The sequence below is a fragment of the Wyeomyia smithii genome, chromosome 3 (genome assembly GCF_029784165.1).
Source record: "Wyeomyia smithii strain HCP4-BCI-WySm-NY-G18 chromosome 3, ASM2978416v1, whole genome shotgun sequence".
Taxonomy (NCBI): domain Eukaryota; kingdom Metazoa; phylum Arthropoda; class Insecta; order Diptera; family Culicidae; genus Wyeomyia; species Wyeomyia smithii.
The window spans coordinates 50,903,404-51,191,761 of record NC_073696.1 but is presented as its reverse complement, the minus strand read 5'-3'; the positions used below and the strand labels follow the sequence as shown (position 1 = coordinate 51,191,761).

Sequence of the window (288,358 nt, the reverse complement as noted above, 5' to 3'; positions counted from 1 at the left end):
TTACATACTATGCCTCCTACGAACCTATTTTCAACAAAACTGTCTTAATATCACATTACCTATTAGTTTATACTCTATTTTATGAGGATCATATGAGTTAGCTAAATAATGCATGCCCTACTGGAAAATAACCGGGAACATTTTTTCTTCCATTTTACAAGCCTTGTAAATCCTCACTTTCACAATATTATAGCACATTTTCTAAATTATTTTTCAAAGTAAATTATCATGATTCCCAGTCGATAACATGTCTACTGCAAGTAAAAAATAAAATGAGACACGAAAACTGAATTTCGTTTTTTTGAGTTTTGTCGCGACTTTTCTGGGTTCTGCCACACAGTGCGACGCATAGAATAAAGATTAGGTGGATGGGAACGGATGGAACTTATAACAGTTTTGAGCACTCGAGCTAAACTTCGAGAAAAAGTATTGACATCATGATTGTGATTGCCCCTTTTTACTTTATACGTTCTTAAAGATATCAAAAAAAAAAGCTAAAACAGGCTATAACTTTGTAAAGAATAATCCGGGAGATGTGTGGCCTTCAACAAAAACGTGTGTTTTGTATGTCCAAATGCTTCTCTAGAATAACGTTTTCATGTAAAATATAACTAACAAAAGTTAAGTGCAAAAAATTAACTTTTAAGTAACTTTTACAGAAAATACTCTGCAACTCTGTATTGAAAAACCTAAATTAATCCACCTAGCGGTCAGACCCAGCCTTTCTCATTCAATCTTTTATTTGTAAAAATAGATTTACATGAACGCTTCAATCCAATAAATGTATATTCACTCTTTAGGTTCTAAAATATTGATGTTGTAATCTATACATATAAAAAAATGTAGTTCGGTCTGTCTGTTTGATCCATATAGGCTCGAAAACTACCGAACCGATCGACGTGAAAGTTTGTATGTAGGGGTTTTTGGTCCCGATAAAGGTAAATAGTTTGAGGCCCCCCCCTCTTCTTGAAAGGAGGGGTCCAATACAAATGGAACATAAATTTCTGCACAACTCAACGACAAACCAAGCAAATGAAACCGAATTTGGCATGTGGATGTCTTAAAGGGAAACAAATATGTCCACAATGGTTCGACGCCCCTTCCTCTTCCGGAAGTACATGTTTCTGCACAAATTTCTGCACATCTCGCGCACTAGTCAACTAAATGGGACCATATTTGGCAGGTGAATGATTTTAGTGTTAACAAATATGTTCCATAATCGACCTCAGCCAACATTTTGGATTGTAAGATGGCAACTTCCGGTTTCTGGAGAAAAGCCAAAAATGGACGATTTCCATCCAATGTAATAATATTCGGATAAAGAATGATACACAGGAGCAAAAATGGACCACAGATACCATTTTGAATTTTAAGATGGCGACTTCCGATTGATTAATGATTATGAATACCATTATGAATTGTAGGATGTCAACTTGTGGTTTCTGGAAAACAGCCAAAAATGGCCGATTTTCGTCTAACATGAGTATCTCCGGATCTAGAATGATACATAGAAGCTGAAATCGACCGCAGATCTTATTTTAGATTCTAGGTTGGCGACTTCCGGTTCCTGGGAAATAGCCGAAAATGATCGAATTACACCCAATATGGGTGTTTCTTCAGCCAGAATGACGCTCAGAGGCCAGAAATTATCTTAAATACCAGTTTGAATCCAAGATTGTGACGTCCGGTTTGTGAAAAACAGTCTAAAATAACCAAATACCATCCAATATGAGTATCTCTGGAACCAGAATGATGCAATGAGCTAACAATTGACCTCAGGCACCATTTTGAATCGCTGAATGGCAACTTATAGGAAACAGTCGAATATGACCAAATAATACTCAATATGGATATTTCCGTAATCGAGATGATGCATAGAAGCCAAACATTGACCCTTGACACCATTTTGAATTTAAAGACGACCACTTTTAGTTTTTGGAAAACACCCAAAATAACTAAAAACCTCCCAATATGAGTATTTCCGGTGTCAGATTGATGCCAGAAAATCTGCTGAAAATGACCGAATACCACCCAATATGAATATATTTAGAATTAAGGTGATGTACAGATTCCAAAAGTCGAGGATGTTGTCATTTCGATAAAACCATTAGACTTTGATCATATCCTATGGCCGATTCGTCGTGCATTTTCAGACTTTAAACACATCGCAAGGAATCAATGAATTTGGAACATTCAAATAGTACGATACCACATTTAATTTATGTTGAGGCCACATATATCTATCAAAGCAGGTATAGTTTTAAATAGTCTTTGAATTTCTTTTTTTTCCATAACTTTTGAGCCACATATCAAATTGTTATGAAGTTTGTTATTTGTAAGTTCGAGAGATGACTCGTTCGTATGACACTAGCTATGTATAAATAAGCCATGTTATCTTTTTGATAATAGACTTTCGTTGTTTTATCAACAATTTAATACATAACGGTTGCTTAAGATTGATTACAATCAAATGGAATGGGAACCTATAGGGCAGCCAAACTTTGAAACCACGTGTTCAATCATAATTCATCAGTTAACCCATAACTAGCCCGCTTATCTGATAATTATATTGATCAAATCTGTTGTGTAGTTTCTGAGACAATGATATTTCGTGATTTTCACATTTTGGTACTTTACAGACGAAGTTACAGTCCGATTACAGTAAAATTCAATAGGGTGTTACGAGGCAGCTAGACTTATTAGTTGACACTAATTTTGTGGAAATCGGGTCGGCTACTCTGAGAAAAGTGAGCGAGTTCAAGTAGTCTTCGGAATATGTTCCTTCTCATAGCTGGATTTCACATTTTTAAACATAACAGGCAAAGTAATTGTCTAATCGCAAAACAAATCAATAGGGTCTCATGGGGCAACTAGACCTTCCATTTGACACTGATTTTATGAAAATCGGTTCAGCCATCTCTGAGAGACATGAGTGAGATTAAGTAGTCTTCAAAACACGTTTCTTATCATAACTTTTGAACAACAAGTCCAATATTTATGAAGTTCAAAAGTTAAGGGTATTTCAGGTAGCCCGTTCATTTGAATCTAATTTTGTTCAAATCGGTTGTGTAGTTTTCGAGATAATGATGTTTCATGACTTTTATATTTTGATACATAACCACTAAACTAAAGATCCGATTACAATGAAGTTTAATAGGGTCTTATGTGGCAACGGAACCTTTCATTTGCAATTAATTTCATGAAAATCGGTCCAGCCATCTCTGAGAAAAGTGAGTGAGAATAAAATTCTGCACATACACACACACACACTCATACACACACACACACACACACACACACACACACACACACACACACATACAGAAAATGCTCAGCTCGTCGAGCTGAGTCGAATGATATATGCCATTCGGCCCTTTGGAGCACTTTTATAGGCAAAAAGATAGGATTCTCATTTGTTCAGCAAAGTTTCATATTTTTCCACGTTCTAAAACTTTGCCGAATAAATTATTCCTACATCTCTTAACACAAAAAAATAGTATTTTTGATATATGAAAACCGTCTGTAACATATGCTCGCCATGCTCTTATATGGGTGAATTGGGACAAATGGAACCTAAAATAGTTTATAGTACTTCAGCTTAACCTCATGGAAAAGAATTGACATCATGATTCCACTTGCCCCTTTTTAACCTATACGTTGTTGAAATTATCGGAAAAATAGGCTAAAATATGATATCACTTTATAAGTAGAAGTCCTGGAGATTTATGGTCTTTGGCAAAAATGTGTGTTTTGTGAGTCCTAACAATTCCTCCGAACAACACGTTCGTTTGAAATACAACTAACAAAAGTTAACTACAAAAAACTAAGTTTTAGGTAAGTCCCATGTAATACGCTTTATAACTTTGTACCGAAAAAAGATAGGATTTTCATTTGTTCAACAAAGTTACATAGATTTGAGTTTTCTGCAATTTTTCTGAATAAACTATTTTTCTATCTCTTTACACAAAAAAGTTATTTTTTTTATTTTTAGTACAGTAAACTTTTCATATTTTTTGACAATTTGCGATTATGCGGGTCATTCATGCAAACAATTGTTCCGAAGACACTTTCAAGCTAGGATGAAGGTGAAAGGTGCTATGGAATTGAGTTCCACTTTTTGCCTTATTGAACCACTGTGAATGTACATGTGAAATATAGATTATCAAATTTGTGACACTTTAGATTTAGAATTGCCGTTAAAATCTAAATTATATTTAGATAATAAGCACAGGTTCAAATTTAATTATTAAGTAATGGTTACCTAGCACTTCGAAATTTACCAATTATACGTATTAATTATAGAATTTTATTCAATTTAACATAGCACTCGTTCTATTACACGCGCTCTGACTTGCAACAACGTTTGATTCTTCTTCTGATTTGATCGAGTGATCGTGCGTGATAAATGCTTGACATTGCTGCTGTCACACCTGTAGGCCTGTGAATGATTGTTATCAGCAGTTCAGTACGCTCGCGAGTGGGTCAACAGAAGGCATAATTCGAGTAATTCCCAGCTCTGATAAAACTAAGATCCGTATCCTGTGATTAGTCTTCTAGGCAGTCATGAATTTTTATGACTAGAGTATTTTTCATGAATATAGTGTTTTGAAATTATCCTTAAAATTATATACACCATTTACAATATACACCAATATTTTTTTCTGAATCGCTCGGAATATTCAGTTTTCAGTTATTTTTTGTTTTATTCAAGAAAGAAGATGTATTTATAATTTTCGGAACAGTCTATAACTTTAACAGTTGAATGTATAATGTATAATGAATAATTCAGCGGGGTATCTTAAATTACTATAATAGGTATCAAATAAGTATAATGTGGGCTGTTTAGTTTCAGAAATTCGCCGAAAATTCATAAGCTTTTCTTTGTAAATGCATAACGGTTTCGAAAAGTTTACCTGTTTTACTTTTTTTTTCTTCATGAGTATATACCCAACCGAGCGGGAAAACAGTATTATTTTCTACAAATGTTAGTTAGTTTCCTGAATTTGACTCTAACGCGAGAAAGACGAGTTTTTCAAAATAAAATTTCTCCGAATCTTTTTAAATAGCTTGTGTTCAAACAGGAATGCCAAACTTATTGGAGCATTACTTTAAACTGTGTCAATCGCGAAGCAAAGTCGGTTGAAAACTTTTATCACTTAGAAATGCTACGCTAATGATTGAAATATATGTAGTGACTTTCCAAATCACAAAAAACCTTTACTTTCACTCTATATTGGGCTATCCAAAAAAAAAATCGATGTTGAAAAATCCAAGGTGCTAAGCCCTAAATTGGAAGAAAATGTTATTTATAGCATTTTTGTATAGCATTTCGACTTTCTAAAAAGTTGTTTTCAGGTTGCCCAAGCTACAAAACCACTTTTTTTTTTGTGGGGTTGTTTTTAAATAATTTGCATGGTTTAGTTCAGTATCGCATTCCATTATTTAACTCGAAAGCCCATTGAACATCACAAAAAAAAATTCCCATAATTTTTAAATAAAACCCTTTAAAACACATATTAAAATTTTTTTGCTCAAGAACTGAAATTTTTACCGCGCAAATTCGTAGAAATATATCTGAAAACTCGTGTCAATACAATAGAAGAACATGGAATAATGTTACCAGTAAAAAGTCGTATCAAATTCGGAAAGTCGTTTTTAAGAAACGTCCCAAAAAAAAACATTAGTATAGTGTGTTGTAATAAATTCATAATGTCTCTGTATGACATGCTTAGAAAATGATTGATGATCAAGTTTTGATCTTAACGACACCTTTGCCAATTTATTAAAAGCAAATTTTCAAAAAATAAATCCCTTCTCTATAACAACCTACGCTAATGACAAATTTACGATCAATCTGTGAGTCAAAAATACAATCGTTTAAATCAAATTTTGAATATATTTCGATTCTGGTTACAGCACGACCGTTAATAATAAATATTTTCAAATAAAACTTTATCAGTAGAAACTTAGATAAACCAAAAAAAAACTTGCTCCAACAACTTCTCAGCGCTTCATTCCGGTGGTCCATCAATTCCCGGTTTCGCCTGACTTGTTTCACATGTTTATGGCTTAATTAAATCCCAAATAAATGAATCAATCTCCCATTTATCACTTGCTCATATTCCTCCGCTCACACGCCAAATCCATTCCCACCCAAGCGGCCGCCTAACAGCCAACCAGTCTTGAGTCAAGCCAAGTCAAGCCAGTCAGTCAGTCGCGGGGCCGTCGTCAGCATATTTTTAGTTGCTGCCTAATTTACATGAAAATAACTGTCAAAAGTGCCATAACGATATCTTTCAACTCCGACGCTCTCGAAGCATCCGTGTCTCGTAAAAAACATCATCGCACAGACCGCACGAACAACAACAGCAACAAAAACAACAATCAAGCTAAAAGTACCCGAGAAACAGCAACTAGATTCTTGCGTTCTTTCTACAAACATTCTACAAACGGTTCGTTCCTGTAGCAGCAACCAGAAAAAATGCCACCATGCTAGCTGTGAAAAGCTGATGGGGGAAAATTGAAACAAATTTGGCTTTTTTTAGCTTTGACAGATATAGGCGAAACAGAAACAAACAAGAGATAACAAGCTGCTGCCAGTAGACTAGAACATCCAAAAACACACACGCAAAACGTAGGCAAATAAGGCAAACAGAAAAAAAGAACAAAAAAACTGTCTCAGGATATCAACCACCGAGGACAACTTGGGCGAAACGAGAAAAAAAAAACTGGGCATTCCCGACCCGTCAAGCCAAACTCGGCAAGCAGCTCAGCATAATTTATGCGTTTGTTTGCTACTGATGCATGCGCAGAACCAAAAAACCTCCGTCTTTCCATATAAGCGATTCGCTTTGGTGTCACAACACCACAGATGGGTGCAGAAAGCCAAAGAATCAGTGAATGAAAAACGAGAGTAAGAATAAAAAAAAAACTGTTGAAAAACTCGATCTTATTAAAATTTCACACTCCAATGAGATAGAAATATGCGTGCGGCTCTGCACACACACGCACTTCTTTGGCTAGAGTATCCTTTGATCCTCAAAAGACGGTGCAGTAAACAGAGCACCGTAAGCGGAAGTAAGAGAAGGCAACACTTGAAGTATTTAATGGGTCTACTTGCCTGCAAAAAATCTTCTCAGTACTAATCAAGTACAAATACAAAATAAAACAATTTTATCGAGTTAAAGATTCCGCTCCAGTATGCAGAAACTGCAACAAAACCTTAAACACCCACAGTTTAAGACGCCAAGCGGGAAGTAACGCTTCGTTTCCTTAAGCCCCGGTTCCCGGGGGTGACAGTTGTAAAGGCAAGAAAGCGAAAAGTGCACACCCAGCGACCGCGCACAGTGGTAATCCGATGCCCGGAATTTCCTCCACCTTCCCGGAGCGAACCTGAACCGGAGACGCAAAAGTGCCATAAGCATCCTTAATCTTCACCCTCGACCGTTTACCACGATCCTTTCTCGCCTTATTCAACGGCGTCGTGGTAGGTCCCGCAGCAACCGGTCGAATGTGTGGCGTATAGCCTCCGATATGCTACGGGGAAATGAAGAAACGCGATTGTTTTGACATTTCTTGTGCACTTTCGTGCAGGCGACGAATCGAGAAAATTTGACTCGAAGGATGCCAGCCGTGGAATTGAAACGGTCTCACTGTGGAGGGAAACACGAAGACGACATAATTTATGGGCGTTTTTCGCACTTCACCGTATCGATTTATGATTGCAAAACGCACACGAGTTTCTTTTTTTTATGCTGTCGGTTCTCCCCTCTCGCATCAAAATCTGCGGATTATAGAAGGAAGATTGTAAAAAAAGCAAATGAGGCAAGATTACGATGTGCTTTACTACTCGAGAGGGGACAGCAAGCGCCGGCTTTATAGTACGTGAAAAACACAACACGAGAAAGAGAGCGTCTCAAAGTTAATGATGTAAAAATAAATTTACAGTTTAGAACAAGTTGAGCAAAGAAAAAAGAATGTAAGAAAAAAAGGCAAAATATAGAGACCTGAAAAAAGAAAAAAGACCTAAATAAAAATATTTCTACTACACAAAAGAACGAGTAAGATCCATAGATAAGAAATCACAAATCGGAAAAAAGAAATCGATAGTGTGAATTCAAAAAAATAAACATTTAAAAAATCAAAATTCAACAACTAAAAATCAAAACTTTTGAATAGAAAATAAAACAAAGTGAAAATAACATCAAAAATTTACATAAGAAATCAGTTAAGAGAAATCAGTTAAGAGAAAATAAGTAAAAGAAAACAGAGAACAGAGAACAGAAAAAAGAAAACAGAAAACTAAAAACAGAAATAGAAAACAGAAAATAGAAAACAGAAAACAGAAAACAAAAAAAAACAGAACAACGAAAACAGAAAACAGAAAACAGGAAACAGAAAATAGGAAACAGAAAACCGAAAGAAAAGAAAGGAAAAGTAAAGAAATTAAAATATAGAAAATAGAAAATAGAAAATAGAAAATAGAAAATAGAAAATAGAAAATAGAAAATAAAAAATAGAAAATAGAAAATAGAAAATAGAAAATAGAAAATAGAAAATAGAAAATAGAAAATAGAAAATAGAAAATAGAAAATAGAAAATAGAAAATAGAAAATAGAAAATAGAAAATAGAAAATAGAAAATAGAAAATAGAAAATAGAAAATAGAAAATAGAAAATAGAAAATAGAAAATAGAAAATAGAAAATAGAAAATAGAAAATAGAAAATAGAAAATAGAAAATAGAAAATAGAAAATAGAAAATAGAAAATAGAAAATAGAAAATAGAAAATAGAAAATAGAAAATAGAAAATAGAAAATAGAAAATAGAAAATAGAAAATAGAAAATAGAAAATAGAAAATAGAAAATAGAAAATAGAAAATAGAAAATAGAAAATAGAAAATAGAAAATAGAAAATAGAAAATAGAAAATAGAAAATAGAAAATAGAAAATAGAAAATAGAAAATAGAAAATAGAAAATAGAAAATAGAAAATAGAAAATAGAAAATAGAAAATAGAAAATAGAAAATAGAAAATAGAAAATAGAAAATAGAAAATAGAAAATAGAAAATAGAAAATAGAAAATAGAAAATAGAAAATAGAAAATAGAAAATAGAAAATAGAAAATAGAAAATAGAAAATAGAAAATAGAAAATAGAAAATAGAAAATAGAAAATAGAAAATAGAAAATAGAAAATAGAAAATAGAAAATAGAAAATAGAAAATAGAAAATAGAAAATAGAAAATAGAAAATAGAAAATAGAAAATAGAAAATAGAAAATAGAAAATAGAAAATAGAAAATAGAAAATAGAAAATAGAAAATAGAAAATAGAAAATAGAAAATAGAAAATAGAAAATAGAAAATAGAAAATAGAAAATAGAAAATAGAAAATAGAAAATAGAAAATAGAAAATAGAAAATAGAAAATAGAAAATAGAAAAAAGAAAATAGAAAATAGAAAATAGAAAATAGAAAATAGAAAATAGAAAATACAAAATACAAAATACAAAATACAAAATACAAAATACAAAATACAAAATACAAAATACAAAATACAAAATACAAAATACAAAATACAAAATACAAAATACAAAATACAAAATACAAAATACAAAATACAAAATACAAAATACAAAATACAAAATACAAAATACAAAATACAAAATACAAAATACAAAATACAAAATACAAAATACAAAATACAAAATACAAAATACAAAATACGAAATACAAAATACAAAATACAAAATACAAAATACAAAATACAAAATACAAAATACAAAATACAAAATACAAAATACAAAATACAAAATACAAAATACAAAATACAAAATACAAAATACAAAATACAAAATACAAAATACAAAATACAAAATACAAAATACAAAATACAAAATACAAAATACAAAATACAAAATACAAAATACAAAATACAAAATACAAAATACAAAATACAAAATACAAAATACAAAATACAAAATACAAAACACAAAATACAAAATGCAAAATACAAAATACAAAATACAAAATACAAAATACAAAATACAAAATACAAAATACAAAATACAAAATACAAAATACAAAATACAAAATACAAAATACAAAATACACAATACAAAATACAAAATACAAAATACAAAATACAAAATACAAAATACAAAATACAAAATACAAAATACAAAATACAAAATACAAAATACAAAATACAAAATACAAAATACAAAATACAAAATACAAAATACAAAATACAAAATACAAAATACAAAATACAAAATACAAAATACAAAATACAAAATACAAAATACAAAATACAAAATACAAAATACAAAATACAAAATACAAAATACAAAATACAAAATACAAAATACAAAATACAAAATACAAAATACAAAATACAAAATACAAAATACAAAATACAAAATACAAAATACAAAATACAAAATACAAAATACAAAATACAAAATACAAAATAGAAAGTATAAAATAGAAAATACAAAATACAAAATACAAAATACAAAATACAAAATACAAAATACAAATTAAAAAATACAAAATACATATAACAAAATACAAAATACAAAATACAAAACACAAAATACAAAATACAAAATACAAATTACAAAATACAAAATTCAAAATACAAAATACAAAATACAAAATACAAAATACAAAATAAAAAATAAAATATTACAAAATAAAATATTCAAATCACTTAATAGAAAACAGAAAAAAGAGAGTAAAAAAAATAGAAAACAAATACATTTAAAAAAACAATTGTCTGAAATTGAAGCTCAGAAAATAAAATTCAAACATAAAATATAATAATTAGGAACAATATATCAAATATAAAATATCTCGAACCAGAAACGACGAACCTTTTAATAAGGTATGAAGTCACATTTATATAGATTTGAAAATTGAAACTCTGAAGGAGAAATTTTAAAAAATTTTCAATAACTGAAAATAAAACAAACTTATCAATAAACGTAAAAAAGGAAACACATATCTAAAATCCCAAATTAGAAATAATAATTCATAATTCTACAAAGAAGAAATTACACCTTTTAAAACTAAACGTAGATAAGTAAAGTCGAAAATTAGTTTGTAAAAACTAAGAACTAAAAATAAAAAAAAAATATTATGTACCAAGTCAAAACTAGAATTTTAAAAGACAAAATTTAACAAAAATCAAGTATGAAAAATGCGAAATCAAAAATTAGAAATTCCGAAACAGATAATGTATATATATATATATATATATATATATATATATATATATATATATATATATATATATATATATATATATATATCAGAAATCGAATGTCAGAGTATGAAAAGATATCGAAACCTCAATTCAAGAGTAAAAAATCAAAAATTCAAAAACAAACAAAAGGCAAATATCAACAATCAAATATAAAAATTTAAACATCAACATTAAAACCACAAATCAAAAATTAAAAAATTAAAATATAAAAATTGAACGTCACAAATGAAACAAGAATGTGAAAATTTTTAAATCCAGAATAAAAAAACAAAACTCGTTGTTCTACAATCTTTGAGTCAAAAATTGTAAAATACAATAAACTTTACCTAGTTGATAGCTTCCATTAACTTATATAAATATTTAATACAATGCGTACTTTGTCATTTGGCTTGGCTTATAAACTCAATTGAAACATCTGGTTGCTGATGGTGAAACATATCGTAGTCTTTTATTAATGTTTGTTACGACAGTAGTTTTGAAAAATGCCACATACGAACACCAAAAAATACATGTGCTGTGTTTTGTGTTTAATAAATCAACCTCAAATCCACGTGATACACAACAACAGAAGTGAGCTAGCTGTCACACTTCTTGTGCTAGACCGCGTTAAAGGCAAACGTAACCGAAACTGAAAAAGTGAATAACTCTGCAGTAGTTTAATTTTGATCATATGCTTAGAAAGATTTTTTTATCTAACAGGGTTCTCTATAACCCCTTAAAGGATTTTAAGTAAGCTGCCTAACACCCTGTATACAGGTCGAACTCGATTATATAGACTCCATTATATATTGACTCGATTATATATAATTTGAGACTCGATTATACATAGAAGCAAAAAAATATTTTTTTCTTGAATTTCAAATATGACTTAACTAGACTATTCTATCGTAGGAGAATGTCTACATGTAGCGCTTGATAAAAAAGGAAAAAAATTAAAAAAATTAAATTTTAAAAATTGTAAAAATTAAAAACAAAAAAGAATATTAAAATAAAAATACCTGAATAAAAAAAAAACAAAAATTAAAAAGAAGAAACAAATAAAAAAAATTTAAAATAAAATTTTAAAAAATGCGAGGAATTAAATACAAACAAGTTGACAAATCTACATATACCATTATATTTTTTTTAATAATTTTTCTTTACATTTGACTAGAGTTACATTAGGAATAACTAAAAGATATATATTTTTTTGTAAGAAATGTTTTTTCTGACTTTTGGGGAGATGAATCAAAAATGAAATTCTTCTTATTTATGCGAAAACAACAAATCATTTATAAAAAACTAAACAATATTTTTTTTCTCTGATTCTATCTATACATATAAAAATGCAGCTCTGTCTGTCTGTCTGTCTGTCTGTCTGTCTGTCTGTCTGTTCCGACTAAACCGATCGGCGTGAAATTTTGTATATAGGGGTTTTAGGGGCCGAGAAAGGTGACTAAGATAATTCGAGACCCCTCCCTCTTCTGCAAGGGAGGGGTCCCATACAAATGAAACACAAATTCATGCACATCTCAAAAACTAACCAAGCAAATAGAACAAAATTGGGCAGGTGGATGTTTTTAGGGTTATCAAATATATTCATAACAGTTTGACGCCCCTCCCTCTTTTAAAAGGGAGGGGTCCCATACAAAAGAAACACAAATTTCGCACTGCTCGAGAACCAATCCACCAAATAGAACCAAATTTGGCATGTAAATGTTTTTAGAGGTAACAAATATGTTCATAATGGTTCGAAACCTCTCCCTCTTATTTGAGAGAGTGGTTCCAAACAAATGAAACATTAATTTCTGCACTTCTCGAGAACTAACCAAATAAATGAAACCAAATTCGGTGGGTGAATATTTTCAGGGGTAACAAAGATGTCTATAATGTTTCGACACACCTCCTTCTTCTGAAAGGATGGGTTCCACACAAATTTCTGACATCTTGAGTAATAATCAAGCAAATGGAACCAAATTTGATATGTTGAGGTTTCTGAGAGCATGAAAAATTTTCGACTCCAGACACCATTGTTAAATTTTAGATGGAAGCTTCCAGTTTCTATCCGGAAAATGTCTCCAAATATCATTTTAAAATCCAAAATGGCGACTTCCGGTTTCTGAAAAACAGCGGGATATGACCAAATACCACCCGATATGGGTTTTCCGAAATCATGATGATGCACTGAAACCACAAATCGACCTCCGACAACATTTTGAGTTGTAAAATGGCGACTTCCGGTGACTGGGAAACTGCCGAAAATGACCAAATACCACCTCATATGGGTGTATTTTCAACCAGAATGACGCTCAGAGGCCAGAAATTGTCTCCAAATGCCAATTTGAAATCCAAGATAGTGACTTCCGGTTTCTGAAAAACAGCGAGATATGACCAAATACTACTCATTATGGGAATTTCCGAAATGTGATGATGCATTGAAACCACAAATCGACCTCAGACAACATTTTGAGTTGTAAAATGGTAACTTTTAGTGACTGTAAAACTGCCTTTATGCCTGGAAAATTACCCAAAAGCAACCAAATATGGGTGTTTCTTCAACCAGAATGATGCTCAGAAGCCAGAAATTGTTACAAAATGTAATTTTGAAATACAAGATGGCGACTTCCGGTTTTTGAAAAACAGCCGAAAATGGCCGATTTCCATCCAATATGAGATGCTTCGATACCAGAATAATACACAGGAGCTAGAATCGACCACAGACACCATTTTGAATTCGAAGATGGTGACTTCCGGTTTCTGGAAAACAGCCGAAAATGATTCAATAACACTTATTATGGGTGTTTCTTCAGCCAGAATGATGCATGAAGCTAAAAATTGACCTCAGACACCATTTTGAATTGTAAGATGGCATCTTCTGGGAAACATCCGAATACTACTACATATGAATATTTTCGTAATCGGAATAATGTATAGAAGCCAAGCATTGACCCTGGACACCATCTTGAATTCGAAGATGACCACTTTTAGTTTCTGAAAAACAACGAAAATAACTGAATACCACCCAATATGAGTATTTCCGGAGTAGATGTGATGTACTAAAGGCAAAAAACGAGGATGTTGTCATTTCGATAAAACCAATTATATCAAACGATCGCAAGAAATCAATGAATTTGGAATGTTGAAAATTATTAAATTAAACACAAAAATAGGCGGGACGAATTTTGCCGGGTCAGCTAGTTATATATAAAATTCTATAAATAGTGAAAAAAAATCGGAGACTATATATAATCGTGTCCGACCTGTATAAATATGTTAAATGAATCCGCGATAATAATGATTGTTACTTTTATGTATAACTTTCGAAAAAAAAATCAGGCACGTAAGCTTATTTCTAGAAGTATTTTCTTAATGTTCGATACATGATCAAAGATGCTTTGTAACTATTTTTTGTCTTATTCAGAAAATGTACGAAATGCTTCAATTTGATTGTACGATTGCACTTAATCGTTGAAAATCAAAAAATTTCGATCAGTAAACTAACGCCTTCTTTATACGAAATTATCAATACCTATCTCCAGTATAGACAACTAATATATGTTACAATTTTTCATAGTCTTTTCTATCTCACAAAAGAATACCATGAACCGAAAAATCGCATTATCAATTACTCTTCCGCTGTTGGTGTTCACTTTCCCTCTAAGACGGCACCTTCCGTAGCGAAATTCACAAATCATCCAGTCGCTTTTCGGAACAGCCCGAGCACGTGACCGCTCATGTGTCAGCGCAATTGGCGAAATTTGGCGTGACAATTTAGTCAACTTTTCCGAAAGGCAAGTGCCAGTCGACACCGATCCGATCAGCAACGCCGGTTCGCGTGTGAAACAATCGAGGCAATAAATTCGATTCGTTCCGATTATCCTCGGGGAATTCGACACTTTAGCACTGTCGCCGCCGCCGTGCGGGTGAGAAGGGTGAGCAGTTATCTGATATCTACTTCCAGCGGACCGGGAAAATTTCTTCCAATGAGTTTGCCCTCTTAGCCAGGATTGAACGCAGCCAGTGACACCTTTTCACTTGTCCTCGGCGTTACACTCGGATGTCGGCGCAATTTGTCTGGTCACGTGGCTTCCTCGTTCGTTTGTCGGGCTAATTTTCCGACCAGGGCTAGACATCGCTGGTCTGGTCTGTTCCGGAGTCGCAGCGGTAAACGATGATACGAGAATAATTGCCAGGGCGGGATGTTCTTCCCAGCCATTAATCCTTCGTCATCGTGGCCGTCGGCTGTAGCATGTGTGCGTGTGTGTGTGTGTGAGTGTGTCTGTCGGAAGCACGGCACAGCAAATCAGCGCGACAATCATCGAACCTAGCGCTGAAACCAAGTGAGAGGGTGTTTCCATCCGCCCGGCGCTACCGACAGGTCATAAAAATAAAAATCATCATCGTTTCGGGCGGTGTGGGGCACAGTTTCCAGCAAATTGCGGGACTTGCGTATGGAGCGACGATCTCGACGATGTTTGCTGGACTTCGACGCTTGCACGTACCTATATTTTATTCCGCAAAGGCGGCTCTTTTCACGGGCTCTAAATTTTGGATCGTGACAACCGGCTGTCTGCGTTCCGGAGCTGGGTCCCTTTGGGCCGCACAGAATTGCACTTGGGCACGGGATAGGCGTTAATGTAGCGGGCATAGCAAATTATTCAATTAATAAAATTTTACGAGTTCGAAAGAGTTACCGGGCTGCGTTCGCTATTAGACGTGGTGTGATATGATGGCGCCGTTTTTGGTATCGCGGCTGGTCGGACTGTTTCCGTGTATAGAAGATGATAGAATGCCATTAAGAGAGAAAACAGGATGACCGCTTTGAAAATAACGTCACACAAGCCATAGAAAATCACAGGCCATCGTGTCGTGACATTTTTTTAGATGACTTTATAGAAATAGTGAAAAGTTGACTGATACTATATTGAGAACTTGAAAATTGAAGAGTTGAAACCTACAGTGGGAGACTGAGAAAATCAGGTTTCCGTAAAAATACGTACTTTAGTGAATTTAAACTCGTTTTTCTCAAAATATTTGCATGCTAAAATAAATATTTCATCTCATATTGATTCAGGAGACCCTATTTCAAAAATGTAGAGCTTAAAGTTTGGAGAACGATTTTCTTATTTGAATTTTTATGAAAATACGTAGTTTGGTGGTTTTTTACTGAAATAATTTAGAAACTCCAAAAATTACTCTTACATACCATATTTCATCCACCTGACATGATTTGATACATGGAGCAATTGATACGTATGAAAATTCTCAGTGTTTGCTAAATGTGTCTGAAAAATTAGAAAAAAACACAAACATATTTGCGTCTCACGAAAACGGGGAGGGGTCCAGAGGGGTGGCATCTTTACCAAAACTTAGAGCAACTATTCCCCTTGAATAAAAGTCCAACTTTTCCCAAATCGGCCGTTCCAGTGCTGAGCACGAGCATTTTCAAAAAACAAGTTCCGTCCCGGGTCTTTACGGGTTAATTGTTCTATAGAAGCTCCTCGTGTCGTGCCTGATGAAGCAATTCTCCGCCTCCGCGAGGAGGCGAACGTAGTGCTCACGTTTCTTACGACGGCGAAGCCTCTCTTCGGCAGCTCTTGCCTCCCGATATTTCTCGCTCCCGCATCTGACGCGTCACACGATTACCTGTTACTAACGTGTTGGCGTAGGCCTTTTCCGTCACCTCTAGAAACTTAGCATCGAACCACCCATTACGCGTGGTACCCGTTGTCACGCCTATCACTTCTCACGATGTTTCGCTGACCACATCATGGATGTGCTTCCACTGCTCGTTTCTGGTCCCATCCAGCTGGTTCACCGATCCGTCTATCAACTTTCCGAGTATGCTCTGCAGCAAGTCCTTCCGTCGATAACCTCTGGATGTCCAGACGTAGCTTCCACGCCGATCTCGATTTAAATACGTTGGGTAACCCTCGAAAGCACCGTACATCTATGACGTCTGAAAAGTGCCGGCCGTCGATCAGCATGTGGTCGATCTGGGAGCAGGCCTCTCCAGAGAGGCTTTCACTGGTTACACCCTCAGAATAATATTAGTCTAATTAGGGTTTTGTACATCGTCCGTCTCGAGCGGCGGCGTAAGCTTTTGTATCAAAGCGTCGTACGAAGCATCTATTCCTGCGATAGAGTCTTACTTCGAAATCCTGGAAACTATCCAGTGAAGTGCTGTTACTAGTGCCTCGCTATTATATTTATAATGTTCTGCCGGCAGTCTCTCCTTGCCGGAGGCTCTATTGTTTTTAAAAACACAATTTCCCGTTTGATCTCCAGGCTATCGGGAACTAAGACACTGCAATCGTTTGTAGGTACTCCAAGGTTAACTTCCCTATCACCTCCTTTCATTGCTTCGCTATCGATGTGCTTGTCGAAGATCTGCTTCCACCTGCCGAATACTTCGCGCCTGTTAGTGATCAAGTTTCCCCACACATACATGGATTTACTGAGTAGCCCTTACGGGAGCAGTTCACCTTTTTCAAAGAACATTCGCGTGTCATTGACTCGAAACAATTGTTCCTGTTTTTCACGATCTCAGTCCTCCATTAAGGGGATACTTAGATTATTTTCTTTTTTTTTTTAATTTTTTCCCGTCGCTTGAATGGCCTTCCTCGTCAAACTAGTCATTTGGTTGACTCGAGGCCACCTTTGCAGCTTCGCGGTTACGGCTTCTCCGAGGGCCGAACGTAGCTTATCCATCGTCGAGAGTAGAAGCACTCCGTAGAAGATAGTGTCTCGTCAGTAGGCACCCGTAGTCCTCGGCAGCATGCGGGTCGGATGTTTGGCCGAGGACATCGGTTTCGTCGTATGTGAAACACCGTGGATAATTTTGAGCTCACATGTACTGCTACTAAGTGATACCAGGTGTTCTGAGTTATACATTTCCTGATTGTTCGTAGTGTAGTTGTAGGTAGGTTATCTTACCTTGGCCACGACCACCGAGTCTCGTAATGGAGCTGTCATCTTGGATATAGCGTACGACATAAGATGTTTCTTAGTTCTGCCGCCCGCTCCAGATCCGACGTTCTCGTGAGCCGCCCCTAACTAGGGAACCTATATATTAGAGTAATGACAAGACACGCACTGTTAAGGCAACTGTCAACATCAAAACGGATAACGGCAATGCAAAATTATACAGCTCGCCCGTTTTGATATGGACAGTTACCTTAACGGTGAGTGTCTCGGCGTCTCTCTGGTGTATAGGCTGACTACCCCTAACCTGGGAAATAGATGTTCAGAGAGGCTGGGTTTTTTTCTCTGAGGAGGTCAGCCCCCTGTCTCTTCCCTATTAGCATACGACCAATGTCCCACAATCCATGTTCAGGTGTTTTTATTATTATCATTTAAACTGCATTCATTCATTTATTCATATATTTACTTGTTGATATTAACCTTCAATATTCCTGGTCACCCTACACCAGTCGAATGGTTTTATTTTATTTTCAGAACATTGATTTACTTTTTATTTGCTGCAAATAAAATCGAAAATCAATAATCAAAACGTTATTTATTTATCTTTAGGATAGATTTGACACCCAAAATCTGAATTAAACTCCACTGCTAACCTCTGAGTTCTAAACATCACAACATTGGAGAGCGGTTAACATTCCGTTGAAAATTCAACTAGCACAAAAGAAGTTTCCGTGTCTTTATGCATTTATGAAAGCGGGTAAAATGTACACAGTCTGAAACAACATGTTCATCTCACTGCACCAAACTGCAGTCGGCTCCGGCATAAAAGAAACGTAGGGGCGCGAGCGTGTGCAAGGTGTGCCTTTCAAGTGTGCTGCAATTAACCAATCAATCAAGACGCCGCACAAAGAGTCTCGTTCTCATGTTGTATCACGGCCCAGCAGAACAAGACCAGGGCACTACTGTGGGCACCCAAGGGCGACAAGCGATTCTGCGTCACAATTAACGGTGATTTGAATTTTATTCAAATGTCAGCAAAGACACTGGAGCATGAAGCAGGCGTAATTATTATTGATTTGGCGTGCAAACATTTTTCGCAATTTTCTCTGTCTTGACTTGTGAAAGGAGAAAAAATATTATCCGTCGTCACAAGAGAGTAGTTCGGCTTTGCAGTGACCGTCGTCGTCGGTGTCTTCTGGGTGCCAACTCAATGCAGTAGAGCGGAAAGGTGTCACATGGTTGACGGGAGCTACTTGGTTGCCCTAGCCGTAGCTAAAGACGACGACGACGACGACGAGAACATCGCACCACAACCACGAGCTACGCTCTTGGATCAAGTGTCAAGTCCGAAGTCAACCGTTCAGTTTCGCGCACGGATCGCGGAAAGTTCGAATTTATTTCTCGATCAATCATCACGGATGCGCGTCAGTGTCGCTGTCGTGTCGCGAAAAAAAATGCCAAAAATTACCTTCTCTCCTTCGCGCGCCCCGGCTGATGTACGGCTGCGATGTAATGTAAAAATTTTACAGCCAATTACCGGCTCTAAATTGCCCCGAAACAAGCCCTTAGCAGCTTTCCGGGGAGTAGATTAATGGTTGTTCTACTCGGACTACGGCTGTGTGTCTTACTTGTCGTTGCAGCTCATCATCATCAGCAGCAGCCGGGCATTCGTCGATTCGAGACGCTGCTGCACGCTGGGTGTCGACTCGTGAAAACAGGTGGAGTGTGCTATGCGAAATGGTTCTTCTAATTGTCATCCATCAGGCAAATGATATGTGACGAAACAGTTTGTTACGATTTGGATGCTAAGACGAGTCAATTTGGATGCTGGCCGAATATCCGATTAAAACAACAGCTGGTAGGTGGTTGTTTATTCTTCTAAGCTTTTGAATTGACTTGGAGGATGTTTTCAATTAATAAAATCAAGCTGCAGTGACAGTGGTAAATTAATTGCGCATTCAAAGCCGTTTCAATCGATTTCGATGTTCGATTCGAAGCCTGGGATCCGACTTTCACATCCGACGTTTCGACCGTTGGTTGCGGCCTTTTTCAAAAGTATTAAAGATAGCATTTTTTTGTTTAGCGCATGAGCTTTGCGGACATAACTATTACTGAAATTTACCGCTTCACACCATAAAATTGATTAACTCTAATCCAGTGTATTCTCATACCTTATAAACAATGGTCGTATCTTATGAACAACTTATAAATAATAGGTTAACTGATATCTAAAATTAAAATTCATAAAAATAATAAAGTGAAAAAAATGATACAAGAAAAAATCAGTAACTTTATAATAAAAGCAATAACTCGGAAAAGCTGCGTACTATTTACTCAATATATAGAGCAGAAACTATGAAAAAGCAAAAAAAACGAAAGTTAGCCAAAAGAAAACAACGTTTTGCATGCCCAAAGTACTTGTACAGGCTCACTCTACCAATATGGTTGTACTTTCCAGTTTACCCCACAAGTCGAAACCTGCGAATTCCTTCCGAGTAATTCAATAAAAATACCGGACGGATGTCTTGTTCACCACCGAAAGTAAATTAACTTCGGTTCCAATCACTTGCACCAGCTGTCCAGTCATTAATATAAATTATCCAGTTCAGTCCCTCAAACCTCGCCCCCCTCCCCAACCCATTCAGGCCCATTCTTCGAATGGATGAATAGTTTAAGCCACCCACCCGTGCGATGGCTGACGCCTCAACCATGATGATGATGTTGATCAGCAGTTGCGTAGTCACTTGATTTTTTTCTTCTCCCCCTTTCTCTTTCTCTCTCTCCTCTATTTGTTCTGTTCATTTTGGCAGCCTCCTCTGAGCAAGTGAAAAAGTTTGAACAATAAAAACGGTAATTTTATAAACCGCATAAAATCGATAAAAATGAATTAGTCAGGGCAGCTTGGTTTTTCGGTGCACCATACCGTTCGTTATAATAAAGGCAACGAACATTGGGCAAACAACCTACCACTATAAAGCAAATCGAAAGTGGCAGCAGGGCAACGAAGTGAGGGAAAAAATCAAAAGATCATCGGGAGCGACTTGGCAAAATTCAATAACAATCAGTCGAAATGGGTGTGGTACGGTCAGCACGGAAGGGGGGATACGAAAAGTGGAAAGGAAAATCCCAGCTTTTCCGCCCGCGTGTAAACGATTCTCCCCTTAACAAATCGAGGGACAACGCGAATCGTTCCAAATCTCTCGGTATAGTTTTATTTTTACGACCTCCCTTGCCGAGCTGCTGTCGATTTGTTCCCACTCGTCTCTTCGTTCATCTATTTTTATTTGCACCAAAGAACGGGCCCTTTGTCTAGTGCGGGCTGCTTCACCAAATATCGAATTATTTTTACGATTTCGACCAATTTCACTCCCACGTCGTATTGGGTTTACCACGCTTTTATTCCGCTGTGAAAAGCAAACGGCAATGGAGAGGTGGAGAATTTCGCACAGGCGAAAAAAACACCAGCGCATACTTGAATGGGAAAAACAGAACGATAAATTATATCAATTTAGCTAATTTCCAGTGCACTTGTTCGAACCGGAGTCGAATTTCGCGTTCGGATAATTGAGTGTTTTCGAATCGATCCCGCCAAGTCGCCCGGCAGCGCCCTCCACTGTAGATTGCCACTCAGTCCTCGGGGGAATTTGTTTATGGCACTTGTTCCCGGGTGCGAGCGAAACAGACGTTTTTTTTCCTGTTCGAAACCATACGAGGTGTGAGCGTTTTGTTGCTCCATGACAATACGGATTCTATTTCACAGTTCAGTTCAAATGGGAAAATGATCGGACAGGAAAGTACCTAATAGGGAATGATAGCATAACAGGGGAGGGGACAGGTTTTTCTTCTCACCAAACTGCCAAGTATCAATTGAATGAATATGTAACTGCTCTGTACCATTTTGGGACTACACCGGATCGGGATTGATTTATTGAGCATACAAGTGAGTGATATAAATGATCCCCGTTGAGTTTGGTGGCGTTTGCTGGTGAGAGCTGGAAAAATGCTGGGAAAATAATATGTTGCTATGGGTTCGTAATGCGTGCGTAGGTTTCGCGCTGTTTAACGGTTGATACTGCTTTTATTGGCACACAGTGCTGGTGGTTTATTTGATGGAAATTGGAAACAACGAACCTGGAAGTAATCGAAAAAGTTTATTTCTTACTTAATGATTTTTTATAATATGCCGTGCCATAAATTTTGCCATTGCACTTTATCTAATCAATCAAAGATCAAAGAAAGATTTCATATAGGCACTAAGCTGATCAATTCCATGCTCTTTTATTCGATCTGAAGTTTGTTTAAAGTTTTTGCAAATACTCTTTTTTCGACGTGAAATTGTGATCCTTATAAGTAAAAGAACATGTTATAAGAATAGGCTAAATTGCATATGTTAATCGCGGAAAAAATCAGAGGAACAAGCTAAGCAGTTTACAAAAACCATCACAATCCTTATAACTATTAGTTTTTTGTATACTTGAAAGACATTGGACAATGGTTGTCTTCTGTAGCTGGCCAAACTCATTATTGGTGTTGGTCCAGCTTTTTGCAAGCCTGAGCACAGTGTGGAATTGCTGCCATTGACCTAAAATTGAAAATGAGGATTTCATTTCAATCATATATTTTTTTAAATTTGCTGATCGACCTTTTCTCATTTCGCTAAAGCTTTGCACAGTTGTTCTTTATCGATGAAGAGGTCATTTTATGATATCAGTTCTTCATGTACACCTACGATTGGCCTATCCAAAAAATGTGACTAATGGATAAAATTATTTTGAATCAGAAAGACGACTTGTTTGATAGAAATGGTGTCTTCAGCGAAGTTATAGCTAATAAAACTAAGGTTCTAGAAACCGCAAAAAAAATTATGGACCAAATTTTCCAAATTGTCACAAAATATTAATTATTTTAAAAAGTACCATTTTTACTATTTTTTCACACATCGAAGACGACAGTATGTACGACGAGTTCGGGTTGGGTTTCGAGTAACGCCAAAAAATATTTTACGGGTTCGGGTCGGGTACGGGTAATTTAAAATCCAGGGCTTCGGGTTCGGGTCGGGTACGGGTTTGAAAAATTCTCAAATGGTCGTGTACGGGTCGGGTACGGGTGATTCAATTTTCGTGCATTATGAGAATTTAATTTTTAACATTTCAAGCCTAGTTGTTTTCTCAATGTTGGTAATCGAAAAGATGGGATAAGAAATCACCCATTCTCACTTAACGAGAAATCGCCCAATATCTATTCTAACAGTTGTCGGCAGTGTTTGCACCAAAAGAATGCAATCATGCTATCTTTTTCTAATTCGAGAGTGAATAGTTTCTCCTGTAACCGTTTTGAGTTAAATGGATTTTTTGCTGGGTTTTTTTTCATATATGTCAGGGAAACCGCGGACCATTGAGATATTTGGTACAAAGCAAATATATGAGATTTGACAACGATAGCATAGTCATGGTTTGTACTAAAAAATTACAGGTTTTTGGCGAATGCAGTGAATTATCAAATTTTTCTCAAGTTATAAACAACCCAAGTAACACACGTTGTTATAGAACAGTTGGGATAACTCCTCTAATACAACCTTCAGTTATAGATTTCAGTTGACATTGCCTTTTCCATGACATCTCTATCACCAGAAAAGCGCAAAAATTGAAGGCTGCTATAACAAGTACTGGTGCTATATGAAGTATTATATAACTTCATGAAGGCATGCTAACTTGTTAGACTGTAGCTACAAAATGCATCTCGAGTACCAATACGGTAAGAAAACGTTCTAAAAAGGTTATTTTCAAGTTGTAATTGCTAACTAATCAAAACATCGTTGACGCAAGCATAAACCTTCGAAATAATTGGACCGTGGATATAAGCCAATCCCCCCCCCCCCCCCCCCCAAAGCTGTCTACGTGGTATGTGGATGGCCCTTTATGCATTACAGAACGTTCGCTGATTTATTTCATTGCGAAGACTCAATTTACCCCACTACCGCATGGGTTTAGTTCGTAAACAACTATCTGGCATCTCTTTCTTACATGCGTAGTAAATCGCAATGTCGTTTTTTTTTCTTGGGTATATCTGCACTCACACAGTGCAATAAAGAAATTTGCGCATTCGTGGGTCAGAATTCGCCATAACAAAGCGCATACGCAAATGCGTTGCTATGACAACATTTACCCAGCGCATGCGCAAATGTATTGTTACGTGCAGTGCAACAAGATCGACAATCGTCTCGTCAGTGGCACTTTTAATTAATTATAAATTGATTATAAAAAGCAATGTACAACCTTTCAAGATGGATTGTTTCTGTAGCTTGAATATTAAAATTGTTCTCGCATAGTTTCAACGATATCTAGACTTAAAATATAACAAAGCTAGAAAACATAAAACATAAAATGAAATGATATTGGTTGCACTGCAAGCGTTTTGTTTATCTTTTCATGGCTCATTATGACCCACCTCGAATAGTTTTATTGAAATCGTTCAAATAATTTTAATAACAATTTGATCAATTAATTTAGCGTTGGCTGCTAAATACTAAGACCAACCATAAGGAAAGCACTTTGCAGGTACGTAGTATTGTTATTAGGCGTGTAATATTGAACTGGTGCAGCTGCCCCGGCTGGGTATTTCATACACAGCTTTTCTAATAGTGTGAACATTTGGAAGACAACTTGAAAACAAGTGCCATTCATGTAATAGTTATTGTTCGCTTAACCCATGCAATTGAAAAACATCTCCAAAACCAGGACAAACCGAGCTTGTTTTCGAAATGTGGTTGAATCACTGATTAAAAACAACTTCTCGCAAATGATGTATTTTAAGTTGTTTTCTCTGCAGCTTTGAAAACATCATAAACACAAGTTAAAGTCAAGTTTCTTTAAAAATAAATTAAAAAAAAATTCAACTCTTTTAATTTTAATTGAAATTTAATGTTTATTTTTAATTTTTTTGTTAAAAAAAAATTTTTTTTTGTACAGTGTATATTTCTTTATGATGCATTTTTTATTCCCTACAACTCATTCTCAGACAGTTTTTCTATACAACCAACGGTTTCTGGGCTACAATGCTTTGAATAAAACCTGTGCCAAAAGGCATACGCCCTTTTAGAATGTAACTCATGGGCGTAAAAAATCTCTCCACCTGTGAAAAATGCTCAGTTTGCTAAGCAAAATACGTGTGCAAAGATTCATTCAAATCAAAAATGGTCGATTAAATTTTCGCGTATTTCCAGGCGATTTGAAATGATTTTGCTCAGTAGCGAAAAAATAAGAAAACCATTTTGGTTAGTTCATATTAAGTGACCCCTCGGGAACAAACCGGTTAAACGGTTTATACAAAAATTGATTTTTGAGCAATTCTTGACCTTGTTATTGATTTATTTCTCTTCAATTTGTCATTGAACCCCCTGCAACCAACACATCGTTTTCAAGAGGAATGATAGAACTTTCATTTGAAGTAGAAAAAAATTGGCCGCCATCTTGGATCTCGCCGCCATCTTGGATTTCATCAAAATAACGTGTTTTTGAGCAAGTTTGCAACCACTGATTTTGAATTTGAAATCACCATTGGAAAGCCGAGAAAAAATGCTTTAAGATACATCCAAAACATTAGGTATTAGGTAAGTATTGAGTTTACCTTGTCATTCTGGTCACTTTTCAAAATCGACCTCCAAACAGTACAACGCATGACGTGCGGCCAATATCAAATCATGCTGAGCCTGTGGTGTGTGTCTGTAGTGTAGTGTATATTAGGGTCATCCATGTTCCACGTGGACAGATTGTTAAGGATTTTGTTGCCCCCTCCCTTCCCCTCCCCCACAACTTCTCATATAAATTCTCAAAATTTTGTATGGACCGTGGACATCACACAGACCCCCCTCCCCAAAGTTGTCCACGTGGAGTGTGGATGGCCCAATGCCTGTGTGACTTTGGGTCTGTTCACAAATTACGTAAAGCAAAAAATCGTATATTTGATCCCTTTTCACTGCATTCACATTGTTTATTTCTTCACTCCCTCGCTCCTCCTTGAGTATTACGTAATTTGTGATTAAGCTTCCCTACGATTTTTTTGCTAGAACAAAGTTTGGTTCCCTGTACGGAGGACAGTTTTCTAACAGTTTAGTAACTAAACAAATAAATGTTAGATGTTGTTTTCGCTACTGTTATGTACTGATGTTTTCATGCATTAAACTACTATCAACAAACTTAAGTACGGTATACCAAGGTATAGTATGAATCAAGTATATCCCGAGTAATCTGGAGAAGATTTGTGTATGCCAGCGTAAATAAAGCAAGAGTAGAATCATCACTTTTTTAATTTTTTTTCTTGAAATTCTTGAAATTCTTGATTCTTGAAATTCTTATCGACGAAAAGGGTACGAAAAAAGGGTAACGAAATTCAGCCAATTGATTAAAGGCTATTCAAAAGTTACGGTGCGTCTAGTCTAGTGTACACTAACACAGCCAGTACTTGAAAGGATCCTGGAAAATTCAAAAATTACGGTGCGTGGGTGCACTTACTACCTGTGAACTAGGAATACTGACTGTCCACATCATACGCACGCCAGAGGCTCAGCATATTGCGTTGATTTGATATGGGCCGCGCGTCATGCGTTGAACTGTTTGAAGCTCGATTTTGGAAAGTGACCAAAATGACAAGATAACCTCAATGCTCACCTAATATTTTGAATGTATTCTAAAGCATTTCCCTCAGCTTTCCAATGGTGATGTCAAATTTAAAATCGGTGGTTGCGAACTTGCTCAAAAACACGTTTTTTCTGATGAAATCCAAGATGGCGGCGAGATCCAAGATGGTGGCCAATTTTTTTCTACTTCAAATGAAAACTCTATCATTCCTCTTGAAAACGATGTGTTGGTTGCAGGGGGTTCAATGACAAATTGAAGAGAAACAAATCAATAACAAGGTCAAGAATTGCTCAAAAATCAATTTTCGTTAAAACCGTTCAACCGGTTTGTGCCCGAGGGGTCACTTAATATGAAATAACCAAAGTCGTTTTCTCATTTTTTCGCTACCTTCAATCATTTATACATAAAAATATCTTTTTGAAAGACCTCATGTCACCAGTGGGACGGTTTCAGCGAGAATTGCTCCATAGAATGCCTCTTTTCGTTCGTTATTAGGTTGATTCCCTGATGCAAGCTCGCAAGGCCCGCATCCAACTCCACTGTCTGACGGGAGAGCCAACGTGGTACCGCTATTTTGAATTCCGAAAACAACCAAAACTTTCGGCTCTGAATGGAGTACATATGAATTGGTATTTAGCGTCCAAAGTACACTAACAAGACAGAAGTTTAGGCGCTCCTTACATGGAGATGTAGAACAGACGTTGTTTCAAGCTGATCCTACCATGGAGATCAGACGCTTCGATTGGCTTCCGATAGGAACCCCCTTCTCTGTCAGCATACAAACGGGAGTCCTACCGGAGTTGGGTATCCGACCTGTTGTGAGGTTACCCGTACACCAGTCACTGTAGTGGTCCAATAAGGCAAAAAATGGAAATTAATTCCATAGCGCCCTTCTTCTTCATCCAAGCTTAAAAAAGTCTCCGGAACAAATGTTTGTATGAATGACTCGCATAATCTAAAATTGTCAAAAATTTAAAAAAAGTTTGGTTTACTAAAAATAAAAAATTAAATACTATTTTGTGTTAAGAGATAGAGGAATAATTTATTCAGGAAACTTGTAGTAGATTCAAAAATATGAAACTATGTTGAACAAATGAAAATCCTATCTTCATTCGGTACAAAGTTATAAAATATATTATACGGAACTTACTTAAACTTTAATTTTTTGTATTTAACTTTTGTTAGAGCACACAAAACACACATTTTTGCTAAAGACCATACATCTCGAGGACTTTTCCTTACAAAGTTATATCATATTTTAGCTAAGTTTTAGATAACTTCGAGAACGTATAGGTTAAAAAGGGGCAAGTGAAATCATGATGTCAATACTTTTCCTAGAAGTTAGGCTGAAGTACCATAAACTCCTTAAGGTTCCATTTGTTCCGATCCACCCATATTAGAGTACGGCGAGCATATGTTACAGTAGGTTTTCATATTAAAAAATATTAACTTTTTTGTGTTAAGAAATAGAGGTATAGTTAAGGCCCAAATACACACATGGCGCAATAACATCTTCTCCATACAAAATAGAAGGCGTGATCGCTATCCCGCCTTCCATTTTGTATGGCGAAGGCGTCATAACGCCGTGTGTGTATTTGGGCCTTTAATTCGGTAAAATTTTAGAATATGCGAAAATATGAATTTTTTCTGAACAAACAAAATTCCTATCTTCATTGGTAATTTTTGCACTTAACTTTTGTTAGCTACATTTTACAAGAAGCATTTGCTATTTTCGCACGATCTAAAACTTTGCCGATTTAACAATTCCTCTATCTCTTAACACAAAAAAGTTAGTATTTTGGATATATAAAAACCTACTGTAACATATGCTCGCCGTACTCTAATATGGGAGGATTGGGACAAAGGGAACCTTGAGGAGTTTATAGTACTTCAGCCTAACTTCAAGGAAAAGTATTGACATCATGATTCCACTTGCCCCTTTTTAACCTATACGTTCTCGAAGTTATCAAAAACCTAGCTAAAACAAAGCTAAAAGCTAAAGCTAAAACATGATATAACTTTGTAAGGGAAAGTCCTCGAGATGTATGGTCTTTAGCAAAAATGTGTGTTTTGTGTGTCCTAACAATTCCTCTGAACAATACTTTCGTGTAAAATGCAACTAACAAAAGTTAAGTTCAAAAAACTAACTTTTAAGTAAGTTCCATGTTATATACTTTATATCTTTGTACCAAAAACAGATAGGGTTTTTATTTGCTCAACAAAGTTTCATATTTTTTGAATCTTCTACAACTTTGCTGAATAAACTATTCTTCTATTTCTTAGCACAAAAAAGTTATTTATTTTTATTTTTTGTATAGTAAACTTTTCATACTTTTTGACAATTGACGATTATGCGGGTCTTTCATACTAACAATTGTTCCGAAGACACTTTCAAGCTAGGATGAAGGTGAAAGGCGCTAAGGAATTAAGTTCCACTTTTTGCCTTATTAGACCGCTGTGCACTGGTGTCTTTTAAGGTGAAATGTGTTCAAACTCGGGAAAATTAGTTTTGGCGTAAAATTCATCAAAAAATCACTCATTTAGGTCTTTGAAGAAATGTTGGTGGCTAGAGGCACAAAAATTCAGGAGAATGGTTAAAAAGTTATTATCTTCCATTTTTTCCAGTTTGAACTTTTGGGCCATATTCGTGCTGACCAGTTTTATGAATCCCTTTTGATCCAGTATGATGAACATACACAATTGAAAGGAAGAAGTGTTCGAAAAAATAACGCTAGGAAGAGCTGCATAATACCTGCCTACCCACGGGATATGCCGTTTTGAAACATGTGTCATAAAGTTCAAAAAAGAAACAGACATAGAGCTTGTAAACTTAACGAAAGCGATACTTTCTTCTTCAAAAAAAAATACCAATTAACAGTGCTTTTAAAGAGTTAAACTCAACTCCGTCTGCTTAGCTGCAATACCTTAAAGTTTTGTCAGACTATGAAATTGAAGTTCCCAGTGTGCCAATAACTTCCTTATAATGGTTAGTCATATCATGTTATTGGAGAAAATTTTTAATTTAGTTTAAACCCTTTTTAGTTAAAAAATTAACCGTCTAAATATAGTAGTTCTGAGAAACTTTCTGGAAGACATCGGAACATTTTTCGATTTATTCCTAACGTGAGATGGTTGGTGTCAACTATCACGAAGACCCTACACTGAAAAGTCAAAAATTAATGAATTTTCGTGATTTTTTTGCGGATGTTCAGAAAAACGTGAAGTAATCAGGTATTTTGGCTAGCGATTAACGTATATTTGAAGATGTATTTTGCATATCGTGGGTGCAGATAAAGTGAGTATTGCGCTGTTGGCAAGATTTTTTTCGAAACCATGTTTTAAAACTGGAGGTAAGTTCAGCACCTCTCAACCGATTTGGCTGAATTTTTTTTGACGTAGAATACGTCTTACGGCAACATATTTAGGGATCCAACTTCAATACAGGGATCCAATTTCGAAAAACGAAAATATCGAGAGCGTCACAAAAATATTCCAATTTCAAACGTTATAAACTCAGTCAGTTTTCAACCGATTTCCGCCATTTTTGCAGCAATCGATTGGAAAATCATCTAAGCACCCGTCCAAATGCAGAAAATTGTGATCTTATTGTTCAAACTATTGTACTATTGAAAATTGTTTATCCTTGTCGAAACGCAAATTTCGATCTTTGATTGGTCGCCTATGGAGTACCTTTTTAGCCGAGAATGCACTCGTTGGGCTATGAAGGAACTGATTCTCCTCAAGCAAGCTCAGTTTACTAGCAGCGGGCAGCAGCGGCGGACAGTAGTAGCGAGCAGTGTACAACAAGGGCGGTGGAAGTGGTTAGCTGCAGTTCCTACCTTTTTCAGTTCGGCTCTCCTTCGATTTGAGGTGGACCCCACCAGCGGTAATCTAATTCATCGTTGGGTGAATACAGCCAGAAACTGAATGAGACTCGCACCGCCACCAGGTGGTTTGCGAAGCCACCATCATCCAGCGTGTATGTATATTGAGGGTGTATGCACATATATAACGAGTGTGAATATCTATAGGGTGTGTGGCTTGCTATATAGCGTGTGCATGTCTATAGTGTGTCTGCGCATGTCTATAGCGTGTGTGGCTTGCTATATAGCGTGCGTGGCTGCGTGTGCGTGTCTGTGCATGTCTATAGCATGTGGCTTGCGTGTGCATGTCTATTGCGTGTGCTAGCTATATAGCGTGTGTGCATATCTACAGCGTGCGTGGCTAGCTATATAGTGTGTGTAGCTAGCAGTATACCGATTAAAATTATCGTATATACACTAAAGTCGCTTTTTACGCGGGGGATACGTGCCGCGTAAAAAAAAACGGCATGAAAAAACCGCGTAAATTCCGGAATCCGCATAAAAAAACCGCGTAAATTCCGGAATCCGCGTAAAAAGCGACCTTAGTGTAGTTGCAAATAAATCACCTCATGTTGATTTTAAACATCACAGTAAATCATTCAGAACTAAATCAAAAATTTGCCATGTTGAAAAAACAATATTCAGTTGTCAATAAATGGCATTGACAAACATTATGAAACTCTTTTGGCTTTAGCTAAACCTCAATGTTTACTGAGTGTATTTTAACATTTATTTGAAGAATGTTTGAGCCAGCGAGCCTGAAGCACATAATTTTTCTCTCAAGTTCTACTATTTGCAGCATTCAGTTGTAAAATCATCCACGCTACCGCAAACCGCAGAAATTTTTTTGTATTAAACCTAGTTAACCGGGAATGCACTATTGGTCCTCGTCTTTATCCTCTTCGTAGCCACTGCCTAAATTAAGCTATCTCAGTGCAATTTGATACAAAAGACAGCCTCAAAATTCAATTTAATTTTTGTTTTGAATACGGCAGCAAGTAAAACTGCATAGCTGCACATAGCTTCTACTGTTGTTCATTGTCGTTACCGGTGCTGTCTGTAGAGGTAAACGTCATCTGGAGCAGAGTGACCATTAAATTGATTAACCCCATTTGGTGCATTCACAAACCTATTGCAAGAAATACATTGTCTTAAGACAGGCTGTCGTATTCTACGTTAACTCTGTAATCTGTTATGTGGTGATACTGTTATTATTGTTTGAAATTTGATGTTTCATCCGAAAACCAAAACGTAGTCCTACTGTCTGACAACTATTGAAATAAAGTAATCGAAAACTACGTACACTAAAATAGTTTGCTCACAGCGTTAATTAAGTGATATGGATGGAACTTATTATGTAGCGAATTACTAGGTGGAAAAGAATTTTCATGCCAAACAATCGAACCTATATAAAAATTACTGAGCCATCGAAGTAGAAAAAAAAATCAGAAATCAATCATAGTGTAGTATTTCAATGTTGTAACATATGTTAATGGGTTCAATAATTTTGTAACGATATTGCCGAATATTTTTTATTTTCAGATCCCGAAATACTACTGTTAAAAATGTTAGATTGACACGAACGCTTGGGACTTTGAATAGCAAGTTTTTATGTTGATTAACTTGATTTGTGGCATGTAAATTTAATATTTCCTAACTGAAAATTTTCAATAATGTTTGACTTGATGGAATGATATTTAAAGGCAATACAAATAAATGGAAAAACGAACAAAACGAAACGAAACATGTGACGATATTCAATTTTATATTTACTAGAGTAAGAATGGCTATACTTCAAGCGAAATAAATTCTCATTTTGCAGCAGACAAACTGTTCTTCGAACCAATCCTTCTCGTCCGCAAGCTACAGAGATTGAGCGGGCGGCAAATTACTGAAAAGCGATTGAAACTTTTGCAGCAAAATGAGACATTCACCAAACATTTTGCCCCCACCAACATCACCCAACAAAACGAGCAGCAGAACTCTCGCATAAAAAGTACGATGTTGACATCGAAATTATCATTTAAATTACATACTTTCAAATGGATCACTTCATTTGGCCGTTCTGTCTCATTCCGTTCGGTCCGTTCTGTTGAAACTCCCTTGGCGACGATGACGAAGTGTAGAATCAGTTGAGTGAGAGTTCAGAACCTGATGTACCGAGCGATCGTCCAGAACACAGCCCGAAGGTTGAGAGGGTAAAGGAAGTGATTTAAAAATGAATTACCCTTGCAACTGCTCTGCCACTTCCAGAGCAGGCAAATTAAAGGGAGAGAGGGAGAAAAAGAAGATTTCATCCCTTTCCATCCGTTTGTCACACCACTTTCACCCCTTTCTAGCTGCCGGCTCCTACCAGAGACAAAAGTTGATTTTAAAATCCAATTTTAAATGGAACTAATAAATGGAATCAAAACATTGTTATCTCCGTGACTTTGGTTTTTACGCATTTTACAGCTTGCCGGAAAAGTTTGCACCCGCGGGGGCAGCGAAGCTCGGCTGGCAGCAGAATACTCAGGGAATAGGGGTTGCGTTTCAGATTTTAGTACGATAATAAATGAGATACTGTTAAAATACTGTTGCGACGATTGTTCTCCACTTTGGCAAGGGTTGTAAAAACGTGCGGGGTACGAGGGTGCTAGCAATTTGTCTAATATGGGTCGATGATCTGCTCGTGGAAGTCTCGTGGGAGTTCATGTTGGACCTGCCTCGATGTCGTCCGGTGCGGATGGGATGAAGTGCGTCTAGCGAAGTTTTAACGGTGGAAAGGGTTGACTGTGAAAATAAGATGTTCCGGTTAATAAATTATCGTTTTAGATAGCGATCTGTTCTACTGCGGATTACGGAGAGAGTTGGTGCTGGATCGGATTCAGTGACAGGTCACGCAGGCAGCAGTCGTGTTGGTGTGGAAGTGCGAAATAGAGTGCCTTCGAGAGGCGCTTTTGTCAACCGGTGGCGACGAGTTGCCGATGATGCCGTGAAAAACGATTGTTGTAGTGTATGGTGAAGAAGGATGGGAGAGTTCAGATGAGGTTTGCGTAAATCGAAGTAAACTTATTCCAGACTGCATTTAGATCAGATGCTTACATTTTTATTGCCAATTCTTTACCACAGGCTTTATACATTTATTTGCTTACTTAAAAGCTCATTTTTACTACTGGCTTGATTTTAACGAAATTCACTCGTCAGATTATTTTCTAATCCAAATATTCACAATCTTGATGCACACACAAAAAATCAAGTGGCAGTGTCGTGCTTTTTCCTTTCTGACTTTTTACTGTCAATCAGAAGAACAGTGAGTTATATCGCTTCTTTCGATGGAATAAGTGTACCCAACTTCACGTTGGAAAAGGAAATCCATTCCATTGTTTTAAACTGTTTAATTATTTTGTCACTCTTGCAGTGACCCCGAACGCCCAGCAAGGCACACGGGTCGACCGATCGCGTACTGACTTTGATTGAGCGACTGACAAAACTGATCGCTGCACGCCAACTGCCCTCTCCTTCTGACCTCCTTTGTAAATGTGCACCGGCTTTCGTACCAGAGCGTTCGTAAGGTTGCGTCGTTTGTAGCTTCTTAACCAATCTGCATTGTTTCCCGGTGCACTCGTAACGCATTCCTGGCCCCAACTTGACAAATGAGTGTTATTCACGCTCATTTACACGTAATTATTCACAACCAGCATTCGCGGATATTGTTTTACACATTTATTTGTTTTTTTTTGCTTTTGCTTTTTTTGTGACCTGTGCTGCATGCTTTGGCCCTTGTTTCCGAAAACTTTTCGTGTTTTTCCACTCTCGCACGGTTGGTTGGTGCTAATTATTTGAGCATACTTGCCAAACTGAGAACAACGGTTCGTGTTTCGGTTTCCTTTCCGTTAGAATCGTTTATTTTTGTAAATTTTCATTAGCAACTTTGTTGCTAGAAACTTATTTATATAAAAGTTCTCCGAAAATTTTAAATTCGACAATTAAAAGGACTGCCATACACCGTTGTCATCGTCAGTGTTGTCGTTCACGACAACGGCGGCGGCATCATTTGGCAAGGTGACACCGAGCCGTCCCATCCGACAACAATGGCGAATTAAGCACCAGTTCGGAAAAATGCTAATTGAATGCAGCGATCATTTAACTGTCAACTTGTCCAAATAGACGGACGTGGGCGCATAAAGAGCCCATCTTTATTCCCCTGCACTCTCGACCCTTCGCCGGTGGCGCTGCCGACGAGAATGTCTCTTTGGTTGCTACCTGTCAGTCTTTGCCTCCCAGACTCGCACGGAATTTGGCATGTTTTGGCAAATACAGACACATTTTGGGAGAATTATTTCGTTTGGCGGCGGCTGGATTAACGAGACTTTCATTGAATCCAATTGCGAAAATCACAACGGAACATCAGCGTCAGACGTGACAAAAAGCTCTCCCCAGGGAAAAAATCCGTTTTGAGTGCATTAATTCACGTCAAACGGGCGAACCTCTCGGATTGTACGTATCAAAACCGAGTGCAACGTTGGGGAAGTGTAGTAAAAATTAAACAAATCTGAATCACTTCTGGTCTTGAGACACTTCAACGAGCTTCCATTTGACTCCGCATGGAAGCAATCTACCGTGCAGCTGTCTCATTTAATTCCCACCTGAGAAAGATACCTCTAGCAATACTCACGCACCTCCCCTACTCTAAGCCACTCCGAACCGGACCGGTGCACAAGTCAAACAAGTGAGCGAATATTTTACAGCAAAGTCCAACAAACTAACCAACCGGCCAACCTCCGGTGGTATCATAAATCGATTCACTGTTTATTGTTCATAATTTGAATATTTTCAATTTTTCTGCATCCCTCACCCAATCGGGGCCGAGTCGAGGCAAATCAAAGAACGCACCACAAAGAGGAAAACAGAACGGACTCAAGTTGGCCTCGCACGATCAGGCCTGCCGTATAATCCGGAGTCAACGACTATCCGTACATACGCGTTACCACCCGCCGCTACACGGTTAAGCGAGTGGCAATTCTCCAAAATCATCATAAACTTTATAACATTTCGTTGTTGGATGCAGGATTCCACGCGCGAATGGCTGCCGGTTGCAATCCCTCCATGGTTACCGTTTGTGCGGTGGTTCAGGATGTGCTTTTTATTTTCAGTTTTAAATTTATTTTCTAAAAATTATTTTCACCTATCATTTCATGGATTATGATTATAAATGAATAACTGAAAATTATGTTCGGTAAATACTAATCGAATATATTTTTACTTACAGTTTTTCAAGCAGGTACGCTACTGCCCTGCTAGGGGCGCACCGAGTGAATACGCGCTGGCTACCGCGAAACGGTTGTTCATTGAGGTTTCGGATCGACCCAACGAGAAGAAGAAACCAGCAGCGCGGCGCAGTCAACATAAAGAATACAACGACGACGGAGTGGATTCCCGACCCCCCTCGAGCCCATCATCCTCCCACAATCAATGGCGAACTGAGGAAGAGGGCGGCGAGTTACCACGAACGCGAAGCTTTGAATTATGGCACATCTTGTTTGTAGGGCATAGAGGAGCAGGAGCGTTGCAAGCAGTTATTGCAACCTTCTTTCTCTGTTTGAATAGGGACCATTCGAATGTGTCAGCAGAAAGTTTTAATATTTGTTTACGTTTCCGTTTATTTCATTGGTCAGACCTTCCTTAGAAGGTGTACATTTTTCAGATGATTTGTTTGTTTCCATTGGAAGCCCCATATTTATCATGCGAGTTAATGTAACTTGTTCGAGCGTTCTGATGTGGAGTAAACTGGGAGGTTAACTGTGGTAAAATGAATGCGGAAAAATTTCCTCAGCATTTGTTCATCCCAAATTAAAACAGAATTGATTTATTTTCTATACTTTCGCGTAGTTTCTACACTAACTGAAATATAGAAGATCAAAATATCAAAATTCAAATCTACTCTCAAAACAAAGCGATTATTTATATTTATAAAATACTCCAGAAAAATGAAAAAAAAAACAAGATAAATACAAAATTGAAAACAGTTTCGATGAAAAATAGAATAATAACAAATAACTCGAGCTAATAGTTGTTATAAGCTTTCGATGATTTGTCGCAAGGTGAACATTTGGTCCGTAATGGAGCGTCCCCCTGGAAAACTACATTGGTATCCGCCAACAAAGGATTCCTACTACATCGGCCTCACTCTGTGTAACCGAGTGCGGGAGAGAATTACGTGCTCAGTATTAAGAGGAGTTATGTCTCAACAGATACTACAGTCCACGCGGCGGGCTATTTAAAGATCGGGCATATGAGACCCTCAAACTAATCCGAGGGCAACTCTTCATCAGACCACAATTTCAGAACGATCCGATAGATGGCACGATGCAGTTGTTTGCTCCCGATTTTGAAAAGTTTGACAGGAATGCCGTTTTCCCAGCTGCCTTGCAGGACCTCGGATAATTACCTGCTTTCTCCACCTAATGCACAGATGGTGGATCCGCAGCTTGTAATTCCCAATATTCATCATCCATCCTACTTCTTTCGACACCACTGTTTTCTTCTCCTTTCAACAGCATAGTAAAATGTTGGCCATCTCTGATAAATCGATAGCCAGGTTTCCCTCCTTATCGTTGAACATTACAAAGCCAAACACGACTCGGTTCCTGCTTCCGTTAATTTTTTTTGTAGAAGCTCCTCGCATCGTGCCTGAAGAAGGGGCCCTTCGCCTCCGCAAAAAAACGCTCCCAATTTGGAAGTTTTTCCTGGTAATGAATTCTGTTCGTTCAGGTCCCCTCCAACATGCTCATCGATCCGTTCATCAACTTTCTACGAGTACTCTGCAGCCACTCCTCCAGTTGATAACCGCAAGATGTTCAACTATATCTTTCTCGTTTTCTCGATCTCTATATGTTGGACTGCCTGGCGCGGATCTTGCATACCACGAGATAGTGATCCGAGTCAACTTTTGGTCTTCTGGACGACCTCACGTTTGTTACGTCTGCAAAAGGCCAATCATCGTTCAGAACATGGTAGATCTGAAAGCAGGCCACCCCATTTGGGTGCATCCAGATGTGCTTTCGAATATTTCGGCGTGCAAAATAAGTGCTTCAGATAGCTATGCCTCTGGTTGCAGCTAAATTGATGACATACGTGGGCCATCCTTACCTTACCTTACCAATCAGACGAGAACCGTGGTGGCTCGTGCTGTATCAAGAATCTGTCGCCATGTTGCTCGGTTTTGGGCTGTGTTTCGCCAGTTCCCCAGGCGTCTCATCACCCGCAAGTCTCCTTCGACCTGATCGAGCCATCGTGGGCCATCCATGTAGTCATATTTCGAACAAATATTTTACCTTTCAAATGGTGAGCTTACAACCTGGAAAAAGCGACGACCTCCACAAGTCATATTATCATAATGGACTGCCAGCCAGTGCTGCAAATTTTCGAAACTGCAAACGAAAATGACAAAAACAGCGTTTTCACTGTCTTAAGTTGAAACGACCTTCAGTACAACCATTGGAAGAGATGAGATTATTTGAATTGAGGTAATTCATTGTATGTAATTGTATAAACATCGCTAAAACAACACAGCGTGTACGAAATGCTGCTAGCCAACAATCACTGCCAACTGATTGGATCGGAGCTAAAAGTCTCGTTCATGTTCAGCTCGGTCGTTGAAAATTTAAATTCAAAGACTTCAATTTCAACTGAAGATCCTTTCATGACAGCAGCAAACTTACAGCGCTGCTACCAGTTGGAACATGTACACAGTTGGTTGAACAATGCTGTCCCGATGCACAGTGGTTCGCCGATAGGCCAAAAATAGAAAAAAAGTTTTTTTTTGTTCTCTGGCTATCATTGATTAAATGGATCGGTTATAGACCTGAGAATGCAGAAAAGCTCTTTTTGTTGGCCTATTTTATGAATAGTTTACTTTCGAGCACGAGATAATGGAAGGTGTTTGACAAAATCAACTTAAACAGACGTGTTTTTTACATTGTATGTACACAATTCGCTGTAGAACAAATTCAATAACTTCATCTGTTTATTTTCATCATGAGCCTTCAGAAAACAGGTTTGTTTCGCTATTGCGGTGTTATTTGGATAGGTATGTGCTAAACTGTAATCATAATTAGTCTTAAGAGAAAGGTAGTAATAAAGTCAGAAAGCAACCCTCATACCTAAATTCATGTAAACTTTTAAATGTGTTCTACGCGAGATACTATCACTAAATTACCACCAAACGAAAAATTTATGACATAAAAATGATTTGTTAAAAGTTCCAGCTGCATGTATTTGCATCTTAGTCAATGACAAGTGGCTAAACATGGTTACTTTTTCGTTTGAATTTCATATTTTTTTCATAGTTTCTTAGAAGGGTAGTGGTACATTCAGCTCGAATTTACAAATTTGTTCTTAAACGTTTGTATATATTCGAATTTTGATATTTAGTATTGAAATACGGGAGTTTCTTGAGAAAATATCAAATTTTTTTTAAGTTATTCCAGAAGAATAACGTAATGGAAAACAATCAAACTTTGGTTGCTTTGGGGTTCACTTAACGAAACCAGATTGTGCTTAAATTTTGCATAGGGTCTTTTTTAGAGAAGATGAAACTTTTGAAAGCTGCCGTATTTTGAGATTTAATGGTCATACTTTTCCCTATACTCGATTGGCACCCTATCATGCAAGCATAATAATGGCAATGCCAGAAAATTTAAACAAGTTGGATGATGGCAGTCCCAGAAAAGTTTGTTATAGTCGAAAAATACCTAATTCTGTCAATTTCAGCAGTTTTCAAGAGCAATACTGTAAAAAATGATTTATGACCGCCCTTGCCATACAATTCGAACCACTGTGCGATGGTTTTCTGTCGAGACAGGGATTTGGGGATGAACCAAAAAGCCGCCCCGTCAAACACCAGATGGTAAAAACATCTAAAAAGTAAATACGGATAGCAGGGCTGCGACAGGATTTTTTTTTATAGTTTATTCATCTTTGTTTATAAATATTCATCAAATATTGAAAAAACAATCAGTTATTTAAGCTCAGCGTAAAATCCAATTCTCCTACATCGATTCTGCTATTAACATTTGAATTAATAAAGTTTATGTATTTCACTAAGGTTTTTAAAATATCATTTTTTCTAGTTACTGATATGTTGTCCAAAATTGGTCGCAGTAGATCGTCGAATGATGGTCTATACCATCCTCCTAGCAATGTTGTCATTCTTCGTTGCACGTACGCCCACGCAGCAGCCACTCGAGTGCACTCGGAGAATTTGTGTTGGATGTCTTCGATGCCCATCGTGCAGTGTTGACAATGCGGATCGTTGGCCCGACCGATTACATGCATCAGGCGGCGATGTTCCGTTTTTTCGTTGACAAGCATGTAGAGGATCATATACAGGCCATGTTCGATTTTGGCAACACGTTCAAATTTACTGAAAGCTGCTGTGGAGTGTAGATTAGAGTAGCCATATTTTATATGGCCGTTTTTGAAACTTTCGATCTTAATGAGCGCCGGGCTGAAAAAAATTCCTTTTGACCTCTAGAATAAGTCATGAAAATTTGAAGTTGATCGGAGTTTATTTAATGGACCCACAAAGCGTTTATATTCTAGAAATCGATTTACATGAAAATTGTACGGAGTTTTTTCTTTTTTCAACATATATCTCTCGATAAACGTATTCAAATGCACTTGTATTTTTATAAAACCGTTATATTATTATCCTGATTTTAGTTTAAAATGATCTAAAGCTTTTGGTGGTGGTTAAAAAGTTCGAATTTTGAATGAGGTGGATATTTGTACGGTATGAATCAACAACATGCAATATAAACAACAATGTAAACACCATATTCTGTGGCGTCGTTTATAGCGAATAATTTCTGACAGAAGTTTGCTATTATTTTTTCGATTCGGCTGGGTCACGGTCGAAAAAATCAATATTAAATTCAAAACTCAAAACGAAAGCAATGGTTTTGTATAAAAAATGGGATAAATTACATACTAGTAACTGTTCAGGATTTTAATACTTGCGACATTCGACAGCAGCTATTTAAGGCCAATCGGTATTGAAACCAAAAATGGCCGACTTCGAGCCACCACATTGAATTTTCAAAGGCACAAGACTCGGTAACAGGTTATGCGTCATCTGTGAAAACGCTGTTTTATGTTTGCTGCGGTGAAGCAAACATAAAATAGCGTTTTCACAGGGAATGCGATATCTATTTCCGAGCCTTGTGCTTCTGAAAATTCGAAGTGGTGGCTCGAAATTGGCTGTTTGTGGCTTCAATGCCGTTTTACTTTAAGGACCATTCGCTTTCAATCGCCTGATCAATTTTTGTTTAATTTCAAGCGGGATATCAAGCCAATCCAACTTATTCTGCGCTTAAATATCACAAGCGATTCTTCATCTTTTCAGTTAGAGCGTCTGAAAAAACTTTCAATTTCGATATATGCGAAAGAATCACGTAGATAATTCGTAACTTGAATCATACATTGGATAGCACTCGTACACCCGAAAAACACCTGAATGTAAAGTTTGACTATAAAAGGGACATGTCTCGAATGCAATTTATCAATGATCAGAGCAAATATTTTCGCAGGCAATAAATGTATTTTTTTACCATGAATCTTGCATGTGATGAGTGAAAAAGGGTCGCTTTACAACCAAGAAATGTGAATACTAACTCCAAGAGCACTTCATAGTAGCCGCGAACTTGATTGCATAAAATTGCATAATTTGATTGCAATCTTCATTGAACCATTTCGAGCGAACTTCTGGATCATTGAAGCTATGAATGATTTCGTTTGATGCTCTTGTAAAACGGTTAAAGAAAAGTGTTTAAGGTCCGATGCTTTTGCCATCTAATATATTTTGCATAAAAGTTCATAGATATGAAGAGGACAAGTAATATTGGTTAGTTTTCGAAACTTTTTCCGAAATATTCCAATCCACTAGCGTATTATGAACTTCTTAGGCGATATTTTTGCCGGGGCTTAAATCAATTTTAAGCACGCCTAAGAACTTTGCTGTTCCATCGTAACTCATAAGAATTGCAATTCGACCAACATGAGATCTACCGACTATATTTGAAAAAAATCACCGTCCTAGTGAATTTAGATAACTAGTGCTGAACTGTTTCATAGAAAAAAATAATAGTTATACTAAAACTATCAGCTTCAAATCCTCTAACAAATACAAGAGGTCATTTATTTATTACGTAACGTACTCAGAAGAAGGGGATATTCAATAAAGAGTTCTATTGTGCGAGGCCCCCATGCAAAATTGAGTTATTCAGAGATGGAAGATATTCAAAATTGTTAAAATTCAGCGTTACGTAACATGTGAATATCCCTAATGATGTGATTTTATGATTAAAGAGTATCTCGACGCAAAATAAACAACTATTTTAAGAAACTAAAGCGAAAAACTTCATAAAGAGATTAAAAAAAACAGCAATTCTTATGAGAATCTATTTTTTTAAATATAAGCGTTTTGTGGGTCCATTAAATGAACTCGGACCAACTTCAAATTTTCATGGATTATTTTTGGAGTAAAAAGGAAACTTTTTCCCCCCGGCGCTCTTCGAAATTGCATGATGTTACAAAAATGGTCACTTTAGTGAAGAACGGCTTAATCAGTGGTGTCTATTTTAATCAGTCGAAGAGAATATATATCTTCTGCAAAACAGATGCAAACTGCTTAAAATAGGTTCGGGGTGATTGGAATTGTGACTATTTTTCAAGTTTGCTAAAACAGTTTTATAATCTGAAAAGTAGTGCCAACAGAAAAAACGATTGTAAACAAGTTGATATACTTGTGTTTGTAGTTCGCTTTACACATTTCAAGTATTTCGTCCTAATGCACAGGAAACTGTATAAGCGGCATGATACAGATTCCCTTTTTACCAGCACATGTGTTGAAGAAATTTTGTTTCGAGAAATCTGCTTTCAAAGATCTTGAAGTAAATAGTTCAGTTGAAGGGAACACACAAAGAGAGCATGACCCGAAAAAAATAACATTAAAAAAACCTTAAAAGTTGCTGTAATTGTACATAGTTATACCATAATTTAACTATGTTTTTCATTGTGAATACATAAATTTTACATTAAATATCGTTGTCCAGAACAATAAAAAACATCGTTTTTGCCATTTTTACCATGGAAAAGGGGGGTCGTTATGTATCTTAACAGCATTTTTTCAAGCATTTTTCTCATACATTTAGAAGTCACTGACAATGTTTTTCAAGGTAAAATTATTGTCGGTGGTAGATTCAACAACAAAAAACGTTGTTAAAACATCGTAATGACAACAATCGTTTGCAAGCTTACAGTAAGAATACCGTGTTTTTTATGGTTACAATGAAAAACATTGTTCGTTTACTGTTCTCACCGCAAAACACATCGTAAATTTTTTTTCAGGGAATGTCGGACCCTATTCTAGAGCCTTTAAAGTGTCAACTATATTTTTAAAAATGATATATACCTTGAAGTTACTAAGCCTGTCGGCGTGGAAATTTGCTGATAGAGATTTTGACGTGGGACTACGTCTTTGTTTACTATACTGGGATGCATTCTGTAAAATTGTAAATGAAACGGGCAAATGTGGCGTCAGATTTCAAACGTTAATAACAGCATAACCACACGATGGATAACAATAACCAATATGTTGTTGGATAGATAAAATGTATAACAATTTTGTAATATGCTAATTATCACTCTAATTTCATTGCTAAGCGGTAAAATTGATAAAAAGTTTCAATAACAAATTTACGCGAATACACCAATTACATGCGAGCATTCCTAGCACAGACGACATGCATGGACACCATCCGTTCCCTGCGATATTCTCTGTATCAATATCGAAATAAAAATTGACAGAGTCTCCCCGTCTTAATAGGTCAATTTAACTTAGCTTCCATGAGCTTAGACTAATATGATGTCTCGAAGGTAAACGTTTTCCTAAAAGTTTGAAACAATACCCATCCTTGAACAATTTCCAAACCTGCGTGTTAATTTCTGAAGAACCTAATAAAAACTGATGTCTTGAAAGAAAACATGCCGGTTAAAGCAACAGTACCAGTGGAGTAAAGAACCACAGGTCTCTCGTCGTCTATGATTGCAGTGGTACTCTTCTATTCGTATATTTCAGCGGTACACTTCTATTCGTACTGAAGCGGTACTATTCGTATTGCAGTGGTACACTTTTGTTCGTACATTTCTATTTGTGTGCAATTGATGAAAAACTGCAATGCTGCTGTTGATGGTGATTGAAAGTTTGTCTCATAAATATGATAACCATAAACTGCTCATAATCGCATATTTGTAACATTTGCAAAATTGTTTGTTCGAGTAAATCGCACTTTAATATTTTGACCTTAAATGCATTGTTCCTAATATATTCTTGCAAATAGACTTTTTAGCTAAACTAAGTATCATGAAGAAAGTACTACTTTACACTATGTATACATTGAATATTAATCTCGAAGTCGAATTGGTTGAAATTTTCGCAATGATACATTTATGTCGTTACTTTCAAGCTATTTTTGGAATATATCACAGGGTAAATGAATTTTTTCATGTATTCAACAAGCATGAGCTGAACATCCGAAACGGATCACTGGTGGTTGGTTACCGGACCAGCATAACTTCCGAGTTCCATAGGATGCAGATGTGGAAAAGTTGGAAAAGTTAAGTAGTGTGACAATTATGCGGTTATTCACGCTATGTGACAAAACAACTTGGTATTTTTTACGACTTTTTTCAAACAAACATAAGCATATTTTTTTAGATGTGAAAAGTACATACTATTCTAAGCATTTCCCAATAAAAAGCACGAAATCCATAAAATGTCGAATGTTACATCTATGCGATCACAGGCAGTAAATTACTCAACGAGAATTGTAAATTTTTGCAACGGATATCTATTTAATTTTATCTTCGATATTCACTAAATAATCGTCACCGGATAGTATCGAAAGAGTAAATTCCTAAATATATACATTTATAGAAGAGTAAGAGCCTGCGAATGCTTGTGATTTTTTTGTTTATTTACTAAGATTCATTCAGAATCTCTTTTGACATTGCAAAATTGTCAGATGATATATTATTATTTTAAGCTTTACCATAATAAACGTATATTACCTGTCTTCGTAATACAGCGAATGTAGTTGAAGGTAAACGAAAAAAATTGTCAAGCAAAAAATATAAATGTAATTGTGGATTGCTACGATTTTTTTTTTCATCTATAATTTTTTTTACACGGCACAAATACAAATTAATGTTTAATGACGCTTACTTTCTAAAGTATCTTAATAACTAAAAGCAAATTGTTTATCCTCGCTGCCGACTACGAGCTGAAACTAAATCTAACTTAAGGCTAGAATGTTTTGCATTAAATGCACTGGTTTGTTGTTTGATGGTTTTCCATTGCCATTGGTAAGCAGCATATGTAATATGTTCCACTACTGGGCCAAGATGTTACGGACTGGCATATTGGGTTGTCTCCCTCGGGCCCTGAGAGTATCGTGCGGGTCTGGTTGCTGTTTCCGGATCCGGAGTCTTAAGGTGTTCTTGTCGTTTGGTTGGATGTAGGCGGAAGGGAACAGGACTAGACTGGGGCGTGGATGGATTTCAGGAAAACGTATATAAGGGACATGTAGATTGCTACGATTTTTTGCTGGAACTTGTTAATAATTTTGTTTAACATACACCCAACGGAAACGGGGAACATTTTATTACTTTAGGGCAATTTTTTATTACTTATTGTGTCTTATGACTGCGCATTATACACAAAGAGTAACAAACAAAAAGTAATAAAAATTATGACGGCCACACGCTTGTATGTGTTTCTGGAGGAAAACATACAGCCAAGCACCGCAATGCATGTGTTAGCAAGACTTCACTCGCTGCATTTGTATTGATGCAACGATCAGGTTCATTTTTGTCCCCTTCATCCACACATAATCAGAATCTCAACCGTCAACCTCAAATGTCTAATTAGAAACACTTTCGTTTCGTCCCCCAGTGTTTACTTGAAATGGAAATATGTAATACTGTCTGACCAGAGTTGCCGAAGCTGCGAATATTGTCTGGATAGGCACGAGTATTGTATTTTCAAACTGGTGCAAATAAGTTTCCATGAACCAATGAGTATGTGTTTTAGATATCTTGCAGGAAAGCGAATGTTTTTGTTTTTCTCTAACGCAGTTTAGAGATCGTGATGTCATATTTTTTCTCTTCTCCGTATTCTCCGTATGCGTGTATAGTTCACGCACACCGAATGAATTGGAGATTGAAGAAACTTGTAACATGTGCAACATATGCGACGGTGTGTGATTTTTTTTTGCTTGAGATGGAAAGGGAGCAGTTTTCACCAGAAAAAAATCTTGCATGTAGTTGAAAAGACCATTATTAGATAGTCGTACTCCCGTAACACGTGCTGAATATAGGGCAGTATGTGTTGTTACTTGACTGGGGAAGAATTTTATTGCCTTTTAAGTAATAGGTTTGTTACCCAAAAGGCAATTTTGCGCTATTGCTTCTAAAGTAATAAGGAAAAGTTTTGCGTGTATCTTTTTATGTTTGCCAATTAATGAACCTTTGTAAGGGCTTCCATACTATTTTGAAAGTAAGATCCATATTAAAGATTTTATTTAATTAGAGTTAAATAAGACAAAACCATTCATTATGATAACGTAAGTATTATTGGATTTGGTTTTTGAGGATATAGAGTTAATTCTGACGTTGACGCATTATGAGAAATTCTTGGTGCTTCTTCAACAAGCACGATATGCTTGTGCCTTGTCAAATACAAGTTGTTTGCACAAAAAATACTACAGGCATAATATCGTCAGATATGAACGATATTCTTTCGAGTGTTGTTGAATATATATCAAAAATTGATTTCCAGGGGAGGCTGAAAATAAAAATACGTTCAGTCGCTGAGCAAACACATTGATTCTGTATGCAGACTCTGTATATTTTGTAGCAAAAAATCCCCTAATTACAGTGTTTAGTCCCACGTCACCATTTCATACAACCCTAGGGCTGTATACCTTGTAGTATTTTGGACCGGGAAAGATTCTAATGATAGTTCGAGACCCCCTCCTCTCTGCGAGGAAGAGCTCCCATACAAATGAAACACAAACTTCTGCATAACTCCAGAACTAATCAAGCAAATTTAGAACATACGAAATGGTTTTATGGTGGCTTTACACTGTATCATTCCATGAAAATTTACATCTATTGATACGAATATCTGTTTGTCATTTATAGACTCAGAAACTATTAAACAGTTTTTCGTGAAAATATGTACCTACATAAGGGTTTTCGAGTACATAAACGTGGGCAAGGGGGGTCAACGATGTACTGTGTAAATTTGATATCGTATTCTACGTTCTTTTTAGACTGTTCCGTATCTCACTGGCTTAATGCAGATGGGAAGAGGGTGAACGATGCTAACATTTAATGATTCAAATACAGCTGAACCGATCATCATGAAAATTGATTTGTAGAAGCTCTAGGAGTATATTACCGATCTTGAATTTTATCTATTTCATTAGTGAAGTAAGGTCAAGGTTGTTAATTTTAAGCTTCCAAGCACCCTTGACCACCCACAGTGATGCGATGTTGAAAACAAGTCGGAGAATTTACTTTCTCGTATCACGTAAATTTTATTCTTGTCGTTTTGCCTGATATTTGCAAAATTGTTTTGGACTATTGGATGAAAATTGAGCTCGCTACAATTTTTTGAAGCAAGCTACTTTCATTCACATATTTTTGCCCCCATATTAAATGTACGGAGAAACGAAAGAAAACTTCAACTCCATTTTCAACTATGTGCACGGATTCGCACGCACGGGTCTGGTCTTGCGCATTTCTGCGCAAATGTGGTTCCGAGATGTTACAATTAAGGATGTTACGGATATTCGCATCCGCATCCGTAAATGCAAAACATCCGCATAGAAATTGACATCCGTATTTGCATCCGCATCCGCATCATACCATGCGGATGTTGAGAAAAATATCGCTTCGTCAAAATTTTTTAGACAAATTTTCTTTGGTGTATTTGCTGCTCCTTTAAATAATTTTTGTACTGGAGAGGAACATGCTCATGCGGAATGAGCAAAATAAAACACAATGGATGCTACGGATATCCGCATTGACATCTGCTTCCGTAATCACATATTCGCATCCACATCCGCATCCACATCTGCAGATGTCTGAAAAATCACATCCGTAACATCCTTAGTTATAATGCACAGTGGTCCAGAACACAGGCTGAAATATTATTAATAAATAAATGCGGGAAAATTATGGATCTGGCACTTTATGGAGATTTTTTGGACGAAAACCGTCTTCGAAAAAGTTTTTTTGTGTTATCAAACATTAGAGTGACCAGTATTGTTGAAGAGATAATAGAAAAGACTTTCTCATTTTTAAAGGTGGGTTCATATTCGGAAACAGCGACCCCAAATTCACCAAAAAAGCATGTTTGAAACATGTTTAAGGAAACTTTTTTTTTTTTTATTTTTTGTATGGAGTGGCATCACTGTACAACCGTGCTAATTTGTATATTTTTTTTTCAAGTATGTTTCAGTTATTCATGGCCAAAAAATACTGCGTCAGAAGGTCTCATCAAGCTTCCAGCATTTTTTGCCCATTCATTTTTTTCCTAAATGTTATTGTTAGTATTTTGATAGAAATCGTAAGTTCTTTGAACTGAACTGATTTTGGGAAGAATCCTTAGAGCCCAATAGAGCTCCGAATCTGGAGTACTTCGAGGCAGCAAATTTAGACCACTACTGTTTATTTTATTTTTCAATGCCGCTGTTGCTTGGAGTTTATGCATACGATCTTGAAATATTTTTGACAATTTGTTACATCGAGGATTGTCATCCCTTTGCACACTGGGAAAAAATGAACCCAAATTCCCACTTATTTAAAGCCGCTGAGCTGGCAACCAAATATAGCATGTTTTATGTAAAATTAGTCAAAAAATCGATTGGTGATATTTTCATTTTGTGCAGGACACAGACCTTTTCCACTGCATTCCGGGCCCTGCAGAGGATGAAACCAGCACCAATCGATTTGTTTACCAATTTTACATAAGAAATGCTTTACTACAGGTTGCCAGCCTAGTGGCGACTATTAAGTGTAAAAATCGGAACCCACATTTCCACTAACTAATAACCGCTGTGTTAATAACCTGGAATATAGCAATTCATATGGAAAATTGGTCAACAAATCGATTGGTGCTGGTTTCCTTTTGTGCAGGGCACGGGAAATGGTCTATTTAGGCCCTTTTTATCTTATTTTTGCGTATTTTTGAAAATATAGACTCCTTCCCGTGCATTGTCTGGAAATCAGCATTGTCAAATGCATCTTAATGACTTGTTATCGTATGAAATCACCCATTAAAACTTCCAAATATATGGTCAAGGATTAAAAAGAATTGAGTGCGTGAGCTATATTTTGGCGTTACTATCAATCCAAAATTGACTTTTTACCGTCACCGCGCAATAATTGATTATTTGGACGTTAATTCGAAAACCCGTTTTGCTACAAATCACCGTCCTATTCTGAATGCAACACCAGATTTACACACTTTAGATTGAAGTTAAAACCGAACATGCTCGTTACCGAACACGCTCGTCCTAAAGCATAAGAATCTATAAAAAAAACGGCGAGATCGTGAAATTTTAAAAGGTCTTCAAAATTTTGTTTTCAATTAGGGGTAAGATGCGCATATATGTGTACAAAATGCCCCACAACAAAAGGTCAGAATTTATCGCAACAAAGCGTATGCGAAAAATGTTTTGCTGATACAACACTGCAACAAGATCGACAATCATTTTCATCAGTGGCACTTTTATTTATTATTACATTAATGATAAAAAACGATATTAAACCTTTCAAAATGAATTGTTTTATAAGCTTGAATATTGAAACTGGACATAAAATCTAACAAAACCAGAAAACGTTATAATATATATGCTAACAAAATGATCGGTTGCATTGCAAGCGTTTTGTTTATCTTGTTAACTTGTTTGGTATACGAGGCATTTTGACCTAGAAATCGTTCAAACTGTTTAAATAATAATTCAATCAAGTAACTTTATGTTGGCTGCTGAATACTGAGATCTCTGCCCATAGTAAAATCACTTTACAGGTACATAGTATTGTTAATAGGTGACGTGATGTCTCGCGGAAAGAGGTGAATAAAATACAAGAAATAGGTTTCAAATGTATTGCCTATTCTAAAATCATAGTGCTTGGATAATATGATGCCTTTGTCTTACTTGAAAAGCTAAGAATTTGTTTTCTCACCGTTTTTACACTTCCAGTTGGTTTTCGTTATTTTCATAAAACTCCAACCTGACACAAGAAAAAAACAAACACAAAAAGAATTTGAGTGATGCCGTGATATACGGACACTAACTTATTTTAAGTTACTAAAATTGGGCATTTCGTTAAAAAAAAATTTATTCATCTCTATAACAACAAAAACTATGAATACTGTGAATTCTTAAACTTTTGAAATGGCCTAAAATTGGTAAGAAATTATGTTTCCAGTGAAGAATTAAAAAATAATAATTAATATAAAATATAAAAAATTTTTTAGCTGTTTAGATTACTGACAGAGTATCCTCCAACTGGAACTTATTCCAACAGTAATTTCTTCACAGTTTCTTCCCCCAATGCATTTTTGTAAATAAATGAGTACCGTAAACTGGGGTGACTTTGATCACTTTATTGATTGTGTCTCAAATATTTTCAGAATATACTGAAAACAATATTATTCGATATTTTTAAAATAAGTACCGGCATGCGATGAAAAAGATTCAGTCACTACTTCAAAAGTTTAGCAACATTTTTGCTGTTTTTAAATATGCTCAAAAAATTTTACACCAATCATCATTCCGGAGTGACTTTGATCACTTCATTGTTTTGATGAATTTGGTGTTACACTTTGCTACTTTCACTAAATTGAACAGCCTTAAACGGCTTAAACGAGTTTATAAATATGGAAAGCAATTTGGGGGCCATTCACATTCTACGTGAACAGTTTATAATGGCGAATGTACAAGATTCATACAAAATTTTTAGAATATATATGAATTGTTATCCACTGAGAGAGAAAAGGTGGTCTAAAATCATCAAAAACAAGTTCACGAAGAATATGACTTATGAAATTGGCCAAATTTGCATGTTAATTCACGTCTTGGGTTTTTGTTAAGAAGAAATATGTAATACGCTGTGGAGAATATTGGGACTCAACATTGCCTTTGAGGAAAAACTTGCAAAAATAACAATAAAATGTATTGTTATAATATTTGTTCATCATTCTGTGCCGAACACGCATCAGTATCGGACGTGTTTGGTGATCGCTCCGATAGAATATAAAACAAAAGACGTGTGAACAAGTGTTGGCATTGTTTGCCTGGTCGAGTGAAATAAATCCAGGTTCAAGGTCGCGCCTTTGTGCAACTGTTTCGCATCGTGACTGCCAGCTGGTGCGTAAGACGATTTGGCTGCTGGCTGAATTGTGCTACAGCAGTGGACGAGACACAAAAGAGGAAAAAGAAGAAGCCATCAGTTGACAGTTGAGTTGTATCGCTGTGTGGAGTGATCTCACACCTGGCTCGCTGCTGGTGGCTGTTTGATGCTGCTGTATTGGTGCTGCTGGCTGTAACGGCTGCAACTTCGAACGATCGGACAACCAACCTTACTGGAAGGAAGAAGTAAAAAGGTACGTGCTCTTGTCGGCGCTAGTGCGCTTGACTTAGCGGGATGGATGTAGTTCCCTCGCCTCCCGCGCCGCCATCCCTGAACCCCTCTGATTCTGACCGTTCTGTTACCCCCTCCCCTGTTCATTCTTCAGTCCCCCCTCGCCCCAGGCTTTACCCAGACGGAGCCCAGGGCAGCTATACTGTCTATTTTCGGCCAAAGGCGGGACCGAAATCGAAACAGTTGAACCTCTTGCAGATTTCTAAAGCCCTGACGAAGGAGTACAAGGGCGTGACCGAAATTTCCAAGGTCCGGCCTAACAAGCTCCGTGTCGTGGTCAGTAACCTGACAGAGGCCAACGATATAGCCTGCTCTGAGCTCTTCACACGCGAGTATTGCGTTTACATACCCGCACGAGACGTGGAGATCGACGGTGTCATAACCGATTCGAGTCTGTCCGTCGAGTGTATATTGAAAAGTGCCAAAGGGTGCTTTAAGAACAAAACCTGTCCCGATGTAAACGTGTTCGACTGCAAGCAATTGCGGTCAGCATCGATCATCGGTGGCAAAACAGTATACACTCCGTCAGACTCGTTTCGAGTTACGTTCGCCGGGTCAGCGCTACCAAGCCACGTCTCGATCCACCGGGTTCGTCTCCCTGTGCGACTATATGTGCCTCGCGTCATGAACTGCCTGAATTGTAAGCAGTTAGGCCACACCGCCGCCTACTGCTGCAATAAGCCACGTTGTGGCAAGTGTGGGGAGAATCATGCGGATGATTCCTGCAGTAAAAATGCTGAAAAATGCATTCACTGTGGGGAGAGTCAGCATGAGCTCTCGACATGTGCGGTGTACATGCAGCGCAGGGATAAAATAAAGAGGTCTCTCAAAGAGAGTTCGAAGCGCTCTTACGCTGAGATGCTGAAGAAGACCGTTACCACTTCTCCCATTACATAAGATTTCCCAAAGTGAAATGAAAGTTACAAACAAACCAAACAGTGCTGCGGAAAAACCGAAGCAAACTCCTCCTGGGCTTGCAAATTTAAAGTCCCAGAAGGAGTTCCCAGCACTGCCAGGAACATCTAAAACCCCAGTTGTTCCTTTTGCACTCCCAGTTGATGAAACAAACTCTGGATTAATGAAATTTTTTGGACATTGTGGACTGGATTTTTGAAACTTTCAATGTACCCGATCCAATTAAAATTTTTCTTACAGCATTCCTCCCAACAGTTAGATCATTTTTGAAGCAGTTGACTGCCCAATGGCCCCTCCTTGCAGCGATTGTATCCTTCGATGCCTAATTCAACTGCGTATATGAAGGATTCTATCTCTGTCTTACAGTGGAATTGTAGAAGTATTTTACCAAAAATTGATTCGTTTAAAGTTTTGATAAATAAAAACAAATGCGATGCATTTTCCCTTTGTGAAACTTGGCTTACTTCAAATTTTGATCTTAACTTCCATGATTTTTAATATTATTCGCACTGATCGAGACACCCCATATGGAGGAGTACTTTTAGGGATTAAAAAGTGCTATTCTTTCTATTGTATTAACCTCCTCTCGATTCCAGGCGTCGAAGTTGTCGCATGTCAAATGACAATACAAGGTAAAGAGCTTTGTATTGCCTCAATATATATTCCTCCCAGAGCACAGGTTGGGCAACGGTTGCTCTTTGATTTAATAGAACTTCTTCCCTCGCCACGTTTGATTTTGGGAGACTTCAACTCTCATGGTGTGGCTTGGGGTTCCCCCTACAATGATAACCGCTCCTCTTTAATCTATAACCTTTGCGATGACTTCGACATGACTATTTTGAACAACGGTGAAATGACACGTATCCCGAAACCTCCAGCGCGCCCAAGCGCTTTGGATCTATCCTTATGTTCGACGTCGCTACGGTTGGATTGCACATGGAAGGTAATCCTCGATCCTCACGGTAGCGACCATCTGCCTATTCTTATTTCAATTACTAACGGTTCAACTCGCATGCGACCAATTGACATTCTGTATGACCTCACACGGAATGTCGATTGGAAGTTATACGAGAAAAGGATTTCAAAAGCGGTCGAGTCGATTCAACATCACCCACCACTTGAAGAATACAACCTCCTCGCGGGCTTAATCCTCGATGCCGCGTTGCAAGCCCAAACGAAAAAATATCCCGGCGTAACGATCAAAGAGCGGCCTCCAACTCCGTGGTGGGACAAAGAGTGCTCCGATGTCTACACGCAAAGATCCGACGCGTTTTTGGCCTTCCTGAAAGGAGGTATACCCGACGACTATATACGGTATTTGGAGCTTAATACCAAGCTTAAAAGCCTGGCTAAAGCAAAGAAACGCGAATATTGGCGTCGGTTCGTGAACGAGACGTCGAGGGAGACATCGATGAGCACTCTTTGGAACACAGCCCGAAGAATGCGGAATCGCGTAACGGTCAACGAAAGCGAGGAGTCTTTAAGTCGGTGGATATTTGATTTTGCCAGGAAAGTATGTCCGGACTCTGTTCCTGAGCAAAATATTGTTCGCGATGCGTCTCCGGGCCACGACGCGATAGAATCACCTTTTACGATGGCAGAATTTTCAGTTGCCCTCCTGTCCTGTAACAATAACGTGCCTGGGTTAGATAGAATCAAATTCAACTTGTTGAAGAATCTACCCGGCAATGCCAAGAGGCGCTTGTTGAACTTGTTCAATAAGTTCCTGGAGCAAAACATTGTACCGCAGGATTGGAGGCAAGTGAAGGTGATCGCCATCCAAAAACCAGGGACACCAGCTTCTGATCACAACTCTTATAGGCCGATTGCAATGCTATCCTGTATCCGGAAATTGATGGAAAAAATGATACTCCGTCGTTTAGACCATTGGGTCGAATCAAATGGCCTACTATCGGATACTCAATTTGGCTTCCGCCGTGCCAAAGGGACGAATGATTGTCTTGCGTTGCTTTCAACAGATATTCAGCTGGCGTATGCTCGTAAAGAACAAATGGCGTCTGCGTTCTTGGACATTAAGGGGGCTTTTGATTCCGTTTCTATTGACATTCTTTCGGGTAAACTTCACCGACAAGGATTTTCTCCAATTTTGAACAATTTTTTGCACAATTTGTTGTCCGAAAAGCACATGCATTTTACGCATGGCGATTTGGCAACTTTTCGCATTAGCTACATGGGTCTTCCCCAGGGCTCATGTTTAAGCCCCCTTCTTTACAACTTTTATGTAAATGACATCGACGAATGTCTGGCAAATTCATGCACGATAAGACAACTTGCAGACGACAGTGTAATCTCTGTTACAGAAGCCAAAGCTGCCGATTTGCAAGGACCATTGCAAGATACCTTGGACAATTTGTCTGCTTGGGCTTTACAGCTGGGTATCGAATTCTCTCCGGAGAAGACTGAGATAGTAGTTTTTTGTAGGAAGCATGAACCTGCTCAGCTCCAAACACACCTGGGGTTGTCACGTTAGGTATCTGATGAAAAAATGTCAACAAAGAGTGAATTTTCTTCGTACAATAACCGGACAATGGTGGGGAGCCCACCCAGGAGACCTTATAAGGCTTTACCAAACAACGATATTGTCTGTCATTGAGTACGGGTGTTTCTGCTTCCGCTCCGCAGCAAACACACATTTGATCAAACTGGAGCGAATACAATATCGTTGTTTGCGTATCGCCTTAGGTTGCATGCAGTCGACCCATACGATGAGTTTGGAGGTCTTAGCTGGAGTACTAACATTGAAAAACCGCTTCTGGAGCCTGTCTTCTCGCATTCTTATCAAATGTGAGGTCTTGAACCGTCCTGTGATTGAAAATTTTGAAAGGTTAATCGAACTTAATTCTCAAACCCGTTTTATGACATTGTATTTCAATCACATGTCCCATAATATTAACCCTTCTTCGAATATTCCAAACCGTGTCAACTTATCAAATACTTCGGATTCCACTGTGTTTTTCGATACATCCATGATAGAAGAAACTCGTGGAATCCCGGATCATTTACGCGTGCAGCAGATCCCCAAAATTTTTTCCAATAAATACCGAAACATCAACTGCGACAATGATGGGTCCACTGGCTTCGGTATCTTCAATAACAATTTAACCGTCTCCCATAAGCTCGATAATCCTGCTTCTGTTTACGTCGCAGAATTGGCTGCAATTCAGTACACCCTAGGGATTATCGAAAAAATGCCCACGGACCATTATTTCATCTTTACGGACAGTTTCAGTTCCATTGAGGCTCTCCGATCGATGAAAGATGTTAAGCACTCTCCGTATTTCCTGGGGAAAATACGGGAACATCTGAGTGCTTTATCCGAAAAATCGTTTCAGATTACCTTAGTTTGGGTCCCTTCTCACTGCTCGATACCGGGTAATGAGGAAGCGGACTCTTTGGCTAAGGTGGGCGCAACAAACGGTGATATTTATGAAAGACCAATTGCCTTTAATGAATTTTTCGCACTTGTACGTCAGAATACGATCATCAGTTGGCAAAATGCTTGGACCAGAGGGGAACTGGGAAGTTGGTTACATTCCATAATCCCCAAGGTGTCGACGAACCCGTGGTTCAAGGGGTTGGATGTAGGGCGGGATTTCATTTGCGTGATGTCCCGGCTTATGTCCAATCACTATAGATTTGACGCGCATCTCCGTCGTGTTGGGCTCGGGGAAAGTGGTATCTGTGCCTGTGGTGAAGGTTATCACGACATAGAGCATGTGGTTTGGTCATGCCCTGTACACCGTGACGCCAGGTCTAAATTAATAAATTCCCTGCAGGCCGAAAGTAGGCAGCCGGCTGTTCCTGTTCGTGATGTCTTGGCGAGCCGTGACCTATCCTACATGTCCCTTATATACGTTTTCCTGAAATCCATCCACGCCCCAGTTTAGTCCTATTCCCTTCCGCCTACATCCAACCAAACGACAAGAACACGTTAAGACCCCGGATCCGGAAACAGCAACTAGACCCGCACGATACTCTCAGGTCCCGAGGGAGACAACCCAATATGCCAGTCCGTAATATCTTGGCCCAGCAGCGGAACATGTGCTTACCTATGGCAATGAAAACCATCATACAGTAAACCAGTGCTTCTAATGCAAAATATTATAGCTTTAAGTTAGATTTAGTTTCAGCTCGTAGTCGGCAGCGAGGATAAAAAATTTGCTTTTAGTTATTAAGATACTTTAGAAAGTAAGCTACCAGATATAATTGGCGCCGTTAAACATTAAATTGTATTTGTGCCGTGTCAAATAAATTATAGATGAAGAAAAAAATATGGGAACAAAATAAAAAAACTTTACGTATTGCAACTTGTTGTTTTGAATCTGCTTGAACCGATTGTTTGTATGCAACAAAAATCGCCAAAAATACACTTTATTTTCAATTAATATTTTAGCATGAAAAACACTCTTTAAATAGCAGGAAATGCATGAATAGTAGCAATGCGAACATATATCCACGCATTCAGTGAAGATAACGACAAGTCCCAAGCACTACGAGCGCTTTTTTACCACATTTTCCAGTAGAAAATTATTATTAGTAAAAAGCGTTAGTTAATCTATGAATTTGCGTAATAGATCTTATGTTCATGAGATTGTCATGTTTGATTTGAGGTCTTTTCATCAAAATATACGCAGTCAAAATAAGTAAAAAATATTTTGTATAATGCATGCATTCGTTATTTTCATTTTACCAAGCTTTAGTCTCTCAAAAACACAAAGAGATTTCCAATCGATCGCAACGGCGATCGATAAAATTAATTTTAAGCGCCAATTACACGAGATTAAGCCCACAAAGTGCCAATTCGGGTCGCTATTTCTTAGTTCAATACCGAATATGAGCAATCCTTGGCTCGGTTTGTGGATCACCAATTTCATTAGCTTTTTCTCGATTCGAACAAAACGATGTCGGCTTAATTTTTTCCCCCACGTTAACGGATATCGATTTTCCAGCTCCAGGCCGAAACCTCCGGGTGTGGTAGCAAGAGATTCGAATATAAAAAACAATCACCAATCGGATAGTATGGCCGCAGCAGCCACTTTTCACCAGTTTCAGTTTTCCGTTATATTCACACATTATCACCGCACAAAACATTGTGGCTTCGAAATGGCCTATAGAGAGATCTACTAGGCAGTGGTGGGTACACACTTTGGCATGATTACAATCTGCCTCGTCCATAATCATCAGCATTTGCAGTTAATGAAGCCACCTCACGCCTAGCCAGCAAAATATATAGTTATCTGCGATGCTGCTGCTGCCGTTGCTGCGCCGCCGGTTGATGATGGTGACGTCCGACGCTGAACGCAGGCAACCGCATACCGCGCACAATCGACGGAATAATGTCGAAAAAATATATAATTTTTTTCCATCCTGTCAACGATCTCCACTTGTTGATGAGTATGAGAGCTGAAAATTACCTTTTCGCACAGCTTGCGACGGTCAAATCCATACCCCTCTCAGCGGGGCTTGGTGCCTGGTGCCCTGCTAGAACCTCTGCCCGGCCCTACCTGGCTCGGGGGCTAGGAAAAATTAACAGCTCGCGAAGGTCTCTTCTTCGGTAGGTGAATTGACTGACGTTCGTACCCCGGTCGGAATTAGCAACATAAATTATTGGATTTTATGATTTTACGTTACGCTTTGGTAATTATGCATTTTTCCGACCTGTATCACCATCTGTACACATTATATTACACATCCAACGTGCGTGTGTATGACAGCCACAAGACATCTATGGATTTTTCACGATATAGTTTTTTATTACCCCTCGGTACAAATGAGCGAAGGACGTTAGACAAGCGCCATTTGCTTCGTTATGTTATTCAACAATAGGATTGCACTTCCAGCTCCACCCGTCCACCCGCCCGCCTGTCCGGACAGTCTGCCGATGTTGACGCTCGACTTACTTGTTCGCTCATAGTTAACGAACTAACAGAGGACCATTAACACTTTCCTCATTATGATTGCGGTAATTAATGAACGAAACTTTGCTTCCGAATGGACACATAAAACGCCACGGACCATCCGCCGCCGTCCTCCGTGGACCCCAATCAGCGAGTTAGCGAGTGGACGGAATCATCTGATGGAAATCTGCGAGTGATTTACAACCGGTTCGGTGAAATTCAGCGGATCCTCTAATTTCGAAACAAATTGGGGCGCAATTGGCGCAGACTGACAGTGGGGAGAGGCTATAAAAAAGTATAGGAAATGTTAATTTTTTCCTTTCATTAAAAACTGACACTCCTAGTCGCGCACTTTACGACTATTGCGGGGTCTTGTCAAGGGGCAATGAAAAACAGTTTGTCGTCTGCTGTATTTTGTGCTCTCTGTCTCTCTTCTACTTGCGTTTATTTTTCTCGTGATATTTATCCAACCTGTAAATCAAGTCACTACTGTGCGCGCACTGGCTATTCGGGATGAGCGCTGCGGGATGTTTCGCACCCCGACACGATTCGTCAGCCTGAGCCTTGTCTTGTGTTGTAGATACACATACTCCATTCCGGTACAACGGTTTTGCGTTACACCCAGCCGATCGCAAGCTCCTACCGCGAATGTGAGAAATAAATTTCATCCACTCACTACATGGTGTAAGGATTATTTTGAAACGTTGAAATTAATGATGAATTATTGAGTCTCGTTCTCCACCGGTTATGACTGTTGGTTGTTGTTGGGTTTATTGATTTTTCCTACCCTACCGGAGTTTGCTTTGTTACCGAATTCAACGCCTGTTTTCTGCTGTGGTTTTCTTTTTTTTTTTAGTGCCACAACCGGTGCACGCGGTTAAGGGTCCACAGCTAACGAGTGGCGACTGGTTCATCAAATTGTACTGGAACAAATTCCTGTTGATTGATCTCATTTATCACCGCACCCGGAGACGGATTCCTAGAAGTTAACCCAAATTTTGGACGACTCTTCTCCCATGCCCTAGCAATCTAATCAAACATGCTTTTGTGTAACCTGTTCTTTGTAGGTTTTATAGTCCCCGTGAGATTGTTCAGAACGGTGCGGCAGGAATTGGATTCTTTAGAAAATTTTTTCTTCAATGCGACCTTGCCAGAATGTCAATTAGAAAGCTATTTCCAGAAGGAGAACCACAAAAAACATATGTAAACATCACCCGATGAACGATCAGTAGAGAGATACATATTAATAAACCTATTTTTTGTTCATGATAATGCTCGATCACACAGGGCAGACCTAATTTTCAACACGATAGTGATACTTAGGGTAAATATGTATAAAAAATAAGTTTGAGTCCATCTACCGAGTTCTTCTCGAAATGACAATTGGACTCAAAATGAATCAACCCCTAAAGTGAATTCATAAATTTGGAAACCAATGTTGTTCGGTTTAATTGACAATTGTACTAATTCGTCTCACCAGAATATGATCTCTAAAATCAGGGTGTACAGGATCCAGATGTGGTCCCATGTTCCTGTTGGTCTCGGATGCAAAAAAATAGACAAATGTTCCAATCTTTTGACAGGTCAAAATCCAAAATCGGGTAAAAAATGGAAAAGTTAGAAGCATTTCATTTGAGTGGGTAGCCGGCTACCCTAACGAACGGTTATTGGTAAAATCTTCGAAGACGCTGAATTAAAATGAATTGTTTGATGAGAATCCATGCTAAACGAAGGAACAGCTTGCTTCCATAATCCTTTTCTGTGTATTCCGTTTGCGATTTTCGGCAGCTTCCAGCGCGCCGCTCAATGGTCTTCGTCTCCCGGAAAATCTTAACAACGCAGGACACAGTAGAATGGTGGATTCCAAGCCTTTTTCCAGTCCAGCTGTGCGACTGACCACAATTATCGGTCACCGCGCCCAAAATTTACTGGCGTAACTTTTCTTGTATGCATCTCGGAAACTACTTGACAGATCGCAATGCAATTAAAAAAATAAATAAAAAGTTACACCCCAGACAATGTGTCGCATTTTTGTCGAGTTCAATCTTTATATCCCTTACATTTCATTAACAGCTTTACAATATAACCTGATGAATCAAATTCCCAGACAATATTCGTTTCTCCAATCCCGCGGGCATCCAATGCTTACCAAATTTTTCCTCCACTTGTTCTAACCCCAGTTTTGCAGGGTATTTGTCCAGCATCCGTGCAATATATTCTGTAGACTGAATAATGTAGCATTTCGGGATACGGGATTTTGGGATGAAATATAATCCATTAGTAGGCTTTTGCCATATTCATTTCATTCAGCTTCGATATCATAACCTTACGCTCGCACCTTACGCTCAACTCCACTACTTAGATTCTGTACAACATCTTGCATCTTGCTGTACAACATCTGAAATCTACTTTTTCCACCTCCTTGGGATGCTTTATTGGTGACTGCTTCATAATAGCCTAGTATTTTTTGTCGGCCTTAGTTTGATGGGGTCATGTCCTTGGTTGGCTTTGTATCACTCTAGGAGATAGTTTGAACAGGGGCACGAAGCTAAATCCAGCTAGAAGGTCCTAAAGCTCCCGTGTTTTTTTCATCAGAGGAATCATACGCCCCTGTTGACACTCCTTGAGGTAAATCTTCCCGTCCACAGTCCCGGTAGTCACGAACGGTACTCTCTGTTTGACACATGAGCAGATTACTTACCAAATCATGTAGTTCTTGATAAACCTTAATTGTTTCTGTTCGCTTCTTGCTTCGGCGGTGAAGAACAATAGTTCCGGAAGCTGCCATAAGTCCGATTTGACGTAAGACTCAACATCCATGATGAGATATGGCCGAAGCATTCGAATTCCGCGCAAACGCTTTCACAGCACGCTTGTGATCCTGATCACCTATAGAACATTTATTCTGACCGCATTTCTCCTTTCATTCGAGTTTTGTAGTAACGTTTAATCACACGACTCACCGTTAAGTGCAAGATTCCAAGTTGTTTTCCGATGTCCCGACGATAGAGTTACGGATTTTTCCGGAGCTTGCGTAAAACCGATTCGCGACTTTGCTTTTCGGATAATGCCTTTTTTTCAATTTTCGAAAAACCGACAGCCTTATAGATACACTTTAAACTACTTCTACCAACATTTTCAAGAAAAAAAAAACACAGGATGGTTGTGTGCAAAGCCACAACCGCAAGGTTGAAGTAGAATACTATTACAAGAAAGATTACCAGGCTGCTTGCGTGTCAGTCATTTTGAAATCGGATTTGTTTCGTATATGCCACTTGTTAAGCACAGTATCAACAAATCGTAATAAATATCACACTGCTGTGCATTTGCAGCAGCATTAAAACTTAGTTGCTGTTTATAATTAACCATTCATTATGCTTTTCAAAAACATTTAGTAGCCTTGAAAAAGGACGATTGCTGCAATTACAATTTCATTAAATTATTGCATAAATACTTTATGGTCAGATATACCCGCTGCAACTGCTACGCTATCCATAGCCATGCCACAGTTGTGGCCGCTATACGCTGCTATTGGTATCCGCTGCCCCTGCATCAGCTGGCCCAGCTGCTATCGATGCTGAGATCCGCTGCAACTAGTGCGCTATCCATTGCTACGCCACAGCTGTGGCCGTTATCCGCTATTGCTGGTATCCACTGCACTGCTACTGCTGCTGCTAAGGGACGACTGCTGTTGTCGCTGTCTAGAACTATTATGAGCGGCTTCGACTGAAACTGGCTCTTATATAGGCCAAATAACATATTTTAAATTGCAAGGTATATGATTCTGTCGACCGTGCTTGGGAAGCAATCATATAACGACCAATCACAGGTCGAATTTTTCGTTTTGACAAGGCTTGACTATTTTCAATAGTACAATAGTTTGAATAATCAAATTACAATTATCTTCATTTAGAAAGAAACATTTAGAACATTTAGAAAGAGCATTTGAAATTGGACATATTTTTCAGTTTTTTCGGTTTTAGATTCTCAATTCACAGCTCTATGTAGCCGAACTTCCTGAGAGAAGTATTCTACCCAATGGATGATTTTCTACAGTATATTTCCCGTGATGCGATTTGATGTGAGACAACCATTATGCCACCACCTCAAATGTTCGGCCGATAAGGTCCACGTCATCCTCAAAGCAAAAAAAAAAATAGGTTGGATCAGTTGAAAACCGTGTCCGTGAACGCCGCTCATCGAGTAGCACCTTCTATCCGTCGCCTTGCTGAAGTCCCCTGCGGGGTTCGAATAAACCGGATAATCTACCCGTTATCCGCTAATAGCCTTGATCAGCTGGGAATACCTGGTCCGTTTTCAGAGAAGTTAGTTTGATAACTTCTTACGATTCCATTCGCTAGGCGGCTTTATAGGCAGCAGGTGACCGTACGACAGTCCTTACAGTCCAGTCCAGTTTTTTTTTTTTTATAAATAAAGCAGACTTCATCCTTCCATTCATCTGGCAACTGTTCGGTATCCTAAATCTAAGTTCCGCTTCAACGGCAGATTTGGCATCCAATTTGCTATTTGCCTATCGTTGAAAGAGGCACGCTCCATTCTCTGCTGCATCGACGACATCATTTCCTTTGCCGTCTTGATCCTCTTACTGGGCGCCATTTAGGTGTTCATCAAAGTGCTGCTTCCACCTCCCGGCCACCTGTTAATCGTCCGCCAGAATATTTCCATTCCATATTTATCACGGCACATTCCGGTTCATAGCTTTCCAGGCTGAGTTTCTGGTAGAACTTTCCGTTTTATGAGAGAGATTTAGCCGTCCTGGATCCTCGAACTTCTCCTCCTCCTAGTTGATTAGAATTGGTTTTGTAATCTCATTTCCGGTCTATATCGCTCCACGTTCTGACGGGTAACTTGACGCAACAGTCGTACACGCGCAGTTCAACACTCTCCGACACTCTTTATTGATGACTGTTTTTCAAAAGTTCTCGAGAGGGGTCTCAATCAGCTCACCCTCTTCCACAGCGCAACTTCAAGTGATTGCGCGTAATTTCCGGCTCTGCCGTTAGTGATGTCCTAGATGTATTGACCATGAATTATTACGTGATCGATTTGTGATGTTTCGGTGGGGAGTGAACAAAATCTTTAAACTGCAATATATTTGTGGTTGGCAAATGGCTGGACACGTGTAACTTGAGACCCTAATGTGGCCATTCACCTCTGTCCAGCAACTCCTGTCCCAACCTCCACGTGTTGCCGACCGGGATACGAGTAACTTTAGCTGAGATCGGGTAACCAACTCTCGGTGGAAACTATGGTCGTGTGCTGACTGGGAAGGGGGTCGTACGTGGCTGTATCCCCATAAGGGCGGCGTACAACAGCGTCTGACCCGGAGCGGGCGGCTGAATTATGGAATGCTGTATCCCGCCAGCTACACCAAAGATGGTAGCCCCATCAGCAGGATGTAGGTATCGCGACCCTGGTAAGGTAGCATACCGAAACCTTTCTTCAACCACGAACAACGAATTTAGAAATAGGGAACGGATCAATCGGTAACGACCTAGGCTACGAACACGGAAAAAGATTAAGGTTAACGATTGGAAATTGAGTACTTGGAACGTCCTATCTCTCAATGAACCGGCGCAGGCTGGCTTGCTTGCTCGAGAACTACAGCAGCAGGAAATCGAAATCGCAGCGATTCAGGAGGATCGGTGGCCAAATTCCGGAGAAAGGGAATTCCGTGCAGTAGACCCTATTGCACGCAAGTTCTTTCAAGTACCACACCTACTACAGTGGCGGCGAAGCAGCGGAACGGGACGTCGGTTTCATAGTGCTGGGAAATCAGAAAACAAGAGTCATCCGGTGGAGGCCCGTAGATGACCGTATATGCGTGTTGAGGATTAAGGGCAAATTCTTCAACTATAGTTTAATCACGCACCGACAATCGACAAATCCGATAAAGTCAAAGATGAGTTCTATGACAAGCTTGAGCGAATCTATGACGAGAGCCCAAAACACGACGTACAAATCGCCATGGGAGACGCAAACGCACAGGTTGGGAGGGAGGAATTCTTCCATCCGGTCATTGGAAGGCATAGCCTCCACTCGTCAACCAATGAAAACCGCTTGAGGCTGATAAACTTTGCCGCGGCCAGAGGAATGGCCATATGTAGCTCCTATTTTCCACGTTTGAATATTCGGAAACAAACCTGGAGGCATCCATATGGAGAAGCCTGCTCCCAGATCGATCACGTACTGATTGACGGTCGGCACTTTTCGGATGTTACTGATGTTAGGTCTTTTCGGAGACCAAACATTGACTCTGACCATTATCTCGTCATTTGTAAGATCCGCGCACGGTTGTCGAACGTGCTGAAATCTCGCACAGAGAGGACGACGCGTTTCAACATTCAGCGGTTGAAAGCTGATGGCGTGGCAGCAGAATATGCCAGAGAGCTGGATCAACGGATCGCAGAACAGCTGGAGGAAGGAGTGGAAGACATAAATGGGCTGTGGAGCAGTATCCACGGCGCCATCGAAACGACTGCTAAAGAGGTGGTAGGTACGACGCGTGGAAGACAGCCTAATGGCTGCTTCGATGCCGAGTGCCAGAGAGCGACAGATGAGAAGAACCGTGCCAGGAGCCGTATGCTCACTGCGGCTACGCGTTAGAACAGAGAGAGGTACAGGGTGCAAAGAGCTGCCGAAAATAGAACCCACCGTCGGAAGAAGCGCGAGTACGAGAAGAAGGTGCTCGCCAGCGCAGAGGACAGCTATGCACAAAACGACGTGCGGAGATTCTATAGAACTGTCAACAGAGTCAGAGGCATGAATTTCCCTGTGCCGGCCATGTGTAATGACAAGGACGGCAACCTGCTTACTGATAAACCGACGGTTGCAGCCGGGTGGAAGGAGCTTTCTCAGGAGCTATTGATGATCAGAGCAGGAACAGGATGACGATTATGAGTGACGAACAAGCTGTGGAGGTGAAAAAGGCAATTAGTGAGCTGAAAAATGGCAAGGCCGCTGGAAAGAACGGTATCCCGGCCGAACTTCTAAAAGCGGGAAGCGAGCGGCTGTACTATGCGATCGACCAGATAGTACTAAGGATCTGGGTGAATGAACAAATACCGAACGACTGGTTGGAAGGCCTCATATGCCCTATCTATAAGAAGGACCATCGATTGGATTGTGGCAACTATCGAGGCATAACGTTGCTCAACTCCGCATATAAAGTGCTCTCCCGTATCCTGTTCTTCAGATTGAGACCATTAACGGAATCCTTTGTTGGCGAATACCAGGCTGGTTTTCGACAGGGGCGTTCCACGATGGATTTCAAATTTTTTTCAAATTTTCACCCTGCAATAGATCCTCGATAAGCTCCGGGAGTACAACTTACCGACTCATCATCTCTTTATGGACTTCGGGGCGACATACGACTCAGTGAATAGAAACGAGCTGTGGCATATCATGCTGGAACATGGTTTTCCTACGAAGCTGAGTCGTATGACACTGGAGGGATCAAAATCGTGCGTGCGGATAGCTGGCGAGACATCAGCCGCGTTCGTAACGTTGGATGGACTGAAGCAGGGGGATGCGCTCTCCAACTTACTGTTTAACATTGCTCTTATATCATCGGTATCAACCGTAACCTTTTAAGAGAGAAGCGGCGAGATTGGGACTAGTCATTAACTCTGCCAAAACAAAGTACATGGTAGCTGGCAGAGATCGTGGAAGTCCCCGTGGTGTTGGTGCTGAGGTGGAGATATATGGGGAACGATTTGAAGTGGTTGACGAATTCGTTTATCTTGGTACGCTTGTGACATTTGACAACGATATGAGCCGTGAAATCAAACGACGAGTTGCAGCTGCGAGCAGGGCTTACTACGGACTGCGTAACCAGATAAGGTTCCGTAGTTTGCAAACTCGCACAAAACCAGAGGACGCTGATACACCCGATGGCCCTTTACGGACATGAAGCATGGACGCTAAAGGAAGCTGATGGACGAGTGCTCGGAGTTTTTGAGCGTAAAGTTCTGCGATCGATACTTGGCGGTAAACTAGAAGATGGAGTGTGGCGCAGACGCATGAACCACGAGTTGTACCAGGTATACAAACATGCTGATATAGTGAAGGTAATACAGCGGGGCAGGCTTCAGTGGGCTGGTCATGTAGCCAGGATGCCTGACGAGAGAGCCGCCAAAACTATCTTCAGTAGAGAACCAGGAAGAGGCCGTCGACTCCGTGGTAGGCTTCGCACGCGGTGGATAGGCGCGGTGGAAGAAGATGCACGATTTGCTGGTGTATGAGGAGATTGGAGAGCGGCTGCCCAAGACAGAAGAAGCTGGACATCTCTAATTCGTTCGGCCCTAGACCGGTTAACGGTCCGTTAGCCAACAAAGTGAAAGTAAAGTAATTATATTTGCTGTTAGTGAGTGCATATTTTATACTTAAAAACTTACACTATCATTATTTTCACTACCAGACAATTATTGATTACTTCTGACCACGTCCTTTGCCTAAAAAAATTTTAACTAACATCTTTGACATATAAACTCAAGGTATCTTACGGGATCATTCAGGCAACTCAGGTTAAATCACTGGTATAAAATCATCTCAACTTAGAGTTAAGTAGTGATTTTACCAAATTAATTAATTTTTAATCACGACCTTCGAAAAATTATCGCGGTGCGACACTTCACAGACGACTGTTCTATCTCTTTACACTAACAGCCCCATGAATAAGCTATTCATGAGAGCTCACATGCAGCTAAAGCTTGCACAGGCAACGAAGTCGTCTTGTGTTGCAATAATTTGTATTAGTTTAAAACTTGCTGTCACGTATTCAGTTATTTTCAGAAGCCTATCAATTTTAATCAATCACAAGTAGCTAATTGTTGAGTAATGAATCCTCTCCGGATGTTTTCCTTCACTTTCCCATCACTGATGCAGAGTCAACTAACGTGTCAAATGGCACTTGTATGACTTTTTATCCCGTGACCTCAGCGCTAACCATATGACTTGGTATAAGCAGGAGTATGTTTAACTTTCCAATCACCGGTTTGATCTCCGCATTCTGACTTGAGCGGTTAAATCCCTGATAAGGATTTTGATGTCATGTGTTGGGCAGCAATCTAACAAAACATTACGGGGTCCTCAATAAGTTCGAATATAACTTTTCACTCGATCTGGGATATCGTGGCTGATCTGAATGTGTCAATCGGAACTGCCCACACCATTGTAACATGGAGAACAGACGCTGTTTCGAGCCATTCTTAATATGAAGATCAGGCGCTCGGATCGGTTCCCGTAAGACTTAGAAGGCTGTGTCAACCTCGAAGGAAGGTTAACCAGTTGCCAAGGCAAACGTAGTATTCTTTAGCTGTTGTTATGTTCCGCCATGTTGGTCTATCGAGAGGTTCACATAGATGGTCGACATGTTATCATGGGCGGGTGGTCCGTTGATAGTGGCGGGAGACTCCTAAACTTGGGCTCTAGAGTTGGGAAATCCCTGTATATACCAGAGCGGTCCGAACGTGTTCGAAGCTTTGACAAAGCAGAACGGAGCTTTAACCAACGTTGGAACCTTGAATACACACACCAGAAATGATGTGGAATCGATCATCAACATGACGTTCTTCAGACCAGGACTGTTCATGAACTGAGAGAAAGGCTACAACAATAGCAACTATCAATGGAGTTTCTATAGTGTTACTATATAGTAGGGTGGGGAAAATTTACCGATTTTCCAGAACCAAGTTTTTTGGTTCCTTTTGGGGTCCCAAACAACCCTAAACTTACTTGGAGTCGATTGGTTTTGTCTCCGCTTGGCGCATTGCATTTAAAATTTGTATGGAAATTTATATGGGAAAACCTACTTTTTGCATTCACCTTTCTAGAGAGCTCAATAATGCTCTAATAATGCACTACATTATGTTAAAGTATAGTACATTAGACGCCTAACAACTTTGCAGAAGAGACTGAAGAGCTAGAATGTTCTTAAGAAGAGCTATAGCTGTTCAAAGTTGAGTATGTCGATTTGAATGCAGAAAATCTGGTTTTCTGCCAACATTACAAATGTACCGGCGTCAGTAGGATTCCCATCAGAAATAACCTGTCGTAACGAGGTTATACACTCAGCTGGATCAAACAAACAAATTCAGGTCAATATTCTAGGCGTAGGTAGAATCTACAACGTGTTTCAGAGGTTACTTATGATGGAAATCTGACTGACGCCTGTACACTGGCAGTGTTGGCAGAAAAAATGATTTGCAACATAAATCTCGACATACTCAACTTTGAACAGCTCCAGTATTTTTTTGGGACACTCTAGCTCTTTGATGTCTTCGGCCAGGTTGTTAGGCATTACAAAACCTACCATTTGAAGATATGAAACTTATGGTTTGAGCCATTTTGAGCTCTTTAGAATGGAAAATCCAAAAAAGTTGGTTTTTCCATACAAATCTCCATATAAATTTAAAATACAATGCGCCAAGCGGAGACAAAACCAATCGACTTCCAATAAATTCAGGATTGTTTGGGGCTCCAAATAAAACAAAAAAAAAACTTGGTTCTGGCTTTCTACTATCAAGTTTCGTTTTTTCCATATAACGATTCCCCACCCTACTATTTAGTAACCTCAAGAAAACCGGATTTTTTAGGTTATAAACTCATCTCAGTGGTTAAAAAATTCAAACGTGAGGATTCTGCTTAATCAAAATAGTGACTTATTATCATATGAAGAAGTTTTCATTCTTTAGGTGACATTGTGGCGGACTTCGATCCACAACTCGTAGAAGAATATCCATTTATTTGTTGATATCTAATGCAAAATGGTAAAGCTATAAGCATGCGAATTTTCAATTTGTTGGTTTGTAAATTTGTACACTAGTCTACCTGCCAACGGTCTGATTTTGTTCCTAATAAAACCAGCCCATCGAACACCGTTCGTCACCCTGACGCAGATCCATGAAATATAAACCATCGTTTGTTTATTGATTACAGCTGGGAGAGACTCGCATTGCTGCTGGACGACTTGAAAAGTCCATCACACATAAACGTGAAAAAAAAAACCGAAAGCAAACAGACTAATTTATTAACTTACATTTGTTTCAGTTTATTATCTGATCATTTTATTTCTCCCCCCTGTTTCTGCCCTACCGCTGCTAATCCGTTCACCAGCCCAGCAGAGTGCTAGGAATCCCGTTGTGTGGTGTTTTGACGATATCTCATCAACAGCTCAGAGATCGGAAAAAAGGGAAGGGGGTAAAGGTAAAGCCATCAAGTCCGAAGAAGCTGCACTGTGCACACAGTTTGTGATGGTTGTTCGACTGATGGATTGATAAACTTCCTCGCCCAGGTTTGCACCTGACCTTTAAAGTGGTCGGATTAAATTGAATTCTAATTATTGCCGGACCCGAACGGGACGGGACGGTATTTATGAGCGCTCGTGGGGTCGTTATTTAGAGTTCCAGAAATAAACGCAATTGTCATGTCTTGTTTCCACTAACAAAAAACGCCGTTGCTTGGGCATGGTGGCCCCAAGTAGAGAGCTGGATCAGCGCGAACACGCGCGAATGGCGTTCGGGTGAGTCAGTTATAGCTGAGAGGGCAACACAACGCAACAAACAGTGCAGTTGAATGCCAACCAACAATATATTAATGTTTATAGCTGTTGAATATAAATATAATATTTATAATTTTTGATGAAATATAGTCGCAACGGGAGGGCTTCGTGCTGTTGGTTAGTTCGATTCGCTCGGAAGAAGCTGCTTCTGCCGGGACTGTCTGCGTGTTTGGCTTGCTTGCTTGTGCCGCCTCCGGAGCCTCCGGATCCAGATCACCTTGGGCGAAATTGAAAAGCGGAAAGTCGCGGGCACTCGTTAGCCCGCCAATGATGACGGCCAATGACTTTTTTTTCGTTCCCGTCGCAAGCGTCTGCACCGCCGGTGGCACAAGGCCACCACTATCGTGGATATGGACACCGTCCTCCGGTGGGGGAGCAAATGGTCTGCTGCTTCTCGCGACGCGGTGATATGGATGGCCGTTGTACTTTATAGTTGAGTTGTTAGTCTCTGGGTGCGATTTACTGTCGGGGTGAACGACGACGACTACAGTGGCGATGACGACGCGACACCTAAAGGTCGTATTTTTTACCGATGGGCGCAATTAGCAGAATTCTAATAAATTATGTATTATATTTGAAGCGAACAACCAGTGGTTGTGGGAATTTCAAATAAGCACGGATGTTTCCGTTTTCGGTAAAAAGGTTTCAAAAAAACTCGTAAGGATATGATCAATTTGTTTTCAAAACGATGCAATATAAAATTGATTTCGTGTAAAATACAAAATACAAAATTTAAGTAGAAACAAATAAATTTCAAGTAACTTTCGTAGAAAATAATCTATAACTCTGTGAACATTAAATATAGGAACTTTATTTAGGGTTTCGTATTATTATGTGTTGCAAAAACTTCCTCGAATAAACTTTCACCTATCTCTCAACACAAAATAGCTAGTTTACATTATTTTTATTGAAAAAAAGTTTTAAATAACTTTTGACACTTGGCATTATGCGGGTCATCCATAAAAAAAATGTTCCGAAAACACCATTGAGCTAGAACGTCGCTAGGGAATTAAGTTCCATTTTTTGCCCTCTTAGACCACAGTGCACAGGATTGACATTGAAATTGAAGGTACGATGTGTTTTTGTTTTTTTTTTTCTTCATCTGTATGTGTTTTTGTTGTTTTAATATAACTCGTAAATTGTTAGGCGGAACCTTACCTTTCCCTGCTGGTCTAAAGTCAAATACCGGCTTGGGAGAGACTGTTAGTGTTAATAGAATCATAGCGTGGTGTAAATGTGTGGAGGGTTGAATGACAAATTGATATAGATTTATAAAAAGATCGAGAATTGATCAAAATACCTACATTTTTTTTGAAAACCGTTTAACTCCTTGGTGCCTAAGGGGTCCATCCACTTGAGCTGGACAAAGTCATTTTTTCCACTACTTTCAATCATTTACATCCGTAAATATCCTTTCTGAAAGATTACATTTCACCAGTGGGACGATTTCAGCGAAAATTGCTCATCTATTATGATGGCGTTTATACAACTATTTTGAATCGCTTTCACAGGAAAACAAAATTAGAGGTTTCGTTGGCTAGGAGAGTTGCGGTCTATATAGAAATACTTGAACATAAAACAATTTTTGAACCGTTTGCTGCTTGAAAAACTTCTTCTTCGAAGCACGTTCTAAATTGGGAATTGTTACGATAGCAAAACATCCAAAGATTGTTGTCTGTTTTTGAACATGTTTACCGTACGTCGTGTAAGCTTTTGAAAATAAATTAAGCCTAGTTTTTGAGAGCGCAAATTCAAATCTCCACCGCGTTTTGTACGTTTAGAGAAATTGCGTATTAATTTCCTATTTATTTCTCCCAAGGTAAACAATAAGACAAAAAAAAAACAACCCGTAATCATATCATACATATTAATGAGCGATTTTCAGCGATTCTCAAATGGGCACATAAAACAGAATTACAACAGTTATAATATTTATTTCGGGTGTTCTGAAACCGCGAAAGCAAAGCAAATGAGGGCCCATCCCGGGGTTGCCATTACGTACGATCTGCCCCGTTTCCGTCTTCGGGATAATCGCCATTCAGTCTCGAACGAAAACCGAAACAGAATGTTCTATTCTGTTGCTGCTGTATTATATGGCCGCTGAGACTCTCGTGGAACGTGCAGCAATGAAAGCAAACCGGGCGGCATATTTGAAAGGAATAGCACTACTGCGTGCATAGATTTGCGCGCGCTCTTCCCCGATCTCTTTCTGTGTGTTTGCGCGTGTACGTGTGAACGTGTGTGAGTGGGTGCGTTTTTGGCCGGAAAAGTTTCCGCTGATAGCGGCTGCTTTGCCCGACAGAAAAGGCAAAGCGCAGAGGGTGCTTCAAATCGTAAAAATATGTTTCATTTTATTGTTATTCCCTGCTCTTGATGTTTTGTTTTTATGATTTTTTATGAACTTTTTTATTGTAAAATTCTAATTCATCAGCAGTTTTTTTCTCGGTCTAGTTGCCGTTCAGGATGGACTCCGCTCCGCAGCAGTGGCGTTGGCGGCAGTTTAGCTAATATTGGCTTGCCTGCCAAGGTCTTGCTCGATAGTATTCACACGCGTGTGAATTCAATGGCCCAAGCGTAATGTCTTAATCAGCGAAAAATGTTGTCTAGCACGCGTCCCTTGAGGGTTCAGTTGGAGGGAGTTTCGATGTGAAGTTATGCGGCAGCTGTTTTATCGTAAACTGGCAGTTATTGAAGTTCGTTTGTTAGGCAAATTTAATTTGACTTAGGCGAGTATCTTCACTAATCATGCGATGGTTCAAACTCCAATATCGTGATAGGCCTAGCCTTTTTCTGAGATCTCTAAGATCATGCTTTCCATTGCACGAGGACCTAAAGACGTTGGCATTAATTCGTTAGTTGACACCTTGAATGGAGTCACCTTCTCGGTCATCATCGATTGCCACAATAGTAAAAAAATCAGTACATCAATATTATTTTTTTCTTGTTCATTTCTGTCGCTTGCCTTAACAGGAATTCTCTTAAAATACCAAATCATAACGTAATAAGTTTATCGACACCGAAAGCCTCATTAGTACATCGATCCATTCTCAACAGAAGGAAAAGACGCCACCTTAATGATCGCCAATCTGTTGGTCCCGATCATACAATCGCTCGGAAGCCACCCGGGCAAACGCTGAGTACTCCAGCTGTGGCTCGTAAAAGTTGCACAAAGTTTGACGTCGTTAATTGAAAATTTTCGTACCACCAAGTGGCGCTCCGATTTTGATCGTACAAGCTTAAGAAGAGTGCGCCCCCCCCAAAAAACGGTAGCCAAAACTGTTAATAAATACTTCGGTCAGCGCGCTCCTCGTTAAAGCCAACATTTGTTTTCTTTGTGGACTTCACGGTGATCCAGGGTGGGAAAGAATACCAAAAAAATCACAAGCAGCCATGCAAAGCAAGCTCAACGCTAGTTGATCCTTCATCGGAGTTCAACCAGTTTGACTAATGACTGTTTGTTTTCAGTAACAAAAATCAGCATGGGAGCGGAGCTTCCCAGGAAATCAGCGCCTTTTTTTCTCTATCGAGTAAACATAGTCAAAATTCCAGAAGTGAGCTATTCCACGCCCTCGATCCTCCTCCGTCCACCGCACACATTTTTGACGGAGATTAATAATCTAATCAGCTAGATACGGCCCCGAACTATCGTGTGTCATTTCGCTCTTTTGTTACCTCTGAATTTCCTCTATCACTCATCTTTCGAAATCTTGTCGCTGTTGGCAATTAAACGACCACCTATGAATGCGATTCCCTCGGTTGCTGCTGTCAAAAACATGGACCCAGGCATCCTGCAAAAGGGAGGAACTATTCGTAGACTCTGCTGGAAATCTTGAGCGATATTCAGAAGCTAAAAATAATCAATGATCGATGAAATTTCTTGCCGTGCCTCAGCAGCGGCTGGATGCCAATCGGTAGCAGTCTGTGAGTGGCATTGCTTTCTCGGAAAAGCTTGTCCGTTCAATCCTCTCCCGGTGACAGGTTCATGTCGGCTGGGTGAGGCCACCACTCTAAGCTATGATGACTAATTACTTCGCGTTTAGCAGGCGCGATTCGTGTAACTATGCGCGGGAAATTGGGCAGACGAAAGGGATGATTAAGGTCAGTTTAGTTACAGTGTGTTTAATTTATTTTTGACGTGGGACTACGTCTTTGTTCACTATACTGGGATGCATTCTGTAAAATTGTAGATGAAACGGGCAAATGTTGCGTCAGATTTCAAACGTTGATAACAGCATAACCACACGATGGATAACAATAACCAATATGTTGTTGGATAGATAAAATGTATAACAATTTTGTAATATGCTAATTATCACTATAATTTCATTGCTAAGCGGTGAAATTGATAAAAAGTTTCAATAACAAATTTACGCGAATACACCAATTACATGCGAGCATTCCTAGCACAGACGACATGCATGGACACCATCCGTTCCCTGCGATATTCTCTGTATCAATATCGAAATAAAAATTGACAGTGTCCCCCCGTCCCAATAGGTCAGTTTATTTTTGCTTCCATGAGCTTAGACTAATATGATGTCTCGAAGGTAAACGTTTTCCTAAAAGTTTGAAACAATACCCATCCTTGAACAATTTCCAAACCTGCGTGTTAATTTCTGAAGAACCTAATAAAATCTAATGTCTTGAAAGAAAACATGCCGGTAAAAGCAACAGTACCAGTGGAGAAAAGAACCACAGGTTTCTCGTCGTCTATGATTGCAGTGGTACTCTTCTATTCGTATATTTCAGCGGTACACTTCTATTCGTACTGAAGCGGTACTATTCGTATTGCAGTGGTACACTTTTGTTCGTACATTTCTATTTGTGTGCAATTGATGAAAAACTGCAATGCTGCTGTTGATGGTGATTGAAAGTTTGTCTCATAAATATGATAACCATAAACTGCTCATAATCGCATATTTGTAACATTTGCAAAATTGTTTGTTCGAGTTAATCGCACTTTAATATTTTGACCTTAAATGCATTGTTCCTAATATATTCTTGCAAATAGACACTTTAGCTAAACTTAGTATCATGAAGAAAGCACTACTTTACACTATGTATACATTGAATATTATTCTCGAAGTCGAATTGGTTGAAATTTTCGCAATGATACTTTTATGTCGTTACTTTCAAGCTATTTTTGGAATACATCACAGGGAAAATGAATTTTTTCATGTATTCAACAAGCATGAGCTGAACATCAGAAACGGATCACTGGTGGTTGGTTACCGGACCAGCATAACTTCCGACCGACTATTTGACCAAAAAGTTGGAAAAGTTAATTAGTGTGACAATTATGCGGTTATTCACGCTATGTGACAAAACAACTTGGTATTTTTTACGACTTTTTTCAAACAAACATAAGCATATTTTTTAGATGTGAAAAGTACATACTATTCTAAGCATTTCCCAATAAAAAGCACGAAATCCATAAAATGTCGAATGTTACAACTATGCGATCACAGGCAGTAAATTACTCAACGAGAATTGTAAATTTTTGCAACGGATATCTATTTAATTTTATCTTCGATATTCACTAAATAATCGTCACCGGATAGTATCGAAAGAGTAAATTCCTAAATATATACATTTATAGAAGAGTAAGAGCCTGCGAATGCTTGTGATTTTTTTGTTTATTTACTAAGATTCATACAGAATCTTTTTTGACATTTCAAAATTGTCAGATGATATATTATTATTTTAAGCTTTACCATAATAAACGTATATTACCTGTCTTCGTAATACCGTGCTGGATCGAAATCCGTACACCTAAGCACATGATAATCTTCGACGGTCAATATAAAATCAAGAAATCACATATTGCTTTAAACTGACATGTTTAGTTATAGGTCTATTTATATTTTATCACTATTTTCCAGCAAAATGATTAAAATCACTCCGAAACTCGAAAAAATCATGTTTAAATAGAACATGTTTTGAATCGAAATCCGTACACAGATTTTTGTCTGAATCAAAACCCGTACACTTTTGAATCGAAATCCGCACACACGCGATATAGACTATAACAATAAATCAAACTCCGTATAGATGAAGAAGTACAAAAATGAACATCTTTTATTTATAATTTATCTTTAAATTACCGAATAAGTATATTTTGAGGATCAACTGGCTCCTAAAGTTTCACACGGTTTTCTAATTTTTGATATCAGCTGAAATAGTGCAATTTTTGTAGCGTTTCGTAGTAATCGGAACGCCGGAACCTCTCGAAGCTTCCCGGTACGACTTTCCCTTGCGCACCTCAGTCACAGCTCGTTTGAAATTGTTTGCCGTATATTTATACTTGTTTTCTTCCATTATATGCTGAAAACAAGAAGAAAGTTCAACAATATATGCATGATACACACGCTGTACGGACTTCGATTCAAGCAAATAAAAAGAATCAAAATCCGTACGGCACAGTTTTTGTTGAATAAATACAACTCACACTATTTATTAGACAATATACAGCTCGAAAATGCCAAAGACTTACCTTTTCCATCAATTTTAAAAAGATTCACAGAGTAAAACACTTATATCCCACTTGAAAATCGTTTTTATCTGAAGAACGTTTCCTTAGTAAATTCTCTAACGATACAACGAAATGACAACTGAAACCGATACACGATTGATTTTTCATTTTTAATATTTTTATTTCATGGCCTACTGGCGCATAGTTTAATTTAACAGAAGGCCAACAGCTCAACGGATATTTACATGTAATTATTATATAAATTTTCATTTTTATAATGCTTAAAACTGAAGAAAAACATCAAGGTGTACGGATTTCGATACTGTACGGGCTTCGACCCAGCACGGTACAGCGAATGTAGTTGAAGGCAAACGAAAAAAATTATCAAGCAAAAAATAAAAATGTAATTGTGGATTGCTCCGATTTTTTTTTTTCATCTATAATTAGTTTGACACGGCACAAATACAAATTAATGTTTAACGACGCCAATTATATCTGGTAGCTTACTTTCTAAAGTATCTTAATAACTAAAAGCAAATTGTTTATCCTCGCTGCCGACTACGAGCTGAAACTGAATCTAACTTAAAGCTAGAATGTTTTACATTAAAAGCACTGGTTTGTTGGTTTTCCATTGCCATTGGTAAGCAGCATATGTAATATGTTCCACTACTGGGCCAAGATGTTACGGACTGGCATATTGGGTTGTCTCCCTCGGGCCCTGAGAGTATCGTGCGGGTCTGGTTGCTGTTTCCGGATCCGGAGTCTTAAGGTGTTCTTGTCGTTTGGTTGGATGTAGGCGGAAGGGAACAGGACTAGACTGGGGCGTGGATGGACTTCAGGAAAACGTATATAAAGGACATGTAGATTGCTACGATTTTTTGCTGGAACTTGTTAATAATTTTGTTTGACATACACCTAACGCAAACGGGGAACATTTTATTACTTTAGGGCAATTTTTTATTACCTATTGTGTCTTATAACTGCGCATTATACTCAAAGAGTAACCAACAAAAAGTAATAAAAATAATGACGGCCACACGCTTGTATGTGTTTCTGGAGGAGAACATACAGCCAAGCACCGCAATGCATGTGTTAGCAAGACTTCACTCGCTGCATTTGTATTGATGCAACGATCAGGTTCATTTTTGTCCCCTCCATCCACACATAATCAGAATCTCAACCGTCAACCTCAAATGTCTAATTAGAAACACTTTCGTTTCGTCCCCCAGTGTTTACTTGAAATGGAAATATGTAATACTGTCTGACCAGAGTTGCCGAAGCTGCGAATATTGTCTGGATAGGCACGAGTATTGTATTTTCAAACAGGTGCAAATAAGTTTCCATGAACCAATGAGTATGTGTTTTAGATATCTTGCAGGAAAGCGAATGTTTTTGTTTTTCTCTAACGCAGTTTAGAGATCGTGATGTCATATTTTTTCTCTTCTCCGTATTCTCCGTATGCGTGTATAGTTCACGCACATCGAATGAATTGGAGATTGAAGAAACTTGTAACATGTGCAACATATGCGACGGTGTGTGGTTTTTTTTTTTACTTGAGATGGAGAGGGAGCAGTTTTCGCCAGAAAAAATCTAGCATGTAGTTGAAACGACCATAATTAGATAGTCGTACTCCCGTAACACGTGCTAAATATATGGCAGTATGTGTTGTTACTTGACTGGGGAAGAATTTTATTGCCTTTTAAGTAATAGGTTTGTTACCCAAAAGGCAATTTTGCGCTATTGCTTCTAAAGTAATAAGGAAAAGTTTTGGGTGTATCTTTTTTATGTTTGCCAATTAATGAACCTTTGTAAGGGCTTCCATATTATTTTGAAAGTAAGATCCATATTAAAGATTTGATTTAATTAGAGTTAAATAAGACAAAACCATTCATTATGATAACGTAAGTATTATTGGATTTAGTTTTTGAGGATATAGAGTTAATTCTGACTTTGACGCATTACGAGAAATTCTTGGTGCTTCTTCAACAAGCACGATATGCTTGTGCCTTGTCAAATACAAGTTGTTTGCACAAAAAAATACTACAGGCATAATATCGTCAGGTATGAACGATATTCTTTCGAGTGTTGTTGAATATATATTAAAAATTGATTTCCAGGGGAGGCTGAAAATAAAAATACGTACAGTCGCTGAGCAAACACATTGATTCTGTATGCAGACTCTGTATATTTTGTAGCAAAAAATCCCCTAATTACAGTGTTTAGTCCCACGTCACCATTTCATACAACCCTAGGGCTGTATACCTTGTAGTATTTCATTCACTTTTTTCAATTGTATCAATAATGTTTCTTGTGTAGAACTTTGTTAGAAAATATTTCTTTTGAAATTAAAGTCTGTTATGTAAGTTAAAAGCATAGTAAAACACGAAAGTGCTCTATTTTACTTAATATTTTTACTACCGACCAAAATAAAATTAAGTCGAAACTGTCTGTTTTAGTAATAATATTGATTAAATGTCGACAAAACTATTTATTCTATGTTTATATATTTTATATTATTCCATCCAAATTTAGACTAAACTTTGAGCATTACTGCTATTGAAAATTGAAATTGATGGTTGAACTTTTCTTATACCATTGCCATTAATATACTAATACAAACGATAAAAAAAACACAGAGGAAAATACACACATACAAACATATGTAAATTGGGAGATAATGTTATTTATAGCATTTTTGTACAACATTGCGACTTTTTGAAAAATCGTTTTCAGGTTGCCCAAACGTGATTTATGAAAAAATGACCTTTTTAAGCTACAAACTCGCTCTTTTGCATTTTTTTCAATTCTGTTTGATTCCTACATTTTTCCATATTTTTTTTTGTTTTTGTGGGGTTGTTTTTGAATATTTTCATGGTTTGGTTCAGCATCGTATTCAATTATTTGACTCGCAGAGCCCATTGAACATCACTAAAAAGTGAATTTTTCTCATAATTTTCAGATAAAACCCTATTTAAACCCTATAGAACACATTTAAATTTTTTTTTGATCAAGAACTGAAATTTTTACTGCTAAGCGGGATTAAAGACGAAAATTTACATGAAAAAAGATCCTTGATATCTTATCGGGGAGTCTGAGATATTGGCGTTTATACATGTGATGGATTTTGTCAAAAATGCCACTAAAGCTCAATATCTCCATTGCACAGTGTTTTATTTTGCCGTTTGTGCGTATAATTTCCTAAATAGTGATTCAAATATTGATTATAGCCATAAGGTATGTTCGGATAAGTTTCAGGATATTCAAAAATGCATCTTTGAATGTAGAAAGATGGGTGATCAATCCACCAATGAGTAAGATAAAAAATTTACTTTATACCCTGAATAAGATAGACGCAAGGTGTCTTCGACAAAGATTTAGTTTATCTCAAAACAAGAAACTTTACCGAAGACATCATGTTTCTATCTTTTATATATTACGTGCAACATTGAGTTTTCTATTAGAAGGCACTTAAAATCACAATTTTCGTTCTAACTTCTTTCGCAGATTTTTCCGAATTTTCAAACCTTTTACTAAGTTATCAGCCATCCAAAAACGCATCTGTTTTCTGAACATTGTTATTTTTTATCTCCCAAATAAAAACAGTTATTAAACATATTCGTTAAAATGCATATTTTCCATCATAAATAAAAATGCCAATATCTCAGCTACCCGATAAGATATCAAGTATCTTTTTTCATGTAAATTTTCGTCGTAAATTCCGCTTTGCAATGAAAATTTCAATTCTTGATCAAAAATTTTTTTATTTGTGTTTTGAAGGGTTTTATCTGAAAATTATTAGAAATATTTATTTTTCTGTGATGTTTAATGGGCTCTGGGAGTCAGAAAACTAAATGCAATGCTGAACTGAACCATGAAAAATATTCAAAAACAACCCCACAAAAATAAAAAAATATATGGAAAAATGTAGGAATCAAACAGAATTGAAAAAAGTGCAAAAGAGTGAGGTTATAGCTTAAAAAAGTCATTTTTTCATAAATCACGTTTGGACAACCTGAAAACAATTGTTAAGAAAGTCGAAATGTTCTACGAAAATGCTATGAATCACAATATCTTTCAATTTAGGGCTAAGCACCTTGACTTTTTCAACATCGTTTTTTTTTTGGGACACCCTAATGTATACGCACACATATGAATACATTTCTTGTTTTTTGGAGGTCTTTTGTACATTACTTAAATCCGAACATTTTCGATGAGATAGCTCAGTTGTGATGATTTTGATTGTGGTGGAAAGATGTTTTTAAAAATAAATAGGTAGTATACTGTAACTTATCATAAAATTGTTATATATGGATTTATAAAGTGCAAGGATCACTTTTCTTTCTTATTTTTATTACGAAGTTAAACAAAACAGATCGAGTGAACTGTTGCTTAGCTGTCGAAATAACTGCCAAATCAATGTCCAAATTCGAAGCTGTAACTTTTCTTCGTGCGATGGATATTTTTCTTTTTTTTTTTTTTGAGAGATCTATCAAATTGAAATGCATCAAAACTGGTCGAGTGAATTCCCGTCTCCTTAGAACAAAACTATTACATTACGTTTAAACAAAACTAAAATCTAATATTTTTTCATCGATAATGCAACTTGACGAACATGTTGAACATAACTTGGAACAAAATACAATCTTTTTGTAAGCTTTTTCCATAAAATCTTAAATCTGCATTTTCAAATAAAGATCGTGATCGCGATTATTTTGCATTTTATTTTATGCGAGGAACATTGGCATCAACCAATTGCAGGTACAATATATCTTGCAGGGTTTGAAATATTAAGACCCTTCGAACGGTTTGAAGAATCTTGCGAATGAACTAACATTTCCTTTATTTGGGCTTTTCATTATGTCACTACAGAAAAGTTCATTTTCGGTGATTACCGTCTGCCGGGGTGAGCTTAAGCCACGGGGGTGAGATTGAGAAATGTTTGTATGTTAAATTACTTAAGATTTCTTGAACCTAATACCTCAAATTCAACACTTTATGAAACGTGACATATTTATTCACAACTTTAAATGGAATATAGATAATATCAGTGAGCTGTTCCACTTTTATAATGTTTCAAAGTACAGGGTAAAAAACATGCGCAAATAACGTTAGCCAAAAATGTCCCAGGGAAACCAACCCGATCAAGAAATCACATCAACTTACTGCTCATTTGGTACGTTAGGATGTCGTTTCCAATGTGTTGAGGAAATATTATGCATTGAACCTGTGTTGGCTCAGAAAATAATGTTTTTCCAAACTGTATTTTTTTCGAGCCCTTCTGGGGTGAGATTGTGCCAAGCTATAATGAACGGTACAGTGTGCGGAACTCACATTCACGACAAAATTATATCAGTATACACCAAAATACTTGCATCGTTTACATAAAGTATGTTGTCTAGCTATAGTATTATTTGAAAAAAAAAATGACGTAAAACTTGAGAACGGTAAGCTCAACTGTTAGATGGAAATTTACAATGGATGATATTGCTTATGGAATGTAACAAAATTTTGTTTTGTCTATAAAAACTGACGACTTTTAAAGCGAAAAAGGAGGGTTGTGGGTACGTTTCCAGCGGTTTTAAGATTTCCAATCAAATATAAAGTGGTCAATGACACATGATAATTGAAACAAAAAGTCTTCTCAGGCTTTATGTTCTAACGTTTTTCCTTCCTAAGCTACTTGGAGACGCCACTATGTGTATAGAGACTGTCTAAAAGCCACATTCTCATAACTGGTTACTCCAGATATCGATTTGATCCATCATACATTTTTCTATAATTCATATGAAACGTAATTTCTGGTCAACCCCCTACAGCCCCTTTATAGTCCACGTTGTTTATGATCGTCCCTATACTTACTGTTTTATTATGTTATTCATGTGAATTATTCGTAGATACACTACTGTTCATTTAACAGGTATTTAATTCAACTTTTCGTTTTAGGCACAATCTCACCCCATAGAAGGGGTGAGATTAGGCCAAAGTTCATTTAATTGTAGCAAAATTATAGTTTATTGTAACTTAACCACATCTGCGGCAGTCGTTGACTAAACATTTAAGTGTGCATTGACGTGATTTAGATCAAACTCATTGCTTAAATGTGTGCATTGCAAGCTAAGGAACAAAAACGTATCCTTTTTTGGCACAATCTTACCCCGGCAGACGGTATTTTCAAATTTGGCGATAGTCTGACATACGTAATCTTGCATTCCTAAATTTTTTGAGGCAATTGTCAACGAAAAAATATTCCTTTATATCAATAGACAAGCAACACAGTTTTTTTTTTGAAAACCGCTCAACCTCCACGAATCTACTTGAATTTATTGATTTCTTACTGAATGCAATGGATAATGGGAACCACGTCAAAGTTCCTTACACAGACTTTAGCAAGGCATTTGGCCATATTAACATACCTATGGTACTTCTTAAACTACTTACAACATTGCCTAGATTCCCGTAGTGGTATCATATTATATTCAACTGAGAGCCAACAAATAATAAAATTTAATGGAAAGAAATCAAATCCAATTCGAGTCACTTTAGGTGTCCCCTGGGCTCCCATTCGGGACCACTTCTCTCTAGTGTGTATGTAAACAACATTTCCCTTACCTCAAAAATCTGGAGTGAAAAAATTTGATTGGAAAAATTAGTAACGTCCAACATTGTAATTGCATTAGAAAATCAGAATGTTGAAAAATGTGGAAAACTAGAGATTTTTTCTTCGTTTTTTTTTTATCAATTCCTCCCCAGTTTTCGCGACAAAATTGTTGGAGTAGTTTTTACGCTTGCGCTTAGGTATATCGATATTCAGCCGCTCCATCTCCTGCAACGATCGCTTCGAGGAGTGGGCTATCTCCAGATCCGGCCAGAATACTGCGTCTTCGCCCTTATGGTATTCTGCCGCGAAACGCATATCAGTCACATCTGCATTTTAGCCGATTTTGAGTTATGACCACCAACTTTTTAAAATAAATGTGAAAAATAACATAATTTGTTCAGCAAAATATTCGAAAAATATAAGGTCTGTTTGTCCCATTTAAAAAATAATCGCATACCACTTCCATGATGGATATTATAAATGAACGGTTATATCCAAAGTGTGAATGCTTTTATTACAACATTTTATTGTTCTTTGGTAATATTAAGTAAAACTACAGAAAAAAAAACAAATTAAGAGATCAAAAATAGCCGGATCAAAACCGAGACAATTTGGGACTGATATGCTTTTTACGGCAGTGTTGCATCATGAACAACGCAACTTTCGGCAGGTACTTCGTGCTATAAATTGTCCCGTTCACGGCGTCCGGAGCGAAAACAGATGGACTTTCCCCTTCTCGCCAATCATCAGCCACACCAGCATCAGCACCTTGTTGGGGAACTTTGTGTGAAATATACTTCAGAGTTCACTTACTTCGTGGGGAAAGTGAAATACGAAGGGCCCTGCCAGTCGTTGCCATCCAGGGTGAGATAGGTTTCGTCGTCCATCACCACGTTGCGAATCACCGGAATATCGACTCCACTTGTCTGCAGTCCGTAATCAAAAAAGAACTGTACACGACTTCCCCTTCGAGAAAAAAAATAGCAGGTGGTATCCAAGACTCGACCACATATTTGATGGAAGACTACTGCATAAATAACACCAGCTGATAAAAGCGAAAAAATGCTGCCCTTATGCTTAAATAAGTTGCTTTGAGAAGATTGTAGCTTTTTATTCATTTATGTCTATCATCAAGATTGTCAAGAATTTGCCCCCATGTTGGTCGGTTTTGGGCTATGTTTTGCCAGTTCCCCAGGCGTCTTATCACCCGCAAGTCTCCTTCGATCTGGTCGAGCCAACGTGCACGCTGCGCCCCTTTATTTCTGGTGCCGGTAGGGTTGCTGAAGAGAAGTGATTTCACAGAGTTGTCGTCAGGCATCCTTACGACGTGGCCAGCCCACCGCAACCTATTGACTTTCGCCAGGTGTGCAATGGGATTCTCTCCAAGCAGCGCGTGCAGTTCATGGTTCATGCGCCGTCGCCATTCTCCGTCATCCGTCTGTACTCCACCGTAGATAGTCCGCAGCACCTTCCGTTCGAAAACTCCAAAAGCCTTGAGGTCCTCCGCGAGAAGCATTGTTGTCTCGATCCCGTAGAGGACTACCGGTCTTATCTGGGTTTTGTACAGCGTCAACAGCGTCAATCGCGTGCGACGGATTCGATCAAAGTGTATTCCGAAGTGAAAAGTAGGCACGATTTCCTGCCTGGATGCGTCTCTGGATCTCTTTGCTGGTGTTATTGTCGGCGGTCACCAGTGACCCCAAATACACGAACTCGTCGACCACCTCCAGCTCATCACCGTCTACAGAGACTTGAGTTGGGAGGCTGATGTTGTTCTCCTTGGAGCCTCTCGCTGGCATGTATTTTGTTTTCGACACATTTATCCGCAGTCTGATCCGTCCAGCTTCGGCTTTCAGTCGGACGTAAGTTTCCTCCGCCGTCGCAAAGTTACGTGATATGTCGAAGTCATCCACGAAGCCCAGAAGCTGAACAGGCCTTGTGAAAATCGTGCCCAGGCCCGTAGGTACCGGGGGGGCTAAGGGGGGCTTAGCCCCCCACGCGTTTGTACTGCCCCACCACGCAATTTTCTCATGTAGGTGATTGATACTAGGGGAAAAAATCCAAAAGAAAAATCTGAAATATTAGCAATAAACATTATTGAATAGTCACCAGTTTCTTTAATGTTAACGGTATCAGTCTATTTTTTGGTCGAGCAAATATACCAAAATAGATAAATTTTTCAATCTTTCGGTGAACCAGTATCCTAACTTCCTGCAATATGATCTCGTGATGCATGTTAATGTTCAGTTCAATATATTTTGGCCCGACTTTTCCATATTTCGGAAGCATAACCCAGACCGTTACCTGGCCCGGACAACTCTGTTCCGGTTCGGTCCAAAATAAAATCAGACTATAAAAATTGTAGTCTGACCGGACTTTGGACTAGGCATTCCACACTCTACCTGGTCTGATGATAAACACTGATCAAACAAAGCCTATCGTAAAATTTAGAATTCGGGCTGACGGTTGAATCGCTCCATTCTCTCAGTATTTCTTCGCGAATAGATTCTCTCAGTATCGTTGGTTGACATCGATCGGCACATTAAATGCATTTGTTGCTTTAGAGTAGAACTTTTAAAAACTCTCTTCCGTTCTTAGTTCTTCGATCGCACATGGTCGCACCCTCAAGACATTTGAAAAAATAACAGGAAGGTTGTGTGCAAAGCCACGACCGCGAAGTTGAAGTAGAATACTTTTACAGGAAAGATAACCCGGCTGCTTGCGTGTCAGTCATTTTTTCTAGTAAATAAACGTTAACAAATCAGATCAATCGAATTTTACGCTTCAACAAGGATTGACCATTTTCAATAATATAGTAAGTTGCTTGTCATGGTTGGGGCTTGACAATTTTTAAATTTTGAGATGAAATTTTTTTGGATGTCGTGCCCATGACTGAAGGAAAAGATAATTCAGTACGTTCTGAGACACGGAGATAAAGTAAAATTTATAAATTTTTCAAATTTAAAAATGAAAATAACTCAAGAGAAAACATTAACGGTTTTTATATCATCCTGAAAAGGACAATTTGTTGTTCAATTTAGTATCGGATAAAATGCCGATTACATCCTTGCGTTATCACCGACAGTGCGAACAAAGTATTCGTTGTGATAAAGTGAACAATGAAATGCTGATATAACACTCAAAACTAGACGGCTCACGCGTGGTCAAAAAGAGTCAACTTTTCATTGAATGTATTTTCTAGTGCCCACTATCGCACAGAGACTGCATTTCACTAAAGTGCCTCACTGCATCATCCGCTATCGATGCTGAGATCCGCTGCAGTTCGCTATCCATAGTCATGCCACAGTTGTGGTCGCTATACGCTGCTGCCATTGGTATCCACTGTCCCTGCATCAGCTGACCCAGCTGCTATCGTTGCTGGAATCCGCTGCAACTAGTGCGCTATCCATTGCTACGCCACAGCTGTGGCCGCTTTCCGCCATCGCTGGTATCCACTGCACTGCTGATGCTGCTGCTAAGGGAGGACGACTGCTGTTGTCGCTGTCTAGAACTATTATGAGCGGCTTCGGCTGAAACAGGCTCTTATGTAGGCCAAATAGCATGTTTTCAATTGCAAGGTATATGATTCTGTCGACCGTGCTTGGGAAGCAATCATATAACGACCAATCAGAGGTTGAATTTTTCGTTTTGACAAGGCTTGACTATTTTCAATAGTACAAAAGTGTGAATAATAAAATTACAATTATCTTCTTTTGGAAAGAATCTTACAAGATTTTCCAATCTATTGCTGCAAGAACGAAGGAAATCCATCGAATACTAACCGATTTATTAGCATTTGAAATTGGACATATTTTTTACTTTTTTCGGTTTTAGATTTTCATTTCACATCCCTATGTAGCCGAACTTCCTGAGAGAAGTATTCTACTTCAAAAATAAGTGGAAGATACACAGTTTGAAAGTTGTGGGTTCAATCATATTTTCAGTTAATTTAAGTTTCTACCTTCATGACTACATTTACTCCTTGAACCAAAAGATACACAGTTACGCTAATCAATGGCGGTTTTCACGTCGAGCTCGAATACAAATACCTAGCCGTTACCTGTGTATTATGGTGCCAATGAAAATCAATTTTTCGAATTTCGTTTAACGATAGGGCTCAAAAGTTTCGTCTTCTCGAAAAAAATCATCCAAAATATTTTTTTTTTCGATAAGGTACACCAGATTTTGACGTTTCATGCATTTTTCAGACATTTGGCATAAAAAAATTCGATATCGACGATTTCATGAACTTTTACCTGTGCATTTCATCAGTCAGAAAGTTGAAACAATGATCGCTTTGAGGGACGTGTTCCCAAAGGCCGATATAGCTGAAATTTGCATGGGGACCGTTGAACCCTACCGCTAAACGATATTCGAATGACCTTTTTTCATACATCTCACTGGCGCCCTACTGTATATCCTCCATGACTCATCAATTTAGGTGAGTATTTTTACGGCTGGGTATTTGAATACATGCTCGATATGAATTCAAAACAAATGTACGAAGCTCTTACTCAGTTAGAGTAAAAGTAGCTGAACCTGCGTAAACAATTGGTCCCCTGAAACTCAATTTCACAATGTAAACCTGCTCATTTAAGTTAGCAAACTTATTATTATTTGTAGATTTTTTTTTCTTTAATAAGGAGCGGAATAAGACAATTCTTACGGGACACCCCCAACGCTTATTTGAAAATAAATGAGCTTCTGAATCTTTAGGTGCTAAAACAATCTAAATGGGACGAAAACTGCAAACGGTATAAGAATTTTAATTTTTGAGTTCCCGTTGGACGCGTAAAGATCCTTTTTTTGTCGAACACATAACGGTTTTAAACTGCTTACTCCACAAAAGAATAACGTTTGTTTGAACAAAAATTCTCTGCCCCCCACGCAAAACGGAGTAGCTACGGCTCTGATCGTGCCCCTCGTGTCGATGTCCGCCCACCGGATCACACCTTCAAGGGCGATGTTAAATAGCAAACAGGAAAGTCCATCACCTTGTCTCAACCCTCTGCGTGATTCAAAGGGACTCGAGAGTATTCCCGAAACACGCACGAAGCACATCACTTGCGTCATGGTGGCTCTGATCAATCGAGTAAGTTTATCCAGAAATCGGTTGTCGTGCATGATCTGCCATAGCTGTTCTCGATCGACTGTATCATAGCCTCCGTGAAGTCAATAAAGATGTGATGTGCGGACACGTTGTACTCGCGACATTTCTGTAAGATCTGTTGGATTGAGAAGATTTGGTCTGTGGTGGCACGAGCTTCCATGGAACCCGCTTGGTACTGACCCACGAACCTCCTGGTTAAAGGTGATAGACGACGGAACAGGATCTGTGAGAGTACCCAAGTAACACACAAAACATGTTAGAAAATAAGTAACAACGAAAGTAGTCATATTAGTGTTCTACAAGCGCCATTGAAAACTTGTGTTATTATATTGTGTTTGAAGTTGTTTTTCATTAGTAATACAACCGCATTTCGAAAACAAGCTCGTTTTTCCTAGTTTTGGAGATGTTTTTAATAACATGTGTTCAAGAATGACAATCACTATCACTTGGTCTTTTCTTAAGACATTACACAATCTAATAACAACACTACGTAGCTGTAAAATGCTTTTCCTTATTACAATAGTCGTAGCATTCAACACCTAACTTAAAATTACTTGATCAAATTATTATTTAAATTATATGAACGATTTCTATATTAATTCGAAGCGGTTTTGACGCACCATCAAAAGATAAACAAAACGCTTGCAGTGTAACCAATATCACTTCAAATTTTTGTTATTGTATATCTAACAACGTTTTCTAATTTTGTTAGTTTTTATATTCAGATAACGTTGGAACTATGCGAAAACAATTTCAATATTCAAGCGAAAGAAACCAACCATTTTGAATGGTTGAATATTATGTTTTGTCATCATTTCATAATCAATTAAAACTGCCACTGACATAAGAAATTGCCGATCTAGTTGCACTGCGCAGACACAACACATTTGCGCATGCGCTGGTTAACAGTTGTCATAGCAACAGATTTGCGCATTGCCGTATCAGTACTCGAGATGTATTTTGTCACTTCATTATATCAAGTTGGCTTGCTTTCATGCAGTTATTGGTACTTGTTCTACTAGCCTTCATGTTTTGCGCTTTTCTTGTGATATTGATGTCATGGAATAGGTAACGTCAACTATTCTATACCAACTTGTGTTACTTGGGTATTTTGTAGGCGGCATTGATAAGCTAGATACCGCGGTAGTGCGGCACTCCAGCTTGTCACCCTTCTTGTAGATGGGACAGACGACTCCCTCCATCCACTCGTCTGGCAATTTTTCCTGCTCCCAAATCCTGGAAATGACCCAGTGCAGCGCTCTAGCCAGCGCCTCTCTACTATGTTTTAAGAGCTCGCTCGGCAGTCTGTCTTTGCCTGCGGCTTTGTTGTTTTTCAGCTTCCCGATCTCACGAAGAACTTCATGAATATCGGGGGAAGGTACTCGGTCATCCGCTGCTGGTGCTCCGCTTCTGTTTACTGTTTCGCCATTCAGGTGTCCATCGAAGTACTTCTTTCACCTGTTGACCACCTCGCTGGCCTTCATGAGAAGGTTCCCATCCGCGTCGTTGCACAGTTTGGCTTGCGGCACATAGCCTTTGCGGGTAAACCAGTACCTTCTCATAGAACTTCCGCGTCTCACTGGCACGGTACAGCTGCTCCAGCTCCTCGTGTTCACGATCCTCTTGCTGGCGCTTCTTTCGTCTGAGAATCGTGGTCATGTCGTAATGTGTAATTCTCGCGTAATTTTTCAAAGGGACCTAAGTAACAATGACCGATTCTCTCCTCTCTCACTTTGTTTTGTTAATTACGACGTCATTATATATATATTCTAAGCTTTCTTCCCCTTAATCGAGAGATGGTAATACTGTCCTGCTTACTATGCATTGAGTGTTATAAAATATGGAAAAAATAACATAATTATTGATCAAAGAGGAAGTAAACAAAGAGAGTCTTTAAATGTTAGATAGATTGCTTTGAAAAATTACGCGAGAATTGACCTTGTTCTCTCTCGTTGACCTGCCCAGGTATTTCGCCCAGGTTTGGTTCTTCTCATTTACCACTGCCTCGCACTTCCCGTCATACCAGTCGTATCTGCCACTCGGTGCTTCTACTCCTAGTGCTGCCGTTGCGGTCTCCCCGATAGCTGTGCGAATGCTGCACCAGCCGTCTTCGAGAGACAATGCGCCCAGCCCCTCCGCCGTGGGTAGCACCGCTTCAAGCTGTTGCGCGTATTCCTCCGCAGCCTGGAGCTGCTTAATGTTGAGCCGCGGGTTCGGCGATGTCGCGCGTGGTATACGGTCGACAGATTTGAGCGCAATGATACCGCAACTAGGTAGTGGTCCGAAACAATATCCGCACCGCGATAGGTATGTACGTTTGTGATGTCTGAGAAGAACCGACCGTCAATGAGAACATGGTCAATTTAATTTCCTGTACGTTGGTCATGTGATCTCCTGGTGGTTTTGTGGATGTCCTTACGGGGAAATAAGGTACTCCGGACTGCCAGTCCTCGGAAAGCTGCGAAGTTGACGCATCGCTGGCCGTTGTCGTTCGTCACGGTTTGCAGGCCTGCGGGCCGATCGCCGGCTTCTATATTTCTTCCCCACCGATCTGCGGCAAAGCTCCTGGCAGGGTAAGCGTACTTCAGTTCCATGTAACGAGCTTCCAATCGTCGTCCTTATTTCGTCGCCTACGTCGTTGCCAATTGTTCCGGTCCGTATTCAATTCTTGATTGTTCGTAGTATTTTAATGTTTCGGAATGCTGCCTTACTAGGGATGACTAGTCTCTACGCCGTATTTCATAATTCAGCCGTCCGCTCCGGATCAGACGCTGTTTGAGCCGCACCTAACATGGGGAACAGACGCTCGGACAAGCTGCCCTCCTAGGAGAGCAGCTCCTCCTCAGCATACGACCAAGTTTCCACTGGTTCATCGATCTTCCCTTGGTTGCTTGTATCCCAGTCGGACGAGCGCTTGGGGTTTTCGAGCGTAGAATCTTGCGATCAATACTCGATGGCAAACTAGAAAGTGGGGTTTGGCGCAGGTGCATGAATCACGAGCTGTAAGAAGTATGCAAACCCGCTGATAATGTCAAGCTGATGAAACACGGCAGGTTACAGTGGGCTGGCCACGTAGCACGAATAGCGGATGAGCGACCGGCAAAGATAATTTTTAGCACAGAACCAGCTAGAGGCTGACGACTTCGAGGCAGATCTCGCGCGTGTTGGATTTGTGAGGATGCCAGAGCAGCGCGTGTAAGCGGAGACTTGAGCAGCCTAAGACCAAGTTTTGTGGAGATGTATTCTGGACTTGGCTTAGGATCTCAACCTGTCGCCTTAAAAGTGAAAGTAAAGTAAGCAAGTAAAGTTTCATTAAGGTAAAAGTTAGCGGCATCAAACCAATTGGCGTAATGCTCGGAAACAAAAGAATTAATTATTTCGTTTTTGTTAAAAAAACAGGTGATTCCTATCAAAAACACTCATAACAGTATTAAACGTCACAGGGACAATTTTTTATAGTGTATAATGTATAAATGTTCACGATTGAGGTCCATTTTTGGAGCCTTGGTATTGAGTCCGGCTCCTATGAAAAATAACTAAATTTGGAGAACAATAGATGAACAAAACATTCATTGTGAGAACACCCAGAATACTTTATTGGCTCAACCTTGTTTGATGTCAATCAATCATTCCTAAAACAAAAAGGGATTTACAGTATTATTAATCTGTTGGCTCAAATTCATAACAATCTGAGACTCTCGTCATATTCTGTAGGGATCTTTTTGCAAAAATTTGCAGCTCTATAAAACTTTGCTAAACCTAAAGCTAATTTCAACAGATATATTTTAAACTTTTAAATAAGCCGAAAAATAGTGATCGAATTTGAAAGATTTGGGTAAAACGTGCAGATAACTCTACAAATTTCTCAGCTCCCACCTGCAAGATTTTCTTAGCACGAACTAATAACTTCATGTATCACCAAATAAGGTAGGTTCGTAACTAATCATAACCAACATTCTTGCTACAGTTCCACGCCACAAAAGAACGCAAAGAGCGATGTGCCGAACGGGGATCGCTGGGACACCATGTGCTTTCTACCTCTCCATGGGTCTGCGAGCCATTAATCATTTTGTAATTAATGAAAACAAACATATATCATCCTCATTAGTTAAAAAACATATTAATAAATATTATTGATGATGATTTCCGATATTTGCCGTACGCAGTGTGCTTGGGCAGATGATTTCGCGCGGGATTTTTTTTTGCTTTCGCTGCTGCGGTTTAACAGCAGTCATTTTGGTGCAGGCTTATAATCTGTTGATTGGCCCGCTGTTGTGCCTGGTCCAAGCGCGGTCAGTAGTTGGTGGCCCACAGCCCCCAGAAGAGAGGCAGAGAAATGTAGAATGGGTTCACCCGGCCTATCGCAAACAGTGTTTGTTAACCTCAACTCAGCGTTTTACGGATGAGGTCGCCACGGTAGATTAAATCTTATGGTTCTGCAGAGCAACCGTTTTGGCGCTGTTAGGTCCAACTGGCCTGGTGGGAAGATTTATTTGAATTGCTCCCCTTGTTCTACTATGTACGTAACTGCAGGCTAGTAAAAATCGATTTTTGCTAGCTTCAGTTTGTCAACTTCAATGGCATTTGAGGATAAAAATCATTCAAAAAATTCAAGCTATTACTTGGCTAGTGGAAATGTGACACCACGGTGTCTTGGAAATTGATTTCGCCAATTTAGAACCACTCACGAAGGACCCTATCAGCTTCGATGAAATCAAATACCCGGCCACATTGATGACATGCTCGCTTCTAAGAATTACTATTCATTACTATTATTGTCCAATTTGTTCACACTTCACCTCGCCGTCGCCTAGGAGCCCCTTTTACACGCTGCACCTCGAACAAGGTGACGATAAAAATGTCTTAATTTTTCAAACCTGATAGCATTTCAGCGGCCCTTCGCCAAGACACTCGCACCGTGGTTGGTATTGCTTTCAAAATATCATTTGTTCTGCCATTCTTTTCCCGTAAAGATCCCAGCACTCACTCTCTGTTCGGGTCCGGGCCAACAGGTCAGGTTTCAACCTCCTAAGCGATCTTTTATCACTTCCACCCGATTTCCATTTATTTGCCTCAGAATTCAACTTTTGTGGCACTTGCTTCTTCGTGTCTTACTGGAAACGCGTAGAGTCAGTGCAGTGTACCGGACTGGCTGTTGTTAGATTCTTATGGCTTCTCATTGATTAATTGTTCCTCATCAATCATCGCGGCGATGTTGGCGTTGGCTGTAAGTTTTTTTTTTGCTCCGGCTCTCGTTTCCGAAGAACCAAACAATTGAACTCGCGAACCGTACGTTCAACCGCCCATCCCCCGGCTCTCGTCGGAAATCCCATCCATCGTTAAGAGATGGCGAGATTTTTGCCTATCGATGCTTCCAAACTATCAAATTACAGCCACACTTTATCATGTTTTACGATTGGATTCTGTTCGCTCAGTTTGTTAGCTACTCAATGTAGTACAAATTTCCGAACATTTATCAAGCAGGACAAGTTCCCCGAGTCCACCCGTTTGGGACCACTACCGATGTCCGCACCATCCATCGATGTTGCTTTGCCTCGTCCTCGTGACGCGGTAGATGAGAAAAGGTGTTTCTCTTATCTCGAAAACATTTGCTTAACAAATGCATCTACAACGGCGTTACACGGCTACTGGTTCTTGGTCGGGGTCTTTCGTGGAGACATCACAGTGTTTTGCTGGCTGCCTTCTCACCAGCAGCTCTGCTCTGCTGATAATGCTCCTGTTGAAGTTGTTTCCTTTTTTTTCTCAACTGTACTAGGATCATCCATCATCGCCAGCAGCGAGATAACGACGACAAGACGAGACTGGACCGGCTAGGGATTGAACGATGAACGTTACTGAAAGTGCTCCGTCGAATGGGTCGATGTGTTCACACTGTCCGTAGTGACTAGGCACTATAAGATTTCAGGTGGACAAAAGTCGGAAATGTGACTTTCACTTCATCTGTTTTTCTATATTTTTATTCTAAGTGAAGCTAAAAAATTTAAGACTGCAGAAAGTACAGTAACTGAGAAGTTTAGAAATAGAGGCGAGAAGTGATAGAAATATGCATTTTTGCCGCAAAAGCACGATTTAAAAAAACAAACTTTTTAATTAGTATTATCAGAATAACTAATAGGTATATCACAGAGATTTTCATTCTTTTCGAAAAATTGTACCAGATTTCACATACACTCGATTCTGGAAACTTCACTGGATATCAAGTGGCAGAAATATTTTGGGAACGAAACTATTCAAACGGTAACATCAATCTTTTGCAAACCACTAACAGTTGTTCGAATATTTTTTTACAATTATTATAAAAAATGGAATCAAAAGAATTGTGTGCAAAACTACGGCCCCAAGGTTTACTTTGAACTGCATATGCGTTTAAATTTGAAACAAATTTTCGAAACATTCCACTAGACCATGTTGTATCAATATATTTATGTCAATAACATTTATATCACACTAATAAAATAACTCTCTGCATATAATATGATAGCCCTGAAAATGAAATAAAAAATGGCGTATGGAGTCGATTTTTGCTCAATGAGTATCATCTCATCACGTAAATACCCATATTGGGTGGTATTTATTAGTTTAGGTTGTTTTCCTGACACCGGAAGGCGCCATCCTGGATAACAAAATGGCACCTGAAGTCTACCTGTAGTCGACTCCTTGGTACCATTCTGGTTCCAAAAATGCATTTATATAAATCAGAAACTGCCATCTTGGATTCGAAAACGGCGTCTGGGGTCGTTTTTTCGGCTTCTATGCATCATTCATATCAATTTAAACTATTTTCCGAAAAAAAAAAATAGTTGAAATATCTAATTTATTTCTATGGGACTTCCCTGCCCTTTCAGTAGCAAGGATTGTTAAATCATCACAGAAACAGTTTTTGCGATCTGAAATCCTCACATTCAAATTTTGGTTCAATCTGCTCTCTTAATTCTTGAGTTATGCATCTGCATGTGTGTTTTGTTAGTATGGGAGCTGCCCCCTTCCAGCGGAACACGAGAACGAGAAACATTTCTCGTACCCAAAAACCATCACAAGCCAAATTTGACTCCATTCGCTTGATAAGTTCTCACGTGATGCAGAAATTGGTATTCAGCCGTATGGAAGCCCTCCTTTCGAGAACAAGAAAGGGTCTTGAATCATAAAAATCTTTCCTGGCCCTAAAAACCTCTACCCACAATTTTCATGCCGATCGGTTCAGTAATTTCCAAGCCGATTAGGATCAGACGGAAATCCATTTTGATTTATGTAGATCCAATTTAATAAACCCCCACCCCCTCTACCTGACTACGCCACTCCGATATAGGAGAAAAACTGCCATTGAAACATACTTGAGAACCCACAGGGATGTTTCGACCAATGAATGGGTGAATGGGTTAATTCACGAACATTTGACGAGAACTTGTATGTATTGTTTTCGTTCTGAGGACGAGGAAATACATCTATTAAACGTTGGCCTAGACATGAAATAAATAATGTTTTAAAGAAACCCGTGAACCCCCCAAAATCGCCATCACTGAAACCATAGCATGTACATTAGACTGGGACATGGTTATATGGGAAAAAGCGATGGTGTTATTTTTTCGCTCCCATGCACTTTTCGTGTTCCTTTTGGGTCCTATAACAACTGTGCAACGTTTCAGATCGATCGGTGAAACGCCCGAATTTCGCCCGATTTTTAAAGCTTCCATACGATTTTATATGGGAAAAAACCGCTTTTTCAAAACTTTTTCTATAGAGATCTCCAGTTGGCTTCTAAAAATATATCGATACATGATATTTATAGGAAATTTTCCTAGGAAAAACTCTTTTGAGAACCGCAAGGCGCTACTTAGCTTGTGAAAAAAGATATTCACCCCAGACTGATTGAATATCTAAGGAACGGCTCACCATTGAATTTTACTAGCAATACTGCTGCAGCATGCTGTTGCAAATTCAACAATGTGATGAGAAATGATATCGCTTAAATTTATCTTGGAGGCTTCCCTGAAGATACTATGAGCAAAAATCACACTTTGAAAATTAATTCCACGCGAAATTATTTTTCATACTTAAGCAAGTTTGCAATAGCAGCATGCTGTAGCAGTGTTGCTGGAAAATTTCAATGGTGAGCCGTCCGTCAGACATTCAATCAGTTTGGGGTGAATAGCTGTTTCTACAAGCACGTACACGTACCGTAAGGGTCTTCAGAAGAGTTTTTCCCAGGAAAATTTCCTACAAACATCATGTATTGATATTTTTTTAACAGCCAGCTTGACATCTCTAGAGAATAAGTATTGAAAAAGTGGATTTTCCCATATAAAATCGTATGAAAACTTTAAAACCCGGGTGCAAATCGGGCATTTCACCGATCGATCTGAAAAGTTACCCAATTGTTATGGGACCGATAAGAAACACGAAAAGTGCATGGGAGCTAACATTTATTTTTTGTCCCACCCTAATGTACATACCGAATGACGATCACATCAGTGAAAGATAGCCAGTCAGACAAACGAACATTCATTTATGCAAATGAATAGTGGAAGATCACTCAAGAATGTAATTACCAACATGTTTATGTATATAGACCGCACCAGAAAGTATGGACACACTGAAAAAAATGGCACCTTTCGAACGTGAGTCGATCTCAGTGTTTCGTAATGGCTGCGTACGTTTGTTTACATTAGTTTAGTCATCTCCGCGCGAACGCAATGTGTTTGTCCTGTCTAATTTTGAAATGCAAAGACTTCCGCCAGAACGCCGTGAAAAATCGTGCACAAATGGTCTACTGTGCCAGGACTATCACTGAGAAAGTTGGCGAAAGATGAAGCGACGAAGCCGTTCGTACTGCGATCCGCTAGTATGCTGAGAAGAACTCTTTCCAGAATTAAGCGAAAAGTGGCCGAAAACGTAATCCAGTATGTTTGAATTACACGATACGGGAAGGATAAACCCTTGAGAAAGAGAAGATGTCTTTTAACACCGAAAATTTAAGGAAAAAAAATGGCAAGCAATTTCTCAGCTCTTCATTACAACTGTTACTATGAACACTGAAACATACATTAAAGAAACTATGAACCTACGAAAGCCATCAGAAGTGGTGAAGACAATGAGGTCATTTTTGTGCCAAAGCACATGAATCCGCCAAATTGCCCGAAAATACGCCTAATTGAGACATTTTGGGTATTAGTGAAGGCAAACTTCAGTAAACATGTCAGAGCAGCAGATACTGTGAAAAACTTAAAAAAGACTGGATCAAAGTGACCACTTCCATTGGAAGAGCATCTGTGCAAAATCTTACGAAGACGGTCCGCCATCTTGGATACGGTATATGATGAGAAACAGCATAAAACATTATTTGTAAGTGAATATATTGGAGAAAATGTTTGCATAATAAAAGTTGAACTCAGAAATCAAAACGCTCATCATTCAGTTATTCTAAATGTGCCCATACTTTCTGGTGCGGTCAATAAATTCTTCCATAACTCTGGAATGCCTAAACCGATTTTGGTGCATATTAAAATACGTGTTTTTATATGTAAAAAGGGAGTGGTCATAGAAGTATGGAGAGCAGAAAGGATCTATCTCCGAATCGGAAGGTGGTTTCGAATGATAAGAAAAACATGATTTTTCTTGCATTATAGAACATTTCTGCATGAGATCAATGAGTAGAGTACTTAGTAGAGTGGCCAAATTTTATATGGCCGTTTTTGGAACTATAGATTTTAATGAGCGCCGGGCTGAAAAAGATTCCTTTTGACCTCTACAATAAACCACGAAAATTTGAAGTTGATCGGGGTTTATTTAATGGACCCACAAAGCGCATATATTTTAGAAATTTTTCATGATTTACATGAAAAAATGTACGGTTTTTTCTTGTTTTAACATATATCTCTCGATAAACGCATTTAAATTCTCTTCTATTTTTATAAAACAGTATTATTATCATCCTAATTCAAGTTTGAAATAACCTGTGCGCCGAACTTATCATCGGCGGCGGCGGCGGAGTAGAAAACATTTCACCTCGGCGGCGATCGGCGCGCCGGCGTGACGCCGTTGGTATTTATCTAAAATATTGCGTATAATGTGTGCACTCTCACGTTTGGTTTTTTATTTCAACATAAATAAATTGATATTTCAACATAAATAAATTGGCGGCGCGCCGACTCAAAATCATCGGCGGCGACGGCGCGCGTAAAAGTGTCGGCGGCGGCGGCGCGGCGTGGCGGCGCACAGGACTAGTTTGAATACTACAAAAGATTCTTCATCTTTTCAGTTACAGCGTCTGAAACGACTATCAATTAGTTGATTAATACATTGGATAGCATTCGTACATCCGAAAAACACCTGAATGTGAAGTTTGACTATAAAAGGGACATGTCTCGAATGCAATTTATGGTCAATGATCAGAGCAAACATTTTTTCAGGCAATGAATGTTTTTACCATGAATTTTGCGTGTGATAAGTGAAAAAAATGGGTCATTTCACAACCAAGAAAGGTGAATGCTAACTCCAAGAGCTCTTTATAATCGCCGCGAACTTGATTGTATAAAATTACTTGATTTGCTTGCGATCTTCATCGAACAATTTTGAGCGAACTTTTGGATCATTGAAGTTGTGAATGAATTTTTTTTTTTTTTTTTTCTTCACATAACATTTATTTGATACGGCACAAATACAATTTAATGTTTAACGGCGCCAATTATATCTGATGACTTAAAAACTAAAGCAAATTTTTTATCCTCGCTGCCGACTACGAGCTGAAATTAAGTCTAACTTAAAACTAGCATGGGATTTCCAATCAGTGTTTTGTTGTTCAATGGTCGTCTGATAATCGTCGAATGGCATGTATGGATTCGTTCTGCTGAGCCACGATGTCGTGAGTTGGGACAGAGGCTCGTAGTCCTTGGGTCCTGGTTCTATTGTGCGGGGTCTGGTTGCTGGTTTTGTGCTTAAGGTTCAAACGTGTTCTTATCGTTTTGTTGGGTGTAGACGGAGGGGAACGGGACTAGACTGGGGCGTGGATGGATTTCAGGAAAACGTATATAAGGGACATGTAGGATAGGTCACGGCTCGCCAAGACATCACGAACAGGAACAGCCGGCTGTCTACCCTCGGCCTGCAGGGAAGCTATTAATTTAGACCTGGCGTCACGGTGTACAGGGCATGACCAAACCACATGCTCTATGTCGTGATAACCTTCACCACAGGCACAGATACCACTTTCCCCGAGCCCAACACGACGGAGGAGCGCGTCAAATCTATAGTGATTGGACATAAGCCGGGACATCACGCAAATGAAATCCCGACCTACATCCAACCCCTTGAACCACGGGTTCGTCGATACTTTGGGGATTATGGAATGTAACCACCTTCCCAATTCCCCTCTGGTCCAAGCATTTTGCCAACTGATGATCGTATTCTGACGTACAAGTGCGAAAAATTCATTAAAGGCAATTGGTCTTTCATAAATATCACCGTTTGTTGCGCCCACCTTAGCCAAAGAGTCCGCTTTCTCATTACCCGGTATCGAGCAGTGAGAAGGGACCCACGCTAAGGTAATCTGAGTAGATTTTTCGGATAAAGCACTCAGATGCTCCCGTATTTTCCCCAGGAAATACGGAGAGTGCTTAACATCTTTCATCGATCGGAGAGCCTCAATGGAACTGAGACTGTCCGTAAAGATGAAATAATGGTCCGTGGGCATTTTTTCGATAATCCCTAGGGTGTACTGAATTGCAGCTAATTCTGCGACGTAAACAGAAGCAGGATTATCGAGCTTATGGGAGACGGTTAAATTGTTATTGAAGATACCGAAGCCAGTGGACCCATCAAGAAGTGATCCGTCAGTGTAGTACATATTGTCGCAGTTGATGTTTCGATATTTATTGGAAAAAATTTTAGGGATCTGCTGCACGCGTAAATGATCCGGGATTCCACGAGTTTCTTCTATCATGGATGTATCGAAAAACACAGTAGAATCAGAAGTATTTGATAAGTCGACACGATTTGGAATATTCGAAGAAGGGTTAATATTTTGGGACATGTGATTGAAATACAATGTCATAAAACGGGTTTGAGAATTAAGTTCGATTAACCTTTCAAAATTTTCAATCACGGGACGGTTCAAGACCTCACATTTGATTAGAATACGAGAAGACAGGCTCCAGAAGCGGGTTTTCAATGGTAGTACTCCAGCTAAAACCTCCAAACTCATCGTATGGGTCGACTGCATGCAACCTAAGGCGATACGCAAACAACGATATTGTATTCGCTCCAGTTTGATCAAATGTGTGTTTGCTGCGGAGCGGAAGCAGAAACACCCGTATTCAATAACAGACAATATCGTTGTTTGGTAAAGCCTTATAAGGTCTCCTGGATGGGCTCCCCACCATTGTCCGGTTATTGTACGAAGAAAATTTACTCTTTGTTGACATTTTTTCATCAGATACCTCACGTGACAACCCCAGGTGCCTTTAGAGTCGAACCAGACACCAAGATATTTGTGTACCAAAACCTGAGAAATCGTTTTACCCATTAATTGTGTTTGAAGCTGAGCAGGTTCATGCTTCCTAGAAAAAACTACTATCTCAGTCTTCTCCGGAGAGAATTCGATACCTAGCTGTAAAGCCCAAGCAGACAAATTGTCCAAGGTATCTTGCAATGGTCCTTGCAAATCGGCAGCTTTGGCTCCTGTAACAGAGATTACACTGTCGTCTGCAAGTTGTCTTATCGTGCATGAATTTGCCAGACATTCGTCGATGTCATTTACATAAAAGTTGTAAAGAAGGGGGCTTAAACATGAGCCCTGGGGAAGACCCATGTAGCTAATGCGAAAAGTTGCCAAATCGCCATGCGTAAAATGCATGTGCTTTTCGGACAACAAATTGTGCAAAAAATTGTTCAAAATTGGAGAAAATCCTTGTCGGTGAAGTTTACCCGAAAGAATGTCAATAGAAACGGAATCAAAAGCCCCCTTAATGTCCAAGAACGCAGACGCCATTTGTTCTTTACGAGCATACGCCAGCTGAATATCTGTTGAAAGCAACGCAAGACAATCATTCGTCCCTTTGGCACGGCGGAAGCCAAATTGAGTTTCTGATAGTAGACCATTTGATTCGACCCAGTGGTCTAAACGACGGAGTATCATTTTTTCCATCAATTTCCGGATACAGGATAGCATTGCAATCGGCCTATAAGAGTTGTGATTAGAAGCTGGTTTCCCTGGTTTTTGGATGGCGATCACCTTCACTTGCCTCCAATCCTGCGGTACAATGTTTTGCTCCAGGAACTTATTGAACAAGTTCAACAAGCGCCTCTTGGCATTGCCGGGTAGATTCTTCAACAAGTTGAATTTGATTCTATCTAATCCAGGCGCGTTATTGTTACAGGACAGGAGGGCAACTGAAAGTTCTGCCATCGTAAAAGGTGATTCTATCGCGTCGTGGCCCGGAGACGCATCGCGAACAATATTTTGCTCAGGAACAGAGTCCGGACATACTTTCCTGGCAAAATCAAATATCCACCTACTTGAAGACTCCTCGCTTTCGTTGACCGTTACGCGATTCCGCATTCTTCGGGCTGTGTTCCAAAGAGTGCTCATCGATGTCTCCCTCGACGTCTCGTTCACGAACCGACGCCAATATCCACGTTTCTTTGCTTTAGCCAAGCTTTTAAGCTTGGTATCAAGCTCCGAATACCGTAAATAGTCGCCAGGTATACCTCCCGTCTGGTAGGCCTTAAACGCGTCGGATCTTTGCGTGTAGACATCGGAGCACTCTTGGTCCCACCACGGAGTGGGAGGCCGTTCTTTGATCGTTACGCCGGGATATTTCTTCGTTTGGGCTTGCAACGCGGCGTCGAGAATCAAGCCCGCGAGGAGGTTGTATTCTTCAAGTGGTGAATGATGTTGAATCGACTCGACCGCTTTTGAAATCATTTCCTCGTATAACTTCCAATCGACATTTCGTGTGAGGTCATACGGAATGTCAATTGGTCGCATGCGAGTTGACCCGTTAGTAATTGAAATAAGAATAGGCAGATGGTCGCTACCGTGAGGATCGAGGATTACCTTCCATGTGCAATCCAACCGTAGCGACGTCGAACATAAGGATAGATCCAAAGCGCTTGGGCGCGCTGGAGGTTTCGGGATACGTGTCATTTCACCGTTGTTTAAAATAGTCATGTCGAAGTCATCGCAAAGGTTATAGATTAAAGAGGAGCGGTTATCATTGTATGGGGAACCCCAAGCCACGCCATGAGAGTTGAAGTCTCCCAAAATCAAACGTGGCGAGGGAAGAAGTTCTATTAAATCAAAGAGCAGCCGTTGCCCAACCTGTGCTCTGGGGGGAATATATATTGAGGCAATACAAAGCTCTTTACCTTGTATTGTCATTTGACATGCGACAACTTCGATGCCTGGAATCGAGGGGAGGTTAATACGATAGAAAGAATAGCACTTTTTAATCCCTAAAAGTACTCCTCCATATGGGGTGTCTCGATCAAGGCGAATAATATTAAAATCATGGAAGTTGAGATCAATATTTGAAGTAAGCCAAGTTTCACAAAGGGAAAATGCATCGCATTTGTTTTTATTTATCAAAACTTTAAACGAATCAATTTTTGGTAAAATACTTCTACAATTTCACTGTAAGACAGAGATAGAATCCTTCATATACGCAGTTGAATTAGGCATCGAAGGATACAATCGCTGCAAGGAGAGGCCATTGGGCAGTCAACTGCTTCAAAAATGATCTAACTGTTGGGAGGAATGCTGTAAGAAAAATTTTAATTGGATCGGGTACATTGAAAGTTTCAAAAATCCAGTCCACAATGTCAGAAAATTTCACTAATCCAGAGTTTGTTTCATCAACTGGGAGTGTAAAAGGAGCAACTGGGGTTTTAGATGTTCCTGGCAGTGCTGGGAACTCCTTCTGGGACTTTAAATTTGCCAGCCCAGGAGGAGTTTGCTTCGGTTTTTCCGCAGCACTGTTTGGTTTGTTTGTAACTTTCATTTCACTTTGAGAAATCTTAGGACCTTTTCTGGGAAGTTTAGGAGAGGAAATATTTTTCCTCTTTCTAGACTCCCCAGGATTGGCGTAAGATGCTCCCGCTGGTGAATCGTCAGAATCGGTTTCCTCAGAGGGCAACAGATCGAAGGGGTTCGAAGTAACGGGAGAAGTGGTAACGGTCTTCTTCAGCATGTCAGCGTAGGAACGCTTTGAACGCTCTTTGAGAGACCGTTTTATTTTATCCCTGCGCTGCATGTACACCGCACATGTCGAGAGCTCATGCAGATTTTCTCCGCAGTGAATACACTTTTCAGCGTTAACACTGCAAGAATCTTCCGCATGAGACTCCCCACACTTGCCACAACGTGCCTTATTGCAGCAGTAGGCGGCTGTATGGCCTAACTGCTTGCAATTCAGGCAGTTCATGACGCGGGGCACGTAGAGCCTCACAGGGAGACGAACCCGGTGGATCGAGACGTGGCTTGGTAGTGCAGACCCGGCGAACGTAACTCGAAACGAGTCTGACGGAGTGTATACTGTTTTGCCACCGATGATCGATGCTGACCGCAATTGCTTGCAGTCGAGCACCTTTACTTCGGGACACGTTTTGTTCTTAAAGCACCCTTTGGCACTTTGCAGTATACACTCGACGGACAGACTCGAATCGGTTATGACACCGTCGATCTCCACGTCTCGTGCGGGTATGTAAACGCGATACTCGCGTGTGAAGAGCTCAGAGCAAGCTATATCGTTGGCCTCTTTCAGGTTACCGACCACGACACGGAGCTTGTTAGGCCGGACCTTGGAAATTTCGGTCACGCCCTTGTACTCCTTCGTCAGGTCTTTAGAAATCTGCAAGAGGTTCAACTTTTTCGATTTCGGTCCTGCCTTTGGCCGAAAATAAACAGTATAGCTGCCCTGGGCTCCGTCTGGGTAAAGCCTGGGGCGAGGGGGGACTGAAGAATGAACAGGGGAGGGGGTAACAGAAGGGTCAGGGTCAGAGGGGTTCGGGGATGGTGGCGCGGGAGGCGAGGGATCTACATCCATCGCGCTATGTTTAGCGCACTAGCGCTGACAAGAACACGTACCTTTTTATTTCTCCCTTCCAGTAAGGTTGGTTGTCCGATCGTTCGAAGTAGCAGCCGTTACAGCCAGCAGCACCAATACAGCAGCACCAAACAGCCACCAGCAGCGAGCCAGGTGTGAGATCACTCCACACAGCGATACGACTCGCTGACACTGATGGCTTCTTCTTTTTCCTCGTTTGTGTCTCGTCCAATGCTGTAGCACAATCCAGCCAGCAGCCAAATCGGCTTACGCACCAGCTGGCAGTCACGATGCGAAACAGTTGCACAAAGGAACGCATGTGAATGAATTGATTGGCTGTTGATTTCGTTTGATGCTCTTGTAGAACGAATGAAAAAAGGTTCTTATGATCCGAAGCTTTTGCCATGTAATATATTTTGTATAGAAGTTCATAGATATGAAGAGAATAAGAACTATTGGTTAGTTTTCGAAACTTTTCCGAAATATTCCAATCAACTAGCGTATTATGAACTGCTCAGGCTATATTTTTGCCAGAGCTTGGGTCAATTTGTTCCATTTGTTGTTCCATTGTAACTCATATAAATTGCAATTCGATTACCATGAGATCTACCGACTATAAACAATATCGCACGCTAGCCTGGGGAGTTAATACGATCGCTATCAACTACATTAGTTGAGAGAATTTGTTATCGATATTGTTTTCGGCTCATTTAGCATGTTGTAGGATAGGTACAACGATACACCGTGCCCCAGTGCTGAGTTTAGAAAATTTCTAGCTCGAAGAGATCCTCGACCAGATCGGGAATCGAACCCGATATCACAACCGTGTGGGAGAGCTAGCCGACCGACATTGCTAACCACAGAACCATGGGGACCACTTTGATCTACCGACTATATTTGATGAAATTCACCGCCCTAGTCAATTTAGATCACTAATGCTGAACTGTTCCATAGAATACTTAATAATAATAATACTAAAACTAACATTAAATCCATACAAAAAAATTTAATAATTTTGCTTCACCAATCCGATTGTGACGGTTCACATCACGCAGTTGCTGCAATGACGTACGTTTAAGAATATAATCACTGAATGACAGCTTCTAATTCTCTAACGAGCATAAGATGTCATTCATTTATTACGTAACGTACTTAGAAGAGGGAGATATTCAATGAAGAGTTCCATTGCGCGAGGCCCCCATGCAAAATTGCGTTATTTAGGGGTGCGAGGTATTCAAAACTGCTAAAATTTAGCGTTACGTAATATGTGAATGACCTTAATATTAAGGTTTTATAATTAAAGAGTATTTCGACTCAAAAAGAGATAAAAAACAGTCGTTCTTATGAGAATATATTTTTTTTAAATATAAGCGTTTTGTGGGTCCATTTAATGAGCTCGGATCAACTTCAAATTTTCATGGCTTATTATTGGAGTAAAAAGGAAACATTTTCCGCCCGGCGCTCATCGAAATCGCATGATGTTACAAAAATGGCAACTCTAGTACTTAGTCAAGTCTAGAGAATGGATTTTTAAAGGGATTTTAACCGTGGTGGTCATTCGTCTCTAAGAGAATGGAAATTGATGTCCGAGTTCGAAACATAAAGTACGACGCCATTATATTTGAGATGGCGACTTTCGGTTTCTAGAAAGCATTATAAAACTGAGGAAAAAGTTAAAACAAAGCCCAATATTGAAATTTTTAGAATCGGTATGATATTTAAAGACCAAATATTGATGTTTGGCGTCATTGTTAAATTCAAGATGGCGACTGCCGGTTTCATGAAAGCTTGGAATATCTTCGTTCCATTCTTAGGAAGTTTCTGAGATGAAAGCTTTTTTCTTTTTCCAGACTCCACACGATCGACCAATGATAATCCTTCAGGTGAATCGTCAGAATCGAATTCGTCAGCAGACAATTTGTCATATGTATTCGAGGCAATTGGGAAGACAGCAGCGATGTTTTTGGTACGTTTGGATCGCTCTTTTAAAGATCGCTTGATTTTTTTCTTTGCGCAGTTTATACGCGAAACATGACGGGAGTTCATTCAGAATCTCCCCTTACTCAACTGTTAGCAATTTATATAGTTCATAACCCGCGGCAAAAAGGTGACCTGGTAAACGAACCCTGTTCACTTGAATGTGGCTAGGCATAGCAGATCCAGCCAAGGTTACCCGAAATGCGTCTGATGCTATATACTTTTTGGTCCCCCCATCGAGCGATACCGAGTGCAATCGCTTGCAATCAAGTATTTTTACTGGCTGAATGTTGGCGTTCTTGAATCGACCAACACCGACATTCGACAAGTCCTCGATACTCAGACCTGCTTGAGTGACCACACCGTCGATCATCACAATGCGAGCAGGGACGTATACGCGATATCCTCAGGTAAAAAGTTCACTGAAAACAATTACATTTGCTTGCTTGAGATTAGACACTGTCACCCGCAATTTGTTTTGGGCAGCCCTTGAAGATATCGCTCACAGCTGGTTACTGCTTTACCAGATCCTTAGAAATCTGCCTCACATTTGATGGTTTCGATTCGGGTCGGATAAACACAACTCAGGGCTCGAACGATTTATCCGGGTATTGCTTGACTCTTGACTCTTGTGTCTTGCTGTGAAAGCCCGATCTCTCCATTTTCAGATGCTCAAAATTGCGAATATTCCACGGCAGCCACATGCGGTTCTAAATATAGAGGTGGACCAAAAAATAGACTTGGTAGAACAGGTTCTGGGATGGGCAATGGTGAGAGATAGAGGATGGGATAAATATTGTTTGGAAAACTTTGGCATAAAATAAAGTAAAAGAATTCACATCTTAGAAAAATCACCCTTGGAGGGTTTGTTTTTTTTTTTATTTAGTAAATCTAAATTAAATTTAGTTTTTTTAAGCCATAGTAAATCTAAATTAAATTTAGTTTTTCTAAGCCATAGTAGAACAACAACAATTTTGAATTACGAACAGGATTGGCCAATCAGATAGCACTATATAAACATATACTTTAGACTCGATTTTTTACGATTAGAAGAATAATCACGTAAATTCTGGAATCCATGAAAAAACTTTACTTATATACACTTAATAAAGAGCCTGTGTATCACTTTTGGAACAGACCCAAGAACACAGTAGATAAACAAAATGTGAAACAAGAGATTTTCTTGACACTACGAATAAACGAATTGAAAGAAAAAAGTGTTCAAATCAGACTATTTCAGGTCAAAAATCTTCAAGTCAAAAACCACTCAATTACCAAAATACGCGTAAACTTCAAAAATCACATGAGAGGGGCCTATAGCAGAAGACGGGGCGAGCGGCGAGTTACACGTCTGACCAATTTTAGTATTACGGATGGCGAGTCGGCTGGATTTAGGACGAGTAGCTCGCCTACGAAACTGCTCGAGACGTTCGTTGCACAGCTGTCATCAACCAAGTTTCTCTCGCGCTCCGTTATGCAATATTTTACGCGCCGCGTCTTCTGTTATAGCGCCAAGAATTATGTAAAAACGATAAAAGCCTAAATTTAATTAATAAAAACCTAAATCAATTCACCTAGTGGTGCAGAAACCTTTGTTATGAGAACTATTATTGTATACTTATTAGGCCATAGATAACAATGATGCTGATTTCATACTAGAACAGCAAATATGTATGTTAGTTCGAGGCAGTTCTTATTTTTTAATTTCCCATAATCCAGGTTTGAATACCACATTCGCATTATTTTCAGAAATCGCAGGACCTAGAATTATGAATCAGCATCAAGTCTTTTTTACTAATTGAAGCAAACTTCTACAAACCTCAGATCAGTATTACACAGGAAAAAAATATAACTATTGACGAAAGTTGTCAATTCAATTCTATCTCAAATGCATAATCTGAAAATGAAGGTTTTCACGACACATGAGAGATTTGGATTTTCGGAGTGTAGTCGAGAACATTATTCTTTTCGAAGGCCTAGGCTGTACGATAAAATCCGAAATAGAGACTTTATGAAGCTTCCTGCGATGACGAGAAGTGGAATAACTTGTTTGCAGTTTGCCTTAAATTAGAAAGCAATATTTATATCTTACATGAGCATATTGTATCATTCATAGAGATAAGTGACCTTTCACCTGCGCACACTAGTAAACGTGTATAGCCATGTAAAGTTGCTTTAGTTTCATCCAAACTGCAAATGATCGCATCTAGATGTTCACAATTTTTTAAATTGTTGGTCACGAGTTTAAAGTATATTTAGAACCTGATATTAAACACCAAATAAGTGTTCAACTGAAAAATTTTCCAGCTGTTCAAAACGTAGCATTGCATCAAAACAGTGATTTTTTTATGTTTTTCTCAACGGGTGGCACTAACACATTCGTACGTAAATAGCTCTATACATCTTTGGTAAAATATCTGCATCGTTAATTGTGTTACATTTGCACACTGTGGGATAACATTTTGCTTCAATGCTAAGCTACCGAAAGCTGTAAAAGCTTCTTATTCTTCGCAAATCTGGGTTCAATATATATATATATATATATATATATATATATATATATATATATATATATATATATATATATATATATATATATATATATATATATATATATATATATATATATATATATATATATATATATATATATTTGAAAGGCAGTAAGGACGGAAGCTTCACAAGCAAGAAAAAAAAGCTAAGTAAGCGTTGCAATTTGCTCTAAAATAAATTTATTTACACCAGTTAAGACGCACTACGAAAAGTGTAAAAATTATTCAAAGTTGTTGATGATTGCTGATTTTCTTTGAGAAATAAATAGCGATACGAAAAAAGAGGGATAGAAAAGAAGAAAAAGCAGGGAGAGAGAGAGATAAATTATCCAGAAAGTAAAATATCCCATGACTAAAATATACTTTGGTCAAAACTCTACAGTTCAAGCAACCAATAAAAAATCGCACTCAGTATGATTTTCAAAGAGCTCTGGGGCTTTCATTTGAGCATGCGAACATCAAAATCGGAATATGCGTTCTGTAAGAAAGGTGCGTTAGTATTTTTCGGCACATACATACAGACAACACACATACACACACACACACACACACATACACACGAACAGACATTGCTCAGTTTGTCGAGTTGAGTCGAAAGGTATATACGATATAGCCCTCCGGATCTTGGATCTATTTTGCGTTTTTCGACCGATTTTATAACCTTTGTTTAGTATAACAAAGGTAAAACCAATTTCTGTTCGTGTGCGATCGAATACCTCGGGAACGGTTTGACGGATTTGCATGATCCTTTTTTTTTTGTTCGTCGGGGGCTGCGTCGGGTTCACACTCAAAAAAAAATTGGCAAAATGTACTGAAAAAGTTGAAAATAATGGAAAATTCAATTTCTCATGCGTTTCGAAGGAGAGCTTTTTCATTTATTTCAAAGGTTACCTTTGATCGTATATAACATATAATATATATTCATACGTTTTCAACTTGGTGGGTTGGAAATCCAAATGTGAACAGGACATTGGTTTTTGCAAATTTCTATTAAACCGATCACCGTATATTGTTCTTAACTTCGACTGCGCCACTCAATATCTCTCTCAGTTCATGACGAGCATCGTGCATCATCATACCTTCATTGCTCTTCATTGCAACAATGAAAAGTAAATTGAATAAGCGCCTACTGAAATATCTCACAGATATGTCTCATATTTTCTGAATACTTTTTACGGTATTTTTGATCAAATTCAATTAGTCTTCGTATTTAATAGCAAGAAAGTATGTAGATCACGAATGACAAACTTTTTTGGATCATCACCAGCAGTTACAAACATTGCAAAATCATGAAAACATATCCAAATATTTCCAAAAATTTAAAGTTTTCAATGAAACAAAACGTTTCAAATCCACGATTTCCATAATTTCTAACGAGTTAATTGGTTTCTATAGACCAACAAAATCTCAAAAAACTCCTTACAAACTTAAAAACTGCACAACCGATCGTCCAAGCCAAATCGCACGAAGTATGTTGTTATGTTTTTTATGTAACATGCTATTAATTTTGCTCTCTGATATAATTCTTAACGTTTTAGGATCTATTGAATCGATCACCGTGAGAAATGCGAACGCAGGCCGCGAAACCTCACAACAAGTTGCATCCTGAAAATTGAATTTGAAATTTAATAAACAATAATACCCACTGATATATCTCACTTATATTTGAATACTTTGTACGGTTTTTTCGGTTAAAATTCAATTTGTCTTCGTATTCAATAATGAGGATGTAGATTACGAATGATAAACTTTTTCAGATCATCAGCAGCAGTTCGTACAAGTAGCACTCTCAGTTAACTTTTTGGTTTATTCATTCACGCGCTTTCGGAATGTTTACGAAAGAGTAAACTTTGAAAAAATGGGCCCATCGCAACAAAAAATATATATAACTACGAAACACAATATTAATTCTATTCCACTTCAGAGAGTGGAATGAATAAATCTTCTCAGTAAGAGATGACGCTGTCGTTGTTTTATTCACCTCAGAACATTATATTTGTTCGACCACGATTTACGTTAATAATATCCAAAAGGTGCACAACAGCAGGAACCTTTTCAAAAATACAACAAATAACTTTAGGAGAACGGGATTTCAGCTCGAGAGATTCAGTAAAACCTTTTTGAAACCCCAGCATTGAAAATATGAGATTTTGTTACTAAATAAGATTTTTGAACGATGATTTTGCGATAAAGAAAATGTTTGATTGTGTTATTACACTTCCATACAACGTTTATAATATATTTTAAACTAAAACTGAATATTTTCAAAAGCTCATTTAAAACCAGATGTTGGAAACCAAAATAATTTTTTATATGAATCGATTATCTTTTGAAAAACCGGCGTTTTGGCACTTCCAATTTAATTATTCAAATAAATATTTAAAGTTGATTTAATTACTCTGAAAATATTTTTTCGTTATTTTCTGCACGCACGTTTCATAAACATGGAATTCGTAGATTGTACAGCACTTTTGTTGATTGTATAGAATATTCGTGTTGCATGTTATCGAATAGAATTGCAACATTACGCATAATTTGTACAGTTCACAAATGTACTTTCGTACGAACGTGGATAACAACGAACAAAAAACCGACAGCACGAGTATTTACTTTAACGAAATTTTTGTGTTCTGTTATTTTGATTTCGTATAATGTATATGTTATTGCGTAGGCATACTAATTTTTCGTACTATTTACATTATGCAGCGTTTGTTTGTACGAATGATTGCTTTCATTTTAAAAACCTTTCGTTGCGTATACGAATACCTACTTTGACAGTTCTGACGAAAGTACCTTCACATTTATTACGCATTGGTTTCGTTGCAGAAAACAACAAAAGGTTTTGTATATAATACACGCCTTTGGCCCTCGGCGGAATTTATTGTGCAGAATGAATTACATTCTGGTTATACCGTTGCTAACAAAATAACGAAAATATATTTCGGATCTGAATTTATTAGCCAAATTTGTTATGTTTAATAGATTATATAAGTACAGGTGTATTATAGGTGTAATTTGGGCATTGGCATTGGGTATGTGAACTGTCCAGAAAACTATGAAGAAGATGAGTGCATACGTTTCTAGGATACAAGAGGATTTTGTTAAGATTCATTTACATCCAGTAAAATTAGTGGCAGTACAACGTTTGCCGGGTCAGCTAGTTTGAAATACAATTTACTTAATATAGTTCTCAGATTACTGCTGAAAGTGTAATCTGAGTGAAAGTGATGTTAGAAAAAGAAATACAGAAATGTAGTTAATACACTATCAAAAATCGAGCACTTAATTGTTCATTAAACAATAGCAAAATTCCAATTGTTAACAATTATCAAAGTCATCAAATTTATTGAAAAATTTACCTTTCAACAGATTGAAAGAGTGTAAAATTTTTGACTGCAGTGTTGAAAACGAATGCTTATCAAGGGGTTATATACCTTTTTGCTCGAGAAAAAAGAACAAAGTTTGGAATTTTGTTTAAGCGTGTAGCACTTTTTTTATTGCATAAAAATATTAACTTTCGGAAAGTTCAGTTATTCAACAACAACAAAACACGTTTGTTCATAAGAAATACCAATTATTTGGGGAGTTATTGCCGTTTCCCCGAAATCTTTTTTTGTCAGAGGTATGCGCTGTTTACGATAGCGACGCAGCAGATCAACTAAAATCACAAAACTTATATTACTTAGAAGTGTGCCGGGTGTCGTTTTTGTAAGTATTTTGTTTTCAGTGCAAACGGGAGCGTTTTTTCTGACGCTGAAAATTGCGCTGCAAATCGCTCTTACCTTCTCTCTTTTGCGCAGATCTTTATGTAAATTTGTAAAAATGTTTTCAAAATATTGTACTTCAAGATAATGCAATAATTTTTTTTTTCGATTTTTTGAAAACTAAAAAGGAATATAACCCCTTAGGATGGGTATGTATGACTCACAAACAGTTTCATTTAGCACGCTTATTAGCGCAACTAAACAAGAAGCGCTCTTCGACATAATTAGCAGCACATCATGGGTTTTATTGTTGTTCTTAGTGCAAGCACGAAAAATGTTGCATCTTACCTTGAAAATGTGTTTCGCGAAAATAAAGGTGCCTATTAGTTCGCATAGATTTCGCGTGTTTATTGGTAATAAAAGAAACCACTAATTACAAGGGACTTTAACAAAAAAACTGCAGCACAAGAGGGAGAAACCTAGTAAAGTTGAAACGTTTTATTGCACGATTCGGATGGTGTGACCACCGATAACATCGTCAATGAGGTGTTTCAAGGTAAGTCGAGCTTATTTTCGAGAAAAAAAGCTGCACAGTTATTTCGCAAACAAGCGTGCATTTGTAGTCCATCATCCGCTTAGGAAAGGTTTCCAAACTTCACATACCTGTAGCAACACTTTTCCGTGACTATGTATATATTTAAACATCAAAAATGTGTTGTAGATAAAAATTACATGAACTGAGACCTTCAGATTTAGCATAATACATGATGATCTTGCTAATTACAACACTTGTAGACTCAGCCCGGGTTTTCTGCTACATAGCTTCAATGGGTAAGCTATCCAAATCTATCATACCCAAATAAGAGATCATACCGTTGTTATCAGCATGTTAAGGTGTGACCCATAAAAAACGCATAAAAAGCAGCTGACGAGCTAAGCGTGAAGCAGCTACCCAAAGGGCTAGATAGGTCATCGTGTTCAGATCATTAACAAAAAAAAACACAAGCGCATTTATTCAATAGTACTAATATTTATTTGCATGAATTTGCCTATACAACATCGAACTCGTGTTTTTTCAAGTACATAAATTTGCGATAATTTATAGCTTAATCCCATTACAGCATTCCCATTCTTACTGTGAGTGTGATAATGTATCCGGTATCTAAATGTACGCATGTCATTAGCAGTTTACTTTTAAAGTTATTTATCATCGCTTAATAAAAGTTGCAACTGCAAATATTCGTACGACTGCAATACATACATACATATTGCCATTCGTAACACTTTTTTTACGTTTTTGCCTTTCTTCTACAACAACCAGTCGGTCTGGTTTTCCGGCATTCGTCTATTAAATTTTATTACCATTTTCATCAAATGAGAAACATACTTATTTTGAGGAACACGATACACCCTACCAGCGATTCGAATATATTACTTACTTAGTGGCTAACGCATATAATACTATTTGCTAGTTGTGTTTGTGTGTGTGTGCTCAACTCGTTTTTTTGTTCTTATTAAATTATCGATAATCACTTTTATTTACAGAACCGATAGAAACAATTTCCGAAAAAAAGACTCGCACACACTTACACATGCACACGGTCTCCCCACACATCAATTTTAACAGCTTACCTAGTTTTGATAGTTTGTTACCTTTCGAAGGGAAAAAAAATTGTCTTTAATCTACTGTAGGAGATCCCATAGCGTTCGCGTATTTATTTACTTACTTAAACAAAACGTTCGATCGTTGCAGGATTGCAATCGAGCCGATCGCGGTATCGGAAAGTAATAAATAACACCATTTGTCGGTTTTGCATTTAGTAGTGCAAATGTGATCGCGATCGTGGTATTTACAGATGGAGGTTGGCGGGTGATGCTTGATTAGTTGCGAGAGATTGGGTTCGGAGTTGATAATACTGATTTCGCTATTTGCTTCGAAAATCGCTGCCCAAAGGTGCTGACAGCGAGGAAGCCTCTGCTGCTGTTAGTGGATCCAATGTTGGCGCTCTAGTTGGAGGGGCTTCGCGGTGAAGGCGACGATTGGTGAGGCGCAGACGATGAGGCGGAAGGTGGTAGACCTTGCGAAGGATGATGGAGGTGAGCTTGCGGGATTTGGTACGGACTGAAGCGGGTGAAATGCTTTGCACGAAGATCCGGCGAAGGGGAACCGGCAGAACTGGCAGGGCTGGCCATGGTTTGAGTTGCCGGTGGGGGTGTTGTTCGCGGAGGAGGTGGTGGAGGAGCTGCAGCAGCTGCGGCGGCGGCTGCGGCCGCAGCATTCGGGAGGAAGCCTGGTGGGAACTGCGATGGCCACTGGCTCTGCCAGAGATGGCCCAGGTTTAGGGCGCCTAGATTCGGTCGCTGGTACATCTGTGGAATTAGTAGATCTCCGTAGGGTGTGGCACGACCCCACATCTGCAGGTGCTGACGTGCTTTTTCGATGAGGGCCGCCTGAGCACCGTCCGGATCTTGTCCGGCACCGCCAAATTGAGCCATCAACGGATCCGGAAAGAGGCGCAGTGGCGAACGGAGATGCTGCTCAAGTAGTAAAGCGTCCATGGGATCCCTGAAAAAGAAGAAGAACAGAAGAAAAAACAAAGTTAGTGTTAGTGCATCGTTTCACGGGCGGGAAGGCAATTATAAAATGATAATGAGAATGGCGGTCTGCGGCAAGCGAATGGCTGGGAAGAGATGGTGCGTAAATATGGGGCAAAAAGAGGTACGGCACTCGCAAACGCACGTAATTTATACAGTGCGCAGTAATATAAAATAAAGAAAACTAATATTGCAGCAGTTCCACTTGGGTTACGGCGCGTAGGCGGAGCGCGGCCTTGCGAAGCTGATGATGGGATGATTGATTGGGGAAGCTTGGACGTTTTCTGACAAGGCTGCGCAGTATGGTTTAACATGTTCATAACTATAAAGTATTGCACTACAACACAATCGGCGATAAGAAATAGTTGCTGCTAGAGCACTGCACTTGGCATAAATAATACCTATATGTGGGGTAATGTAGGGCAAAAGTTGGCATGGAACAGTTTTCGTAATACATATAAGCAGTGAAAATGAAATTAAGGTCGATATTGGCTCAGCAGCCTTTTAACAACACGAGAAAGCATTCAAAACAAGTCAGTTTAGAAATAACTTTTTCCCAAAAATCGTTGAAATATGAAATTCAATTAGATTGTAATTTTAACATCTGCTCTATATATATATATATATATATATATATATATATATATATATATATATATATATATATATATATATATATATATATATATATATATATATATATATATATATATATATATATATATATATATATATATATATATATATATATATATATATATATATATATATATAAAAATGGATTTATGTCTGTTTGATCCATATAGACTATAAAACAACTGAACCGATCGACATGAAAATTTGTATGTAAGGGTCTTGGAGCCGGGAAAATATTTTAAGGTGGTTCGATACCCCTCCTTCCACTGGAAGGTAGGGTTCTCATACAAATAAAACACAAGTTTTCGGTTAACTTTAGAGCTAATCAAGAAAATGGAACAAAATTTGACATATGGAGATTTTTGGGGACAAGAAATGATTTTATAGTGGTTTGACACCCCTCTCTTCTCTCGAAAAGAGGGCTATCATGCAAATGATACACAAACTTTTATACAACTCAAGAGCTGATCAAGCAAATGGAACCAAATTTGGAAAGTGAGGTTTCTATGATGACTATTTGACACCCCTCTCGACTAAAAAGGGGGAGGTAGTCCCACACAAATAAAACACATAGTACAACCAATTTTTCCGAAAAACAATCGAAAATGACCACAGACCACCCAATATCGATATTTCCGGAACTAGAATGATGCCTAGAGGCCAGAAATTGATTCAACTTTCTATTTGGAACTCTAAGATGGCGACTTCCGCTCTCTGGGAATAACACTAGATGACCGAATATGTCGAGATAATGCATAGAAGCCTAAAATTGACTCGGGACACTATTTTAAATTTTTCCTAAAAATGCTCGAATACCACCAGTATGGTAATTTTCGAAACCAGAATGATGTCCAGTGGCCAGAAATTGATTCGAAATTACATTTTTAAATACAAAGTAACGACTTTCGATTTCTGAAAACAATTAAAAATGATCAAATACCAACTAATATGGGCATTTCTCAATCGAAATGATGCACAGTTACCAATAATTAAAGCAATGCTATTTTTTATCTTTTGAGGGCCACCATAAAATTTTCAGAGAAGTGTTTTCGCGAAATTTCTGCCGCCTAATACCGATGAAAGAGAACGGCAAATATTAAATATCTTTCGAAATCATGTCAAACATGATTGAGTGCATTTGATATCCTAGCGGTGAAAAACAACGATGTCGACAATAGGAATTTTATCTCTCAGAACGAAATTCGAGAAAATCATCATATTGTATGAATGATTGCATAAATTATCATGAAAAAATAACTAACTGTCTAACGGATCATACTTCGAAACCTGAACCAATACCAAAATATGTAATGAGACAAAATTTGTCGTAAAGCATCTAAAAACCAATGTATTACAAGCAACGATACTTTAAGACAAATCTTATGGCGAGGATGTTTTCATTTCTATGAAACCAATCATTTCAAACAATTTGTTGTTCTGACTTTGAACGTATACAATATACGATTCGTCATGTATTTGCAGACTATAAATAAACCGCAAGGTCAATCTCTGGAAGTATGTGGAATCAATTTAGAATGTTTAAAATTAGGGTATCGAACGTCTTCGTCAGTGGTTTTCTTCGGCAGGTTTCTCCGTAGGATTGCTGCAGAAAAGCTGCCGAAGAAAACGACTGACGAATACGTTCGATACCCTATTTGAATATGAAAAAAAAAAAACAAAATGCGGGACGAGGTTTGCCGAGTCAGCTAGTATAGGTATAATTTTGTTGGGTGTTGAAGTTCGAGCTGGATGATCAATTATCATTTTAACACCAACGGTTACAGAATATAATGGTAAAACGGCTGCAAGAAAAATGATCGGTGCTTGAAGGTATAAAGGCTTGTTGATTCTCAATACGGAATAAATAACAATGCATGATTCAAAAATTTGCTGCTTCAGAATAACCTGAAGCAATACTTACAACATTTGACAGCACATTCGCGAACTAACTTTTGTTCAACATTGCATACAATGTATGCGTTTTGAAATGACGTTCAAGAAAATCGTAGGCGTTACTCGCAAAAACATTCAATATCGACTTTTTTTTGTTTACGAAATCAGTCGACCTCAAAATGTACAGTGAATTGTATATTTTTAAAATATAAACTTTTTTTACAACGAGCGAGAGTTGGCAGCACGGCTAACAAGGTGCATGTTTAATAAAAATTTACATTAAAAGTGTTTTTCACGTTAATTTCTAGTTGAAGCTAGTGAATTTTGTGTTTAGAGCGATAATACGGATTCAGCAGGTTTTGGTAAGAGAAGTACAAGTTTTCATTTGTGCTGTGTTGACAGTTATACCACAGATAACAGACATCCAAGCTAATTCTGCTTCAAGTGTAAGAAGGCGCAACGGTTTTTTAGCATGTCGCAATACGCCGTATGGTGGCGCTAAGATAGTTTTCCAACTCTTATCAATACTATCGAAGGGGTTGCCGTTTTTTAATGTAGAATATTTGAGCAGTCGTGATTTGTACAAAATCGACATTTTTATTCAATCCCACTTTATATTTGCGATAAATTTTTTTGTTTTGGTGTTGATATGAAAAAAATACACAAACCTCAACCATAATCTGTATGAATTTTCATGCGTCGTCCTTTGACTATAATCCAGCGCTGCCATCACTAAAGTGGTTAAAGTCGCACGTTGCAGAAAGATGTCATTAGCATTCCAAACGAGTAAGAATTTGAAACCTTACACGCGACTTCTGGAGTTTTTTGTTCTAGCTTGGATGTCTGTTATCCGTGGTTATACCTAATAGCAAACCATCTATGTAGTATCAAAAAACTTCAAATGAAAAAAAAAATTCAAAAGAACGATTCGTAGTGTACCGCGAAAGTTTTCAGCTATAATAACTGTGAACAAGACAAAATATTGAAACAAAAAGCATTTCCCCAGTAACTATTCGAAATACGCACATACGCACCCGGACCCATTCTCAACTTGCTAGAGTCACGACCCCGGCCACCGGAAGCCCATGGCCGCGCAAATCACATTCCTCACGTGCGTCGTCCGTCCGTCCGCCGCACGTCAATCTGGGCGAGATGCACCAGAAGACAGCCGGGCGATGCAATCACGCGATCAAAAACAGCCCGCGTTGATAGTTCTCCTCTCATCGGTTCCTCAATCGGCGAGTTCCTGTGCAGAAAGCCACTAATTTGTTGTACACGAGGTGTGAAGAAATCTGCCCCGATGATGCGTTTTCCTTGTACCGTCGTCGTCATCATCATCATCATCCTCATCGTCGTCATCATTCCCAGTTTGCTGGTGAATGCAGCCAAGAGGAAAAAGCCTTTAATCAGCGATCCACCATCGGAAAGTTCCACTTTTGCAACGGCCGAGGTTCTTTTGTCTTTAGCCACTGCACACAGCACATGCACATGCATATCACGGCGAGCAAAGTGCCTCGGTGCCTGGGTCCCAAAAACCGAACCAGACAGACCGGCAGGCAACGCGTTCACGGTTGAAGTGCCACTGCTGCTCGTCCCTCTCAGCTCCTCGACAGGTTTCGTTCTGTCCGTCCACCCGCACCAAGGACCGACCTTCAACACTCAACCAGGCCCGGTTCCGAACGCGAATGGAATGAAGAGCTGGAGTGAAAAAATCGATATTTCCACCCGTTTTAGCCCGGCATTCCGGTTCAGTGTCCGTCCGTCCGTCCGTTCTTGATTCGGGATTCATTCAGCAGAAGATCTGGCGACGACTACGACGACGACGACGATGATGTCGACGACGACAGAAAAGAGAGGCTGGACCCTTTGGCTAATATCATCACGCGCGGCACCGGCGCAAATTACAGGGCGGCATATTGGCTTTTGATGAAAACGCGCTTCAACAGTACACACGTGGTGGGGTCGCAGAAGGCAGGAGGGAAGAAACGAAAATTCCGAAACGAGACCAGGCCACGGATGAGACTCTGTGCACTGGCACTCGGCCGCCGTGGTCCAGCAGCAGCAGCATCAGCAACCGTTTCGCGAGCGGGCGGACCACAGGACGAGGATGATGATAGGTTGTAAAAGTCGAAGGGTTCGTTTTCCGCGCGGTAAAAAGGGCGGGGCACAGGCTTCGGATGCACAGGTTCCTCTTAATTTATTTATGATCGTGTGAAATTGAAAACAGCTTCGAATCGGTTTTTAGAATCTAGGAAGCTTCGCTCGCAGATGAGTGTGCGAGTTTAGAGAAAACAAAGGGAGATTCATGAATGAATTTTGGTCCAGGATCAATCCCCGGAAGGTTCTTCAGCGATGACGTGAATCCATCTATTAAAAAGATATTAGGTAACATTAATAGAAGCTGCAATTATTGCCCTTTTCTCGCTGGGTTACGGGACCAGCGAGGGAAAAGGGCCCGAATCAAAAAGATCGATTTTCTGCTGCAGCGCTTTGCGCTCTTTCATCTGGTCGGAGGCCCCTCGGGGGATACTTATCACGTCTCATCGAAGCATGTTTTCTTCGCGGGAAGATTGCGTGATACTTTGCCCTGGCTCGGACCAATCAACTTCACACCTAACCATATCATCATCTCCCAGGCGGCGGCGGCGGTCTTTTGCTTGAAGAAACTCTTCAATCTGTGCGAAGTCCTAAACTTCGCATGTGTGTTTGATGCGGGGCCAGAACGAAAACGAATCTTAGGGGCGTTCGGGTGGACCTTTCAGCGGTTATTAGAGCGGTTACGGACAAAGCAACAAACTACAGAAAAAAACGGACGCAAAAGGGCCAACTCTCATACTTTTGTATCGCACGGTGTGAATGCTAAATTGGATGATAATATGATAATTAAGCATAAGTGTCGGTGTGAGAAGGCGAGGACGGTTTCTCAGTTATTAGGCGAACGTCTCGCGATGCTCTTGTGAGCGGTCGGAATTGCGCGAACCCTCGGTGTGCCGAGCGTTGCACACGCAATTGTGGGTAAGTTCTAGGAAAATTGTCCACCAAGTGGAGTCAAAAACACTTAAAGAAGTGAGCTGCTTTTGTACAGAGAAGTAGGGCAGAGTGAAAATCTGACAACACTGTTCGATTTTGACACCGTAGAATGTACCGGTATGATAACTTGCGTATTTTTGCGATTTTTTTTTCATTAATTTCAAACACTTTACATTAAAACGCATTCGTGTCCTCTCGTGAGTTTTTGTGATGGTAAATTAGTGAAAATTAGAATCAAAAATCATTAATTTCAGTTTAGTTTTGCAGCTTTCAAACAATCACAAGCTCGCTTCTTTTTTGTTGCTTGCTAGCTTACTATAAATAGAGGAAGTATGAAAACCAATCACTCAGTTTACTTGGGCGGCGGTGCTGCACAGACAGAGCATTGGGATGTGTACTTCTCGATGGTTAGACCGCGTCGCACACATAATTTTCAAACGCTTACATTGTCTCTACCACTGGTTGGATTTCAAACACCAATTTCTTGATCGACAGCTTAAACATTACCCACGACTAGAAGAAGAGTTTATTAAAAATAAAAAAAGAAGATTTTATTAAAATTTAAAGAAGAAAAAATTATGAAAATTAAAGAAACAGTATTTATGAAAATTAATCGCTCTTTTCGTTGAGGTAGGTGTGTCGGGCAAATATAGTGTTGCGATGTGTACTTCTGGCCGATTAGATCGCATCACATACTGCAGTGTGCGTTTGCGTCATAGGCAATAGCTCTCATACTTTCTTTTTAGACGTTACAATCTTTTTAAGGGGTTATATACCCTCTTAGTTTTTGAAAACTCGAGAAAATTTTTTTGCATTATCTTAAGGTACAACTTATAGAGAACATTTTCACAAATTTTCATAAACATCTGAGAAATAGGAAAAAATCATTGCGATTTGAAGCGCGCCTCGTCACGATCGCATGAGCTAAACTTGTAACTTTATACGCGTTTATCTCGGGATGCTGTTTTTTGAAAAACGACTTTGCCGTGTTAACGATTGCGAAAAAACTACTGAGCCTATTGTATTTGTTTCAATGTTTGGTATTGGAAAAAATATTTTTATGCAATTTTTAACGCTCAAAACAAGTTCTTTTCGGGAAATACGTTCCCGTTTACACTGAAAACAAAATTCTTATGAAAATGATCGTTCAGATACCCGGCACACTTCTGAACCAATGAAATAATGTGAGTTTTTTTATTTCAATTAACCTGCTGGGTCCCCATTACTCCACAATCAGTTGGGTATTTCTCATTAACAAATGTGATTTTTTTTGTTGTTTATTAACTGAACTTTCAGAAAATAACTTGCAACAGGAAGGTGAAACAATCTTAAAAACAAATTCCAAACTGTCCCCTTTTTTCGAGCAAAAAAGGTATATAACCCCTTATAAAGTCTTGCGAATTTTCTATGCCAGTATCAGCTGGATTTCCGAATTTGCTTTCGGCCTAAACAAGTTATTTGCCCAGTTGGTCACATGTCCAGCAGCTGCGTGGTTCTTTTCAGTGTGTACTGTAAGAGTGCTTTTATTTGTCAGGGCAGTACAAATGTTGCGATCAGCATATACGATTTTGAACAGCAGACTGTTCTTCTCAAGGCAACTAAACAAGAAATTGAAGATTAATAGTTTTTTTGAAATATCTCAAGCGCTAGATTATGAAATGCTTTCTTATTCTGTTCAGTCGTACTTTTATGTGCAAATTTAAAGCCAATAGCACGTGAGAAGCACGGGGATTGATTTATCGTGACGATTTGGAATATTGCTTGGTTGAAAAAGTTTGATAAATATGGAGTTTGTTTGTGTTATTCTCATACAGTAGAATCCCAGCGTTAATTCAATGATAAGATTTTAGATTTGAGCAAGCAATAGTAGATTTCATGACTGAATAATGTAACACTCTAAACAATGCATTTGTCAATACCATGAAAACTAAGTGTCATTCAAATTTCAGTTGCTTCTGATGTAAACCACGGTTTTCTTTTTTTTTTGGAAAATTGCGTGGAATATCGTTTAAATTTGCGTGAAATGTTTGGAATTTTTTATCTTAGGCGATAAAGGCAATTCCTCACATGCGATTCGACATAAAGTTTTCTAACTGTGTAGTTCTACGCCGGCCATGCGGTCATGTCTTGAATACTATCTCCAATTTTTTTCAACAATCACGTGATCCCCCATTAAATGAAAGTTAAGTGACAGACAGAAAATAGATCTACTTACGTACGAATGTGTTAGTTCCACTCGTTAAGGAAAACATAAATAAATCGCTGTTTTGTTTGCAATGCTTCGTTTCTAGCAGCTAGACAAATATTCCGTTGAACACTTATTATATGTTTTACACTCTGTTCTGAATTAAATTTTTATTCGCGACCAGTAATCGCTAGAAGCTACTGAACATAATCGACTAAATATAGCAAAAACGTAATAAAATGTCGAAACAATGAGGTGCGAAGATTTACAGTTTGGAAGAAACAAAAGCAACATTACACGGCTTTACACGTTTACTAGTGTGCGTTAGCGAAAAATTACTTATGGCTTAGTTTTCAAAACAATTAGAGGTAAAAACAGTCGGCAGAGTTTCTATAGAGATCTTGCATGCGAGTGAAAATGATTGAAAGCAATGTCTTGAATAAAAGATATCATTTGCTACAAATAATGAGAGTGAGTGAAATTTTCTGTGCTTGAGAGCCGATAATATCCAAATAAAATTTCTTAATTTTTTACGAACATGTAATAGGACATATAAAAGTAACATTGTATTGAAAAACTACCCTTTTCCGATCTACCGTTGTGGAGGTGGGTGTTGTAGAAAAATTTATGTTGCAAATTTCCGCTAAAACGCGAATTACAGACAACTTGCAAGTAAATTGCAGACAACTTGCACGCCAGATTTATCGTATACCAGCATACGAGAGTGAACGTGATAGACTGTATAGATACGACTAACGAAGGCATTCTGTCGCGTTCGCTCTGGCTGACTGGTATACGATTAATCTGACGTGCACGTTGTCTGTGATTCGCTTTTCAAATGCAATCAGCAATATGTTGGATTCGTTGTTTTGTAACTGCCCAAATTAACTTGAATCACATCAATTTCAATTTTTATCACTCCATCACTAACAGACAAAGATTCGATACGATGAATTATGTGGTAGAAAACATATTCAGGCTAGGCAGCCTCTTGGTTTTCCTAGATGTCCTTATAATTTCAAATTCAAAATGATATGATTTTTCAGCATCGATTACTTTAAGAAATTTGTTTTTCTGTTCTATCTCAAAAGTAATGTGAATATACTTCAAAATTTAAAACAAAAATCAATTTTCTGTTTGAATTACAAAAAATTTTTATCCACCAATGATCTTACAAATATATTTTTGGCCGTGGAACTAAGTATTCAAGAAAGGTCTTTATGGATGAAAATTAAAAAATCTTAAATCAAAATCTTGTCTTGTTTCTAATGTTCATAATTCGATCAGTTATCAACGGATTTGCTACGTTTTTGTGGCAATCGATTGGGAAATTAATTACGCGTCTGAAAAATGCGGAAAATTGCTGATTTATTATGCTTTTCAGAGGCCGTAAATCAACTCTAAATTGCCATTTTGGATCCTTCCACCACATCATTTCCGTAGAGTTATTTCATTAGTGTTGAGTAAAAGTTTCTGACATGGAAAGAGATAGTCTGTCGTAGTCGAATTATTGACAAGGAAAGGTTTGCTACGAACTTATCACTTGCAGTCACTCTCGAATGCACAAATGCACGCAATGTCACAAACAGTCTTTTGTAAGGTTGCGTCAAGTATGTGTTCGTGGCTTTGCATACAACCTTTCTGTTTTGGTTTAGTTTTCGAATTCGCTATAAAATACTTACACAGAAAAATTTAAGGTGGATTTCGACGTTTTTAGACGTTATCTAAGTTTGTAGGTAAAGATACTAAGTCACAAACTGTGTACTCAATTTCGAGCTCCTAAAATTCAGCGTCTGAATGTTTGTTCTGCCTTAAATGCCTCAAAGTATTGTCTACAGCCTTGTTTCGCAACTAAAAAAATAATTTTGAAATACCATAAAATTTCAAAAGTTTTTTTAGTTTCGAAACAAGGCTGCAGACAATCCTTTGAGGCATTTAAGGCAGCTTTTAAAAATTTAAAATTTGATAAGCAAAGAAATTTCGATCACGTGTTCAAGCTTTTTAATATAGCATGTAATAATGAAATTGTAACTAATAATAGATCCAGCCAGCTTTTGAGTAATTGTGTTACATTGTAATACTGGCCCAAGCCCAACAACAAATCTGACCTAGCTTCAGTAGTGACGACAACCCATCAGCGCAGACGGAAGTGCATTTAAGCGCACCTAAAGCAGCCCTTCTCCCCAGGGTGATCATGCGAGGAGCAGCAATTATGTCCCTACGCAACGGCGATGGCCGGCGGTGCTGGTAGTGTCCCATTAACCTGTCAAAGTCGGGCCACCTCAGAGCGTGGTGAAACCGGTTCGCGGGTCATCGCCTTCACGGATTTCCGCACCGAGAATCTGCTCGTCGACGAGCCTCGGAAAGGTGCGAAAAGTGGCGCGTCCGCTCTCAACATAATTAACGCATAATTTGAATAAATTGTGAACACAAGAAGGCACACACAGCAGAATACGGGTGAGACGAAGACGAAGCGTTTAAACCGTCATTAGGCCGGACGAATCAGTCGGCTGCTCCTGCGTGAAAGCATAAAACACTTTCTGCTGGCTCGAGTTGCCAGCTTAGTTCTGTCCATTAGAACATCTGATAAGAAACGAGATATGCAACAAGAGACGAAAGCTTGCAACAAAAAATGGACGTGTAGAGTTCACAGGAAAACATGCTCTATAACGCTTATCGGCGGCGTGAAGCATAATTTTTAATTTGAAAATATTATGACCAAATTATGAAAAGCATTGTACCTTGCTATACAGTGCACCGTATCAGCCGGTGCACTGCAATGTGCGCTTTGATGTTGGATAATAGGTGAGAGAGCTGCCCTTTGTCGGCCTAAAGTTTCGCAAACAATTTCTCTGTATTTGGAGAGAGAGGCTACTTGCGGTTACAAGATGGAGACACTATCGTTAGGGAGACCGATTGTGCTCGATCATGCCAGGCTTCAGCCCTGCGCCCGGCGGTACCGGTACCTCTCTCTCATGTATGTGTTAATTTCATTATGACCTCTGCTCCACCCCCTTTCCGTAGCTGCCGGCTCTTCAGATACTCCGGCCTCTATTATCTTCTGTTCGAACTGAAAGTCCGAAAAAGTGTTGATTACAGAGCGGCATCCTTCACGTAAACTGTTTATTAACGTGAACCCAAACTAAATGACTGCTAAAAGTGGCCGTAATTGTTCGGGACTTTTGTTCGCTGTCCGCTGCGAAAAGACTGTGTAAGTGAGCGTCCGAAGCGCGGACATTCTTCCCTGCTTCACTGGACCTGGGTAGAAGGAATTGCGGCAAATTATTATGTTTCATGGTGCACCCATCATCGTACGCGGCCGGTACCGTGTAGTGTTGGTGAATAACGCTTTGGTCAGCCTAAGCCTGCCATCAGTACGGTAATGATTGATAAAAACAGTTTCCCGCAAGTGGCAATCCTTTGTTGCTTCCCGGAGTAGTTTTCGGCAGACTGTCTGCCTGCGAGTGCCTTGGGAAGGATAATTTATACTAAATTGATGAATTTTAATGCCTTTCGAAAAAGCCTCCAGAACACCACGGCTGTACGAGTACACGCACGTATATGTATGAAGACGTATTACGGTTTTGTTTCGCGACGGCGGCGAATTTTGCCAGCGAGCGATAATTTATGATTTCAAGGGCCCCGCGCACGGATAATTCGTCCACGGCAGACAGCAAGACGCGGCGGAACGAGAGCAGTGCTCCAACCATGTCGCAGCGTTACGCGGATTCGGTGCACCAATTCTGGGTCGAGTCCGGGGTAATTACAGCGCTCTGGCAATGTTGCCAAATTTACGCGAATCCGTAGTTGGCGAGAATTTTGGGCCAATTTTGATGAAGTAATATGCAAGAAGGGCGAGAAAAGTAGGTTACACACAATGTCGGTACGGTTGGATTATATTTCTGCTGATAATGAAACGTCTTCAATTAAAATTTGTAGTCCACATCGGAACGAAAAGTTAAGTGCGGATTTCGAACCAATCCGTTTCGGTCGAGAATTGGAGTAGCTTCTAAAATTCGGGCCGCATATATCAATCAAAACAATGCAATGCATTTGATACAATTAAATTTGATAGTATTTATGTAAGTGAAACGTTCGTTTTATACGTTTCGTCGTCCATCAAAACACATCTAAGACGCTTCTTGATATTTTGCAGTTTCGATATTTATATCCAGATTTTTTTGGCAGCCTTCTTTTTACGGTCTGGTTTCTTGCTACGTCCGCTTCCTGGTAAGTCCTCTAGAGAATAAGTTCCTTCATATTTCTTCATGATTTCAACTACGAATACATCGCGATTTTAGAACACCATTTGTGCAGGAATAATCTGCGTGTCGGCATGCTCTAGAAATTTGCACCTATTTTGTCATTTTAAACTGGGTTGCCAGAATAAACATCTTGTGTACACAATTCTATTCTTAACTGTACGCAAAAATTCAATCTGAAGCAGCAGCGTTGTTATGATGGTTACCAAGTAAATAATAACATGTTCATAAGGGAAGTTATCTATCTGTGATTTTCATCACCATACTTTCGAACTAGTTCCATCGAAAAGTAAGCTGGCTAAACAAATTCATCGCTCACGATCGCGATGATTTCTGCGCCGCCCACTTTTTACGGGCGCACACAATGCAGCGGCGTGGTTACGGCCTCCACGGAGCAACCGGTTTACCGACGGCATTGCGAAGTAAGTGCAGCTAACAGCAGGCAGCACTGTTGATCATGAAAGCGATCGATAGAGTAAACGATTCGCTGCGATCAACACTACAGCAGCAATATTCCTCGACCAATACAAAATCAGAGTAAACAACAATAAAGCGATATGTGAAGTAGCCACCTTCTTCGGCTTCTCATAATTACCGCATCTCTTCTATCTCGGCTCGTTCGTTACCGTTAGCAACGTCGCGACTCTCTCCCGGCGAGTACTAAAAACACGTGTAAATTATCGTTCTCCGCTAGACCGTAAAATGTTTCTTTTTCTCGAGCTGGCAAACTGCTAAACCTGACAGTGGCCAGCCTGCAAATTACTTATCCACCCTCCGCCATTTGGAGACACTCGAGTAAATCTTCATCTGTCACGCCCTTGTCGAATTTTCGATGAAATTTACACGGGCTACCGCCGTAAAAAGAGATTTTTGTGGCCCATCAACTCCCCCAATCGGGCCGGATACACACCCCAACAGCGCGACTTCTGGACCCTCGCGCGATTGACGGCCTTTTTGTGAAGATGACGCAATAAAAAAGGATGTCATAAAAAATACCTTCGCATCGATCCGTTCTCCCCACAGCAGAGGCAGGCAGGGACCCGGCATAACTGCACGTTCCACCGCCCGCTCCCCCCGAAGCCAGGCGCTGACAGGCTTCGGCATTGCGGCGGCTCTTTGTGCTCGGTCTTGCACTACGCGACCGGCCTGTCCGTGTTTTCCTCCAGGGCACACATCGATATTTCCAACACCGCCACAACCAAGAACGTCGAGAAGAACCGGTAATTACGTGGCCGGAATGCCGCTGCCACCCCGGCAGCACCACTCAGCTCTCGTAGGCCCGGTAATAATCATAAATATAACGCGATATTAACAGACGTCATCTTTATCGTTCTTCCGATCGCACCGCGCGATCCACCAGAGAACATGCACTTTGATTAATGGCGAAAAACTAACGCCGAAAACAATTATTTCGCTATAAACCATCGCCCGGGCGGGTGGCGGCTGGTGCAATTTTCGTTACAAGGCACAAGGCGACGTGGCCAGCATCTAGGTGCTATCAAGCAGCACAATTTACTAGCAGAATTAGCGTTATTGATTGCATTAGCAGGGATAAAATGCGTGGTTTCGAGATCCATAATGCCGTTACCACGACGGCCATTTCTTGGTTTCAGCTGTCAAAACACACACACAGCCCCAGTATTTATAACACAACGATGTCAGCGCCCGGCGGCATCGTAAGCAAATAAAGCAAGCGTTAGCAAGTTAGTTAGCGTAAGCATTTTCGTTTTTTTGGTTTAAGTAAATTTAGTGTGAAATTTTGGTTCATATTTACGGATCAGTGTCCTCCGGTAGTCCGGATACTTACATGCCCGGGAAACTGAAACATACAGAAAGGGTGACCAGTCAGTTAAAGTCGGGTTTGAGCGCCTTCGCGACTTTCGCTTATCGAGAGTGGGAAGGGAGGAAAAGGGGTCGCTGAAAGGAGTGCTCTGTGCTTTCGATCAACTCACCTGTCGAAATCCGTTAGCCGGGAAGAATCACGGAAGCCCTTGGCGAACGGGTTGGAGTCGATCTTCAGCTTGGTAATAAGCTGATTCTGGTAGGCCGTAACGGCAGTAAAAATAGTCTCCGGAAAGACGTACGTCTTGTGGTCCACATCCTGCAGCTCCTTCGGAGTCGCGGGAATGTTCTGACCTGGTCCCAACCGAACCAGATGGATGCGGGGCTGGTAGCGGTGCATCGAGTTGAGAACAATCTGCAAATAGAGAAAACCAAAAACAGAAAAACACATTAGAAACATCCGGTCCGGATGGTAATCACCAATTTCTGTGTCACATATGTGCGCCGCTAATTTACGCAAATCGAAACGTTAATACGGCAATTAAAATTCAAACCAACCACCAAACATCGAGACGCGCGTTTGTGGATCATTTCGTTCGGAAATAATATGTTCCTGGTTTGCGAACAGATTTGATACAATCGTCGAGGCCGGAGACCTTCTATCTAGATCGTAAATAATCGCTAATTAGCCGGTGGCAAATAGTTGGTTCGTGGCTCCAGACAAGGACGACAATGGTGCTGACGATAACGACGATACCGACGACGACGATGACGACGATACCAAAGCCTTGGTAATTAAAGATGTTGAAAATGAACCGTTCTATATGCTGACAATGTCCTTTGCCAGATTAGGTGCCACCGTGAAATGTGTGGAACGAAGAGAGAGAGGGAGGAAATCGAGCGCCCTCTCGTGGCTAGTTGCCGATGGAGATGAGCTGTGAAAAGCTCTAACGAAAGGCGACGGAGAATCGATTTGTCGTCAGCAGAGCAGAACCAAAGGGAGGATGATAGTGGAGATAATCCTTCCGTTCATAGCCACATCATCCTTCGGTGGGGCGCAGTCTGTGCCAGTGTGTTAGTGTCAGGTCGTTACCATAGAAACCCCCCTCCTCCACCACGTTTCGGGAGCTGAAATTGCACGTTGGTGTTGGTGTGAAAGATTAGAACATCGTTGGAGCGCATGTCTTCTAAAAAGTTTCCCGTGCACACCACCGACACAGAAGCAGTCTATGGTTTCGCTTGTGTTCAAGCTTTGGTGCCCATTGCGGGGGTGGTTGTATACACGAACGCATAGCGTGTTTAGCATAAAAATGGCCTTTTTTCCACTGCTCCCGGTGAGGATGTGTTGGCGAAACAGAACGCGAGGTGTTAGTTTGATAAATTAGGTACGAAGCATAAAATACGCTGTTGATGGCGGGGATGGTCACACTGTGAAAATTTTCTGCAGAATTTAACTACCGTGCCGAGTAACGAGAATTTTGCACAGAGAGCATCGGGGGGTAAGGTCTTGACAAATTGATCCTTTCTCTGGGTAATTTTTACTCCATTCTAGGGCACCTAGAGTGGAATGCTTGGTGTGGGGCGCGCGAGGTTCTTTGCGGTTTTAATCCAGAAGGATGCTACAGCTTACTGAACCGTGACCGGTAAGCTAAAGCAGAGCGGAAACGGGATGCCGGATGCTGCTGCTTCAGACGTGTTAAAATGTGACTGAAAACTATCTGTTATCGAAAGTGTCGCACACGAGACCGAAGGCAGACACGTCGGCTATGTGTTGGTTTGATTGATTTTCCGGTTACTAGGATCCGGCCATAGACTGGCCCAAATTCAGTGAACCGTTTCAATTAGAACCTACACTCTATAGTCTACCGGGCGAGTCAGGTACAGACAGAATGGGAACCGTAGTACCGGTATAAATTACGTTAATTTATATGTTCCTCTTGTTCCACACCTCGAAAGTCCACACCAGTCCACACGGAAATCGTGGAATCGATTTGTTTGACAAGGGCGAGGGTGACACTTTAGCGCACCGAAGAGGGAACCGCCCTTATACTAATTATCCGGAATGTCTCAATAAAAACGCCGTCCATAAATTACAGCGGGAACGGCTACGACAAGAGAGATCATCCCGATGGTATTTCAGAGAACCCTCTTCACTCTCCGTTATTTTCCCGTGTTTTACGTAAACTTTGTTGTTCCTGGAGTGTGAGGATTCCTCCGGGCGATATAAATATGTACACGACCAACCAAACGACATGACGCCCGCTTTTTTTGTTGTGTGTTTTTGCTGTTGCGTCGTCTATTGTTTGCTCCAGGGGTCGTGGACCAATTGAGGTTATGTACAAAAAGTTTTTTTCCCTCTCCGAAGCGAGGGTGTTTTGCTGCCCGTACAAGCAAAAAGTGCAAACAATGCTAATAATATTTCCATCTCTTGTGCCAACAGGGCAGACACCGAAAACAGGGAAGCTGGAAAATGGAACTAACAACGGAGGACCAAGGGACGACGCGGTGAGGGGAAAATAAATTTACACGAACAAACGGATGACATCTCCCCGAGGGAGAAAGATTGTTTTAGATTAGCGAACTAAATCCCTTCCATTTGTTAGGCGTTTGAGGTTATGATTCGTTTTTAATCTGCGGCTAGTGTATGTGTGCTCGACAGCTCGAGCTGTCGGTTCGTCCCTCTTCCCCTAGCGAGCTCTTTCTCTCTCTCATATCTCTATTATTGATATTTGTTTCTCCCGGCCACTTATGAATCGATATCAGTTTCATCAAATCGTAATTTGTACGGGGTAAGTTTTTTTCTTCCGGCTGGATTGCTTTCCCCTTCTGAATTTCGTATAGCGCGTACAGAAGAAGACGTAAACGTAAAAAATGGAGAACGGAATGGGACGTACTTTTGTCGCTTTGTTACTTCTACTTAAAATGGTTTAAAGGTTTTGAAAATCAGTTGTTGCGAAACCGTAGACTAAAAGCTCATTCAAGAAATTTTGAAACAATATATGTACCTTTGTGAAAACATTTTCATCTGATGAATGTGTTTAGAATCAAAGATTTGTATTGTTTCAAGATTGTTGAAGTGTTTTTAAAGTTTCGGTAGATTTGTACTCAAGTCTTCTTTATATTTGCGACAATTTTGTGCACCCTTTGCTGACTTATTCATAAGTAGCTTCAAAAGAGGAGAGGGTTTTCAAGAAGAAAATACTGGATTAATCACCGTGCGGCGTTGGTGATGGCCCGTCGCTAGCAACTGAAGTGTCGTGCACAATTTTGGCCTTCAAACAAAACACAAACGCAGTTTAACAACGTTTGTTATCTTTGGTCCCTCTAGCGAGTTCCGAATTGCATCGAAAGGCCGCAAAGTAACTGCTCGCCAGGTTCGTCGCATTTACTTTTAATTACGAGAAAACCTCATTCAAGTATGTGATAGTTTTGCGCACTTCTGAATTGGCTACGAACACCGAAATTCAGAGGAACGCACCAGGGGAACCAAAATCTACAGGAACGGTAAAAATCTATAATCTTTCCTATCCTATAGCTCAAACAGAAAATAAATGAAAGAAAGTTTTTTTAACCGCCCATGTGAAATTTGGTGCCCTTAGGCAGCTCGAAAGGGCGTTAAGTTTTCAGAGATTTAAAACCACAGAAGTGACGAACTCCGCGAGCAATCACTCTGCGGCCTTTCGAGCACACTAGGGATACCAGAAAAGACAAAACTGGTTAAAAAACTATTATATTCAATATTTTCCAGTTCGAGCTCCAGGGAAAAACCTGTATTGACCAATACACTTTGTCAAAAAAGTCCCAAAAATTAATACAAAATAATTTATTGAGTAAAACGCTTTATTTAGGCAACCTTTTAAATAAAAAAACTAATTTGTTTTTAATAAGTGTGGTGAAATAAATGTATACTTTGAATATGGATATTTTTTTTGTAATCCAAGAAGCAAAAGTAAAAAAAAAACCTGTTTGCAGAACATCGATTTTTGGCCGAAACCATTTTGAGCTAGAGCTTTGATACTAATTCTAACGATTACAGTAAAACGAAGTTGAATTGTCTGTTGGCCGTGCACTCATGAGATATTTTTTACATCAGTATCGAGATTGTAAAACGAATGTATTGAAACTATGAATCGGGTCAACCACGTTCCATGCGAGCAGCTGGGTAAGAGTAAGTTGAATTGTTACATGCCCTCGGTCCAGACAACATGTTCATAAATTATATCAGAGCTGGTAATGACTGAATGACTCCAAAATAGGAAAAAAAGCTTGTAAATTTCAGGATATAAAAAAAATTATTAAAAAGGCAAAAAAAAAAGGCTGAAAAAAACTTCGAAGAACTGTCACTTTCTACACTTATGCTAAACAACTACCGAATTCCAAACGAACGAGAAATGGGAAAAAGAGACTTCGAAAGAGACAATTTTAAGTGAAAAAAGAGACATCTGAGCTAGAGGCTAGACACCTTTTTTCGATGAAAAATATTTCGAAAGCATTACTTGGTATCGGTAGATAAATTTTGATATTTATCGTTTATCTGTTAATTGACAACCCTCCAACGATGATATAACGTCAAAGAGCTATGATATAAATAGAGGGGTGCCCAAAAATGCAATGATAAATACTTCGTAATATTGAATATTAGAAATATTTTGCAATATATCAATAGTGACTTGCTCCAAGCTTCCGAGACCTTTCAGAAAAAGCACCTTCAAAATGAAAGAGACCAAGTCTCTAAAAAGAGACCTACTACCCGTCCTATCATATGGACGGTTGTCCACTGTGGAATGTGGATGCCCCAGAGTATAAACTGTAAAATTTGAAACGCGAGCAGATAAACCTAGTTCAGTCACAAATTAACACGCGACAGAAACATTTAAACAAAAGCAAAGCTTTAGTGCTACATTCCGATTCGGAACTTGACCTTCTGTTTACTATACATAGACTTCGCAGCCAACCGTTAAGTGTACAAGACAATTGCGAGGCCAGCGCTACGATCCTACTGACACTAACAGTCTCTCCCGAGCCGAGACTCAAACCTACGACGAGTGGCTTGTTAGGCCAGCAACGTACCTCGAGACCAGCTGGGGAGGCTAACATTTAAACATTAAAACAAAAAATTCATTGATAAGTGAAGTGTAGTGAAGACCACTGTGCAGGTCCATGGAACGAATTTGATAGATAATTTGGATTCTAAAATGAGGTGATTACAATTGTATAGGAATTCAAAATTCTAACTTTCTTATCTTCGTAGACTTAAATAAAGATTATTGGCTGAAATGCAGGCTACAAGCCTCGTTATTTCAAGCAATTTTGTAAAAAAGTTTTTCCATACTTGAAAATAATTAACAATGTTGAAATCGTGAGTATCTCAATCCTATTCAAAGTTATTTATGTTTTTCATCTAATAATACGCCCTTTTCATGTGTTTTTTTTTTGTGGAGAAAATATCAGCCGTTCTATGCTAAAATTCTGGATTTTTTGCTCCGATCATGTTTAAAATTGATCATTATTGAAAAATTTTAAACCCGTTTCTTTTGTTTAAGATGACACTGGCTGAAAGAGGGCGACACAATGTGAAATCTGCAATTTTCAAAATTTTGTAATTTTGAAGCAGTTTAACCGATTTTGAATCTTTCGGCAACAACTTTAAGGTAATCAGTGCACTTTTTTTCTGTGTGGACCCATCACTGCGACCAGAGATTAGATCTATTGTAATATTGCCTAGGTGTTTTCTGTACTCCGCACTTCATACTATTGGCAGTATCACTATTGAAGTAAGTGATACGCTTATCATTCATATCCGTGCTTGTGTGTAAGTTTTACCTTTCCGTTTCAAGCTTACTGCTCTACTATACCGAGCCTCTGTCCATCCTAACAATATCGCCTAACTACAATTCTCTGGAGAGAACTTTCATACGTTATTCACACCAGTTCCATTATAATAGGGACTTATTTTTGTTAGAAGGGGAGTCAACAGGGGTACTGTAGAATCAAGATTGAAGGAAGGATATGTGGTGGAGAGCCTGAGAATAAACCCATGCTAAAGACCTTTGACAACCAGGTGACCTGATTCTACTAAGATTCAAACCCACGACCACTCGCTAACCAAAGCGGACTCTGTAACTCTGCGGCTATGAAGCTCCCCTTCGTAGTGCACCTTTGAAGAAAAACCACCAAACTGTACATAAAACAACAACAGCTTTGCGAATATTATGATACAAACCGTTTTTATCGTTTGATGTTATATTTGAATTCTTTATAAAATTCTACATAAAACATCAAATTATTAGGGAGGTGAAAATATATTATATGTATCTATATTTTTTTATTTTGGAGATAGAATTACAGTTTGTTTTTTTTTTTCTACGCGAGGTATACCTACCTGGTGAAAAACCGCAGTAATTCGAAAATTAGCGGTAACTCAAAAATCCGCCTCAAAAAACCGCGTAACTACAAAGTCCAGCAGGTCTATTATACCACCAAAAAGAGCTTTGGGAAAAAACCGAGACCAGTATTCAAAATTATCTTTTTTGACGGTCAATCCGGATCCTTCGGAGGGCGGAGAGTTTTTTCACTAAGTCTTTTATTCAATAAACGCTCAGACGTTTTTAGTTTTCAACCACCCGCGGTTATTCGAGAATCCGCGTAAACATTTTTGAATTAACGCGGTATCGCGTAAAAAACTGCGTTAATTCAAAATTCCACCCAAAAAATCCTCATTAACAATCCGCGTAAAAAACCTGACAATATTCTAATCCACAAATTCACCATGGCTACCATGCGCCTCCATTAAAAAAACTTCCTCAATTCAGAAATATTAAACGATAGAGTTTGTACAATGATTTCAAAATTTCCGTGAAAGATGTACTATTTACCTTCAATTAGATGCCAAAAGATTCAGAATCAGTTGAACGGCTCGAAAGCTACGAAGTTTTTAAAATTGTAGATTTTGAACAAAGTCGATTTCTTAGGTCGCCTTATTTCAGGTAGAGAGCCAAACCAACAAAAAAAGTTACTAAAAATTTTCAAAAAACTATTGCGATTTTGAGCATTATTAAAGTAGAAAAAAATTCAGATTGGGCTCTTTTTCATGGAATGGATCACATGGAAATTATCTTTGACGTAACTCTGAAGGGCACAATTGACTCTTCATCTAGAGATTTTGTTTAATTTTCATTAAGTTAAATATTTTGGAATTGAACACTCAAAGTGCTTCAATTGTGATAAAAATAGCAAGGAATGATCTCCATCGAAAATAGCCAGACCCGTTTCTTTTGTTTGGTGATTAGAGTTACCGGTTTCGAAACAGGGTGACTATATCAAACGTTTTTTTCAATATATATATATATATATATATATATATATATATATATATATATATATATATATATATATATATATATATATATATATATATATATATATATATATATATATATATATATTAAAATCGGAATTTATGCGTTTTTTGCGTAATTTTTATGTACTACGTATTTCTGGCCTAAATAAAGACTTTAGGGTAATTACTTCTTGCTTTGAGAATAAATTAGGAAGGAGAATAGGGCGTAACTTACATACTCACATTTTCCAAATTTGGAAACCTTTTTTTTTAATTTGCAGATATCTCGGGACCCTAAAGAGCCACAAATAATCTTGTCATTTCATTTTGAAGAATTGAAGAAACAGATCAGGAATACGTAGAAATTTTTTTCTGCAGTGTTGCTAACATTGTCTTTTTTTTTTCGATTTAAAACTTAATAAGTAATTTTCTCATAATACCCTTCCTTTATCTTGATTTCGACTACGACAACAACGTGTTCTGCAGATGTTTTCAAAGAGGTATCTATTGATAATATTACGCTAAGTTTTCGACTAGAATTGAAGTATTAATACAAAAGATTGCTGTATGTCATCGACGTTTCGGTTCTTGTATGGGACCATCATCAGGATTCAATCAGGAAACGGTAATCAACAAGTTAAAATATTTCAACAAACGTAAAAACAGAAGGGTTTGAACAGTTTTATACAGGCATGTATAAACAAAACAAAAAATAACTGGTATAAAGAGGAGAACGAGCTTTCGTATACATACTCTCATTTCTTTTGAGCGTGTTTGTTGTGGAGCTAGAGAGCCTCAAAAATTATTTCACTGGAAAGTTGAGTTGGAAATCAATCATTTTTGGTTTAGTTTCGCAGCTTTCAGACAGCCACCAGCTTGGTTCTATAGCTGAAAACAGGATGGGGTACAGTAGAGCATCTTACGTGCTGTGTATCGCTTTTGAATACATGCACAGATCTTAAAAACAACCTTCTTTATCAATGGGTGAAGTATCAAAAGTGATCTTGTGGGTCACCTGACAATACTGGACTTTTTCAAAAGAGGGCCAGTGATGAGTATGAATGGAGACTGGATGGCACCTCAGGATAACCATGATATTCCCTACAAGGTATGCGAAACGTCGCGTGCAGACTGGGAAGTCGGAGTTCCTGATGTCCGTCCCGGTTCAACGATATTTTTCACAGATGGCTCAAAAATAGGTACCAAAACTGGTGCAGGAATCTTCGGCCCTGGAAGTAATATTTCAGTGGCAATGGGACACTGGCCAACAGTGTTTCAAGCAGAGATTGTTGCAATCCTTGAATGTGCGAATGTATGTCTGACTAGAAAATACACACATGCAAATATTTGTATTTTCTCTGACAGTCAAGCAGCACTGAAAGCACTTGATGCTTATAAATGTACATCCAAGATTGTCTGGGAATGTATTCTCACATTGCGACAGCTATGTCAAACAAACTCAGTAAATTTGTATTGGGTTCCAGGACATTGTGGCATTGGTGGGAATGAAAAGGCAGACGAACTTGCAAAACAAGGATCTAACTCACAGTTTATCGGCCCAGAACCTTTCTGCGGTATATCAAACTGTGCAGTGAAAATGGAGCTTAAACGCTGGGAGGAACAAAAGGTGATAACCAATTGGTTTGATGTCAAAAAGTGTTCCCAATCTAAAAGATTTATCACACCAAACGAGAATCATTCGAAAAAGCTCCTAGAGCTCAACAAAAGAGCTCTTTGTACATATGTCGGCCTAGTAACGGGGCACTGTCCGAGTAGATATCATTTAAAGAACATTGGCCAGGTTCAGGATGATATCTGTCGCTTTTGTAATATGGAAAGCGAGACATCGGAACATCTGCTGTGCAGTTGTGGTGTATTATTTAAACGCAGATCAAGGTTTCTTGGCAGTGGCTGTTTACAGCCCAAAGAGATTTGGTCTTTAAATCCTGGGAAGGTGATTGGCATCATAAACCATATTTCACCTGACTGGGAGCGTGTCGGTGCAGGTACCTGATCACTCAACAATAGTGGTCATTGTATTTTGCAAGGGGACACGTATAGCAATTGACTGGGATATATATTACAAAAGTTTACATCAATGGACAACGTAATTCTAATTCCCTAACAAAAAAAAAATCAAAAGTTTGAGTAGCTTTTGGTGTTATATTCAGCATATATTTTCATTTGCAAACCAGTGAAAAAATGAACTAAAAATCTAATTAAAAAGCAGCAGCAATCACTTTCTGTGCACGATATTTATGTTAGACCCATGTTGTAAATGGCTCCGTCTTTTTTTTTCCAAGTTATATAATTTCACCAGTTTCGCTAGACCCAAAGAAATTGTATTCTGTAAAGAGACGTATCATAAATCCGATTTCGTACTGGCAAAGAGTGAAACTAGGGCTATGGAACACTTAGCCACGCAAAAAACAACTAACACGTTGTATGTAGTCAGGGCTGCGAAATTTCGACACTGCAAACGAAAATGACAAAAACAGCAGTTTAACTGTCTCAAGTTGAAACCGAGCTCCATTATCACCCGTGTCAGTTTTCAATAAAAGTCCTGCCATTGAAAGAAAGGAGATGTCTGATTTATTATCAAAATTATTTGAATTGAGTCAATTTATTGCATGATGTTGATGAACTAGATAAGAATCTACGTTCACAACCGGAAACCATCACTAGCCTGCAATCACTGTCAACCGATTGGAGCTGAAAGTCTCTTTAATTTTAAGCTCATTCGTTGAAAATTCACTCTCAGAGATTCCAATGTCCACTCAAAATCCTTTAAGGTGAAACCTCATTGAATCCAAAAATGGCCGACTTCGAGTCACCACTTCGAATTTTCAAAAGCACAAGACTCGGAAATATTCATTGCGTTCCCTATGAAAATTCTATTTTATGTTTGCTTCACTACAGCAAACATAAAATAGCATTTTTACAGGGAACGCATTAACTATTTCCGAGTCTTGTGCTTTCGAAAATTCGAAGTGGTGGCTCGTAGATTCAATGAGGTTTCACCCCATTATATGTACATGTTGTTGCAACTTGGAAGGAAGACAATCAAATTCTTCTCGTTTCAGATGGAAGTAAATGGCTAGAGAGCAATACTCTAAGCAACGTAACAGTATATCTCGCTGTCAGTGCCAGTGATACTAGAGATCCTCAGAGGGAGAGATAAGCGATGAAAAAAACCGTTGATTTGGCAGCTAGGTTTCACATATCAGAGGTGCCAGATCTCTTCTCAAAGCGCAATGTTGATTAACTTTTTAATTCGGCTCGTATAGCTGATGGTGGCGGTGTAAGTCCTGGGGAATAATAAATTGCATCACAAAAACCGTGAAGGTGTTAATTTTTTTTTTTTATTCTCGCTTATTTTCCGTCGGTCTAGTTCCGCCACTGTTGTGGCCAATCACCGACGCCCAGGGAGGCGACTCCACACCCAGGACCCTAACTCACGACCCGTTTATTAACGGACCGGCGCCAACGGCTTTACTTCCTCATGCGATGGAAGGCGTGATCCCAGAGATTTTTGGCCTCAGAAAATCTCCCGGTGTCGGCTAGGATTGAATCTAGACCAGTTGGGTTGGTTGTGAGTGGATCACGCCACCTCACAACCATCGACACCTATGCTGCCTGTGATCGCATAATTGTAACATTCGACATTTTATGGATTTCGTGCTATTTATTGGTAAATGCTTAGAATAGTATGTACTTTTTACATCTGAAAAAATATGCCCATGTTTGTGTGAAAAAAGTCGTAAAAAATACCAAGTTGTTTTGTCACATAGCGTAAATAACCGCATAATTGTCACCCTACTTAATTTTTTCAACTTTTTTATCAAAAAAGCTTCCATCCAAATCCACATCTGCATTCTTTGGAACTCGGAAGTTATTCTGGTCCGGTAACCAACCACCGGTGACCCGTTCCTGATGTTCAGCTCATGCTTGTTAAATACATGAAAAACTTTATTTTCCCTGTGATATATTTCAAAAGTAGCTTGAAAGTGACGGCATAAATGAATCATTGCAAAAATTTCAACCAATTTGACTTCAAAAGTAATGTTTAATGTATACAGAATGTAAAGTAGTGCTTTCTTCATGATACAAAGTTTAGTTAAAGTGTCTATTTGCAAGAATATATTGGGAACAAAGCATTTAAGTTCAAAATATAAAAGTGCTATTTGCTCGAACAACCAATTTTGCAAATGTTACAAATATGCGATTATGGGCAGTATGTCGGCGGTGGGATTCGAACCCAGGCGTCGAGCGTGGTCGGCGGAGACGTTACCAACGACACTAGGCCCCCGTTTATGTTTAACTTTATATACTTTCATCATTATTCTGTAGACCATACAAAGGGTTTGTGAACCACCAGTTAAAAATCACTGTGATGAAGCAACTTTGGAGCATTCTCAATTCATGTTTTAGCAATAGAACATGAAAAACGTGTAAAAATAAATATATTCTTTATAGAACCTTATTGCAATACCTTTCAATGTGTTACCTTTCTTGTTCGTTTGGCTCGAATTTTGACATGTTCGTTTGGCTCACAACACTCTCTTCGCATATCTCTCCCTCTGAGTATTGCTAAGTGATACAACATTTATAATAGCATTTACAGCTTCTGAGTTTTAAAATGATTTTCCGATGGATTTTTCAGGGGTCAATTGCTATAATATCGGTTCTATTGGCTCCTGTTAGTGGAGTTATTCTGTGATAGAAAAAGAATAACTTCTACAACTATTCCCAACGAAGAACTAGAGTAAAATTATCTTGCATTTGGCGAAAATTGCGGACCGTTGGATTATTCAAGAAATAAAAAACTCAGGTTCAACATTATCCGGAAACTTCAGCATGCACATTTCTCTGTAAACTTATCATTACGCTTATCACTACCACAGGTGTAACGCATATGTGCAACATTTTATCTCAATTGTTTGTCATAACTACTAGTACGACACCCATTATTACCGTATTTATCGTCGACGCAGGTCTTCCTGAAACTTGTTCACGATTGTAAAATAACTAGCGAACCTGCTATCATACCGACAAAGTTGATGCGCCGATAATAAGGGCAACCTATTGTCAGCAATAAATTAATTAGCATATTTCATTTCGCGCAGAAAATGCAATAAAAAAACCGGAATTCAAGATATTTGCAAACACCGGACAAGAATGTACATGGAAGCAAAAAAAAAACGAGACGTAAAATTTCTCAACTACAAATTACGGAAACCAGCTGCAGCACCGGGCTCCCTTTCGCCGGCGCACATTACATGCACCCTCTGATCCGGTTCAGTGATGACCTCGAAAAATTAGGTTTTTTCTTTAATTTCCCTACGATACCACCTCAACGGAATGTCCCATGTATGGGCATTGCAAGCAAACAGCTTGATCGTCGGACAGCAGTTCTATGCTTTTTTACAACGGCCGGATTTCTTCACAGAAACTGACGTGTTGAAGTGAGACGGCCAGCACGAATTAAGATTGACGATCAACTTCAAGCCCCGAGAAATGTCGATATCGACAGCTACTGCATCTATCTGGACCGGTTGAGTAATTTAAATACCGGTTTGACGGAGAGAGAGAGAGAGAGAGAGATGCATCAAGTAACCAATCGGTTATTTAGCCGCCATGATGACAGTTTGTGGGGCAGCCGCCTACGTTCGAACGACGAGCAGCGACGGCTAGCTGCCAACGTGTTTATTACAGTGCCGCACCAAACAAACGAACGTGTTAACTCGTGAAAATCCACCAGCCACACGGAGATGGTGAACACGAGCTGCCGGAAGAAAACAAGTGGCCTAAACTGGAGCATTCAGCCTCATTAATATGAATGGAATAGCATTACGATAACTAGCCTCTGGCTGCTCGGCAGCGATTTTGCCGCTGCTATCCGGAAGCAAGGCGTCGAAAGTGGTATAAAACAAGGATTATTTCCTTATTCAAATCGGCTCCTCCACACCAACTTGCTGAGAGCTGTCAAAATGGGTGAAAAGCTCGATAAAGCCGACAAATTATGGGCCGGCAGCAGCCGCGCGGCTAGAAGTGCGAACGAAAATTGCTTCCCACTTTTGGGTTTTCCAGGTGAGTTCCGTAAATGAAGTATAAATTATTGTCTTTATGAATCCTAATTATGCCACAGTTGGAGTGTTACGAGGTTCTCGCGCTTACATGGCTATCGATTTTCTCCTCCGAACCGCGGCTCGCGGCTTGCGACGGCCAACAAGCCGAAATCTACGAGGGTCCGCCACCCGAAATTACGATTATTGGAAAATTATGGAAATTTTGCCTCTATTTCGTGCTCTAGCAGGTAAATTCACAACACTTTATCCCGTTTCAGTACCAAAGGTGCCATCATTAAAATATTTGTTTTAATGAGCCACACCAACACGAAACGACTATCACACTTCATAATTTTTATTCTTTCAACGATCGGATTTTTACCGAAAATGAACAAGTCAGTAACAGTTGAAAGAGTAAATAATTAATGGATCGTGTCACAATGCACTTGTCATCTGTCAAAACAAAAGACAGATGAAACTCGACGGCGGTGGCGGCAGCGAGCCAGAGCGCCAGCCAAACTGTGGCGCCCCGGGTTCCGTCCGAAGAATGTGAAACAAGCTGTGAGACGGACGCCTGGTTCCCATCTAGGATTCCAAGAATTCGGGAACCACAACGAATCATCATCGCGGTGTCGAGTTTCCCGAAACCAAACGATACTGATCGGCAGCCGAAATCATTAGCTGCCTCTTTTGCGTAAGAAAAACGTCACCGCACGAGCTATTGTGGATCAAGTCAGGTTGAAATAATTGGACTGACTACAAAAATCATGTATATCATCGGTTGTTTTTTTGTTTTACCCGTATCCCCTTGAATTTGACTCTGAACACAAATGTTCATGTTCCCCACAGTACGGGCGCGAGAACTAATGATCCGAAATTTATCATGATCACGACATCGGCCACGTCGTCAAACGACCCAAGAAGCAAAACGAGATTCTCGCGAGAGCGAGCTGAGAGATCAAATTACACCTGATGCATACCTGGCCGTTCTTGTCCATTTCGTTGTTGGTTAGCTTGACTTTCTCGAACGAGATAACTTGTTTGCGGAGGGCATCCGCTCCGATCGGGGTGTCCGGATGCGCATAGAGCCGCGGCGGTGGTGGCGGATCGGCTTTACCAGCGACTAACCAGGCGGAACGATGGTACGCATAGCGGTAGCGTCGATTGTCCACCGGGACAACATCCAGTAGCACCACGTAACGGTCCGCCGGGGTCACCTGGCGTAGCGGTCCGGAAAACGAGACGCGTACCGTCGGGAACATGCGACTGAAATGGAAAAAGAGAAGGATGAAAGGTGAAAATTAGAACATTTTCTCTTATTAAGTTGCCTACCACTAGGCGTCTAACGGGCAGCTGTCAAAACTGATCGTAAACAAAGCAAACAGAGCGATTGAGTGAAAGTGAACCATTGCCGGTCGTGATTTACGCCGCCCTTTGTAACAGAAACAAAAAGTCAAAGCATTTGAAAAAAACAAACATCTTTGGGAGTGATAAAAAATGAACTCATTTCGTGCCGTAGGCTGCTGAAATCTGGCAGGCATAAACGCTCCCCTAGCACGCAAGCAACCCTGCTAGTTCGAGCCAAAACGGCCGTCAAGTGTGACCGTATTTCCCCGGAGTCCTTTCTCCTCCAACTATCTCCTCCCTGCCGGGGCGGAAGTTAACTATCAGCCGGGAAGTTGAACACTCCATGGATGCCGTCCGTTGGTAAAATTTACGACCCCGAGCCCAAGAAGGATGGCTTACCGAGCCGGCTGTAATCGTCATAACCCGCGCTCTTATCGGGACCATAAAAATCTAAGATTTTCGTCACCACGCGAGCTGCCAAAATATATGTGTGACTATATGATGACGGTGTAGCCCCGAAAAAACCGCACCACGACCGAAACCGCCGAAGGCCATAAATCTAATTTAATAAAATGTCCACCCGCCTCGGTAGGCCGGCCGGATTCGTGACGGGACTTTATATCTCTATTGCCCGGCTGGGCACCGCCCGAAGGGGTGACAATTCAGTCGATTTCATTCTCGAGCCCCATTCCGCCAGCCCCTTCCCTTTCCAGGTCCCCACTCGAATGAGTTATTAATTTCGAACATGAAAAGCTCACGCGGACGCAGGCACCGCGAACGCGGCAATATCAGCAGCAGGCTAGTAATCGCAAGCGGTGGGCGTGGCAGCGAGAACATGAGGTGCAGATTTTTGATTTTCAACAGCAGCACGGGATTTGACGCTTCAAGAGCCGATTTGTAGTTGGTACCGGCCGCCCGCCACGCGTAATGGCTTGATTTGTGATAGTTGTTATTGTTGTTTTCTTTTTTTTTCGTGAAGCGAACTGTTTAGGGTTATGTTAATCCACTGGCTCAGAAACGGAGACACAAAGTGAAAATGGGCTGCTATGCCGCAACTTGCGAGCAAGTGTTTGGCTTTCTCCTAGAAAAGGTGTAGCGATTATCGTGTGAAGTGATTTTTAACGTTTTTTGCCACTCGGCGTAGTTTGACGATTGATTTTAACAACTCTAGAGTCCAGAAAGGAAGTTGAAATGTACTTGTTTTAATTTTTATAGCTATCCAGAAACCGAAAGTTGCCTTTTTGGATATCCAAATGTCACCAGGCATCAAAATTTAGCTTTTAACCATAGCTTTAGATCTAAAAATATCAATATTAGGGACCAGAACCAGAAGTTTATTCTATTTCAAAATGGCGTTACTCATCAATTTTTGATTTCTTGGCTTTGTTGACTAATATTGAGAATAATTTGAAAATTTTTCACAAAGTTTCTTGTTTCTTGGGATTGAAAATTAGCTTTGAACTAATGGTCGATAATTTGACTCTACAATGATATATAATGGCTGAAAATCCTAATTTAATATATTAGAGGTTTTTAGAACTTCCGAAGTTTACACAGATTTCCATCTTAGAAAACGACCATCGTGGATTTAAAAACCTGTCTCCGGTCCCTGGAAAGCTCCCATGATATGCACGAAAAATTATAACTCACTCCTTCTTTCAGAGGTTGCTCCTGTGACCTTCCAATGCGACTATGACCAGCAACGGCACCCCTCGCGTTTCCAATAGAGTTACATCGCACTAGTGCATAGCTTTGAGCTAGGAATCCGCTTACATCAGCTTTTCGCTGGGCTTTGGGGATACTTAAACCAAAAGTCACCCATAACCGAAATAATATAAAATAAAATAATATAAAATATTGTCTAAATTGTCTCTCGCGAATTACACTCTAGGGCTAGCGTTAAGGCAGTTATATTCAATAGAATGAATCTTTTAAAGCAACCATTCGCGTACGGGATTTGTGTTCAGATTTGTTATCACAATTTTCCTACACTGTAATTAAATGCCACGATTACTTCAAGTGTTTTTGCACTTGACTCGATTCGTCACGTCACACTGCAAATTGAAGTGATTTAGTGTTGATTTCACAGTGATTAACACTTTCTAATGAAATGATCTTGCGTTGAAAACTGCTCAATGGAAATCACCATCATATTATAATGAATATCTCTTGAAATTGCAAATCAATTGAATTACAGCTGCGATTCCAATTGACAAACGTCAAAAACATAAAACGAAACAAAAGTAGTCGCGATGGCGAAAGGCGCAAGCAGCACATTTTCCGCGGAGATTAAAAATTTGTTTGGAAGTAAGTTCTATTGAATCTTTGATATTAATAAAATAATAATAAAACAACTCTTTTACAGATCCTGAATTCGAATACACTGACACAGCGACAGTGGTCATTTTGTAATCAAATTGAAAACCTAGAATAAAATAAAATTGAAAAATCTAAAATAAACAGAAACCTTTTAAATTTATTGTGATTAGCAGATAATATCCAAATGACCAACATGTTGTATCTCAAACATAAGAATATCAAAAAAGATAAACATAACAACAGAAAATCAAGTGATTTGCTGTTGATTTCACCCTTCTTCGCATTAACATGTTTCGAAGGATTTTCTTTTCACTTTGAAATGTTCGGCAAGTAGTGCGAATTCAACAGCAAATCACTTCACTTCGACGTGAATTTTTTTTACAGTGTAGGAGAGGTCCATCGGGACCCTTCATCGTGGTGTCAGAAGCGGGATTGAAGAAGTTCAGTTCAGTTTTGCAGTCGGTCTAAAATTCCGGAAAGTTTCCGGGTAGTTGGAAGTGCAAGCTCAAGTTGTGTTCAAGTTTTGCGAAATCAGTAAAACGAAGATCAGAAGGCTACCTAGTGTTCCAAGCTTTCAAAGCAAATCGGCAAACTCGTTTAAACCCATATGTGAGTCAAAGTGCTTAAAAGAAAAAAAAATCATCCACATGAAACAAATTGCTAGTGCTGAAGAAGCGGATCTTGGTTCCGGGAAAAACTTCGAAGAGTTCAAACCAGTAGAGTTACAGGAAGAAGAAGAATAGGAGGGTAAATAATGAAAGTGTACGAAATTTGTTCCATGATTTGGAAAATGATCAATGACAGAGCTCGGTTGTAGGGAAACAACTAAGTGGTTAATTGAAATAAAAAAGTGAAGTTCGAGACTTAACTATAAAAAGCCAGTCCGCGAGTGCTCTAACATTATATCGTAAGATTAGTATGGACAAGAGTCCAGACGACGCCGATTAGTCATCGCCAGAAGCTGAGAGGGGTGCTTCATAGAGTCCCGGTAATGTGACATTCAATAGGATAAAGCGGTGGTTGCGGGAAGTTGATGGTCGAAGGAAAGGACAAGCATAGAAGAAGACTATAAGGAGGTCAAGGACAGCACAGCTCGAGGTCAATTAACACTCGTAACGATTAGACGAAAGCAATTTCGCCACAACTCCAACGCAATGACGAACGGTATGAATCGAAAATTATTGCACCAATAGGTAATATACACTGAGGCTTTGGAAATGAGATCCTTTTTCATTATTAAAAGACGTAAGACAGATTTTCAAGGGAAAATCAATCTTCAAATATGAAAAATCCTATACGATAAGAGCGCCACGACTTTGATTTTATTCGTTCACACAAATTACTTTTTTATGGCATCACGAACATGCGAAGTAATGGAAGCGGGAAATCATGCACGGTCGGTCAAGGGCAATGAGCCAACCGACTTTATTATGCAACGATACCCTTAGCATCCATTAAACCGCGCTGGTACATTTGTAAGAATATAAGGCATTCGAAAAGGCCAGCGTGAAAGGCCGATGTAAGTCTTTCTCTTCAAGAATACTTCCAGCATATCGAAGTGGGGGCGGATGTAACGTCACCCATCATTCCTCCCACATCAGCTGGGTTCCGTCACTTTGCTTGACGTAGCTAGACACGGAAAAGAATCAATCTTCGACCGGATGATAAAATGCAAGCAAATATTTTGCGAACTAGTACACAGCCATCTGCTGTGTTTAACCAGGGCGGAAAGAAGAACCAAGAAAACCTGCACATTTTTGTGCATGTAAGCAAACAGTCAAAAGAAGGTCAGTTAGTACGATCACCCGAAGCACTCAGCAGTATAGCGAGTGGCCTAGGTGAGTTTGGAGATCCAAAGCATTTTTGAGTAGCCACCCTTAGCTTTCCTAATCACTAGAGCTCATTTCGAATGGAATGGACATAGAATGGCTTTTTCGTCGAAATTCCTTATTTACTTTAATTATGGCCACAAATAAAATATCAAATGAAGTGTTGCCACGTACTTTTACTTCTACATTTGAAAAATCAAATTGAATTTCTTGGCGAATGAGGCATTTTATGTTTTTTATGGCATATGAAAGTCTTTCAAGCATCATGCATTTTATTTTCCAAAAGATAGAAACCGACGTAAAATTTTCCTCATATAATATATATAAAAAACATGAAAATTCCCCTGGCGACAAAAATACGCATTTTCATGCAAAAATAATATCAAATTCAGACCCAAAATTATATAAAAACCATGTATTTTCCATGATTTGAAGATATTTTTTCGCTTGGCCAGCATTTGTATGGAGCAGCCCCCACTGCGCAACGCCACTAGCGGCCAGCAGCGTCAACAACAAATAAACAAAACGTAGAACTACGTGAACAATAAAACACAAACTCATGTACAAACACTAGTAATTATGACCCTAAAATTACATTTTCGTGAACCATAAATTATGAGCTTTTGATATCATGGTTGTCCGATTCATTTAAAGCAAAGTCATGTTTCAAGATGGCTTGACTCAGTTTTTTGAAAATTTCCCGGAAACCGCCTAACCACAAATTACCACAAATGGATTTCGAACTCACAAATTGACCACTAAATACTGGTAATAAAATAATTGAAAAAAAAATATTTTGTCAAGCCATCTTGATATATGCCTCAAACGTCGTCGTTATCAATTTCTCAATGCTCACCTCCCAATTATTTGCACGCTAAATCAGAATCGGCAGTAAACAACTTTAAATTTCTTAGTTTTGGTAAAATTTTCAATTTTTTTTTGTTATATTTTCAAAAATCTGAATATTTTTTGTTATTTTCGCAGAAGCAGTGTTTTTTTTTATTCTCGCTTATTTTCCGTCGGTCTAGTTCCGCCACTGTTGTGGCCAATCACCGACGCCCAGGGAGGCGACTCCACACCCAGGACCCTAACTCACGACCCGTTTATTACCGGACCGGCGCCAACGGCTTTACTTCCTCATGCGATGGAAGGCGTGATCCCAGAGATTTTTGGCCTCAGAAAATCTCCCGGTGTCGGCTAGGATTGAATCTAGACCAGTTGGGTTGGTTGTGAGTGGATCACGCCACCTCACAACCATCGACACCTATGTCGACGGTGGGCTTCGAACCCAGGCGTCGAGCGTGGTTGGCGGAGACGTTACCAACCACACTAGGCCCCCGCTCTAAAGAAGCAGTGTTGTCAATTGTTGTTTTTTGCTTAAATGTTCTATTTATCTTCAATATAATATTTTATTCCAAATCATAAAACTGTTAAGGTTAGAACTTAAATTAACAAATTTGACCTTATTTATTTATGATCATAATTTGAAAAAAAGGAATTTTGACAAAAAATTGCAAATTTTACTCTTTAGAGAAATTGTGTCTTCGGCAAAGTTCTAAACAATGTTGTCACAAAAAGTTTGCAGAAGCATTTTTTCTTCTAACTTCTCTTGCGCTTGAGCTACACCGTTTCATATCAGACTAATCCTTAAAATTCGGTTGTTTTAAATATCCAAAAAACTGTAACTCATAGAAGGCAACAAAGTTCAGCATATATTAGTCTAACATTAAAACACACAACTTTGTAGAAGACATAACAAAGTTAGCTCTGCACAGATCAACTATTGCCAAAATATAACTGGGGGTGTACAAAAATGGCAAATTTTTGGCAATAACTCGGTCTTTGCAGAAGTTATTTTTTTGTGTCTTCTACAAAGTTGTGCCTTTCGATGATTTGCAAATATTAACTGTTCATTATTCCCTTCTGAATGCTACAGTTTATTAGATACTCAAAAAATCAAATTTTGAGGACTAATCTGACACGAAACACTGTATTTCTAGAACAAGAGAAGTTAGAAGCAAAAATTTTGTAACAAAGTTTTTCGTGACAACATTATCTAAAACTTTGCTGAAGACTTCATTTTTGTAAAGTGCACAACTTAAAAATGTATTTTGCAGCACCACTTGTGGCGAAGATACCAACTAAAACTTGATGTCATTCTTTGAGGCTTTCTAAGTACTTAATATTATTTGGAGATCGTATGTCAATAAAACCAGTATTTGGAGTGTAAATGAAAATAGTTCTCAATTTTGAGCACTCGTACCACTGTGGTTTGGTGTAATTGGGGCTAATGTTGAGATTATTGCATAGTGACCTTTTGTCACCCTTTTTGAGGTTAAATGACACAGATATTGATTTTATATTGGGCGGCGTCCATTAATTACGTAACGCTCATAGGGGGGAGGAGGGGTATCCTTGAGCGTTACGATTTGTTACATAGGGGAGGTAAGATCAGCGTTACCTAACAAAAATTCTCTGGAGAGACCCCCAAAACCATTTTTATTAAGCAAGTTCTTCTACAGCGTTACGTAATTTTTATGGGGGGTTGGTGTTGGCGTTACGTTTCATTACATATGAGGGGTTGGGTGTCCAAGCACTGGGTTTTTTCTGCTTTACGTAATTAATGCATGTCACCTTAATAGCTTTTGTTACTACAACTAGCATATCAGTAGTAGTAAGAATAAGCTTTATACATCATTGGGAAACTGTATCTTTGCGCTATAATAGTCCCTGTTAATTTGAAATTTTTGAAAACATATGAAATACCTAGCCAAGCAAGAAAATTGAGGGATTTTTCATAATTATAAATAAAATAAACAAATATCAAAAGTCATAAACGTCCCAGGTCAGAGCTAAATCGTGTTTTTTGCACATCAAATTGATGATAGTTATTAGGATGTCTAAAAATGGTCAAGATTTAAGTACAGGTTAATTTTGACTCGTCTCCCATGCAACCATTTGCCCCACAGTACCCGGTCCGGACACTGTCTCGCAAAACCCCCTGTGCGTGATGCGATCAGATCGCCACTCTGGATACGGTTGATGCTCTCCTATGAAGTCATGAAAAAAGAAGTTATGACTGAGCTCATAATGAATTAGCCTCGGAAGTTCCCTTCCCAAACTTGGACGGCGGTTAATTCCGTTCGAAGCAGTGGACAGTCGGCCCCACGGCCCGCGATGCGTGCAAAATGCATTAACATTTCTCCTCTTTGCGATTCGAGCTTATCGCAAATTATCGCACCTGGGTGCAAAAGAGGGTCACATTTAGTGTCACACAGTTGCGCCCGCTCTGTACAGGAACAAAACACCTCGGGCGTGTAAAGGAGGTAAGGTGCGCACATATATTTTTTTTGCTGCCGCTGCTGCTGCTGCTGCTGCCTCTTATTTATGAGTAATTGCGCGTTTCCGAAGGTGGTAAACATGTGGTGGTAAACAGGGCAATCAATTAGGCGTTGACAGTTAAGTGAGTCCCTTATCGATCGACTAGAGAGTGTATTAATTTTTAAAACATTCATGTTCAACCGACCTAACACTGAACCCACCCCGTGCGAGTTTTATCGGCAGATAATAGTTAACAACGTTTTGGCCCCGTGTTAACATATAACCGCTTTATTTGCTCCGGCCAAAGGTAATGACTTCCCAGGTGGTCCCAGATGATGTTTCGAGTTTACTTATGAACTATACGAATTGTTAAGACTTTCGAACGCGGTGGCTGCACACACCACTTTCCATCATTTCACTTTCAATCGCACCTGCTGCAAGCCGGGAACAAAGAGCGTGAAGCAGCGAATTCGATTTGTCACCTTGTGTGCGCCCTTCCGTTAATGGACATTGCCGTTGATCTCATCGATCATCCAGTGCAGCGCACCAGCAAAAAGGTGCAATTTTCCCCGGCCTCCAAGGCCGAAGAACCAGCGCTGCGGCATTGCGCGTCGGTTAGTTCAAAGCGAAAGCCAAATTAGCATAATTTGCGCTGGGCCCCAAACCGTTGCCAGGTTGGTAGGTAGCATACGCTAGCAGAACATACTTCTTACAGCTTACATTTTAATCAGCCCGGCAAACCAACAACACGAACCCCGACCACGTCGGGAAGGAGGAAAACTGTACCAGAGTGGCAAATAAGACGGAGCATCAAATCGACGCGGCGCTGTGTTGGTAGCGCACTGGCCATATGGCTTCACGAAGCAAGCAGGATCAAAGCATCCGCTGGTTCGTAATCGTACTTCTCGAAGTGAGGTCAATATCTGGGGTCACCGGAAAAATTATAGGGCGCCCGGGAAAGGAAGAAAAAAACAGCTGCCGCCGTTTTATTCACCAACATCGCAAAAATCTTTTCCGTCACAATGTCAATGCCGACGGATTGAGCAAACAAAAAACCGGCTAGACCAACTCGCGCGCCTGTCCGACCAATTATTGTCAATTGTTTGTCAACCCCGTGTGTGTGTAGGTTCCGTGCGTTCCGTGCGTTCCGTGAATGAAGAACAACCGTCGTGTTGTGAGCTGTGGAGCTTCATCGTGCACGCGTTTTTGCGTGCGCCCGCTGACAAGTGGGAAACAATGCTCGGCCGTAATTGCGATCCCTTTTGTGCAACTGTCACGACGACGATGATGATGGACACACCACGAATCCCCTGCTGGACTGACCGCGTGCTGATGCGACGCAGAGGGAAATGCTGCCGTATCGACTGCGGTAGGTGCGAACTGTTTGGCGATGATTTGCAAAAATAATAGCAAGGACTAATACAATACACTTTCAGTTGAGAAGTGCACAATAACTCCAGACTAGGTCTGGTGGTAATGTTTTCAAAGCGATCGGCAATAATATAATTTGCATTAATCGATAAGCTACATTTTATGAATAGTCCTGATTATCTTTACTTTGACTCAGTTGCTGAATCCAATATGCAATACAAATATTAAAAAAATCGTAAAATCATGATAAATTACCACAAAGTGAATTTGAATAGGCTAGTTGGGATCATACACATTAGGGTGCCAACCAAAATGGTCATTTTGAGAAACCCTCTACAAAATATTCACCTGTCCGGAAAAAACTCTGTGCAAAATTTTAGCTCAATCGGGCCTAAAATGGGGTGGCGCAAGTAATTGAATTGTGACCTTCGAAAATCCAAAAATTAACCCAAATGAATGAAGTGCATGGAATTTCGGTTTTCGATTTTTTTTTTTTGGTTCCAGATGGCTTAAAAATGCCTGAAACGTCAAGATCTGGTAACAGCTGAAAAAAAATCATGATTTTGATCATGACCACACCGTTCTAAGTCCGATCGAGCTAAAATTTTGCACAGGGTGTTTTTTCGGGTAGATGAACATTTTGTGTAGAGTTTTTTCGATTATCTGGTTACTTTTTTCCCATATGAGTAATTGGCACCCTGTGTATTAGTGTGTATCTCATCCAAGAATGTTTACACATGAAGAAGCTATGCGCAGCATTCGTGACAATAGATGAAACATGGATCTACCACAAAACTCCTTCCGCGGTGTTGGCAGAATGTCTTTTTCCTGGTGAGAGTCTCAACAATCAACCAGTAAAAACAACAGTGGGACGAAAGTGATAAAACAATCAATAAACAATATTTTTATAAATCGTTGAACCGATTCACTATGAAGTTGAAGTGAAACGACAGCATATAAAAAAAGAGAAATGCACTTTCACCAAGACAACGCTCCCGCTCAGTCTACTCGCGATACGACCGACAAATTGTAAAAAAATGCGTTACAAACAAGTTTCCTATCCCCATTTCCCGGTCGCCAGGGTTGGGCCTAAGCAGCTATTTCCCAGTACCTCCTTTGGAAAAGTATCTATCTGGCATACAAACGAATATGTTAGAAGACTTGACACGCAAGGATACAAAACTGGTATGAAATATTGCAGAATTGCTACATATAACGTTTATTATTCTCAGCTGAATATATTGAGTTTACTGTTGTTTATAATATAATAGAAATATCGAACATATTTCACCAGTTCATGATATGGTTTACTCGTAGGCGGAATATAATAATTAAAGAGAAATCCAAGGTTAGTGAGAAATTATGTACGTTAAATAAATATATAATCACAAAATTTGCATATCAAAAATCAATAGATTTCAATGTAGGACAGCAAAAAAAATTAAAATCGTCAAAAATGGGTTGATCTAATTTTTTATATGACTTTATCTGATTTCTTTTTTATTGTAATTCATTTTAATGAGGATGTAGCCTAGAATTGAAAAAAAAAATGCGATCAGAACATAACTCCGTTTTTTTTAGCTGACAGGGTCACCAAAGAAATCCGAATCAGGGAAGGCAGAAATTTATAATTAAATTCAAAGCGCAGAATGTTCAATAAGATAGAAAAAAAAAACAAAAAAGTAGAGTCATATCATGAGAAAGACATTATAACAAATGACGAAAACAGCGAAAAGATTAGTAAACAATATCTCCTTAAAGATTATAATAACAAATATTGTATTTTTTGACGTAGAACTACGTCTTCTTTAGTAGGGTGAAAAATTGAGGAAAATTTTGTAAAAATGTGCCCTCTTCAATTGCAAACCAGTAAAAAACTTATCTAAGCATTAATTGGAAAACCAGTGGCTGATTAATCACGACCTCTCTTCCTGTGTGCGTTGATTGTTTTAGTTTAGACCCATGTTGCATGTGGTCTAACCTTTTTTTTAAGTTACACCATTCGCCTCGCTTCGCAAGACGCGCAAAGATTTTATTCCGTACGTAATTCGAATATACGAGAAATGAATCTCATTCTTAGTTGACAACTAGTGGAACCAGACCGACGAAACTCTCAGTCTAGCAACAAAACTGCAATTTAAAACGTATTGCAACTTGTAGGATAGACAATCAAATTTTCTCATGTCAGATGGGAGCAGATGGCAAGAGCGCAATACTCTGAGCCATGCAACAATATTTCATGCTGTTACGTGTTGCAGCCTGCGCTTGTGGTTGAGACATAAAAACAAATCCGTTCTAAGTTCGAAATGTTACTGTGAAATCGAACTAACCGTCTTTCGTGAGACGTTTCTAAAATTTTGAATGAAGTGTCATCGTTTTACTAGAATGAATTCAGCACTTTCATCGATTATCGCCAATAAAAAACCTTCTGATTTTGTATAATGACAAAATAATTAAAATTAATATTTAATGAAAACAAACGAAAAAAAATGTCTGTAAACTTTCATTTTCTAATTTTCTCCATCATTACTTATGCCAAAACTTGTATGTGGAATTCCTGCTTGGTAATCACCCAGAAAAATAAACATTGTGTGTTTGCAGCGTTTGAGGTTTTTTTAACACTGAATCGACTGCCAGCCCGCCGTAGAAAGCAGCGCACAGTGGTTTAAAACGCGAAAAACGTGATCGTCAGCCTTTTGAGTATAAAGTAATAAAGTGACGTAAATAAGTTTTCGATTAATTCATTCAAAAGTGAGATAAAAAAAATTTTTTTTTATTTACTTACCAAATCAAAACGAAGTCTTCAGCAAAGTTGTAGACAATCTTATATAGAAAAACTTTGCTGAAGACACTTTGGCTCTATCTCTTGAAAATCGACCACATACAGATAGTTTTATACACAGACATTCTTAAAGTTTCTGGAAATTGAAAAATACCAAATAACTCTTTCTGATGTGATTTTAGAGCCTTACTATGTTCTAGATATTTTTTGATATATAAAAACTACATCATTCTGCCGAACATACCATGGGAAAATTTTCAACTTTTTCAGGGTTTAGGACATTTTAGATTAAAAAATGCACTTTTTCAAACTGAAAATTTTTCGAAGAGCTGCAAAACCAACAGTTTTCACTTGAAAGATGGGGATACTACACGTTCTTAACGTTATGGAAAAAATAAGCTAAAATATGCTGTAACTTTGTAAGAAAAAGTCCTGAAGATGTGTGACCTTCAACAAAAACGTCTGTTTTGTATGCCCAAATGCTTCTTTAAAACAACGTTTTCTTGTAAAATGTAACTAACAAAAGTTAAGTACAAAAAACTAACTTTTAGGTAACTTTTACAGAAAATACTCTGTAACTCTGTACCTAATGAGGATAGGAATTTTGTTTGTTCAGAAAAGTTTCATATTTTTGTACGTTCTAAAACTTTGCCTCTCTTAACACGAAAAAGTTAGTATTTTTTATATATGAAAACCTATTGTGGCATATACTCGCTGTGCTTCAATATGGGTGGATTGAGACAAATGAATCCTACAGGAGTTTATAGCATTTCAGCTTAACTTCAAGGAAGAGCATTGATATCATGATTCCGCTTGCCCTCTTTTAACCTATACATTCTTGAAGTTATCGAAAAAAAAGCTAAAATATGATATAACATTTTAAAGAAAATTTCTGGAGATATATGGTCTTTCGCAAAAATGTGTGTTTTGTATCCGAACAACACTTAAGTGTAAAATGCAACTAACAAAAGTTAAGTACAAAAAACTAACTTTTAAGTAATTTCCATATAACATACTTAATATCTTTGTATCGAAAAAAGATAGGATTTTCATTTGGTCAACAAAGATTCATATTTTTGAATCTTCTACAACTTTTCTCAATAAACTATTTCTCTATCTCTTAATACAAAAAATTAATTACTTTATTTTAAGTCTAGTAAATTTTTCATATTTTTTAACAATTTGCGATTATGAGGGTCATTCATACAAACAATTGTTCCTGGCACACTATTAGGCCAGAATGAAGGTGGAAGGCGCTATGGAACTAAATTCCACTTTTTGCCTTATTGGACCACTGTGCAGCGGCTTGTTGCAGGTAAGCTATTGTTTCAATCATTTACTATCATTTACTCGAAAATATTGGTTCTTCCGAAATTTAGTTTGAACGAATCTATTTACTTTTATGTTGGTGGGGAACTCGATTACCGATAAGTCGCAGATGGCCAGGCGATGGATACAACACGTCTGATGTTGAAAAAAGTAGGGTAGTTGTCGAAATAAAAGAGAAATTGGAGAGCTGTGGATCCGCCTACCTTGGACAAGGTGCAGAAAACTTTTAGAGAGCTGAACAACCACAAAGCCGCTGAAAAGGACGGCCTACCGACCGAACTTCACAAAGTGGGGAGTAGACGGCTGTATAGTGCAATACATCAGATTATTCACCTGATCATTCTGAGTTGGAAGGACTCATTTTCCGTAACCAAAGAAGGGATTGTAGCCTGCCTACGAAAAAGTACTGCTTTTTTCCTACTGTCGTTTTAAACGAGTATCAACTGCTGGTGACTAAACTCTACATCCATCAAAGTTAGCTGTTACGAAACTGTGCAAAGCATATTGGCATTGGAGGAGTTTATAAACATGCCGACACTGTTCAACGCCTCCTTATTCGATATTTAATCAAAAGCGTTTCCGTACACCGATCGTTGTAAACCCTTTGCTATTGTTACGCTCTAAATTCTGTATGTCTTCTTCCATAATCAGTATGTAGCGGTAACAGCCGTTTTGCTATAATAACATCCTTCGATTTGTCGATAGACGACTGTCATGAGCGGCTGTTATGAACTGTCATGTGTTTAATTTATATCGATTGAATAGGTGCAATTTGTGGATTCTTGATCATGAGTTGAAATATTTATCAAACACCACTTACACTTCAGCTAACATAATATAGAAATTACCCAAAAAAGATATTTCTTCACCGTAACTACAAAAAAACATCAAGTTGTTCCAAAACATTTCAATGATTTATTTATTTTGTTTGTTGCAATTCACAGCATACGATCGAGTTCACTGATTCTTGTGACAATATCAACGAATTATTGCTTTTAAAATTGATAAGTCGTACAGAATTGCTGTCAACCCAAAAGCCTTAAAATCTTCCTAGGCAAAAAAAAAATTTTAAAATGACCACCAAAAACTTTTACTAAGCTGTTACGCTAAATTTCTAAATTATGAGAATCTAGAAAATTAGGTTTGCAGGAATTGGAAACGAATCGTCCAAATAGGTTACTGTTTTTCGTTCACGTTTTGGTTTATGCCGTTTCCAGGTTGCAGGTTGAAAATAATTTCGTTGGGGTGGAGAAAGTTCGCTTCCCCCCGAAACCCCGGAGACTAACTTCCAGACCCGGAAACTTCAGGGGAAACCCGGAGAAGTGGCGCACCTCAAATTCTTCTATATGCTCTTGCGAATAAACACACAGCCGCTTGCAATTGATTGATCTTACCCATCTTTAACATAAACTTTTAAAACGCTTAATGATAACGACAGGCATGCTATGATGAAAAGAAAAATCATTGACTAATTCGGTGTATTACGATGCATGAATCTAAATTCAAATGAAACACTACAAAAAGGCATGCTTTGCATCGCGCACAGGCAAGAAGTATAACAGTAGTATAATCACTGAAGTCCATGACGAACGCAACGGCAACGCTGCAAGTCGCGTTACGTTTTTGCTGGTGTTACTACTGTTGCTCAGGAAGAAGCCCTTCTGTCGTCTAACGGCTGTCATAGTACTGTACATTTTCTAAGGCTGATTGTAGCATCTATAAATCTCCTCAATTCTGTATTTTAAATTCACTCCCGCATCCTGGTCATAGGCGAAGCCGTTGCAGGCAATCCTGGTAGGTAAATGCCAGTGCGGTTTTCGAAAGGGACGATCTACAACGGAGACAGATTTTCGGCAAGTTTCGAGACACGACTCGCAGACACAGACACACCTTTTTGAAAACTTTATGGTGGCGTACGATTCAGGAAAGCTCAATGAGTTGTGGCAAATAATGCTTGAACATGGTTTTCCAACAAAACTGATTAAGCTGATACGTACGACTCTTTACAAAAGTCAGAACAGTGAGCGAGTTTGAGGACGCGTTTGTGACTAGGCTTCGTGGACGAGTGTTAATCGTAAAGCTGTGGAGAAGCCCTTTACAGCTCTCCGGAGGAAAACTGCGAGAATTAGACTCGCCATGAACACCGCAAATGTGACTAGCAGAGAACGTGGTAGTCCGATCAGGCTGATGATGGACGAAAATACTTTCACCGTGTTTGATGAATTTATTTTTCCTGGCACACTTGTAACGTGTGATAACAAAGTGAGCCGCAAGGTAAAGATACGGATTACGGACACTAACAGAACTTTTGACGGATTGCGTAGCCAGTTTGTGTTCTGTAGACTACCAATCCGCACGAAATTTGCGCTCTACAGGACGCTGATCATCCCGGTGGCGCTCTACGGACATGAATCACAAGCTGTCTGAAGTACACGGTTATTAGACTGATACGCCACGGTGGGTTGAAGTAGCCTAGCCGCGTGCGCGTTGGATGTGTGCTATAAACAAGGAAGTCCGAGCAGTGGGTGTAAGGGGTGGCTGGGAGAAGCAGCACAAGACTGAGCCCCCACTAAGGAGACATATTTTGGATTCGGGATAAGATCTCTTAAAACGAAGACTGATAAACGATTTTCGTTCGAAGTATCAAATCATTGAGCAATCTCGTAATAAACCTTCGTAAGCACTGTATGACAGTTTTTTTTTTGTTCCATATTAAAAGGCCATCAGGAAGTTAATATGTTGTAATAAAATTGAAGATTTATTCCTACCTATTTCGTCAATGAGGTCTGACACATTGAAATTCACCAACTAAATCAAAGTTTACAACTTCCCTTATTCTTCCATAAGGTAAAAGCTAAAGTCATTACTAGGTAATTAGGCAATAAACAGGGCTTTTGAAAACTAAACATCCATTAGTTTCGTTTTCTAAACGTGGCCACATAAACATTATTGCATACTAAAGATTTTGTTCCACTCCGCCATTTCGTATAGTAAAGGTGAATGGCAAAAATAATACTAAGGCGCATTAATTCTTAGCACCTGTTATATTAAAATCAGCATTACAAATGCACTGTATTATGTTTTAAAACTACACGTTGTTGTCATCTGCTAGTCATCAACATAGTTGAATACATAAAAAACACATTTCACTCAGCCAACGCAACACGATGGTGTTGGGAAAAAATTATTAAAGAAACACAAAAAATATTATTTATTAGAAGCGATAAAATTTCTATTAATGAACTGCCCCACCGTTTTTTTTGGCTTCTCTTCTTCCGGAGCTTTGCGCCCGTTCGCGCTCGTCGTTCAATAAATTTCGACCGGGAGACCTTAAAATTATCACGTCAATTTGATCATCGTCAGGTTTGCGTCGAATTGCGCCGTCCCTTGCCGCGGTGGGACCCTGAACTCTCGCATCAACCGGCCCGGCCGGCTGGCCGGTAGAGGTGTTATTTATTCCGAAAATTCGTGTCTCACTTCCACTTTTCAAAAACGCTTTAGAGCACAGACTCGAAGGTTGTGGCGCCCTGCATACCGCGAGTGCGGGGTGAAGCAAAAACATGCCTCGTAATCGTTTGTTTCAATGTTAATTAAGAGCTTAGCGCGAGCTCGCAGGAGATAGCGAGAACGCGAACTAGGTAGAGCGAGATGAATAATTTCTTTCTGATGAAAACGGAAAGAAATTAACTCAATCGAAAAATGAACGAGCAGAATCGGAAATTAATTTGCATAATTAGAACTGCTGCGCGTTAATGAAACTGTCCCGAACCCTTATACGCGCGGCAACAATCGCCTCTCCACTCACACGAAACACACACACACAAGTGAAGTGAATGTTCTTTGCAATAGCAGATGGCACAATTGTTATGTTCTAATTTTGTTTACAACAATTTAGGTAACAGATCATCAATCAACCGGTTTCGGTAATAACCCCTTTTCGGGATGGAGGATCACATCATACGAGAGATAGGAAAGCCTGGACAAGTTTTGGTACCACGCAAGGCTGAGACTGCTTTGATAGAACGGGAATACTGTCCATGAGCTTCTGTCAAAACGTAATAGTAACTACTTTATCGACATATCGTCAACAGCGACAGGGTAGACTGACGAATCTGGGCCAGGTACTGCAGTACAGGCTGATTCCAAACCTAAATCGTTTTCGCCCTCGGTGCGTACGTACACAGGCGGAGGGGGCTGCTCATCTTTTGCTTGTTCACAGGTTTCCGATCGCGATAATGAGTTGCGGTGTTAATTTTCAGCAAACACACGTCGAAATAGCGGAGCAAAAGGCGCGTAGCCAGTCGAACATGAGGTGCACCGTTGCTGTTGTATGTGTTTGCTTGTGTTCATTCTAGTGAAGAAAACGAAAGAAATTATGTGCAAAATGTTTGCGTCAGTGAGACCAGCAGTGCATTGTTAAGTGCTGCTTCGTTACGTTGGACTGAAACCAATTTTTTCTTCTTAATATGAGAGGAATTTGTGTGCTCGGGGTATGATTTGCATTGCTAATCAGGCTTAGATTAATTATCACTTTAGCTACTTATTTGTGATCCAGCTGCCCGTAAAGACGGAGTAGTGAGAGCAGTGAAGCTCAACTCACGCTTGCAAAAGAGCATGTGAGAGAAAGAGAGGACGCAAAAGGGAGAGATGAACAAAAGAGCATATGGAATGGGATCTACCAGTGCAATCAAGTTGCAATTTTTCGATATCAGGTGTGTAATAGCGGCAGAATCACCACCGCCTGGGAAAGTGTGTTATTATCTTAATGGAGGTTATGATTATGTGCAGAAAGTTCTGCCGTTGGAATCATTTCCGTAGGCACAAAAAACCAACGCTACAATGTTACACTTTTTACTACCGCCGCTGAAGGCCTGCTGGTGCATATCTTGATACAAGTGCAATTTGTGTTTCATTGCCAGGTGTTTTATAGTGCCATAAAAACTCTCGCAACTTGTTCCACAAACATATTAACGAAATTTGTATGCGTATTTGAGTTTTATGCTGTCGAGTTCGACGAAAGTCGAAAGCATTCTACAGTCGACCTGATTGTAAAACCTAAATTTTATGTTACCTATCGAGAAATTCGCCAAAAGTATTCTGCTCATTAAAGAGTTTCAACGAATCCATAAATAAAGCAGACTAACATATTTTTCGCCCGATGGATATCGGGTTTTACCAGTAATGATTGCACCGATAATTAGCTGTCAAAAGGAAACACTATTTTACACCTGCACAAGCGTTTCGCTTCGTGCCGTTAAACCACCCAAGAGTTAAGAAGATTAGTCTGCGAACAAGCATAATTACCAACACATTTTTGGCAACTGATGCCACGTGATTAAATCAACAACCGATTTTGCCAACGGCATCCACGGTAGCACAGCAGCACACGAACAAACAATGATGGCAAAAATTGGCTGTCGGAAATTTTCAATTACTTTCATGCATACATCAGCTAAACTACGCGCCTACGAGCTGTTTTCTCTTATTCAGTACACTTTATGCTTTACTTTTCCTTTTATTTTCATTTGCAACTGCTCGACCTTCCATCCCCTCACGGAAGGTTGGTGCGCTGGAACTGCATCAAGTGCAACGCTTCGACAATTACGATGATTGTAACAATTAACGACATGCTTTGCGAGCAAATCAGCAGTGTGGCCGCTGACAAAAAAACTGACCATAACTCCAGGCAAAATATGGTGTAGAACATTGTTGCAGAACCTTGTTTAATAACTGTGAAAAGCAACGTTTCCACGCTGCCTCCACGTTGACGTCGCATGGCGGCCATTCCCCAACTCGGCAACACTGTTCTGTCGCGAGACAGACAATCATATTTAAATGAATGGTTTAATGATTGTTATTACAGCAAAATTATTGATCTCGTTTTGCCGGTGGAGTTCTGCGGATCGTTTACAGAACCTGTACGGTGTGTAATAATAGCATCCGTGGTGGTGAAATAGCAGAAAATAGCGCAACACAATGTGGTACATTTCAATCAGGATGTAATTTAGCTTCGGGGCTGCTGCTGTTGTTGCTATTGCTAGAGGTGGTGTAATAGTCATTTGTTTCAACGAGAAGGAAATTGAGAACCGTTTCGTAATATTAACAGATTGGCGCGAAATTAATACCAGCTGTCCCAGGCAGCTTCGTGTTACGCGAGCCGAAACCAGTCACTGTCGTGTTTAATAAGGTGAAAAATTGAAGTTTCTTTTTATGAGTGCCGAGCGCGCTCACCAATACCGCGGCGAAGGGTTCTAACTCAGGCAAAAATCCAACAAAACTTGATGTCCATAAAAATGTAGCAACAATATATTCCGTGGGTCGACGATCGCTGTCGCTCCGTTCCGCCACCGATCCGATCTTCTTGTTAGGGTGCTTCGTTTTATGATGCCATAATCTTTAAAAACCAGTAGAAATAGCATTACGATTTGCCGGAACAAAGTAGAAGCAGCTCTTCGTCGCGGTTGGTTTATTTTGCTGCCAAAAAATCAACGAAATGTTTCATCAGTGCTGAGCAAACGCAACGTTCATTCCGGCAGATTGTTTACAGAATCAAGTGTCAACTTCTTGTCAGTAGTGGTGGCGCCACATACCGAACGCCGCAACAAAGGGAGAAACGTCAAAACCGCAAACATATTACCGAACCAATCACGTTTGAAACGGGCGAAAACATAAATAATCATTGCCGTATCGCTTCTGCACTGCGCCAACCAGGCTGCCAGCCACAGAGCGAACCTCTGACGCAGGAGGAATGAGAAAAAAAGTGCACCTTAAATAATCATAAATTTAACACTTCTGCATCCCGGTGGTGTGTTACTGCTCCAGCAGAAGATAATTTTCCCAGCGCGCTGGCCGGCCGGCCGGCACGCAGCTTCACATTCTCGTACCTATATGCAAAACTGGCCGCCAGTCGATGGCGTCGATGGTCAGCGAAAAAATCGTAAACTAGCGTTAATAAATAATAAATTAATTAAATTCCATCAACATTTTGCCTCCTTAGAAGGCGGACCCCGGCACACAGCGCGATGCTGAAGCGTTGCGTTGCGCAGAGGCCAGACGGCAAAAAACGCGAGTGATAAAAATAACAAATATTTGTGCATTCGAGCGCTAAAGTGGTGACCCCTCGGGGTGGTGAAGATTATTCGACCTGTGGCTGTCCGTTTTGTATGCACACACACACGCACACATTCGAGAGTTTACTGCGAATGAGCTATTTAAATTCGATCGGTTTCGAGTTGGCCGTGAACTGAAAGGGGTAATGCGCAAAATGCAGCAGAAAGTGTGGGAAAAGGAAAGTGCAGGTACACGCTAATGTCGCACGGTGGCTCTTTCAGGGATGCAAATTTACTACCGCATGGTGGAGGGCTAATTTCGTGAGAAAAGATTAGTGTCTGCGTAAATGTCACTGTACACAGTTTAGAATAAAATTTGAACTCCCCGTTGTGGTTGCGTAACTCAGGACCTTGGTTAAAACAAGTACGCAAACTCAGAATCGTACGAGTGCTGATATTCACTCTGTAAACAGACTATTTAACTAGAGAAGTGTCCAAGCAACGAGGAATAGTAACTCGATTCATTAATTACTGCACATACGACCTTTTGTTGAGTCACGCTAGATTGTTTCAGCGTTTTTTCTTTTGTGTGGATAGTTTATAGATGATGGTGGCTTCTCAAATCACCTGGCGGTGCGAGTCTCTTTCAGTTTCGGGTTGTATTCACCCAACGATATCTGAATCGGATTACCGCTGGTGGGGTCCAACTCAGATCGAAGGGAAGCCGAACTGAAAGAGGTAGGAACTGCAGCTAACCACTACCACCGCCGCTGTTGCCCGATGCTGATCAACTTCGCCTACTGCCATCGGTGTTGATGTCCGCTGCTGCTGCCTGCTGCTAGTAAACTGATTTGCTTGAGGAGAAACAGTCTCTTATATAGCCCGAAGAGTGCATTCCCGGCTAACTAGGTACTCCATTCTGTCGTCCTTTTTAGGGAAAGGCAGCAAGCGACCAATCAAAAGTCGACATTTGCGTTTCGACAACGTTCAACAATTTTCAATATTACAATAGTTTGAACAATCAGAATACAATTTACTGCATTAATGATTTTCAAATCGATTGCTGCAAAAATGACAGAAATCGGTTGGAAACTGACTGGGTTTGAAACGTTTGAAATTGGACAATTTTTGTGACGCTCTCGATGTTTTCGGTTTTGAAATTGGATCCCTGTATTGAAATTGTTGCCGTAAGACGTATTCTACGTCAAAAAAACCTATTACTATAAAGCTTCAGTAAAAAAGTAGTTCTTGCAGTTCCAGTACAGTTTCCGTATGTATTTATTAGAGAGAAGTGATAATTCCATGAAATCAGTTCAGTTTTAATCCGTTTACGAAGAGAATCTGATCTAATTTCGATGTGTAGGTTACCTAATTTCAATCATTTATAGTATGTGTATTGTTTTGATGTTTGTTTTGTGGTAGCAAACAAAACATGAAACAGGAAAATTGCTAAATATTTTACAATAAACCAGATGGTGGATAACAAGAAATTGTATGTAACCTCTGTCAATTCAACCAGGAAATGGCCTGAATTCTAGTGTTTTCGCTCAGCTCCTTTTTTTTTTGCCATTCCACAACGTTTATGTCAATGGATGTTCAAAATGTTTCATACAACTAATGAAAATGCCAAATTTTCAAACGTAATTTTAAATACTTTAATCACTTTTTGTCCTCGAAGCATACCTATTTACAGTTGCTCGCAAAACTCAAAAACGTCCGTAATTTTTCACTTAATTACTTTGCTTGTCTTGCAAGTGTTTAAGTCAATTTTAATCAGTTTTACTTATCAGTGCTGTTACCAGAAATCCATATTGAATTAAACAAGAATAATCAAAACTTATAATTGAGAAAATATTTTAAGTAAATCAGTACGTATCGCTATATTTTACATCTTCCTCTACCTTTATAATTCCAATGGTCCCTTCAAGTTTCCATGTACAATTTTGTGTTTTGATATGTTAATATTCAGAATGTCTATTACCACGCAAAATCATAGCAGGCTTTTGCTTAAATTTCTCTCCCGATATTCAATTTTCATTGTTCAATGGAAACGAATGCTGCAAGTTGACCTATTGATCTACGCTTTAAGGTGAAACGGGATGTAGTCGCGATCAACTCGAATTTTGCAATCTAATTTTTTCTTGATTTATGAAGACTACGTACATGAAACTTTGATCAATTGTTTTCACAACTGTTGCATGCCTGAAGTAGCAATTTGAGTGCTGTTTATTTAGTGGAAGCCGAATTTTTTACGATCAAAATACAGAAGTAAAAAGAACTCTAACCTCAAAAGTGTATAGGAAAAGGCCACAATCCCGTTTCACCTTAAGGTTATTGAAGCCCGGGAAGCAGGACGGCATGTTTCTGGAATCACAAAAGTATTCGGTATTCCTCAAAGCACTATGTCAACCAGGGCTCTACATTTTCGAAACTGATATACTCGCGCTGTCATTTCGATTCGAACAGTTTCATTTTCACCTGATTCCTTTCAGCTACTGTCAACGAATCACGTCTTTATCTCTTTCCCTCTTTCTTCTTTCGGATCATTTCAAATGAAACTAATGACTATTTCAATCGACGGAGAGAGTGACGGAGAGAGAGACTCTTTCCTTTCCTTCAGCGTCTCAATTGAAATTGGCACCGCATCGCGTCGTTTGATGGTAGTTTTCTAATACCGCAAGCCGTAGTTAGAACGGCAGTGGCATCCAATAAATACGTTACGCAAGTTCCGATCAATATTTCCTCCCTTTTTCCTATAGAAGTACTGTATGAAAGCTTTCTGTCTCCGTCAGCGCTCATTGTCATTTTCAATTGAGAATCGTCATTTGAGAGTGATGGTGATAGTCTCCGCGTTCAATTGAAAAGCGTTTGTATCAATTTCAAGCCCTTCAGTTGTCAGAATCACAGCAAGAGCTTTCGACTGGGTGTCATGTGACTCACGAAGTGCTCGAAAATGAACAAAAGCTTTTCAATTGAAAGCGACGGGTCAATGCGTCATTATAACCTGATAATTGTCAATTGAAAATGATCAAGATCGATCCACCAGGAACCTATTGAGGAAGTAGGAGATCCTAGGCGGTAGTTAAGCTGGAAGCCATAATAAACCTTTGTATGGTGTGTTATTTCAGGAGAATGGCCATGAATTTAGTGGAGAACTCGGAGTCTCAAATTTGAAGGGAAGTTTGGGTTGGTTGAATAGATTTACCGAACGTAGGAAGCTTTTGTATATAGCTCAAGAAGTTTTGTATATAGAAGTGTAGCAGTGTAGACACAATGCAGACGGACGGTTGGAAGGAAACTGCGCTGCAAACATGGATGGCACTGAGAAGTATCTGCAACTCGTTATTGGGAAGAGCAAGAAACCTTGGTGTTTCAAGTATGTGAAGTCACTCCCTGAAAAAGTGGATTTTGGACTTGGACGCGAAATTTGTTCGAGAAAGACGGAAGGTTTTCATGTTTAATAAAGTTGGATCCACTTATTATTCACACGTCGCAGCTTTCTATTTACTGTGGCGCCTCTAGTGGTAGTTACGAGAAACTAATGACAGCGCAGTGATGAGGAAGGTTTGTTTACATAGTTTTTCACAACTTCTTGAATAGCTTATTCATGAGGCTGTTAGAGTGAAAAGAGAGAAAAGTTAGTATAGTGTCGCTCTCCAGTCTTTTTCCTAAGTTTGGGTGAAAGTTTCATCGAGTCAGTGGATAAAAAGTTTTCGACGATGGAACGTGAGAGACATGAGAAAATTTTGCCCCCTCACGTTGAGTGTAAAGCATCGAATTTCCCAAATCATCCATGAACAGCGTACTGGAACAATTCAATGAAACTCTAACGCTGGATTGCGCTGATCATAGCAACCGCAGAAGTGGATCGATTGACAAGCAGCTACGTTTGGAGGTCTGCAGAACAGTTGGGATCATCCTGCGCGATTTGGCTTAGAAGTTCTCGGCACCGTACAGTACTGTTCTACGAATCTGTTGGCGTGGAGGCCTGCGGTCGTTTCACGCCAGCAACCTCCCCAGCAGGACCCTCTAGTAGAATCTCGTTACAAAACGCCGCGCTAGGATACTGTATGATGATGATGGACGATGAGACATATGTAAAAATGAATTTCGCGCAGCTTCCAGGACAAAAACTTCATATATCCAAGCGCAAGGGTAATGTCGTCAAGCGGTTTAAAGTCGTATTTACTGACAAGTTTGCTCGGAAGCTGATGGTGTGGCAGAGGATCTGCAGCTGTTGTATAAAAAACTAAGGTTTCCATCACTGGATCAACCATGAATGGCCAGGTGCACGAGAAACAGTGCCTCCAGAAGCGGATTTTGCCGTTATTTCAATCACATGATGGTCCGCGGAAGTTTTTGACTGATTTGGCCAGCTACCATTACAGCCGGGTAGTCATGGATTGGTACAAGGAGAATGGAATTGATATCATCGAAAAAGCTACCAATCAAGAGCAAGTTGAGGAAAAGTGGTGAAACGATAAGAAAATCAACTGATCTGATGGTGATGGTGAAAGAAAATGGCGGACGAGTTGACAGTTCCACTGTGCAATAGATGAAGATGATGTTCTAACTGATAATTTTTCAGTGCAGGTAAATTCCTGAAATTTGTAACACAAGATGCTCTGGTGCTGTAGTATGAATTTGGCAACCAATAATTGCTGGTAAGTGAATAATTTACGATAACTCGTGAAGCAGTCGCGGAATGTGTATTAATGTGTGAGGAAACTATCGTTTCTTCCATACAAAGATTCTGTTTCAATACACGTTAGGGTTAATGCTGTCCGAGTACAGTGAGAATGCAGGAGCAGCATTTTGAAGGTCATTAAATGTTGTCACATTTCTAGATTCACCAGAGTGAAGAAATGGTTCATTTACTGCAACGAAAACCATTTCCTATACTTTAAAAACAATTATTTTTTTCATCAATACATTTTGGCAAGATTTTATAGCAACAAATTTGTTAAATAGTAAAAAATCTCAAACTGTGTTGTATGCTTTATTGCTATATTATTTCTTTGATGTAGAAACGAATATGTTCCCCTCATAATATCCTAGACCGATCCCCATAAATTTCCCTAAAACAAAGCGTTGTTAAACTATCACCTTCACGCGCTGTATATCAGCCGACCATCATTCATCTGTCAACGTCAGCCGTTCAGCTAGGTCCGAAACTGTTTCTTATCAATCAAACCGTCTCGCGGAATTCATGTACTCAGTCATATTCAATATTGCGATCGTACATTTCAGCCTGAACTGTATATGAGCATAGCATAGGTACCCCGATCCCCACAGCTGCTGAAGCCCCCTGAAAAAAATTCACAGCAGCGTGGTGTGGCAAGGCTCGCGTACACACCTTGTAAGAATGCATGTAAAGTTGCTAGTGAGTAGGCTTCAAAGGAAGGTTGGTGCTGGACGTGGCTGCATTTACATTTATTACCCGATGGCCAGTCCGATAACGATCTTCACCATCACCGTCGTCGTCGTCATCGGCAGCGACGTCTTCGTGTAGAGTGGAGTTAACGCTTGAATTTAATCGCTTTCTATACGAACCCCGAAAGGGGTCCCGTTTCGGTGTCCCTTTTCCGCCGGTCGGAAACAGGAATTAAGTCAAGTGAGAAGAAATATTTTAATATGAAACAAATTTTTTTATGATATCGAATGGTTGCGGCTGGTTGGGTTTTACTAGTGGTGTCGGGCTGAGAGGAGAAATAATACAGAGAGAAAAAAAATGAACCGGTTGATCCGTAACCAACTGCTTACGAACAGTTGCAGCCAAGTTGCCACTGGAACGCATGTACGCTGCTCCTCGGGCGAATACATCACAACTTCTTGAGGTGTGTTTTACGACCCATCAATGGATAACGTTGGGCGATAAGGAGAACGGCGGATCTTTGAACGTGCCAGATAGCATAATGGCACGATTTAGAGCCGACCGTTGAGCGTGCTTCTGCTGCTGCTGTTGTTGTTTGTGTATGTAGAGCTATCCATGAATGAACCCGAACTCGAAATAGCATTGGAGGTGGGCTCTGTTGTGGCAACCTCCATTCAGCAGCCACTTAATGATAGTGATTTGCATATTTATCGCCTTCGATTGTGCCCCGGACAGCGTTCAGCTACTTTTTTGCCAAGCGGGTAGACTCTCATCTCCTCTCATGGGTATAAGTGTCAGGCTGGTAGACACTAGAGAGATACCATACCTAACGATGCCTATAGTGGCATATGCGTGGGTGGTCCTTTTCACATGTGGAATTTCCGCCGCATTGTGTCTGGTCATGTCCCTAGGATTCCGTTCTCTCGTTAGCCGGGGTAAAGAAAAATCGCAGGCAAAATGCATACTAGAAATGGATCCACCACACATCTGCGCTGGAACAACATGTTTGTTAAGTCTGTTCCCGCGAGGCTGGTACGAATGAAAGCAAGAAGACGACGACAGCAGCAGCAGCAGAGATCCGCTCGGAGCTGCACTGGCGAAAAGGTCACACGTCATTGGGAAAATTTATGATGGTAAATAGATTCCGTAAACCCAGAAGGCGATGAATAGTGCATCTAATGACCACTCACTTCGAGAGAGAGAGACAGAAAAAATTGCCGATCCTTACAGGCAAGCGCTAACGACGCAACGAAAATCATTTTGAAATCAAAATTCATTACGAGCAACACCGTCCGTCCATTACTAAACTTCACGCGCTAGCTGGTTCCGAAAAAGACCACCACCCCGGTCAGCACAGACAATAGGAGAACCGCTAATTAAGCCTCTGTTTTACCACCCAAAAAAAACTCCACTCCCATGGTTTGGCTACCTCTAACAAGCCATCTTTATCTTTCATTAACGAATTTCCCGCACACAAGTTCCGCCTGATGGTTCCTCTTGGAATTACAAAAATATATAGCAAAAAAATAAATTAATTCCGACTCGGGTAAGAAACCAGAACCATCGAATTGAAATTGAAACAGAGCAGACCTAACACAACAATAACCAGTTTCGGAAAACAAGCGCGGCTGCGGGCGTGATCTACACCCATACTTTGTGTGCCCCACCACCTCGCGAGGCCCCGGAACCGTGGGCTCCTCCGCTAATGTTGAAAAGAAAATGGATGCGATGACATTTAAAATGCACCCCTCACCGGAGCTCGTTGGCTTTGTGGTCATTGTTTTCACAGGCACACTCACGGTGAACAGTAATCGAAACAGAAAAAGGAAAAAGAAACTAAAACAAGTGGAAAACCTTTTATCAGTAGGCAGCGATCCACATGATTAAGGTGAACAGATATCGCCGTAAATGGAGTCAATTTAGAACAAGATGGTCAACATGGTGGAAATGTGTCGAAAGTGAGCAAATTAGCGTGGATTTATCCACCCCGGCCGGTTGTCCGCGCTGCGGACGATTGATTTTCGGCGTTCGGAGATTACCGAAAAATTTGGTCTTTGCCTCTCTTGTCGTGATCAGGTGAGGTGCGAACCCGGTGGTTAATATTTTCATCGCTTTATTGACGGACGGACGGCAGCAGCAGCAACACCAGCGGACCGGGATGGTGGAGGTCCGATAATCCCATTCCATAAAGCGATAAACTGATCAGCACCAGGGCCCCGGATCGGCTGAAGCAAATAACAGGAAGAGCTTTAACGGTGGCCAGCAGTGGTTCGAACCTGAAGCGTTGGAGCGATTATGATCGATCGTAAAAATTCAATTCATACACAAATGGTAGCCTTGTTCTCGTTTTTGGGTTATTTGGTACAGGATCGAGTTCGCATTGGGTGTCAGCGAATGAATACTTCGCTGTGCCGTTGCGGTAGGTGCCCGTAAGCTTGCGGGACTGGAACCTCAGGAAAGTCGTAAAAATTGTGAGGAAAACTTTTATTGCTATCAATTGAATAGATTACGACGACGTGGACGGCGTGAATTGCATCGGTTGGCCGTGGCTGTTAATCTCGTGTGAATAGCTTCATTTTTAGTCTTAACATCATCACGTTTATCACACGTTGTTAAGCTGCGCTGAATGTAATGAGACATTACCGTTCTAGCAATCCTTGATGGGATCACAGTGTTGCTGTTTGCTTTTTCAGAGGCTTGCGTAGTGGTTAAAGGTATGCATATATTAATAGTTTCGTATCCAATTCATGTGATTACATAACGTACTAAAATTGAAATGAAAGGAATATACCTGTCATTTAAATGTAAACAGCTAAAACACAGACTTCGTAGTTAATAGTCCGGGCGTTTTTAGTATAGCGCTTTTACCGTCTGGTAGTAACAAATTCACATAGGCAGAGAGTCTTCCGATCTTTTTCGTACTCTTATAATTCATTTTCACTCGCAACAAAACAAAGTCACTAAGCGATGAAGGGTAAAATCTAACACCTTGTAAGCAAACCCGTGGGAAGTGTACATAAATTAGATCGTTAGATCAAAATCGACATCGAAAGTTTATATCATATAGGTATACAGAAATCGTAATGTTTCGGAAAACTTTACAATTAATTTTGGGGCACTTTAAAAACTGTGGTTCAGTTCAGCCAAAGATGACTAGAACAAGATACCTGACTCTTGCAGAATCCATTGGACATGATTGTCGCTGCGCGTGAGCAAAAGTCGAACTAATTTATACACTGTTAATTTGATGTAGACTTGACGTCAGAATCAACTGACGACAAGGCAAGGACATGACTGCTGAAAGGTGAAATATTTTTTTTAGTATCCATGTGGACGACTATAGGGTGCTGCCATCTTAAAAATGATAATTATGTGTACGAATGTTTAGTTCTCAAACATGAAACTTTCCAGAAGAATCAAGTATCGGCGCATCATTTAAAATTAAGCGTACTATCAGAACTTCCTGATAACCGCTATCAACACACTCTACAGCCAAGTTTTTTACTCTTGCCGAGGTTAATAAAGTTAATAATTAACGATAAAGCTTCTACAAATATTTCCACCAAAAACCAAACGCAAAATTCCTAGGTTGATATGGCAATCTTTATAATAACAATAAAACCGCTCTAGAAGCAGTTGGAAATCGTCTCATATTCTATTGGCAGATGGCATTACTTCTTTAAGAGCGACAACAAGTCATTGCGCTCTGCTACTAGAAACAATAGATTCAATTTAACTTATCATTGCTTGACAGCAACTAGATTAGCTAAAGTTAATTGTGCTATTTACACAAACCATAACATTTGCTTCATATTTATATGAATATGTACCGGGTTTGTATATTCTGTTCTTTTTAACAACAACCGAAAATATGAGAAAAAGATATTTTTCTATATGACAAAATAGCGTTGACGAGAGTATTGTACATAATTTATGTCCTCGCTACTTTCGGAAGTATCATCTACACTACTTTAAGTTACAATTAACCAGGGGCATTTTCTGTGATATATGAAGACACTCGAGAATTATAAACGCGACTCCCATGTTACCTGGCTGGCGACATATCAAACTTAAAGTTTTGGTAGAACGAGACCTGAAAATAAATATAACCCCTCAATATAAACCCCACTCTGACGAGCTGACCAAACTGCTACACCTTTTTCATATACAATCTTGAACAGCTAAACGATCGATGACGGACTATGCACGGTAAATCGGTTTTGCTCATAGTGTCAATTTTATGAGAATTTAAGTCATCAGATGGCAGCACTAACCATCGGAAAGTGGTCGTGTTCAAAATTTATGAAAAATCTGGAAGTTAGGTATCTTGTTCTAGTTATCTTTGGTTCAGCCTTATAACAACTTCTGTAACCGAAACAGTCTTTAGCGTTCTTTCTGCCTCAGAATATATTGAATCTGATACCAGCTCCTAATTTGATGAAACTGAATGTTTCGCGCAATCATTTCCATTCGAGCAGTTTCATTTTCATTTGAATCGGTGAATATTTCCGCTCTCAAACGGGTTCGAGTACAAGTTTCATTCCCGTCTGGTGTTCATTGGTTCATTTCGAATACAACTGATGACTGTTTCAATTGACGGAGAGACCTGCATAGATTATGACCACATAAATAAGACATACGTAACACGGGCGTTTTTTTTTTTGGTACACGTTGCCACATAGTACTCCGCTCGAAAAATAATGAACAAAATGAATTTCCTTTTTCTCGGCTCTATCGAGCCCCAAAGAAAATCCCATAAGGAACTGTCAAAAAGTTATTTACAAAATCAATGCAGCATTTTTCGAGTAGGAACGAGACAAATTCAGGGCTACGCAGGTACACTGCCTTCAAAAACAACTCAAATAGTGATTTTATTCAGAGGGTGGTACCATTCGAGTAGTTCATTTTGTATTAACTTTTTTAGAAGGTTTCTTCCTGAGTGTTACGTATGTCTTATGTATGTGTTATGACTCTTTATTTTCCTTTAGCGTGTCTTACGACACATATCGTACCGATTCTCTTTATTACCTCTCTCCTCTATATGCGTGAAATATTGTATGGAAGCCCCCTGTCTCCGTCATCACTCAAAGCCTTTTTCAGTCAACAGTCATCCGAAAATAGAGACGCTGACTGAAAATCACTTCTTGCTCTTCGAGCTCTTCAGCTGTCAAACTCAATGCAAGAATATCCGAGCAGATTTCATGTAACTCACAAAGTGCTCGAAAATGGAACAAATGGTTTTCTACACTCAAATTATTTTTCGCATTATTGTTACGTGAAATTTCCTGTACTTATTCATTTTCTGTCATTTTGCATGACAAACATGTGTCATACATAACATCTACGTGAAAATAACATGCATGTTATGAATTATCACGTAACATCTACGTGAACTTGGCAACGTTAAACAGAATGCTATAGAAGAAGTATCACGTGAACTCTTCTTGTGAAAATATACAGAAATCAAAATGGCGAAGCTGTTGTCTGATTCAGTCTCTGAATATAAGATAGAATTTCTCGACGGTTTGTCTATGAGTGAGCCTTGAGTCTTGAGCTTACAGGTTTCACACAGGTTCAGTTTAAAGGTCGAGACGTTACGTGTACATAAACAGGTGCAGTTGACAGTAGTTATCGCCGGCAAATGTCGTAATATTTGTCAGTTTTTATGTCGTTTAATTCATTCCCGAATCGGCGATTTTGCATGCCCGTACGATTTATCGCGCAACATATTTTGATTATTTCTAAAAACTATTCTCCGTCTCTCAAGAATTGGCGAAACAATATTTGAAAATTTTACGTTGTATAGAACGTAGTAGCTATCAGGTAAGCGAATGCTTTCCACATTCCCGGTAGTTGAATTCTGTGCATATGTCTACTGTATAAGATTCACAGGACAAATTATCTCACCAGATCATGATGAACTCAAATGACAATCACATAAAATCTACGTGGAAATGACAGTGTAGAATATTCACATAACTTTTCCGGTAATTGGGTTGTTTAGCTATATCAGTTTTTTATATCATTTGAAAGAACTGCATTTTCTTAGTGAAACGTGATTTAAAAAAAATTCTATCGTTGCCCTTCGCTTTTTGAATCACGATTTAAAACTACTCGAAATATGCTCGAAATCGCTACAATGACAGTTCGCCTATATACCAACTGTCATTGTAGCGATTTAGAGCGAATTTTTATTCTTCATTTAAAAATCGAAGGATAAAGTTTCAAAAAATCACGTTTGATATAAAGTTTTAAAAAATCACGTTTTGCTCAGAAAATCACACTCTTTCAGATGATATATAAAAAATCGGAAATCCGTGAATAGCAAAACAACCCAATTACAACGTGAAAAATATTTTGAGTGTATCAAATACGATGGTTGACAGCGTTAATCTCACTAGACAAAAAGAGCTCGAACGACATAAAAAATCTAGCACAAACACCTGAAAAGCCCAGAAAGGTCTTGATCAAAGTTCGCTGAAATGGTGAAAATATTAGAACCAACAGAGTGTAGTGTTCTAAAGAGTTATAAAGAGAATCTGGATGTTAAGGTGATGAAGAATCTTTAAGAAAACCGCAACCACGGACCAAAAGCTGAGCTGCCGTGGTCTGGCATTTTGAAGCAAGTGCAAAATTTTCAAATTTTATATTTTAACGTATTACTATAGTATAGGTAGTCGCCTTTAAGATACTTGTTGCCGTTTGCAAAAATATTTAAAAATAGCTGAGAAATATCAAAAATGGGAAGGGACGTTAGCGCCAGTTTGCATGAAAGTGACGTTAAGGTATGGATTGAATAACGTATTTGATTATATCCTTGCCGCTGACTACCGACCAGTGCGCATGGCAAACTACCTAGATGATTCAGGCGCACCAACTTAACTTTTAGTTCAGAACGTTGAAATGGCTTCGCTATTATTCAGGGTTCGTTAATTTGCGAACGATTTAGAATAAATCGCATCTGGAGCGATTTTGTGCTTCTAGCACTTACGTCAAAATTCCAGCCCACGGCAGAGAATAGGAAATTATTGAGGTGCTTTAAGTCCATGGGATATAGCCAGAAGGAGCAAGTGTTAACAAATGTATTTTGATGCATGGAAGTTTTATGTTTACTGAGAATCCGCAAAGAAAGTCATGATTTGACAAGGAATATGTAGCTGTGGGCTGAAGACTGGGTCTTTTTTCACTTTCTCAATAGTGACATCAAGTGTACAGGGTCCGGCAATTCAACTGCTACATTATATAAACACTTTCTAATACGTTGCACACGAAACTGCATAGCACGTTCACTCATTGCTTTATTTACACCATGTCTCAGCTATCAGGATGTAACGTTTACATTGAAAAATGTGATAAAATTGCCTATTTTCCATGGGTTTACCTACACACGCACTGAAGAAACTACCCATGCAACATTAATCATAGTAACCCAGAAAAACTGTGACAGCTCTATCAGTCAAACTCTTACCGTGATGGCGGAAACAGTGATGCTACGCGTTCAAAGAACGGCAACTCGTCGCATCGAAAACTGACATCGTGCGGCACTTCGTAAACGCAGAATACGCCTCAAAATCCTGGCACTATTGGGCAACAATCAGAGCATCGAAAGCAATCTTGGTTTCGGACTGCCGATGACCTTGAGTGGTGAGAAGCTTCAAAAAAAAAAGGAAGACAGAGGGAAAGGTGGCTACATCGCTGCGTGCGTGCAAAAGTACATGGTGAACATGGACATACACGTCAGTAAGTGGCAGTCCCGTCCGTGGGTCTTAGAGCTGCAGGTGATGCGCTGAAGAGCTGAATAAGAAGGTCAAGTCGATTTTTCCGGCCAATCGCGACGTGGCGATGGTGATGGACGACGAGACCTGTCTTACCCTGGATGGCAACGACTGGCAGGGCACTTCGTGTTTTTTTTCCACCACGAAGGAAGTGAGCTCCGAGGTGAAGTTCATTTCACACACCAAGTTCCCCAAGAAGATGCTGCTCTGGCTGATTATCAGCGAGAAGGGGATGTCAAAGCCACTCTTCTTTCGCTCCAGAATGGCCGTGAAATTTATAGTACGAATTACCTGCTGTAAGTTGCGTCGATCTTCAAAAAATACCCAACCAACAGTTTTGTCGATTTACAGTTTATTAAGCAATTATTAAGTGAATTCCGACTGAATTAGAGCTTAATAAGTTGTTATACTACCAAATTGTTTGTTGGGGCGCGGAGACGCGTTGTTCTGACCGGATTTGGCGTCGAACCACTACTTGAAGCGATCGTTGGGGGAGATAGAGCGGCTGAATATCGATGTAGTACCCAAGTCGGTAAACCCGCCCAACGTCCCCCACCTGAGTTACGTAGAAATTTATCAAACTCAATTAACTGTTTTTGTTTTTTTATCACCATCCAAAAGCAAGTCCATTTTCGTAATGCAAACTTTATTGTTTGTTTATTTAATATGTATATTTATGTATGTTTATGTAAGTTTATGTATATAACTTTATGTATTACTAATAAAATCAAAATTCGTTCGGAAAAATTGATCTCGAAGAGAAATGTAGTCCTGTAATTACCTTATTCCGAATTGGAAAACGGCAGAAAGACATAGTTCGTGTGCTGTCTGAAATACGAATTTGCAGAAGTTTTGTATACCGTACAGTCAAAAGATACTTGGAGACCGGAAGTACCGAAAACAGTATAGAGGGGGTCATCGGGCTACCATGGTGACAGCTATCATGGGCACGATCGTCAAGAGACGAAATCCTCGACGAAGTTTCACCAAATTAACGGTGGATCTCAACGAATCTGACCGAAGTGTCCGTCGGACCCTGAAAGATAAACTTCAGATCTAGCTTTGCAAGATTCAGAAGGTTCAAAACCTTTCGGTAAGACAGAAACGAGAACGGGTAAGAAAAGCGATGGTGCTGATAAAGTGAACCGCCGATGGAAGAATGTAGAATATCGTGTTCATCGAGAATAAATTCTTCACAATTCAACAGTTTGTGAATAAGCACTACGACAGAGTTCTGATGGCCATAAGGATAATGATTTAGGCCGGAATCACACGAGATGACCGGACTCCGTTGGTTTTTATCCCTGAAAGAGCGAAGATCAACCAATCGAGATAGGGATCAACATATTGGGAATTAGTTCTACAAAACGTCCTCGAACCGGGGGCACGGCGTCATTTTCGTACCAGGGGCGCATGCTCACAAAGTGAAGAAAACTAAGCTCTGTATTGCGAACTATTTTCTTCCGATCATTTCAAGCTTGGCGAATTCACCGGAGCTGAATCCCATGGACTTCACCGTCTGAGGTACGTTGGAGGCCGAAGTTTGCTCTACAAACCAAGGTGTTGATGTCCTGAAGTGATATCTGACGGTGTCATTGAAAAAAAAACTACCGCAAGAGCACCTGCGAGCCTCGTGCGATAAATTCCACAGCTTCTGGTATCATGAAACAGATCGAAGAATATCTGACAGCCGAGCGAAAGCCAAGACCCTGAAAAAAGTCCTCTATATAGTGACAAGGATCACAAGCATAATAGTTAAAGCCTTCAACCGGAAACCGAACGCATTCAGTCGAGATGTGGCCAAAAACTGCATCTGAATTAGACTTTCGTTTAGTATGCAAAAACTCGAACCGGGTTACGTACGTTTTTCAAGGTTCAAAAAGGGCCAAAACTGTGGCGAGAAGCAGAATACGGTCGCAAAGAGCCGTGTCCGGAAGTTATAGCCCAAAAACTGACAAAACCACACTGCTGAGTAATGGACGACGAAATCTATGTTAAAACGGATTTAAAAAAGATCACAGGGAATCTGTATTTCACTGCCAGAGATAACTTTGATATTCCAAAGAATCTCTAAGCATAGAAAATGTCCAAGTTCACCAGGATTTTTTTTTTCAAGATGTCCAGGAATTTCTTGTTTTGGGAAGCGTAGTAGAGCTTTCGTTACCTCCGGCACCGATTGACTTGAATGGACAGGTGTATTTGGAAGACTGTCTCCAAAAGCGGCTTCTCCCTTTCCTGAAGGCTCACAACGCGTCCAACGATTTTCTGGCCGAATTTGGCATCATGCTAGTACACGAAGGACGTGCTGGAGTACTATAAGGCGAATAATGTTGACTTCGAAAGTTCTCAAGATCGAGAAATACTCGACTATTAGGAAAGAGAAACTTCTGAAATATCCTAAAGTAGTGATGGCAGTTGAAGAAATGAAGAAAGCATGGGTAAACATGCAGTAAATGGTCCATTTCGAGGTCGTGCAAAACCTTATGGCCGGGGTTAAGGCAGTAAAGGAAAAAAAAAGATAAATCAATGATGGCAAAACTAACGTCAATTGTTTCGTTTTAACCCCTGAAAGAGTTATAACAATCGGATAAAAATCTGAATTTCGGCAACCCTCTAGCAGATAATGCTTGAATCTGGCCTATTTTAATGGCCATTTTTGCATGACCCAAAATAACACCTGACATTATGGTACTTTGGCACACAAACCGAATATAATAGCATAGGTGAGTCTAAGACCTGGCTTGAACAGAATTTTTGTCCATAGCTTAATTAGAGGTATTGATTAGGGTTGCCGCCTCTCCGGGTTTGGTGGTGATCTCTGGGTCTCCGGGTGAATGCGATTTTTTTCCGGGTCTGGAAAGTGATTTCCGGGTCTCTTAGTAAAAGCGAAATTTCTCTGAGCCAGCGAAATTATTTTCAACTCGTTCTGGAGTCATAAATTGAACAATTTATCTTCAAATCCTATGAAATTTAGCGAAGTTATTTCGGCATACATATTGAGAATTTTTCCAATGGAGATTTTGAGGCTGTCGAATTTACGGCATAAATTTCATTGAAATATTTTACTGAAATTGTCACCAAAATCACCGAATTCGATCGGCTGTCAAGAATTGCTAAAATAAATAATCACAACAAGCATGCCAATGCTCATACATCCCCCCCCCCTCCATCCTTCGCTAGTATTGATTTTTTTAACTTCTAAGGAACAACTCTACCACAATAATGTTTGACGCGATGTTGTTGTTTGTGTTTCCTGATTCCGTTGGTGATGGTTAATGGACACAATTGACGATCCTCTATGGGTTTAAAAAAGAAGAGCCATTTTTTAAGTGCTTTGTGAAGGATATACTTTACCCAATTTTCTTACGAGTATTACTTACAGTATTGAACGCAGACACTGAAAATGCTGCTTCAAGCAACTGTCATTTGTGTGCATTGAAATCATTCACTTGGTAATGTTGCAGCTGTTGAAATATTTCATGGAAACATTTCCCAACATAAAAAATATTCGTATACCAAAATCTTAGTACAAATACAACCAAATCAAATCAAATCCAGAAACCTAATTATGCTATTGTTTTTTCAATGCCACGTATTTTCATTCGTAGTTCACAAATAGCTAGAACCAGAAATCAAAAGTTTTGCCTTATTGACAACCTGCTGCCATGGTCGAATTCAAATTTCAATGTTACTATAACCTACGTTACCATTGCAACGCCCCAACACCGAAATAATTGGCGTTTTTGTAATACACCACCGGTGATGAACCGCACATTTCACACATAACTCAAACGACAGCGCGATCAGTGCGTCACCGCAGGCACATCGCGAGGGCCACCAACGACCCTTCGAGGCATTGTTGGCAACAACAGCAGCAGCGAAAAAAAACCTCGCAAGCTGGATTAGATTAATTACACAATCAAGTGAAGAGGTGTATTCTCACCATAAATAAACATGTACTTAAGTCCGTGTCGTTTATCCCGCGTGCAGGGCCCTCCAGAGGCAGCACACCGTCATCGTTGAAACATCGTCGCGTCGACCCGGAGGAAAAAAGAGCAGAAACTCTACGCTCTATCCCACTTCCTTCGCTCGTTGGCCGACCGACAACCCAACAAGGCACACACGGCAATAAGAAAAATGATTATTTTGACATTTCAATATGATTATACAAATACAAGAATAACTACACTCATTTGTTTCGCCCTGGCCAGCATCATTGTCAGATACCCGCACCCGCACCGGCTCGATGATGGAAGTGGCTCACGTGAGAAGAGATGAGCGCGCAGCATTCAACAGCGGAGCAGAAGAGCGAGAGAAAAAACCTCAAAAAAAGTATCCAAATGTAATCTTATTATCGGAAGGATTTGGAATTTTTCAATTAATTATTATTTATCTTTTTCCCTGGCGATTGCCGGACGCGAACCGTTGCTGCTGGTGCTGCTGTTGTGTGGATGCAACTTCGGGGTTCGATTTCTTCCCCCTGTTGCGAGCACGGAGCACAAAAGCCAGAACCATTTGTGGAACGATTTTTATTGCTACAACAAACACCTTGACACCCAGCGGGGTTCGAACGCATGCTGGCCGGTGCACAGCCAGCCAGAAACCCGGTTAGAACCTGCACATGAACACAAAGATTGTCACCACACACTCCTCGGTCGAACGGAGCGCGGGGAAGACTCCTCTCTGTCTCGGAATAATGGACGGACAACCGTAAAAGTGTGGAATTATATGTTTTTTTTTTTTGATGCGGTTCATCGCGGGGATAGGAAAGGCGTACGAATTTATCATATCTTCGAATATCACGCCGGACATTCGCATCAAGCAACAAGTGTCTGGCTGACCGGCCACACGCAAAACCCATCTCGCGTGTCTAGGAATTTACGAAATCGCTTTCCGGTTATTCGAGTGAAATTAGACAAAATTAGAAGGCATCGAAAATTGCCGGTTACGATGCATGGCTGGTGTTGATTGGTCCCAACCTTGTGCCGAAACCACCCAGGCGGATAGGCAGGTAGATAGGTAAACCGACGAAGCTTATTATTGATTTTAATGCTGAGGCTGGACGACAGGTATAGGTGGCAAAATGTTCGATTGATTGCCGTTACTTCTACGCGGTCGGTGTTGAGATGGGACTTTACGGTTTCCTGTGATGAAAAATCACTGCCTTAGGGGCCCGTTCTCACATAATTAGTTTCTTGGAGATTTGTGCCTTTTCCGTTAAAATTAGTTGAGGTCTAATTCGTTATTTCTGCATTGCGTAAATGCAGTCTGGTGGATTTTTTTTTCTCTACGTTTGACAGTGACACTCGGCGAATTGATGACCGACAACGGGAACAGTTGCGGCCTGTGCTAATGATCGGATCGCATGTTGACACCGGGCTCTGCATTTTCGCCTTCCTGCTACACGGGACCCGAGCGAGCGGGGCTCGATTGGCAGTTATTACTGGTGAATTTAGTCATTCATATTTGCGCTCGGGTATGTGGAATGTTTGTTGGTTTTTCCATAACCCGTCCGCAACGACTGTGCAGGTTGTGAACTTCTTTTGTGCGCGCTGACAATTTTATCGCCGAGGTGATTATGAGCGATAAATAACGATAATGTTCTAATTGTGGAAAACGGTGTGCCCCGTTGCTGCTGGTGTGCTCAGTTAGAAACGAGGGAGAACGAGTTTTTCGCTAGCGATCGGAAAAGAAAAAAACACAGCTACGACGATGCGGGGAAATAGTTTTCAGGTGGCTTACACCTTCAACGATTAGAGGCTGATGGCCGGAATGGGTAAAACTGCGATCGTAAATTATGTTGGGAAATTGTTGCTAATGATTTGGGTGATTTTTTGACGGGCGCATAATATTACGCCTTATGGTGGTGTTGATTAGCTACTGAATCGCGCAGGGTGCTAGCGGGCGTTTCTTGCAGGGACACAAACTTTTACCGTATTGAATCGATTCGAGGAGCAAGTTTGCCATCCATTAAACCAATGAAATTGATTGGTTTTATTCATAGAAAGTTTGCTTTTAGTGATTGCGGTCGTTTCAAAGTTTTGCATGGCCTAAATTAACCAAAGGTATTGTTATATAATTTTTATGATGCCGCATCAAATTACGCTAAACGAAATGTATTATTTCACTAATGTGAAAAGATGCGGTGTACACTAGAAACAAAATTGAAAGAACACGCACAGAATGAGGCGAATTATGGATACGACAAACTTTGAACTAGTATAGGGTATCGAACGTCTTCGACAGGTTTTTGCATGAGAATACTCCAGAAAATCGCTTGGAAATGACTTGGTGGGTAACTCTTAATACTGAAGCAAGCTGTTCTTGCGTTTGGGATGGATCCTCATCGAGCTATTTCTTCAATTCAGCGTTTTTTGAAGGTTTTAGCCCTTTGTCATCGTCTATAAAGCGATGGAACCAATCACAGCACATGGTTTCACTTGGAATAGTATTTTCGTAAACTTTTTTCAACTCTCGATGCGCACCAGCCGCCGTTTGCTTTGCCCAACTTAAGTTCAGTTTCTTCTTTGACATATGAGGTCATCATGGGATCAGGAAGAGATATTTTAGTTGCCAGTGAACAGATTCTAACTCCACTTTTTAACAATCTTTTTATGTTTTAAAAACTGCCTTGAAAGATAAAAAAACTCAATAATCTTAAAAGAAGTAATATAATACTACTTTTTCTTCAATACACTGTTTAAATTTGGCATTATTTTATTTTTTTTACTGTATTGTGAAAGTAGTGCCTTTAAAGTCGTTTTCATAACTACAGAAGTGTTTCTTGTGATTTTCAACTCATTTGGCCGTTTGATGATATTCAGAACTGCAATTTGGCAATTCTTTCGTTATTTAAAGATTGTACTCTTTTGTGGCAATAGAGGATACTTTCAAAATTGAAAAAAAAAACAATAAGATAAGAAAAACAATATTTGCATTGCATTTGCACCATTTACGGTGAAGCCAGCAGCCCTGTCTGGACAGTCATTCATACAAGCTTTCATGCAAGCCTTCATATGGGAGCTTGACGCTACATTCGATTCGCTCTGACGGAGTTACGGTGCTGCCACCTTCAATTTATTTACTCTATTAGTGCAGAGTATAGGAATTTCTTCAAGGGTGAATGTGATAGCAACCATTCTGGTAATTCTCTCTAAAATTTGCTTACAGACAGTTTAATGTGTGTCATTTGAATCAAGAACAAGTTTGTATGAAGTACAATTTTGGAAGCAATAAAGAGATCACTTCTAAACTGCCTGTACACTATACTTATCTCAAGCAGCAGCATTTCAGTGTTCACTTTCATTATCACACGTGATTACACCACTAGAATAAGTTTTATTGACGAGCCGATGGAGAATTAATTGTGCACTTAGAAATACAGTGCTCTTCACGTTGTTAAGATGAATGTTGTGGCCTTAAATTGGTCTGATCAAGTTGAATACTTAGGGCTAATTTATGACAAAAATTTTACTCTCAATATATTCGCTCAATAATGTGAACTAAATTTTAAAAAAAAATTACTGAAACTATTTGTCATTGGAATACTGAAATTTACAGCCAAAATGTAGTAAATTTAATAACTCCTTATATTTACAGAAGTATTCCAATGACAAATTCGATCTCGCATTCGACACACATTTTGAGCAGCTCTCCGAGTCCCCATCCACATAATCCCACAATCCACTGTCACTGACTCCGAAACCATCATGGAGCGGCAGCGACAGCCGCGTGCGATTCCCACGGGGCACGGCCCGCACCCGGGCTAGGCAGCAATTGTCTTGTCCGATGTTTCAATTAGCATAATGTCAACGCTTCCTTAACCCCCATTCCAGCTCAGTTACTGAAATCGGAAACCCGAACACGGTGACCGATGTCGACGCGTCGCGCCGTTTTTGTAGCCAGACGATGACACTAGCCCACACATGGCACGCTTGTGGGCACCGTCGTCGTCGTCAAGTGATGCGTTTAGCCAAACAATCTCAATTAATTAAATCTAGATAAAGCGCTTGTGCTGAATGGCCAAAACGACAAATAAATTGGACAGTTTTTCAGTAAGCTAATACCGGCACCAAGTCAAGTTCCAATAAAATCCACTGGACTCGATCATAAAATTCAATATTGATCCGGAATCTTCACCGGGAAGATTCCACTCGAATAAAAAAAAAAACAATAGGTGAACCTAATCCAACTTGACAATTCCGCTGAATGGACGTAATTTATGACCTATTCTACAGTTGTAACAGCCACATGTCAGCCGTCGTTATAATCCGTGGGTTTTCGATGATTGGAATTTAATTGCGAAGAAGCTAATATAATTTGCTGCTTTATTCATAGTGGCGAGGGGTGCTGGCTGTGCGCGCGCGATTCCTATGATTGACAGATTAGCAGCCGGGCAGCAGCGTCGCGTCGCTTCGCGTCGTCACCGGCTGGGCAGAATGGAAACAAAAGCAGCGCCAACTGTCAGGTTGCAGTTGTATATAGCGCAGCTGACGAGGGTTCCGATTTTCTCACCTTTCTAGAGTTTCCCCGAGCGGCGAAGAAAACGGAACAATTGGTCCGCTTCTCACATCTAACCTCAAATTATCGATTTGACACTTTGACTTATTCAATTTAATTCAATTTCTCCTCCCGGATTCGGGCCGGCTCCGGTCAAAGTGATTGTTTTGCGGAGGTAAACAATTACACCGGGAAATCATTTTGCGCATTCCAAGACCGGGCCACGTTTGAATGAAGATGACTTGGGACTGAGGTTTCGCGAAACGGTGCGAATATAAGGCTGTCTCATTGCTGTCAGTTTCAGTTTGAGCAGCGGTTTGCCATTCTGACAGTCGGCGTAATTGAAAAAAGTATCGCCTTGGGTGGGCATGCATGAAAGCTTTGCTGCGAAGGGAATTAAACAAACTGAAACTGTGGCCAAGTTCTAACAAAACTACACGATGATTTACGCACGTTTCATCGCTCGCATGCGGATCGAGACCACCACCGAAGCACGAAGCCGTAACGTAACCTAATGCCCAATCAATCAGGCTACGAATGAACCCGCGCGATCCGAGTACTATACATTCCCGAAATTCACCACCCGACATACGGCGATAACGGATATTGAAATTTTAACCTACAACCCTGCGCTGTGGTACGTGGTGGTGCTACGCTTCGAAACGAAGTTGATTGAGTTATGATTCATCTGAAGGCACCAGTGTGAAGTTACAGAAACAAAATATGCTTTCTCTCGCGCGGATCACCATTCGCCGTTTCGCCATCTAACCGAATCTAATATTAGAGGATTATGACAGACGTCGGAATAAAATTTCACATTATCGATTCACAAGTAGTAAATTATGCAAATAGCTCTACGATTGGGGATCAGCTTCCACTTTTGGGCGGACTGGCCACGCATCGACAGCAAAGATCGGGGTCGGTTGTCGAGCCTGATTAATTTGTACATTCATTAATCCCCTCGGCGGCAGCAGCCGCCTGTGCGAACATGAAGCAGAAGCAAGAACGTTTTGTTTTTACGGATTTTTCTTTGAGCGAATGCCAATCAATGGACTTAATCCCGCTTCCCGATCGGTCCTTTTCCGGACAGAACGCCTGGACCCAGCAGCGTTCGAGGGCGAAGAGCCCATAAATTATCTTGATCACTTGCAAAGCGACCTATGAAACTGTCAATACCTTTCTGTCGGTCGTTGTCGACCCGGAATGCGCATAGAGGACCGCGTCACGCAACCTACTGCCTAGACTGGGCTGCTTTTGGTAAGTGTTGTCACTCCACCAAAGAGACCCCTACCGAGGCACACCGAATGCTCACCGATACAAAGGGACAAACTTTATTGCTCTTAAACATACAAACAAGTTCGGATTGGACAATCCGTAGCATTCCTGCGAAATCACCACCGTGCTGGGGTGCTGTGCTGTTGGTGGCCATAGCAGCACGAAACCTCATGTATGTGTCTCGTGTGGCCAAAGCCATTCAACAGGAACATTCAGCCTTCTGGTGCCTTTTTCTTTTGTCACGAGGGACACAGCTCTCGAAGCCACGGGTGGTAGCCGGCCGGTTCGGCCAGAAGAAGCGTCATCGTCCCATCCAAGTTAGATTCTCAGATTTACACACTCACACACGGACGCAGTGGCACGGCGGGCAACAACCGATCGAGAGGATCGTAAAAATTAACACTTTGCTGTGCGGTTTCGCTCGTTCCGATTCCGGATCGAGCCTAAGCTCGAAACGCAAACGATTGGTTAATGGTAATTATTTATCGAGGTGATATTAATTTCTAGAGTTGTGGGGTTCGTCACATACTGCCTACGCGCTCTCATGTCGTCTCAGTGGTGCTGCGACGCAGGGCGATAGAAGCCAAAGTTACACGGAGGGTTCTAATGTTTTTACTGCAACTAAATCTCTGATGTTAATAAAGAAAGAAAAAGAAGAAGAACACTCTAATCCCAACAAGTCACCTCATTCTAATTTAATGTTCTGAAGTTAAGGTTTGTTCGAAAGGTTTCATACAATTAACTTCCTCAATCAATTAAATCAGTTTAAGATGGGGAACAGACACTCTAACATTTTCTAAAGCAAAACTCTAATTTTTATAAAAAAATGTCAGTGAAGGTTTTTTTGACTACTCCGAAATTTTTATCCGAACTTGAACAAATGAACCTTGAAGAAAATCTCTACTAATCTTGTATTTTTTTTTCTTTCAAGTGACGTGATAAAAGAAGGCTGATATTAAAAATATAATGTCACATCTAACGTGCGTTAAGTTTTTGGCAGCAGATTATTCATACACTTTCTCTTGAAAATTTTGGACAAAAGTTACCTAAACGCTGTTCAAATAAATTCAAGGGTTTCACAGAGCTGTTTTAACCAAAAACAAAGCTTTTTTAGAATTCAACAACAACTGGTTGAGCATTGACGGACGCTCATTTCGAAAAGCCAAAAAATTCTATCATTTGACAGATCTAAAATTAACTTAAAGACATCAATCTTAAGCGGCACAGTGTCGTACAAAACAATTAGACCACTTCAATGCAAAATATTAACGAACATCAGCCACTTAGTCAAATAAAGCACAGGCGACACCCAGCGGTGAGCTCTAGCGCTAGTATGACAATATGTCGCATCTAGTTTGACGCAGTAACGTAAACAGTTCTAGCGAGACGCACTGTTTCAAGTGAAAGGTCGGAAAAGTTGCGAAAAAATATAGAACCAGTTTTTTTTTGACGTTGACTAACGTCTATATCGAAGTAAGGCCCCTGAATTTGAAAATCTAGTAATTCAACCAGGGAAAACCAGAGAAAAGTGGTCAGGTTTTGAGCACTTATATTGCAGTCATCTATAATCAGGTTTCCGAGGTTTTGGCATCAATCGATCAGAAATTCTTTTACGGTTAAATTTATGTAACAAAAACAAACTATTGTTTGAAATACACTATTGAAAAATTGGTTATCAATATCGATTGTCTAAATCATACCGCGCAGCCAATCACTACCTCTCTTCCCAAGCACAGTCGACACAAACGGATACAATCGATCTGACTTTGTTGTCATTGTTGTTGTCACTTTCTGTTTCCGATGTTTATGCTGCTGTTAGCGGAAAAAACCTTGCAAATATGCATCTTTTTGTTGGTGTTAATTTTACGACAGCGGCCGGCGCCCCATAATTCTGATTCCAAAACCGCACCAGTGACATGCGGACGCTAGGTGATAGCAGCTGAGAGGAGGAAAGACAAAATAGTACCGGTCATCTCGTGCCGGTTTCACCCGTTATGCTGGTGGCTGTTAGTAATAAATGGCTACTGCAAAATACTAAAATGGCTGGAATTCTGGACGGACTAACCAGTAAACGAGAATAATCGGCAACTGGTACCTTTTGGTGCCTCGAAATTTTGTCACAGAAGTTTTGTAAAAGAAGCGTTGCAATTCCCTCTACTATTTGCTTCAATGGAATGTTTTTTGACGTTGACTAACGTCTATATCGAAGTTAGGCCCCTGAATTTAAAAATCTAGTAATTCAACCAGGGAAAACCAGAGAAAAGTGGTCAGGTTTTGAGCGCTTATTTTGCAGTCATCTATAATCAGGTTTTCGAGGTTTTGGCATCAATCGATCAGAAATTCTTTTACGGTTAAATTTATGTAACAAAAACAAACTATTGTTTGAGATACACTATTGAAAAATTGGTAATTAATATCGATTGTCTAAATCATACCGCGCAGCCAATCACTACCTCTCTTCCCAAGCACAGTCGACACTAACGGATACAATCGATCTGACTTTGTTGTTATTGTTGTTGTCACTTTCTGTTTCCGATGTTTATGCTGCTGCTAGCGGAAAAAACCTTGCAAATATGCATCTTTTTGTTGGCGTTAATTTTACGACAGCGGCCGGCGCCCCATCATTCTGATTCCAAAACCGCACCAGTGACATGCGGACGCTAGGTGATAGCAGCTGAAAGGAGGAAATACAATATAGTACCGGTCATCTCGTGCCGGTTTCACCCGTAATGCTGGTGGCTTTAGTAGTAAATGGCTACTGCAAAACACTTAAATGGCTGGAATTCTGGACGGACTAACCAGGAAACTATAATCGGCAACTGGCACCTTTTGGTGCCTCTAAATTTTGTTACAGAAGCGGCAAATTGAATTTTCTGTTTTACCAAATGATGCTGCTAGCGGAAAAAACCTTGCAAAAATGCATGTTTGTGTTGGTGTTAATATTGTGACAGCGGCCGGCGCAGCTTTCAAGAAACATTTGTCTCTTCCATTTCATAATTTGCGTAGCCCATCCCTCTTTTAATTTATCTGACGAAGCCTTGGTATAAAACGTACCGTTCGAACATTTCACCCCATCAGTTTCATTACTAAACCGTACCGGCTACATACGGACGCTATCTTGAAAGAATTCTAAACGGACTGACCAAAAACATGGATATATTCGGCACCTGGCCCCTTTTGGTGCCTCGAAATTTTGTTACAGAAGCGGCTAATTGAATTTTCTGTTTTATTACAAAATGCTGCTGCTAGCGGAAAAAACCTTGCAAATATGCATCTTTTTGTTGGTGTTAATTTTACGACAGCGGCCGGCGCCCCATCATTCTGATTCCAAAACCGCACCAGTGACATGCGGACGCTAGGTGATAGCAGCTGAAAGGAGGAAATACAATATAGTACCGGTCATCTCGTGCCGGTTTCACCCGTAATGCTGGTGGCTTTAGTAATAAATGGCTACTGCAAAACACTTAAATGGCTGGAATTCTGGACGGACTAACCAGGAAACTATAATCGGTAACTGGCACCTTTTGGTGCCTCTAAATTTTGTTACAGAAGCGGCAAATTGAATTTTCTGTTTTACCAAATGATGCTGCTAGCGGAAAAAACCTTGCAAAAATGCATGTTTGTGTTGGTGTTAATATTGTGACAGCGGCCGGCGCAGCTTTCAAGAAACATTTGTCTCTTCCATTTCATAATTTGCGTAGCCCATCCCTCTTTTAATTTATCTGACGAAGCCTTGGTATAAAACGTACCGTTCGAACATTTCACCCCATCAGTTTCATTACTAAACCGTACCGGCTACATACGGACGCTATCTTGAAAGAATTCTAAACGGACTGACCAAAAACATGGATATATTCGGCACCTGGCCCCTTTTGGTGCCTCGAAATTTTGTTACAGAAGCGGCTAATTGAATTTTCTGTTTTATTACAAAATGCTGCTGCTAGCGGAAAAAACCTTGCAAATATGCATCTTTTTGTTGGTGTTAATTTTACGACAGCGGCCGGCGCCCCATCATTCTGATTCCAAAACCGCACCAGTGACATGCGGACGCTAGGTGATAGCAGCTGAAAGGAGGAAATACAATATAGTACCGGTCATCTCGTGCCGGTTTCACCCGTAATGCTGGTGGCTTTAGTAGTAAATGGCTACTGCAAAACACTTAAATGGCTGGAATTCTGGACGGACTAACCAGGAAACTATAATCGGTAACTGGCACCTTTTGGTGCCTCTAAATTTTGTTACAGAAGCGGCAAATTGAATTTTCTGTTTTACCAAATGATGCTGCTAGCGGAAAAAACCTTGCAAAAATGCATGTTTGTGTTGGTGTTAATATTATGACAGCGGCCGGCGCAGCTTTCAAGAAACATTTGTCTCTTCCATTTCATAATTTGCGTAGCCCATCCCTCTTTTAATTTATCTGACGAAGCCTTGGTATAAAACGTACCGTTCGAACATTTCACCCCATCAGTTTCATTACTAAACCGTACCGGCTACATACGGACGCTATCTTGAAAGAATTCTAAACGGACTGACCAAAAACATGGATATATTCGGCACCTGGCCCCTTTTGGTGCCTCGAAATTTTGTTACAGAAGCGGCTAATTGAATTTTCTGTTTTATTACAAAATGCTGCTGCTAGCGGAAAAAACCTTGCAAATATGCATCTTTTTGTTGGTGTTAATTTTACGACAGCGGCCGGCGCCCCATCATTCTGATTCCAAAACCGCACCAGTGACATGCGGACGCTAGGTGATAGCAGCTGAAAGGAGGAAATACAATATAGTACCGGTCATCTCGTGCCGGTTTCACCCGTAATGCTGGTGGCTTTAGTAATAAATGGCTACTGCAAAACACTTAAATGGCTGGAATTCTGGACGGACTAACCAGGAAACTATAATCGGTAACTGGCACCTTTTGGTGCCTCTAAATTTTGTTACAGAAGCGGCAAATTGAATTTTCTGTTTTACCAAATGATGCTGCTAGCGGAAAAAACCTTGCAAAAATGCATGTTTGTGTTGGTGTTAATATTGTGACAGCGGCCGGCGCAGCTTTCAAGAAACATTTGTCTCTTCCATTTCATAATTTGCGTAGCCCATCCCTCTTTTAATTTATCTGACGAAGCCTTGGTATAAAACGTACCGTTCGAACATTTCACCCCATCAGTTTCATTACTAAACCGTACCGGCTACATACGGACGCTATCTTGAAAGAATTCTAAACGGACTGACCAAAAACATGGATATATTCGGCACCTGGCCCCTTTTGGTGCCTCGAAATTTTGTTACAGAAGCGGCTAATTGAATTTTCTGTTTTATTACAAAATGCTGCTGCTAGCGGAAAAAACCTTGCAAATATGCATCTTTTTGTTGGTGTTAATTTTACGACAGCGGCCGGCGCCCCATCATTCTGATTCCAAAACCGCACCAGTGACATGCGGACGCTAGGTGATAGCAGCTGAAAGGAGGAAATACAATATAGTACCGGTCATCTCGTGCCGGTTTCACCCGTAATGCTGGTGGCTTTAGTAATAAATGGCTACTGCAAAACACTTAAATGGCTGGAATTCTGGACGGACTAACCAGGAAACTATAATCGGTAACTGGCACCTTTTGGTGCCTCTAAATTTTGTTACAGAAGCGGCAAATTGAATTTTCTGTTTTACCAAATGATGCTGCTAGCGGAAAAAACCTTGCAAAAATGCATGTTTGTGTTGGTGTTAATATTGTGACAGCGGCCGGCGCAGCTTTCAAGAAACATTTGTCTCTTCCATTTCATAATTTGCGTAGCCCATCCCTCTTTTAATTTATCTGACGAAGCCTTGGTATAAAACGTACCGTTCGAACATTTCACCCCATCAGTTTCATTACTAAACCGTACCGGCTACATACGGACGCTATCTTGAAAGAATTCTAAACGGACTGACCAAAAACATGGATATATTCGGCACCTGGCCCCTTTTGGTGCCTCGAAATTTTGTTACAGAAGCGGCTAATTGAATTTTCTGTTTTATTACAAAATGCTGCTAGCGGAAAAAACCTTGCAAATATGCATCTTTTTGTTGGTGTTAATTTTACGACAGCGGCCGGCGCCCCATCATTCTGATTCCAAAACCGCACCAGTGACATGCGGACGCTAGGTGATAGCAGCTGAAAGGAGGAAATACAATATAGTACCGGTCATCTCGTGCCGGTTTCACCCGTAATGCTGGTGGCTTTAGTAGTAAATGGCTACTGCAAAACACTTAAATGGCTGGAATTCTGGACGGACTAACCAGGAAACTATAATCGGTAACTGGCACCTTTTGGTGCCTCTAAATTTTGTTACAGAAGCGGCAAATTGAATTTTCTGTTTTACCAAATGATGCTGCTAGCGGAAAAAACCTTGCAAAAATGCATGTTTGTGTTGGTGTTAATATTGTGACAGCGGCCGGCGCAGCTTTCAAGAAACATTTGTCTCTTCCATTTCATAATTTGCGTAGCCCATCCCTCTTTTAATTTATCTGACGAAGCCTTGGTATAAAACGTACCGTTCGAACATTTCACCCCATCAGTTTCATTACTAAACCGTACCGGCTACATACGGACGCTATCTTGAAAGAATTCTAAACGGACTGACCAAAAACATGGATATATTCGGCACCTGGCCCCTTTTGGTGCCTCGAAATTTTGTTACAGAAGCGGCTAATTGAATTTTCTGTTTTATTACAAAATGCTGCTGCTAGCGGAAAAAACCTTGCAAATATGCATCTTTTTGTTGGTGTTAATTTTACGACAGCGGCCGGCGCCCCATCATTCTGATTCCAAAACCGCACCAGTGACATGCGGACGCTAGGTGATAGCAGCTGAAAGGAGGAAATACAATATAGTACCGGTCATCTCGTGCCGGTTTCACCCGTAATGCTGGTGGCTTTAGTAGTAAATGGCTACTGCAAAACACTTAAATGGCTGGAATTCTGGACGGACTAACCAGGAAACTATAATCGGTAACTGGCACCTTTTGGTGCCTCTAAATTTTGTTACAGAAGCGGCAAATTGAATTTTCTGTTTTACCAAATGATGCTGCTAGCGGAAAAAACCTTGCAAAAATGCATGTTTGTGTTGGTGTTAATATTGTGACAGCGGCCGGCGCAGCTTTCAAGAAACATTTGTCTCTTCCATTTCATAATTTGCGTAGCCCATCCCTCTTTTAATTTATCTGACGAAGCCTTGGTATAAAACGTACCGTTCGAACATTTCACCCCATCAGTTTCATTACTAAACCGTACCGGCTACATACGGACGCTATCTTGAAAGAATTCTAAACGGACTGACCAAAAACATGGATATATTCGGCACCTGGCCCCTTTTGGTGCCTCGAAATTTTGTTACAGAAGCGGCTAATTGAATTTTCTGTTGACGTTGACTAACGTCTATATCGAAGTTAGGCCCCTGAATTTAAAAATCTAGTAATTCAACCAGGGAAAACCAGAGAAAAGTGGTCAGGTTTTGAGCGCTTATTTTGCAGTCATCTATAATCAGGTTTTCGAAGTTTTGGCATCAATCGATCAGAAATTCTTTTACGGTTAAATTTATGTAACAAAAACAAACTATTGTTTGAGATACACTATTGAAAAATTGGTAATTAATATCGATTGTCTAAATCATACCGCGCAGCCAATCACTACCTCTCTTCCCAAGCACAGTCGACACTAACGGATACAATCGATCTGACTTTGTTGTTATTGTTGTTGTCACTTTCTGTTTCCGATGTTTATGCTGCTGCTAGCGGAAAAAACCTTGCAAATATGCATCTTTTTGTTGGTGTTAATTTTACGACAGCGGCCGGCACCCCATCATTCTGATTCCAAAACCGCACCAGTGACATGCGGACGCTAGGTGATAGCAGCTGAAAGGAGGAAATACAAAATAGTACCGGTCATCTCGTGCCGGTTTCACCCGTAATGCTGGTGGCTTTAGTAGTAAATGGCTACTGCAAAACACTTAAATGGCTGGAATTCTGGACGGACTAACCAGGAAACTATAATCGGCAACTGGCACCTTTTGGTGCCTCGAAATTTTGGTACAGAAGCGGCTAATTGAATTTTCTGTTTTACCAAATGCTGCTGCTAGCGGAAAAAAACCTTGCAAAAATGCATGTTTGTGTTGGTGTTAATATTACGACAGCGGCCGGCGCAGCTTTCAAGAAACATTTGTCTCTGCCATTTCATCATCTATGTAGCCCATCCCTCTTTCTATTTATCTGACGAAGCCTTGGTATAAAACGTATCGTTCGAACATTTCACCCCATCAGTTTCATTATTAAACCGTACCGGATACATACGGACGCTCGGAGGAAAAACAAAATAGTACCGGTCATCTCGTGCCGGTTTGATCCGTGATGCTGGTGGCTACTGCAAAGTACTAAAATGGCTGGAATTCTGGACGGAAACCAGTAAACAAGAAATCGGCAACTGGCACCTTTTGGTGCCTCGCAGTTTTATAATAGAAGCGGTTAGTTGAATTTTATGTTTTACAATTGCTGTTGCTAGCGGAAAAAAAAAACCTTGCAAAAATGCATGTTCATGTTGATGTTAATTTCACGACAGCGCTAGGTGTTAGCAGCTGAAAGGAGGAAAGACAAAATAGTACCGGTCATCTCGTGCCGGTTTCACCCGTTATGCTGGTGGCTGTTAGTAATAAATGGCTACTGCAAAATACTCAAATGGCTGGAATTCTGGACGAATAATCGGAAACTGGTACCTTTTGGAGCCTCGAAATTTTGTTACAGAAGTTTTGTAAAAGAAGCGTTGCAATTCCCTATACTATTTGCTTCAATGGAATATTTTTTTTTTTTAAGAATACGGTAGTCAACGTCATGCGGTCGTGTCTTGAATACCACCCTCCTACTTTTTATTTTCACAGTCTTCTGAAGAAAAATAGGCTGATTCACGGATACCTTGTTTGATACACATCCTAGTAAGAATTTATCATGTTAACAATGATCCTATAAGATTTTATTTCGTGAATCCTAGTCGAAACATCGAAACATGGGCCACACCTTTCAATGCAAGGGACCACAACAGATTGTTATTCTTAAAACGAAAAAACAAGGCAAAAGTCATCTGGAGATAGCATTGAAAACATTTGTTTCCAATGCACTTCATGAAAAAAAAACGACCGGACGCATGGCTATTCATGCAAGACAACGACTAACGACCAACAAGACCACCGGAATTGTGAAGAAATGGTTTGCTTATTACAAGGTCGCCGTCATGGTCATGGCCAACCCACTTTCCTTTCGGAAAAGCATAAAGAATGTGATAGATGAAATTGTCCAGAAAAAAATCCTTTGAAAATTTTTTTCCAAACCAGAACCACTGTATATTTGGTGGTGCAAGGTCGGCTTTATTTGTTATGATCTGTTAAAGCCAATAAAAACTATCACTTAGGAACCTTATAAACTTCGAATGATACGATTGAACCGGGCACTGTGAGAAAAACGGCTTTAATACGAGTAGAGGCATGAGATAGTGATACTGCTGCACGACAATGCTCGGTCGCATACTGCTAAAGTCGTTAAAACTCGCATAGAAATGGTCAAATGGGAAGTCCTACCTCATCCGCAAAACGGCGAGAACTTAGTTGCACACCAATTTGGTAATTGTTTTTTGAACCACGAAGAACTATATTTCAAACGGATACTAACGATGAGAAAGAAAAAAAAGCACTAGAGAATAGTTCATTAAGCAGACAATGTGTGCAGTAGGGAAGGCGAAAAAAAGCGAGCCGGAAATATGATACAGATTTGGAAAGTATACCGCATCCCAACGGGACTTGAACCCGCAATCTCCCTACCTCCGGCATGGTGTTTTGACCAATTAAACTACGGGGTTTATAACGTTGTAACTTGAATACAATTTTTTTATAGAATATCTTTAAAAGAATATTATTTGAACAATGTTAGTATTCCTAACCCTAACTGGTGCAATTTAATTGCTTAGAAGTAAGTTATACATATAAACATTTATCCAGCTCCCAATCAGAAACGTTTTGTGAATTAGTTCAGCTTAAAGTTTTCTTTTACTTTCAAAGGACAAATAAAGGCCCATTAACTGATAGTTGCGTGCATCGCATCATTATTGGCGCAGTAGTGCAAAATCTGTTTTCAATATTGCAAACAATCGTAAATTTGAAGACCTTTTATTACGTGTATTCAACAATGATTCTATCACCAGCAGTCTAGAGCAATGCAAACGAATTTAACTCTAGACTTGGCCATTTTAATGTGGCTGAATAAAAGCGCTATTTTATTCAGCTCATATTCAACTAAACACTCCAGTACTGTATCATAAAATTGATTCACTGATTTGCTGTGACTCATAGGTAATCTCAAAACCAAAAATATGCGGTTTTACTTCAACAGTCACCTAAATAATCACTTTTATTTCTCGTCCTATTTGGAAAGAGAATGGCTTCAGCCATTAATTCATTCTCCTTGCGTCTATGCAAATGGCTGAATCCATCCCAAGTCCGTAAATCACCATTAGCATCGAACAACCGAGGCGCCCATCTTCGGATCGGAATGTTGACCTTTATTACCGCCGCTGGGTCTATTCTTACTCGATACACAAAATATTTACTCAAAATAGACAATGCAAAAAAAAAAGAACCTAGCCCTCTGGAAACAGCTGCCGCTTGCCGGTGCCGGTGCTCTCGATTTTCCACTTTATTACCACAAAAGGGCCGTTTAATTAGAGCCGACGAAGGTCCCGTGTTATTTCTCCCCGGACTGAAATCGATTTTGACAGCTGTTTGTTTACTTAGCTAAACTGTAGACAGTGCCATTGTGTGCGTCTTTTTCCCTTCCCACCACCTTCCACCAAGTGACGATCCAACTTCTTACCCAACCAAAGTCGTTAATTAAAAGCTCTTTTCAAAGTCCTGTCTTCCCGTTTAAGAACGGAAGAAAGACACAAGTCACAAAACCGCAAGGGCAAGACTGAGTAAAAAATGATTTATTTATGTGCTTGCAGTACGACCCCAGGTAGCGGATTGTGGAAAAGAACGCAGCGAAACAAAAGTCACAATCAATTCCCGGAACCTGAAGCCATCAGCCAACCGCAGTCATTTTAGCCCTCCGTAGATAGTTTGGAAGACCCTTCTCGTGGTTCTTCTATTCAATTTTGACAGTTATCGTGTAAAATAGGGCGTTTCTTAGCGCGACCCTTGAGAATTCCATCATCTGCCAGAGAGTCACTTGCGTGTGATCAAGCGGCTTCCTAGTCCCCACCCCCCTAAAAGGAATGGGTTGAATTTCGGTAAGTGGCGCATAAGTTGAAAATTTTCTACCGTGGAAATTTAGCTTGCGGTTGGAGGGACCATCGCGTTTCCATCGTTGTTTTTTGACGCGCAATCAGTCACAAGGCGTTTGGTAATCTATTGGTTTTCATTTTTTGAGAAACTGTCTTTCGTAGGGCAAAGTCTAGTGCCGAGGTCATGCGAACACCACCCACTTTTCGATCGGCCAAAAACCCTACCGCTGCCGTTCGATTTGTGTCCCAGCCCGGAATTGTCCTCTGCTGCTCCTCTGCTGGTAGTAGCAGCAATAAAATGCATCAAAACGATGAACGACGTAATTTAAACTGACAAACGACATGCCGGATTTATGAACGGGCGCGAATTGAGCCCGGTCCCCGTTGTTCGTCGCCAAAGTGAAACATTTATAGGCGGAAGAAGCAAACACAACAAAAAAAACGATTTTGTGAGCGCTCACGTTTGACAGCTTTGGCAGCAGCCGTCGCCATTTTTTGTTTTATTTTTCGTGTTTCGCATCAATGACGATGCGCGGAAGCCCGAACCCCCACCGTACACAGACGCATACACACACATGAGCCCGAATTCCCACCGGATCGACCGGACGGGCGACAGCCGGAAAACTAAAACAAATAATTGAAACTCAAGTCCCAGAAACAAAGAATTAAATTTTAAAATTGAAAATAAATGCTCGCTTCTTGCGAGCGCGGTGTCGGCAAATATGGCCCCGATTCGGTGCCGCTTTGTGTACTTTTTTTCCCTCCGACGGCCATAAATTGGTTGACGATCGATTCCGGTCAGCAGTGATGGCGAGTGGTAAAACAATAAAACACGCGCCAAATGGGTTGTCATTTGATGTTTTTCTGCTCTAACTCCGCCCGGACGGCGGACGCAAGAGGAAAGAATTTGCTGTCAGTGTTCAGCTGGGTTCTCAATATAGCGGAACCGAACACTTTCCTGGCGATATTTTCCATCATTTCGCTTAAACGTGGGATTACAAATCCTGAAATAGGACTAAATCAATGTGACTGTAACATTTCCATTATAATTAAACTGATCGTAACCTCAACACTATTTTCTCACCGTAATCGTTAAAACCACATAAAGAAAAAAAACGATCTAATTGTCCGGCTGAGCACCACAACCTCCTACAGAGAGCAAGAAGCCCATCAATCCTTCCCTTTATTGAACGTGAATCCGTACAACAATGTGCAGGAAATTAATCGCTATTACCGCAAGATTAAGCCCCCGGCAGGCAGCCGTAAAAGACTGACCGCCAGGAAGCGGGCACACACAAAAAAAAAACATCACTCGATCGAGCACACGAACCGTCTTGATTAGCAGGCGCCTTAGTTTGATTGAAAACATAATACCAACACCGAGCGAAGAGGTGAGGCTTTGGCGAGTGAATTTCTATTAAAAATCCATGCCCCCTTTTTTGCCCTTTTTGCCACCCTCCGGATCGGCTCTGCTGACCGATCGTGTGCAATCGATCGTTAATTGTTCGGTGAAGGGAGATCGGGGCACCGTTCTCCTCCACACATTCTCTCCACCCAACATCGATGGCTACTGGCTCGGTTTCAGCGATTGATGACAGCTACGTGTTCAATAATGGCTGCCAACTTCTTCATACATTGTCGGTTTTTTTTTTGTTCTTCAGATTCGCGACCCCAGCCTCCGACATCGACATCGATCGTCTCGTGATGGCTTAATTTTGCGCTGAATCATGTGGGAAGCTGTTCGGATTCACCGCTGTCGCAAGACTTCAGTGAAATGTTCCCACAGCGCAGCATACGTATGCACAATTCCTCAACATAACGCCCGATAATCGAGCGAAAAGAGTGATGGGGTAGCAAACATTAGCCAAAACTGCCAGGCGGGAACGCGGCTTTAGTAATTAAACAGAAATTATACACTGACTAATGTCTTGCAATTTATTATCCCTGCAGCGTATTTTGTCTAGATATTATCTACGTTCTCATTATCTGCTCCTTCTGCTTAGGTTTCCACACTCTGTTTCCCAAAAGCCTGCACCACCGCATCGGTAATTTATGGACCACCCGATTCGACGGCAGCAGAACCCGAAAAAAAACAACGACCACCGAACTTCTTCCACTAATCCCTTTGAAAGTGATTTCAATTTTTGACACTCTAAATTACCACCCCGCAGCAGCACGGCGGCGGTGATCCGCTCCGGCGATCGGGGAAGGATCAAATTACGACACGAGCGGTTTTACACATCGGAACATGACGTTTCGGGTGACCCTTGTAAAGCGTTCTCTCTGTCCCACTTTTTCTTGTAATGAGGGCGAGATCTTTTCGGGTGATGGAAGAAAGAAGGTACTTACCGTCCCGTTTTGGTGATGATCATTTCGGTGCCGAGCTCGTTGAACTTGTCCCACAGCTCCTTGGTTTCCAGATGGCACTGAACCGGCCGTAGATCGTCGGAATTGCACGTTCCAACGATGGTTGGTCGTTTCTAGAGGAAGGGAGAGGATGTATGTGAAATTTTCGTAAATGCAAAGTTTTTTATTAAAATCCGTAAATCTGAAGAAATGGCTTGACTTTATTTACTTTTTACTCGCTACAGGTCAAAACTTCTTATTATTGTATATTGAAGCAGTGTTCGGTTCGAGGTTATATATGTGAAATACATTCATTATTGCAAAGACGCAACAATTGTGATTTTCTTTTTATTCCAAATTAAATCGCAATGAAAAAAATGAAAAAAATTTCACATTCAGCCAAAAATTCATTATCGAATAATTAAATACATAGGTACTTTCGAAGAAACAGATTGTTCCCATAATGTGGAATGTCTTTGCAACTCCATCGTTCTGACCCCCGCTAGCGAGAACAAAGTCGTAATTTTGACGAGCCAACATGATGATATAGAAAAAAATAAGGATATGATTCGTTAAACGCTAACGTTGACATGTTTTCCAAGATTATTTTGAGACTTTTCAGTAGAGTTATACAACCCAAAGCTTATGCTAACGTTTTGAAAATTGTGAAGGTATAAAAATCCGAAAAGTCGGGTATAAAAAGGTATAAAAATCCGAAAAGAACAAAATAATAAAAAAAAAACTACTTAGGTTTGAGAACTTTTCTCACACTAACCATGTTCTATATAAATTCCAATGCTGTTTCCGGGAAGATTGTGGACCTTCAACTGCCATTATAAAGCTTGTTGTGGTGTTAATATATCATATTGATCAAAGAAACATTATGATTGACTTATTTATCAACCTAAAAAAAAGCATTCTTCACCTTAAACCATTAAATTCTACCAATAAAATTCGAGCGATACGGAGTAAGAGAGAGAAACCAAAATTTTGATAAGGAGCTAGCTAACAAATTGGAAATAGTTTGTAACAATAGGCAGTGTTCGAAGCACTTTACGTCTGATTGACATCGAAGTTCGTCAAGGAAGTAACATAGGTCCTTTACCGTTTCTAATCTTCATAATTGTTCTTCCTTCGTTTTGATGTTCAATTTGTTGTAAACTAGCTGAGTACCCGATCTTGCTTGGTATTCAATATCAGCTGTGATTTTTGGAAGTTATTGAGGTCTGCTTGGTTGAGCATGCTATTACGGAGTAACGAAGTGAACATAGATCATTTAGAAGCTCATATCCTGTTCGATCGATGTTCTTGATCAAATTTTAACTCAATAATACACCAGTTTAAGAAACTTTTCCTAACATATTTTAGACTCTCCACTATCAAATTATTATCAGAGCAATTCTCACTGAAACCAGGCCACTAGATGCACAAGGTCTTTCAAATTTGATATCAGTGCACATAGTTATTGTGCACATAGTTATCTTCCAGTTGGTCTCGAGGTACGATGCTGGCCTTACAAGCCAGTCGTCGTAGGTTCGAGTCTCGGCTCGGGATAGATTGTTAGTGTCAGTAGGATCGTAGCGCTAGCCCCGCAATTGTCCTGTACATCAAACAGTTGGCTGCGAAGTCTGTGTATAATAAACAGAAGGTCAAGTTCCGAATCGGAATGTAGCACCAAGGCTTTGCTTTGCTTTGCACATAGTTATTAGAAATAGAGAAAAAATGATAATGCTATCTTTGTTTGATGAAATTTGTTGACCCCTCGGTCACTAAGGGGTGAAATAGTTTCTAGAAAAGTGGAAAGTTTAGCAATTCTTGATGTTTTATTCGAGCTATTTCGTTATATAAATTCGTTATGGAACCTACTACAAATAGCACTTTTCTGTAAAGAAGAATGATAGGGCTTTCATTTAGAATGATAAGAATTTTGGCCGTCATGTTGAATTTGGTCACCATATTGGATTATATAAAAAATTGCAATTTTGCCTGTGTTTGCAACTACCGATTTCCGATCTAGACCAGCATCGAAAAGCTGAGGAAAAATGCTATAAGGTGCAACCTGCCAATTGAACGAATTTTCCGAACGAAGTTTTAAAATAATCAATGCATTCCGTGCAATTAACTTAGTAGCCATATGCTGAGACCAAGTGGATGCGCATGTTATAACCCTGCCATATCAATATATTTGATATATACTATCTAGCGGCCTGGTTTCATCTAGAATTGCTCTTTATTCTTATTATTATCAGTTTAAAAAACGATCAAACGATGCATGAATTGCCTGATACTGAAAATATCTATATTGAATTTCAAATATCGTCGAATATCGATTGCCGGTCAATTTGGTTCCGGAAATACCAGCACCAACAAGTTTTTGAACAGTTTCCTCGATTTAATCCAGGTTTTCAATCACCTTAAATTTATATTACGCGCACATTCAACGGTCTATCCGTATACGCAATGCTCGAAGATCATTCAGTGTGTGCTGCGTGGCAAGCAGCGCTTGCTCCGATGTCAATGGCGCGGCGAGCGCTAATTCGCTACAGAAAATTGGCTCGATGAGCTCGTTTTTCCAGCGACTCACCCAATTTTTTGAATGTATCTTGTAAGAGTTTCTCTCAGCTTTCAAAAGCCGGTCTCAAAATTGAAATCAGGGGTTGCCAATTTGCTCAAAAACGCGTTTTACTGATTAAATTCAAGATGGCGGCCAATATTTTGAACACATCGTATGAATGCGCTAGATGTTTTCTGTAAACTGGCATGCCATTGTGAAGGATTTTGAGACAGAAATGTGAAATATAGCTCATAGGAAATATTCAATTTTCACTTTTCTGAAAATCTGTTCACCAACTGGAGCGGGTTTGAATGCAATTATTACTTTCTTACTGCGTTTAATCGAACTAACACAGATAAATCAAATCAGAGAACTCGTTGCCTGGTTTCAGCGAGAGTTGCCCATGAATAGTTTAACAGATTAATTCTGAACGTAAGACTAAAATTCATTAAGAAACATTTCGGAGATAGGAGGACTGTCATTCTCACATCTCGCTTCAAGATTTGAAGAACTTCCGATGTGGAAAACACAATTATAACCCAGTGGCTAAACTTTTGGATACCAATTTGTGATTTTTGGGTGTCATTCGTGTTTTGGAAATATAAACATTAGGAAGAATTTGAATATTTTCCTCCGCCTATCAATGCTTTTCGAAGACTTGTTGTCGCTATCTAAAATTTCAAAATAGCGATGGACACCGATTTTCAGTTTCTGGATATAATCCGGGTTGTACAAATATTAATGTTGTGGAGTATTCAAATATTTTCCTTAGTTTCACATAGCGCTTTTCAGACAGGCTTGGTGTTTTCCTCAATATGTGGAAAGAGCAGAATGAATATTCATCGCTCACCTCTTGCCCAGCGTAAGCGCTACGCGTTGTAGTTTTTTGTAGCACGCGTTTTTGCTTCTGCTTTGTGCTGTGTTTCTGCTGCTCGAAAAAAAAAATTAATACACTTGTTGCTTACACCACAGCTGAAAGAAACAAGACTGGTGGTTCCATAGTGAGAATACACAGAAATACACCGCGGTGTTCACTCATGAGATGAATTCGATAGCATTCGAAGAGCAAACATGCGAAACGGGTGACAGGATTTTTCTTTTCAGTTTCGAGATGCAAAGCAAACAACGCTCTCTAATATCCTACCTAAATTTGATATGTGCTTAGAGACACACAGTAAAAATGGACGGCGACCTCTGTTGTGTAGTTTTTGAGCGTGATGTCCTTTCATGTGAGAAAGTTCACACCAGTTATAATCTCCCTGGTGAGGTATTTCAGATCCCACCGCGGTGTTTTTTGCATGCCCCTTAGATATACACGATTCGCTACTCTCTTCACCCACTCTCCACCCCGTTGCTTCACCCGTTAGTGCAGTGTGAGAGGAGTCGTTTTTACAGTGATTTGGGATTTTTTGGGAGCATAAGTCACCATCTTGAATTTAAAAATGTCGTGGATAATGAATTACGGTTCACGAGGCCAGGAAACATTGATTCGGAAATACCTGTGTTTCGGAGCATTTGAGTTTATTTTAATTGTGCTTAGCTATCCTGAAACAGGAAGTCGTCAACTTATATCAAGAAGGTAACCTCAATGTTGAGTCTTTGTACGTAATCCTGGTTCCGAAAAAATGCACCAGATTTTCGCAGAATTCCAAAAACCGGGATCCGCTTTTTTGAATTTCAAAATGTCAGCTACAAATTTTCGGTTTCTAAGCGTCGGCCTGGTTTCGAAAATACTAATATTGAAAGGTTTTGGAACGTTTTCCACAGTTTTATTCAGCTTACAGAAACCGGAAGTCACCATCTTGGACTTGAAACAAGCAATCGAACATCATGTTCTGCTCTCTGGATATGAACTTCTGGCCTCAAGACATGACCGAGGGTCTGAATATCATCGAGCTTATTCAGTATATTCGCATCTTGCACGGAAAATCTTGATTTCTTCATCAGACAAACACAGGTCAATTCTAACATATCTGAAACGTGATGAATCAAGCTGAGACATAGGGGCCGTTCCTAAACCACGTGGTCATAAAGAGGGGGACGAAGGGATTTGTAAAAAGACCACGAAAGACCACGCACGAGAGTGGGGGGGTTAGCGAAATGACCACCTGGTCTTTTTCCTGACTTATAATTTATTGTTGCCTCCAAGTGAAGAATGAAGTTTTCGCATTTTAGAAATATAGAATGTACTGAAAGTTTAATAATAGAAATGTAAAAATTTATGCGAATTTTCGGCACTGGACAAATGAAAAGACCACGTGGTCAAAGTCGCAAGGGGGGCGGGGTTGGCCAAAACACCACGTAAGACCACGAAGGATCACGTGGTTTAGGAACGGCCCCATATGGTAAGCAAACCGCTTCGGTAAGTTGATGATTTTATTGTGGCCTCACATACTTTCAGTTGTGTGAATATGTCTGATTTTGTGCCAAATAATTGTCACTTGTGGGAAGTATTACTTTTCTCATTTCATTCAAAGTAAACGACGAGTGGAGCGCATCGAGAGGTAAAAAAAGTTAACGAAAATACTGTTTTAAGAGAAACAATGTGCCTTGTTTGGATCCGTCGGTTTGAAGACGCTAATTTTAATATTAACGACTGTCCGCGCGAAGGGAGGCCAAAAACGTTCGAAAAAGCAGATTTGGAGGAATTTTTCGATGAGATTCCATGTGAAACGCAGGAACAGCTTGATCCAGTATTAGTAAGTTACCCGCAAACATTTTGAAAGTGGTTTTGAACTTGAGTTCCTTATTATTTGAAGCCAAAGGATGTTGAGTGTCGTTTTTTTTTACCTAAGAACAACTGCTCCAAAGGAAAAAAGGAAGGGTTTCATTCCTCGCACCGTAACGAGTGATGAATAAGGATACAGCAACCCAAAGAATGAAAGTCTTGAGGACTGCTCGATCATGCTTCTATGTCGTCTTCTTGGCTGCATATACGCCCTGCGAAGGTTATGTTATATATTTGGTGGGACCAAGTTGGTGTTCAAAGAAATAGTTATCGGTTTCTGTTATACTCTACTAAATTTTTTTGGAAATAAATATTGAAATTCAGTCCGCAAATATATATTTCGACTGTGACTTACAGGCTTCCTCAGTGCTTATGTGGCTTATAAGGAAGACTGTAAGTCACAGTCGAAATATATATTTGCGGACTGAATTTCAATATTTATTTCCAAAAAAATTTAGTAGAGTATAACGGAAACCGATAACTATTTCTTTGATTTCTCAATCACTCTGCTAAGACGCTCGTTATAGATTTTCTAAATTTTTCAAATTGGTGTTATAAATGAGCAAACCAATATGAGCAGATGCACGAAAAAGTGATTCTTCTACATGACAACGCTTGGCCTCATACGCTCAAAGATGTTAAAATTTACATAGAAATGCTTAAATGAAAAGCTCTTTTTCCCCGGCGTATTCGAGCGCTACCAGCAAGATGTGACAAAGTTGCACCCAAGTAGCAATATTGGTTTTATCAAAGTTTTGTAGCGCTGTTTGAGGCAACTTGAGTTTAGGGCAACTTTTTTGCTTTATTGATCTGTGTTACTAAACTATAATATATGCAAAAAACTATCACCAAAATGACAGAAGAACATCCAATATTTCAAGGAATTCTTTCCTATGTTCTTACAGAGAAATCATGCAAAAAATTGATCAATTGATTTCTTGAAATTTACAAAACAAAACAACAACGACGTTAAATAATAAGACATACAAACCGTCACAAAGTTTCAACATTGTGAAAGTGAACTAAAATATATGAAATACTTGATTAAAAATATAAGAAAAACGCCTATCTGTTTTAAAAACAATTTGCTGAATAAACAAATTTAAAAAAAAAACAGATTATGCAATTTTCATATAATGATTACCAAAATTATACGTACAAGCCAAATAGTTGCTGAGAGTTCGATAGATCGACTTTTGTTTTTTACTGTCCGACGTTGCTTTTTTAAGCTTATCGCCAACACTATTTGAGGTGATTTGGAATACTTTTCTGAAGATGTCACTGATCAGTGATGAAACGTCGGACAGTAAAACAATTAAAGTATTTTTATGCGACTGCCCAGCCGAAAATACATCTAACACTCAAATTTAAGATGCGCAACCCAAGAATTTCGACCAATACTAGGCTGGCAATGCGATGTATGAAAAAACATCATCATCGAATTTAAAGGACCGACCATTTACTTTTTGTTTATTGGCCCAAAATAAAAACCTGAGCAAAACTTCAACCTAATCAGATATTATTTAGTGGTGCCTTAAAGCGTTAAAAAATTTTTATGTTTTAACCTTCGAAAATTAACATTCCTAATAGAAAATTATGTTTAAAATGCCTAATAAACATTAAAATGATTAACATGTGGTTTAGTGAATCATTCTTATGTTTGTTATGCATTTTTAACTAGATTTTTTATTAGGAATGCCCAATTTTGAGTGTCAAAACATCAAAACTTTGAACATTTTGAGGTACCCCTAAATCATGTTCGATTGAGCTGAAATTTTACACAGATCATTTTTCTAGGTCAATAAACAAAATGTACATAGTCGGTGACATGACATTTTCGCTATCACCCTAACTGATACTGATTGATGTCTTGAAGTAATTTGTCATCAATTGGAAAGTGCATTTTGCTTTACCAACAATCATAGAATTATTAAAAAAAAACCCTGAAAAAACGCAACTCTATTTGGCAAACAAAATTTAGTCAGCTAGCAATCACTCAAAGTATTGCCCATCGCTAGCTACTACAACTTTGTCCCATCTTGCTGGCAGGATTCGATTACATAGAACACATTTCGATATTATAAAATAGTCACCAAATAGTTTATTATTTTACAAAACACAAACACGGTAAAAACTGTCTCCAAAATACACAGAATTACACAGAAATTATCAAAAATAGATAAACGAGAAATTATGCTATACCAAATGATGACAAATTGCAATAAATATAAAAAACTGCCAAGACAAGTTAACTTAACAAGTCTTGTCTTAAGAGAAAAACAAGCCAAAATTGCTACGAAAACTTTGAAAATAGGATCATTATTACAAAATGGTCGAAAATATTCGATAAACCTTCAGTTGTAGGATACGTAGTACCAATATTTGTAAATTATTATGAAATCGCCCAAGAATGTTAAGGATTTTCCACAACAAACAGACGAACATTAAATTACTATTAAATAGGTGCACAATTGTTTGACTTTTTGTTGCGGAAATAGCAGAAACTTGTTCTATTTCAAATGTATTACCTCAATGATAACAGCAGTTGGACCAAAAGTTATAGCATTCTCACAAAAAGACCATGATGGAATTGTCAAAACAAATAACATAGATTTGTTGAAAAATAATCAAGAAAATCAATCAAGTATTGACAAATTTGTTCTGCCTCAGAGCGTTGTCTTTTGAAAAATAAATATTAAAAAAACAACTCTAGAGTTCCGAAAAACTAAAACAGTACAAACTGCAAAAGCTCCTCGAAACTACTCAAAATGCTGTTTAATTATTGCAAAATAAACAAAAAAATATTTTGTTTTGGCCTCGTACTAATCACAGGAATGTAAACCTCAAAATTGACTCTAATTGTCACCAATTTCCCCCCTTACTTACCGATGCCGGTTCCGGGGTGAGCCGCTCCTCGTCAGAAACACTGTTAGGCGTTGCCGTCGCTCTAGAATGTGAATTCCGATCCTGACCGGATCGGGAAGCTTCCTCCGAATCGGAGCACTCTTCCACGTCGACGTCCACTTCATCGTCCACCTCAGACAACCGATCTACCGAACTAGGAGGACCTGTAGAAGCGGGGAGAGAAAAGCAAAATTAAACAATGAAAAAAAAAATGTCAACCAATTTGATTACTCTTATCTAGCCGCTGGTTTGGCTTATCTACACGGCACCTTCCCGAGCAATTTTTCAGCCGCAATTTTCGAACCGACTGAAAACAATCATTAATTATTCGAGCATGATACGCCACCATTAGCGCATGTTCAATAAATCAAACGGCAAACGGTCATAAATTCCAACCGAACTTGCTGCCTCTCAACCGTTCCAGAAAGGGTTCAAAGAAATCTAGCAGAGTGTGGAAAATGAGCTCGTGAGATCGCATCTAATGCACACACAGTGTTGAAGAGATTGTTTCAATTAACATGTAAATTAGGCGTGAGGCACTTAAAAATGAGCAGCGGAAATTGGCGTTCCTTTACTCTCTATCGCACACGCACATATGTACACAGAGTGCGTAAAAGCGAACCGTCAAATAAAATTAGGCTTATGTAAACATCGTAAACTCAGCGCCACACGCTGCCAGGAGCCGGGACTCGAGTCAAAAACCAACTGACTGCCCTTTCCACTGCTGCCAAACCAGAGCCGGTGAAGCAAATTAGTGTGCAGTCACTGCGGTTTTTCCACCAAATTGAGGTTAATCAAAACCGCACCATCTGGCGCGTGGCGCGAAGCTTCTTTTTTTCGACTTCTCCCAACCCGAGGAAAGATATCCTGACGGCTAATTTAAATAAAACGGACAACGGGAACCCAGCCGCAGGTCCAGCAAGGAGGAAGCGAAATCCATTAGCCGGGGCATCGCGAAGCGAGTTTGTTCTAATGTCCCTGTGGGTAATTATAGAGTGCTTTCCGGAGCGACGATCTGCCAGTGGCTTCTGGCTTCTAGCCCCGGGGAACCAGATGGGCTGCTGTTACTGCTGTTGTCGGTCAGCAGGATTAAACTTGTGGACCATTAAAGGTAGTTTCCTTTCCGATGAGTCTAATGGCTAAATAATTGAGGATCGTGCCAACACAAGCGGAAGTCAAGATATTCGGAAAATCAGCGGAGGCCGTAGGTTCGCGCTGTCGAGATAAAAGAAAAATTGCTTGTTCAGGAAATCTATTTCGCAACCCACGATGATTAGCCAATGGTAGAAGTTGATAGATGAAGGATAAATTTATAACCGAGTTTTCCGCAATCAACGCGTATCGATCATGTCAGCGCAATAACGCTCCGCGCGTCCAACTTCAATGCTAATGGGCAAACCACACGCACATTTCCCGAAATCGCTGCTCAGTGCTTCCTTCAAACTGGCATTGTTTTCAACACTTTATTAGAGTCGGTGGCCGTGTGTTTGCAGCTCAATAAAGCCATAAATAACTCAATCAGCAAGGGCCACTTTATTAATAGCAATAATATACGCAATTCTATTGCCTAAGGTTGTAACGAAAGTTGCCTCGCAGTTATGCTCAATTCCCTCCGCTCGGCGACGGAGGCGGCGGTCGGTGCATCGGCGTTTTTCGCGAGTGCCAGGCAAAAACCCGCAGAAGCGCCAAGTAAAAACAACATTCGCTGGGTACAGTTTGGTGCCTTAATGCATTTTCTTCACGCTACTAACAGTAGGTACGCGCGTACGACTATCAACGGCTGCAACTAAAAGAGATTGACGGAGGAAAACTGATTGAAAATCATCTCCAGCAGCAACAAACGGCATCGAATGGGCGTTTCGCTGTTGTGCGTGCGTGAATGAACTGAGCCAGCAGAAGTCCAAGAAGTAAAAGTTTTAACCTGTTGGAATACTGCACCGAAGCGATGAATGAATGCCGTTGTTTGATTGGGAGCTTCATTGAACACTTGTTATACAAGATGTGTTTGCTGAAATGTTTAATCGACATCAAGATGACAAATTAAGATTTATAACCCGCATTCATTTAATCGGGCGTTCACATTGGAAACAATACTAAAGCGATTTTTATGTTAATTTCACATGGTGACCATGACATGAATTACACAAAAAACATGAATAAAATATTAACTTTATCTTAAGAAATTTGGTGACAAATTGAGATTAAATCAACATTTCCAAGATATACAAAAGTTAAAAAAGCGCGGTGATGAGATGATTTAGCTAAAACTTACATTTTTTTCCATTTATACACTATTTGTAAACCTGCACCCTGATTAGCATTTAAGCTGGGTATCGGGTGCTAATCCGACCGTTCGCTGGACGCGTATGTCACCGGTTCGTGTATCAAACTCTATAAATTCTATAAACTCTATAAATTTTAATATAGATTATCGCCACCATTAAAGGCATAAGTAACTGTAATGTCCTCAGTTGGCTGACCGGTCGCGGAAGGCCCATTTACTGTGCGCTATTATGCAATGCTGCCCCCGTTGTCGCTGCGAGAGCGGGTTGGTGTCACTTTCCTACCGGTCGGTGAGGATACAGTTGCACAGTAGCAAAATTATTTTCTTAACAATTTCTGTCTTTATCAAGCTCCGAGACGACCGGGGCTTGGCTGCCGCCCGTTGGGTGTCTATGGTTGTCGATTGGATTAATTTGGCCTACCGGTAATTTAGTATCCGAGGGCGTTTGGTTGATTCTAACACTACTCCCTCGCTGAGGGTGATTTCGTTCAATCTCGGAGGTATGTTATTATTGAATTAAGTGAATTCCGACAGACCGCCGTGAGGCCATGAGTCAGCTAGCAGCGCAGCCCTGTTGGCTTGAAAGGTCTTTCTGTACCTACTCTGCGCACTGTGATTAATCCGAAAATTTTCCCCGTGGCTCTCAGTGTAAAAGTTTTATGCTCCCATTTACGGTACGGGAGGCTGATGAGGTGTCCTAGTTAAGAACTGTCCTCGAACCAGCACACCGAGGCATTTCACCATTCGAAGAAATACATTCGTGACTTATTGGTAGAAGACTTTTACTAAAAATCCAGAAAATGTTTGCGCAATTTTATATAACTTTTCTCAACCAGTAAATTCTGTTCAATATTTTTAAATATTTTAAATAAAACGGCGCGTGTGGTGTTGACGACGTTTTTTTATTCCGTAAATGGTTACACTTTCACGTTAATCCCCTCCTAAATTCCTACCGTTGAATTTTTTTTCAAACAACTCCGTCACACTTTCCCTTGCTGAACCCATAATCAAATTAAAACGCGTATACAATTCATTTTGAAATTTCAAGATAGGAGGAAACAATTTCACAAATATGAAAGTTCTCAAAAAAAAAACAAAACTTAACGGAGAGGATTAGTCTGGCCTTCTCAATCTTCTTGTAGATATTATACGACAATTCGTATAAATTGCCCGACGTTTCGGCCATTTTTGTTGGTCATTTTCAAGGGAAAAAAAAGACTGAGAGAGCCAGATTAATTTTATCCGTATAACTAATACCAGTCATTATTGATACATACATAATATAACAAACTTAACATTTGCTTAGAAATCTTTGAATGATTCTGACTCAAAACTTAAAAAATTTTGGGTGCAAAATAAACGAAAATTTGCGTGGAAACATCGTACAATCGGATATAAATAAAAATTGTACACGTTCGAAAAGCCAAACGAATCAAATACGCAATTGTTTATTTTTTGCTTCTATTTATTCAACACCACGCGAGTAACAATTTTCTGAGAGTAATAAGTAGATAAAATTCGCGTAGGAATCCATCATAGAATTTCGACTACTAATATTTAAAAACAATAATGTAAGCACAGCAAGCACTTAATATTTTTTATAAGAATTATTATACCCTTGATTCCCGAAAAATCGCGAAACATACAAGGTCTTTGACTTGAATCATCTTCAATGATGTGGATTACCTCACTCCTAACTACATCAAAATTCATGCGAAAAGCCTGAATTACGAGTGAGAATGCACAAATTCAAAGCAAATAAAATGCACACTATTCTTATTTTCCAATATTTGATGCATAAACAGCAAATCACAAAGTTAGCAATTTTGACGTAAGAATAAATAAAGTATGATACAGTTTATTTCTCCCATACAGAACAAATTTGACGCGTAAAGATAACTAAAAATTACATATATTTTAATACGAGAATGCGTGATACGTTAAAAACATGAATTCTTTCGTCCAAAACAATACGAAATTTGAGTTTTATATTTGAAAAAAATCAGACGAACAATCGCTTAAAATTTCGAATCTGCGAAGAAAATGCACGTATTTCTTGTTTTTGTTGAGAAAAAACAATTTAAATTTATTTACATTTTTTACAATCTACTACTTCGTGATGAGGACGAAAGTTCCAGCTAAGAAAAACAAGGCAACGATTCACCCTTATCACTAAGTAGTCCGGATTTTACTTTATTTGTTTTGAACTTTTGTTTCAAAAGAGCCATGGCATGCTGTTGAAAATCATGTTGAGTAAATTTTAGACTTCAAGTAGTATTAACTCAACATGATTTTTAACAGCATGCCATGGTTCTTCTGAAATAAAAGTTCAAAACAAATAAAGTAAAATTTGGACTACCTCTAAATAATTCTTAACGTTCATAAGCACTGTATGAATATCAGGGCAAAAATGTCTGCAGTTTTGAAACCTCATTTTCAACTCAAAAATAAATGCGCATGAAACTCTATGAAATTCCAAAATGAACGAAAACTTCGCGTAAAAATTAATATTTTACTTTATTTGTAAATTGAAAATAAATTATGCGCAAAATTTAAATTGGCATGAAACACAGTAATAGTCCTAGATGAATACTGCAACGCATAAGGGAACTATCAAAAGTCCACAGGTAGTAAAAAATTAGAGAAACTATGTATGAGACACGGCCGTAAGGTTGACGGAAGATTACAACAGCCTGTCTAATGTCAATATATTTTTGCGATAGGTTAGGAAATACAATTAGAATTTATTATATGATTTGATGGTCTGAATCGGTGAATTTTAGCTATATTTCTTTTTCTTTATCTATCAGATGGTCTCAAAGTACGATGCTGGCCAGTCGTCTTAGGTTCGAGTCTTGGCTCGGGAGAGAGTGTTAGTGTCACTAGCGCTAGCCCCGCATTGTCCGTACACTAAACGGTTGTTTGCGAAGCCTGTGTTTAACAAACATAAGGTAAAGTTCCGAATCGGAATGTAGCACCAGTGCTTTGCTTTTTTCCTCGGCTCTCTCTCAAGCTCATATTACGATAGACTATCATGCATCAATATGTTTATGTCAGTAACTTTCATCCAACAATAATGACATAACTCTCTGAAAATAATATGACGCCCCTAAAGAGATTCGAAATGGTAACTGGGCTCAATTTACAGCCTCTGGATGTCATCCCGGTTCCAGAAATACTCATAATAGATTTTTTTTTTCCTGTAGGAGACTGAACCACTGCGACCATTGATAGTAGATCTATTGTGGAATCATAATAGATCATAATAGATAGTATTTGTACATTATATTGGATTTCAAAATGACATGTTAGGTTAACTTTTGGCCATTGTATATCATCCCGATTACAAAAATACTCATATTGGATAAAATTAGCTAATTTTATGCTGTTTTCTTGGAGCCGGAAGTTGCGACTGTGGACTGTGGTTTCAGGTCACTGAGGCTTCTTCCGATTTCACAAGTACTTATGATGAGCGGTAATCGTTATTTATAACTGTTTTGCAGACACTGAAAGTCACCATCTTGAACAAAAAATTAGGTGTCTAGGGATGATTTCCGGATTTTAAGCACCATTATGCTTCCGGAAATATCCATTTTGGGTAATATTTCATTTCATTAAAGTCGTTTTCCATAAATCGAAAAAAACCGTCTTAAATTTTGAAATAGCGTAGTGGTTGATTTTTGGCCTCTAGATATCATCCTAATTCCGAAAATGTCTATATTGAGAGGTAATCATGTCTTCACCTCTCATCGGTCAAAATCTGCGTTCAAATCGGTCAAAACTGCGTTCAAAACTCTATATTTTTCTATATTTTTAATACAATACAATAATTATTATCTTAAAATCACGAATTTGGTGCTGCTTTTAAAAGTGCAGAGTAAATCTTGCATCGGCTCGTAAAAAAACTAATTGTGATGTAATTGGGACTACGGAATCACGTGAGATAGTGGAAGTGAACACTAAAACGATGCTGCTAAAGATAAATACAGTTCACATGCGGGAGATAGTTTAATAGTGAACGTTTTGTTGTGATTCATACATAGAAAGTGACAATCAAAAGGAGCGTCATTTGCTTTCTACAAGAAGGCTTGCACGAAAGCTTGTGTGCAGGTCCAAGTGGACAGACAGTGCTGCTGTTTCCACCGTAAATGGAACAAATGCATTGCAAATAAATGTCTTTTTTTTTTCTTTTTTGCTCATAAGGCTGATACAAATTTCAAGTTATGACGTTTGTAACTTGCACTCAAATAAATGTTGACAAATAACACTTTATTATTATTATTATTTATTTCGCTTGCCTTTCGACGACACTCTTGCTGTCACCTGACTTGTTTGTTGCTAAATTAAGCATTTATGCTGTCGGAAAACCAATGAAATGAACAAAACGGTTTGAGCTTTTTTTTCTTCCCCTTCCAATATTCAAGATTTTTGAAGGGGGTGGGGGGGGTTGTGACATGAAATGAAAATAAAATTTGTAACGGCCTAAATTTTAATTCACCATTAATATTTTTATTTGAATTTTCTTAGTGTTGTAATTGCGGAGCGATCGCTTGACACATTACTTATAACAAGTTTAGCAATTTGTCATCAAATTTTAGGTAAGATTCATTCATTTTACTATTTGGCACTCCTCAAGTCAATAAATGTAACAAAATATAAATACGGGTCAATTTTTTTTATATAAATGTATCAAATGAATTGAAAGTCTGAAAATAATAATAAAATCTCTAAGATTTCAATAATATTTTGAGGCGGAGCTTACCGAATGGAAAATTACTCCGAAGGGTTTTTGGAAGGTCGGTAGAGCTAACACCTCCTAGATCCTGAAGCTAAGATAGTTGCAAAAATGGAAGATAATTACACTTGTCTTTTTTTTTTTTTTTTTCATTATATCACTGCCAGACAGTGGGATCTCTTAGATAATTTTTCGACAGATTGCTGCATGAATGAAAGAAATCCGTTTAAATCAGCGTTATTAGCATTTGAAAGTGAACAATTTTCATGGCACTCTCGCTGTTTTCGGTATTTCAGTTGGAACTCCTACTTTATAATGTTACCGTAAGACGTAATTCTGCGTCAATAAATTTTCGTAAATTGAAGCCTTGAGTAACATAAATTTAAAAACCGCTAAAATATCTTATTAAATTTAAAGTGAAACGAAGCAAACGAGCAAATTTTCATTTTCTTCTATTTCATTAAAATCAAGCGATTTCCAAAATTCGCGTGGGTTTACTGTTCCAAAACAATCCGAATTCACATGGAAATCACATTGGGAAGTTCACATTAAAAACCGCGGAAATATGATTTTTGTAAAGGAATTGTACCCAATTCTCCTATAGTTTTGAAAAAAGTGGAAAATGACGCACAGAATTTACTTGAAAATTGTAACCAATTTTACCTGCAAAGTAAAAACAACCATGTTAATATAATTCGAAATTACTGTAGAAGTCCACAATCAAATCACAAACTACAAAATGTTTCAATCCAAGGTAAAACTTCCCAATACTTTAAAAAGAAATTTGGCGTAACGCGCAAAAACGACCATGAGTTTTGCAATTCTTAAGAGCAGAAAATAATTTTTGACGCACGATAAAGGATTTGCGTAAAAAATAATACGATATAATCAAATTACGTTTCCTGCGGGTAAGATGGGGAACGGATAGACCATGAAATCACTATTTGCATCAATCGAAGAAAACGGGTCCCAAACTCCAATTGCAATGATGGGAAATTGGGAACGAAAGCTTTGATTGACTAATATAATCTGAAGATAAGAACTGACAGAGAAAAAAAGAGTAAACAACTTGATATACTTATGTTTGTATATCACCTTACATATTTCGAGTATTTCATCTCAATGCACAGAAGACTGCAAAAGCAGCTTATATCAAATAGTGTTGAGGAGTCACCGTTTGTGATTAGACACACATACTCATTATTTACTAATATTTATCATAAATTCTTAAGCTACTAAATAGAAGCACTAGTTGTCAAATTGACGAAAAAGAATTAACTAAGATACGCGCTACGCATATTAGCGTACAGAGAGTTACGTATCCATGCTTTCCTTCGGAAACCAAACAAATCTGAGATATACGTAAAAATATATTTCAATTCCAAATCCTAATTTGATTGAAAATCAAGTAAATTTTATACGAGTTGCATGCTGCGAAAATGTTCTCATAACTACAAATTTTGTGTTCCTTTAACCATAAACGGAACGGACAAATTCAGAAAAAAAACTTTTGAGAAACTTTCCTCAAATATCAAGTGCCAGAATATGGTCCTCAATTGAATTTTATTCTGTGACGTAAACCCCAAAATTTGCGTAAATTGTGCTATTTTAATGTACTATGTACTACGTAAAATATTTATGTAAAATTGAGAAGCCTGCACGATATTTAAAAAATTATGTTGAGACCACTTGAAATTGCCATTCTTCTAACGTCTTTTTAATATCAACCTTACAAATTAAGAGTCGTTAGGGAATGACAATTTTAGATAGTCTAAAAGTAAATCATTCAAAGTTTTACGATATAGAAACATATTGAATCGTAGTTTTCTTGTTACAAATGCGCAAGTATTACAGAAAGATTTTTTTTTCTTCATATAAGAACACACAAAGATTTATTTCGTATTAATTTGATAACAAAAAATCAAGCAAATTCAATTGTATGTTTGTAAAAATTATTTAATTCAAACTAATGGTTAATACGAATATAAATAAAATCTGCACGAAATGATTTAGTAAATTGCAAAACAAGTTTTTGTTTGCTTGAACTGACCATTCATGTCATGTAGAACATTGTGTTGAAAACCATAAAAAAATCGAATGAAACTACATAACATTTTTAATAAGTCACATAAAATTCGTATAAAAAGTATTGTGAATTATGAATTTATTCAACAAAGTCACGTATCTATCGAAATGGAAATTAAAATAAGAAAAAAATAAGTGAATTCCTGGATTTCCGTAAATATTTTGTATATAATATGATGAGAATTTGTTCGTAAATTAACTATAAATGTCGTAAAATCCATCTAAGATCTTACCGCTTTCAACGAACACAATTTTTTTGCAATGCTTGTGCAAATAAAACTATTTTATTCAAAGAATTGGTTTGTACCGCATCAGTGAAATCTGCACGAAGGAGTTCCATGAATTTTAAAATTGACTTGTGTTTGCTTAAATCTCATTCTTTCGATTCGAAATCATTCCGATTTGCTTTGGAAAAAGTGCGTTAAATTTACTCATTCATGGCGCGTACCAACTTTTTTAAAATTGTGCAAATTTCGCATAAAAACCTCATTAATATACTGAAAATTACTCAAAATCCGTCTGAAAAGATGTTCAACTCTAACCGTTGTCAAGCTTTTGCTTTATTTTTAAACATATGAACAAATTCAAATTAAAAAAAAAAACTTCATAAGTTTCTCATTTATCTTGAAACAGAGCACAAACAGCCAACAGACTGTAAATTACTAAGGTTCGCCTCTGAATGAGAAATCTTAAATGAGTTTAATCAAAGTCGTGCGCACTTCAAAATAAGCGGATTCTAATAACGTCGATTGTGAATAACAAGAGAAAGGTATTTCATAAGAATTAAAAACAAAATGCTTTTTGCGATGAAACTGTTTAAAATTTGAACTTTAAATGTAAAATTACAAGATAATACGACCACCCATGAATGTTCGAAAACAATACCGAGAATTAAAGAATTCGCCCAAAACTCAGCGAAATTGGCATAACTTTTGAAATGTACGTAGCAAACCCAATTAAAAATGTGCTTTAAAATAGTAAAATATTGGTTTACAGTAATTCAGCACAATTAATAGCTTTCAATATACAATTTGTTTATATTTAAAAAAAAACGTGTAAATAGTTGTCAATAAATTTATTTAATCAGGTCCTTCTCTTTTGCAATTTGTGTTGTTCTCTAAAACACTACCAAAATGAAACCTAATATCATGGAACATATCCTTACAAATTACAATTTTCTTAAACTAATTTTCATTCGAGTAACCATTTTTCGCATAAACTTCTGAAAGTACTCTTAATATATGTCACAAACGAAGCAATAAACGTAATTTTGAATGACGTTTCCAAACAGCATACCCCTCTTAAATTGAAGAACGGAGCCCTGATTATTTTTTTGAACTACCAGCATAAACTGACAGTTTTCTGCATGGTCTCGAGCAAAATTTTATTAGTTTATAACATCGTTTCAACTGAAAAGCCTTTATTGGATCACTTCTTTAAAAAAATCTTTCATAGAACGTGTCTAGTGCAATTTTGTTTAAACCAAAACTTTTTTAATCTAGACACATGCTGTCACACATTTCTGGTACCTAATAATCATTTGTAGTCAATCTTCACCGGTTATTTCCAACAAATGCGTATGACTTAGTCTGATTCTTCAAGTTTTAGGGTCAGATGTTCGAGCGATTTTTGTCTACAAAAACACATCTAACATTCTTGCTTTTAATCGAGTTGAGTATATTTTGTACAATTTGTTTGCTCTGTTGAACATTTTTTTGAGCCGGGAATTCAAAAAGGGCTCTAGAACTCAAACAATCTGTCAATAACTCAACACTTTCCCAACTTGAAAGGAGTCAGACTTATTGTCCACGACACTCACGAAGATTACTCTCAGTTCAGGTCCTTAACTCTAGTCCTTACACACTAGCGGTTTTTTTTTTGTAATAGGAAATCGAAAACAAACTTGCCACTTACGAAAACTGCTTCCAGAGGGCTCCGGCTTGCGGAGCCCTCCCGCAGTGCCATGATTGCCGCGATCGAGAAATCCGTTGCACCCTTGGCGGCGGTCAGTGCGGCCGCAGCCGCCGCCTGTAGGGCTGCCGCGGAAGCGGCCACACTTCTAGCTGAGCTGGCGCTCATGTTCCCACTACCACCGCTGCCAGTGTTATTGTTCTGTGTATCAAGCAGCATCCTTTCGTGCTGAGCCAGCTGCTTCCGGTGGGCTTCCGCTGCTGCCACTAACGCTGCCGAGCTGCTGTTGTGACCACTGCTGCTGCCGCTGCTACTGCCACTTAACTCACTAGAGGATTCACGTTTTCGTTTTATTCTCTCAATTTTGATAACTTTTCCTAACACTGCGATGCTCGGCTAAATGGGAAAACCCCCAAATAATTCGACCGCAGCAGTTGTCCGGTGGGTTCACGACAACCAACCGATTTGCTTCGATTTCACCGAAAATTGTTCACCATGTCACTTCTAGCCAATCGCTAAATACTAGTTAAGTCGCTGTTCACAAGTACCGACGGTCGGGGAATAAAAACCCAACTGCACCCGATCACGCAATGTTTGCTTTTTCCACGTTCACTTGTAACCCGCTTCGAACCCACGACGGCAAACTAGTGTAGGGTACTGAACCAAACCAGAGAAAAGTTGGAACAGGCTGAGAAACAACCGACCCGCTGGTGCGTTGTATATTTCAGTCTCTCTCGACACACGACAGACACGATGCGATGTACGAGCCTTCAGGCGAACAGTACGAAACTAAACTTCAACTATCACTCGAGCTGCCTTCCAACTGGTCCGACCAGCTTAGCATACCCTCCTCTCTGGCGTGAACGTGAACAACAGTGCAGAACAGCACAACCAATACAGCCGAAAACCAGCGAACGTTCAACACAACACACGCAGCAAACCAAAGAACCAAAGCGGCACTGAGCCGGTTTTGTTGACTCCGCCGTCCATACCCACCAACCAAACACGATCCGGCCGATGCGAATGCAGCGATAATGAAGCAATTCGCTACAAAACAAGAACAAGTTTTCCCGCTAGGCCACGCCCCTCTACGGCAACCAGTTGCTCGCATGGATCTTTGTGTGTATGCAACCACATGTAAACAGTAGGAACAAACGCGCAAAACAAAACAACAAACCGATCGTAGCGCATCTCACGAGAACCGTGAGGCCGCTACCATTTTGTTTTCACGCCCGTCTTGTGCCTCTCATTCGCAGCGAGTGCACCCGGCACTCACTGGAAGTACTGACGGTGCTCAGCATAAACCCATCCCACCAACCCACTTTTATACAAGTGTGAGTGAGAGCTTACCATCCCAGCTGGCAAACCTCAAACGTGTTTTCGTCGCTAGCCACGAACGACGACGACGACGGTGTCAATGACGGTGCTGATGACGGTGACAACCGAAGAACGGTGGAAAACGAAAAACCACAGAAAATTATGTTGCTTTTGTGCGCGAAATTGCTCCTTCTCTTTCTGTCACTCCCGGTCCGTAATCACCCCGGTTGTTGTGACAGGAACTAATGGTCTCTTTCGGGCTCGCGCTGACACGGCCACGCCGGGGAAACAAGCAATGGGAATCGGCAGTTTGTCTAAGAAGAAGGGGATTTCCATGCGGGACTGAGCATAGCCGTCGTCACTTGTGGAGTGGCGATGATGAGGACGAGGACTAGGTACCAACATATGAGACCATGTGTGACTGCCGGAATAATTCATTCTTTAGTAGTTGGGTATTTACAGCTCGGTATGTGTTTGTATGCGCTATCGCTTGATACTTCGCGATGGGAAGAAAGGATCTTGTTGCGGACGCTGTGATTCTACGAGATGAAATAGTTTCACTTGGAAGAAGCACTCGCAATTAAAACGGATTCTGCTTGTGGTCGACGACAATGTGGTTCGTTAGGGTTTTAATGATGAATGGGAATGACATGTAAATGCCGCTGGGAAAAGGTTGCCCAAATAGACGAATTATCAACAGCTAAATGATTTTTTTTTAGTTCCAAGAGTCGAAATTTTCTTCGAAGACTTTAACCGTATGGTTTCCCTATCATCTTTCATTAACGCATTTTTAATGTTGAACCTCCAGCAAGTAAGAACCTAATATTTCACTCTATCAGTTCTGTAAGTTTTGGGAACAATACCTACATTTAACTTTAAACGGAAGTTCAATTGAAACGCATTTTAGCAACAAAGATTAAAATGATCAACAATTCAAGCTGATTCATATATAACATTCTAATGAACCATGAAAACAAAATTTCACACTTCGCCCAATGAAAACAAACTATCAATGTTTAATGGTCCTGTAAAAAAACTCGCAGTTTTTCGCTCAAGAAGTTGAGGTATTAAATGAAAAATTTCAATGAAAAAGAACTCGTTCTAATTCTATAAGTAATTAAGCTGAAGAAGCTGGCAGCAACTGCGGGTTGATCGAAAGGATCTTTGTGCGCTTGCTTCAGGATATTGTCTGATTTTTCATCCAATTTGTGTAGTGTAGGATCACTGAAAAAAAACTGATTTTTAGAACATAACCTAATTTGAAAAACAATGGTTATTTCAAATCTCGATTTACAAATTTAAATAGACAAAACAGTTGGCTACAACTTTCCTGAGCCTTTTCAACCCGAAACAGTGTTTGATATCCCTTGACATTTTTTTTAACTTGTGAAACAAAGTTTTGAAATTTCTGACCTATATAAATACTCGAAACAAAAGTGTGCAAAGTCGCTAGTTTAGTAAACCCTACACCCCCTCCAAATATTTCGAGCTCTGGGAATTTGAGTTGGCGCGAAATCCGTCTATTCAAGCTTGACAAAAACCGAGCTTATCGTTTAATTTTAATTACACTGCATTTTTTTACACGAAATCGCGTAAAAAAATCGTGTAAAAAATCGCGTAATTAGGAACAAATCGTGTAAAAATAGATCGCGTCGTTTTGATAAAATCTTCTGCTACAAAATAAAAAAAAATCGTGTAAAAAACAATCGCGTAGAAAAAGAATTCAGTGTAAAAAGTCCATATTAAATATTTTTATTAGAGATTGAGATTTCGCTTGCCCATAAAAATAGTATTTCTACACGCTAAATTTCGAACGAAAATTGTATTTTCGCGCCGTTACGTGTACACGACTGTAAATTTTACAATAACATTTTATCTATCGAGTTTTGAATTCTCGAGACGATAACGACTGGGATGTTGAAAAATCGTATAACTTAAAAAGAAAAAATTCTCGTATTTACTTCTAGTTTCAGACTTTGCACCTGAAACTTTTTGTGAGGAATCTTAAATTTTGTGATTCGTTCAATACGATAATGAAGCAAATCTTATCTAATTATTATGATCATTATCGGAAGAAATTGATCAACATATAGAAAGTTAACTACAACTTCATTTTTTTGCATTGTTCCAATTTGATCCATTGTAACTAATACAGTGCTTTTTCGATTTTATTACAGTCAAAAAAAAAATTTACCGTGACTTTGTCGAAACCATGAATTTACGAAATGATAAAAATTGGATTTTTTGTGTTGTATTCAATTGAAATTTATAATATTTTGAGAAAAATTATGTACTTCCATAGTTCAATGGAATATAAGTTCAAGATACAAATGAATAAACAAAAAAAAAGTTAGTTCATAATATTTTTCTTCATTCTTTAGCATAGTTAGGAGAGTCTAAAGCTTGTTTATGTGAAATTGTAGAACCGCTGGATTTTATAATTTTTAAATCCACGTTTTATGAACTTCGAACTGTATGGCTAATTGAGCTGTTAACAGACCTTCTTTCTCAACTGCTCGCGTAATACATAAGTTTTGCTTCAAAGTCAATGAAATACGTATTTTACGGTTCATTTTTCTCAAAATCATGACCCAAACAAATTGCGACAGATGTGACACTTGATTGCCAGAGAAAATTGATCAAATAAATTAGGTTTATAAAACTAAACACATGAAAAGACACAAGGCACAGGTGTAAATGATGTTTCAAATACACTTTTTACAACTGGAAACACATTATATTTGATTTAGTTTTTTTTTAAAGCGTTATAAAAACGATAAATAGCGTGAATTTGGAGAGTAGTGATCAAAACGACTGTTGATAAAATCGAAAAAGCACAGTATTAATGTTCATTTCAGTCATTTATTTCTAAGGGAAGAATGGCCAACCGGTTCCATTCTTCTCTTTATTGCTATGAAATCTATCCCTGATCAAAAAAAATTGTGTGTTCCTTACTCATAACACATTTTTTGTTGTTTAGTTTTGTCCAAAAAAACAATGTCTAAAAAGACAGTCATAATTTCAGAGGGGTAGAATCGTTATATCAATTTCCATTGAAAAATTCAAAGTGATTTGCTTGTTTGAGAAAAAAATGATGTTTCGTGACTGTAGATCTGGAATCGTCGTACTTCCAAACAAAAGTCAATGTAGTCCTGTGAATATTACCTAATATACATCCAACAACAAGAATCTGTAGGCCTAGAAGGACTAGGTTTTTTTTCACGCGGGGTTTTTTTTACGCGGCTTTTTTTACGCGGGTTCCGGAATTTACGCGGATTCCGGAATTTACGCGGTTTTTTTACGCGGTTTCTTTTTACGCGGCACGTATCCCCCGCATAAAAAGCGACTTTAGTGTATATATATTTGAATTCGTAGTGTATTTAAAATAGTAGTGCAAATTCGTTTTTCTCTAAGGAATTAAAATACCACTTGGTCCTAACTAACTTAAGGACAAACGGCATTGAAAACAAAAAATGGCCGACTTCGAGCCACCACTTCGAATCTTCAAAAGCACAAGACTCGGTAACAGTTGATGCGTCACCTGTGAAAACGCTTTTTTATGTTTGCTGCGCTGAAGCAAATATAAAATAGCGTTTTCACAGGGAGCACATTATCTCTTCCCGAGTCTTATGTTTCTCAAAATTCGAAGTGGTGGCTCGAAATCGGCTGTTTGGGCCTCATCACCGTGTCACCTTGAAACCGACCAGTTACAACTTGCTAAAAGATGATAGAGTGAAACTCCAATAATTTAGCAACACGGCCAACCTCAATCCTTTTATATGATTTCACACATTCGAGCTGTCAAATTCAATCCATCGCGGTTGGAATTACACTTTAGCCACTCTTCTTTCAGATTTATGTCGGATCTCGATGGAGCAAATTCACGCTAAATGATCTAAAGATACGCAAAAAAGGCCGATTTGAATAAAATTTTGTGCCTGTTTTTGTCTTAACAAATTAGGTGTTTTCAGTGAGTGAAGGAATTTCTCAGAATCAGGAGTAATTGTCTTAATAGGCGTAAGCATTTCGGCTTTGGTTTTATTCAAATATCAAAGCTCAGAAGCCTTTGGTTGTACAGAAAAACTGTCTAGAAATTATTTGTAGGGAATAAATGATGCCTTACCGAAAAAAATATACACCGTAAAATTTTATTTTCGTTATAAAAAGTTCTAGATGCACACCGAAATATATTTTACAGAAAAATGAAATTCCTTCTAATTTTTCTTTCTGAAGAAACTTGAAATTACAACCAAAGTTATAATCAGAAACGACAGATAATTTTTTTTATTGAAGGTAATGTTTAAAAAAAAGATTTAATCTGATCATCTCTTATCATCTTACCGGAAGTGAACCTCAGAGGAGACAGGATTGTTGTTGTCTGATCCGCTGTTAAGTTGTCCGATTATATGAAAACAAACGTGCTTTGTTTGAGGCTACTTCAACAGCAGATCGTAGCAGATCGACTATTGTTAGCTACTAAATTATGACTGTTTGATCGCGGTCGCACGGCAGCACACTAGCACAATCTTCGAATCTGTACCTGCAAACTGTCTTGAGCAGGTATGCGTAAAGGCCTCAATCCATGGCCTAAAACTTCTACTATGCGCGATATACATTCCTCCCGACAAGAGTAACGATAGTACAATCGTTGATGCGCACGTCGCTTCCGTTCTAGACTTTTTTGCGAGCAGCGCAGTCGATTGCACGTTGATGGTATGCGGCGACTACAATCAACCGCGTATAACATGGATTAACTGTAATGGTGTAATTAAACATGATGAGTCCATGCAGCTACCGAATGCAAGTGCTACTCTCATTGATGGCATGGATTTTCTGAATCTAAACCAGGCAAATTTGACTCAAAATCACCTTGGACGAATGCTTGCTTTAGTGCTTAGCACCCCGGATTGCGAAATTTCCGTAGAGGAGTGTGTTGCCCCGATGCTGCCCGTTGATTTACACCATCCTCCCGAGCAGGAGAAAATATTATTATAATATCACAACCAGATATTGAAAATTCACCTCATTTTGATCTTAATATGGTTTACATAGTTGGTAAAATAACAAAAAATAATACCAAAATATTGTTCCTCCAAGGCAATATGAATAACAAACCAATTTCAATAACAAACCAATTATTTGCATTAAAAATCACGAAAATGACCAATTCAGATATTTTCAACTTATTGAACCTTGAATGTATAACTGAATATATTATAAATAATAAATAACGAACAATTTTCACTTAAAAACTTACTTTTAATGAGATATTTTAAAATCAACTCGAATATCTTATTGAAGGTATAGCGAGATATAATATCAAAATTTTATGATATTTTCATGTGCATGTTTGAAACGCAAATATCTTTCGAATAACACGATAAGTCTTCACAGCTAAATATGTTATTGATGAGTTATTATTTTGTTATGCTCTCCTGCCCGGGCTCCGGGTTTTCCTTCCGCGATGCGAGTATTCAATTATAGGAAAATTGATTTTGAAGCTTTTAATGCTTTTATATCGAACATTGATTGGCCAACACTGTGGCCAGACAGTAACAATGCGGACTCGATGGCAGTAAATTTTTGCGCACTTGTTGGATCATGGCTTGCAGATAATTTGCCATTTGTAAGACGACCATCCTCCCCTGCTTAGAGTAATCATAGTTTGAGAGTTTTGAAACGTAAACGAAACGCATGCTTGCGCAAACTCCGTCGCTTACGGTCAGATGAATCGAAGCATGATTTTAAACGCTCAAGTGAAGAATATTGACGGCTGAACTCAAGTCTCTACAAGTCATACGTGTTGGGAGTTCAAACAGACCTGCGCAGAAACCCGAGAAAGTTTTGGAATTTCGTTAATTCAAAACGAAAATGCTTCTAGACCCCAACGGACGTGTATTTGGAGGAAATGGTATCCTGCTCGGATTCTGATTCGAACTTTTTGCGAAGTTTTTCTCCTCTGTATTCGCCTCCGATTGTGCCTCGAATGACGTACTGCGCGCGCCGCTGCGAATGTGCCAGCAGATCTTGTTCATCTTGACATCTTCGAAGTGACACATGATATGGTTGCTGCCGCCGCAAAAAAACTTAAATGTTCGTACACTGTTGGTCCCGATGGAATACCGGCCGTGCTTTTGTGCCGTTGCATTGATATTCTAGCCGCTCCACTTTGCATCATATTCAACATTTCTTTGGTACAAGGGAAGTTCCCCGAGGTCTGGAAGCACTCCTATATGTTCCCGGGCTTCAAAAGTAGTGATCGTCGTAATGTCAAAAATTATCGTAGAATAACCAATTTTTCTGCCGCGTCTAAACTTTTCGAGATTATTGTCAGCTCTGTTGTATTGAGTAACGCACGCAACTACATTTCTTCGGACCAACATGAATTTCTCCCCGGACGATCTGTGACAACGAATCTAATGTATTTCACGTCGCATTGCATTTCAGAACTCGAACGTAAAGTACAAGTCGATGTCATTTACACAGATCTCAAAGCTGCTTTTGACCGAATCGACCATAAAATATTGTTAAACAAAATCTCCCGTCTTGGTGCTTCATCTCGGTTCGTTAGGTGGCTTGAATCGTTCCTGCGCGATAGAATTTTACAAGTCAAGCTGGGATCCGGTGTATCGTCTGCGTTCACGAATAAGTCTGGTGTACCACAAGGTAGTAACCTTGGGTAGCTTCTCTTCATTATTTTTTTCAACGATGTCGCTGATGCTCTTGGGATCGTTTGCAGATTAGTTTACGCCGATGATTAAAAAATATACTTGACGATTCGCAACATCGAGGATTGTTATCGTTTACAATCACTTTTAAATACATTTGTGACGTGGTGTAAACTAAACTCTCTGATTATAAGTACTACAAAATGTGAAATGATAACATTCCATCGCACTCGAACGCCAATTATTTTCAACTATACTGTCGATGGAGAAGTGCTGCGTAGAGTCGATTGCGTAACTGATCTTGGAGTTATTCTTGACCGGAAGCTTACTTTTGATAAACATCGCGCTGCAGTTATTTCGAAAGCAAGTAGGCAATTGGGATTCATCGCTAATGTTGCGCGTGACTTCAAGGACCCTCACGGTATGAAAGCACTGTATTGTTCGCTAGTGCGCCCCTCACTTGAAAACATTAGTGTGGTGTGGACTCCACACCAGCTGTCATGGAACCTGCGCCTTGAACGTGTACAAAGACGATTCATTCGACTGGCCCTGAGAGATTTACCTTGGCGTGATCCTACCAACCTACCACCCTGTCCGAACCACTGTCATATACTTGGACTTGACACTCTAGAACGCCGCCGTAAGTTACAGCAGGCTGTATTTATCGCCAAGATTTTGAATGCTGAACTGGATTCCCCGAAGCTGTTTTCCATGATGATTTTTCGTGCATCTCAACGCATGCTGAGGTCCTCTTCTATGCTTGTAAACCAATACCATCGTACAAACTTTGGTTATTATGAACCTGCTGCGTTTAGTGTAAGAACTTTCACGAGTGTAGAGCATTTATTTGAATATAGTGAGCCAAGTCGTATTTTAAAGTATAGACTAACTAATAGTAGATACATTACGTCAGATGATATAAATAAATAAATAAAGAATGCAAATTTATAGAGGTTTGTCAGGCATGACCAAGATGACCAAAATCCACCCTAATAAACTGCGGATTTCGGTGTAATGACTCAAGCAAGCAAATTCACGCTCACATTTTCATGCACATGCACATTCCAGTTCGTACAAAGGAGTTAGCGTGGTAATCGACTCGGTTCTAACCGTCAAGGACTTTCTGAAGGCTAAAACCGACCGTTTTGAAGATTCCAGCCTTCAGTCGGTAAAGATACTGGATTGCAAGCAATCGCACTCAGTATCGCTCGACAAGGGTGTAAAAACTTTCACCCAATCAGACTAATCGACTCGGTTCTGACCGTCAAGGACCTTCTGAAGGCTAAAACCGACCGTTTTGAAGATTCCAGCCTTCAGTCGGTAAAGATACTGGATTGCAAGCAATCGCACTCAGTATCGCTCGACAAGGGTGTAAAAACTTTCACCCAATCAGACTATTTCCCTGTATCTTTCGCCGGGACCGCCCTACCGTTTAAATGTTTAAAGAGGTCGCTTCCACCAAACTAGTTTCCCCGAACATTTCCGAGGTTTTGTCGTACGATTAGTCTGAGTCCGACGATTCAGTTGGAGAACCTTCTTTTGCTATACCCGGGAAGTCTAGGAAGAGAAAAAGCCTCTCTTCTCATAAATTTCCTAGGAAAGATGAAGGGAGATTCCCATCTGAAATAACAGATCCTATCAAAACTGAAACTGCTGTTGAAAACCCAAAGCAAACTTCTCAATACTGGCTAAACGTAATTCCCGTAAGGAGTCTCCAGCACTTCCAAGAACATCAATCTACCTAACTGTTCTTTCTGTTTCGTCCAAGATTCAGCCGGAATCTTGACTGCTGAACATTTCAGATATTGTAGACTGGATTTTTGGAAATTTTAACAAAACTGATCCCTTCAAAAGTCTTCTAATGGCATTTACACTTACAGGTAAAACTTTTTTGTGGCAATTGACTTCTAAACGTCCTCTCCTGAAGTGAAGGAACATATCTTTGTTTTACAGTAGAATTGTAGAAGTACCATCTTCAAAATTAATTCATTCAAAATTTTGATTAATAAATACAAATGCGATGTAATTTTCTTATGTGAAGTTTGGCTCATTTCAACTCTAGATCTTAACATCCATGATTTTAATATTATTTCCCTTGACCGAGATACTCTTCACGGAAGAGTACTTCTGGGGATTGAGAAGTGCTATTCGTTCTATCGTATCAACCTCCTATCGGCTCCAGGCATCGAAGTTTTGTTTTTTTTTTTTTTTAATCAATAACACTGTGCTACAGCGATTTAGAACTTCTAATGGGACGTAGTGTAGGTTGTCGTGTCCGATTTGTATGCACTGAGGTCCAAAAAACCGTATTATGACCATAACTTCAGATTTTGGGGGTGTTTGTAAAATTTCTAGTATGAGCGAATGTTACACTCAACAAGACCAACAACCTACACTAGGTCACTTCAGGAGTTCTTCCATTTTTTTTTGCACGGCACGAAGGCAAAAACAAAGTTGTTTGAAAAAGTACGAATTTTCGAGCCAAAGATATTTTCATTAAAACAATCAACAAGACTCAATTAGACAAGTGATTTGATATTCTTTTGGAAGTAGAATAGACGTGCTTTCTGAATATCAAATCGCTATCTGCGTATTTTCGCGTACGAAGGAGTTATTAAAAAGTTAAACTAACCTGTGAAAAACCGTTAATGCTCGAATAACTTTTTTATTTTGAACTTTAGCTAGATTAAATGTTAACAAAGATGTGTATTTCTGTTTGGCTAATAAAATCCAGGAGAAAAGTCATATCGAAACCTTCGTCAAGGTTGCTATCAGAAATATATGAAACAACTTTTTCGAAAACACTGGCTGTCTATCTCCCTGCCCTGAAAAAATAAATGTTTCATATCACTTCTAGGTGAATTAATCACTAAATCGTCCATTCTTAAAGAAGCGCAATGGAATACATAAAAAAACTTTTCGAAATAAAGTATATCACTAAAATCGAACTTGAGGACGCTTTTAACCCTCTAGACGGCCTTTAGACGGCCTTCAGTCAAACCTCTAAAAGGTCTCAATAAATACTTTTAAAAAGTTTATAAAGTTTTAAAGTGATATAACTTGGGCACTGGAAGGTTAATTTAAAGCACGAAATCAGCAAAATAAAACACTGTGCAATGACTTTAAAAAAACTTGCTAGGTTTAGTTCTAGTTTCAGTTTTAGATCGTAGTCGACAGTGAGGATAAAAAATTTGCCTTTAGCTTATAAGATTCCGTAGTAATAAATTGTCTCACTCCGTTTGACATTTTATGTATTGTGCCGCATCAATTGAAGGTTATGTACAAAAAATATATTGTGTTTTAATTATTTTATTATATATATTTTTATCGTTTTGAATAATCATAAAAAAACAATAGGTATCCTCCAACAAATACTGTAAATAACTTTCTTCTTGATAATAATCATAGATCTTTGCATGACTATTTTCTTACGAAAGTCGCAGTGACTTACGGGAGAAACTATTCCTATGCAATATCACCATGAATTTATGAGAAAAAATCAACCGTACCTCTTACCGATTCGGTTACTATTCTATGCCAAACTGTCAATTGTACTGCAAATTATCACCGCAATTACTTAATGAAAAAAACTTTCGTTTTCAAAGTAAAATAATTTGATCTGTGAATCTTCAAAGACATTAGATTTTCATTAGAAAGTGTTAGTTACTGGATTACAAAACTTGTTTCCACATTATTTTCAACGCATTTGGAGTACAATTTTAAGAAAAAAAACATATTTTATCTGTGACTCTCGTGCGTATTGGGTACACAAAAAAGGCCCTTTAAAATTTGTATCATACGTTCAATAAACGATCGATGTAGAAGTTCAAAATAAAGAAACAGCAGAGCAATTTTTTTCCATCCATCGTAAAACAACACTCCCACGAGCGAACGACTTTTTCGAATTCACCTCCAGTAATCTTCTCCATACTTGGAATCCAAACTTCGCTTCAATAAATCATCGTTTATCAATCGATAAACCATTCGGTACCCCTTTGCCCAGATGAGAACTCTTTCACGCCTCGAACGTTCCTCTATATCGCGCGGCAACATCTACCCCATCCCCAACGAACAAAAAAACAGAACCTACCCAGCGGCAGCGTCTCGATCAGCACCATCTCTCACACATTTTCTATCTTTTTGCAGCATCGCAAAACACGCGCAAATCAGAAGCACACGGTACCAGCAGCAGTCACAATTTTCCTGCAAACGACAAATTTTACTTCAGGCTTTTGTCACTTTGCTCCAATCGTGCTAACCACCCGCGCCAGCCAGCAATTTGAACAGCAGAAGGAGGCAGGGAGTGGGGCGCGAAAAGTTCACCCAAGCTGGCAATTGCTGGAGAGCGCAACTTCCGCGAAATGTCGCGCGCATATCGGCACCATCGTTCAAAATTGGAAGCGAGAAAATGTCATCCCTCGTGGCGAAAAACGTGACACCGGCTTTCACGCTCATTGGTTGACGTGGCTTTCGAGAGGGAAGAAACGCGAAAATAAATACGGAAACTAACCGAACACATGAGCTCCAGTTGGTGCTGCTGCTGGAAGCTAGTAGCAGCCGATACTGGAATAAATGCTCGAAATTTATGTTTTGATTAATTTGCATACATAAATTATTATATTGCAATAAGTCACTGTAGGGTTTTCTGTAGGGTGAACAGCATAGAGCACCTCTTAAGCAGGTCTGGTGTGAGTAGAGTTTGGTACTGGGTGAAGGTTTTTCTAGCTCCTGTGGGAGGGGTTGCATATTTGCGGCTGGTGTCACTAATGCATTCGGTTGGTTATAAAAACGATGACAACCGTGGCGGTGCCAACCAAAGTGTTGTCAGAATTTATTATTTAATCGTTCGAACGTCGAGAGTGGAAAACCTTTTACGTTCTCTAGCCCTTCCAACACTGCGTCCAATTTAGGCAATGGATTCTCCGACAGTCAGTTGCCATTGTCGTCGTCCTCGTCGGTCGGTCGTCATCATACCATTCCACCGATAGTGACGAGGTCCCACAGGAACATAGCAGTTCTCGGGGTCGTGCGGTTTCCACATAGAGCGGAAGGTGACGGGTGGTTTAAAACAAGACAAACGACAACATTTCAATCAATGTTTGTTTAGGCAAATTAGACCGAGAGGCGTCGGGGCATATGTGTTGGCTTTCTAATTTGCATACGAGAGCGTGAATCCAGCCCGGCTGTCAGCTTCCGTCCTCCGGCAGCTTCCGCGTACGTCGCTTGCTTGTCCCCGACGACGATCCGATGAAGCATAAACTTCAAGTTTATAAAATATAAATTTGTTTTTCCGATCTTTACCCCTGCTGCAGCCACCAATACGTAAAGAATATGTGCGGCTGTATTTTTGCGGGCGAAAGGATTCGCTTTGAACAAATTGGAACGTACAATTTATTAAAATTTTATACCATTTCATTCAGAGCTTAGATGATGGTTTTTTTTTTGCTGCTACCTTCGTTTTGTCATCCGAGCTTGATGCATGGGCAAACAAATCAGAGGATCCGAATGTCATCCGGGCCACCACTAGTGCTCCCGGTTGACTGGCTGCGACTGGCGACACTGAGAGATGGCTGTTTGAAATATTGCTCGGTTGCGAGAATTATACACAAATGGATAGGATTTGCGGTTTGTTTTAATATGCAAATTGGCATGGATTTTTGGATTACTAATGCGCAAACTTCTGCTAAACGGGTGAATGATTGAGCCATCTGATCTTTTTGAAGATTTAGGAATTGAATAATTAACTGTTGCTAGTCGTTCTGAATGCAGGATGTAATAATTTGTTTTTTTTTCTAATGTTGTTTGTAAAATTAATATTCATAAACCTATTTTGCACCGTTTCATATTTTCTCTAACAATATTTTTTATTAAAATATGGTAGAATGCTTTGAGAAATATAAATGAGACAAAGACTGACGAACAGTGATAAGACAAAGTGGGGTAAATTAGTAAACAATTTTAAAAAAACTGAGAGGTGTTCACGGAAGAAATTGAAAAACAAAAAAAAAAGAAATGTAAATTGAAAATGCAAAATGAGAAAAAGTAAACGAGAAAACAAAAAAAACCAAAGATAAAAATATAAGAAAAATGGGAAAGCGATATTGCAACCAAAAGTAAAAATAGAGAAATATATGAATATTGGAATGAAAAATAAAACAGCAATGAGCAATGCATGAGGAGGTAAATAAAACAAGACAAAAATTAAAGGGAACCGACAGATAAAATAATAACAAAAATACGTTAATGAGAAAGAAACATAAGAAAAAAGAATGAAAAAATAAACAGAAAATAACGTGATAGAGAGTAATAAGAAAGGGTAATACAACTAGACTATGGCGAAGAAGAATGGGAAAAAAAAGAAACCGAAATGGAAACCAGAAATAGGAATAGGAAACAGTAATGAGAAAAAGGAATGAAACAGAGAAAATGGAAAGCGAAAGAGAAAGAAAAATAAACAATGGGAATAGGAAATAGCGATGAAAGAAGACAATAATGGAAAACAAAAACTCAGCGATTTTATATAAAAAACCTAAATTAATCCACCTAGCGGTTTCTCATTCAAATTTATTATTTGTGAAAATAGATTTACATGAATGCTTAAATCCAAAAGGGTATATTCACTTTTTGGGTTCTAAAATATTGATGTTGTAATTAAAGTATAAAATATGAAATTTGACGTAATGTTAATGCTTCAGAAATAGCGAAATATACGAAATGACTCTTAATTTCGAACAATTTATTCACGAGCGATACTGGGAACGTTCAAATAGTACGATACCACATTTAAGTCATGTTGAGGCCATTAATCAAAGTAGCTATAGTGTTGAATAGTCTTTGAATTTCTTTCCTTCCCAAAACTTTTGAACCACATATCAAATTGTTATGAAGTTTGTTTTTTGTAAGTTTGAGAGATGACTCGTTTGTTTGACACTAGTTATGCTCAAATAAGTCGTGTAATACTTGAGATAATAGACTTTCGGTGTTTTACAAATTAAAACATAACGGTTGCTTAAGTTTGATACAATCAAATGAAAAGGTAACGTATAGGGCAGCCAAACTTTAAAACCACGTGTTCAATCAACCGTTCATCTGAAATCAATATTGTTCAAATCGGTTGTGTAGTTTCTAAGATAATGCAGTTTTGTGATTTTCACATTTCGATACACTACAGACGAAGTTACAGTCCGATTACAGCAAAATTCAATAAGGTATTATGAGGCAGCTAGACCTTTCATTTGATACTAATTCTGTGGAAATCGGGTCAACCATCTCTGAGAAAAGTGAGTGAGTCCAAGTAGTCTTCGGAATATGTTTCTTTTCATAGCTGGTTTTCACATTTTTAAACATAACAGGCAAAGTAATAACCCGTTTGCAAAAAAAAAATCATTAGAATCTTATGGGGCAACAAGACCTTCCATATGACACTGATTTTATGAAAATCGGTTCAGTCATCTCTGAGAAACATGAGTGAGATAAAATAGTCTCCAGAACACGTTTCTTTCCATTACTTCTGAACCACATGTTCAATCTTCATAAAATTCATAAGTTAAGGGTTGTTTAGGTCGCCCGTTCATTCGAAACCAATTTTGTCCAAATCGGTTTTGTAGTTTTTGAGATATTAATGTTTCGTGATTTTTACATTTTGATACATAACCTCTAAACTAGAAATCAGATAACAAAAAAATTTAATAGGTTCTTATAGGGCAACTAGACCTTTCATTTTCAATTAATTTCATTGAAATAGGTTCAACCATCTCTGAGAAAATCGAGTGAGATTGGGAGAGCGTTACACACACACATACACATACATGCAGAAAAAGCTCAGCTCGTCGAACTGAGTCGAGTGGTATACGACATTCGGCCCTTTTGTGCACTTTTATACCTTTAGTTTTTGCAGTGATTGCTATACCTTTCTAGAAGAAAGGCAAAAATTGTAATGAAAGAAATGACTTTGAATTTCACCTTCAATCCCGAGCAAGGCCGCAAACATTGAAATAGTACAATATTAAATTTAAATGATGTTGAGGCCACTTACTTTGATCGTAGCTATAGTTTTAAACAGTCTGCGGGTTACGTTTCTTCCTATAATTTCAAACCACATGTTTAAACATTATGAAATTCATTGTTCAAGGGATTAAAAGCCCATTAATTTGAATTCAACTATGTTCATAGCTTCTGAGATATAACAGCGTTTTTCACATTCTGACGCAGCGCCAAAACTCCGGCAAATAGACGCTTAATTTGACACCAAGATAGAAAGAATCGGTCAGACCATCTCTGAGAAAAGTGAGTGTGAAAATAAGGTGCACATACACACGTACACACCCACACACACACATATACACCTGTACATGCATACATGCAGAGAATGCTCAATACATCGAACTGAGTCGAGTAGTATATGACATTCGAACATTTGGATCACTTTTCTACCTTTTAATTAGCCAGTGATTGTTAGGAGAATGTCAACATGTTTACTTTCATTATGTGATTTCACATTTTTATGAACAACGAACAAAGTTACAATCCGATTACAATGAAATTCAATAACAACCTATTGGGCAACTATAGCTTTCATTTGACACTAATTTGGTAAAAATCGGTTTAGCCATCTCTAAGAAAAATGAGTGAGTTTAAACAACCTCAGGATAACTTTTCTTTACATTACTTTCGAACCACATGTTCAATCATAATGAAATTTGAAAGTTAAGGGTTTTGGAGACAGTCCGATCATTTGAAACCAGTTTTATTGAAATCGGTTGTGTGGTTTCTGAGATATTGATGTTTCGTGATTTTTACATTTTGATACATAACCTCTAAACTAAAAATCCGATTACAATGAAATTCAATAGCAACCTATGGCGCAACTAGAGCTTTCATTTGCAATTAATTTTATGAAAACCGGTCCAGCCATCTCTGAGAAAAGTGAGTGAGAAAAAAAATTGCACATACACACACACACACACACACACACACACACACACACACACACATACACACATACATACATACATACAGAAAATGCTCAGTTCGTCGAAAGGGGTCGAGTGGTATATGACATTCGGCTATTGGGACCACTTTTATACCTTTGGTTTTTCCAGTGATAGCTATACCTTTCTAGGAGAAAGGCAAAAAGTCCAACCCAAACATTTATTTTGCTCCGAGCGTGCAAAATCGTTATAGTTGTTTCTAAAAGATTAAATCCGTATATTTTTTGATCGGGTGACACTTTCTGATATAGAGTGCTTCTGAGCCGTTCCATCGATTTTATTTGTTTTGACGTCAAATTGTAGGGAATTTTAAGTCTTTCAAGAAAAAACCTCAAACTGTATAATAAATAACAACAGCTATGCGTAAACCCTTATTCAAACCGTATTTTGACTTTTTATAGGGTTCAAGACCTAGAAGATCCTTTCGTTAGTTTTTAGATTCCTCATGAAATTTTTCATAAAATATCGAATTGAAGGAGGAAGGTACACTAAGGTCGCTTTTTACGTGTTTTTTTACGCGGGTTTTTTTACGTGGCTATTTTACGCGGATTCCGGAATTAGCGCGTTTTTTTACGCGGATTCCGGAATTTAGGCGGTTTTTACGCGGTACGTATCCCCCGCATAAAAAGCGACTTTAGTGTATATTTTTGCCTTTCTCCTATTGCCTTTCTCCTAGAAAGATATAGCAATCACTGGAAAAACCAAAGGTATAAAAGTGCTCCAAAGGGTCGAATCTCGTATATCAATCGACTTAGTTTGACGAGCTGAGCATTTTCTGTATGTGTGTGTGTATTTGTGTGTGTGTATGTGTGTGTGTGTATGTAACGCTCTCCAAATCTCACTCGATTTTCTCAGAGATGGCTGGACCGAGCTTCATGAAATTAATTGCAAATGATAGGTCTAGTTGCCCCATAAGACCCTATTGAATTTCATTGCAATCGGATTTTTAGTTTAGAGGTTATGTTTGAAAATGTGAAAATCATGAAACATCATTATATTAGAAACTACTCAACCGATTTTAACAAAATTGATTTTAAATGAACGAGCTACGTAAAAACCCTTAACTTTTGAGTTTCATGAAGATTGAACGTGTGGTTCAGAAAATATTTAAAGAAACGTGTTCTGGAGAGTGTTTAATCTCACTCATGTTTCTCAGCGATGGCTGAACCGATTTCCACAAAATCAGTGTCATTTGGAAGGTCTAATTACCCCATAAGACCCTATTGATTTGTTTTGCAATTGGACTATTACTTTGCCTGTTATGTTTAAAAATGTGAAATCCAGCTTTGAAAAGAAACATATTCCGAAGACTACTTAAACTCACTCACTTTTCTCAGAGATGGCTGAACCGCTTTCCACGAAATTAGTATCAAATAAAAGGTCTAGCTGCCTCATAACACCCTATTGAATTTCAATGTAATCGGTCCGATTCTTCATCTGTAATGTATCAAAATATGAAAATCACGAAACTTCATTATCTAAGAAAATACACAACCGATTTGATATTGGTATCAAATGAACGGGCTAGTTAAAGGTTAATTGATGAATTTTATAGTGATTACTGACATTTCAAATTCACTCGTTTTCCCAAAAATGGCTGGACTAAATTCAACAATCTTAGTGTCAAATGAAAAGTTTGGCTTTCCTATAGGTTCCCATTTGATTTGGCTATAATCGTTTTTTTATTCCGACCGTTATGTATTAAATTACAAAAACAACGAAAGTCTATTATCTCAAAGGTCACACGACTTATTTGAACATATCTAGTGTCATTTGAACGGGTTGTCTCTCAAACTCACAAGTAAGAAATTTCAAAGCAATTTGATATGTGGTTCAAAAGCTATGAAAAGAAACGATATTCAAAGACTATTTAAAACTGTAACTGCTTTGATCAAAACATATGGTCTCAACAAAATTTAAATTTGGTATTGTGCTATTCGTACGTTCTCGGTATTGCTCGTGATAGAAGTGTACGAAATTCAAAGTCATTTCTTTTATTTCGCTATTTCTTCAGCATTAATATTTTACTCCTAAATAATATTTTTTTTAATTTGCCTTTCTCCTAGAAAAGTATAGTAATCACTTGCAAAACCGAAGATATGAAAGTGCTCCAAAGGGCCGAATGGCATATATCACTCGACTCAGTTCGACGAGCTGAGCATTTCTTGTATGTATGTGTCTGTATGTGCAGATTTTTATTTTCACTCACTTTTCTCAAAGATGGCTGGACCGATTTTAATGAAATTATATGCAAATGACAGTTCTATTTGCCCCATAAGACCCTATTAAATTTAATTGCAATTGGATTTTTATTTTCAAGGTTATGTTTAAACATGTAAAAATCACGAAACATCAATATCTCAGAAACCACACAACCGAATTCAATACAATTGGTATCAAATGAACGGGCTATCTTAAAAACCCTTAACTTTTAAATTTTATATATTTTATATTTTATTGAATAATCATATAAAACGATTCAAACAATCAGTCCTCAACATCGAGATAAAACACACTTTCTACAAAATAAATAAGCTCAATAGACAACTCCAACAGTTAAAACAACAAATCATCAATTCCACCGATACTGAAACCCACACTACGTTTATATTTTCCCAAGAACTGGCATACAATCGAATCTACAACCAGAAACAAAAACAAACCCGGAAAAAACTCCACAATCTGATGGTTACATCATCTAGAGTCCATTCGACGATTCCAACACTAAATGAAAAAGCAATTCTTAACGCAACCGACACAGAAATCCCAGAAGAAGTAACGACGTTACTAAGTCTAAGTCCAAAGTTTTCACTATATCCTCATAATTTCCCGCACAACCAACTGTACCACCTTCTTGCCGAAACCGAATCAATTTTAAAAACCAACTTCAAGCACCAAATTCAGGACACAACCCGATGTATGATTACCAATTGCATAAACAATTTCATCCATAAATACGATAACTGTCCGAGAGACCCAGAATCCAAGTTTATAAGAATCGCACAAACCAAAACCAGAAATTTCCTGAAACTAAACCCAAATATCTGCATTCTATCGGCCGACAAAGGCAACCGCACTGTTGTGAAGTTAACCGAAGAATATAACCGTAAAATGAAACTCTTGCTCAACGACACAAATACGTACAAAACTGTTAAATCCGATCCCACGAACAAATTCCAAACCGCCAACAACAACATCATAGGACGATTGCTCGAGCTCAAACTTATAGACAAACAAACTGCCTACAATCTGAAAACCTATACCGCCACTTGCCCCCGAATATATGGACAACCTAAAGCACACAAACAAAATCTGCCTCTCCGTCCCGTGGTCCCTGGAATGACTAGTCCGAGCTACAATCTTTCTAAATATGTCTGCAAAATATATCAAATGTCCATCCAGACCAAATACAACGTACGTGATATCGTCATATCGCTGTTCACCAGCATTCCCAAGGAATTAATTATCCGTGATACCATAAACAGTTGGGGATCGCTGAGAACTAATACCAATATCAATTTGGATCTGTTCCTGGAAATCGTCAACTTCTGCTTGGATTCAAGTTACTTTATGTTCAGAGATCAATATTACTCTCAAATAGCGGGTGCAGCCATGGGAAATCCTCTCTCACCGATACTCTCCGATCTCATTATGGAACCACTCATTGACTCCGTTTTACGCAACATTTGTTTCCCTGTTCACACAATACGCAAATATGTCCATGATCTGTTTCTTATAATTCCCAAAGATAAGAAAAACGAAATACTGACAGCTTTTAATTCATATCATAGCGACATTCAATTCACCATAGAAGAGGAACAGAACGGACGACTAGCATATCTGGATATGACACTCATACGACAAGCTGATAACTCAATACGCACTGAATATTATACGAAAACTATTGCCTCCGGACGACTATTGAACTACCGATCCATCCACCCACTGTCGCTAAAAATTAATATAGCTTCCAATTTCATATCACGAGTAAACGATCTATCCACCAACTTAACTGATACCCAGAAGAGAAACATTATAGTTCAACAGCTTAAATTAAATGACTATCCTCTCAGTTTAATCAATCGATGCTGGAATCGAATGAAAACCGCTAAGAACATCCAAACCACCCACAATACACCCGCAGCAGAAAGAATATATCGGTCGATACCGTATATACCGATGTTAACGCCCCATATAGTTAGGATATTGAAACAGCAGTACCCAGAAGTTTGTGTATCAACGCGATGTACACACACCGTGAGAAAATTTTTCATCCAGATCAAAGACCCCGTTCCCGCATTACTTAAACATAATGTCATATATAAAATACCCTGCAGCAACTGTGACAAAAGTTACATTGGCATGACCAGCAATCTGCTTAAGAGCAGACTCTCCAACCACCAGAGCAACATAAACAAACTCGATCAGCTGTTGAACTCAGGACTTCCATACACCGACCCCGCAATACGTTCTCTCAGAGAGAAAACAGCACTCATCTCCCATTGTATCGACGAGCGTCATCGGTTTAACCTTACCGAAACCAAAATATTGGACTTCACACACAGGAAATCATCTCTGAGCTTGCTAGAGATGGTATGGATCTACAACGACACATCCACAGTCAACAAACGCACCGACGTAGACGGACTAAATGCTACATTCGCTGGCATCTTGCATGCAATAGACAAACACAGAAACAAACAGCAACAGATAGTAAACAGCATAAACTAGATAACAGTAATACCCACAAGAGTAGTGACAACACGCCGAAGCAGTAAAGTATAGTGAACTCTAAAAACCATACAAAAAAGTTTATTTTTCAAAAGCACATAGAACAATCAAACACCTTTGATGTACATAACAGGACGCTTACACGTAGAAATATTACAGTTAATGACGATAGACAGAAACCTAGTAAGTACACGCAACGCCTATACACTCCTCACACTAAATTGTTAAAATGTTTAATACAGTAATTCCCGGAAGAAGGCTAAATACACTCAGCCGAAACGTAGGACAGTAGACAAACTTCTGTTTCGATCTTTTAAGAGAAGACTGCAAGCCGAAACTCCATAAATTTGAAATCGTTACAGTCGAAATAGACCTCGAATATATAGATTGTACATGTGGTTCAAAAGCTATAAAAAGAAACGTCTTCTGAAGACTGTTTAATTTCACTCATGTTTCTCAGAGATGGCTGGACCGATTTCCACAAAATCAGTGTCATATGAAAGGTCTATTTGCCCCAAAGACCTTAGTGATTTTTTAGCAATCGGACTTTTACTTAGCCTGTTATGTTTAAAAATGTGAAATCTAGCTATGAAAAGAAACATATTCCGAAGAATACATAAACTCACTCACATTTCTCAGAGATGGCTGAACCGATTTTCACGAAATTAGTGTCAAATAAAAGGTCTAGCTGACTCATAACACCCTATTGAATTTTACTGTAATCGAACTGTAACTTCGTCTGTAATGTACCGAATTGTGAAAATCACGAAACTTCATTTGATTTGATCAATAGTATTATCAGATGAACGGGCTAGTGAAGGATTAATTGATGAACTATGATTTAACACGTGGTTTCAAAGTTTGGCTGCCCTATACGTTCCCATTTCATTTGATTATAATCGAACTAAGCAACCGTTATGTATTAAATTGTTAATAAAACAACGAAAGTCTATTATCTCAAAGATTTCACGACTTATTTGAACATAACTAGTGTCAAACGAACGAGTCATCTCTCAAACTTACAAATAACAAACTTCATAACAATTATGTAGATATGTAGTTCAAAAGTTATGGAAAGAAAAAAAATTCAAAGGCTATTTAAAACTATACCTGCTTTGATCAATATATGTGGCCTTAATGTGGTATCGCACCATTTGAATGTTCCCGGTATCGGTCGTGATTGAATTGTTCGAAATTAAGAGTCATTTATTTTATTTTGCCATTTCTTGAGCATTTACATTACGTCAAATTTCATATTTCATACTTCAATTACAACATCATTATTTTAGAACCCAAAAAGTGAATACACATTTATTGGATTGAAGCGTACATGTAAATGTATTTTTACAAATAATAAGTTTAAATGAGAAAGGCTGGGTCTGACCGCTAGGTGGATTAATTTAGGTTTTTTATTCTGTAATAGATTTTTCATTCATCCATGAGCCACCATGCGTCTCCATTGAAAATTCTACATTGCAGTAACTTATTCTAATGAAGACGCATGGTGCTTCATGATATCTAATGTTTAGTGGCATTAAAAACTAACAATAATCTATCTCCAGAATGAAAAAACCTCTTTCCATTTATTTTTTAAATTTTTCCATGAAGCCTATTAACTTCAATTTGACGCCAAAATATCTAACTCGGTTAAACGGCTTCCAAGTGTGGCGGCTTTCATGAACTACGCAACGCTCATAGGGGGAGGGAAGGTATCTTTGAGCGTAACGCTCATAGGAGGAGGGAAGCTATCCTTGAGCGTTACGATTTGTAACATAGGGAAGGGGGAAAGTAAGACCTGCGTTACGTGACACAAAACCTTTGGAGAGACTCTCCAAAAACGAGCATTTTTATCAAGCAAATTCTTCCACAGTGTTATGTAATTTTTATAAAGGGGTAGATGATGGCGTGACTGTTCGTTACATACGGGGGGTGGGTGTTCAAAAATTGATTTTGTTACGTTACGCAATTTATGAATGTTGCCTATCAAATATAGTGACCTGAAAATCTGGCAGAATGCCGTTGTTTTGGGCAACTCAATTTAAAAGGAACTAATGAAAACAGAACTGGATAAATAATAGGAAATAAAAACATGAAAAGAAGAAAAATATATTACAGTAAAATTAGAGTGTACAAATAAAACAAATATTTGTAACCATAAAATAAGAAAATCCTCCAATAGTACATATAAATATCGATCAGAAGAAAAACAAGAAGAGTGACATACAAAATCGGTTCTAAAAATTGAAGCAAAATGAAAATGCAATACGTTAAACAAATTTTATTCAAAATATATTCAAAACCGAAACAAGACCACATATTAAAAAAGGGTTTCTTTTTTCTATGGAAGTCTATCGAAAAAGTGAACAAGCAAAAAATGAAATGAGACAGACAATTCTTGGAGTAAAGTGAACTGAATGAAACAAAATGGAAGGCGGAAATTGCGAAAAAAATGAGAAAGTAGTTCTAGAAGAACTAAACAAAGCAGGCACGAATCAATGAAATTTTAAAAAAAAACGGTTTGTATGAAATACGACCGCAGAGTTTTTATTACGACAGCCCAACTTATATCAATGTATTTCGGGGTACAGGTTAAGGATTTTTTTTTACACTGTGTACCCATCACTGCGACCATAAATATTTGGCTACTATTGCAGCAAAATTAAAGGGAATCCTTTGAAAACTGACTGAGAATCTCGAAGTTTTTAAAATTTCAATTAGCACCCCTATCCCAAAATGTTGTTGTATGACGTTATTTCATTACAAAAAAAATTAAACAAATAAAAAAAGATATTTTGAGTGCAAAAGGTGCATTTTGAACGTAAGAAGGTGTCATTTGATATTTCTAAATATTGTGACAAAATTACGCGGATCGAAATTAGTAAAAAAAATGTCAAAAAGAAGAATAGGAAAGAAGTGTAAAAAATGCATATAGAAAAGAAAATATCACGGAAAGTGGTGAGGAAAAAAGGAAAAAAGGAAGAAGAAAAACTGCTCTAGTCAAACACAATAGGAGTGGTCCGGGTCGGCGGAAGAAAAATAATGATGAAAATTTGAATACAAAATTGAGAAGGATGAAGAATATGAGCGCATTGCATATGGAAAGGAGGAAAACATAAATAAAATAAAAGGTGAAAATAGGGGATACGTTAAATGAGAGAATAAAATTGGACTAGAGGTGAGTTGGTAACACAAGATTAAAAAACGAATATAAGAAAGATTGATAAAAAAGAGCAACAGAATAAAAATATTTAAACAGAAAATGATTATGTGATTCGAAAATAGATCAGTCAGTAGAAAAAGATGATGAACAAGGAGCGAAGCGAGGAAAAATCTGGAAAAGTAATAAAATATAAGAATAATAATGGGAAACGTGAAAAAAAAATTTACTGGTTCAAAATCAAAGCCAACTCAAAAGGAGAAATAGAGAAAATGAAACGACAAATTTTAGTAAATAGATGTATACGAAAAAACCTAAGGTTGAAAAACAGAACTAAAAAAAATCTTGAGAAAGAGGAAAAAGGAAATGGGAACCTTTGCGGATAATCGAATCACTGAAAAAATAATCAAATTTGCTATTAATTAACATGAAATGAATATTTTCTTTTTTTTATTTTACTTGTAAGATGCAGTGGCGTAACAAGAAATTATTTCGGAGGCGAAAAGCGGTAAGCGATGCAAAAAAAATTGGACATTGATGATTTTCACTTAATTCGAACATGTTACAAACATGCCGGAAGTGACAAAAATGATCACAAATATGCCAGAAGGGATGGTTAAGGTGAAATTTCGGAAAAAAAATTAAAAACGAACACAAAAAAAAATCAAATTTCGGATAATCGAGTCTAAAATTCCGGATAATCGAATCTCCAGATTATCGAGTCCGACCTGTGGCCGAAAAAGACAAAAATCACCCAATAGAACATAAGAAGAAAAAGGTCAAAAAAACGATAAAAAAGTTGAAGCGAAGTAAGAAAGAAATACGGCAATAATAACTTCTTTGAAGAATATTTAAAACGACAAATTAAACAAAAAAACTGCTTCTTTTTTCTATGAAAAAGAATCGGTACATGGAATCTAGTAGAAAAACGAAAATAAGCGAACCGAATAAAACCGAAATGTTACTTTGGAAGTAAAACATTGGACATTGACTCGATAAGGACTGTATAGAGAAGAAAACAATCAGAAAAAAATGAGTGCATATAGTAACATTTTAAACAAAAGAAATGAAAAGGAGTAGGAGAAATAGAAAAAACGACAAATCTTAGTGGGTACATGCATACGAAAAAAATAAAACGGAAACAAAGCTGAATCAAAAAAAAAAAGATTAAGTAAATAGGAACCAATGCGAACGGAGCTGAAAAAAGAATAAGAATGAAAACGCTAGAAGAAGGAAAAGAAAATACAGTTAAATTGGAGTGGACAAATAAAACAAAATGTTATAGCCGAAAAATTAGACAAGGAGAATGAAAGTAGGACATTGGATAGAAGTCAAAACTCGATAAGGGCAATATGAAACAGGCATGGAATAGTAAAGTTGAGGAAAATACCAAAAAAAAAGGAAGATACAAATACTAACATTCTAAACGTAAGAAGCTATGATTTGAAACTTTCAAATATTGTGGCAAAATTATTAACCAACCAATTTCTTATTCTTTAAACGTTTTCTTTCTCACTTCTTACTTTTTTTAGGGGCAAAAAAAAATTACGAAAACGATCATTCTCAGCACTGCAACGGCCGATTTGGGAAACTTGGAATTTTATTCAAGAGATATAGTTGCTTTAAGGTTTGGTAAAGGTACCACCACTCTCCGCTACCCCTCTCCGTTTTCGCGAGACGCAAATTTATGAAAAAACACAGATACCTTTACCAGGTACCTTTACCAAGACTTAAAGCAACTATTCCCCTCGAATGACACTGGTCAATACAGGTGCACTCCTAAAGCTCCAAAACCTGAAAAAATGAAAGATCATAGATATTTAACCATTCCTATGAATTTTGGTGTCCCTAGCCATTACTGTTTCTTCAGAGGCTTGAATGAGTTTCCTCGTAAACATAACGATAAAGCGACGAGCCCGGCGAGCAATTTCTTTACGACACTCTCACGTAAGTTGACGTGTTTTGGTAATGGTAATAGGAGCACCAAAATTCATAAGAATGGTTGAATAGCTATAATCTATCATTTTCTTCGAGTTTGAGCTTTTGAAATGAACTTTCTAAGTTCCAAGTTTCCCCAAATAGGCCGTGGCAGTGCTGAGAACGATAATCTCTAAAAAAAAAGGTTTCGTCCCGAACCTTTGCTGATTTTAAGGGAAAAATTTAAATAGAAAGTGAGAAATATTCACGAAAAAAATATAAAAAGAGATAACATCAATATCGCACGCTTAGCCTTGGGGCTAGTAGCGGTCTCGGTCAACTAGATTAGTTGAGAGAATTCGTTATCGATATAGTTTTTGGCTCATTTTATATGTGTAGGATAAGTACAACGATACACCGTTCCCCAGTGCTGAGTCGAGAAAATTTCCAGCTCGAAAAGATCCTCGACTCGATCGGAAATCGAATCCGATATCACAACTGTGTGGAAGAGCTAGCCGACCGACATCGCTAACCACAGAGCCACGAGGACCACTACAGAAAAAAAGAGATAAGCAAAATGTAAAAAGGCATAGAAAAATATAAAGTGAAAAAATGAAGAAAATTGAGAAAGAAATACAGAAAATTAATATGATAAGGAAAACTTCAAGGAGAAAGAACGCGAAAATTGAAAAACAAAGAAAAAAGTGGCGCGCTTGTGTAGACCAAACGAGGATAAACAACTTGAGAAAAAAGGGAAATATAAATGTAAAAGAGAAATGATAATGCAAAATGAAAACGTTGAATGCGAATCGGCAAAGATTTGAGCTGGAGAAATGTAAAAACGAAAGTGAAAAAGGTAAAAGGAAGCGAAAGGAAAGTGTATTCGAACTTATTGAACACCCTGTAGGCAAGAGAATAAAATCATGGAAAAAGAAATTATTATGCTCATTAGAAATGGAACAGAAAATAGAAAAGGATAATGAAAATGGAAAGGCAAGGAAAGGGTCAAGAGGAAATAAAAAAGAAAATAAAAGCGTGTCAAGATGGAAATGAGAAAAACAGTAATAAACCATACATTGTAAAGGTCAATGTGGACAAAAATGGAGAAAATATAAAATGGAAGTATTGAAATGGAAATGGAAACAAAAATGGTAATTGAAAATGGGGAACATAGAAAAAGGAAGAGAATTAAATATAAAGATGAAGAATTATAAAGCCAAATGAAAAGAATAAATGGAATCGAGCAGTGGTGAACGTGATTGCAAGAAACAGAATGGAAGTTACAATTATAAAGAATGTGAATTAGGAAATTAAAATTAAGTTAGAAAGACATCTGAAAGGGAAATGTTAAGCAACTACGTATTACAAGAGTGACATGGAAAAAAATGAAAAGAAGAATAAAAACCGAAAACGAAATATCCCCATAACAAAACAAATACGATAAAACTAAACTAAAAATTAAAAAAGAGATGAAATTAGTTAGGGAACCCCCTAGCGGCTCAAGTATATATTGATTAGAAAATAAAAATGAAGAGCAGAAATCGGGCACTTATTAAAAGTTTGAAGAACAGTCAGAATCTAATAAAAAATTGTTAACTGATAGACAATTTTTTAAAAAAATGCTGAAAATAAACAAGAAATTATAATGAAAAACTAAATAGAAGAGAAAATAGATAGAATAATAAAACGACAGAAATGACAGAGGGATAAGCCAATCGATTAAGAGGAAATAAATCAAAACTAAAACATTAACTTTGGAATTCAGAAAATGGAAAAGAAAAAATGGTGAGTGTAATGGTTGTTATGATCGGGTAAGTCCAATAGAAATGAAATAAATATATAGAGAAAGATATTGTATATCAAAGTAATAACTAAGGAGTGTAAATATTACCAAAAATGATCGGTGTTTGTCGTGAGTACCAATATACCACCAGCAATTATAGGTATGAACATATTAGGGGGAGCGACTAGCTCGAGGCCTACGCCACCAATAAAGTAAAGTCACCCTTTTTACCTACTCTGTAAGAACTCGGCTCTAATGAAAAGAAGGTGCAAAAATCCTAGCAGCTTCGCTAACCTAGCTCTTCAATTTATTACTCCATCAACAGATTGGTACATCGCAGAGGTTTGTCGATTGGCTTAGCTCATATCATGTGATAGAGCTCTACGAGTGTGCATTAAATCCTGCTTTTCGTCACAGCTTTCACCTCTGGCGTTACACAAGGTAGCTACTTAGGACCTTTACTGCTGGATGTTGACTATAGACTAGTATACGCGGACGATCTTAAGCTGTATTTGATAATACGCTCTATCGACGACTGTTGGTGGCTACAAGGGCTTTTGGACAAGTTTTTTTATTGGTTCCGCAAAAACTGGCTGACGGTAGGCATTAGTAAGTGACAAGTGATGACCTTTCACCGCAAAACGAATCCAATTGTATTCAACTATCAAATTGGTAATCAAAGCCTAACAAACGTTGACCACGTTAGTGACCTTGGAGTTTCGATGTATATTAAACTTACGTTCAATATAGCTAAAGCCACGAGACAACTTAGTTTCATTTCCTAAATTGCTCACGACTTTTTGGATCCCCATTGCATGAAGGCGTTGTATTGTGCTCTCGATCGGCCACTCCTCGGAAATGCTAGCTTGGTTTGGTGTTCTCAACAACTAGTCTGGAATTTGTGACTTGAGCGAATGCAGAAAAGATTCGTGCGGATTGTGTTAAGAAATCTTCCATGACATGACCCGAAACTCCTTAATGCTAAAGTAATGTATCGCTATTGTAATTCTTGAAAGATGATGGAGTTTTCATGTATATTAAAAAAATTGAAATTTATTTGAGTTGAAGAAAAAAATCGAAAATTACTAATTACTAAGAAATTAATTGATTTCATCCTCAATGGGCATTAGGTTATGTTAAAAAAAAATTTCAGAAGTGAACGTATTTGAATCGATTACATACACATATTATTGGCTATAACACACGAAAATTGAACTGTACTTGAAAACAAACGCATTTTTTTGGATTTGAAGAAATCAAATGAACTTCGTGTAAGCTATAAAAGTAAAACAGTCTCTCTCTCTCTCTCTCTCGTACGAAGGATAACAAAACGTTCCAGTCTTTACATCAGCAAAGCACCCGCTTTCAATCCATTTTATACTTGAACACATTCCTCCTTATCTTAAGCAGACCTTTTCCCTCTAAACGACTGCCGGTCGACTTCCGATGAACCAAATGCAAATGGGAAAAGCATTAATTTCGGCGGATTTTTATTGCATCTTCATCACGCTAATAAACCCGCTCGAAATGGTTCGGATTTTCAGCAGAAGATTAAACATTCGAATGCACCTATAGCACGTAGTATTTACACACCGTCTGCCGAGCGTTGAGTTTTAACGTTTTGTTTTCATTCGAATGGTAAACCCATTTATTAAGTCGTAAAACAGCTGCTTCTAGCAACGGCTAACATGCTAATCAAACGTAATCGAAATCCTAAATCAGCCCATCAAGTTTGATCTTGCCGCCCCACCGTCGCCGTCATGTAATGAGACGCGTGATTCCAGAGCTCCAGTTTTAATCCAATTACATTCGGAACATTTTGGAGGACATGACGTGTGACTGTTATTACGACTTCATTCTGTTCTTTCTAATATGGAAGCTTCGTTTACCCGCGATCTGTGAGCAAAGTGGAAACTCAGCTCCCAATTAGGCAAATTGGGTTCGTTTTACGGTTGGAAAACTTGCTAGTAAACTGACCAAAACGGTTTGTTTTGTATTGTTTTTGTTTGGATCGATCATAAATTATTAAGAAAACACCAATAGGAAGGTAGTTAGAGCTATTAAAAATTTTAACATCGCGTGGGAAAATATGCTTTGAAACATTTTCTTACCAAGCATTGTGTGTCTTTGTCTAAGTCCAGCTTGGATCTACAATAAACACAAAAGTTCCCGTTTGGAGTCCAAATCGTTTAGCAACTCACGCAAATAACTGCATTCGAAAAGAGATCACGACTCCAGCAGCCTGAGGTGCGTTCATCTTGCAGCAGACAATACGCGGAGAAATACCTTACAGTCGAACAGTGTTCGGGATCATGAACCAACGCGCAGGATGCTCGCGCGGATTGTGCGCGCAAGGTGGCTCTGCCGGCAAAGAAAAAAGAAAAAAGGGCGGTCTGCGATTGATCTCCTCTCTCGCTCTGGCAAGCGTGCGTTGCGCACTCTTTCGCGCGGGGGGATAAATAATGAAAAGCCCCGGAATTCATCTTGATAATGAGAGTAATCAACGGGTTGGCCTGTAATTAGGACTGACCTTTCAAGCCGTGCCGATTTGCCGACCGGGATCAGTTGGCGTAAGTATGCGAATTTAGGACAACAGAGTAAAAACAGAGGGCATCCTCGTTGCCGGTGTGATAATACTGCGGAGTGTTTGGAAAGTAAAAATATGTTGAAAAAGTTACTTTTCACACCAGAAAACACGAATCGAAAATTTTAAACAGGAAAATACGAACAAGTGATGCGAATTTTCACATTTACAGGCGCTCTGGTATGTCCCAAAATTCTAGCTTAAATTTCGGTTATCTAAAGTAGATTCAATATATTTTGGCATTTGGAAACTTGAGTTTTCAAAAAGTCAGAGACATAATACAAAAAAAAATTTTTTTTAATAGCTTCTATGTTCAAGGTTATCAAAACGAGCTAAGAGAGGGTTTGCACACAGGTCTTCTTATACATTTTGCAAACCATAAACAATACGCAACATTCCACCAATATCAATGAGTTTTAAAGATTGTGTAGTATACAAAAACATTGGAAAATGAAAGGATAATGTATATTACAAACGAATTTTTAAAACAAAATAGAGGAACAAGACATTGAAATGTTTGAACAAGTAGAAAAGGGAAATAGAAATGAATTGGAAAGGAAATCGAAAATTAATTTAATAGTAACGGTCAATAAATTATGTACCTTTTCGCTCGAGAATTTTTGTTTTGTTTTGATTTTTCTAAGATGTGCGTCAATTTGTTTATTACATTGGATTTATAATTTTATGATAGGACAGTTTTTTAATAACAACTTTTGTTGTTTCTAACTTGTTGTTGAATGTAGTTATCCCATGTCCTTGAAAATTCATTTTTATAAATATTTAGCTTTTATTACATACAGAAGCGTTTTTTAAAAAACCCAAAATTAATTAAAATTTTTTTTTCGGCAAAGTAAAAATTTCTTGAACTTGAACATGAATGACCGCGCAGTTCGTAGTTGCTGCCTCGTGATGGTTTTGAGCTAGTGTAGTTGCACAAAGCTATTCGGGATTAAATTAACGTTTGCGGTAAGAAAATATGGCAAAAATGCCGACTTTTCACGCACACGCACTGACGAAACTACCCATTCAGCATCAATCATAGTAACCCATAGGTCAGCAGAAAAAAAAAAGCAGCTCTATCAGTCGAACACTACCCGTAATGGCGAGAACAAAGAAGCTACTCCGTTCAGAAGTGTGCGCGTTCAAAGAACGGTACCTCGTCTCGTCGAAAACGGACATCGTGTGGCAGTCTGGGACACCGGATACGCCCGTTCCGGCATCCACAACATCTTGGCACTATCGGGCAACAATAAGAGCATCGAAAGAAAGCCTGGTTCCGGACGGCCGACGACTCTGAGCAACAAGAAGCGAAAGACCGAGGGAAAAGGGGCTACATCGCAGCGCACGCTTGGCCGGGAAGTCGGTGCAACTGGTCAAACAGTGGAAAAGTACCTGGCGAACATGGACGTTAAGGTGGCAGCGAAAATGGTCAGGTCAAATTCCTAAAACTAACCATGTACATTTCGTTTATTGACTCAAAAAATAATCTATGCAAAATTCAGCTCTATCGGACATAATTGCCGGATTGGAGTGCCTTAAAGTGTTCAAAGTTTCAATATTTCGACCCTCGAGAAATGGACATCGTTGATAAAAAAAACTTTGTTTAAGATGCCTGATAAACATTAAAATGATTGACCAAACTATCCATAGGATCAAAACACCAGTATTATAGGCGCTTCGAGGCACTCTTAAGTCATGCTTGATTAAGCTGTAATTTTTCACAGGTTGTTATTGTAGGGTTCTTTAAATCCGATGATGACATTTTTTCAATACATCCCATTGGCACCCTAATGAACGTACATGTCAGGAAGTGGCAGTCTCGTCCACTGGTCTCGGAGCTGCAAAAAAAATGAAGCAGCGGCAGTGCCTGAATGAGATGGTCAAGTCGATTTTCTCGGCAAACCGCGATGTGGTGGTGGTGATGGACGACGAGATAGATGGCAACGACTGACAGGGCACTTCGTAGTTTACTTCCCTCACGAAGGAAATGAGCGTCGCCAAGAAGATGCTGCTGTGGCTGACAATCAGTGAGAAAGGAATAAAAAAATAGCTCTTCTTCTGCACTGGAATGGCCGTGAACAGGCTGTGGCTGAATATCGATGTGGTACCCAAGTTGGCGAACCCGTCCTACGTCCTCAAGTTGCGTCCCATCGAGGATTTCTGGGAAAATCTGAAAGGTAAAATCGCGAAAACGGATGAGGAATTTATAAATAAATAAAACGAACCATCTTCAATGTATAACAATTAAGTAGCTTCCGCTCAGTAAAGATCGACTATGGCGCAGGCTAGATCCTTACGTTCGGTAAGGAACGGAATGACGGAAGTGTTACAATCGTTTTTGCCAGAGACCGAGTTTACCTCTGCAGCTCTAGTGACTATAATGAAAAGTAAGGTTACTTTGTCACTATGAAGAGTGACGGATTTTCTATACTTTTCTCTTCCTTCCACACGCCCATACTCGACTGCTCTTCTTCACCGAGCCTCGCTGGAAACCTTTTAGACCAAGCGTGAGAGAAACCTTGAGGTTCCCCTAGTGCGCGCACTTAAACGCGTTTAAGACATATAGCCCCTAATCTTCCTCGAAATTCATGGGATTCCGTCATTATGACCTGGAGCAGCTTGAGGTTTACTATTTTGGCATGTCTTATACATGTGATGATTCGGGATTTGGATGGTTGAGCTGTGGTAGCTTGCCAATCATTTTCGATTGGGTACTTTTGGGAAAAGAGTTTTCCTAGCATATTTTCTAACTTATTGTCTTTTTCCCGTACGACGCCGCGATCGGCACATTTCTTTCTTCATGTTTATTTTTTCAAGGTTGTGGGAAATCTGCAATCAGACATCTGAGAAAATAACTCAGAAAGTAGACTTGGCTTTGCTAGACCCGACCCACTAAAACCCTCAGTCTCTAGCCCTAGTATTGTATGCTCCCTGGAACTACCGTGAAATATTACTTCAGGGAACCCGCTTTTGTGCTTGATGTACTCTCATTTTAGATTTGGCTAACTACCAGGAGACAAGAAGTTAGCTTACTCCGGTAATTCGATGGTCATCCCGTCGATTAGTGTCTTGTTGTGCTTGGACTATCCGTCCGCAAAGCCAGCAATCACCACTCCAGAAGGGAGCTCTACACATCGTCACAGAATTGCACAGCACCGGGCCTAGAATAGAATCTTGCGGTACTCCTGTTTTGGCTGGGACGATTTTCTGACCCTCGTATGTGTTGTATATGAGTATCAGAGGATCTAATACAGCGAGACCGGTCCACCAAGACTCCGTAGCACAAAAGTTATAGAGATCGAACTGGCGCTATCAAGTGTGTTTTTCACGTCGAGCGTGACACCCCTCATTTTACGTTGGAGTGCTATCTAGGTTTTCTTAGTGACAGAGAGAATAGCATCCATCGTAAACATACCCCTGAGGATACCTAACTGGTTGCTTGATAGACCGTTTTCACCTTCCGTGAATCTCACCAGTCTATTGGAAATAATCCAGAGTGGTGGTTCCTCAAATACATCGGCATCAAAGTGCAATGTCTTTCAGCCGCGGATGGTTGGAGTATTCGCTCTACCTGTCGCTAGCAACCTCGCGTTGTGGTCTACATTAAAGCGTACCGACTTGTGGTCGCTATTAATGTGACCGTCGTCTACCCTTCAGTTCGTGACCGGTCCCGGGCTGCAGAATGTCACATCAATAATCGACTCACTACCGTTTCTGCTGAAGGAGCACTTATCGCCGGTCTTTGCCTGGTCTAAGTTCAGCATCGCTAAAGCTTCCAACATGAGCTTTCCCAAAGGTCGCATCTGGGGTTCGTACAGCGACTTCCATACTCATGCCCAAGCGTTAAAGTTACCTGCGACAACCGACGGCACTCGGCCAGTCAATTTTTTTGACACTTGGTCGACCATCTGGGTGAACCTTTCGATAGACCAGCGCGGCAGAGCATGGCAACTGCAGTTGAATACTCCGTTTACTCTGGGAATTACGTACCCCTCGTTTGAGGTAGATACAATGTCCTGCACCGGGAACCTGCCTGTCGTCCATATGATCGCCTTACTAGACTTGTCCGTTTGCCGGTACATACTAATCTCGCATCTTAAATAGGCAGGTCGGGCTCTTTTCCCGACCAGGATTTATGTCCGCTATCAAAGCACCTGAGGCAGACGCCGCGGCTTCTGAAGAATACCTAGGGGACATACCGACCATCCGATCTTTTGGTCATCTTCAGAGTTTTGTTGCCCTCCTCTAGTGGGAGCTTCATAATGGCTACCTGCGTCCCTGCTGGGCTCACACGGAGGCGGATGTCTTTAGTGGTAACCACCACTTCACTCTGCTTATCGAAGGCTTGTGCAATGTCGCAACCTTTAGTAATCTCGTCTAGCTTCTTAAGCTGGAGAGTCACCTCCTGGGTGAGCGCCCGAACTTGCACACCTTCGCCAAGCACCTTTTAGGCTACCGTTTTATAGGTAGAATCTATTCCCTTTAATTCTTTGCGGAGCTCCATGATCATCTTACCGGTACGAGACCGACAGATTGTCCTAAAGTTCGCACCAAGTTCTCTGAGCTGGGCATCGCCTCTCATGGCCTTTAAGACTTCAGCATACTTAAACCTTGAAGCAATACTGCATACCTAAAGCACGTCGCCTCTACTCTCCGCTTTGCCCATGTGCGGTTTATTGGGGCGTCTTCACGCTTGTCCTGTTTTTGCCGCTTTGTGTTCACTACGGTAGTCCATAGACCGTTACCCGTACCTTCACAGCTTCTCTTTCGTTACCCGTAGCTTCTCTTTCGAAGGCCGAATTGGCCCAGTTGACGAGGCAGCTTCTAGACATAGCTCCATCAACCGTCTCGTAATGCTCGCGGGAGCCTTGTCCTCCAGAGACTGCCTGAAGGTTTCAGCGAACTGCATTCTTGTACGTTAATGCAGATACGTAGCAACAGAAGACTATGTATCAAGTCTTTCGATAGGTTGCCAAGTTCGTCCGTGAACTTGAGTATCTCCTTTAGTCGGACAAGCAGAGCTTCCACGCTAGGGAGCCTTTTCATCTGGCTTTCTACCGTTGCTACCAGCAAGGCGCCAGGGACACGCTCATTTTTACCGTTGTCGTTGAAGTCACCCTAGGCGTACGCGTTTTTGCACCAACTTTACTCTCTTCGGTTGGTGTCGGTGGAGACCGTGCGATGCCGCCTCTGGTGAATGGGTTAAAGAGCCCATCAATCTCTACCGTCAATTCCTTGAGGGCTTCTGTAGAATTCATTTCAATTTGGATGGGTCCCCCTCCCAGCCGCTATCTTTGTCCAGAGTGAAGTAGTCGCCTATGCAGCCCTACGACTTTACTAAGACAGCTCGGTGCAGGTGCCAACCCTACGTCGTGGTATAGGAACGTGTACCGACTCATATCCTAAATACTGCGATCAGGTGCCGTAATTGGAGCCTTACTAGTATCGGTCCCAATGGGCGGGTTAGTGCATTTGGGTGATAGAAGCGGCCCTACTTGCTTCATCAGAGCTGCTTACGGGTACCGTGGCTTGTACCCAGTGACGTGTCGAGCTTCTTGGCCAGCTTCCCGGTGCTGTTGAATTTTGTTCTTTGTTTCAGTTTTTAATTTCGTCCGCTTTGGCGGCGCTTATTTCGATCCTACGGTTCTCTCTGTCAAAACCCACGTTTTTTTGGTCGTTTGTTAATAGCAAGGAGAAAAAGAAGGTTTACCAAAAAACCTTTTTGACGTGGGACTACGTCTTTCTTCACTATATCAAGGTACATTCTGTGAAAACTGGATGGAACATGTAACGTTTTGGTTCGCGGAATGGAAGATTTTAGATGTTAATAGCGCGCAAACAACTGTTTCGATTTCAATAGTTAATATACCGTTGGAAAGCTTAAATATACAAGATTTGAGTAACATGATAATTTCAGTTACCATTTTCTTATTACTTCGTGAAAATTGCGGAAAAGTTTGAAGGTCGAATATCCACATACATTTTTCAAACGATTGGTATATTTCCCTAACGCAGACTTCAAAAGCATAGACGAAATGATCTCACGCATTCAGTCATTGGCTAGCAATTCCAGCCAATTGGCATCGCATTCATCACTCAACGTAGGCGACGAAGAAAGAAAGCAGAGATGCTTGCACGTGATTGGTTCTTCCCCCAATCACCCAAGTCCCCACACTGAGTGACGCTATAAAAGGACATTCCGTGTTGAGAGAAGATCATTCCCTGGTCGACCGTCGAGGCGAACAGTTCGGCTTCCCTTCGATCTAAGTTGGACCCCACCAGTGGTAATCTAATTCAGATATCGTTGTTGGAATACAGCCCGAAACTGGACGTGATCGGCACTGGAGACCATTGGAAGCCGTTGGAAGGGACCGTTGGTAGACTTGGAAGCCGTTTGTATGCTCGTATATCAAGCGTGTGTGTCTGAGTAGCCTGTGCGTGTGTGAGTAGTGTTAGCGTGTGTGTGTGTGTGTGAGTAGCGTTAGCGTGTGTATGTGTGAGTAGCGTAAGCGTGTGTATGTGTTAGTAGCGTAAGCGTGTGTATGTGTTAGTAGCGTTAGCGTGTGTATGTGTGAGTAGCGTAAGCGTGTGTATGTGTTAGTAGCGTAAGCGTGTGTATGTGTTAGTAGCGTTAGCGTGTGTATGTGTGAGTAGCGTTAGCGTGTGTATGTGTTAGTAGCGTTAGCTTGTGTATGTGTTAGTAGCGTTAGCGTGTGTATGTGTGAGTAGCGTTAGCGTGTGTATGTGTGTGTTTGAGTGTTTGAGTGTTTGAGTGTGTGTGTGTGTTTGAGTGTGTGTATGTTTGAGTGTGTGTATGTTTGAGTGTGTGTTTGAGTGTGTGTGTGTGTGTGTGTGTGTGTGTGTGTGTGTTTGAGTGTGTGTGTGTGTGAGTGTGTGTGTGTGTGTCTGTGTGAGTCTGTGTCTGTGTTTGAGTGTGTGTCTGTGTTTGTCTGTGTAAGTGTGTGTGTTTGTGTGTGTGTTTGTGTCTGTGTGTGTGTCTGTGTGTCTGTGTGTGTGTCTGTGTGTGTGTCTGTGTGTGTGTCTGTGTGTGTCTGTGTGTGTGTCTGTGTGTGTGTGTCTGTGTGTGTGTGTGTCTGTGTGTGTGTCTGTGTGTATGTCTTTGTGTCTGTCTGTGTGTGTATGTAAGCGTGGGTGTGTCTGAGGAGCGTGTGCTTGTGAGTAGTGTGTGTGTGTGTGTGTATAACGTGTATGTGTGTATAACATGTGTGTGCGAAAATGCATTCATCCGAGATAAATTTATTTATGACAGAATACTTTTACAGGCAATAAGTTAACTATTTTTCCTATTAGTTTGTATGCTATGGTTTATGACGAATGTATGTGTTTTTTGTGAAGTGTTCACGGATTGTTGTGTATGGTATTTGTACGTTTGGTGTGTGTTATATACTATGGCTATGGCAGAATTAAATCTTTACACCCACCATAGTCTCACGTCAAGCCTACGTTTGTGCACTCAAGCACATACCCTTTAACTTTTTTGGATAATCGTCAAGATAACGCGGCAAACGAACACTCTACGCAATAATTGGAGCAAAGCATTGACCTAATTTTTCGAATCCTTCAGACGTTCCGCAAAGCAGTAATTTGGGACCACTGCTCTTTGCGTTGTATATAAAGGATACATCTCTAATATTGCCAGACAACTGTCGTATATTTCTGCAGACGATACTAAGTTGTCCTAGATAATAGGAAACACTGCAGTCTATTTCGAGCTCCAGCGCCTTGACGATATTTTTCTATAGTATCTATTAACAGTTAGTATTCAGGCATGTTGTGCGATTTTGTTCTATTGGAAGAATAACCCGGAAATGTTCAGCTATACTATGGTTGACCGAATTATCACAATGGTTATCCAAGTTCGTGTTAACTCCGAAATCTGTGTAAAACTTTGCGCAAATTCCGAAATCAGCGTGATAAAGCTTTATTAGTGTATAAGTTTTTGTAATTAACATATACATAAAACAAAGACGTCATATACCATAAACTTGAATAAATAAAGGTTAACGCGCATTCTGCAGCAAGAGGGGCGCTTTTGTTCTGGTAACAGTAACATTCAATGTGCCGAGTCAAAGAAAACCTAACGTTTGGTTGGAATTTTTTTTCTAGTATTTATCCCGAAGCTCTCATTAATCGTAAGTGTTCGAAAGCCAGTGTTGTTCTCTACCTCTAGCGAAATCAGAGTTATTCGAAAGTGGACAACTATTGAGTGGACTTATTGAGAGAAAATAGCAATCAAATATCGGAAGCGTGGAAGATGTGTTTCGTAAAAAAATTTTAATTTGTTTGTCGTATTTATCTCTGTAAGCCCCTTTTTAGCCATTATGTTAACTCCGAGGCTTAACCTTCTCCATTTTCAGGAGATATTTTCAAGGTGGATCGTGATATTTCCTTGTTCGGCGCAAACCACACACCACATTTGGGCAATTGGTCCCAATTCACGTTCCAAAGCTGTTCGATGCAACAATTTGCTTCAGCCACCCAATTTCAATGGCTCCCAGTGAACGAAAGACCATCGCTTACAAAGCCACAAACTTTCGTTAATTGTGGTCGTATTCTAATGTTTTTCTAATTGCCTTACGAACTTCGACCGCTAGGAACATCCAGCATCCGGCAGCAACCCAGGAGATGCGAAGTGGTCCCGCGCGCAAGGTGTTAAGGAAAGAACACGACACCGGTCTGTAATCATCCGCTGCTAATAGGTTGTACTTTTCCGTTCGGTAAACCGTCAATTATGTTTTGATTCCAATTCCTCAAAAAGAGACTGGATGAAATAAAAAAAAAAACCGAACCGGTTCGAACGGATCCTTTTCGGTGTTGTGACTGTTCTCCGTGGAAAATTGCCGGTAAAGGATATACGAACGCGACCATCGATCGTCGGGTTGTGCGTTGCATATAATACACAGGAAAAAAAGTAAAACGCTGCCCACAATGTGTGAAGTTGTGAGATCGTGAGAATTAACCTGATGTGCTGCCGCTGCCGCTTAAGCTTTCTGCTTTGACTAGTCGGTAGACGGGGAAATTAGCGGGGTTTCGCTGATGGTGCTGTGGTTTTTTTTCTCTACATATTCGGACGCTGTACGCAGTACACGCGGATCCTGGGAGCGTGAAGAACGGGAGGTACCGTAGTTTTTTTTTTTCGCTCTGTTGTTCATGCTGACCACAACTCACGGTGTTCAATACGGAGCATAAATAATGATCTTCTGATATCATTAACCAATCATTGGTTCGTTTCGATGCCTTTGTAGAATGCCGCTTCGCCGAATGGGTGCTGCTTTTCACGCGAACACATCGTTATTCAATGAAAACTGCAAGCCAGCATGGCAACGAAAGAAAAAGGGAGTACTTACCGATCGGTATGGAGGAAGCGACACGAGAAACCCAACCACGGACAGTGGGCCAAGAATGGTGGCTGAAATGTAAGCCGATACGTGTATTAGCTGGGAATGGAACTGACAAGACTCCATCTTCTACTTTGAATTAAATTATCGTATTTAATTTGGCCTTAACTCGCTGCCCATAGTTGTTGGTTGCATGTCGGATGGCAAATAAATCGCTTTAACCACATTTTGATCGATCTTTGCGCGTGTAGCCCTCGAACGCGAAGCATCGATGCGACCCACCGAGACCTATAAAAACCGTACTGCTCGAACTGGATCCGTGTCCCGGAGGTACCAGGCATCGGGCCTCGTAAACCACCAATCGGGTTCGCTCGCCACGGATGGGAAGGGAAAGCCGCGAAGGTCCTGCGCTGGGCAATAAACGCGTCGAGTTGCGGTGGAGGCGTGGCAGTTTCGATGCCGACAAAGGCTTAAGTATAGGCCGCGGCTGCCAGACTTTTCATGAGTTGCTGCTCCGGATGACCGTTTATGTTGCGGCCACCGCCGCTGCCGCCGTAGACGACGGCGACGACGACGATCGCGGATGGACCATTGCACCTGGAATCACTAAGGGTCATCTCTGGGAAGTGTCAGTCTCGTGAGCGCCGACCCTTCCGAATTTGATCCGATCCAAGCGCAGTCGGGGCGACCCTTGCAGCACTGGATGCGATTTTCGTGAACGATAGGAACAAGCTTTGCTTAGGTTTAGAATAATTGATGAAATTTAATTTAATTCATATAACTTGATTTACATAAAATTATGCTAACCACACTCTAAATATAAACGAATAAAAAAGTTTTTTCTTTATAAAAAACGCATCTTTGGTCCAAAAGCTACTCGAAAAAGGATACAGCAAATGTTCGCTGCGAAATGTTCACTTCGCACAAAACATGAACTGCCAAGGAAAGAAGGGGAAGAAAACAAAACGAACCAAACGAACCCTGCAAGCAAAACCAACGACGGTTGCCGAACCGAAGCGTAACATTTATCAATTTGCATAAATTGCCAATTATTCAACGCTAATTACTCTTTCGTAAACACCATCAATGAATCTGACTGCCTTTTAAGCGATTTCTCGTAGTTTCTTTTTTTCGAATGATGGTCCGTAGCTTGCCGCTGATGGCTTTTCCATTGCGTTGAAGGCGTAGCTAGGCAAACAGTTGCGACCCTCGTCGTAGGTTGCCCTCTCCCTGACATCGCCACCGATTACCAATGCAGTACTGGGGTTGGTCAGAAAAACAAAACCCCAGAAAAGGCTGGCAGTTTTCCGAGATGAAAAAAAAGGTTGGAGAAAAAATCAACGTTGGAGAAAATGGAATGGTCAGAACGATAGCCACATTTTCGAAATGAGTTTTTCTCCCGCGCGCCTTCGCCACGGTTCGGAAAGCACTCTGTTGGCTGATCAGGGTTTTCCGGTCCAAAGGGGGCTGCTGGAAAATACGGGGAAAAATTAACAATAAAACTTAATTAGAAAATTACGAAAAAATCCCATTCAATGGTGGCATGTTTGAGGTTTCATCACACAGCGAAGAAAACATTGCAGGGAAGCAGTAGAAAAAAAATGAAATTAAGCAAAAGAACAGTTTTTGCTCCGATCCCGAAATGAGTACGCAAATCGGCCGGTTCCTGCAAGTGGCTACCGGGACTATAAATAGTAGGTAAGCCTGAGCGACACAATTGCTCAGGCTGCTGCTACTACTGCGACTACCTCTTTGAAGGATCGTAATTTGCAGCTCAGGCGTGAATAATTAGTCGAAAGCAAAAAAAAAACAGTAAAGCTTAAAAAATCTTATTTCCCGAAAATGGCTACCGACCCTTCACTGGCAGTTAACAATTAATGCGGCAGAAAATTAAGATGCCAATCGAATAGCACTATTTTGTGGGGGTTTTAAGCATAACATAAATCCCTTTCATAATGTTTAAAACTTCGTTCAGGTTGATAAATAAAGATCTAGTTTGAGGTTAATGAATTTAATAAATTTCATCCTTTTACGTTTGGGGTAGTTTCTGAACAAAAACCAATCTAGTATTCTCGAAAAGCCAACAATGATCCGTAATATAACAAATATTTCCCTTAAAAAATAAGAAAACGGATAAAAAAAATTATTCAAAATTGCGAATCGAGAAGCTTGTTTGACTGTCTTATTCTTGCTCTGGTATTAATTGAAAAATTATCATGCATTGTTATTAATGTGTATCAATACAAAAAATTGTCTACTGTACAGATTTATGTTAAAAAGACCTGTCTTAATCTGGTTTAACTACTAGTATGAATATTACTTTGGTACATCTTTTGGAAGGATATGGCAAGTGCAACACTAAGTGCGTATCATACCCCACCTTACTCTATCCGTCGGAACTGTGCGAAACACAAAACGAAACAATATCGTCCTGATGACATAGGAAGCGGACAAAAAACAACGTCGGAAGCTTTGGAAGAATGCTTTGAGAATGCACCGCAACTGTTGCATTTTATTGAATGATACAATATGCAGCAAACTGAACATAACCTCATTAACGGTGTTACAATTTTTTTTAGCGCAATTGTTGCGAGGAAGGTACTCCATGACAAGCAATCAATTAATAATGACAAATTTGGCTTGTAAAGAAGGCTGGTTTACTTATAAGGTAAAAAAATATGCCGTGTTTCACAACTGGAACGATTAATAGTAATGAAGTCATATAATATATACAAAATGGCAGGGTAAACATGTATGAAACGCCCCCCGGGGCATAACGCCCCAGTCCGTTTCGTCTTCTTAATGCTAGAACTAGATAATTCGAAATTTGACGATGTTCCTTAGAGGGAGGCTATTATACCTGTTTACCCTAACTCTCGATTCGTATCGTGAAAAAAAAACATCGATGCCAATTAGAAACGAAAATGATACCATAATAGAAAATCATACCTAAGTGACTGTTTTAAAACGTCGAAAACTTCGTCTCTTGCCGGTTCTGATTACCGTACCGCATCAAATTTAGAACACTTAAGCTATGATGTAACTTCTTGCAATAAAAAGTTAACGGAAAATGAACTTTCTTATCGATCTTAAAGTTCTAGCATGTAGGTTATTTTATTGTTGTTGCATTAAGGTGCAACAAAAGCGTATATAGATTTAAACACGTTTCGTATAAAAAAAAAAAAGGAGAATTTGAAATCGTCTCTGATTCAAACTCCGAACACTTCAACGTGATCGCTAAGAGATAGATAGCCAACCCGTCTGAATACTGACTGTCACTTTTTGCTGATTCCCCGAAAGTGGCTTTACAGTAAAAAGCTATTCCAAGGAACGAAATGCTATATAATAATCCGATAACTATAAATGCTTAGGAATAGTACCTACTTTGCGAATAAATTATAACGTAATATTACTTTACAAACTATGTTGTAACGTTTCTTATTGTAACTTCTGTTCAATCAAGTAACTTCTGAACAATCAGAATTTACGATGCAGTTTTAGTCAAAAATTTACATCTTACATTGCTTCATCCTTGGCTTTTTATCGAAAGTTTTGAAATAATGTAATATTTCAACAAAATATAAATTTGAGAGAAAATTCACCCCTTCTTTGATTTGAAATATTTTTACGCTGTTGATTGTACTGCGTTGCAAAAATCCTCGTATAAAAAAACCGCGCAAGTTGAAAAAAAACACTTAAAAAAATTCCATTCAATAAATAAATTCGATTAGAAATAATAGTACGTTAGAAAATATAAATTATATAAAAATGGGTACAAAACACACAAAACAGTTAATAATGTATCCATATTCCAAATTACGAAAACTCATTGATAATTAGGGCATTAATATTTTGACGTAGAACGACGTCTCTCAGGCAGTTCGACTGCATACCCTGAATAACACGCAGAGAATCCTGAGTAAAAATCCCCAGGATACCGATTAACACGGTGACGGAATCGTGAAAGGAATCGCAAACACGATTCGGAAGATTCCCACTCACGATTCTCATTCAAGAATCCTAGAGCCATATACAGGGCATTCCTGAGAATTCTTTTTTCCGAAATCCTTTTCAAGGACGCTCACGAATCCAATGTGAGGAATCCTAGAGAATCTATGCGAATCGTATGTGTTCGTTCAGGTAGGGATGTAAAAATGGGTAGGGGACTCTCTTTCTCTCTCTCTCTCTCTCTCTCTCTCTCTCTCTCTCTCTCTCTCTCTCTCTCTTCTAAAACCGGAAAAAGTGAAAAATATATCAAATTTCTTATGCTAATAAATCGGTTAGTTTTCGACGGATATCCTTCGTTCTAGCAGCAATCGATTGGAAAATCTTCTAAGAATTCTCTCAAACGCAGCAAACTGTAATTTTGTTATTCGAACTATTGTACTATTGAAAATTATCAAGCTTTGTCAACACGCAAAGTTCGACCTCTGACTGGTCGTTATATAATTGCTCTCCCAAGCACGGTCGACAGAATTATAGACTAGTAATTCGGAATGTTCTACTTGGCCTAAATAGGAACCTGTTTCAGCCGAAACTGCTCATATTAGTTCTAGACAGCGACTACAACAATTTTTACTTAACCCTCTAGTGCCCAGTGCCGCCTTAAGACGGTCTTCAGTTGAACCTCTAAAAAGCTTCATCAATACTTTAAAAATGTTTATTAAAATTCATAGTATTTTTTTCGTAGTCCGTCTGAAAATTAACTTGGGCACTAGTGGGTTAAGAGCAGCAGCATCAGCTGTGGCAGTGAATGGCATCAGCAGCAGCAGCGATATTGGCAGGGCCAGCTAGTGCAGCGGCACTTCCTTTTGTAAAATCCTGTCTTTTTGCGGTAGCGGGCAGCATCAATAGTAGTCACATTAGCCGGCACTTCTTCTAATGAAAAGCTGCTGTATTTTGACAACACACAAATATTTTGGGATACTGGTATTCAAAATATTTAGGTCGTCAAATTTTGTCAAAATCTTATGTAGATCTACGTCAACGTTGCGGCCATGGCTTCGCAAACAACCCTTGTGATTTTTTATAATGAATTTGCCATATTTTTTAGCTTTGGCTTTCGTTCCTCAATTTAAACTTGAGTGTCGGTACACAATTATGAATGTTTTTTTTTGTTCCTTTTTCCCGAATCAACGGAAATTTCCTATTATTTGATAATAGCAGCAATTTTGAAACAATAAAAATCGTGTAAAAAAAGCCGCGTAAAAAAACTGCATAAAAACAATCCGCGTAAACGAAGACCACAGTATACATACGAAGTGTTCGTGCTCACAAAGCACAAAATTGGACACGTCCATCAAAGATTTTGCTCAAACTTGGAGGAATTATTCATCTACTGTCACTTTGGAAAAATCTTAATAATGGTGTCGATTAGAATGCCCCCCGTATTTTTCGGGCATATTACGTTTATAAATATCAAAGATTGGCTCATCATATCTCGGGGTAATAAATGTTTCTTATGTAAAATTTTCCGAGAAATGCGATGAAATTATCAAATTTAAAATAAAATTGGCTACATTTGCTGAGAAATGCAAAATAATCTGTCTTGCAACTCTTCCAGCCAAAAATAATATTTTTTCTGGATTACTGGCTTTAAAGCATGTATTGAAAAGTAGTCTTAAATATTAAACACGTTATTACACACAAACGGGTGAATTTTTTTGTTGTGTCATCAGAAACCGTTAGTCGCGATCATAAAGTTGTTTTCGAAATGTCACGGATTGATTTGGAAAATAAAAAAAAATTCTGCACAATTGGAGCACCGAAAAGGGTATTACGTATCACAGAATAGCAAAAAAAATCAAAGTTTGTCCAGAAGTTTTAACCCTTTATAAGGCATTGACAACTATATTGCTTAATCAAGGACTTCCAAGGGTATTCAGCAACACTCCAAGTTTACTAAAACTGCTAGAAATGTGTGGAAGTAATTTGGGGACAATTTTTACATTTTATTGACGTTTTACCGACCTTTTGTCGGTTCGTAGCGCAGTTTCCGCGGCCTCATAAAGAGTTAAACGAATCGTCGCGAAGTTTGGTAATGAGTGTTCTTTTGAGGATTTCAGCAGAAGTGGACGAAAACCCGGACCAATTTAAATCTAATGGGACCGAAAAGTTGTAATTTATTTTCAGAAGAACAAATCTGCATCTATCAGTGATTTGGCCAAGAACTACCAACAAAAATTGAGACATGGTCCAAATACAAAGTTGCCAAACAAACACCAGAGTAGCAAGATCGTGCTAAAACACGAGCTCAAAAGCTATATGAGCGTATTTTGAACAATCTCACCCAGTGCGTTCTCATGGATGTCAAAAATACGTCAAAGAAGATTCCAGAACGCTGCCAGGACTTAAATCTGATAACAAATCGATTGGAGAGAGTGTACCATTTGCGGATACGTATGTTGCGATGGAAAAATTTGGCCAAAAAGTGCTAGCAATTTGCACGTGTGGCATGCGATGATCCACTATTTTTCACAAAAAGAGTTATAAATGCTCAAGTTCATCACGAGGTTTCTCCTATATTCTGGCCGGAATTGACATCGGCACATTATGCCAAATCCACTCTACAATGGTTTTCGGAAAATAACATTATGTTCGGCGAAAAAGGCCTGATCTCACCTAACTGTCCCCAGTTGCGGCCAATTGAACATCACTGGGCAATTGTCAAGACCAAGTTCAAGAAGAATACGAATGATAAGTTCTAATTGCGAAAGCAAACAAATCCTAATAACTAAAATTACAAATTTCTAGCAGTGTTGAGAAGTCACCATTTGTGATTGGACACACATACTCATTATTTACTAATATTTAGCATAAACACTTAAGCTATTAACAAATCCCCCCCCCCCTTTTAAAAAAAAGTTCAAGAAGAAAGGTACAGTGTCTAAAAGTATGTCAGAGATCAAGAAGAATTGGTCTCCAGCGTCCAGAAAGTGCACTGTGCAAAATTTGATGAGTGGAGTTAAATCTAAGGTTTGATCAATTTTGTATATAGGGTTTTAGGGGCCGAGAAAGGTGACTAAGATAGTTCGAGACCCCTCCCTCTTCTGGAAGGGAGGGGTCCAATACAAATGAAACACAAATTTCGCAATTTGGTATGTGAATGTTTTTAGCTGAAACAAATATGTCTGGTGATGCTTAAGCCGAAATCGATGCACCAAAAACATCGTCGTCAATGAGAGCCCTTGCGTTATCGGGTTCCCACGACCATGGGTTCTTATTCAGCAAATTCAGACCTACTGCGAAGCGATAAAACTTCGCTGATAATCAACACTCGCCATACAGTATCAACAACGCAACGTGATAATGTGGCCATTCGGGGACGGTAACGTGGTGGAAAACCAAATCAGCCAACACGACGTGGTTTCCTACTCGTTTGACGTCGCCGCTTTGCTATATCACTGGTGGCGAAGACAATTGGAGGAACAAAAGCATCCTAGAGGCAACTAGACCTTTCATTCGCAACTGATTTCATGGAAATCGGTTCAGCCAACTCTGAGGACAGTGAGTCAGTTTAAGCAGTCTTTGGAATTATAACTATTGAAAACAAAAAAAATCAAAAATCGACGTTCGCCGCATCGAATTTGCATGAGTGAAAATCAATTAAACGTTTTTTACTGCTGTGGACTGTGCATGAACTTCATGCCAGTTGTGCTCATAGTTTCAAAGCCGAGGATCTTCCGGATGTGTCTATTAACATGGCGGTGTAAACTATTTACGTAGCATGCAACAGATGCTCGGAAGTAGAAGCAAATAATGTGATGGTTGGATGCCTAAAATATTTACAAATTTTATCATCATGTAGGGGAACTGCTCCATTATTCATTTCATTAAGCCGATATTCGCGCAGAATACACGGATTGAACACCAAATTTTCACGAAATCATTGAACAAATGAGCTAAATATGCTTACGTACTCTTATGGAATCGTTCAGCATTGTATATTTAGTAAAATTAGCTAGATTTATCCTGAATTTTGTAAAACAAACCATTTTTCACAATGCTTCTTTATCCATCTCAAAACTTGAATCACTGCTCAATTATTCATCTCACAATGCCCCCATATTCATCACACTGTTAATCATGGATGAATCACATTATAATGAATGAACGTAGCCGCAGCCCGTCGTAGTAGTTACCTTGATATCCGCTGCAGTTGTTTACGTGCAAAATAGGTAACCTAGGTAACCACTACAGTGCTGTAGATTTATGTCAATTATGTCGGAATAATACAACATTTTCAGTATGATTTTTTCGTATTAACAGAAACTGATTTGGCAACTCTTGATTTTCTTCAACGCAGTGAAAACATATGAGAATACATACAGTTTAAATTTAGGAATTGTAGAAATTCATCTCATATATTTCTGCTAATTTAAGCTTGTTTTAGGAAATTTGAGGTGAACATTTTGAAGATTAAAGTATTCTTAGTGTAGTGAGTGATTTTGTTTAGTGATTTAAATAAAAGTTCTCCGCTAGTGATGAAAAAAACTTTGGTTGGCTGCTGAACGAGTCACATTGTAGCCGTATAGAACGATGCGCGGATTTTGTTTTCTGAGGTAGGTGATTGAATTAAATGTGTTTTCGAGTGCAGATGCCCGACTATAACATCAAATTTAGTGCTTTTAAGTGAGTTTTTGAGGATTATACTATATGAGGAATCTAAAGTGAACTAAGAAGAATCCATTCCATGGAATAACAGATTGGTTTAAGAAGAAAATATGCGTTTTTTCATGTTTTCAATTGTGTTTACATTTTGGATGAGATGAATATACGGGGTGAGATGAATAATGGAGCAGTTCCCCTACTTACGAAAAATTTGTTCTATGCGATCATCTTCTTGCTGAAGTTGTTGGAAAACAACCTCCATTTTTTTTTCTTTCGCAGGAACTTCAATGTTCAAACGAACCGAGAATGTGACTTGACAACCGAAGGAGAACAACGAATAGAGAAAATTTCACAGCGCTATAGTTGGTCCGATAGTTTTTTACCAATATTCGTTAAAAGTTTAATTTACCGAACAGTTCAGCAGAAAGTATAGCAGTATTCAGTAAAATTATTAGTTGAATACAGATATTATGTTATATCAATTTTACAAACTACTCTGCGTTTACTCAAACTTACCGCTCGAAATTGTAAGAATAATTACCGAACTTCTATTATCTGATTGAGTGTGTGCTTTTTACATTTTGATACATAACCTCTTAACTAAAAATCTGGGTACTATAAAATTCAACAGCAACCTACGGCGTAACAGGACCTTTCATTTGCATATTATTTTTGAGTCGAGAGGTATATGGCATTCGGTCATTGGGACCACTTTTGTACCTACGGTTTTGCCAGTAATTGCTATACCTTTCTAGCAGAAAGGCTAAGGGTTTTTATTTAGAATGAATCGACATTTTGCAGTATTCTGTACACCAAATTTATCACCGTTATTTTTATCGATGACATGATGATGTAAATGGGTTAGCTTAGTGACCAAGTAGAAAAGAGAGAAAGAACAGAGAGAAGAGAGAGAGATAGAAGCGACAGAATGTGAGAGAGAAGAGAAAGAATGTGAGAGAGAAGAGAAAAAGAGAGAAAGAAAGAGAAGAGAAAGAAAGACAGAGATAAGAGAAAGAGAGTGAGATAGATGGAGAGAGAGATAATAGAGAGAGAATAAAGAGGAAGCGATAGAGAGATAGAATAGAGAGAAAGCCATAGAGTGAGAGAGAAGAGAGAGAGAAGCTCTCTTTTCTCTCTCTCTATCGCTAAGACAGAAGAGAGAGAAAGAAGAGAGAAGAAAGAAAGAGAAGAGGGAGAGAAAGAGAAGAGAGAGAGAGAAGAGGGAGAAGAGAGAAGAGAGAGAAGAGAGAGAGAAGAGAGAGAAGAGGGAGAGGGAGTGTGTGAGAGAGAGAGAGAGAGAGAAAGAGATAGATAGAGATAGATAGAGAGAGAGCGAGGGAGGAGAGAGAGAGAGAGAGAGAGAGAGAGGGAGAAAGAGAGAGAGAGAGAGAGAGAGAGAGAGAGAGAGAGAGAGAGAGAGAGAGCGAAAAGAAAGGTGTAAGAAAAACATCGAAGAGTTCAGAAAGCAACAGAGAAAGGGAGAAAAAAAAACCAATGTAGTGAGAGAGAAGGTGTTAGAGAAGGGATGGAAAGGATAAAAGTATAAGTTCGAAGAAATCAAATTTTAAAAATGGAAAAAGAATTTTCTGTGTAATTATTTTCTGTAGGCAGAATTGCTTAGCATTCATTATTAATAACATACTCCGCAATATCACAACATCAACATCAAGTACCGTAGTAAAATTTAATACGATACGATTCATGAGAGCGAATAATTCGTAATAATGATTCGTAATAATTCAAAAAATGATTCATTGGATTATTTCGATGAAAATCATTACACTTTAAATAGTGTTCATAGGAAACACATTTGCAAAAAAAATTAAAAGCTCTACGGTGGTAGAAAAATGCAATTACATTGATTTTTTCCAATGAAACTAGAAAAATTTCCGTTATTTTTTCTAATTTATATTAGGCGTAATGGCCCATAAGGCCCTCTATAAACCCTCCTAGTTGGTCTCGAGGTACGGTGTTGGCCTTAGCAAGCCAGTCGTCGTCGGTTCGAGTCTTGGCTCGACGGAGACTGTTAGGGGAAGGGGTGATAAAATGGACACCCTAAGCCATTTCCCAATTTTCTCCACAGTTTAACACTACAACTATGAGTCGATAGCGTACATTAACTGAGCCACTAATGGTGGATACAAAAAATAAAAAGAAGTACTCAAATATAGTGTTTTTCGTAGTTTTCATGAGCATTTTCGAAAGCAGTTTTTTGGGGGTAAAATAAACATAGGGAGGTGGTAATATGAACACCTTGGGCGTGAACATCTATTATCCCTTTACAGATAGTAAAATGTTGTTCCATAGCACGTGACACACTTACAGTTAAATTTTCACCGTTTGTCGTAGAATTAACAACAATATATGACCTTATCCACAAGAAACCGAAAAATAGCGGAAGCTTTTTTTACGGACTGTGCGCATTCAATGGTACGTTTAGCCGCGGTCATCTATTCATCGGTCCGAGTTTACCTTTGCGTTTTTCTGATATAAAGACGATGCATCTAGACTTTTCAAAGGAAATTAACACAAATTTTGATCATCACCATGGGCTGTCCATTTTACCCGCACATACATATTATTGAAAATACATAAATATATCAAGAAAATCATTTAAACTATTACTAACCTTTAATGATTTCTACTGGTTAGTGGTCTGAGTACAGATATTTGCAGAAAAATCGTTATAAAATGCTGTTTTACACTAAAAAAAACCTTATTTTTCGAAGGCCGAAAATAACCTCACAACCACAAATCTACACGTGTTTTTTGTTTTTGTTTATTATTTTGACTGTTTGACTGTTTCATGTCGCATACTTTGTCTCAAATAGCTTCTAGTGCCTCTAAGATTAGGTGCCAAAGAAGTTTGTACTATTTTTCAACGTAATAGTCGAGATTTAAACGGGTGTTCATTTTACCACCCCTGTTCATTTTACCCACAATTAACCTAGTGTTCGAGGTTCGTAGCGCTAGCCCCGCAATTGTCGGGTTTATTTGTTCCTTTTCCAGTTCTTTTTGCACCAAAGGAACACAAAATCCTAAAAAAATGTTTGATTGGACGACATTGAGGCAGATTTGTTGGGTTGCGTATGTGGGGTACAAATTGGGTCGAGTGGTTGTTCAGGAACATTTGTGGTTTTTTGACGCAATGTGATGAAATTTCATTCGCCCCAAACACATCCATCGGTACGATATTGTTGAAGAAATGGAATTAAAATTTTGTTTAAACAATCGTTCTGGTATACATTACTTTTTTTTTATTCAATCTTTGTTTAAATTTATATTATGGACTTAGTACCTACCATGTCTTTCTATTAGCTTTTGAAGGAGGATATAACATTAATTTGAAATCAGGACATGAAATAATTTTTGTCTAATTTTACATGTTTATAGCTCGGTTAGCCTCCGGTGGATTTCCATAGTTTTTTTTTGCAGCAATCGATTGCAAAATTGGTTACGCGTATCCAAAATTTCGACAAGTTGAAACTGGAAAAAGGTCCAATACCATCCATTATGGGTATTTCCGGAATCGAAATGATGTCCAAAGAACTGAAATCAACTCCAGATACCATTTCAAAATTTAAAATGGCGTGACTTACGGTTTCAGGGAAATAACCAAAAATTGCAAGACACCATCCCATGTGAACTGGTCTCAAAGTACGATAACTGAGTTAGTTGAAGACATTCACTAGATTTAGAAAAGGTATTTCTAGAAATATAAAACAATTTTACTTTGCCATTAGAATGTTTTACGAACCATGAGAAGTAACGGTGAAAAGTGGTAAATAAATGGTCTCCAAATTCCTCATTACCAATATTAAGAGCAGTTATCTTATAAACAAATTCGCATTTAATCCCGATGAGAAAATAGCCACTGGTGCATCAATTCCCTAATCCTGAACCATATCTCAACCAATGCACCAGGCTTTACTTGGTCCGGCCCGCTAGCTTAAGCCCCTGAAAACTCAATTATCCTCGCGTCCAATTCCTCTCGAGCTCGGGCAGATGTCTTAGAAAACACGGCGACCTGAACGGCGATACGTTCTCAACTAAAGTGTCATTGTAAATAAAAACCACCTGAGACTGCAATTTTCTCGTTAGCAATAAGCTACTTCTTTTTTTTTTTTGCTGCAGCAGCAGGTGGAACCGCAAACCTGCCATCGCATTCAGCACGTTACAGGTTGGCCAGTGAGACAAGAAGATGACACCGGGAAAATAATTGCTTTTTAGGTGCCATTTTCTTTTCTCGCAAGCTACTCAACTCCCACCACCCAAAGCAGCGGGCTAATTTCACAAACTACCGAGTGGTCGAGGGTGGCTCTAATCTCATTCTAGGCATACTTCAACAAGAGTAGGTCATTATTCTCCGCCTACAATATTTTCAAATTGGAAACAATAGTATATAAGTGACTTTAGCAGGTATACGTCAATTTAGTCAACCCTAAAACACAGCCAGCAGAAGCGAACGAAAGATCTGCAAAAGTTGTCCACGGTGACATCTCGCAAGGACTCCCTAGAGATCCACAGGGCGCGCAAGTTTAACCGCCCCAATGCACCTCCACCGTGCCGCCATTCTGGGAGCAATAAATCTCCTGGCTTCCACTCTCGGGACGCAAGTTGAATAAAAGCCACCAGCAAAAAAGGAAATAATTCGAAGAAAAAACTTTCGCTAAGCTCCTTATTATCCGTCAGACGAAGAAATGCGAAAGAAATGATAAACTCTTCGCCGGATTTGGGTCTCACTCGGTGGCGTTGTGCATACACCCAGTAATCCTGCTCTTCCCCGGTGTGGAAGTTACACCTACAGACAGGCACACAGCCAGCCAGCTGGTGTCAGTTGAACTTATCCACACCGAGTCTTTTAATTTGCGACAAAATTGGTTCGTAAAAACCAGCCCCGAAGTTTGCCCCGGCGAGTTACTGTACTCATCATGATCGTGCAGTGCACGAACCTCAGAGCGTGAGTTCACACTTAAATCTTATTAGGGCAAAAAAAAAACGTCAGGTGATACAATAATTTGACGGTTAAGATTTTTATATGATGAATATTTGAGTGAATATTTTATTCACGATAAAATGTCATGAATAAATTTTTAATTTCTTTTTTTTTAATATAAGAAATCTGTTTGAAACTCTGTGTAACTGCAAATCTTTTCACAATGTTTCAATACATTCTCCTATTATAGTTATTTGATTCTCGCGTTGTATGAAATAAGTTTCAATTTATTTATGCTCACTTCATAACTCTTTATGCTTATGTTTCAATGCTACTGGAGCATACTTGTAGGAGTTTATTATACAGTAGTTGCAGTTTAATTTACTATACAAGCTATTTGATCGATTAACAAGTTATAATCTTGTCTCTATATTTATTTTACTTGTTTTACATTGAACACTAAATAAATACTATGATAAATGTTAAAATAATTATAAGACAATGCTAGAGCCAACATGGTTTGCATATCAACTTGAAAACTGAACGCTAACATTTTGCTTGTAGTTTGATTTAATAAAGCTCCCGTTCATGCATAGAAGAAAAAGCTTATCTTTAAGCAAAAGCTAACGAACGCTTACCATTGCGTTCCAGCAAAACGCTTACCGTTCTCTCGTTTCTCAGCCGTTCTGCCTCTCACCCCATTTGAATCTTTTTCTTAACCACCCCACAACAGGCGAGCATTTTATCATTGACACTGAAACCGCTTAAATGACGAGAATTCACCCGTTGATTATTAAAAGGCGCACAGACAAGCCACCTGCCATAATTGGTACCTTTTATGAGTCGCACATCTGTGTGTTGTACAACGAAGCTCAGAAAGCAATCATATGAGAACAAAGTCTCGACATACGATTCGAAAGCGTTCAACTAGATGAGAAATTCTACGGTCAAGGCAGACGATCGATGCTGTAGTAGCCTTCTGCGGTCGATGACAAGGCCAAGGACTAATCACGTTCGACCCAATCAATGTTGATAGAATGTCTGATCAGGTCTAACATGTTATTTTATTTTATTTTACGTTTAGAGTTGTTGATTTTTAGTTCAAACATATTTCTTACTTCTTACTTATTACTTCTTACTTCTTACTTCTTACCTCTTAACTTAACCTTTACTTAACCGGATTAATAATAAAGATATTATCTACATGGTTGCTTTTTTATTTCTTTGCTTATTTGAAGCAATAATGATATTATTTCCGTGGATGCTATTTTTAGAACAACCGGTAACTAACCAATTGTTACATAAATAACAAAAAAAAAGACAATGGATATAAAAGTACAATAAAAATGTGAAGGCTCTTAGAAACGTGATACTAAAATACATTAGTTTTCTTGTTCGTTAACCATTCAATCGAAGTTGCTAGGAGAATGGTTTTAGGCAAACAGAATCCAAAATTAACAAGGCAGATTTTAGAGGCATTTATTGTTAGGAAAAAATCTCGTTTAACATTTGCGAGGATTAAGTTGACGCAACAATTGTATGAGTTCACACAGTAGTGCAGTCAAAAGTTTACTGCAATGGGAACAAAAAATAACCTGAAAACTAATGGGTTTTATACCCGTTTCAGAACCAGATCAGTTTCACGAATGCGCGACCAGCCCCGCATAACGCCATATATCCACCCATAACGATCAACCCACCTTTACAATTACGTCGCTGTTGTAGTTTTCCAAGCTGCAAGCTTAGCCGACCAAGTCAAGGTTAAGCTTCAATGTGATAAATCAATCGCCACCCCACGGGGCTATGTCGTTGATTTAATTATTCAAACCGGTTGGTGTTATAATATAATAGATGTAATTACCCGATCAGAACTGTTTTGTAATTAGACTTTTTATAGCTCATCAATAAACAGTTTATAGTTCACCAATTATTTGTACCTACAGCGCCAAGATCATCACTGATAGCATGACTCAACAACTTCTAGGTGGGAACACCCGCGGCGGTGCAACGCGACGGTGGTGGTGAACTTCCTCGGCGCTAATTTTCGGATTAGTTTCTTCGTTTGCAAAACGAAATTGTACGGATGCTGCAAATATACAAAGCAAAACAAAACACCACCGTCCTTGTGGACAAAATACCGTGTCGGACTTGACTTTGAAGTTCAAAATTTGCTTCCGAAACGTCATTCATCGGTAGCCGATCAAAAAAAACAAACACACCAGTTGACGTTCATTGTGGTAAATAAAGAAAACATCTAATGGCACTGCTCTTCCTCTCGTACTCGTTTCCGCAACCCGGTAAAATGCAATGTACCGGGCAGCAGTGATCTGATGCCCCCGTCGGTAGCAGCACAACTCGGATTGTCCGGTGAATGTACGAAGGCACGAGAGCTGCTAAATAGCTGTTGGATCACGCGTAGCAGAACGGCACGGTTCAAGTTCGCACTTATTGTTGGATTCATTATTTACACATGTTTGGCTTGTGTTGTGTACGCAGCAGATGTAATGCGGCTGCGGTGTTTTTTTTTTTTTCTTTCTTGTAACGAAATTCAATACACAAGGTAGAATGGCAATGTGGATGTTCTATGAGCAATCGATCAACAATTCGAGCTTAGGGCTTCCGTGGTTGACTAGTTGTGAGTCATACCTAGTTAAATCGAAGTTAACTTTTACGTTACAAATCGTTAATTACTATACTGCCGTTCCAAGCATAGGTGTCACAGCGTGCATAAGGTGAAACGGGACGTGGTCGCGATCAACTCGAATTTTGCAATCTAATTTTTTCTTGATTTATGAAGACTATGTACATGAAACTTTGATCAATTGTTTTCACAACTGTTGCATGCCTGAAGTAGCAATTTGAGTGCTGTTTATTTAGTGGAAACCGAATTTTTTACGACCAAAATACAGAAGTAAAAAGAACTCTAACCTCAAAATTATATAGGAAAAGGCCACAATCCCGTTTCACCATAAGGTTTGTGTAGAACATGGGATTACTATGATTGGAACGGCAGTATAAGTTGCCCGAAATCATGATGTAATAAAACATGATGGAATGAGAACCCAGATTTTCTAATTGGGACTAGAAAATTAGAAATACAAAGGTATCCATATACGGGAAAATTTTCTTGGCACAGGGAATAATTTTTCGGTTTGTGTTTTCCGTTAGGTACGTCTTCCCATTACTGCAATATTAGTGCAAATTGTTGCAAAAGGTAAGCACAAGCTGATTTACCTTTGCAATGCATGTTTGTGGTTATTTCAACTGTTCTAATATTGGAGAATAAAGTGACAGTGAAGCCAGACAACGAAGGCTAGTACTCAGTTCACTCTATTGACTATCAGCCATTGTTATCTGGTTTTGCTGGCTGAAAACGCCAAGTTCAATTCTAATATGAGTGTGAAACGCTAAGCTTCTTGCGAACATAACTCACTCAGTTTATGTAGCTAGATGGAATACTGAAACTGAAAAAAATATCCAAAGCTTGATCTTGAATTAGCGAAATATCTTAGAAGAACTAGAAAGTAGAAACTATGCTGTTTGTTTAGATTTTCCAACATATACTCATTTATTTCAGACGTTATGCAAAATAAATCTAAAATTAGTATAGTACTTCCTTCGTCTTTGACTATATGTTCCGCCCATTTGTAGAGCTTTCTTGTAGTTTCGTTGGTGTTTCTATATTCTTGAGCGAGACTTGTAATTCGTTTGAGAGATCCACCAACAGTATCACAAGGTCCTTTGCTGTGTGAAGTAGCAGAAATGCCATTTGACATCTTGATTTTAAAGTGATTTCAACTGGCACAAGCTACAATCTTTTTTTTTGTTTTTGTAATGCAAAACTGCACCATAAATGTGTATGTAAAATACGTAGTTCTTAGCAAACTGTTTAATTATTTCATGAAACCTATTAATTTTTAATAGAAAATTCGAACGGCAATTACAGCATAGAGAGATCCTCTGATAACTCTGATATTTAAAAACAGTGGCTTGAAAAATATTTCAGTGAGTTACATTTTAAATGATAAAAGAATGGTTAATATATCCCCATGCTTCAAAGATTGGTCTTTTTTGGTGCGTTGATCTTAACTTTGTGATAAATCGTGAGTTGATAATTTATTTATTTTCTCACCGATATATTATGCAAACTTATCCACTGGTTTTATAACAATCAGTTGTCAGGCACAATTGAAAAGTTACCTGTTCTCATCCAACAGTTTTTTTTTGTAAAAAGCTTTATTCCCTATGTTTTTAAAAATATAAGTTTTTTTAAGAAACATAAACTAAGTGTTTCAGAACTTTAAGAATTTAACCCAAAAACTTGATGCTCCAGTTTCTATTAAATTTGAGCAAATTTTTATTGAAATGTTGCTCAATTTTATTTTAAATATACGTGTCATAAGAAATATTACATCGAATTTTTTTTCGAGTTAAAACCAATGCCTTTAGAATATTTACTACCAAGAGCTTTTTGATTCAAAATGACTCTTTGCATCTTTTAAAATTATCAGAATACAAATATTTTGAAAAATGTTTGAATTAGAATTTTCATAAAAAAATTAATCTACCATGAAAAACATATTTTTCATTTCTCCATCCTGGACTTTTTTTAGAAGTTGCGTATTAACGTCAAGTTTCTTTAAAAAAAAAAATTAAAAAAAAATTCAACTCTTTTTTTTTAATTTAAATTTAATGTTTATTTTTAATTTTTTTTGGTCAAAAAAAATTTTGTTTGTACAGTGTATATTTTTTTTATGATGTATTTTCGATTCGCTACAACTCATTCTCAGACAGTTTTTCTATACAACCAACGGTTTCTGGGCTACAATGCTTCGAATAAAACCTATGCCAAAAGGCATACGCCCTTTTAGAATGTAACTCATGGGTGTAAAAAATCTCTCCACCTGTGAAAAATGCTCAGTTTGCTAAGCCAAATACGTGTGCAAAGTTTCATTCAAATCAAAAATGGTCGATTAAATTTTCGCTTAGTTCTAGGCGATTTGAAATGATTTTGCTCCATAATTAATAACCAGGACGATCTTACCCCACTGATGTGTTCTGTACGGTTGTACTCTCTCTTTATTTGGCAATGTCTTTTAGTAAAGTTTGGAAAAAACTTACGAGGTGGCATAGAATATACTAGGGGTTTACACGTCGAGCTCGTATACACGCAAAAGTTCAAGTCTTGTACAATCAATGTGATTTCCCAATTCGCACAAATTATGCACAAACGCACAATAAATACGTGAAATGCATAACGCAACAGTTGTACTGCGAATATATTGACATAGACTGAAATCAGAGTACATATCATATACACGAGAATCGTGATGTTCCGGTAAACTTCAGTTTCAGGCAAACGATCATTTTCGTGCGCCGGTTCATATGAACGACTTGTTCATCCCTAATAATACTCTGCAGCCAAAACAACCTTCAGCGATTCATGTTCCCCCACACAACTAAGTGACGCTAGTATCAGTAAGGGGCCATCCACATCCCACGTGGACAGATTTTAAACGATTTTGACCCCCCTCCTCCCCCTACGTGGACAACTGCCCATATAAAATCTAAAAAAATTGTATGGTCCGTGGACATTACCCAACCCCCCAAGTGGAAGTGAGAATTTTTTCGGCTGGGTATTTGTATACAAGCTCGACATGAATACCTATAATGTCTTTATCATCAAGTTGGGTAACGGACAGAACATTTTCTGATTAATCTGAGACTAAAAGTTATTTCCATCAAACTTAGTTTACGGCAGTATTATTACACCCAGCGGTGTGACATAGCCTTTCTCATAAACAAATAATTATTCGCTAAAAAAGATTAGCATATAAACTTCAATTCTCATATGGAAAAGAAACATTACAGACAGCTAATATCTACGTTTGCCTGCTCAAAATATTTTTTTTTCTTGTAATCAAGAGCGAAACTGTTCCAAATATGCAATAAATGTGAAATTTCGTACGGTAATATTTTATTGTTATTGTTCTGGACATTGGGAACGTCGGCCCCCACTGCCGATCATTTTAGACATTGTGCGGCTGTTGCAAGACAAAAAGTTTTTCATCTGAAAACACGGACTCCTGACCTGCGTGCCGCAAACAACTTTACTACGACGTCGCAGTACTCTTTCATCGTGCGTGGTAAACAAACAACAAATGTCAGCAAGTCTAAAGCTGATACCAATACCGATACACGGAATTCAAATGGTGCGCACCTGCACAACGATGAACGGTTGCATTCGAACTTATTGGATACCCTGTAGTTTTTTGTAATAGTTGGCTACAATCTCACTTCTGAAACCACGAAAGAATAGCGACCAGCTAAACACAATGTCTTACGAAACAACCTGTTCCAGGGTTCTACTATTCAAAAAATATTCATCGGGAAAATAGGCGAAGAAGAGTGCAAAGAACAAGGTGGTTAGACCAGGTGGAGCATTATCTGCAAGTACGGGGGCCCGCAAGATTGAAGGCGGTTGTTGTCGTAATTATGTTTTGTAGGCAATGTCTTACCATTTAAGTAAGTAAGTAAGTAATATCGGGAAAGTGGAACTATACTGACAAATGCATAAGGATATTTCTGGGGTGCTGCACAAATATTTATAGGACACAGCGGCGTATCCAAGGGGAGTTTTTTTAAGTTCAAATTCCTCCCAGATCCTTCGGTCTGAATCTTGTAGGTTAGGGTTATTGCTTTGCGTGTATGAGAAAAACTTTTACTCGGAATTTCGGTTTCAGCTCAATTCGGGACTCCGGGCTGTGAGCCTCATTACGGTCAAAGTTTCACTTTTATAGCCGATGGAAAAATGCACAGAAATTATTGAAATCGACTTAAAAAAACAAAAAAAAACGAAATGCAAAAAAAAAATTCGAGACCTGGGGTGACATTGCGCATTTCGTTTCGAGCAACTCGAACAAAACTAAATGATCGCTGTGGGGCGTTATGTTTCGTTTTTCGTATTTTTTTTTCGACTTTGCGGGTTAGATGAGCCGCAGGACAAATGACAATGACAGCTCCTCTTAAGCTTAAAGCACAGCTGGCAGTATGTGACCTACTCGAAAATCGTTCGAATCGAGCTGCGCAATGCCACCTCTGGTGTTATCTTCAACAAAAAAATCTTCTCAGAAAAAAGGTTTCTGAAAAAGTCTTCCAGCTAGAAAACGAAATGTCGATTCTGCAAAGAAACTTTTTTAAGAGACAACATCAGATCTTGACGACTTATGCATTTTTCAAAACGTTTGGCATAAAAAAATTAAATATCGGAACTTTGATGCTTATTTTTATCGGTTAGAAAAGTGGAGGTCTGATAACAACGGCTATCTTCAAGACCTTTACATAAGTCTCGTACATGCGGACAAAACAACGACCGCCCGCAAACAAGTCTGTTGCTCAAACTCTACTAAGAGAAACAATTCTCTTTTCCGATTTTTATCCTTGTTATTCTTTAGCTTCTTAACTCTTCGCTTTGTTTCTGTCACCTTTAGTTACTAAGAACGAAAACATTATGACTACTCTTTTTCTTGTCGCCTACTTATTTCGCTACTCTGGAGCCGCCGTTGTTTTTCCCATGGGAAACAAGGTGTCTAGTATCAGCAGTTTTTTTCGGCGAAGGAATATCGAGAAAATATCATTTTTCAGACTAAGTGATGTCATCGCGCGAAAAGTAACATGAAAGTAAGTGATGTCATCGCGCGAAACCCGCTTCGCTAAAAAAATGAGATGTAAAATGTGTTAAACGCTGAAATACCAAATCTTATTCATGTTGATGCAAGATGCAACATTTAAAGTGATGATAACTTCAAGGAGCATATATTTCAAGCCCGATAAACCTAATGAGAAATCCATTAAAAAACAATATGAAATATGTTATTATTTATAGATGAATAATCATAAAATATCAATAAATCTAATTCTACTTCGATTTTTCGCAATTTTTTTCGGGCTCAATTCATTCTGGAAAAAAATAAATTGGATCCGGTAGTACTCGATAGCGAAGTTAAGAGTACGAATAAAATTATGACAAAGTTCTCACAAATATGATGAAAGTGAGAGAACGTAAAAAAACCTAAATTAATCCACCTAGCGGTCAGACTCAGCCTTTCTCATTCAAACTTATTATTTGTAAAAATAGATTTACATGAATGCTTAAATCCAAAAAGGTATATTCACTCTTTGGGCTCAAAAATATTGATGTTGTAATTAAAGTATAAAATATGAAATTTGACGTAATGTTAGTGCTTCTGAAATAGCGAAATATAAGAAATGACTCTTAATTTCGAACAATTTAATCACGAGCGAAACCGGGAACGTTCAAATAGTACGATACCACATTTAAATCATGTTGAGGCCATATATATTGATCAAAGCAGCTATAGTGTTGAATAGTCTTTGAATTTCTTTTCTTTACAAAACTTTTAAACAGTATATAAAATTTTTATTAAGTTTGTTATTTATAAGTTTGAGAGATGACTCGTTCGTATGACACTAGTTATGTTCAAATAAGTCGTGTAATACTTGAGATAATAGATTTTCGTTGTTTTACAAATAAAAACATAACGGTTGCTTAAGTTTGATTACAATCAAATGAAAAGGGAACGTATGGGGGAGCCAAACTTTGAAACCAAGTGTTCAGTCATAATTCATCAGTTAACCCTTAACTATCCCGTTCATTCGATATCAATATTGTTCAAATCTGTTGTGTAGTTTCTAAGATAATGAAGTTTAGTGATTTTCACATTTCGATACATTACAGACGAAGTTACAGTCCGATTACAGCAAAATTCAACAGGGTGTTATGAGGCAGCTAGACCTTTCGTTTGATACTAATTCTGTGGAAATCGTGTCAACCATCTCTGAGAAAAGTGAGTGAGCCCAAGTAGTCATCAGAATATGTTTCGTTTCATAGCTGGATTTCACTTTTTTAAACATGACAGGAAAAGTAATGATCCGTTCGCAAAAAAAATCATTAGGGTCTTATGGGGCAACAAGACTTTCCATATGACACTGACTTTATGAAAATCGGTCCGGCCATCTCTGAGAAACATGAGTGAGATTAAACAGTCTCCAGAACACGTTTCTTTCTGTAACTTGCTGAACCATATGTTCAATCTTCATAAAATTCAAAAGTTGAGGGTTTTTAGGTAGACCGTTCATTTGAAACCAATTTTGTTCGAATCGGTTGTGTAGTTTCTGAGATATTGATGTTTCGTGATTTTTACATTTTGATACATAACCTTTAAACTAGAAATCAGATTACAACAAAATTCAATAGGGTCTTATAGAGCAGCTAGATCTTTCATTTGCAATTGATTTCATTGAAATCGATTCAGCCATCTCTGAGAAAATCGAGTGAGATTGGGAGAGCGTTACACACACACATGCAAAAAATGCTCAGCTTGTCGAACTGAGTCGAGTGGTATACGACATTCGGCCCTTTTGAGCACTTTTATACCTTTAGTTTTTGCAGTGATTGCTATACCTTTCTAGGAGAAAGGCAAAAAGTGAAATGATAGAAATGACTTTTAATTCCAACTTCAATCCTGAGCAAGGCCGCAACATTGAAATAGTACAATATTAAATTTAAATGATGTTGAGGCCACATATTTTGATCGTAGCTATAGTTTTAAACAGTCTGCGGGTTTAGTTTCTTTCTATAACTTTCAAACCACATGTTTGAACATTATGAAATTCATTGTTTAAGGGTTTGAAAGCCCATTTATTTAAATTCAACTATGTTCATAGCTTCTAAGATATAAGAGCGTTTTTCACAATCTGACGCAGCGCCAAAACTAAAAGTTTGATTACAATGAAATTCAATAGCAACCTAAGCGGCAAATAGACCCTTTATTTGACACCAAGATAGAAAGAATCGGTCAGACCATCTCTGAGAAAAATGAGTGCGAAAGAAAAGTGCACATATACACGTACACACCCACACACAAACATATACACCTATACATGCATATATGCAGAAAATGCTCAATTCGTCGAACTGAGTTGAGTAGTATATGACATTCGGCCATTTCAATCATTTTTCTACCTTTTAATTAGCCAGTGATAGTTAGGAGAAAGTCATTATGTTTACTTTCATTATGTGATTTCACATTTTTATGAACAGCGGACACAGTTACAATCCGATTGCAATGAAAATCAATAGCAACCTATGGGGCAACTAGACCTTTCATTTGACACTAATTTTGTGAAAATCGGTTCAGCCATCACTGAGAAAAATGAGTGAGTTTAAACAACCTCAGGATAACTTTTATTTACATAACTTCTGAACCATATGTTCAATCATAACGAAATTTAAAAGTTAAGGGTTCTGGGGACAGCCCAATCATTTGAAACCAGTTTTATAAAAATCGGTTGTGTGGTTTCTGAGATATTGATGTTTCGTGATTTTTACATTTTGATACATAACCTCTAAACTAAAAATCCGATTACAATGAAATTCAATAGCAACCTATGGCGCAACTAGGCCTTTCATTTGCAATTAATTTTATGAAAATCGGTCCAGCCATCTCTGAGAAAAGTGAGTGAGAAAAAAAAGTTGCACATACACACACACACACACACATACACACATACACACATACATACATACATACATACAGAAAATGCTCAGTTCGTCGAAAGTAGTCGAGTGGTATATGACATTCGGCCATTGGGACCACTTTTATACCTTCGGTTTTTCCAGTGATTGCTATACCTTTCTAGGAGAAAGGCAAAAAGGTGAAGTGGTTGTTTATAAGACACGACCGCAGAGTTAACGTAGAATACGACAGCCTGTTTTATATCAATAGATTTCTTGCAATAGGTTTAGGAATACACTCGATTGGGGCTAATTAGCTCTCTGCTCTAGATGACGTTTACTTCTATAGCCGGTAACGACAATGAAAAACATTTACAAGCGACTAATATAATAACATTCGTAGGCGTGCACTATATAAGCAACTAATATTCGCCACCACCCGCTTTCTGCTGCTCCAGAAAGAACCGTCCGCTTTGCCGGTCAATGAACATATGAGAAATTCAATTCGATGATGTGCGCTTTTATAGGCGACCAATCTTTTCCACCACCCGCTTTCTGCTGCTCCAGAAAAAACCGTCCGCTTTGCCAGTCATTGCCACGATCAGCACCCAACGTCCGTGCGGTATCGGAACAGACTTGGTATGAGTTAAACAGATAGCACAAAGAGCGCATTCCCTGTTGACTAGGTATATTCTGTCGACCTTGTTAGGGAAAGCAAGCATTAAGCGACCAATCAGAGGTCGAAATCTGCGTTTCGACTAGGCTTGACAATTTTCAATACCACAATAGTTCTAATAATCAAACTACAATTTTCTGCATTTGGGCGGGTGCTTAGATGATTTTCCAATCAATTTCTGTAAGCATGATGGATATCGGGTGGAAACTGGTTGAGTTTAAAATGTTTAAAACGGGGACAATTTTCGTGACGCTCTCGATGTTTTCGATTTTTGAAATTGTACCCCTGTGCATGTTGCAGTAAGACGTATTCTACGTCGAAAATTTAACAATCAAAAATGCTTTGCAAATTTGCGAAGCACACATGATGCATGAGAAGGGAAAATGTTTCAATCGATGTTACCTTAAAGAAGAGAGATCCATCCTGTATTTCTCAGTAAATTTATCTGAACGCTGATTTCAAATCTCCTGAAATATTTGCTTCCCCATTAAATGTAAATGTAAATGTGGAGCAAGTTGCACTGTTTAGTTTATAAGTATTACTTTTTTCATATTATTATGAGCTGTTGAATGCTTGTTTTGTTTGAAAGGGGAGCCACATTACACGATTAAACATAAATTGTTTTTAAATGGAATGAAGCTTTGCACATTTCACTAATCCGAAAAATTGTCCAAAGTATATGTTATAATTTTACAAATAATAAGTGAGCTGAACTAAAGACTAAAATCAAATTTATCTAATCATATAAAAATGCAGTTCTGTCTGTCTAACTACCTAAGGTAAGGAACGGCTTAAGCAGTAGCGCCTATTTCAATCAGTCGAAGAAAACAGGCCTCAAACTCCTGCTTTTGATCAATATCGATAATTTCAATGATGAAAACGAAAACTTTGATTGTCTAGCTGTCTTACGAATATAAAAAATACCGTTAATCACAAAGAAATCTGTGAACAAACATCATTTGAAACAAATCGACCTATATTGCAGCCATTCAGGAGCCACTTCGGGTGCTGCAAAAAAACGCCTGCAAAACAGATGAAAACTGCTTAAAATAGGTTCGGGGTGATTGGAATAGTGTCCCTCGATTGGTAACTTTAATTGATTATTGTTAAAGTTTGCTAACTTAGTTTAACAATCTGAAAACAAGTTCTGGCAGAGAAAAAGATAGAGAACAGATTGATATACTTCTGTTTAATTCCACCCAACACATTTCGAGTATTTCGTCTCAATACACAGGTGGTTCCTGAGCCTGCTTAGAATATGTTCCCTACCCTATACGATCCTTATAGACATGGCCACCATTGGGCATGCGCAGGTTAATGGAAGCAAGAAATGTTTTACAGTTGTTCGGCATTCTTTCCCTTCTCTGAAAGGAGCTGACATACAATTGGGACACAAATTTTTACACAACTGTTTGTGAGAATAAATCAAGTTAATGGAGCCAAATTTGCAAAGTGAGGATTGTAGAGTAGGTACAAAAAAATGTTGATTCGGAATTCGCGGCTTCCGCGATATCGCTATTTTCCTTTGTCCCTGATAATGAAACAAGATTTGATGGAAAGTTTGTAAAAACAATGCATCATAAGCAACGATACCTCAAGGCAGATTAAAGGGATATTCTCATTCCGATAAAACCGGACGTTTTCAATATACGACTCGTCATGTATTCGCAGACTATAACCGAATTGCATAGTCAATCTTTGGTAGTGCAATCAAATAAGAACATTTAGAATTGAATAAACAAAAACAAATGGGTGGGACCACGTTTGCCAGCTCAGTCCGATTACGCAAACTATGTTAATCTTCCCGACCTTTTCCAAAGACTTGTAATACATAAGTCCCCGTACGTACAGGAAAACAACGACCGCTCGGAATCAAGTATGATTTATTTTATCAAACAAATTCTACTCAAACCGTAGAGAAACAATTCTCTTTTCCGATTTTTCTCCCTGTCATTCTCTAGCTTTTTAATTTTTGGCTCTATTTCTGTCACCTACAGTTTCTAAGAAAGGAAACTTCCTCACTACTCTTTCTGTCACTCATTTATTTCGCTACCATGCGGCCGACGTTATTTCTCCCACGGAAAACATGGTGTCCAGTATCAGCAGTTTATTCCGGTGAGGCAATAGCGAGGACATATACTATTTCAGACTACGCAACAAAAGGCTGCTTCGAATGTCTGTCTGTTGGCCTGTGAGAATAGAATTTTGTAACTTTACCTGGTTCTGGGATTGAACTGAAGTTTTACCAGGAATTCGAAAAGACTAGTTCCATTGGCATCCTAGTGTTTAGGGTAAATTACCCTATAGTGGACCACTTTATTTATTAACCTATAGTGGACCACCCGTCACATTAACTGCATTTTTCTTAACATTAATCGGGAATCATAAATGTTCGTTATGCAGATTGACTGGTTGAGTTGTTTCCCAACCACTATTTTTTAACCCTTTTTGGTTACATGATAGTCATTGATTTAGGATACTCTCTCTTCAATATTCTCCAAATTTACATTTTTTGCCCTAGAGCTTAACTAGAAAAAAATGAAAGATTACAGCGGCTGCGGAGCTCCCCTTTGGTGCCCCTAGTGAAGATATTCTTTAAATATTCACATGTGTTTTCCCATAAGCCAACGTAGAAGCGACGAACCCGGTGCGTAATTATACCGCACTTTGACGCACTTCTGCATACACTAGGGGATTAAAATTCACTGGTTAAAAAGCTACAATTTTTAACGGCAACTGTTTTGTGCTTTATTATTTTCGTTTTTATTGACCAGCGTTACAGAAAAATTAGATTAGTTTTATTCCTATTTTAAAACGTTACTTTCACAGAAAATATATCCAATTAGTAATCAATAGTGTCAATTGTAATCAATAGTGTCTGTATTTACGTAGACGCGTCGTTGACGTCTTGTGCACAGCATGTACTGCATACTAGATCAATGCTCGAAACACAGTGGAGCAGAAAATTGTGAATTTTACAACACTGAATGAAGGCGCAGCTTATTGCTTCTAAAGTGGAATAGCAACTAAACTAAAAGAGCTGGATGCTTGGTGTCAAAGAACAACTTGTAGAGTAGACTTTAATATTTAATTTAATTAACAACGAAACCCATCTGGATCGCATATTTCAAAGAGAAAATTGTTTAAGTTTATTTCTCAAAAATTATTTGATTTTACATTTGGTCGGCGTGCGACCAGACCGAACCAAGCGCCATATTTTTGAAAATTGAGTTTTCAACACTAGTGGATGGTAAAATTGATAATCTATCTTTCATGAAAAAACGAAATCATTTGAACAGTTTAAACTGGTATTATAACAAAGGTTCTCTGCAGCAGCTTGCAGAAAGCATACGAGGTGAGTAAACTTCGATCGCCGATTACTCGAAATAATGTTTTTGGCGCTTGGTTCGGTCTGGTCGCACGCCGACCATTTGTTCCTTTCTATATTTCTTGTGCTAGACCTCGTTAACGGAAACACAACCCTAAAAAAACTGGAAAAAAATAATAACTCTGCTGTAGTTAAATTTTGGCTATATGCGTAATTTTTTTTTTTCATTGAATAGGAGCCTCTATCACCCCTGAAGAATTTCAAGTCAGCTCCCTAACATCCTGTTCATAGTTCAACCTGGTCAAGACCAACATTTCAGGGCCTTGAATCGGTTTTAGTGCAAGTAAATAAACTGCCGCTATCTCTTTGAATCGAATATATATTTATTTGACACAATTAAGTAATCAGAGATTACACTTTTCATTGATTTTACTCCCAAGGTTAACTAGTTTAGTCACAATATTCGAGTAAAAAAAACATTGCTTTGCTTGGCACATTCACGCCTGATAAGCAACCGCACACACCGAGGGGATTTGTCACCATACTTTTTGTTAC

The 288,358-nt window shown here is 38.9% G+C and overlaps 2 protein-coding genes across 3 annotated transcripts; one reads left to right on the top strand and one right to left on the bottom strand.

Moving 5' to 3' along the window:
* Positions 1 to 113,343: 113,343 nt before the first annotated feature.
* LOC129731222 (T-box protein H15-like) lies at positions 113,344 to 220,130 on the bottom strand. Of its 2 annotated transcripts, XM_055691053.1 has the most exons (7): positions 219,207 to 220,129; positions 208,178 to 208,359; positions 200,013 to 200,143; positions 143,084 to 143,369; positions 128,867 to 129,111; positions 128,722 to 128,733; positions 113,344 to 114,879 (listed from the first exon to the last, which is right to left on the bottom strand). In XM_055691053.1, exons 1-7 carry the CDS (start codon positions 219,427 to 219,429, stop codon positions 114,321 to 114,323), a joined length of 1,638 nt encoding a protein of 545 aa, XP_055547028.1. In that variant the 5' UTR covers positions 219,430 to 220,129; the 3' UTR covers positions 113,344 to 114,320. The 2 variants fall into 2 exon arrangements, with proteins under 2 accessions (XP_055547028.1, XP_055547029.1); XM_055691054.1 differs by lacking the exon at positions 128,722 to 128,733 and having other exon boundaries at positions 219,207 to 220,130.
* An 18,740-nt stretch (positions 220,131 to 238,870) lies between these two features.
* Positions 238,871 to 240,916, top strand: LOC129728278 (uncharacterized). The gene has a single exon (XM_055686705.1). The coding sequence runs from the start codon at positions 238,871 to 238,873 to the stop codon at positions 240,914 to 240,916; it is 2,046 nt and encodes a 681-aa protein (XP_055542680.1).
* The last annotated feature ends 47,442 nt before the right edge of the window (positions 240,917 to 288,358 follow it).

Bases quoted from the DNA above. Each gene is read 5' to 3' on its own strand.
- LOC129731222 (XM_055691053.1), bottom strand. From the start codon at position 219,429: ATGCTGCTTGATACACAGAACAATAACACTGGCAGCGGTGGTAGTGGG. The intron at 200,144-208,177 runs GTAAGTAAGGGG...CCCTTCCTCTAG, and splicing joins TCACCCCGGAACCGGCATCG to AAACGACCAACCATCGTTGG. The intron at 129,112-143,083 runs GTATGCATCAGG...CTCTATTTGCAG, and splicing joins AAATGGACAAGAACGGCCAG to ATTGTTCTCAACTCGATGCA.
- LOC129728278 (XM_055686705.1), top strand. From the start codon at position 238,871: ATGGTTACATCATCTAGAGTCCATTCGACGATTCCAACACTAAATGAA.